Source organism: Myotis yumanensis, unplaced genomic scaffold, assembly GCF_028538775.1.
Source record: "Myotis yumanensis isolate MYYU_CA2020_CCGP unplaced genomic scaffold, mMyoYum1.0.hap1 SCAF_10, whole genome shotgun sequence".
Lineage (NCBI taxonomy): Eukaryota > Metazoa > Chordata > Mammalia > Chiroptera > Vespertilionidae > Myotis > Myotis yumanensis.
In genome coordinates, this window is record NW_027223761.1 from 23,855,067 (window position 1) to 24,143,424 (window position 288,358).

The 288,358-nt window shown below is 37.3% G+C and overlaps 3 protein-coding genes across 7 annotated transcripts; 2 read left to right on the plus strand and 1 right to left on the minus strand.

Annotated features, from left to right (window-relative positions):
• Positions 1–14,326: 14,326 nt before the first annotated feature.
• Positions 14,327–198,244, minus strand: METTL15 (methyltransferase 15, mitochondrial 12S rRNA N4-cytidine). 5 transcript variants are annotated; one of them, XM_070428130.1, is made up of 6 exons: positions 198,065–198,244; positions 194,286–194,566; positions 114,288–114,424; positions 57,005–57,196; positions 52,977–53,155; positions 14,327–16,555 (listed from the first exon to the last, which is right to left on the minus strand). In XM_070428130.1, exons 2-6 carry the CDS (start codon positions 194,547–194,549, stop codon positions 16,110–16,112), a joined length of 1,218 nt encoding a protein of 405 aa, XP_070284231.1. In that variant the 5' UTR covers positions 194,550–194,566; positions 198,065–198,244; the 3' UTR covers positions 14,327–16,109. The 5 variants fall into 5 exon arrangements, with proteins under 5 accessions (XP_070284231.1, XP_070284232.1, XP_070284234.1 ...); XM_070428133.1 differs by having other exon boundaries at positions 16,349–16,555; positions 52,977–53,111; XM_070428132.1 differs by lacking the exon at positions 14,327–16,555 and adding an exon at positions 21,475–21,546.
• LOC139017993 (small ribosomal subunit protein uS13-like) lies at positions 26,179–26,672 on the plus strand. The gene has a single exon (XM_070426620.1). The coding sequence runs from the start codon at positions 26,204–26,206 to the stop codon at positions 26,660–26,662; it is 459 nt and encodes a 152-aa protein (XP_070282721.1). The 5' UTR covers positions 26,179–26,203; the 3' UTR covers positions 26,663–26,672.
• Positions 198,245–200,473: 2,229 nt separating the features above from the next.
• KIF18A (kinesin family member 18A) lies at positions 200,474–280,923 on the plus strand. Its single transcript, XM_070426621.1, has 18 exons — positions 200,474–200,618; positions 201,028–201,134; positions 209,476–209,840; positions 212,082–212,239; positions 215,060–215,164; positions 215,609–215,719; positions 218,028–218,225; positions 220,537–220,713; positions 222,364–222,438; positions 222,648–222,760; positions 228,359–228,521; positions 231,473–231,637; positions 240,155–240,276; positions 244,147–244,382; positions 271,931–272,372; positions 273,134–273,241; positions 278,790–278,896; positions 280,353–280,923. Exons 3-18 carry the CDS (start codon positions 209,516–209,518, stop codon positions 280,433–280,435), a joined length of 2,688 nt encoding a protein of 895 aa, XP_070282722.1. The 5' UTR covers positions 200,474–200,618; positions 201,028–201,134; positions 209,476–209,515; the 3' UTR covers positions 280,436–280,923.
• Positions 280,924–288,358: the final 7,435 nt, after the last annotated feature.

The following is a 288,358-nucleotide window of genomic DNA, read 5'->3' on the forward strand; positions in this document are numbered from 1 at the left end:
TGATCTTAGAGAAGTCCTTTAACCTCACAATTTGTTTCCTCATCTGTGAATTGGTAATAAAACATGTTTATATTACAAGATTGTTGTTACAACTGAGTAAGAAAATATTTATAAAGTGCTTAGAATAATACTTCCTGGACCTTGGTAGGTGCTCGATAAATGGTAGTTCTGTCTCTTTCCTTTCCATTTCTTCTATAGTCCAGTGGTAACAACTCATGATCTGGAGAGCCATAGTCTTTCACCAAATATATTTTATTTGGTTGGTACTTTTTGGAATGAAAAATATATAGCATAAAATTTTCCATCTTAATCATTATATTTAAGGCTCATCTGAGGATATGGGTTTTTTTAATTGGTTTTGAGAGAGAGAGAAGAGAGAGAGAGAGAGACATAGAAAGAAAGAGAAACATTGATCAGTTGCCTCTTGTATGCACCCAAACAGAGATCAAAACCACAACCAGGGTACCTACCCTGATCAGGAATCAAACCTGCAGCCTTTTTGGTGTATCAGACGATGCTTCAACCAACCGAGCCACCCAGTCAGAGCCCATTGTAACACTTTTTAAATGTACATTACTGTAGTGTTAACTCTAGGCACATCGCTGTGAAGTAGACCTCTAGAACTTTTTCCCCCTCACAAAACAAAACTAAAATTCTGTAGTCATTGAACAGCTCATCCTTGCGCCCTGACCCCAGCCTTTGGCAACCGCCATTTCACTCTCTGGGTCAAAGAGTTTGGCTATGTAAGATACTTCATGTAAGCAGAATTATGTAGTGTGTGCCGTTTTACTTGTTTCAGTAAGCACGATTTCCTCTAGGTTAGTCCATGTTGCAGCACGTGATCAGATTTCCTTCTTTTTTCAAGGGTGAATAATAGTACATTGTATGTATATATGCCATTGTCTTGATCAGCTTATCTGTCAGTGGACATTAAGGTTGCATCCACCTTTTGGGTCTTTTAAAAATACTGCTGCAATGAACATGGTTGTGCAAACATCTCTTCGAGATCCTGTTTTCAATGTCTTTAGACATATGGCCAGATAAATTCCCCAGAAGTGGGATTGCTGGATCATATGGTAATTCTATTTTAATTTTTTTGAGTTTTCCAAAACTATTTCCAAAAATTACTGTTTTCTGTACACTGTTTTCACATGCATCATTTTATGTTCCCATCAAAAGTGAGCAAAAGTTCCCATTTCTCGACATCCTCACCAACACTTGCTATTTTCAGTTTCTCTCTCTCTCTCTCTCTCTCTCTCTCTCTCTCTCTGTGTGTGTGTGTGTGTATGTGTGTGTGTTGGGGGGGGGGGTGTTGTTTGGTTTGGTTTGGTGTGGTGTGGTGTGGTATGGTAGTGGCCATCCTAATGACTTGTTTTGATTTGCTTTTCTTGAGATTAGTGATGTTGAGCATGCTTGCTGGCTCTTTGTATATCTTCTTTGAAGAAACATCTATTCAAGTACTATGCCTATTGCTTGAAATGGAGTTATTTGTTTTTTCATTGTTGAGTTGTAGGAGTTTTTTTAAAATATACTCTGGATATTAACCTCTTATCAGACATATGGTTTGCAAATATTTTCTCCCATTCTGTAGATCTCCTTCTCATTCTGTTGTTTCCTTTGTGGTACAGGATTTTCTACATTTGACATAGTCCCATTTGTCTATTTTTCCTTTTGTTTTTTGTGCTTTCTTTTCATATTCAATGAATCAGTGCCAAACCAATATCATGGAGTTTTTCTATAAGAATTTTGCAAGGATACAAACATTGAATCTATATCATTCTACCACCAGCCACCAAAATCCATGGCCTTCTCACATGCAAAATACAATCATTCTAACCCAATAGTCCCAAAAGTCTTACTTTATTCCAGCATCAACTCAAAGGTCTAAAATCCAAAGTCTAATCTAAACATCATCTAAATCAGAAGTGGGTGAGACCCGAGGTACGATTCACCCTGAGGCAAATTCCTCTCCAACTGTGAACCTGTGAAGCCAAACATGTTATGTATTTCCATAACACAATTGTGGGACAAGCATAGAATATATATTCCCATTCCAAAAGGGAGAAATGGGAAAGAAGAAAGGAGTGACAGGTCTCAAATCAGTCCAAAACTAAGTAGGGCAAATTCCAGTAGACCTTAAGGCTGAAGAATAATCTCTGGCTCACTGCTCTGCATTTCAGGCCCATGGGGGTGCCCACAGGGGCTGCATCTGTCTGCTGGGACGCGCCCTATTTGTTCTCTTAGGATGGGGTTGAAAGTCTACCCTTCGAGGCAGTTCCATCCTTTGAGACCTAGGTGGAGGTAGCCACACCTGGTCCCTGGTGCTCAGCAGGTGGCAGAGATGGCACCACACAGATGCTGCCAAAATATGCTGCCTGCACTATACCAGGGCCCAGCAGAGCAGCACCTCGGGTGGCTGAGAAACTCCACACTGTGGAGCAGAGACCTCTGTGAGGCAGCACCTGGTAGCACATGTCAAGGTCTTGCAAGGACAACAATCTCTCCTTTGAGGCTGCTCTGCCTGGCCCTTGCTTGCTCTCTAGGCCTGTGATGGGAGTAGCCCAGCTGATAATCTCTGAATTAGCTTTGGGGTCATTCTTCCACAGTCTTAGAGAACAGTTCCTGGCTTCTGTTGTGACAGCTGGGCTATACTTACTTCAATTAACTGTTTCTAGCCACACTCTTCGTGTTTCATTTTTGGCAGAATGGATAGGCTGAGGATTTTTAAAGTCTTTTCATTTCTACTTCCTCTTTTTTATTTTTAGGTTTATGTAGAAGTGTTTTAATGACATTTTTATTCTTTTAATAATCTTTCAACGGCTTCCCATGGTTCTTAGAAGTTCTATTTCCTCTTTGCTTAACAACTCTGTCTTTAATCCACTTCTTTTTTCTCATATTTTACTATAAGCAGCCAGAAGGTACCAAGCCACACCTTCAAAACTTTACTTAAAAAGACCTTCAGCTAAATATTCTAATTCATTGCTTAAAAGTTCCACCTTCCACAAAACACTAGAACAAGAACACAATCCAGCCAAGTTTTAGCCACTTTATAATAAGGATGACCTTTCCTCTAGTTTCCGATAACATGTTCTTCATTTCCGTCTGAGACCTCATCAGAAAGGCTATTACTGTCCATATTTCTACACACATTCTATTCAGGATGCTTAGGTATTCTCTGAAGAGATTGAATGTTTCTGTATAGCTCTCCTGTTTTCTTTCTGGGCTCTCACGAGAATCACCCTTATTGATCTTTAGGCTTTTTCTAGCAGTACTTTCAAACTTTCAGCCTTTACCCATTATCTAGTTCTAAAGCTACTTTCACAGTTTTAGGTATTTGTTACAGCAGCATCCCACTGCTCAGTGCTAATTTCTTAGTCTATTCAGGCTATTATAACAGGATACCATAGACTAGGTAGTTTATAAACAACAGAAATCTATTTCTCACCTTTGGAGGCTGGGAAGTCTATGATCAAGGTGCCAGCAGGTTCAGTGTCTGGTGAAGGCCAGCTCCCTGGCTGATGGATGGCTATCTTCTCACTGTGGCCATACAGGATGGAAGGGGCAAGGAAGCACTCTAGGGTTTCTTTGATAAGAACATTAATCTTATGCAGAAGACTCACCCTCATGACCTCATCATCTACCATAGGTCCCACCTCCAAATATCATCACATTTGGAATTGGGGTTCAACATGAGTTTTGGGAGGACACAAACAGTCTATATCAAGGTGTTTAATCCATTTTTAGTTAATTTCTATATATGGTATAAGGGTCCAACTTCATTATTTTTTATGTGGATAGTTTCCCCAAGACCGTTTATTGAAGAAACTATCCTCATTGCATAGCCTTGGCACCCTTGATGAAGATCATTTGACCATGTGCATTAGAGTATATTTCTGGGCTCTCTATTTTGTTCCATTGGTCAATATGTCTGCTTTTATGCCAGTAATATACTGTTTGATTACTATAACTTTGTTATATGTTTTGAAATCAGGAGGTGTGTGGCCTGCCTTTGTTCTTCTTTCTCAAGATTGCTTTGGCTATTTTGGGTTCTTTGAGATTCCATTGAGTTGTCAGATACTTTTTCTATTTCTGAAAAAAAAATGCCATTAGAGTTTTGAAAGGGATTGCACTAAATCTGTAGATGATTTGGGTGATATCCAAATATGTAAGTTCCCTGTCAGAACCAGTCCCTCAGGCAGCCCCCTGAAAGCCACAGTGTGGGACAAACATTCCATGTTTCTCTTTCCCTCCACAGGGAAAAGTGATGATTTGGGCACTTTTTCCCAATTGCACTGAACTGAGCTGTGCCAGCTAGGGAAAATGGCGTTCACGGGTGAGATGCAATGGCTTTTCTTACCCATTTCAATGCTTGTGTTCTTGGCTTTGTACTTGCCTGGGGTACTGTGACTTCTTGACTGGAAGGTCGATTTCTCATAAAGCCTCTGAACTGTATATTTTTGTTAGGTCTAAATCAGTATCTCTGTGGAGGAACATGTCTGGGGCTTCCCATTCCACCATTGTGCTCTGGCATAGTGGTTTTGGAAAATTTGTATTTGAAGATAGATTGGCAGAACATGTAGCTCCAATTTAGCTCTACCCTCCGTCCTCCTCCTGTCTTACATAAACTCTGAATGATACAGAATTCTTTTCCAGACTCTTCTAGATGCTGTATATTCATATATTTTCCAATCTTGGAAACCCAGTATCAAAATATCACTTGTAGGAAAGCCTCCCTAAATGGGCTTCACTTTCTTCAGGCACAGAGGGCTCACTGCCTCATGAATAAGCTCATTTAATTGATGGATAGTTCTGGGTTTCAGAAATTAAATTTTTCTCTTTTTTTTTTACATTAACCTAAAATCTACTTCTGTATTATTTCTACACATTGTTCCTATTTCTACCCTAAGGAGAAAATAGATCTGAGGTTACTTTTTTTTTTTTAATTACATAGGACAGTCCTTTATTTACAGATGGATATAATGACTCACTTGAGTCTGGTTCTGAATAAAAATATCCAGGCAATTTTGCCATATGGATCCAAGGCCTTCTCTCCATCCTCATACCCTCCGTAGAGTCCAATTTGCTTTGCCCTTCTTAAAAGTTTTCTTTAAAAGACCCAAGACTTGAGCACAAGATTCCAGATGGTGTCTGAGTAGCACAAAGCACGGGAGATCAATTATTACCTACCCTGGACTCATTGTTCTATTGATAATGGGATCATTCTTTTAGTATGTTTTAAAGCACCTAGCTCAAATTAAATTTCTGCTTTTTTAAAATATATTTTATTGATTTTTTACAGAGAGGAAGGGAGAGGAATAGAGAGAAACATCGATGAGAGAGAAACATCGATCAGCTGCCTCCTGCACACCTCCCACTGGGGATGTGCCTGCAACCAAGGTACATGCCCTTGACCGGAATCGAACCTGGGACCCTTCAGTCCACAGGCCGACACTCTATCCACTGAGCCAAACTGGTTAGGGCAAATTTCTGCTTTTTAAAAAACTCCCCATATATTTTTTACATACAATGATGCTAATTCAAGTCCTCCATATTTTGCACTTGTGAAAGGAATGCCACAATTTCCACTCAGAGTCTTAAATGAGAAATGTGAACACAGAGAATAGGTTTTATTGCTTCATTGAGATCCAACATACTCTGATATTTAATCTTCCCCATCTGACGTTCACTCAACTTTTTCCTTGCATTTTTCTTAATATCACAGTTGTGATTCTTTGCTCAATTACTCTTTGATGGGCCCAATGTTTTGTATAATATATTTGTTTCATGTGATTTCTATTAGTCTCTGGTGAAGCTCCATGAGAAAAGAACTTTATCTTGTTCTCTGCTATACCAGTGGTGCTTGGCCATCATTGATGGTCCATACATATTTATTGAATAGAAGAAAATGCTCCCTCCATTTCTCTTTGAAAGCCATTTTTATCGGTCTTCTGGGAAACTGACATTGAGATAAAATTAGGAGTATAAGCAATTTATTGGAGTATACCTGTGAAAGATAAACAGCAAGAGGAAAAGGTTGGGCAGAGGGAGCCTGCCACAGTCTTGGCCAAGCCAATGAGAAACTCTGCAACAAAGATGGCTCATTAGAGGAGTTAATAATTACCACCTCTTGAAGAACAAAACAAAACAAAAAAAAACCCGAAGTGTACTTTATTCCTTAAATAGAGCACAAGCTCCTTGTAGGCAGTGTTCAGACAGTCAGGAAATAACTGTGAATTGGTTGACAGCATCACTTTGCGTTCCATCTTTGTGTTTTTATACAAAGCGCTAACTGTAGTACAAACGGAGTTCCCCATTTTTGGTCAGTTGTGGACAATAAAAAGATACAAAGGAAAAAATCAGTAGAGCAAAAGGAGGAGTGTATTACCAGTTAGCTCTTACCCATAAATTTTCAATCCAATGTAATTATATTACCATGAGAGGAACACTGTTTCCGCACACTTGGATTGACAGTGTTTAATATGCTTAAGTTGTAGAGCATGGGTGGCCCATTTATTTTGCTAATGCCAGATGTAATCTAGTAATAAAACAATTTTTATTTATTAAAAACCATATGCAAATTCTGAAAAAGGAATTCTCCCCTCTTTGCTCTTCCTTTTTTTCTCATGTCTTTCAAATGCCTCTAAAACTGTCCTCTTACAAATCAGTAGATTTGTGAATATTGACCTTCAATCATAAGATAGAAACAAGAATTTGTGACCAGATCTGTAAACAATTCCATGAATGAAGATAGGTGTTCATATCTATTTTGGATACTGTCATTTTTTTCTTATTTATTTATAGCCCCTGGATACATAACACATAGTAGGTATATTCTAGATGCTTCAAAGATGAATATCTATGGAAGTAGAGAGGGAAGGCTAGAGCATTATCAATAGCTTGACTAGCCCAGCCAGTGTGGCTCAGTGGTTGAGTTTGATTCATGTACCAGGAGGCCGCTAGCTCAATTCCAGGGCAGGACACATGCCCAGGTTACAGGCTCAGTCCCCTGCAGAAGGAAGCCAATTGATGTTGATGTTTCTCTGTCATCAATGTTTCCATCTCTCTCTCCCTCTCCCTCTAAAACAACGGTTCTCAACCTATGGGTCGCCAACCTGTGGGTCGCGACCCCTTTGGGGGTTGAACGACCCTTTCACAGGGGTCACCTAAGATCATTGGAAAACACATATATAATTACATATTGTTTTTGTGATTAATCACTATGCTTTAATTATGTTCAATTTGTAACAATGAAAATACAACCTGCATATCAGATATTTACATTACAATTCATAACAGTAGCAAAATTACAGTTATGAAGCAGCAACGAAAATAATTTTATGGTTGGGGGGTCACCACAACATGAGGAACTGTATTAAAGGGTTGCGACATTAGGAAGGTTGAGAACCACTGCTCTAAAATCAATAAAAACATATTTAAAAAAATAGCTTACGAACATTCCTGGCTATCTCCATTGCAGCAACGGCAACATTTCTAAGGGCAAGAGAGCAACTCTGCAGAATGTCCATGAAACAAACCACCCAACTCCCACCAGTTATGCAACAACTTCAGTGCTATTCTATACTCCTTACATTATCTTTACCATTTTTTATCTTATTTATGATTAAGACTTTTTTCCCCATAAAAATACTAACAAAAGAAGCAAAACCAATCCTGATATAAATCAGAAGACTAGATTTCTAAAGAGGGTAGAGACTGACTGGATCCTCTAGGGATATATAGTATATATAGTTGTTAAAACTCATTAAATTGTATGTTAAGAACTGTGCCAATTAAAATATGTAATTTTTTTCTTCCATTAAAAATATAAAGAAAAATAGATCAGGTAACTTTAAAATGAAATCAGGTAATTTTACAATAAAAGTGAATAGTGTTATTAAATTCTAGATAGATACTATTCCTTATAGAAAACCTACATTCTTTTTAAAACTAAGGTTAATAAGTGTTTGAGAAAAATATCATATAGAATACTAGTAGCTATCTCTCTTTCTCCAGCCTCCTCCCTTGTCTCTTTCCTTCCTTTAAGAAGTATTTATTAGCATCCTTTCTTCCTTTGTCAAATAGCCATGAGTCAGACCTAACAAGGAATGCTACAGGCCCGTGTAGAGGAAGCAACCCCAGCCTAGGGCAGGTCCATTTGCAAAGACGGTGGTGACTCAATAATATTAGAAGTTTGGCTACACCCAAGGAGATTGTGCAAATAAGTAAATACATTAAGAACAACAGAGTCAGGTTTATCACTATTGGAAAGGGAGTTACAAATATGGAAAAACCCAGCTGGCACTGGGTTACAATTGGATGTACCAGGATGAGTTAATAGGTTTTACTATAGAGATATATATAGATGTAAATGTGTGTGTACTTCCTAGCAATCTGAGGAAAGGGCCTGGAGCAGTAGCATCCCAGTAGTAATGAGCATGAAGTGCTTCTATCTTGATTTCAAATACTAAGGTGAACTACGCTCCTTGAAGAAATGACTGAGGTCAGGACTGGGCTGGGAAAGAACATGATGAATCTGGAACATCATTGGTAACAGAAAGTAAGGAAATGCTCAAAGAAGGATGAGGGTATATCAAAAGAACACAGAAATAAGCTTGAGGGTGTTCTAGCTGGCCAAATAAAGGGCAACTGAAGCATTAAAATAAATGATATTATAGCAAATTATAACTCAGTGAATAAACTAGTACTCTATGATATAAATAAACAAATGACTATATAGATGGGGAAAAGAGAAAGTTCTTCCTTATGATAGAAGGCCACCAGTGAACTGTAGAATAATGGTTATAGCAAATCAACATTTGGCGATAAGTATGTTAATAATTCTGGTGAAAAGTCTCAATGGACACTAAAACTATCAGGTGAAAGTGAGGTAAGGAATGAGACTGTTATATAGTTTCAAAGAAACTCCCTATAAAATATTTGTTAATTACAAAGGGAACAAAGTAGAGAAACCTGGTAGACCCTTAGTCAGTTGTGCTCCCTGTAGTAGGGGTGGCATTGTCATGACCACATTTGAGTTTTGGATGATGAAAAGGATTTAAATGGCAGAAGAGGTGAAGGATATCGGGGGAGACGTGTGAAGGAGCTTAAACTCAAACATTTAGTACTTCACTTTTTTTCCTTTGTCTTGTATTTACAAAGGAATCAGGCATTTTTGAACTGAGTTATGAATACACTTATCAATCTGCAATTAATAAACATGGACACTTAATCATGGAGAGTCCAGAAACTTGCTTTGGCTTCTAATGTGGTTAAGTCTTCTGTTTTTTGTCTTTGGTCCATCTGTGGAAACTAACTTAAATTTAACATAACTGTCTCTTCTCTGGGATTTTATTGATCCATCATGGTAATACAAGTTATTTTATATTAACAAGAAGCTGGTTAGTTATTGTATATGCCTTTCACTAATAAAATAGGAAAATAAATTTTCTTTATAATTGGTAAAAAAAAATAGTTTTTTGTTTTGTTTTTTTAAATATGAGGTGCCTATTATGGGGAGAACTGATCATGAAGGAACAAAATAATAGCAAAATGGATGGATCCTCAATTTTGAAAAGATTGGCAACAATTGAAATCAACTAATCCAGTGGAGGTCCTGCTGAGTTGAAAGACTATGTATGAATCCATAACACAATTTCAAGTTGCTTTAGCATATTCTTAATTGCAAATTTCCTAAACTCTATTAAAGAAGGGAAATGGTCTTTTTCATCTGATCAAATTTGAGTCCCCCTCATTCTTTATCAAGTGCCTGGAAAGTTCTCCAAATTGCGTAAGTGCCAACTATAAATATGACTCATTGAGAGATCAATTAACACTGTAACATTGTAGCCACTCTTTAAAAAAATTTTTTATTAACATTTACTAATTGCTAGCCTGGAGATTTTGACTGTAAGATTCAAGGTGCCCATAAATAGTTTTTAACAAATTGAGCATTCCCTCAAAGAATGATGTTCTGGTCCACACAAATGATGGCATTTAAACACACACACACACACACAATATATATATATATATATATATATATATATATATATATATATATATATATATATAAAACAAAAACACAACATCACACTTGACTGTGAAAAAAAAAAAGATGCCTGGAACAATTTGGGGGAATTTTCTCATGAAGGGCAAGAAAATTGTTATTCCAAAAAATGAAATGCACATAAGAAATAACTGAAGAATCACTCAAAAGGTGTCTGTAAAAATAGTCGCTGCATATGAGCTATAGTGTTGGCATTTGGTCCAGATTACTCAGGCAAATGCTCTACAATCCCTGAATAAGACAGCAATAATTTTTGTTTGCTGATGGGATGTGGAGAAAAGAATCCTTCCTCCCTGCCGCCCTTATAAAAAAGTAATCATTTGCTTTAAATATCTTTCATTGTAAGTGTCAGTCCTGGCTTCATGTGCTGGGGTTACTTGTTCCTGGTCAGGCATGCATTGATGCACCCAGAATACACTGTCATCTTTTAATGCTGATCTGAAGGGTCACCCTGGTATTGTTAACCTCAAGCAATTTTTTCAGAGGAAGTCGGTATGAGTTTGCATGGTTTTGGATGTGGGTGCAAAGATCTGCTTTGGTTATTCTATTTTTAAGGCTGTTTTGCAGTTGCACCAAAACCACTGGCGCTTTGGAGAAGAGGAATGAAAAGATGCAGCCTCTTTGTGGTCAGAGTTGCTGCACTGCACGACTTCAGGGGAGCCCGGCTTGGCTCTTCTTCCATGTGCAGTGCAACCAAAGGTAAAGAACTATTCACTTATTCCCAGGGGACAGTTACAGTGGGGGAGAGGATTATAAAAATGGAAAAAGCTAGTCTTTGCTATAACAAAGCCAGATATAGAGAAAGTTTAGTATCCATTCTGGGTTTAAAACTGTGCTGTCCGATATGAGAGCCAGTACATACCTGTAGCTACTGAGTTCCAGAAATGTCACTAGTCCAAATGGAGATGTGCCATAAGTGTAAAATACACACTGGATTTCAAAGGCCTAAGTATGAAAAAGAAATGCAAAACATCTTGTTATTTTGGTATTGATTACATGTTTAAATGCACTGGATATATCGGTTTAAATAGATTGTACTGTTAAAATTAATTTCACCTTTCTTAATGTGGCTTCTCAAAATTTACAACTACAATGTGGCTCAAATCAGTGGCCTGCATTATGTTTCCACTAGACAGCGCTGGTTGAAATATTTGACCTACTCAGGTCCTCAGAAATCATTTCCTCCCTCCTATGCTTTGCACCTAGCACAAAACTTCTATAGGGCACTGACCAGGTTGGCTGATGTCAACACTGGGATGCTCTAAAACTGTGTGTGAAGCTTGTAACATTCAGGAATAAAGGAACTTGGTGGGCCCATAAGGTAGAAATTGTCAGCCCATATCCTTTGACATATCACAGGATCAGATCTGGGATTGGTGGCGTGAATTGAAATGTTCTTTAGTGCATTAACAAAAGAAGTCACTGAACCGCAGCCCATGATAGACATGAGGGGGGTTTATAAGCCCCTTGATATACAAAATTAGTGTGTATGTGCCTTTTCCTTTTGGGAGGCTCTAATTTTAATCAGGTTCTCAAAGGAGACCACGGCTTCAAAAATATCAAGACTCCTAATTCTAGCATAAAAAGGGTCATTTGGATAGGCGGTTTCACTATTACTGTTAGGTGGTCATCCGTGTCTATGAATATTAGTTTTAATGTGAAGATGTGCATATATACATCCTGGAAATCAAAGTATGTAGAGCTCAGAGAACAAGAATAAGTGTAAGACAGGAAGACTACCGATGGCATTACAAGGAAAGGCCACCTGGTGTTGATTATGTCCCAGGATATTAACCTATTGATAATTCAGAATTCCTGTAGCTCTCACATGAAAAGGGTAAGTGATAAATCCTGTTCTGCTTGGAGGATCACTCATTTATTCATTCCTTTATACTTATAGTATTTTAACCTCTATAATAGAACTTAACCTGTTACATTCTAACTTTTCAGAATTTATGTAGCTATCTGTTTTTATTATAACATTAGAGGCCCGATGCACCAAGATTCGTGCAAGAATTGGCCTTCCTTCCCCTGGCTGCTGGCACGGCCTTCGCTCGGGCTGGAGCCGCCTTTTCGCCTTCTCACGCTGCCCAGAGGCCCAGAGCTGCTGGGGTGGTATGGAATGCCTGTGTTGTTGCAAGAGTCCTGCCCTGCCCCCAGCCGCTCGGTGTCTGTGTATGCAAATTAACCTGCTATCTTTGTTGGGTTAATTTGCATACTCACCCCTGGTTGGCTGGAGGGTGTCATGAAGGTATGGTCAATTTGCATCTTTCTCTTTTATTATTTTAGATTATAGGCTTGGTGCATGAAATTGTGCATGGGTGCATTCCCTAGGTCTGGCTGGCGATCGAAGCACAAGCATCTGGCATGGAAGGGCAGACCCTGGGCAGCATCTGGGCCCCCACACACTCCTCTCTACCTGAGTCACGGTGCCCGAGTCCCCATGGGGAGATGCGGTGAGTACAGCCAGATGCTGCAGGCCAGGATGCAATGTGGGCCTCTGGGCTGCCCAGCGGTGCTGCATGGAAGCCAGGCAGGCAGCATGCTTTCTTCTGGCTAGCTCCTGTGGTCCTGGCGGCTGCTGCCTGGCTCACCCAGAAGAGGCCATGTGGGTGCAGGGCAGGCTCCTCTTGGGAACCTGGCACCTGAGTGCAGGGGCTTCCCCGGAACACAGCCCTGGCGTCCCAGGGGAGGGTAGCAGGGGGAGTGAGAGTGAGCTTGGCAGGCACCCCGCATTCTAACCGCACCTCTATCCCCGTCACCCCCATCCCCAGATCGCAGCCCCTGCCTGGGCACCGCAGGTGGTTGGTCGCTGCCACCCACCTCCAGTTCCCCATCCCAGCCTGGGGCCCATCCCCGATCAGGCAATCAGGGTCTGCTGCCCGCTGGTTGCTGTCGGCAGGGCGATTGATCGAGGCCAACCCCCTCCACACCCCCCCCCCCCCCCCCCGCTGGCTTCCTCAGCGCCTGGGAGCTGGGCGGTGGCTCTGCCCCCCCATCCCCCACTGCCACTGGTCACTGTATGCAGGGCGATTGGGCCTCCCTCGCATCCACCTTGGCCTGGTGCTGCCCGCTCACCTGCTCTACCATCCCGCTGCAGTCCTGCTCTTGTTGGGGCCCACCAGGGCCGGCAACGCCTCCACTGCTGCCTGCTGCCAGCACTGAGTTGCCGACGCCTGCCATGTTCCGTGCCACCCCCTGGTGGTCAGTGCACGTCATAGTGAGGGGTCAAACTCCCGGTTGAACAATTTGCATATTAGGCTTTTATTACATAGGGTCGCTCTTCAGGAACAAGAGGCACATCTTTTCTTCTTGCTCTTTTAGCTCCAGCGCCTAGCACATAGACACCCAATGGATGGTGTCAAGCAAAATGATGAATTAATGGTTGCCTGATTTCCACACCTCTCAGAATAAACAATAATCTATGAAACAAATACAGCTTTACAGATTCAAATTTAATGGAGGGATAAATAAAAGGCTAGAGCTGTGTCGTTTAAGCCAAATCGACCAGATTGAGCAAGTGACCCTGTTCAGTGTTCACAAATTGATCTAACCTGAAGAAAGATTGTACACAGATTGTAGCTGCGACTCACTTCTCCCAGGCCCGCACAGTGCTGATTCATTCACCACAGTTACTTTGGAAACAAACTTCTAAGATAGAGGAATATAAGCAGTCTTAGATCTGGGAGTCATTAGGAAATGTTTGATACTTTAAAGACTGACTGAGAGCTAAACAGGTTACCGTGACATTTCAAAGGGATTTTGAAATTCAATACCTTTCTCTAGCAGCTGATGTTTATTCTCTGGTCATAAGGCAAATGTTGAAATTCTTCAAAGGAACAATGATAGATTCTAGAAGAACTAGATGGGTTCAACATTCACCCTCTCCCTGAACCCTCCCCAACCCATGGAAAATATATGCACACAATGGGAAATGGGAAAACCATCTGGCTGGCTCTGAAACATGGCTTGCTTCATCATCAAAGGGGTTTCTGTGTGAAAACAATAATTTTGTAGATTCAGAAATATTATGGTCCATTAAAAAGAGAAAAGCAGAGTCATAAAGAATATATGTAAATCCGGGAAGAGGACATAACTCTTTTTTCTTACCACATCAGCACTGTGCAGGAATATCAAATGGTTACTTGAGTTATGTGAGTTGGATAGTCTCTCTCACATGTACATTTTCAAATCAGACTGGAATTAATGACAAAGACATGCCACAGATAAGACAGAGAAGCACATTTTATTGCTTAGTAACTCAGATGTGAATTGTACAATTGTGCATGTAAAACAATTTTATAAAGGTTTATTGAGGTCATGAAGAAAATAGCAATGATATAAAAGCAGCTTAGGTATTCATAAGTGAATAGATAAAGAGGTGGTACATATATACAATGGAATATTAATCAGCAAAAACAGGAGTAAAATCTTACTATTTGTGACAAAATGGATGGTCCTAGAGGGTTCTGCCAAAGTGAAATAAATAAGAGAAAGACAAATACTGTATGATTTTACCTATACGTGAAGTCTAAAAAAACAAACTAAAAAACAAAACAAAGGAACAAACCAAAACAAACAGATCCACAGGTACAGAGAGCAAGCTGATGGTTGCCAAAGGATAGCAGGGTGGGGAAATAGGTGAAAACTGTTGAGTGCCATGCACTTGAGTTTGATTCTTTATCTCCCCACTCCCAAGCCTCATTCATATATTTTATTGTAGAGACAAAAAGCAAGCAAGAATGATTGTGGTAAACAGTCTAATTACATAAAGTATCTAATATATTTTTACACTACAACATTTTGAAAGCAATTTTGTGTTTACTGAAGAAGCCTTCTAGTCATGCAACTTATTCAAGATTTTTTGCTGTCAGAGTTTTAGTTTCCTAGGGTTGCTGTAACAAATTACCACAAATTGGGTGGCTTACAATAGCAGAAATTTATTCTCTGACTGTTTTGGAGGCTGGAAGTCTGAAATCAAGGTGTCAGCACAGCTGGTTCCTCCTGAAGACTCTGGTGGAGAATCTATTTCATGCTTCTCTCCTAGGTTCTGATGGTTGCCAGCAGCCCTTGGCTTCCCTTGGTTTGCAGATGTATCACTCCAATTTCTGCTTCCATCTTCATGTGGTTTTCCCTCTGCCTCTGACTCTTCTCAGCTTCTTACAAGGACATCAGACACATTTGATAAAGGGCCTGCCCTGCTCCAGTACATATCGTCCCAACCACTTACATCTGCAATGACCATATTTTCAAATAAGGTTACATTCTGAGGTTCTGTGAAGGACATGGATTTTGGAAGGACATTGTCCAACCCAAGGCTGTCAGTTTCATTATCATTAATGAAAAAATTCCCATAGTATACAGGTCTAAAAATAATTGATGAAACAGATGAAACATTGTTGGATATAAGAGTGTGATCTTTTATTTGTTAATCAGGTACTTGGATGGGAATTTACCTTTGGGAATCTCTCTCATTCGTAGATATGACTTCATGCAAAAAAGAAACTTACATTTTTCTAGGTGCATTTGTTTGTTTCTAACTTGAGCACATTGTTCCCTAGAATATTTTCTATTTCTGATTTCAATGAAGAATTGTTCAGATTTGAATAAAGCCTATAGAATAAAAACAATCAACAAGCTTTGAAACTAAAGTTACATATTACAGAGGTAGATAAAGTCAGTCTAAAGCGAACTTAAGTATTTAATTCTTATCGTTTGTACATGTAATTATATTGCTATTTTATTTACTTAGAATCACCAATTTATAATATGTAACCATAACTGGTAAGATGGATTTTCCTGAATAATGCCCAGATAAACCCATTTGTCCAGTTTTGAGATACTGCTGCTCCTTGAGTTGAACTTTCTGTGCCATATTAATATTACTTACATTTTCTGTGAGAAAAAAATGCTAAAAATTCTCAATGTCCACACATATGACCACATACCTATATAAATATATATCCCCATAATTTCTTGTGTTAACCTGTTCAGGTGAGAAACTGTGAGGGAACACTTCAAGGATCAGATGATTATGACTTTCTCATAATTTGATAGCTGCTCTAAGTTTGGCTGAGCGTCCTCTGGGGTTATCCTGTACATCCTGATCTTCTGGGGTAAGTACCTTCTTGTGTATCAATTCCCACATTAAAGGGGCCCTTGCTAGAGAGACTTCTTCCTTGTTTTCATGCCCTGAACCCCATTGTGATGTTTGTGTCACCTTCTGTCTTACACTTAGGTTAAATCTTTCTGTCATGCTTATCCCAAGCAAGAATCGTTTGACAATGCGATCCTCTAGTGAATGGAAGGAGAGGGCAACAAGACGACCACCAGGTCTCAGAAACTTCTGAGCTGTCTTCAGTCCTGCATAAAGTTCATTGAGTTCATTGTTCACAAATATGCGGAAAGCTTGGAAAGTCTTGGTAGCAATATGGGTAGATCGTTGTAGCAAGTCTTTTCGTGCATAAATAGCAGAGGGAGGAAATGCACCTATAAACAGATATTGTGAAAATAGGAAAAGACGACAGGTAACATTAATATTTTCCACTGTAAATGTGCTGGGTTGTATATATACTTAAGGAACTAATTTTCATTTTAAAATTGTAGCATTTCATCAGTATTTCCCCATTTTATTTCTAAGCATTTTAACAAAGCTTAAAACATATTTCATAAATCATAAAAGATACTGGAGTCAAATAGGAGCAGAAAAGGAGCTCTCAACTACAAGATGTTCAATGATGCCCCAAAATAGAATAAACAGAGGAAATTGCACCAAGCACATTATAATCAAACCCTACTAGAAGCAAAAGATAATGAGAACAATCTCGACTACAACAAAGAAAAACAATACATTAAACAAAGGAGAACAAAAATATGATTAACAGCTAATTTCTCGTTAGGATAATAGAGGCTACAAGAGACTGGGATGATATTTAAATAGTTAAGGGAAAAAAATATGTCTTCCAATAAAAGGCTATTCTAAAATTATTCTTCAAAATTAAAGGTTCAAAGACATTTTCAATTAATTAAAAATGAGAGAATTTGTTGCTAACAGGTCTGCATTCAATAAATGCTAAAGAAATACTTCAAGCTGAACTAAAATCATACCGAGTGATAACTTGGATATACAGAAAGTAAAATACATACATATTCTCTTACTTTCTTTAAAAGACAGAACTCATTAAGTAAAATTATAACACAATACTTTTAGGTTTTTAATATAGATATAGATAAGTAATGTATATGATAGCAATAGCACAAAGGACCAGAGTAGGTAAATGGAACAATGCTACTGTAGGGATCTTATATTTTACTTAAAATTAAAGTTGCATTATGGTCCCTAGAGCAGACACTAAAAATAATACAAAGAAAGCTAATAAGCTAATAGAGAATAAAAATATTCCACAAAAATACTGTTTAACATAAAAGTAGGCAAAAGAGAAGAACTGGAAAATAAAAATGAGACAAAGAGAAGATGACTAGCAAAAGGATAGACAATAATTCCAAATACATACGGTAGGAGGACTCACACAGATTTCAAAACTTACTACAAAACAATAGTAATTGACATAGTCTGATACTAGCACAGCAATAGGCATAGAGATCAATGAAATTTAATTGGAAGCCTAGAAATAAAACTATATAATTATGATCAACTGATTTTTGACAAGAGTGCCAAGAGCATTCAAAGGGCAAAGAATAGTCTTTTGACAAATGGTACTGGGACAACCAGATAGCTACATAAAAAGAATGAAGTTGGAGCCTTAAATCATACACAAAAATTAACTCAAAATAGATCAAAGACTTAAATGTGAGAGCAATAAACTATAAAACTCTTAAGTGAAAACACAGAGATAAATCTTCATGACTTAGAATTTGGTAAATGTTCTTATTTAAAATGCACAAACTCATAAGCAACAAAGAAAAAATAGATACAGTAGACTTCAGCAAAATTAAAAACCTTTGTCCTTCAAAGGACACCATCAAGAAAGTAAAAAGACAGTCCAAAGAAATGGGGAACAATTTGCAAGTCATATATCTGATAATGAATTTGTATCTAGAATATGCAAAAGAAGCAAAATAACAGTAACATATATGATACTAACCTATATAATAAAAGCCTAAGTGGCATCGTGCAATGCTCTCGCGTGACGTTGTCACAAGATGGCCACCATGAGATGGCAGCCACAAGATGGTTGGTAGGGGAGGGCAGTTGGGGGCCATCAGGCTGGCAGGGGAGGGAAGTTGCGGGCTATCAGGTCAGCAGGGGAGGGCAGTTGGAGGTGATTGGGCCAGCAGGGGAGCAGTTAGGCATCAATCAGGCTGGCAGGGGAGTGGTTAGGAGCAATCAGGCAGGCAGGCAGGCAGGCAGGCAAGTGGTTAGGAGCCAGCAGTCCCAGATTGTGAGAGGGATGTTCCCTGAGGGGTCCCAGATTGGAGAGTGTGCAGGCTGGGTTGAGGAACAACCCCCCTCCATGCACGAATTTCATGCACGGGGCCTCTTGTTTATATAATATTTTAAGACATGCAGATCAGTGACGCTGCATCTAGTTTTCAAGATAAACATAAAATGTTGATTTTAAAACAAATCAATAAATATAATTTTCCTTAGACTTACCCCCATTGGCATACAGATGATATTAAAGTATAATGTTCAATGAATTTATACAGGAGTTTTTATTTGATTTAGGAGCCCATTCTTAGAGAATAGTATCCCACAGAGAAATCTTTCCAGTCCAGATTTCCTAAGAATGAAGATCTGAAAGCATGACTGCAATCCTGGAACTTGAGCATCTTTAGTGTGCTTCTTCACTGTAAGAATTACACAAGGCTGGAACCTTCGTTCACATTCTAGTCATCTATAGTAAACACATCCCAAGTACACTAATACACATATGATTAATCTTCTCAGGGAACTGGACCAAAGAAGGGAAGAAATAATGTACCCAGGAGCTGAGAACCTGGCGTCTAACTTTAACCACATCAGTGTTCTGAGTTCAATCTTTCCCTACAAAAACGATCTTGCTAAAAGGCTAGAAAATGGTAGACATCAGGGAATTTATCTTCCAACAACCATGTCTCTCAGAAACAAAATGTCAAAGTCTAAGCTGAGGAGGGAGTTCATCTTCTTGCCATTTGCTATTTAATTTCATCATTTTCCAGGGAAAGAGTTTTGGTCACTGAGGAAGGTGATTCAAAACATTCTAAGGATCTGAACAAACAAGCAACTCCGTATTTTAGAGCTTGAATTTAGAGGACACTTGAGGAAGGTTGCATTCCTTAAGACCTTGCATGATTCAATCCTTGCATAATTCAAAACAAATTTTCTCAAAGAGGAAATGTAATATAAAATACATTTTAATGTGCATGGATAAAGTAAAATTGGAGGTAAACATTCATGAAGCACAAGGATCAACAAACACTGTGGGATATTTTTGCTTTAATTCTTTTAAATAATTTTTTCTTAACATTGTCTTTAGCATTTTGTAGAGATTAAAAGTATAGCTCAACATGGTGACTGCCTAGCTTCCTTGACATTTTATCACATTTCAAACATATACAGGGGTGAGCAAAAGCAGGTTTACAGTTGTGAGTACATGAAACATTGTATTATTTTCCATAAACCTCCTTTTGCTTACCCCTGTATATTTGAGGGTGTGGTTTTTAACATAGCAATGAATTAGCTATGCCTGGGAATGTGTTAACAAAATTGATGAAGTGAAAGAAAAGGCAGATAGCTTAATGAATATTTCCTTGATATTATTATTATTTACATAGGGTGTCCCCCCAAAATGTATACACACTGAATGACTATAAAGCCAGTGTTGATTAACATACAGTTCATTTTCAAAATTTAAAGGAATCTACAGAAATGAATAATTATATTTGTTAATGCCTATTTTCAAACTGATGACCATTCTAGTCCAGGCACTGCTAATAACCTGAAGCAATGGAATTGCAAATATCAAGAATCATTTTATTCAGCATTTGTGCGCCCTCAATTTGTCACCTGTTGCTGGTTTCGTACTGTAAATGTTATCTTTTATGTATTGCCATAAAAAAGTCTAGTGGCACTTTAGGATAAATTTTCTTTGCTCAAAGCTTAGTTTGGCTTCACCCATTATTTCAAATCAGTTAAACCTAAAAAGGAGTGAAAATTAAGTGAGCTATCAGATGTTAAAGTATGTATACATTTTTTTAGGACATCCTATATTTTTGAAAACTAATGAAAATAGGAAATGTTAAAATAACCAAATAATGTATGAAATCACAAGAGAAGTTCTAATATAAACAACAACATTGGTTCATTTGACATGACACAGTATGTTAGGCATTTCTGTTTACCAGCTAAAATGGAACTTTCTTATGGCAGAATTATAGTTTATAATTCATTCAGCCAGCTAGATTTAGGGAGGGAATCTGTTTTATTTAGAAGTATTCAGATAAAGTGAGACTTTATTAATATTTTATATTATGTAACTTCAAGTTTATGTAATTTATAGTCACACTTACGCACATCCACACTGTATATGAATCCCTGGAGCTGATAAGAGTAACGCCACTGTAATCAAACAAACTTTTCTTTATAAGGTCTCATTAGGCCCTGCCAATATCATATCATGGAGAAAGAAAATAAAAGCTTTCACTTATACTGAGGAATGGATGGTCTTGAAGATAATAGAATAACTCTAATCCAAGAAACTTTTCTTCTGGGGCTTTCTTACTTTTGTTTAGGGAATTCTAATCTGGACTATGTCCACTGGGTTTCTTGAAAATAATTTCTAGGTGTGATCCTGGCAACTTCCTTAAGTCCCATCTTTAGGGACCAGGAGATGACAAGGGCAACATGCTTTGTGGACCTTTTCGTGCAGCTCTGGGGATCAAAGGCACACGTCCTGCCTTATTTTAGATGGGTTCCATTACAGGCCCTTTTGCATCTGTAATTCATAGGAAAAAAAAGGTTGACAATGCAGACTGTGTAAAATGAAATAAAAGAGAAACAAAAGAATATAAAATAGCATATCATAATGGAAATTAAAGTAATAAAAATAAAACATCAACTGGCAATAGTACAAACACTCAAGAAGACAACAAAAGGCAATCCTACTACCAAAAATTAAGCAAAGTTCTTTGTTTAATTAGAAAGTTTAAAGATGCCTGGCTGAAGTGGTTCAGTGGTTAAGCATCGACCATGAACCAGGAGATCAAGGTTTGATTCCCTGTCAGGACACATGCCTGGGTTGTGGGTTCGATCCCCAGTATGGGCCGTGCATAGGAAGCTGATCAATGATTCCCTCTCCTTTCCTCTCTGAAATCAATAAAAATATATTTAAAAAAAGAAAGAAAGAAAGTTTAAAGATAATTCAGCAAATGACCTGTGGCTCTCAGGTAGCAAAATGGGTTTCCTTGTGAAATTCACTGGTCAGAGAGTAAGGGACAGCATCCTCTCAGGTATACATAGTGTAGGTAGCGACATCTGCCTATAAGCATGAAAAAAATGAAAATTCAAAATGACACCAGATCCAATGCCTACCCATGTGCTAGATTCTGAATCAGGCCCATGGAAAAAAAAAATATTAATGAGGCCTAGTCCCTGCCCTGGAGGAGCTCACTGCTTTGCAATCCTTCGTCACCTCTTTCTCATCTCCCATATCCTGCTATCAAAAATAGAAACAGGTCTCTGCTTTTCAATTTCCTGAGTTTAATTATAGAATCTTGTATGGCTAATTCATTTGATTAAGGCATAGAGCTAGACAGAAAATATGGATGCAATCACAACTTAGGCCATTTGGCTTGGTACGGAGAGAAAACCTTCCTGTGTTTTATGGTCCGTCACTGGACTTGGTTGACACTGGGCCGATGTACATTAGATCTAAGTGGGTGGAGGTGTACTTACCCCTGTCTAGCACTTACTACATTTTACCGTAATTACTAGTTTACTTGTCTAACTCACTCATTTGACTCTGGTCTCCTTGTGAACAGAACCTTTTCCGTGTTCAATCTTACATCTCTTGCGCTTAACTGAGAAGCTTGTGATTCTTAATCCTGACTGCACAACAGGGTCACTCAAGGCGACTGAAAAAAATAAAGATGCCTGGCCCCAGTCCAGAACTACTGAATTAGTTTGAGGGGTTTATTACACAGGAATCACTGCTTTAAAAAAGCTTCATAGAGGATTTTGACTTGCAGCCAAGATTAAAAACTACTATAGTAAATACTCAGTAAATGATTGTTGAAAAGATAATGAATAGATAATGAATGAAACTCACTAAATGGATAAATGAATAATCTAGAAACATTACTACAAAGAGTTTCATTCATATCATTGGATATATATATATACATATATATATATATATATATATATATATATATATATATGACTAGATGAAAAGTATAATATTTTTAGTCACAGAAAACATTATGACTAGAATGTAAAATTAATGTCACAAAATAGGCCCTGTCCTATATCCTACATTTTGGCCAAATGTGATTGTGGGTAAAAAAATTATCATTTTAATGGGGCAATTGACCTCCCAAATTTGCCAGTCATTTCACTGTCTCAATACAACTGTTTGCATGTACTTAATGATATTGCTTTGGAATTTCCTTAATGAATCAATCATCTGACATGCAATGGGAGAACATGCAAATAATTTTAACTTTAGGAAATGCTTGCTTGCAAGTCCTTATGATCTGAAATGAGCAAATGTGCAAGATGAACTTTATTTTTGCATATTTCTTTAAAAGAATAAAATAAGACATGAGAATGTAATGGTAAAATTTGGAAAGTTATGTTTTAAAAAATGTCATTAAGCTCTTCAGTGATTTAAGTGTATTTCCCCCCAAGATTAATGCACAATATTATAGAGATTTTATGTAAGCTTTATTTCATGTAATGCCTATAAAATCCTAAACCACAATTTTTCTCAGTTCATCAAAATAACAAAACTGTTTTCCTCCTACCAAAGAATTTATATGTATAATGCATTATTCATGGACACAGCCAATAGGGTGGTAAAGGAATGGGGGAGAGCGGGATATGGGTGGATGGGAGCAATGGGGGGAAAGAAGGAGGCATCTGTAATACTCTCAACAATACATATTTTTTAAATGTATATTAGCTTTTAGTTTCCTACTGTCATCAGTTTTACTGACATAATCTTGCTATTTTAAAGAGAAAAAAAGATAAAAAATATGAAAAATAATAGTGGCAATAAATACATCTCTTCCAAGCCCCTCCACCCTTTCCTCTGAGATTCAATCTGTTCCACATTTCCATTTCTCTGGATCTATGTTCTTCATCAGTTTATTTGGTTCTTTGTTTGTTTATTTTGATTTTTTAGATTCAATTGTTGATAAATATGTATTTACTGCCATTTTATTGTTCATATTTTCGATCTTTTTTTTCTCTTCTTCTTAAAGAAGACCCTTTAACATTTCATGTAATACTGGTTTGGCTCTATGCAGCTATCATTTAGAATTGAAGGTCAAATATAGCTAATAAACATTTAGTAGCAAGATGTGTACAAGTTAAGTACACTTTTTTTTTTTTTAAAAAAGAACATTATTAAAGCAAATGTCCATTACAAGTGGAAGATTATATCATGTACATGGAATGGTAGAATTAACATCATTAAAATGTCCATACTACACAAAGCAATCTATAGACTCAATGCAATCTCTATTAAAATACCAATGGCATAATTCACAGATCTAGAACAAATACTCCAAAAATGTATATGGAACCAAAAGACCTCAAATAGCTGCAGTAATCTTGAAAAAGAAGAACAATATTGGAGATATCACAATACCAGATATCAAGTTATACTATAAAGACACTATAATAAAAACAGCCTGGTACTAGCACAAGAACAGGCATATAGATCAATCAAACAGAACAGAGACCCCAGAAATCAACTCAAGCCATTATGCTCAATTAATATTTGACAAAGGAGGCAAGAGCATACAATGGAGTCAAGACAGTCTCTTTAGTAAATGGTATTGGGAAAAGTGGACAGATACATACAAAAAAAATGAAACTAGACCACCAACTTACATCATACACAAGAATAAACTAAAGGGGACTCTTTTCCCCTCCCTACGTGGGAGTCCATTCTGTGGGACTCTTCCCTCTCCCCACGTGAGAGTCTGTACTTGTTCTTCAATAAATCTCCACCTTTGCTATAAAAAAAAAGAATAAACTAAAAATGGAAAACAGACTTAAATGTAAGTTGTGAAACCATAAAAATCCTATTAGAAAACATAGGCAACAAAATCTCAGATATATCTCATAGCAGTATGTTTGCGAATACATCTCCTAGGACAAAGGCAACTAAGGGGAAAATAAACAAATGGGACTACATAAAAATAAAAAGCTTCTGCACAGCAAAAGAAACCATCAACAAAACAAAAAAGGAGCCCACTGTATGGGATAACATATTTGGCAATGATATATCCGATAAGGGATTACTATCCAAAATATATATGGAACTCATACAACTTAACAAAAGGAAGACAAACAATCCTATAAAAATAGGCAAGGGAGCTAAATAGATACTTCTCCAAAGTGGACATATATATGGCCAAGAGACATATGAAAAAATGATCAAAGTCACTGATCATCAGAGAGATTCAAATTAAGACGAAAATGAGGTATCAAATCACACCTGTCTAAGTGGCTACTATCAACAAATCAACAAATGACAAATGTTGGCAAGGATGTGGAGAAAATTGAACCCTAGTACATTGCTCGTGGGAATGCAGTCTGGTGAAGCCATTATGAAAAACAGTATGGAGTTTCCTCAAAAAATTAAATATGGAACTGCCATTTGATCCAGTGCTCCCACTTCTAGGAATATATCCTAAGAAACCCAAAACACCAATCAGAAAGATTATATGTGCTCCTATGTTCATAGCAGTGCAATTTACATTAGCTAAGATCTGGAAACAGCCCAAGTGTCCATCAGAAGATGAGTGGATAAAAAGGCTGTGGTACATTTACACCATGAAATACTATGCAGCAGTAAAAAGGAAGGATCTCTTACCCTTTCAGATAGCATGGAGGGACCTGGAGAGTATTATGCTCAGCAAAATAAGACAGTAAGAGAAAGACAAGTATCACATCATCTCACTCATCTGTGGAATCTAATGAACAAAATAAACTGATGAACAAAATAGATCCAGAGGCATGGAAGCATGGAACAGACTGCTGAATCTCAGAGGGAAGGCAGGGTTGTTTGGATGGGGGGGGGGGGGGGGGGGGGAAGAGATTAACCAAAGAACTTGTATGCATATATGTATAACCCATGGACACAGATGGTAATGTGGTGAAGGCCTGGGGTGGGGGCTGGCTTGAAGGGGTCAGTGGGGGCAAAAGGGGAACATATGTAATACTTTCAACAATAAAGATTAAAAAGTATATTTAAAAATAAGTATATGCACACTAAGTCCACTATGGGATAAGTTCTAATTTTAATACAATTTTGAGATATTATTTGGCATTTCACTCACACTGATGTTGGGAAAATCAATGACAGACGACACTGATGCTAGATGTTCAAGACAACTGTAAAACAGTTCTGCCTCATTAGAGGCACTCCATTCTTACATTCCAGATCAGGTTTGCTGTCATTGGTATTTCTTTTAGGTTCTTGACAGTTTCATATCCTTACTCTTTCTTTCTCTCACATCTGCAAATTCTGACAGCTCTATATCAGAACATGTCCAGAATTCCACCACTTCTCACCAACTCCACCACTATCAAGCCATCATCATCTTTTCTACTTAATCACCAGACAAAAATTAGATCATGCCATTCCACTGTTTAAACCACTAGTGCCTTCCTGTCACATGAAATAGAAACGGAAGTTCTTACCTTGGCCAATGTCCCTATGTCATATGCAACCTCCGCTTACTACTTCCATTTCTCTGACCTCATCTCCTGACCTTGAGCTCTGAGAGAGAGGAATGAAGGGAGGGAGGGAGAGGGAGAGAAACATATATGCAAGAGGGAAACATTGATTGGCCGCCTCCCATAGGCATCAGGACTGGGGACTGAACCTGCAATCTAGATATGTCCTGACCAAGAATCCAACCTGCCGCTCTTCTACAGGAGGCCTGCACGCCACTGCCGCCATGTCTCTAGTGATTCCTGAGAAGTTCCAGCACATTTTGCGAGTACTCAACACCAATATCGATGGGCGGCGGAAAATAGCCTTTGCCATCACTGCAATTAAGGGTGTAGGGCGAAGATATGCTCATGTGGTGTTGAGGAAAGCAGACATCGACCTCACCAAGAGGGCAGGAGAGCTCACAGAGGACGAGGTGGAACGTGTGATCACCACTATGCAGAACCCACGCCAGTACAAGATTCCAGACTGGTTCTTGAACAGACAGAAGGATGTGAAGGACGGGAAATACAGCCAGGTCCTGGCCAATGGTCTGGACAACAAGCTTCGTGAAGACCTGGAGCGGCTGAAGAAAATTCGGGCCCACAGAGGGCTGTGCCACTTCTGGGGTCTTCGTGTTCGAGGCCAGCACACCAAGACCACAGGCCACCGGGGTCGCACTGTGGGTGTGTCCAAGAAGAAATAAGTCTGTAGGCCTCGTCAAAAAAAAAAAGAGAGAGAGAAAAAAAAAAAAAAAGAATCCAACCTGCCATCTTTTAGTGTACAGGACGATGCTCCAACCAACTGAGCACCCCATCCCGGGCAGGATGTTTTTTCTATCACAAAAAATATTGCAGTAAACATGTGAACTGCACATTTTAAATTTTTTCATGGCAGAAAAACTTGTCAAAGTAAAAAGACAGTCACAATCTGTGAAAAATATTTGTTTAACTGTATGTGAACCTGTTACAATAGGATTAGAGTCATTAGGTCAAAGGCTATTTATGCCCATTTAAATTTGGATAAATATTTCTAAATTTACTTTCTAAATAGATTATACCAATTTACTTCCATCAATTATATATGAGTCTGTCTCCCCATATTCTCACTAGTACTAAAAACTATTACTCTTTTTAACCCTGAATAGTCTAATAGTAGGCAAATGATAGCTCACAGTTGTTTTAATTGTGTTTCTTTGGCAATTAGCAGAATTGGGCATCTGATCTGCTCAAATTCAATGACCATCTGATTTCACCTATGAATTGCTTGAACAAACTCTTTGTTCATATTCTTAATGTGATGTTGCTTTTTCTTTATTGATTTGAAGGAGCTTTTTATAAAATAAAGACATTAACCTTGTGTCTCATATAAATGAAAATATCTTTCCTGGAATGTGACTGCCTTTGTACTTTGAGGTTTTCTGCCATACAGAAATAAAAAATGTCTGTATAGACTTTTTTCAAGTTTTTTAATATTTTTATCAAGTTTAGGAAGACTTTTTCTACTCCAAGACTATAGATTATCAACTCCGTATTTTTGGTATATTTCTGGTTTTATTTCTTACATTTAAGTATTTAATTAACGGGAAATTTATTTTTAGTGTGGTATGAGATAGGGATCTAACTTCATTTTTTACAAACTATATAGCCAATTATCATATTTATTTAAAAGTACATTCTTCCCCTAATAATTTGAAGTACCACTTTGATCACATACTACATTTTTATATGCAAACCAGATCTGCTTCTGGATTCTCAGTTGTGTTTCATTGATATAGTTCTCAATTCATCTGCCAATACCGGATGATTCTTTCTTTTGATTTTTCTAGTATATTTGACTATGGGGTGGGGTAAGTTCCTCTCACCCCATTATCTTTCCTTTCTTTTCAACTTTTCTTGGGTAATTCATATATTTATTAATACAAATTAAAATTACAAGCAATAACATTTATAATTATAAGTATTTTGACTGGAATTGCAGTAAATTTCTAAATTGATTTGGATAAAACTTACACTATCATAATATCAAAGCAACCAGGGAACACAGAATTCCCATTAATATTTTACATGTTCTTCATTAGAATGTAATAGTTGTCTTCACCTAAGTCATGCTCAGGCTCTTTGTAAGTACTGATTATACATATACATTTTAATCATCCCTATGGAAAAGTTTAAGAAATGACAATACTTATATTAAAACAACATGGTAAAAGAAATGGCACCCAACTTTAGAAAGAAAAAACTAGGCTCATGGATCAGATCTTTTATATTTTTCTGATTGTTTAATGTGAGGCAATAACAATTCTGAGTTTGTTTCCCCACTGGAAGATAACTCTTCTTATAGGATTACTGTGAAGATCAAATAAAGAAAACAGATAGGAACACCAGCATGTATGTGTGTTTGTGTATGTATGTATATATGTGTGTGTGTGTGTGTGTTTGTGTGTGTGTGTGTGTGTGTATATACACACATATATATATATTAGAGGCCCGATGCATGAAATTCGTGCAAGAGTAGGCCCTTGCAGCCTCGGGCAGCTGCCTGGATCCCTCCCTCGCAGCCATGGCGGCTGCAGCCCTGGCTTAGTCAGGAAGCATATTACGCTTTTATTATTATAGATACTTGGCATAAAGTAGTCACTTTAAGAAATGCCATTCACACATTTATTTACTTACTATTCTCAGCAGTAAAATGGTAGGTGAGGAAGGGATTTGATGTGTTGATTTGAAGGCAAGGCCAAACTAATTATACTGTCGTCCTGGACTAACAGAGTAGGTGGGATAGAGGGCTTCTGAATACCCCTGAAGCATCTGAGTAATTAATGTGTATTGATGTGGACATCAGACTAAACTGTCTCAGCATCCAAAATGAAGAACAAAATTTTCCTTACATATAATTTAAAGGTGCCCTTCTAAGTTTATAAAGTTACCTTAAAAGTATGAAGATCTAGCATGGCATAGGAATGAGATTAGGCCTTAAAAGTATGAAGATCTAGCATGGCATAGGAATGAGATTTTTTAGTTTGACCTTGATTATTTTTAATAACTGATGGTAAAAATTGTAAGAACCATCATTCCATTAACCTGAAACGTCCAGATTGCATTCACCTGGCCAGGAAATTATTTTCCATAATTAAACTTCCAGATTTCTGTTGCCACCCAAGTATACAACTTCTATTCTGGCTTTTTAATCACACAATTTTTTTCTCCATTTTTTTTCTTATTCCTTTGCTGTAGTTCTCATGGAGCACTTTCCTGCACCGGTTTTCTTTTGTAGGCATAGTTCCATAAGGATAAGATGTATTTGTGAGTCATTTTAAACCATACCCTTTGTGTTCTCAGGTTTGAAAACCCAGTATATTTAGTCCACTTAAATAAATAGAATCTGAGGCTACTAGAAATTTAGATAAAAATTGACACCAATAATATTTAGTAGAAATCAGTAATTACATCCTGAATAATAATACAAAATTCATTCATTTAGCCAGTATTAATTATACACAATGTACTAAACACTGGGGATTAAAATGTTTCTGAAGAGGTAGTGCTTGTCCTCAAGAAAATTCACATCCATTGAGGAGAATGATATGTAAATATTGGGGAAAGGGCTGTAAAGTAGGCTTCCAACCCCAATGTCTGTTGTCAAGTAAGTGTAATAAATGCAGCATGCTACACCTGCCTTTGGGAGATCCACAATGCCCATTAGTATGGTAGAACTCTGTAGACAACTATTTAACTTTGTTTACCTAGCATTTCTAAACTCTTTGAAAGAGATACTTTTAATTTGTAATAACAACTATCTATCCCATAGAATTTATTTTCTGGTTTATACAACTGGGAAAATACTGAAAGTTGATTTTATGTTAATCATCTTTTACATATCTTAATTTTGTCATTAAATCCCTATAAGAGTTCAGAGAGGTAAGAAGTAAATATCCTTATTTCCATGTAAAGGTGAAAAACTGAGGGGTTCAATGACTCTTCTCAAGTTCACAGAAGTCAAATGGAAACTCAGCTCTTTTTAACATGAAGTCGACCCCCACAGGCCCTTTTTTGTACTACAGAGTGACTCTAACTTTCCCAGAAGAAAGGCATAACATTTCTGGCTAGTTCAGCAGAGAAACACACCCTGGAAGCCTAGAGCAGCATACAAACAAACAAACATACTTTATTCGTTTGTAATTTCTCAGTTTCTTGAGAACGTTCTTGAGTTTTCTTGTCTTTAAGTGTGCCCCAAAACAAGGCAACAACTTTAAGATGGTATGTTCACCAAACCATATCATCTCCTTTTTCCTGATTAGAATTTAAGGAAGTTAAGATGAAATCATATGGTTTAGAGTGATTTCCAGAAGCTCTGATTCCATGTCTGGTGTTTTATATAACAATCTCATTTTCTGGGAGAAAATGAGTGTGGAATCTTTACTCTAAGACTGAATAGCCTTTTACTGAGAGATGCTGTAATGGAACCCAAATCACTTTGCATCAAGTTGCAAGAGTTTAGCTTTCTCTCCTCATTTCCCTGGGGGAGATGGGTATTGTCGGCCTGGAGACTGCACATCTGGTGAAGGCAGCCACTGCCCTGGTCGCTTACCCTGGGAACCGTAATGAATACCTGCGGCTTTTGTCCTTTTCATTCTATTGAAAATAATGTATTGTTAGCTCAGGTTATTAGACTGTGCATTTGTCTCTCTTTTTCATCAGTTTTCTTGATAGTGGATTTAAAAAGAAACAGTTGCTCCTGGTGCCATTATCAAAAGACGTTTGGGCAAGTACTGATTACCGTGTTTTTTATTAAGACTGTGGACTCATCCAATGCAGTATTTACTGGGCTTTTCCTGACTCACCTCATAGGAAGGGGGCCCTTTATATTTGTGTTTATGTTCTAAAAAAGGAGTGCTTAATATTCTCCAGCTAAACAAAATGAGGGGACAAGCTTGTGTACGATTAGGAATAATAAGGGTCTCAGATGGCTAAACCCAGCTTCTTTTATTTTTTCTTTAAAGTGTCTTGAGAAATGCTGAGAGAAAACCAAAAGATTTTCCATACATTTGTTATTACATGTTTCTTGTAAACACACAATTTTAGTAATGACAGAGTAGTGCTCCTTGCTTTCATTCTTAGTCTAGAATGCTCTTCTCTCTACTTACTCATCCTTAATACTCACTAAGGCGACATCTTCTCCAAAAGCTTTCGCAAATAACTTTTTGTATATAGTGCATCAAACAAGTTACCACCTACACTATTGTATATGAACCTCTACTAGGCTATAAAAAGTCCAAAGATCTTTTCTTATTTTCCTTTATCCCCACTCCCATGTCTAGGGCCTTGTGCACAGCAGGTGGCAGGGGAGAAAATCCACTCAATCCACTAAGAGATACTCTTCTAGTTTCAGACAAAGATCAAGATGCACCATACACAGCATTCTGAATGTGGAAATTCATGAACTCCCTGAAAACTTTGTAACATGCTGTGTGTAAGTGCAGTCTTATGTAGAGATACTCCAGGGCTTCTAGCAAATTCTCAAGTATACCAGGGACTTCAGAATAGGTTAACTCCTGGTGAAAACATCAAGTTCAGTGAGGTTTTCAGCTTACAACATATGACCTTTAATGATACCACCACATAAGCCTCTGTTCGTTTGCTTATGTTTTGCTGTCTTTTTCTTTAACTCCAGGAGTACCATCACCACTTAGCACCATCGGAATATAGACTGAGAACCCCCTTCATGCATGACAGCAGAATTTGGAAACTGGATCAGTGAGCATCCAGTTTTCCTCTGATTCACAAGGGATTTCATATTAAAAGTAAGAGAAAACCTTGCTTAGGCACAGCCTGCACTGCATATAATAATAGAACACAATTTGTATGTGGAAGTGGTAAGATAGATTTCATTCATAAAAAAACACCATGCTTCTGGCTAGACAAATGACTGGAAGTCCCAGAGAGAAATTATCATTTTTAGTCCTGGGACACCCTTATGCTACTTACAATTTTTAAAATTTAATACGTTCACATATTCAAATGTATTGAGGTTTTTAAGCTTGTGAATGAAATTAACAACGTGCTGTGGCTGTCAACGTGATGCATTGCAATTCCCCCTGAGTGGTAGGGTTTAAAAATTAATTCAGCTCTCGCACCTGTTTGCCAGCATTCGTTTGCTGAATTTCCATCACATTTAATAAGTCTCTGTGACGCAACTTGTGTCCTTTTGCCTGGGCTCCTTTAATATAGTGTTAAATTCTCACCCATCTGAAATTGAAGAAATATTACAAATTTCAAACTGTTAATTAAAATGTGAACTTGAATCGTTCTGGATAAAATTGGCTTTACTCAGTGAGGTTCTTTTTAAACTTCTTTGGAGTCTCATCTAATCCCCAACTCCTACCAGGTTAAGTCTGATGACAACATGATCTCACTATGGGTGGCTGAGGCTTACAAATGCTCCTACATTAGGGAAAAAATAAAGTTGTAGGCTTGAGCAGAAAAGGTAACAAGGAACATTACCTGCTGAGATGAGATAAGAAACATGCTCAGAATTAAAGGAAAGAATGGATATTTTTCATACATTATTTTTTAATAATTCTATACTACCTATGTGTTAAAATGCTTAGTATAGATGAGACAACCTACATTGAATCATGATTCCTATTACCTATTTAGTGATCAATATTAAATTTAATTATGAAATCTTTAAGAAGGAACGGAGGCCTATTTGCCAGATATTGTAAACTGAAAGCAGAATTGTAAGTAAAAGTTGTAGCATATTTCTGACCCATAATAAGATGCTTTATTTGAACCTTTAGGAATAGTTCTCATACAGGTCTTCTCTCAACATTGGGCCATTTACACTTTCCAGAGTTAGGAGATGGTAACAGAAAAGGTGTTTAACAGTGCTCCCCTTTTTCTTGTGAGGTCAGCATACACTCACAATTAATCCTCATGCTCCAAGGTACAGTTGCCCACATTCCTGTAGCAAAGTTAACCAACAATGTTACACTTTTCAACTGTACTATGTTGATTTTAAAAAATATATTTATCTCTTCCACTGAAATAGAAACTTCCAGAGGCAGGAATGGTATGTTACTTCCAAAAGGCAAGACTGTATGCTACCATTTTTCTCATAACAGGCTTGTTGAAAGACTAATATTTTCTAACTGAATTAAAGAATAAATGTTCAATTTCTCCAAGGTTCAATTAGCATATAGATTTTAATTAAATCAGAGATTATAAATATCTCCCTTTTTTTAACCACAATCAAGTCTAACAATGACTTGGTCACTCCCACCTTTTACTTTTTCTGCATGTTCTATCCTCCTAAATTGTTTAAGAACATTGATTTAGATAATGCCCAATGAAGGTTTTTGATTTCTAAAAATCTGTGTATCCATTTTGAAAAACAACATTTCATTAATTTTACTTAGGGAATTTAGCCTAGAAAGTAAGTACTCCCCCCCTCAAAAAACCCCTTAAATATGCACAATAATATTTATCATATGGTTTTTTAATAATAGGCTCCACTAGAAGGTAAGCTAAAAATCTAATAATGAGATTATTAGAATATGATCAATATACATTATGTATTTCTTACTGATATGTAGTATACTGGCATAAAAATTAAGTAACATGATAAAATATCAAGTGAAAAAATAAAATTATATACATTCAAACAAAAAATGTGAGAATAGAGACAGATAAAGGGAATATGTAAAGTTATAATATTTGTGTTATGGTGGTAGAACGGTATTATAGGTTTTTAAAATTTACAATTCTTAACAATGTATGACTTATAAATGAAAATGCTTCTTTTATAATAGAGAAAATCTAATATTTTCCATATAATCATGAATTTTAATGATTTTTGCATGCTTGTATAGTAGATTCTAGCTAAGATAAATTCTCCATTTTTTTAGTTTTTGTCAAGAGCCTAGCATATGTCTACCACTAGAATAGGTAGCTTAAAAATATAATTTCTAATCATCAGATCAATCTTATAAGTTAGGAACCATTATCCCTATCTTAGAGAGAATTAGAACGGCCATGTAAACTATTCAAGTTCAAACAGGAAATAGTAGGGCTGAAATTTGAATCCTAGTTTTTGTATAATTACAAAATTAATTTCTTTTTCCATTACTCAGTGACACAGTAGAATGCAGAGACATGAATCCGGATCACTAATGCAAAGGTAATGAGGAAGTAAGGCAAACAAAAAAATAATCAAAAAACGATCAGTAAAGAAAAATGGGTAAGCAATATAACAATGTAGCATATTGGGTTAATAAACCGAGTCTGTCATCAAAATCCATTTTGCATCTAATGAGTACAGAGATGAAGTCAACAACTTATAAATCCTACCTGTGAGGTTATCATTCTCAGCTTCAAAATCTGAGATAAGTACCACCAGCCCATAGGGGTCTAGAGTCAGACCAATCCTTTCCAGTGAACTCCACATAAACCTTAACTTTTTTAAAGGCAAAAATCACTGTAATGTATGCTGTCTCTAAAATAGTTCATTGCATAATAATAGACAATATACATTTCCATTCAACAATAATTTATGTTATTAATAATAACCTCATTCTCTCTTCAAAATCTAAGCCTAGAGTTTATTGTGTGAGGGTAACTTGTCATTGGCTAATGAGATGATGATATACCTTGAATGAGTTGGCAGCCAGCCCATCCTTAGAGTTCCTTAATGTGATGAATAAAAACGGGGAGAAGCAGTGGTCGGCAAACTGCGGCTCGGCAAACCGCGGCTCGCGAGCCACATGCGGCTCTTTGGCTCCTTGAGTGTGGCTCTTCCACAAAATACCAACTTCAGCGCATGGGCCACGAAGTTTCAACTGCACTGTACGTGCGCGCCCACACGTGGTATTTTGTGGAAGAGCCACACTCAAGGGGCCAAAGAGCTGCATGTGGCTCGTGAGCTGCGGTTTGCCGACCATGGGTAAAGGAACAGCAGGAAATACTGTTTTCAATAAAAATAGCATGCTTTTCTCACATTGCTTCCCAAGCTTCGGGTCCCAGTTCCTAGACTGCTAGCATCTCTGTGTGCTGGCATCTTAACCAAGACAGCTGCTGCTTGCATTGAAAGTCTTTCCTGGTGAGTCCATTATAAAATGTTTTATAGCATTTATTCTATTCACTCAAATGCATTCATTAATCCCTCACTCAATCACCTACTCATTCACTCACTTTTATGTGTTCACTCAACAAGTTAAAAATAGATATCTACTAGAAATTGGTCTCTATTTAGCTATCCAAGAATCCTGTAAGTCAGTTATTATCATCCATATTTTGCAGATTAAAATAACAAAGATTCACAGAAGGTTAAAAAATGCCCAATTTGCAAAGCGAGTAAAGGACAGAGGCAGTTCAAATCTACCTGACTTAATAGTTCTTGCTTTCTCTAACCCAGTCTGTTGACCCCTTTAACATATTCCCTAAGAGATGGGTGCTGAGACTATTCAGGTACATGAGATATGGTCAGTCTATCCTTGAAGAACTCACCCTTTCTAAAAGGTAGACACCATGTAATGAAGCAAAAGTTCATTAGGTATATGAAGACATATTGAAAAAGTGAGCAACTTCAGGAGACGGCAAAAAGGAAAGTTCAGAAGTATCCAAAGAAATGATATATAAAATTCTTTTTTTAATGTTTTTTTTAACTTATTTATTTCAAAAAGAGGAAGGAAAAAGGAGAGAGAGATAGAAACATCAATGATGAGAGAGAATCATTGATCGGCTGCCTCCTACTGGGGATCAAGCCTGCAACCCAAGCATGTGCACGGACTTGGAATCGAACTGTGAACTCCTGGTTCATGGGTCGATGTTCAACCACTGAGCAAAACCAGCCAGGTATAAGCCAATTCTTGAAAAAAGTGGAGAGATTTTGGGAGGGCTCAGTGGGTAGAGAAGGTGAGGAAGGATATATCCTGCAGAGGAAGATCATATACAAAAGGATGGAAGTGAGAAATCAGAGGGTGCATTCTAGGAACAGGAATGGAAAGCAGTTTAGTGTAGACATGGCCTGTGGGGAGGTAGGAGAGAGGAGAGGGTGATGGAGAAATTAGGTTAAAAAGTCAGGCAGAAGCCAGAAAATGAGGGCCTTGTTTTTCATGTTAAGAAGTTTAATTTTTACTCTACAGATGATAGGGGGCCTATTAAGGATTTTAAGAAGAGGTGTGATACTATGAGATTTGAATTTTATAAATATAACTGTGGTAGAGCATGGGCTGGAGGGAGCTTGGAGAAACAAAAGGTACACAGTATAGTTAGAAGACTAAATACAGATAGCAAAGATGATAAAGCAATGGCAGTAAAAGAAACAAACAAACAAACAAACAAAAAATCAAGAAGGATTTAAGAGACAATTTTGAGGCAGATTTGAAACGTCTTAGTGATGTACTTTTTCACTTCAGCTCAAGTTTGATTTAAAGGTTTGGGCTTTTGGGTAAATGTGGTGAGGTGCATTGAAAACAAAATGGCATTAGGCAAGGTGAGATTTGGAAGATGGGACTTTATATGCTTGTGGGATAAATAGATTGCTATGTTCACGAAGTTGTGGCAAATACTGGTCTAAAGTTCAGAAGACTTGAGCTATACATGGGCAGGCCGATGATGTAAGGTCTGTGGAAACAGATGTATATGTCCATCACACGTATAGTGAGAAAGGAACCATGGATTGAACTCCAGCAAATAAATAAGTAAAATAAATAAAGGCACAAGCAGAGAAAGAAAAAGAAAACAGTACTGAAAAAGTATAATTAGAGAGGCAACAGGGAAAGAGGAGATATGCCATCATAGATAATGGGAAAGGCAAAATATTCTGCTTCATTTTAGAATTATTTTTTTAGATATCCAATATTGCAGTAGAGTTTAGACTTCTTAGGAACATATCACAGGGATATATAGTATATAGCAATATAAATTTATAACACACACACACACACACACACACATATATATCTTTAAAATTTTGCCAAAAGGCAAGAAAAGTAGAAAAAGGGAAGTCATCAAAAGTAAAGAATCAAAAAAAATGTTAGAATCAAAAGAGCAGTGCTTGTCCTGGTTTATTAAAATTTCAATGTTTTAGCAGAAAAGGTTAGTAAATTACTAGAGTGGTATAGCTTAACAGATACACTAGCTTGATGCTAGCAACATCAAAATTATGTTATAAAATGTCACAGTAGAAATAGGGCAATGAGCATTAAACTTATTAATAGGGCACAAATCGTGACATGAAACATGAAATTATTTTTTAAAAAGTGAGAGCGAGTGAAGGGCCTTTGTTTATTTTTTGTCTTGAAAACTCTTCTCTTATTGACTTGTCACTTGGCTTCTTATTCTTACTCTTCGCTTAAAGGACACTTCTTCAGGGAGGTCTCCCCAAAATGCCTGACCAGGCTATGTCCCCCTACTATAGTCTCTCATTTACCCTGTACTTTTTCATCATGACATTTACACAACTTATAATTTATTTGAATAATTATTTATCTCTCCCACTGAGACATGAAGAGATTAATAACTTGCTGACATCACACAACCATTAAATAGCAGAAACAGGATTTGAATGCAGCTCCGCCTGATTCTAAAACCTGTGTTCTTCCTGCCGTGACTTGTTGCCACAGGGAAGAGAAAAGATGGAAAAACTACTATGGTAGTTTAAATCAGAGACAACACCCAAATTGGGAGATCAGGGAAGAAATCAGAAAAAATATAAAGTGGCATTTAAGCTGGGCCTTAAAGGTGACGATGTTTTCAACCAGTGGAGATGAAAGGAGAGTTTTCTTTTTTTCCAGGTAGAAGATATAGCACAGTCAAAGACATGCAAGTTAACTTAAGATAACAGTTTATTTAAAAAGACATGAATTATAGGGGACATTTTGTTTACACAGGTAGATGAAATTTTTAAAGAAAAATTAAAATTACTACTAGTTATAGCCAATTTCAAGAACTACTTCTTTGAAGCATTATTTAAATGATTGCAATCCTAAGAAGGAATCTATCAAATGAGCAGGACTGTCCAAGGCAGTTCCTTAAGCTCTGGTCACCATGCTATCACCACGTAAATACCTATGAGCCAATGCAGCCATTTAAAATGGAGCAAGTGTAAAACTCTGCCAAACAAGGAAAAGCTAAGGATAAATAAGGCTAAATTAGATCCTTTATCTTAGGGAGCTTGAATCACAGAGGGAGAGAGAGAGATAGAGAGAGAGGCGAAAGGAGGGAGCAAGACAGAAGCAATTGACAAAAGAAGCAGAAACCAAAAGAAGAATAAAAGCAATATAAGTAGATGTCATGAGACAGTAAAAAACATAAATAAAAGATCTGAGTAAGCAGTAACCTTGAACCCTAGAAAAAAGTTAATTGTAATTGTTAGAAGCTAGGCATAGAGAGTAGCCAAACCAAAATAATGGTAATTGACTAAAGCAGGGAATCAACAATGTTTTCTGCAACATAATAGTTTAATGGGGAAATTGTGTAGTACTCTAAATAAGCCCTGAGATGTTGTCTAGTCTCTCAGAGACCTGGCTATGTAGCTTAAATAACTTGTCTTTCCTATTAGTATGAATAGCTTTATAACAATTTCTACTTACTATCATGTATAGCTAATGATAATGTTTTATTACTTAAGTTTGCCTAAATGTGTCTTTGACTTCTGCAACCTAAAGTGCCTAACATGACACCTTTGCTTGGGTGGTAGATGATTAGGTAGGAAACGGGAAGGGAAGAAAGGAAAAAGCAAGCATTAAACCACATGTTGGGTTCCAGAAAAAGGATATGTATGTATAACCCACTGAAGATGCGCTCGCTAGATACATTTTCTGTGTATGATTGTATAAAATCAGCAGATGAAATAAACAGGAAGAACTGGAGATAATAGAACAAATGAGCACAAATAGGAAATAACTATACTTGCTACATTAAAAATAAATGAAAAATAATCAATACAGACTATAATAAAATAATAAGAACAAGCGTATTTTAAAAACAATAGAATTTTTAGGAATGACAAGTGAATTTAGAAATTCAACAAGTGGGTTAAACAGATCAAGTATATTTTAAGAGAAATTTGGTGAATTAGAAAAGGATCTTACCTGGATTGTAACACACAGATACAAAGAATGGGAAATATGAGAACATGGTGAATAACTATTGTATAGAACTCAAAAGAATGGGAGAAAGTAAATATGGAAAGAAATAATTTCTTGTATTTCCAGGAATGAAGAAACGTTAAAGAAGCTCACTGTTTAACTAATGACCAATAAAAATAGAGTCACAACTCAGCACATGATAATTAAACATCAAAGATAGAAAAATCTTAAAGGTAGCTAGAAAAAGAAAAAGACCAAGTATGAAATAATGACAATTAGATCTTTCATCAATCATAAAATGCCAAGAGACAATGAAATCATACCTCAAAGCACTGAGTAAAATTAATTATAAACCTCATAACTCTATACACAACTAAATTATCATTCAAAAGTTAGGTCACAATAAAGATACATTTAGACAAAGTATGAGAATGGAGCCTCATTAAAAATGTCTCCAAATATGTACTTGGGTAAGAAGGAGAATGATCCAAGAAAGAAGTAATTTTAATTTTTTAAGAAAGAAAAAAAAAAAAGTAAACATGTTGATATATGCAAAAAGGCACCAACTGTGAAGACTACTAACTAGTAAAATTTTTTTTTGTTAATTTTGAGGTGAAAGCTTTGCCTTAGTCACTTATGTTCCTTCATGAGTGCCTAGCACAAAGTGGACTCAATAAATACTTGATGATTAAATGAATGTGGAATATGTATATGAAATAAGTATCTCACCTCAATGTTGGTTTAAATTCCCTGCTTTGCTAACGAGGAAATTGAAAATACAGAAGACTAACATAGTATTATATGACATACTGAACCTGATTTACCCTCTAGAGGACAGGAAAGATATTACAAGTGTCGGGAAAATTAAGTTTCTCTTATTATTGTAGGTTGGAGTCTACAGACCAATAGAAAGTGCCCATATGCTGAAGAAATTGGTTGTTTATAAGATTTTTCTCTATTAGTTGTCTCTAGCCTCCCCATTTTCTAAACATCACAAAGTTATGAAGTGGACATTCACTTATTCATTCAAGAAATAATTAATTAAACAATTTTATAAGCCTAATTCTGTATCAGGTCTTGAGGATGTAGCAATGAAGAAGACATGCCTAATTTTTGCTTTCATAGAGCTTATAATCCAGCTGATAAGAAAGTCATTAAATGAGTAATTATACGTTAGCAAAATGTAGAAAGTCAGCAAATGTATCCTATTGCTTACTGTGTCCTATATGCTATTATACAAAACACACGTAAGGAAATATGATCTGTGCTCCAGGTTATAATATGATAGAAGTGATTCCAAGTGATTAAAAATATGTGAGACAGCCCTAACCGGTTTGGCTCAATGGATAGAGCGTCGGCCTGCAGACTCAAGGGTCCCAGGTTCGATTCCGGTCAAGGGCATGAACCTTGGTTGTGGGCACATACCCAGTAGGGAGTGTGCAAGAGGCAGCTGATCAATGTTTCTCTTATCGATGTTTCTAACTCTCTATCCCTCTCCCTTCCTCTCTGTAAAAAATCAATAAAAATATATTAAAAAATATGTGAGACAATATAGTGACGTAATGATTACAGGGATAAAAGAAATGAAAGCATTTGGGAAATAGTGAAACAAAAATAGAGAAGGGAAAGGCAAGTCATAAAAAGTTAACATAGATTTCTCTATTTTAAATTCTGAGATATATCTTTTCTACATAGTCTATAATTTTTTAATTCAGCACATAGCAAAAAATGATAGAAAATAACTTGGAAGTATTATTCTTAATTTTTAGTTATGATTAAAGTTTGGACATCAAACTTTTTTCAACCATTATTCCCCCCTTCCCAGCACTAGAAATACAATATTTAATTTTCGACAACGTAGTAACATTTGTGGTTCTCTTTCTTTGACATTTTTTTGGCATGATTTGAACATTTTATACTTTGAAAATAAAAACAGATGCTTTCTTCAAAGAACATTCCCAACATACAAAAATAATAGTCAATGTCTGAAATGACTACTTTTAGGAATACTGCTGCACACTGTTGATCCTCTCAGTACTTTTTTGGGTGAAGCAAACCCATGTCATTATACCTACCATCTAGATAAAATCTGAATCATGTCAATTTAAAAAAACAAATTGGTAGTACAATTAATATATAAAACTACTTGATTTTGGTTCTCAAATGAAGAGCTCTTGCAAATATCTACCACCAAATTCTTAAAACTTCTGAGTAACAGTTACACGAACAAATAATCTTTCTTCTTCTTTTTTAAATCAATAAAGAGAAGAACAAAATGACCAGGCTATTTATAATGATCTTTACAAAATTAATATCAATGTGAAAACTGCTAATGTGCAGAACATACAATGCCAGATCACTTTAATTTTCACTTGCAGAAGCACACAAAGTATAAAGTAATAAGAAATGGAGTAAAGAGGTAAAATGATGCATTTTCTTTTTTATTCTATAGATGAAATTTGAAATGCAGCCAGAATCAGGAAGATCTAGAGGACTTGGTTATGCTGAATTACTAATTATACTAAGAATCAGACCCAACTCAAGGTCACATTTAGGACAGAGGATCCCAAGATAATGAGGGAATTCTAGGCATTTAGAAATGTATTAGGTCCTGGGATTGGACACTGTATTGTCTGTCTTTTATTCTCTTCAACTGGCAGAAATACTACCTGATTATTTATTTTTTGTTCTTTCATCTTTTCATTTCTGCACTTGATGAGTTTCTATTGGGTGTCAGGAACTTTTCTTTAAATAACTATCACTTCTCCCCCTAAAAGGCTCTATTCAAAGGTCTCAATGTCTGTAAGGTCTACCCAATCTCTCTCTTCAATAACTCAAACCCTTTTGCCACATCAAAATCAATTGTTCCTTTTTTTGGTTCTCATACTTTTTTGTTCATGATTCTATTATATATAGCACTTATCTCAGGACAACAGAAGTTGCTTGTACGACTGTGCCCCACATGAGTATGTGAGATCCTGGAAGACAGAACTGTCAGCATTCTCCAGCAACAGTTCATGCTATATCTTTTTAAAATATATATATAATATATATATATATATATACTTTTATTGATTTCATAGAGGAAGGGAGAGGGAAAGATAGAAACATCAATGATAAGAGAGAATCATTGATTGCCTGCCTCCTGCACCCCCCACCCCCACAGGGGATGGAGCCTGTAACCCGGGCATGTGCCCTGACGAGGAATTGAACTGTGACCTTCTGGTTCATAAGTCAAAGCTGGACCACTGAGCAATGCTGGCTGGGCAGTTCATGCTGTATCCTAATCACTGTCAGTAAGGGATCTAGAGATGGGTTACACATAGGAGCACAGAGTCTAGAGTGAGATTACTGGCTTTCAATTCCAGCTCTACTTGACAAGAGACAAATTACCTAGCCTTTCTGTGCTTCATCTGTAAAATAAGGATAAAATCCATCTGCCTGATGGGTCGTTGTTCTTATTAAGTGAGTTAACACATGAAAATAATTCAGGATAGTGTCTAGGATTCACTAATTATTAGCTAACATGATGTATTATTATATTACCATTATAATTATTAAATTAGGCATGGCCACGCCATTTGGGATTGAAACACTCCCAGGTCCTCACTTGACACTTTCAACTGAGAATAGCCAAATTTCTTTTAGGAGGAAGAAAGATTTTCAGGTTTTTGTGTCCCCCCCCCCCCCCGCCCCCACATTTCATTCTCTTCTGAGTTGGATTCATTGTACAGAGTGTCTCTTGGGAAGATTACTTATTAAAATAAGAAATAAGGGAGAACCAAGATGGCGGCGTAGGGAGCGGACCTGTGTGTGCTGCTCTCTCACAGCATCATTGAAACTATCAACTATGAAGTAAACAACCGCCACTCAGAACCATGGGGAAGTTGGCCCAGTGGGAGATCTACAACTGGAGGAAAAGAAAGAAGCGCAGTGAGACTGAGTGGGAGCTACGGAGGCACCAAAACCAGAGGTACGCAGTCACACGCCACGCGGGCTGCAAATGGATTCTCGGTTTTTTACGAACCCTCGAATCCTCTGGGCTTGCTCGGGGCGGGTCTCTGAGGCCCCAGATCCCACAGGGAGAGGCGGCCACGGCCTTGCAGTGGTCGGAGAGCGAGGGAAGCTCTGATACGCGGCTGCTCGCCGGCACCGAGGGACAAGAAGTCCTGGTGTCCCGGAGAGGCGAGGGGCGCGGAGACGCCGCCATCGCTATTTCCTCCACGCTGGTGACTCCCTGTGACCCCGCCCTACCCTCAGGGCTGTGCCAGAGGCACAAGAGGGAATGACTGTGCTTTTACAAACTCTCAAATCCACTGAGCTGGTTCGGGCGGGTCTCTGAGGCCCCAGGCCCCAAGGCGAGAGACGGCACGGCCTTCCAGCGGTCAGGAAGCGAGGGAGGCTCTGGCGCTCGGCTGCTCGCCGGCACTGGGGGACGCAAAGCCCTGGTGTCCTGGATAGGCAAGGGGCCACTGAGTCTCCACCCCGGCGACTCCCTGTGATCCCGCCCTACGCAATTTACATTCCCATCTGGGGTGTGCCAGACCCACAAGTAGAAGCGCCTTCTTCTGCAAACTTTCAAATCCACTGAGCTGGTTCAGGCGGGATCATGAAGCACCAGACCGTACGGGGAGAGGCAGCACGGCCTTGCAGCCATCAGAAAGCGAGGGAGACTCTGTTGCACAGCTGCTCACCGGCACTGGGGGACACAAAGCCCTGGCAGAGAGTCAAGGGGCCGCGGAGACTCAGCCAGTGCTATTTGCTCCGCCATGGCGACTCCCTGAGACTCAGCCCTAATCAATTTACATCCCCATCCAAGCTGTGCCAGGTGCACAAAAAGACCCACCTGCGCTTTTGCAGCCTATCCCAACAAATTGCAGACTTCAACTGCTCGCAGCCATGAGAGACACACTCAAGAAGCAGACCCAGGAGAACCAGGATGGCGGCATAAGGAAGAGACCTGTGCGTGCTACCTCACACAACAACATCGAAACTACCAAATATCAGACAAACACCTATCATACAGAACCATGGGAAACTTGGCCCAGTGGAAGCTCTACAACTGGAAGGAGAGAAAGAACATTGAGACTGAGTAGGATGTGACACCAAGTACAGAGCCCAACCCAACAAACTGCAGATTTCAACTCCTCGCATAGAAAGAAGCGCATAGAGACTGAGTAGGATGTGCTGAAGCACCAAGTACAGAGCCCATCCCAGCAGGCTGCAGATTTCAGCTCCTTGCATCTGGGAGGGACGCAATCGGGGGGCAGAGTCGGGTCCGGGGCCGGCCAGGGCTGGGCTTGACTCGGCCGGCACTGTGGAACTGCTGTACCAGCAAGCGCACAAACATGCCCACTGGTCCCAGTCTCTGGTGGGGCGCTGCGGGACAGCAGACAAGCAGTCTGTGCACTTGGTGGAGGGCAGGAGCGCTGGATGTGCAACCACCAGGAACGCCTGGAGATTTTGTCTAGTGGGGAGCCGCCGGCAGGGGACAGAAGGCCAAACTTCCTGTTTCCCCGGTAAGGCTGGGATGGCCCCGGTGAGGTTGAAACAGCCCCCGTGAGGTAGGGACGACCCCAGTCAGGTCGAAACGGCCCCGGCGTGGTAGGGACAACCCCAGTCAGGTTGAAACGGCCCCCGTGAGGTAGGGACGACCCCGGTGAGGTTGAAACAGCCCCCGTGAGGTAGGGACGACCCCAGTCAGGTCGAAACGGCCCCGGCGTGGTAGGGACAACCCCGGTGAGGTTGAAACGGCCCCGGTGTGGTAGGGACAACCCCGGTGAGGTTGAAACAGCCCCCGTGAGGTAGGGACGACCCCAGTCAGGTCGAAACGGCCCCGGTGTGGTAGGGACGACCCCGGTGAGGTTGAAACAGCCCCCGTGAGGTAGGGACGACCCCAGTCAGGTTGAAACGGCCCCCGTGAGGTAGGGACGACCCCAGTCAGGTCGAAACGGCCCCGGCGTGGTAGGGACAACCCCAGTCAGGTTGAAACGGCCCCCGTGAGGTAGGGACGACCCCGGTGAGGTTGAAACAGCCCCCGTGAGGTAGGGACGACCCCAGTCAGGTCGAAACGGCCCCGGCGTGGTAGGGACAACCCCGGTCAGGTTGAAACGGCCCCGGTGTGGTAGGGACAACCCCGGTGAGGTTGAAACAGCCCCCGTGAGGTAGGGACGACCCCAGTCAGGTCGAAACGGCCCCGGTGTGGTAGGGACGACCACGGTGAGGTTGAAACAGCCCCCGTGAGGTAGGGACGACCCCAGTCAGGTCGAAACGGCCCCGGTGTGGTAGGGACGACCCCGGTGAGGTTGAAACAGCCCCCGTGAGGTAGGGACGACCCCAGTCAGGTCGAAACGGCCCCGGTGTGGTAGGGACGACCCCGGTGAGGTTGAAACAGCCCCCGTGAGGTAGGGACGACCCCAGTCAGGTCGAAACGGCCCCGGTGTGGTAGGGACGACCCCGGTGAGGTTGAAACAGCCCCCGTGAGGTAGGGACGACCCCAGTCAGGTCGAAACGGCCCCGGTGTGGTAGGGACAACCCCAGTCAGGTTGAAACGGCCCCCGTGAGGTAGGGACGACCCCGGTGAGGTTGAAACAGCCCCCGTGAGGTAGGGACGACCCCAGTCAGGTCGAAACGGCCCCGGCGTGGTAGGGACAACCCCGGTCAGGTTGAAACAGCCCCGGTGTGGTAGGGACAACCCCGGTGAGGTTGAAACAGCCCCCGTGAGGTAGGGACGACCCCAGTCAGGTCGAAACGGCCCCGGCGTGGTAGGGACAACCCCAGTCAGGTTGAAACGGCCCCCGTGAGGTAGGGACGACCCCGGTGAGGTTGAAACAGCCCCCGTGAGGTAGGGACGACCCCAGTCAGGTCGAAACGGCCCCGGCGTGGTAGGGACAACCCCGGTCAGGTTGAAACAGCCCCGGTGTGGTAGGGACAACCCCGGTGAGGTTGAAACAGCCCCCGTGAGGTAGGGACGACCCCAGTCAGGTCGAAACGGCCCCGGTGTGGTAGGGACGACCCCGGTGAGGTTGAAACAGCCCCCGTGAGGTAGGGACGACCCCAGTCAGGTCGAAACGGCCCCGGTGTGGTAGGGACGACCCCGGTGAGGTTGAAACGGCCCCCGTGAGGTAGGGACGACCCCAGTCAGGTCGAAACGGCCCCGGTGTGGTAGGGACGACCCCGGTGAGGTTGAAACAGCCCCCGTGAGGTAGGGACGACCCCAGTCAGGTCGAAACGGCCCCGGCGTGGTAGGGACGACCCCGGTGAGGTTGGAACGGCCCCCGTGAGGTAGGGACGACCCCAGTCAGGTCGAAACGGCCCCGGTGTGGTAGGGACGACCCCGGTGAGGTTGAAACGGCCCCCGTGAGGTAGGGACGACCCCAGTCAGGTCGAAACGGCTCCGGCGTGGTAGGGACAACCCCAGTCAGGTTGAAACGGCCCCCGTGAGGTAGGGACGACCCCGGTCAGGTTGAAACGGCCCCGGTGTGGTAGGGACAACTCCAGTCAGGTTGTAACAGCCCCGGTGTGGTAGGGACAACCCCGGTGAGGTTGAAACGGCCCCCGTGAGGTAGGGACGACCCCAGTCAGGTCGAAACGGCCCCGGCGTGGTAGGGACAACCCCGGTCAGGTTGAAACGGCCCCCGTGAGGTAGGGACGACCCCGGTGAGGTTGAAACGGCCCTGGTGAGGCTCAGACGGCCCTGGTGAGGTTGAGACTGCTCCAGTGAGGCTGGGACAAATAAAGGGGACCAGTATGGACTGATGAACAGGTGTAGATACAGAAGCAGAGCAACATTGAACAGAATGTTAAACTACAATGGGGAGCCTGGGGAGGGTTGGGGGGGGGATTAAGAGACCAACTGAAGGACCTATATGCATGCATATAAGATTAACCAATGGACACAAGACACGGGACGGGGGGGGGGCGGGGGGTAGGGGCCGAGGGAATGTCATGGGGGGGAAAAAGGAGACATATGTAACACTCTTTGTAATACTTTAAGAAATAAAAATTATTATAAAAAAAAAAAAATAATAAAAAAAAAAAAAAAAAAAAAAAAAAAAAAAAAAAAAAAAAAAAAAAAAAATAAGAAATAAGTTTACTTATGAAATGTCATTTGATAATTCAGTTGGCATGAAGTTACAATGCTAACACGTACTGTGTATAACAGATTGAACTCAAGAAATTTAAAGTGACAGAAAAATAAGTGCACTAGCACAGGCAGTGGCAGTGGTGGCTGTGACTCACTGGCAAGCCTTCTAAACTCAACAGTAGGTGTGACATCCATACCATTTTCTACCAGGGCGATAACCGAGCTCTCTGACATCGTCATTTATTTCTTAACCATGGAAATGCTAATATAAAAGAGTGCTTTATGGAGAAGATGGAGGAGGTAACATGTAGATTATTGAAATAGTAAAGGGATGGTAATCTAGTCTGATTAATTTCATCAGGAAAAAGTTTATGTTCCACTAAATTAGGATGAATGTTTTATTTTATTTTTTCTTTTGAAGGCTGTTGAAAACTTTGCTGGAAAAAGATAGTGATTTCAGATACAACTTGAGGCATGAACCTCCAATGCTACTGTGAAAAAGATACTCCTTACATGTACCAATGCAGAAAATGATTATTATTCTCTTTGCTAAAAATCCCATAACTCCTATAGGAAGAACAGCTTGGAATAGAAGTATCAGCCTATCACTGATCACACTGTGTGGGTATGGACAGGTATTCCTGGGGAGAAAGCCACACTCAGGGTTCTGTGTGGTGCACCTGACTGAGCTCTAGTTCTGGAAAAGAGAACGCAATGCATACAGTGTATTTGCACTTTAAAATTCACAGAGAACTTTCCAATAAATGGTCATAACAAGAATTAGCTGTCCCTATTTTCCAAATGAGTAAATGAGGATCAGAGGACATAAGTAACTTGCTCAAGTTCACAAAGCAAATAAAAGAAATAGAATGTGAGGACTTTTGAGTCTGTGTCTTGGGAAATCTCACTTATTCCTCAAGCAACTTTAATTTTCCCTGAGGACTTTGATGCTCAGGGTGTCTCTCCTCTTCAAAGTGAAGAGCAGACTATACTTGATTCTCAGTAACACCTAACAACTTAGACTTTCCCCCCTTTTTTCTCATTTTACTTTGGCTGGGAATGTACACATCTTTTTTTTATTGATTTATTTGTTCAACAAGCGTTCATTAAGCTCTAGCCATGTACCTAATTCATGAGTCAGAATAAAAGTTACATAAAAGTTTCAGGCAAAGAATAATAATTATGCACATTTTAATCAACAATAGTCAAATATATCTAAAAAGCTTCCCCATCTCCTTTTTCCCATTCAAAAATTGATATTATAAGCCTCTTGTGATTTATTTTATTATCAGTGAATTAATTATCTATTTTGTGAACTTGAATCTAAACCCCAATGATCTGAAAAGTGATTGGTATATTTCTCTGATTTTGGCATCAGATTGGAAACTGAGAGTGAATATCAATATTATTTTAAGAAAAAAATAACTAGTAGGGTTATGTTTGCTAAACAAAAAAAACAATGATCATCATCATAAGTATTATTCACTTCCACTTCAAGATGAGAAAGATGAAGTTCTGTTCAAGTTTATATAGAAAGTAAGTTGTAGAACCAAAAGTTAAACTAATATATTTTATTAAACTAGATTTAATTTAACAATTAAGATTAAATGGTGATTTCCTTGATGTATCGACAGAATGGAAAGAGCAACAGAATACAGATTAGCTCTTACATAGAATATGGAGAGCTTATTGAGGAAAATAAATCAGACTTCTTATTCAAAGAGATGTCTAGCATCAATCCTGTTTTTAAGGCTACACAAATCAAATATACATTAATTCTGCAAAGTCTAGACCACAGCCATTTTTTTTTCAAAATTAAGTGCATAAGTCTTTTTTTTTTTTTTTTTGCTGAAGAGCTTGAGAGTTTTTATATGTATAGTTTCCCATTTTTTAAGCTTTTTAATTAATAAAAAATATTTTTTCAGAGTTTTACTTTTATTCACAGCATCACTAAAAAATGAGGGAGGAAATAGATATTATTTCACTTTGAAGATGAATAAACTAAAGTACTGGGAGGGCAATGTGATTTTCTAACTTATTTTAGTGTTGATATTAGATCATATTGGTATGGGAGAGTCATGGTTCATGAGACCAAACATCAAATTTTTACTACCATTGATGTTATTTCACTGACTACAAACTTTATAACAGCAGAATCTTCCTGATCTCTGTGCATTTTATTTATTTTATACATTAACCTTGAAAAAATAGTTACTAAATGCCTTCTCAGGGAGGAAACTGTGAGAGCACTGTGGACTCAGTCATGAGTAAGGAAGTCACAGCAGTGGCCTCACAATACTTATCATCTAGAGCAGTGCATCTAATAAAACTATGATCCACATGTTATCTTGTATAGTAACGTTAAAAAATAAACAGGTATAGCTAATTTTAATACTGTACTTAACACAAAAATATTGAAAACATTATAATTTCAAGGTATAATGAACATGCAAATTTTTGAGATACATTCAATTCTTTTCTCATACTAAGTCTATATGTATATACTTAACTATCTACACTAATAAAAGAGAAACATGGTAATTAGCGTACGACCGCTACCCTTCCCATTGGCTAATCAGCATATCCTTATGCAAATTAACTGTCAGCCAAGATGGCGGCCGGCAGCCAGGCAGCTGTAAGCAAACATGAGGCTTGCTTGCTCCAGTGACTGCAGACTCCAACGTTCCCTGCCTGACTTGCCGGCCTCTGAGTTGCAACTCTAAGCAACTATGTACTATGATGCAAATGTAGTAGCTAAACAAAACCCCAGAAACCAGCTTTCAGCCTGCCGGGATCTCAGAGCTGAAGTTATACATTGTTTCGATTATAGAATGGCAAACAAACCAGATACGAAGCCTCAGAGCTAGAGCCAGAGCTAAAGCTGGCCCAGAATAAAGTAAAAAAAAAGAGAAAAAAAAGGAGCGGTTGGGAGCTTCAGTCAACAACCGCCAGCCTGAAAGCAGCCCTCAGCCCCTCACCCAGACTGGCCAGGCACCCCAGTGGGGACCCCCACCCTGAAGGGGGTGTGACCAGCTGCAAACAGCCATCATCCCCTCATCCAGGCTGGCCAGGCACCCCAGTGGGCACCCCCACCCTGATCCAGGACACCCTTCAGGGCAAACCAGCAGGCCCCCACCCGTGCACCAGGCCTCTATCCTATATAGTAAAAGGGTAATATGCCTCCCAGCACCGGGATCAGCAGAGCCGGGAGGCCTCCCGGCACTGGGATCAGCGTGACAGGGGGCAGCGCCCAAACCCCCTGATCACCCTGCGGCTCTGTGTGTGACAGGGTGCGGCGCCCCAACCCAACCCTCCCCCCCCATGGGCCCTGCTCTGTGTGTGACGGGGTAGAGCCATAACCTCCCCATCGACCCTGCCTTGAGTGTGACAGGGGGCGGTGCCCCAACCCCCCAATCAGCCCCACTCTGAGCGTGACTGAGGATGGCATCGCAACCTTCCGATCCACCCTGCTCTGTGCATGACAGGGGGCGGCGCCCCAACTCCCCAATCAGCCCTGCTCTGAGCCCGACCAGGGGCTGCACCTAGGGATTGGGCCTGCCCTCTGACGCCCCCGAGCAGGCCTAAGCCAGCAGGTCGTTATCTCCTGAGGGGTCCCATACTGCGAGAGGGCACAGGCCGGGCTGAGGGACCCCCCGCCCCGGAGTGCACAAATTTTTGTGCACCGGGCCTCTAGTATTATATAATTCTACACTTGCATCAGCTTTTTCTACTTGCCACACATTCATAAATTCAGACTACAATAAATAAGAAGGTTTTTCACTACAAATATAGGCTTCTTAAACCATGTTGTTATCCAGTCACTTACTGGTCTATAAGCTTCATGAACACAGAGGATCTATCTGATTCTCTCCCCAATCTATTCTTAGTACTCAGTATAATGCCCTGGTATATAGCAGCCTCTCCTGAATCATTTTTTTTAAATAAATGAGCTTTAAAATGTAATTTCATTGTTCTATTTTCTCTTTACTAAAGAATTCTATCATCATCAATAAAGTTTTATTAGAGGTTGATATGAGCCATAAAAATAGACTCATTAGGGAGAACTCAAATCTTTTAGTGGAATTTACTAAAATGGGGTTTTATATACACATATATGATTATCATCACTTTTACTATATCATTTGTCATAACCCCAGTATGTTTTTCATATCATATCTTCCTGAAAACACTTACACTGTTTCTATTCTACATCTTCATGTAACTTCTATCTAAACAGTGTTATTTCCCCAAGTTTGCTGAGTAGGAACCTGAGACAGAAAAGTTAATTTCTTAAAGGCAGATTCCCAATTATGCCTCAAATTCACAAGCTTCCAAACTCTAGATTAGTATTGATGTTGCTATTAATTAGGCTGTACCTTTGAAGAAACTTTTGACACTCTCTGTGCCTCAGTTTCTTCAGTTACCAGATAAGATTTTTTTTCACTGAAAGACCTCTAGAACACCCTCATTTCAAGTCCTCATTTTCAGCACCATAAAATTCTGGACTTACTTGTGAATAGAAAAAAAATGTGACATCTCACTGCCCTTGTTTTCAATATGAGAGACAGAACTAGTTAACGTCTGATGGAAAAGATAAGGTGCAGACATGTGAGTGAGTATGGAGTAAGGAAAAAGAAAGGGAGACGAGATGAGGGTGAATTTAATGTTACCCTGCTAGTATAAACTCTTTATGGGGAAAAATCTCATGAAATATTTTATGTTGACATAACCTATGAGAATTTTGCAATAACTTGCCTTAAGGAAGTTGCTCAATGTTACATTTCAAGGGCCCTGAGGTATGCTACTTAAAAAATTGAAGATTTAGTCAACTTTTTATATTTTATTAGCATAACTAAGAAGAATATATTTTTATGAAATCATGTCATAAGACAATTGCTATATGATCTTTAAATCTTGATCTGAATAAATGCATAATTAAGTTTTATTCCTTAAACTATGGATAATATTAAGATAGAAGAACCAATACTAGGAGCTTTCTATAAGCTTTTTCCTATGTCTTTAGCTATTTAATTAACGTAAGAGAAACCACTGAAAAGAAATCTTAATACATTTGGTAAATAAAAAAGATGTACGGCTTCAGAAGGTCCAAAAAGACAAATAATTTGCCACTGGAATTCTGTGAAATAACAACTGCAGAAGTTGTATTTTTGTCTAGGGAAACTTTCATCATGAAATACAGCTGTGAGACAACTTTGGCTTCAAACAGAAAGGCTATAATAAAGCGCCTCCTAGCTAGACTTAGGTTCAAGAGGTTTATGGTGGCAAACAGCAAAAAAAGATGAAATGTTTCAATAAGCCCCTCAGGCTGATTTAGTTTAGCATTCACCAAGTGGAATAACCTATACATCACATACCCTTTGTTAGCCGGGTGTTTAGAATAGATGTATGAGTCACTGGATTTTATTTTAGCAGTTGGGCAATGCAATTCTCCTTTCGCCCAAAATATTAAAATGCAGAAATGTGAAACTGAAGGTAATGTCAGATCTTATACAGGATGCTTATCAAGCACTGTGATGAATCAAGGAATTTTTTTGCTCATTATTCCAAGCATTCACCTTGGTAGGCACAAATGATAAATTATCTCATGTGAAAAAAATCTATTATTAAACTAATCAGCAAACTACAGTATATTTTAAAATTGTGTGTGGGGGAGAGGTGTTGGGGGTGGGGAGGAAGCTTGCAAAACCAAAGATTTTAGGCAAGATTCACTCCTGCATGATTTTAAGTACAAATGAAACCCTTTGGGAGTTTGGGGGATTAATATATATATATTCTTTTTTTTTCTCCCTCTCAGACACTGTTCAGAATTAATGAGGGTACCTGCGACGATGCTGGCAAGCTGCTGGGTTCTGGTGATGGGGTAGATGCTGCGTGCCTGAACGATTGCTGAAGCGATTTTCTTGGCATGCCTCTCCTCCCCGTATGTTCTCAGGATGGATGCAAGTGCCTGTTGATCTAAAGCGTTCACAACATCAGCTGCGGTGGGCATGTCAGGGTACCTAAGCACAAGAAGAACCAATTAGTTCATTGACGTCAGTTTCATTGACAAGAGGTGAAACTTCAGAGTACTGAGACACAAAGTCAGGCATACAAACATAGGCTAAGAGAGCTTCTGAGGTTTTTAAAGTCAAAGACTGAAATCTTACAGGGATAAAATAAGCTTTCCGTCATTAGAGCAAGTGGGGACTCTGTGTGTGAGGTTCATCAAGGTCAAGGGCAGCAGGAAATTAAAATAGTTTACTAACCTTTAATTCACAAAGAAGTGACTGCTCATGCAGATTTTCCCTAAACTAAAATAGCAGAAATATTTGGATTTAGTTTGTTCAAAACTTAAATTGTTGCTTGAACATTTTTTCTGTATAGAAGTAACAAGGGTACTAACTGATACTTAAATGAGCCTCAATCTCAGGAACTTAAATAAACCCGAGACTGTCCAGTAACCAACTACTTATATTATTGGAGTACAAACAGACTTAGAAAATTATTACAGGAGTCCCATCTTATCCCAGGGAATACATCCAAGACCCTATCAGAAACTTGAAACCACAATAGAACCGAGTCCTATACATACTATGTTTTTTTCCTATACATACATACATACATACACACATACACTCTATTGCACCTTTGGTGTGTATGAATTACCAGCATCACTACTCTTGCACTTTGGGGTCATTATTAAGTAAAATAAAGGTTACTTGAACACAAGCACTGTGATACCACTATAATTGATCTGATAACCCAGATGGCTACTAAGCAACTAATGAGTGGTTAGCATATATAGCATAGATATGCTGGACAAAGGAATGATTCACATCCCAGGCAAGAGACTGTGGGATTCCACAAGATTTCATCTTGCTCTGCAGAATGGTGCACAATTTAAAGCTTATGAATTGCTTATTTCTTGTGTTTTCCAATTAATAGTTTCAGGCCACGGTTGACTTCAGGTAACTAAAAGGGGAGAAAGTGAAACCAGGGATAAGGAGGACTACTGTACAAGAAGATACTGCTGGTCAGCCTCCCTCACAAAAACTAGAACAACCTTAATGATAATCATGTGTATTATTTCAAATGTTTAACAATATTGGCTTCTACTTCCAGGACAAAAGACATCATGGGATAACACTTGGTAATCAACAAATAGTACTAAACAAGCCTAGATGGTAATTTCAGGTGAAGAAGACAAAGAAATATCAAACTGTGCCCAAATAAGTCATAGTAACAGGAAACAGAATTCACTTTGTCAGACCATGCCAGCTTACCTTACCTTAGAAAAATGGATCCAGGAATTCTAAGTGATAAGTTAACCGAGACCTTACTTATTAGAAAGATAGCTTTGCTAATAGTATAGTTACTACTCGTGCAGTTAATATGTTGGATTGATTGTTGGTACCACATTGTGAGAAATTTAACTAACAAAGATATGGCATCTTTAAGAACTGAGGATCAAATCAGATTTAATAAACACTTAAATCCTTCCTTAAATACACTTCATTGCACCTCGTTAGAATGCCTAGGTCCTCCAGGAGAAAATTTTGTTGTCCTTGGCTTGTCCCCTATTTTGCCATCATCTCCATCTCTCTCTCTCTCTCTTTCTCTCTCTCTCTTCCTCTCTCAAATCTTTTTTTTTCCTGGATGCATGGCACCCCCAGACCAATGAACATCCTACACGGTAGTCTGGTTTCTATCTCAATAGGCTTTGCTCCTTCAATAATAGCTTTAAGGATAAAGATTTGGTCTTTAGAGTCAAACTGACCTAGATTAGAATCCTGGCTTTACTATTGGATAAGCTTGTTAATATAGTGGAGCCTCAATTTCCTCAATTTCTAACCTGTGAATGAAAGTAACAATGCTTACATCATAGAATTATTGAGAGAGTTAAGGGTGCATATAATCCTAAAACACATAGTATAACAGCCCATAGGGAAGCTCAATGCTTGTCCATGTCCCTTAGATTTTTCCCATTCTTGGATTTGCCAATCATCATTTTTGGCATAATCGACACAATCCCTGCTAGATCTTACCTAGTTGTAAATTCAACTGCCCAAACCACTGAGTATTAGAATGAACCTTGTGAACGATGATAAACTCAGATTCCATAGTATGGATTTCACCTCAAATCAGACAGTTCTAAAATTAGTATGGATGTACTTAGCAATTTTTGACAATACCTTTCTACATTCAAGTATGAAAATAAAAAATGTGTTTTTTCTTCAATATAGTTCAGTGGATAATAGGCATAATTTTATTTTATCTAATGTTAGTACAAGGCCAAACGGGGAACACGCTGAAAGCCAGAGGGCTTCTAGGAGGCTTCAGAATAGGCATTTATATGGTGTAGAAGTCAAGATACAGCCCTAGCTGGTTTGACTCAGTGGATAGAGCGTCGGCCTGTGGACCAAAGGTTAAGGACACGTACCTTGGTTACAGGCTCCTCCCAGGCCCAGGCCCTGGTCAGGGCTCCTGCAGGAGGCAACCAATCGATGTGTTTCTCTCACATCGAAGTTTCTCTCTGTCTTTCCCTCTCTCTTCTACTCTCCCTAAAAAAATGGAAAAATATCCTCAAGTGAGGATTAACAAAAACAATAACAACAAAAAGTCAAGATACAGAATCTGCCCCCCACCCCAACTTAATAGGTTAAGGGATTTCATCGGTCCTCCAGAGGTCACGGACTTACAAAGAAAATATTAACCTAAGTGTGAATTTATTTATTGCCTTATAGTGAAGACTACACCTGACAACAGGGCTATACCCACAGGTCCTTGAATCTGCTAATGTCTTTCTGCTGCATGAAACCTTATTATGATCTAAAAGCTGTTGTTGAAATTGGGATAGCACAAATCAAACTATGCTGTAAGATTCTAATGTTAAGAAAGCCTGTTGCATCCACATTCAACACAGGGACATACCAGCCTCCATGATTTGACTGACCACTTCCCTCTCCCATAACACCACTTGGATTAGCAATGCACTTGTTCACATCTCTAACTCTTCTTTTTCTATAAATTCATGTGAATCAACTCCCACTTTCTGAACAGCACATACTTTCTCCAGATCTGTTAATATTTGTGGCTAAGTTACAGTCTATGCTATCTCAGTGGAAGTCTACCTGCTTTTTAAGATATTTTCTCAACTCTAAATCTCATCCATTACATATTAAGAGTTTCATTCTCAAAGGCAATCTTATTTTCATGTTCTTAGGGGAGAATCTCGGGAACCCTGATTCTCACACTAAAATTTGCTGATAAATCTTTACATTAACAATACGGGGGTTTACAACTATTAACTAGAAGCTTTGTTCATTGTATTTCAGAAGGCATCCTCCTTAGCAAGACATCAAGAACAGCCGAAATTTGCTTGAGATTTTAGTATCTCTGCTAAACCGCAATCTCCAAACATGAAAAAATATTTGACCTTCACTATTAGTCACTGGTTTTTAAAAGATTTTTATTATTTTCTTTTATGATCACATTCTTCATTCTATGAATGCCAACTTGAGCAAAAGAAGGTTTAAGACTCAGAACAAAAAGGTCCTGACAAGTATGGGTCACAATCTCTGTTAAAAGGTCATATCAAAGCACGACTGTCCATAAAAAAAGATAATCAGTACGAAAGTTATCCTCCTCACTAGTTTGTGTAGACAGCAATGGTTTTTCTTTCAGAATCCCAAATCTAGAGAAACACTGAAAGCTTTAATGAGTATCAAACAAAACTGATTTATTATATATGGATAGTGTTGGGTATGGCTTGTAATGGGAATTCTGCAGTCTTAAAGGGAAATTAAATTCAGAGTGCTTTTGAGAAATCGATTTCTTGTTGTGTGGAGAAATGCTTTATTGATACTCACCTGCCACCATCCATTCTCATGTCCAAAGGGCCATCATTCCGAAGGGAAAAACCTCTTTCAGGAGCATCAAATTGCATGGAAGAACATCCAAGATCGAAAAGAACTCCATCCAGCGTTCCTGGCTGCACTCCAGCTTTCATTAATAAGCCTTCGGCCTGGCTGAACTGGCCTAGCATAGCTCGGATCTGTTTACTGTGGACAAACCCAGGAGATGAAGAAAACACTGCTGTTACACAAAAGTCTTTTCTAAGGTCTATGGTCAATGGAAGCAGCACATCCTATTATTAAATGATTTAACCAATACATATTTACTAAGTGCCAACAGCATGCTTAATACTATATAAAGACAGATGGGTACGGAAACTCTACATCTTTGGTTCCAACACCAGAGTTGATTTAATGTAATTTTATTCTTGCTAATGAACACAATTTGTTTTATGCTTTTGTGAAGGTATATAATAAGATGATAATTTTAAAAATTTCCTTTGTCAGGCCAGGTATTTATTTTTTTCTTTAAAAAATTATTAAATCTATGCGTCAGGAAAAGAAGCATATACAAATCTATAAAAAGAATAAATTTAGAGATAACAAATGCTGGTAAGGATGTGGAGAAAAGGGAACTCTTGTGTACTGTTGGTTTGAATTTAAACTAATATAGCCACTAGTATAGAGGTTCCTAAAACAAATTAAAATTAGAACTGCCATGTGAGTCAGCAATTCCACTTCTAAGAATATATCCAAAGGAAATGAAAACACCATTGTGAACAGTTATCTGCACCCCGCCCCCCCCCCCCCCCCCATGTTTATAACAGCATTATTTGCAATAGCCACGACATGGAAACAACTTAAGTGTCCATCAGTGAATGACTAGATAAAGAAGTTACAAAATATTATTCTGCCATAAAAAATAAGAAAATCATGCCATTTGCAACAACAAGGATGAAATGATGCTAAGTAAAATAATTAAGAAAAAGATAAATTATGATTGCACTTATATGTGGAGTCTAAAAAAGAGAGAGAGGAACCCAAATTCACAGAAGAAGAGATCAGATCCATGGTTATTAGAGGCAAGGGATGGGGTAGGGAATTTGGATGAAGGTGGTCAAAAGGTATAAACTTTCAGATAAATAAGTACTACGGATGTTTGTACAACTGATTACTACTGATAGTTTACACTGATGTATGGTATATATGAAAGCTGCTAAGAAAGTAGCTCCTGCCCTGGCCGGTGTGGCTCAGTTGATTGGAGCGTCATCCGATGCACCTAAAAGTCACAGATTCAATTCCTGGTCAGGGCACATACCTGGATTGTGGGTTCGACCCCCAGTCAGGCGCATGTGGAAGGCAGCCAATGGATGTTTCTCTCTCACACATTGGTGTTTTTATTTCTCTCTCTCTGAAAAAGTCAATAAACGTGTCTTCAGGTGAGGATTAAAAAGAAAGTAACCCCTAAGAACTCTCATTCCAAGGAACAGTATATATAAGTCAAATCATCATACTGTACAACTTAAACTTATACAGTGATGTATGTCAAGTATTATCTCATAAATTTAATGAGTAAGCCAATTTAAATACAATAAGAAATAAAACAGAAATCACCAGAAAAAGATGTCAAAGATCTTTAAGCCAACCATGTTAACTTTCTCCATATTTTCCCTATAATTTACAATAGCAGTGCTGTGAAGCTGCACATCTGAAGAATGAAACTGTACCTAAAATAAATGCCTTCTTGCAGAAGCAATGTTTCAACTCTCAGCAGGGAATCTGGAGTGAATGAGCACTCAAAATCAACAGAATGGCAAGAAGTTGGGATCACCTTGCAGCTATACTAATTCTCCTTCCTACACAAAGTGAGATGCTGCCTTCAGGGTTCTTCTGAAGCCTTAGGGCAACTGGCATGCATTTGGAAAGGGAACGAGAAGAGAAAAATTGGGCAATATTCCCAAGACCTCATTCCCTCCATCTACAGGTGGGTAGGGTGAGTGTGGATTTTGACAGTGTTGGGGAATTTATATTTATGTTTTATTTATACACAGGGTGTCCCAAAAAGTGTATACACACTCTAACAGATACTAGCTCAATTCTGAAAATGAAATGTATTTTAATAAACACTGCTTTTATAATTATTCAAAGTGTGTGTATATATTTTTGGGGGACACCCTATATTATGTCATTTAAGAAGGAATTCACGGATCATTGTGTGTGTGTTTTTATTTTATTTTAATGAAGATAGCTATTTTCAGATTCACTCACCAATTATTTGGAGGTATATAATGATTAATAAAATGATTAAAAAGGCATGACATTCTGAGCTTTGAGCTGAAAGAAAGAAATGAATAAATAGTTTGCATAATGATCTGATAGTTGGTAACTGACAGTGGACAGATAAACAAATTGCTACGTCTTTATAGGCATACTCGTTTTATTGCACCTTGCTTTACTGTGCTTTGCAGATACTGTTTTTGGTGTTTTTTGTTTTTGTTTTTGTTTTTTTAACAACTGAAGGTTTCTGGCAACCTGGCATCCGGCAAGTCTAACAGTGCCATTTTTTCCAATAGCATGTGCTGATTTGGTGTCTCTGTGTCACTACATTTTGATAATTCTTGTAATATTTTAAACTTTTTCATTATGATTATATTTGCTACAGTAATCTATGATCAGTGATGTCTGATGTTACTATTGTAATTGTTTTAGGGTGCCACAAATCATGCCAATATAAGATGGTGAACTTTATTAATAAATGTTGTGTGTGTTCTGACTGCTCCATTGACAAGCCATTCTCCCATCTCATACTCTTTCCTTGGACCTTCCTATTCTGTGACACACAACAATATTGAAATTATGCAGCCAACTAATTACCTTACAATGTTCTCTGAGTGTCCAAGGGAAAGGAAGAATTATACATCTCTCACTTTAAGTGAAAAGCTATATATGAATAAGCTTAGTGAGGAAGGAATGACAATACTGAAACAGTCCTAAAGGTAGGCCTCTTGCACCAGTTAGCCAAGTTGTGAATTCAAAGAAAAAGTTCTTGAAAAAATTAAAAATGCTACTCCAGTGGAACACACAAATTATAAGAAATTAAAACAGCCTTATTGATGATGTGGAGAAAGTTTTAGTGGTCTAGATCAGCGGTCACCAACTGGTGGTCCACGGACCACTGGTGGTCTGTTAGGTCCGAAAGGTTGGCGACCACTGGTCTAGATAGATCAAACCAGCCACAACATTCTCTTAAGCCAAAACCTAATCTAGAGCAAGGCCCTTTCTCAATTCAATTCCATGAAGGCTGGGAGAGGTGAGAAAACTGCAAAAGAAAAGTTTGAAACTTCCAGAGGTTGGTTCATGAAGTTTATGGGGAAAAACCATTTCCGTAACACAAAAGTGCAAGGTGAAGCAGTAAATTATCCAGATCTTGCTAAAATAATTAATGAAGGTGGCTAGACTAAACAACAGATTTTCAATGGAGGAGGAAGAACCTTCTTTTGGAAGATGATGGCTCCTTGGACATTAACAGCTAGAGAGGAGAAGTCAATGCCTGGCTTCAAAGCTTCAAAGGACAGGCTGACTCTCTAGTTAGGGGCTAATGCACCTGGTGACTTTGAGATGAAACCAATGTTCATTTACCACTCCAAGGATCCAAGGGCCCTTAAGAATTATGCTAAATCTTATCTGCCTGTGCTCTAAAAATAAAACAACAAAGCCTGGATGATAGCACATCTGCTTACAATATGGTTCCCTGAATATTTTAACTCACTGTTGAGACAAACTGCTTAGAAAAAAAGATTCCTATCAAAATAGTAGTGTTCACTGACAATTAACCTGGTCATCTAAGAGGTCTAATGGGATGTACAAGGAGATTAATACTGTCTTCATGCCTGCTAACACAACACCCATTCTGCAGTCCATGGGTCAAAGAGTAATTCTGAATTTCAAGTTTTATTAAGAAATACATTTTGTGAAGCCATAGCTGCCATAGACAGTGATTCCTGTGGTGGATCTGGGCAAGGTAAATTGAAAACCTTCTGACAAAGATTCAACATTTTAGATGAATTTTCGATGTCATTGAGAACACCTATGATTCATAGGAAGAGATCAAAATATCATCATTAACAGGAGTCTGGAAGAAGTTGATTCCAACCCTCATGAATGACTTTGAAGGGTTTAAGACTTCAGTGGAGGAAGTAACTGCAGATGTCATGGAAATAGCAAGAGAACTAGAATTAGAAGTGGAGCCTGAAGATGTGACTGAATTGCTGCAATCTCATCATAAAACTTTAATAGATGAGGAGCTGCTTCTTTTAGATGAGCAAGCAAAGTGGTTTGTTGAGATGGAATCTACTTCTGGAGAAGATATTATGAAGACCATTGAAACGATAACACAGGATTTAAAATATTACATACCTTAGTTGATAAAGCAGCAACAGGGTTTGGGAGGATTGACTCCAAATTTTAAAGAAGTTCTATTGTGGGTAAAATGCTACCAACAAGATTGCATGCTATAAAGAAATTGTTTGTGAAAGAAAAGAGTCTATCGATGCATCAAACTTCACTGTAGTCTTATTTTAAGAAAATGCCACAGCCACCTCAACCTTCAGCAACCACCATCTGACCAGATCAGTCAGCAGCCATTGATAATGAGGCAAGACCCTTCACCAGTAAAACGATCCCAACTCACTGAAGACTCAGAGAGTGGTTAGCATTTTGCTTTAACAGAAAAGTATTTTTTAAATTATGATATGTACATTTTTTAGACATAATATGTTGCACACATAATAGACTACAGTATAAACTGGGAAACCAAGAAATTTACAGTATATGCAATTGGAAACCAAAAAATTCATGTGACTCACTTGAGATATTCACTTTATTGCAGTGGTCTGGAAGTGAACTTGTAATCTTTCTGAGAGGTATGTCTGTATTTGGAAAATACAGATTGAATGCTAATACTAGCATTAGAAACATAAATAATTGAATTTTGGGGTTGGGGGCAATTCACAAATCATTCATTCCAATTATTTAACTGATGTTGAATCTTTTCTCTCTCCACCATCGCTGCTAGGTAGGGGGAGAAAAGTCATTGTTTTAATCACCTCCCATTCACCTCAATGGTGAGGGAAAGATTCCCACTCTAGGATTATGGAAATGGCCAAATACAGGGCACCTGACACTGCACAGATGAGATGGACAGGAGTCTATTAATCTCATATACTCCCAGCCCAGGGGAGGAAAATACCACATGCCACACATAGCTTAATGGAGGTTATACGCTATGGTCCCCTTGGTTCTCACAGGATGATATGATTCACTTTATTGAATAATTTGATGGCTGGCAGGGTACTGACACTTGCTACTCAGAAATAAGCAGATACTGTACCTGATCCCTTTGATAAGGAGGGTCATTTGGTTAAGAAAGCTTGTAGGTAGGAGTAGAGTGGGGAGAACTTATGGCTACGCTATTCCAGGGTCTCTCAGTTTTCCCCAGATCAAGAACACATATTTGTCTTTAATTTTAGACCTTATAGCACAGTAATCTAGCTCATGTATGAACACCCAGTAATAAGAACTTACTAGTTTTGTATGCTTTTTTTTTAAAGCCAATTCTCTTTTAGTTAAGTTGATAGCTGTCTCCTTGCTAGTTCTATTGTCCTTGGTATCAGTCCATGTAAAACAGTTGAAAGCCTATAACCCAAGGCAGCCTTTCACATATCTACAATTAGCTATGGTAAAAGATATTTGTTACCTTCCTCTTAGTTGCCAAACTTTTTGTTTCAACAGGATCTCAAAACGTCGGTCATATATTTTGGGAGAAACTGATCATATCTGATATTTACCTCAACTTAGATATGCTCAAATATTCAAGCAGACACACATCAGGTATTTTGTAGATATGGTTAATATTAAGTAAAATATATTATCTTCAGTAATGTGGGTGTGACTCATCCAATTAGCTGAAAGAACTTAAGAGCAAAAACTGAGGTTTCCCAGAGGAAGAAGACATTCTTCCTCACGACTGCATTATCAGCCCATGTCAGTTTCCAGCCTGCTGGCCTGCCCTACCAATTTCAGACTTGCCAGTCCCCACAATTGTGTGAGCCAAATTCTTGAAATAAATCACTTTATATATGTATATATATGCACACACACATGTCTGTGTGTGGGTATATGTGTGTGTATCTTATTGATTTGTTTTTCTTGAGAATTATGATGGATATACTATCTCAATTGAAGAGGTAGATTTCTGGTAAGTTAAGCTAATTTGCACACACTAGGTCCAAAGCCTCTGTAATTTGTTCAGAGACTGGCATGTGTAACAACTCTGGCTGATGAGATGCAAGAGATATTTGCTAGGAATTGGAAGGAAAAATTCTTTCTTCCAATGAGTTACTGGCAGAATAAAGTTTTTTGGAATTTCGCCTGATATGAAAGAAGCACACAGCCTTGATTATCACCAGCAGAGATGGCCACCCAAGGAAGGAAAAGGGTGGCAGTAGTTTTAGCCAAAACTGTAGAAGACAAAGTAGAGAGAAAGAATAACCAGGCTGCTAGATTGAGCCTCACCTAAAATCCAACTTGTTTCTGAACTTGTGAGTTATATGAGCCCATAAATTATCTTGATTATCAAAACCCGTTTGAGTTGGTTTTTCTTTTACCTGCAATGAAAAACATCATAACTATTATAGCTGTCATGGTCCTCGAGTCTTCTTTTCTCTAAATAAAACAACTCATTTCTTCTGCTATTCTCCATACAAAAATTCTTTCACTGTGCTAGTTCCAGTTTGATGATGTCCCTAGATCTAAATTCCACAATGATCAGTATAGAATAAAGTAAATTCTTGCCCCTCTTGTTCTAGTTATTATATTAATACAGCTCAAGATCAAAATAGTTTTAGAGTTTATTTCACAATGTTTACTTATACTGTCTAATTACCCTGGATTCTTTTTCATGTATACCACTGCTAAGCCTGTTTCCTCCATAGCTGTACTAGTGCAGTTTTGTTCCGTTTAATTATTTCAGACCTAAGTACAATTTCTGCCCTACATATTTTCTATAATCCTTTTAGGATCAGCTATTACCTTTAACCATAGAAATCTTTACACTGCAGCAAAACCCTCAAATAAATTATAGCTACTATCCTGCTTGACACTAATATACTTGTAAAATAAAAATAATATTTTATGACATGTTTGCATTCTTGAGTGCCCTCAAACATAACTGTTTAATACACAATACTCATATAGTTTTTTGCCTCACTATGAGTAAATAACAAAAATGTAATCTTTGTGGTATAAAACTCAGCATAATGATATACAAGTATGAGATTATCATATGGAAGAAAAGTAACATGAGGCCACGCCATAAAGTAAACCATGTGTTTAAGGCAGAGTTTTCTGATGCTACATCAGTCATATGTTTCTAGAATTACTAGACTGTTCTCAGAGTAAAGAAATCATCTACAAAGTTTACTGACCAATCTGTTGAAAACTTAGCCTTAACTTCAGACCCTGGGGAGTTATTTCATACTAGAGGCCCGATGCATGAAAATTGTGCAAGAGTAGGCTCTCACAGCTGTGGCTGCCTCAGCCCTCACAGCCCGGGCTGCCTTGCGGCCCACCCCCCACCCACTGGTCTTTCTGGAAGGTCTTTCCACTGTCCAGTCTAATTAGCATATTAGCTCTTTATTATATAGGATATGCAATTATGTTGTGGCTAATTTTCCTGGACAGGCAGGTCCCCTGCTCCCCCCCTTTTTTTCTGCCTTTCTTTCTTCTCTCTTTTCTCTCTACCTTTCTTCCTCAGGTCCTCTCTCCACTTCTTCTTTCTTTCAAATTTGAATGTTCAATATTTTTGCATATGCAATTTACAAATATTATAAAACAAGTAACAGAAAAGTGTTAACTAGCCAGGAAGGATCATGGTGGTCATGGAGGTGTGTAGGAGGCAGCTGATCGATGTTTCTCTCTCATCGATGTTTCTAACTCTCTATTTCTCCCTTCTTCTCTGTAAAAAATCAATAAAGTATATTTAAAAAAAAATAAAGCCAAACCAGGGTATGTAGACATAACTACACAGGCACAATTTGTGTCAGATCACTGTCATCATCATTTGTCATTACCGCAGGATCCCCCAGTTGAAAGTAGAATGCTGCTTGTGACTCAGAGCACAAGAGAATGGTTCTGCAACCCAACCCCAAGTAAAGTCAAGGCACTTAGCAATAGATTGCCAGTAATACCTTAGTTGTTGAAGGCCATTTTTGAGGTTCTTTGACTATGGTAAGTATTGTTAATATTGACTGACAAGTCATCTGCACTTGGAGTACATGTTACGGATCTGTTTTATTATGAAGGACTAATGTGCTCTAGTATATATTGGAACTGATGATGTAAGAGTAGCTACTATGCACTGTGTATATTTGATTTAGGATTGACATAGAACTTCATCATTCTTCTAACTGCATACAGTCTAATGGTAGGGGTTAAGGATAGATTACCCTCAAAATTACAAACTGGATCCAACTCACAGGGTTGAACATTTTGTAGTCAAGGAGAGTACTTATCCATCTTAGCCTTAGAAATGCCAAATTCCCATGGCTTACAAAAAGCTTGATATAAAAAGGCACTTTTTGTTGCCCTGGGATAAATAATTTTCAGTTTCATGGAGAGAAGAGTTATTTGTGTAGAATCAGATTTAAAAAAAAACAAAAAAACAAAAACCACACACAATTGGGCTGTTGAATAAAACAAGTTTAAAAATGTAAAGTTTGAACACAACTTTTCACAAAAACTTTGCATTTGGAAATTAACTCTAAGATAAATTAGGGGAGAAAAACATCACTATTATTTTTATTCTCCTAAGATTTAGCATTCCTCTATCTTAACCCAAAATATTAAATAAACACTTTACATCATGATATACCTTTAATCTCAAGTACAGTAATTTACCTTGCCATAATACACAACTGACAAAAACATACAAATGGTCCACAGAAATGACTAATAATGATGGTCTCATTTCTCTCTGAATCATTTAACTATTGCTGTGTGACATACTACCCCAAAAGTTAATGGCTTAAAACAACAATAATTTATTAGCTCATAATCTGTCAGTTGGCAATTTGGGTTGGGCTCAGTTGGTGATTATTTTGATAGTGAGTTGATTATGGCTCAGTTGGTCCCATATGACCTCACTTACATGTTGGGAAGTTGGCTGGGATAAAGAAGATAACTGGACCATGTGTCTCCAGCAATTAGTCGGCTCGCCCAGGTTTCCCCAGAGTGGTCTGGATCCAAAAGTAGCAAAGTGGGACAACCCCAATTCGCAAGCACTTTTTAAGTTTCTGAGTATGTTTCATTTTCTATTATCCCATTAGCCAAAGCAAGTCATATCTCAGTTCATATTCCAAGATTATGAAAACAGACTTCACCACTTGATGAAAAGAGGACACATTACAAGAGAATACATACAGAGAAGAGAGAAATTATAGTGGGTATTTTTGCAAATAATATACCACACTCTTTGTATTTAGGAGTGAAATTAAAAGTAGCAAGGAGAAAATAAAAAAGTTTTCTCCCCTAATCTTCTAGATCAGCAGTTCTCAACCTCTGGGTCGCAACCCCTTTGGTGGTCCAACAACCCTTTTACAGGGGCGCCTAAGACCATCCTGCATATCAGATATTTACATTATGATTCATAACAGTAGCAACATTACAGTTATGAAGTAGCAACGAAAATAATTTTATGGTTGGGTCACAACATGAGGAACTGTATTTAAAGGGCCAGAAGGTTGAGAACCACTGTTCTAGATTCTCCTCTGCTGATTGAGTCCTTTAAAGGGTAGCTTCCTCTTAAAATCTTCACAGGAAACATGCAGTAGTGCCTGGTGGTTGACTAAGGTGCTAGGTTCTGGTGCCAGAATACAAATCAGAGCAGAGGCCAGCAGGAGTCTGTGGCACAGAGGTCTGGAAAGAACTAGTGCATGATAATCAGGGAGAGAGTGGCATGTGGTTGCAGGGGGTTTGTGAGAAAGCCATGTGTGTGGAACTGGTCATATTACTATCAAGTAAATGTGGCAGTAAATCAGAGGCTTCTAACTATTGACCAGAATTTTCCTGAAAAGAACAAATAATCTAGTTGTGAATAAACTGAGGTCCTGGACAGGGATATGGGAAGAGATTCAGGCATGAGGGAGTAAGTTAGAAAGTTATTAGAACTGGACTGGTCACTGGAACTAAGGCATCCTGTCAGGATCAGCATCAAAGGCAACTTGATGTAGATCAACTAAACTATACACTAGACCAGTGGTAGGCAAAATACCACGTGCGGGCGCGCACGTACAGTGCGATTGAAACTTCATGGCCCATGCGCAGAAGTTGGTATTTTGTGGAAGAGCCACACTCAAGGGGCCAAAAAGCCACATGTGGCTCGCAAGCCGCAGTTTGCCGAACATGGCAGTAGGCCATCATAAATCGTTATCAAGAACGCTGCAGCGAAATATGAGGGTGCACTGAACTAGCAGATAGCTATGCAGAGAACTCTGATCACGTGGACCAGAGTGACAAGCAGAGCATGGAAAGCAGAACAATATTAACATGTCTTAAGAAGCTGCCAGGAAGAGTACCCAGATACTTAAAGTTTGTTTCATTGACCTTAACTGAATCCAGGGTTCACTTCATCATACATTGAATCATTCATTTTGTGTGTGCATCTGGGGCATGCCTAGCTAATAATATTCCACAAGGGAATATAAGAAGAGCCAAATCCAAATCATTGTCTGGGCAGAAGGTTTGCTTACTGTGCGGATCCAAGTCTTCCTCACATCAGTATCAGCATTGGTCCATGGAAATCTCAGTGTGCTACCTATTTTCCAGTCATTAAATTTTATTGGTCTGTAGGCACAAATCAGGGGCCATGGCTGCTTCTACCATTTCATTAGGCCTCCCAAGCAAGCAATTCAGAGGGACCCAAAACAGTGGATGTAACGTGAAGTTCATATTTAAACAACGATAAGAACAAACATTGGGAGAGTACTTTCTGTGTGCCCGACTCTGATAAGTGCTTTCTTACTTATTAAATCACTTCATCCTCATGATAACCCTGTGAGGTAGGTGACAATGTAACTCATACTGCAGATGAAGAAATAAGTACAGAGAGGGAAGCCACTTACCCATGTCAATTACTAAGTGTTGGAATTAGACCCAGTCCACTCTGGCTCCATAGTATATGTTCTTAAACACTACACTGTAATACTTCATGAGTTTCTATTTACTTAGTACCATTTCAGAACTCTAAATCTTCATTATTATTTTTTTTAAAATATATTTTATTGATTTTTTATAGAGAGGAAGGGAGAGAGACAGAGAGTCAGAAACATCGATGAGAGAGAAACATCGATCAGCCGCCTCCTGCACATCCCCCACTGGGGATGTGCCTGCAACCCAAGTACATGCCCTTGACGGGAATCGAACCCGGGACCTTTCAGTCCACAGGCCGACGCTCTATCCACTGAGCCAAACCGGTTTCAGCTAAATCTTCATTATTATGACCTTGTCAGGATCCACAAATTTGTCTATTTTGTCTCTTTTTTTAAAATGCTTTAATTGTTTCAAATGTGTGTCACCTCTTCATACCTATAGGTTTGCAGATTCAGTACTCAAATGTTTGCTGAATAAGGATTATCTATCAGGTACTGGACACAGGAATGTAAAAATGAACAAGAGCACACAATATAGAAAGATATACGTACAATGTATATAGATCACCAAGCAAATGTTTTATTTCTTCCTAAAACAACAGTGGTAGAGTGGAAAGGGGAAATAGCATCATCAGGCTTACCGTTAAATCTTGACTGCTACTAATTACTCCTGTGGATTTGGACAAGTTATTTCATTTCCCTCAGTTTCAGCTCCCTATATCTCGTGGTATTTAAGTCTTTCCCCTCTGAGGCAGCTTGGTGTAGCAGAAATATTTCAACAAGTTCTGAAGTCAGATTGAATCAGATCATTAACTTTCTAATTATTTATTCCCTCAAGACTCAGAATCCTCATTTGTACTATGTAGACAACAGAGCAACTTCAACCTCACAGAGCTTTTGTAAAGAGTAATATAATTAATGTGCATGAGAATATCTACAAAAACGCCTAGGCATAGGAAGGTCCTCAATAAATGTTACCTCTCTCCTTCTGCTGCAAGCTGTTTTTCTTCCCTTAAATACATTGGTTATCATTTGATCACTGTCAGTTGGGAGTTGGAAGCAATGGCAAGGATTTGCGCAAACACATCAAATACAGGGCATACAGGCTGTGACCTTTGAACCACAAAGAATTTTTCTCCAACTTCTTTTATGTGACCCCAGTGGGCTACATTTCTTCCCCCATTTTATCGTGCCCCTGTTATAGTTTGAGAACTGTTCACATTTTGATATGTTAATGTTTACCATACTACACAGAGCTCTTTGAAGACATAGTTATATACAGTGTGTGTGTGTGTGTGTGTATATATACATATATATAACCAAGCTATTTTAATTTTCATATTAATTATGATCACTTTTAAACATCATTTAAAGATATCCTTGCTCAAAATCTTTGATAGAATTATCTTTACTGGCCATTTTCTTTCCCTTCAGGAAATACTTTTTAAAAATTGATTTAGTCATTGATTCACAACTCACACATTGAAATATTTCAGAAATGATAAAATGCAACTGTATTTCTATCTCTCAGTAATCCTTTCAAAATTTATTCAGTAGAGTAATCTTCCCCTGTTCTGGAAAGCCTCATAACTTTTCCACTCACAAGGAGGTAATAGATAATCCTATGGCCACTGTGAGTTATAAAAATAGCTCAGAAATTAATGGCTAGTGCTCAACTACAAAAAAGAATAACAAATGAATACCTACTGAGCAACTACTAAATGTCAGGCACTGTTCTAGACATCTGTGATACAAACAAATAAAATAGATAAAATCCCAATGATTACAGAATTTATGGACCAGGAGACAGTCAAAATCGATATATTCAAAGACTTCTAATTCTGTCTATAGCAGACAGAAAACATCTCACTAAAAACATCTATATCCTCAGTGCATAAATCCTATTCCCCCAAATTAATATTCATTCTATTTGTTCTCTTCTTGTCCCTCTCCCTTTCTCTGTCATACAAATACTGTACTGTTCAATGCTTGGTGATAATTTCTTCTTCTAGACTGTGATAGAGCTTACTGATTCATTTGGCACATACTCCATGCTACTTTTTAATATTATTTATCTTTTTATGTATGTATCCTGATGTCTCTGAAACAAAAACCTAAGTTTCTTTAGGGTCATATGGACCATGTCATACTTTTTTTATGTGCAGCACCTAAAAAACTATAAGTGTGCAATGAACTTTTTTTGGATAAAGATGGTGATGATTTTGGGAGACATTAATATATTTTAAAGGCATCAAAAATGAGAACACTTAGTAATAACTCAATGTTTTTTCCAATATACATACATGTAATAAAAATACTAAGGAAGAAATGTAAGATACATAGTAAGATACAGGCCTTGGAGGAAGAAATAGTTATATAGTGTGTATCCCATAAGTTTAATTCTATGCAATTGTTATGAGAACATAAATTTTAGACGTGAATTTTTCACATTTTTAAGAGTTATGACAACCTTCCTGGACCCACCTTATAACCACAGACAATTAACTTAAAAAAGTGTATTTTAAGTTTATAATATCTTGCCACCCACAATATCATGGAAGTACTTAAAAAAAATGCTATCATGTTCTATTAAGACAGGAAATAAAACTCATAATTCATACCAATCAAATCCAGGGAACTCAGTTAAGGTTAATATTTAATTTACTAAAGAAGAGAAGTTTGAAGTACTTTACTTTGACGGGTGGTATTACAATCACAATATGAATTAATATGGTTTTATTTATTTTATAGAGGAAGGGAGATGGTAAGAGAAACATCCACATGGGAGTGAAACAATCAGTTGCTTGCAGCACACACCCTGACTGGGGACCGAACCCGGGCATGTGCCCTGGCTGGTGTGGCTCAGTTGGTTGAGCATCATCCCATGCACCGAAGGGTCACCAGTCCAATTCCAATCACAATACTATTTAAACAAAATTCCATTTTGGAGTATTCTTCAAAATGTCCCAGAAAAAGGGCATTTTATTTTGTACATAGAAATATTTCTTTTACATACAGTCTGTGTTTTTCTAGGTAACAATTTTATCAGATTGCAATTGCAAAATGGCCTATAAGATGCTCCTTCCTTGATTTATAATATGTTTGGCTCCTGTATGGTAGATAACTTCACTCCATTCTACCTTCTTACCTAATTTTCTAGAAAGCTTAGTGTGACAACTGAAATGAGAAATGTCCATCTTTCTGGGCAGCACTTTCTAAAACTTACATCTTCTGGAAGTAATTTAGATGAATTCAGTCTCTAAATAATTGTCATGCATATACACTGCCAAAATATACCATTGATTCTATCAGTTATTCAGGAAATTCTATCACGACTTCAACATTAATTGTTTTGAATGTTTGGCATTGTTGATACAGGGTGCTTGGATGACTGCCTTTATCCAGATCTGAAGGGGCCAAATCATTTAATCTAGAGGTATCTAATTAAGAGTGAATATCACAATTATCTGAAATTATGGGTGTTTAATTACCAATTTTAAACATCAAGACAAGTATGCTGTATGTGGGGGATTTTCCTGAGTGCTCTCATTGATAGCGCTTTCTAAGGAGCAATGCTTAAATGCAGCCCAAAATAAAAGTAGTTTAGGCATTTGTACCCATGAGGAATGGTAAACTCTTGAGGCCAATGATAGTTTTTATAAACTAAACTAGAGGCCTGGTGCACAAAATTCATGCACTTGGTGGTGGGGGTTGGGGGGGGTTCCCCTCAGCCCGGCCCACGCCCTCTCACAGTATGGGAGCCCTCGAGGGATGTCTGACTGATGGATGTCCGAATGATGTCAGCCAGAAGGTGGACATCCCCTGAGGGATCCTTAGCACTGCCATGGAGCCCAGCTTCTGGTTAAGCGGCGCTCCCCCTGTGGGAATGCACTGACTACCAGGGGGCAGCTCCTGGGTTGAGTGTCTGCCCCCTGGTGGTCAATGAGCGTCATAGAGACCAGTCGTTCCACCATTCGGTCGATTTGCATATTAGCCTTTTATTATATAGGATATACACAACAAGCATAACGTAAATGAGAAAGATAAATTAAATGCTTACTATTATAGTAAAGGATAATGGTTGCACATAAGGTGAGGGATGAAAGCTACTAGGAACACTGAGACTTGGGAAGTAGGTGTGTACGCCTCTCCCTCCCAGAGGGAAGAGAGAAATTCCAGCAGCCAGGTCACCAGCACAAAGTGGTGTGGGGGTACTAACCTGTCACACATGAACTGGCTTAACTCCAAGTGTGTACGTCTATAATGACCAAATCACCCTAGTCTCTTTTGATAGATAAAATGGCACCTTAAATTAAGTTTTAAATAAGTAAATAAAATCACTAAGTACAACCAAGTATTTAAAAATAAAGGGAAGCCCAGCTGGTGTGACTCATTGGTTGAATATCAACTTATGAACCAGGAGGTCATGGTTCGATTCCTGGTCAGGGCACATACCCAGGTTGCAGGCTCGATCCCCGCTGTGGGGTGTGCAGGAGGCAGTCGATCAATGATTTTCTCTTCTCATTGATGTTTCTATCTCTATCTCCCTCTCCCTTCCTCTCTAAAATCAATAGAAATATATTAAAAAGTAAATAAATAAATAAATAGAAAATGTCTGATGGAAGTCAGCAGTGTTTTTCAAATAAAGAGAGCAATCATTAGCTCAAAATTCAGATAATTAAGTCTGACATTTGAATTTTTTAATTAATATGCATTTTACCTACTTTGATATATTTGCATTTATTTTCATATAAAATAATATTTAATTGTAAAACAATGTTGACCTTAGCCAAACTGATGCCTTAGGACAGTGATGGCGAACCTTTTGAGCTCAGCGTGTCAGCATTTTGAAAAACCCTAACTTAACTCTGGTGCCGTGTCACATATAGAAATTTTTTGATATTTGCAACCATAGTAAAACAAAGATTTATATTTTTGATATTTATTTTATATATTTAAATGCCATTTAACAAAGAAAAATCAACCAAAAAAATGAGTTCGCGTGTCACCTCTGACACGCGTGTTATAGGTTCGCCATCACTGCCCTAGGAAGACATACCGAATTTTCTAGCAAAATTGAGTGCTCACTAGCATATTCAAGTGGTGCATCCAGAGAAGGAAAAGGCATGTGGATCTTTCTCCTGGTGGCAGTTCTCATTAGCTTCAAACCTCAGCATGGTCATTATGTAATATGACAAGAAGATTATGGCAAAGAGCTAATGGTTTTATTCTAAGGAAAAGAAAACATGGCCTTTCTGACCTCTTGAAAAATGTTCATTAAAACTTAAAATGGATAGTGTGAGATTTTAGTGGAATTTCATTGCTTTTTTTTTTTTTAAAAGTTCAGTGGGAGAAAAATTCATTGCCTCTGTAAATGCAAATTACTTAGCTGAGTGTGTGTCAGAAGGACATTTCTTTTAGCCATACTATTTTCCAGTAACCTGTCTCCAAAAGGGCTTTTCTGGAATTTTCAGTTGCTGAGTTTTATTCCTTTGACTACTGTGTATTTCTCATTTTGCAAGAATGTTGGGAGGTAATCTCCTAAACCAAGCATGAATTTAGTTTATGTATATCTGGAGTGCTGTTACTTTTTAAAGGGGTGATTAGGTGTAAGGCTGTAAGTACAAAGTAAGGATAATCTCTAGGATCTGATTTTTTGGGTCAGGTTAATGTTGTTCAATACTGATATGTTTTGGTCTACAATATTTCCAATATTTCACTCCCTACATTCTCTCTTTTTAAAAAAAAAAATCATTTTATTGATTTCACCGAGGAAGGGAGAGGGAGAAAGGGGTAGAAACATCAATGATGAGAATCACTGATTAGCTGCCTCCTGCCTGGCCCTTACCAGGGATCGAACTTGCAACCCAGGCATGTGCCCTGACTGGAAAATGAACTGTGACCTCCTGGTTCACAGGCCGATGCTCAACCACTGAGCCACACAGGCTGGACTCACTTCCTACATTCTACCCCCAATCCCAGATTAATCTTTTTTTTTTGAAATCTTTATTGTTGAGAGTATTACAGATGTTCCTCTTTTCTTTCCTCATTGCCCCCCTCCACCTGGTTCCTGCCCTGCCCCAGGCCTTCACCACCCAATTGTCTGTTTCCATAGATAATACATATATGCAGATAAGATCTTTATTTAATCTCTTCCTGCCCCCTTCCCTCTGAGAATCATCAGTCTGTTCCATTTCTATGACTCTGATTCTATTTTATTCATGTTTATTCTGTTCATGAGATTTCTTATTCGTTTATTTTGATTTTTAGATTCAATTGTTGATAGGTATGTATTTGTTGCCATTGTATTGTTCATATTTTTTATCTTTTTTTCTTCCTCTTCCACTTCTTAAAGAATACCCTTCAACATTTCTTATAATACTGGTTTGGTGGTGATGAACTCCTTTAGCTTTTTCTTGTCTGTGAAGCTCTTTATCTGACCTTCAATTTTAAATAATAGCTTTGCTGGGTAGAGTAATCTTGGTTGTAGGTTCTTGCTATTCATCACTTTGAATATTTCTTGCCACTCCCTTCTGGCCTGCACAGTTTCTGTTGAGAAATCAACTGACAGTCCTATGGGTATTTCCTTATAGGTAACTAACTGCTTTTCTCTTGTTGCTTTTAAGATTCTCTCTTTGTCTTTAGCCCTTGGCATTTTAATTCTGATGTGTCTTGGTGTGGTCCTCTTTGGTTCCTCTTGTTTGTGACTCTCAGTACTTCCTGGACTTATAAGTCTATTTCACCAGGTAGGGGAAGTTTTCTGTCATTATTTCTTCAAATAGGTTTTTCAATATCTTGCTCTCTCTCTTATTCTGGCACCCCCATAATGCAAATAGTGATATGCTTGAAGTTGTCCCAGAGGCTCCTTAACACTATCTTCATATTTTTTTTATTCTTTTTGCTCTTCTGGTTGGGTATTTTTTGCTTCCTCATGTTTCAAATCATTTGATTTGATTCTCGGAATCCTCTACTCTACTGTTGAATCCCTGTATACCAGTGTTATTCTTTATTTCAGTCAGTATATGCTTAGTTTCAAACTGGTCCTTTTCCATTTTTTTTGGCATCCTCACTAAGATCCTTGAAGGTCTCACTAAGTTCCTTGAGGTTTCTAAAAGTTTCTTGAGTAACCTCGTAACTGTGGTTTTGAACTCTATATCCAGTAGTTTGCTTTCTTACATTTCTTTCATTTGTGACATGTTTCTTTGTCTCCACATTTTGGATGCTCCCTTGTGTTTATTTGTATGTATTGGGTAGAGCTGCTATGTCTCCTTGAGTTAATAGAGTGGTCTTGTGTAGTAGGTGTCCTATAGGACCCAGTGGCTCAGCCTCCCCAGTCACCTGAGCTTGGCACTCTAGGTGCACTCCTTTGTGGCCTGTGAGCACAGTCCTACTTCTTACATTCTTAACTTGAAATACAAAGCATGAAAGATTTTTAGATGTGGTCTAGTGTGCTGAAGTTTGTACTTCTAATCCATTTAATAACATTAATAAGCATATATTGTTCAAATAATTAGAAAGATTTTAAGAACTTAAATACTATGCCAATTAGATTTTATTATCCAAAGATTATTAAAGTTCAGGAACAAAATATATATTCAGCCACTAAATATATTTATATATGACATTAAATTAAATTATTTTAAAACCCAGAGGCTAATTGTGGCTCTGGCTCCATAAAAATAATACTAGTTCTTGGTCATAATAGATTTAATCAATTTTATAATTTCTTTTCATTTAAATCCTACATTACATTGCAGAAAGTAGGGCCTCCTGATAACACTGCAAATATAAATATAACTTTGTCTAAGACCACATTTTTCCAGGAAATCCCATAGGAATGTTCCACATAATTCTGAGTATATGTGGAATCCAGCTAGAAAAATCAAAATAATAAATGATCTATATTTTAAGTTTAAACTTTAAAATGATAATATTCTTCTATGAATACATAGATGCTTTTGAAATCCTATACAGTGGGGCCTTGACTTACGAGTTTAATTCGTTCCGAGACCGAGCTCGTTAAGGAGCTCGTTAAGGAGCTCACTAACTCAAATTACTCTGTCAACTCAATGCAAAAAATCGGCCAAGAGACAGCTGGTATCTCAAAAAACTCATTAGCCGGGACACTCGTAAGTCAAGGCCCCACTGTATAATAAAAGCCTAATAATGCTAAGTGTCCGGTCATCCATTCAACCAATCAAAGCATAATATGCTAATGATATGCTAAGCCTGCTCAACCACTTGCTATGACGTGCACTGACCACCAGGGAGTAGACCTCCAACTGGTAGGTTAGCTTGCTGCTGGGGTCCAGCCGATCGGGACTGAGCAAGATGGGCCAGACACACACTGGAGCCCTCCCACAGTCCCTCCCCAGCTGGCCAACCTCCTGCATCCCTCCCCTGCCCTGATCATGCACTGGTGAAGTCCCTCAACCTGGCCTGCACCCTCTCGCAATCAGGGTCCTCTCAGGGGATGTTGGAGAGCCAGTTTCAGCCCCATCCCGCAGGCCAGGCCAAGGGACCCCACTGGTGCACAAATTCGTGCATCTGGCCTCTAGTTTTTAAGAAAATCAGTCTGACATTTTCTGAACATTTCTGTGTATCAGGTACTATGTTAAATATTAGGGCAACAAAAGTAATACGTGGTCCCTGCTTTCAAAGACCTCACAGTGGATAATAATGCCCAACTTAATGATTCAAAAAATGTTTTCTACCTTAGGTGATCACATTTTAACCTTCATCACAATCCTATGAATGATATAACAATGTAAACACTTTTGTCCTCCATATATAATTATTGAAACTTGGACTTAGAGGATATTTTTCTTATACATCTTTCTATGTGATTACCTAGCACCATAATAGGAATAGAATGGACACTCAATAAATATTTGATAATGAGTCAATTGCTCAAGGTCACACAGCTACTGGTGATAAAGCTAAGAATTAAACTCAGGTCAATCCCAAGACCAAGATGTCAAAGTATTACTATAGATAGCTTGGAGAGGTTGATTCAGGGCATCTGTTTGCACATCTCTGTGATGAAACTGATTCAACAACTTCTTAATATAGTAATCCTTGAGCTATGTATACACTTTAAAAAAAAAAAAAGTAGAATGGCATGCAGGAGAAAAAGTCTATTCATTGCTCTAGTTTTAGCATCCACCCCTGAGAAGGAGGAAGCAGTAAAGAAATGGAATTAGAGATATCTATGTCACCAACGTGAATGGTTAGGTCACTACAGGTATCATGAGACTGAGATTATCTGCTTGATGAAAAACTTACTGTATGCATGAGAACAGGAACAATCCAAATATTAATCTTGAATCAGAAATATCTCAACCCATCATCACAACTAGGTTTCTTGGAGGGATTACATATCTCAACTTTAAAATAATCCAACAACAAAACTGAAATAACATGATTTTGCAGTAAGTAATAAAAGAATTCATTCAGACTTTGGTGTCAATTATTTGAGTTACAATAAATATTTATTGAAAGGCTATTGGAAGGATAACTGGGCTAGATACCAAAATGTCCAGAAATGCTGTATGTCTTCAGGCAAATCATTTCTAGCTGGGCCTGTTTAATCATTATGAAATGTCAGGGATGGACTTAAAATGCCTCTAAAATACCGGGGCATTAAGATTCAGCAATTTTGGTATAATAATAACATTTATTGAACCCATACTATATGTCAGGCACTGTTCTAAGCACTTTCCTTATATTAAAGCATATAAGCAAACACATCTAAGATAGGTACTATTATATTCCCTCATATTACACATAGGGGGACACTGGGGCAGCAGAGTTAAGATTAAAGGTTACATAGCTCGTAAGTAGTAGAGCTGGGATTCTAACCCAGGACTAAAGTGCAGGTTCTAAAGCCTGTGTTATTAGGCACTACTCCATACTGCCCTGGCAGACAAGAGTGACCAAGTCCAATAGCACAAATGATAGTTACTATTTATGGAGTTATACTATGTGCCAGACATTGAGTTAAGGATTTATAGTTGTTATTTCATTTAATCCTTACAAAACAAAATACTCTGAGGAAGTTATCACTATACCTATTTTATAGGTCAGTAAATTGACTCAGAATTTTGAAATAACCTATTCATTGTCAGAGGTAGTGGCAGCCTGAGGTTCTAACTTTGTTTGCTCTGTTTCCACCTCCACTTTTAACCAATGTGCAATATTATAACACTTTGTAAGAAATACAGTACTTGTAGAATTGGAAATCATCCTACACATTTTGCATCTCAAAAGAGTCTGTGTGTATATATAATATACCTATGCTTTATATTCCTAAGATGCATAATATATATTTACATATGATTTTTACATATGTATATACTAACATTTTCCACATAAAGCCTTTTTAAAGTTTTTAATAAAAAGCCAAATATTATGGTTTTATTTTTCTGAATTTCAGGAGAAAAGAGTTACTAATATGGAGCTCTCCTATTAGGTTTATATATAAGACTTTGAATTTTCCACAGGGAAACAATTAATTCAATAACATGTGAGAACTGATAAGTAGACAATACATTAAATAACTGTAATAATTATTGTTGAATTTAAGGTCTCACACTTAAATTTGAGAGAATTAACTTTCTCTCTTCAGATTAAGTGGACAGGCATATCCTTAAATGACACAAATGAGTTATTTCACCAACACAAACCTGGTGTTGTTTTATGCAGGGTTTTAAGAGCAGCTGGATCACTAAATTAAAAAACAACAACCCTGAAATCTTTTGCTCTTCTTAACTCCAAACAGTGACCCCATCAGATCCCATTTGAAATGCACTGGCAGAGCTCAGCATGCAGACTAGCACCTGGCTGGCTCAGGAGTCAAGGGACTGGAACTCCATGCATGGAAGGACAGTGCATAGTTAAGTAGCTTCAGGAAAGAAAAAAGTTAAGAAGGAGGAAAAGCCAACTGTAATTGATTATACTACATTTCTACAAAATGATATTGCCCCATCACTTCCATCTATTGTTGGTAGAAACCAATTGATATGTTAAGGAGTCCTCTTAGGTAGAGTGACAGCAATAATGTTAGCAAACATGGTAGAACTATGCAGCTAATCATATCCATAACTCTGGTAATAAGCAACCATAATAATATGAAGCTAATCCCCTCCCATAAAATAGGAATAAGTTTTGAAATTAAAAAAATTAAACCATAATACTTGGCTTTTGATTACATGCTTTAAAAAGGCTTTAAGAGGATGTTAGTATATACATATATAAAAATCATATTTAAATACATATTACACATCTTAGGAATATAAAGCATATGTTTATTATATATACACACATGGATATATATTTACGTATTATATATAATTTCTTAGTTCTAAGAGGGAAAGAAATCTAATTGGTCAAAATCAGTCATAAAATTTTAACCATGTTTCTGCAAAAAACAGCAGTGCCAAAGGGTAATGCATCACTAATGGTTTCCAGTGGAATAAATAGCTACTCTGACGTCAAAACTTTGTTACACTCCAATAACTGGCTCACTTGGGGTTTCAGGTACAGCAAGTTACATGTCAGTTTTAAATAAAGTTATAAAAATAGAATGCCTGGTGAACCATATTGTCGCTATGCAACCTGATACGTTTTGATTTATATCCAATAAAATGTCAACAAAGGTGTTAGATTATACCAAAATAGTATCTGGTAGTTTAGGATGCCCTGCTCCTTAAATTTCAGATTTAAAAATGCTGTATTTTACTTTGTCTAGTCCTAAAGTATACAAGTTGTCAAATTAAAAATATTTATGTATCTCAAAGACAAAGTGATTCATACACTACCAAGGTATATCTCTCTTGATAGCTATAATAATAATATTTTAACCAATAAGGAATAGTACATTTTCAGAATGCAAAAAAATACATTATTATGTTATGAATATCAGTAATTTTTCAGAAATAATATTTTTTTAAAAATAGGAATTTACAATCAAAATAGAGTAATTGTACTGTCTCATCCTAGAATTAGATGTAAAACTGTAAAGTAGAAAACCCCTGAAAGATGCCTCAATTGTGTATTATAGTCAATAATAATAAGATGCTAATTGATAGAGTCAATTTCATTTTAAAGCGAATGCAAATTAGATCTTATATGGCTTGAATAATCATCAAACAGAAGTACAATCAGAAATTTACTGTTGAGAGAGTTATGTTGAAGAGTGAAACAAAATTTTGACCAAAATAGGAAGTTTCTAATTTAGCAATAGTGGGCTGGGCTAAAGAATGATCTTTTTTTTTTTTTTTTTTTTCCTTCACCCCTTTGCTAGAAAATAGTAAATAGTGTGATGGGAGCATGGTGAGAGAAGCAAGGGGAGTAATTTTGCCATCTCTTTGAATTTTACTCAACTATTCCTCTTGATAGTAGGAAAACTTTAGATCTACCTACTGAGTAACCCATGGAAGGTTAGAAAGTCACAGAGTGTAAAGAACAAGATATATTTCAGGTGTGTCTGAAGAAAGGCTTTGTTAACAGGATGAAAGAAAAATCCAGATTCTCCTGTTTTGAATCAAGAATCGCCCATTCCCAAAATATCTGCAGAAATCCCTGAAACTCCTCTCATATACCCCAACCACAAATAATGCAAGTGGAATAGGAAAGTGATGAGCTAAAATTGACAAGGTGGTTGACCTGATACATCTTATTAGTGATGCAGAAATAACAATGTTTTGAATGCTACTGACAAGTCAAAGGTCACTGATAACAAGAGAGGAGATACTTTTTCTGGCAGGTGAAAAACAGAATTGAAGGTGATATCCTAGAAAAGAAAACTAAGAGAAGGTTGCTTTGGCCTTTGAATTAATAATTAGTTTCACTGAATCAGCCATGCATACTGCCCAGAAAGTTACATAGTTAGGCTCCTGTGCCCCTACTTTTATGCGCAAGAAGCAAATGATGTATGAGAAACATCATTTAAAAAAAATTATAAAATATCTCCTTAGTGTACACTAAATTAGCACAATATCACATAATGGCATCATTTGTTTAATAGGGCAAAGAAGCTAAATTATACAACATAATAATGTGTATAATGGATGAGCATTAACTGTTTAATGATGTAAAGAAATGACCTATCCATTAATGAACACTTACTAAACCCTTTATGAAATGAAAAGCAACAAGGAAATATCAAGATTTGAGAGGCATAATCTCTCCCTTTACAGAATATAAAACCTAATTTAGAAAATGATATATTTACATGTTATAATACAATATTAGGTAGAGTACCAGAGGGGCATTTCAATTTTTAGCTGAGTACCAAATGATAAGAGGTAGAAGTAGCACTTCTAATTTTTATTACTTAATAACAGAACTTCAAAATACATGCAGCAAAAACTGATAGAACTGAAAGAAGAAAAAGAAAAATCCATATTATAGTCAGAGATTTTAACATCCCACAAACAAAAAAACAAACAAACAACCACTGGTAGAAAAGAATATCACAAACCTACAGACTTTAAATGATGGTGACTGTGAGTTTTGTGTACTTTTTTCAAATGTTTTCTATAAGTTTATATTACTTTTTACAATAGAAAAATAAACTGTAATAAGAAAGTTATATTAGTTAGTTTCTCTGAGTAAAAAGTGTCATACTTTGACTTTAAAACCATCTGTAGTTGTTCCATTCCCAAGTGAAATGTCTTATTCCCCAATTTATTCATTGTCACATATCTATCAGTTCCTTTTATAACGCTGTTCTAAACAAAGAGGATGGAAAAAAAATACTTATATCAAGATAATCACATGTGGCAGAAGAGACAAACATGTAAGAGCTCTATAATATAATAAATTCTATGACAGAGATAAGATGTAGATGTTAAGGAACACAAAGAAGATACCTGACCTGGACCTGGGAGGCCAACCAAGGCTTGCTTGCTAGAGTAGTAGGAGTTTTCAGGTGAAGGAGCTGGAAAGGTGGTACAGATACAATGAAAAGAAGGAACTGCAGATTGGAACAAAAAAAGATTAGGTGATAGGGATGTAGGGGTAGACAGAGACCATCTGACAAAAAGACTCTAAATTTCATTCTTAAAAGATGAGAAACCACTAAAGGTTTTTCAACTAGTGAGTAAACTGATGAGATTTGCAAAATAAATCAACAATGTTCTCTTTCAAATACTCTCATTGCTGTCTTCAACTAAATATAAATTACCAAGAATTTGATACAAGCTATTGTCAAACACAAAAATATGATTTGAATAAGTTGAAAAATTTTGAAATTAATATCATAGTTACCCTACTTTAATTTATTTTAACCAGTCATTGTTGGTTAAAATAAACTGTTTAACAGCTGTCCTTGGATTATTTTTCTGGTTGATTTCAACCCCTGGATGACTTGTTAGTAAATGATTTAAAAATAAAAAGTGACGCAAAAACCTTATTAATTGTTAACTCACTTTACCTTTCAGCCACCTTGCTGTACCTCTAAAAGTTGATTATGGGACAAAGACGTCAGCAACCCAATAAGGGAGAATACGTTTTTAGTTCCGGATTTATAGCAAAGTATTTTCTTCCCCCCACCCCCAGGAAGCTCTGTTCCAATTACCAATCAATCTGAGAATGTTCTCAGGTTCTGCCTTATATAAGCCTTGATTTGGGGGACAAATTATAAAAGAGCCTAACATTGATGTTTATAACATAAAAGTATGAGCCAATTAACTTCATAAAACAGTAAAAGGGGTACATAATAAACATACTTTTTTTTGAAAAGTTCCTTTTCTTGAACAAATTTAATGGCCTACAAAAGTAAGAAAACCAGTCACAGAACAAAATCAAAAACTATGTTATTAAAAATTATACAATTGTGGCAATATTTACCACAATTCAAAATAAGTATTTTTAAAAATATTTTATTGATTTTTTTACAGAGAGGAAGGGAGAGGGATAGAGAGTTAGAAACATCGATCAGCTGTCTCCTGCACACCCCCTACTGGGGATGTGCTCGCAACCAAGGTACATGCCCTTGACCGGAATAGAACCTGGGACCCTTGAGTCCGCAGTCCAACATTCTATACACTGAGCCAAACCAGTTAGGGCTCAAAATAAGTATTTTTAATTCACATATTACAATTTCAGTAATTTTTCCTCCTGAGAAATTATAAGCATGTATAAAGTTATATGGATAAATGTATCCATCATGGATATGTTAATAAATATAAAACTTAATACTGAGATCTTTTACATTCTCTTTTTCTATACTTTGAAATCCAGTGTGTATTTTACATTTATAGGACATCTCGATTCAAATGCCAAAGTTTCATCATTTCATCAGAAATACTTGATCTGAATTTAGATTTCTTAAAACTTACAGTTGAAAGAATAGATTCATATGCACAAATTACTCTAAAAATAGGTACAATGATTCTAATAATTAAAGCAAGTGTTGATTTTTTTTTTAAATTTAAACTCATTACAATTAAGAAATTCAATTCTTAAAAGTGCTCAATGAGTTGCTATCATATATATATGTTGGACAACACAATTCTCTTTTTTAAAAACTGAATTTATTGGGGTGACACTGGTTAACCAAATTACACAGATTTCAAGTGCACAATTCTACAGCACATCATCTGTATAGTACATTGTGTGTTCACCACCCCAAGTCAAGTCTCCATCCATCACAATTTATCCTCCCACTAGTGGCCTGGTGAACAAAATTCGTGCACATTAAAAGGGGATTAATTGGAGGAAATATTTTAATATTGCTATTTGTCCTTACTCTATAATAGACGTGTCAGAGATGAAAGAAAATTACTAAAATGTATATGAAAATCTTCCTCCTGTCAGAGTCTGGGGCACACTGTGGCCTAGACCCAGCCGGCCCCATCCTTGACAAGCCCTGCTGGGCGGGGGGCGCAGCCTCAGGTCCCCTGGCCTGGCGCCAGGTGCGCGGGAGGGGGGGGGGGTGTGCAGCCTCAGGTCCCCCATCAAGCCTTGCCAGATGAGGGGGGTGTAGCCTTATGGTCCCCGTCAAGCCCCACAGGTTGGGGGGCGCAGCCTCTGGTCCCCTGTCAAGCCCTGCTGGGCAGGGGGCACAGCTTCAGGTCCCCCAGTGCACCCTCTGGTTCCCCGGCCTGGCGTTGGGGCAGGGGGCATGGCCTGAGGTCCCTCGGCCCGATGCCAGGGTGGGCGGCGCGGCCTGAGGTCCCTCGTCAAGCCCTCCCGGGTGGGGGATGCAATCTGAGATCCCCCGTCAAGCCTCTCTGGGCAGGGGGCACAGCCTTAGGACCCCCAGCCCAGTGCCAGGAGGGGGGCACAGCCTTAGGTCCCCCAGCACACCCTCTGGTTCTCTGGCCTGGCGCCAGGGCAGGGGGCATGGCCTGAGGTCCCTTGGCCAGATGCCAGGGTGGGCGGCGCAGCCTGAGGTCCCCTGGCCCGGTGCCAGGGTGGAAGTCAAGGTCTGAGATCCGCTGGCCCGGTTTCAGGGTGGGGGGCATGGCCTGAGGTCCCTCGTCAAGCCCTCCTGGGTGGGGGGCATGGCCTGAGATTTCCCCGTCAAGCCCTGCTGGGTAGGGGGCACAGCCTCAGGTCCCCCAGCCCGGCGCCAGGAGGGGGGCGCAGCCTCAGGTCCCCCGTCAATCTCTGCCAGGTTGGGGGTCACAGCCTCAGGTCCCTGGCCCGGCGCTGGGAGGGGGGCGCAGCCTCAGGTCCCCTGGTGCTGGGGGCAAGGCCTGAGGTCCCCTGTCAAGCCCCACCAGGTGGGGGACGCAGCCTCAGGTCCCTGCTGATTGTTCGTTAAGGCTCATTACGAGAACTCGGCCTCCACTGCAGGTGCAGCCATCTTGTGTTACGGAAATCCCACTTCCCCTGTGGGCGCTGCCATCTTTGTGATAGCATGACGGTCAATTTGCATATTCTCTCTTTATTAGATAGGATACCCTCCTCCTCCTCCCTCATCCCCTACACCAGTGATTCTCAACCTTACTAATGCCGCGACCCTTTAGTACAGTTCCTCATGTTGTGGTGACCCCAATTTCATTGTTACAAATTGAACATAATTAAAGCATAGTGATTAATCACAAAAACAATATGTAATTATATATGTGTTTGCCAATGGTCTTAGGCGACCCCTGTGAAAGGGTCATTCGAACCCCAAAGGGGTCACGACCCACAGGTTGAGAACTGCTGCCCTACACTGTTGTCCCTGTACATGAGTTCATTCTCTTCTGTTTTTTTTTTTTTTTTTTTTTCTCAATCTCTCCATCCTCCCAGCCCCCATCAACTGTCAGTTTCTCTCTATCTATGAGTCTGTTGGATGGTACAATTTTCAAAGATGACATCATCCTCACTCACAGAGATCACTCATGTGCAGCACTAACATATCTTAGTAGGAGACATGACGTGAAATCCTGAAAGGAGTTCCATAACCATACCACTAAAGTTTCAGGTCAATTTTCTTTGGTTCTCATGGTAATAGTAGTAATAGTAGCTACAGTTGTAATTCTACCGATCATGTCTTCTGGTCTGTAATATGTGACACACATTAGCACTTATTACTTGCTAGGAACTTATTAAATCTTTTAATGTTTAATAGCTCACTTAATCCTGTTAACAACGCTAATAGATGTGTGAGAGGTTACCAAACTTACTTGATTCACCACACCCTTAGTGTCTCAGCAACTTTTTCACAACATCCCTAGGTCAAAATAAATATCTAAAAGTTCCATTATTATGTAGTTAGGGCCAAGCTTAATAAATATCTATGTCTTATTAATTTAGAGCCACTTAAAATATACCTAGTACATTAATTAAAAGAAGAAATGACACTTCTACTTTATTCTTAATTACAATTACTTGCTAACATATGCCTTTTTAAAAAAGGCACAGCTTTTTAAAAAGCTTAGCATCTGAGTGAACAGTATTACCCTGACTTACTGTTTCAAAGTGATTTTTACATGGTATCTGTTTTGTTTTTAATCAAAACAACTGCTGAAAATCGAGCTTTGTAAAGATATGACATCATTGAAAGAAATAATGCGTTGTTAAAACTGAACTAGTATTTTGGCTGTATACTATAGGTGTTAAATATCAATATGTTTCCCTTGAAAACTTGAAAAGCCTTTTGTGGCCAAATGAGTTGGGGCACAGTTTCAGAAGTGGAGAGGCAGTTAATTATCTTCATCATTTTACACACAGTGAAACAGACATGGAGATTAAATACTTTTCCCAAAGTCTCACAATGAGTAAGAGTAGAGCTGGGTTTTGAACACAAGTTGTATGGGTTTATCATCTGATTTTTAACACTCGCTTAAATTTAAGATTTCTAAATACAGCCGAAAATATGAGAAGCCAAATCAATTAAGAACACATATCATCCCCCTTCCAACTAAACCATTTCAGGTTCTAGACCTGCTTCAGATCTACCTTCTGCTCTTCTACTGCTCTGCTCTGTACTTCAGGGAAGCTAACTTCTATAGGCTACACTCCCCAGGATTCTGTCAGGGTCAGCCAGAAGAAGATATTAACACAAGATCAAAAGGCAGGAGGAAGAGAAGCCAGGGTATTTAGGCCACTTCTTTTCAGTCTCTTTCCTATAGCCAGGTGCCCAGGTTCTTGAGCTGTAGTACTACCTCCTCACCTTTGTCCCTCTAGCCCAGTTTAGTAGTGGCTCCTGGCTTTGCTAATCTCTGTGCAACCTGCCTGTTTGGTTTCTTAGCTCTTCAATTACTGTGTCCAAATCATTCTCTGAGAGAATCTCTTTTTGTCCCAGAGTCCTCCTGACACTTGCTAACTCTCTTTCCAAGAAGTATAATGTTTGAATGATAGATACAGTAGTATTCAAACCTGGATATATGTCAAAAAAAATCTAGGGGAACTTTTAAAATGCAGATTCCTGGGCCACAGTGTAAACAAAATATTAGGAGTTAGAACCTAGGAATTATATTGAGAGTGGAAATGGGAGGAGGAAGAAGCAAACATAAAAAAATAAAAAATCACCTCCAACAATCTTATATAACTGAAATTAGAAATATTTAAATCCCACAGTCTATGCAAAATAATTGTTAAATTTACCCTTATGTAAATAATATCATGGTAAAATTTAGGCAGAGTAAAAAAAAAAATCAAGACAAGATATAAACAATGGTTTTAATAAATGATTCTTTTAACATTAGAAAATAACAATAAAATGTATACCCTTTCATAAATTTACCAGGCAAAGAAATAGAAAATTATCTTAACCCTCTGTAATCTGACTTCCTTCCCTAACATTAAGATACAACCAAAAACCAAGATCCTGAATTTTGCACTAATTATTCCCTTGCATTTCTTTATAGATTTTTTACAAATACATCACCAAATATTATTGTTACCTATTTTTTACCTTTTAAAAAACTTGTTTTAAACTGCCTACCTCACTTTTCCCAGCCACCCAGCTGAGGCCTCATTATAGAGAAGAGATGAAATACCTTAAAATATCCTGCCCAAATTTCTGATCCACAACATTGTAAATATAATAAAATGGTTAATGTTGTTTTCTATTGCGTGATGATTTTTTTTATTATTTTTTATCTATAGATAACAAAAACTATTGGTAAAGAGTTATTATTTTTGTTTATGACAGATTTTTTAATATGACATTTTCCAGGGGAATTCAGATGGATAAACAACCTTCCCAGAAACACATGTATTAAATTAAGTTATGTTATACAGTTACGATAAGCTTTCAATGGTCAGTAAAATTGATGATTTGTCCCGTACTTTATATATTGCTGTTGTAACCCACCTAAAGATCCTGGAATGCTATTCTTAACTTGAATTAAACTTTAATACTAATACCTTTGCTTAGGAATTTGCAGGCTACAATATTGGCAAAAGAATGAAAAATAGAATAAAACAATGTTCCTCTTGAAAAAGTAGCTGAAATGTGTGATATATATATTATTTTATTAATCAGGTAGAAAGATAAAAGGGCCTTCAATCACATAAATTCAGAAAAGCAAACATATCTATGTGTTTAGATATTCTTTCCCACTTGAACTACTTTAACTGCATCAAATACCGCCTTACATAAGCTACTATTGCTAAGACAGAAAGGATGTGACCAAAGAAGTAGTGAGATCAATTCTAACCATGTCAATATTTCTACAACTAACTGACTATTCTGTTCAGAGCAGTGCTGCTGGCAGAACTGCACACAATGGCACCAGGACTCCTCACACATTTCAGGAACTCCTCTTGGCCTTCATCTTCAAAATCACCTAGTAATCACTCAAGAATGCCAGTTCTAAAACATATTATTTTTACCTCATGTTATTTACTCTTTAATTATGACACAGAATTATATTTTCCTTAATAAATTCTTTTATGATTAAGGAGATTATGAAAATAGATATGGTCATTCTTGGCTATTAAGCTTAATCCATATTACCCCTTCCAAAAGAATAAGCATTCATTCAACAACAGATATTTATGTTAAAGAAATTAGTAAAACCAAAGTATGTCTGGAAAACAATGTAAGAAATTTGGTGTCGGCCAGTAACCAATTCTTGCAGAAGGTTAGACTAGATTTGCGGAATTTAGTTCTCTGCCAGCTTTGCTCACTCGTCCCCTCTACCGCAGCCTTAAAGAAACTCCTTGAGGGTTCACAGAGAACACGCTGAAAAGCACCAATAGAGTCAGCTCTAGAGGACCTTTTTTCTCATTCTTTAAGACTGTTGTTTTGATTTGCATCTCTCGGATGATTAGTGATTTTGAGCATGTTTTCATATGTCTCTTGGCCTTCCTTATGTCCTCTTTCAAAAAGTATCTATTTAGATCTGTTCCCCATTTTTTTGATTGGGTTGTTTATCTTCCTTTTGTTAAGTTGTATGAGTTCCCTGTAAATGTTAGAGATTAAACCCTTATTGGTGATAACATTGGCAAATATGTTCTCCCATGCAGTGGGCTTTCTTGTTGTTTTGTTGATGGTTTCTTTTGCTGTGCAGAAGCTTTTTATTTTGATGTAGTCCCATTTGTTTATTTTCTCTTTAGTTTCCATTGCCCTAGGAGCTGTATTGGTGAAGATATTGCTTCGGCATATATCTGAGATTTTGCTGCCTGTCGATTCCTCTAATATTTTTATAGTTTCCTGTCTTATGTTTAAGTCCTTTATCCATTTTGAGTTTATTTTTGTGTATGGTGTAAGTTAGTGGTCTAATTTCATTCGGTACCATCTGACACCTGTCAGAATGGCTATCAACAACAAATCAACAAACAACAAGTGCTAGTGAAGATGCGGGAAAAAGGAACCCTCGTGCACTGCTGGTGGGGATGCAGACCGGTGCAGCCACTGTGGAGAACAGTATGGAGTTGCCTCAAAATACTAAAAATGGAACTCCCATTTGACCCAGTGATCCCACTTCTAGGAATATATCCCAAGAAACTAGAAACACCAATCAGAAAGGATATATGCACCCCTATGTTTATAGCAGCACAATTTACCATGGCTAAGATTTGCAAACAGCCTAAGTGTCTATCAGCAGATGAGTGGATTAAAAAACTGTGGTACATCTACACAATGGAATACTACATTGCAGTAAAAAAAGAAGGAATTCTTACCATTTGCAACAGCATGGATGGGACTGGAGAGCATCATGCTAAGCAAAATAAGACAGTCAGAGAAAGATAAATATCACATGATCTCACTCATTTGTGGAATATAATGAACAACATAAACTGATGAACAAAAACATATCCAGAGACAGAGAAGCATCGATCAGACCATCAAACCTCAGAGAGAAGGTAGGGGAAGGTGGGAGTAAGGGGGAGAGATCAACCAAAGGACTTGTATGCATGCATATGAGCCTAACCAATGGACAAAGATACCAAGAGGGGGGTGAGGGCATGAGTGTGGGGGGAGTACTGGGGGGATAAGGACAAATATGTAATACCTTAATCAATAAAGAAAAAAAAAAAGACTGTTGTTAGTATTTACTTTATCATTTAAAAATAAAATAGAGAAAGTCCATGTGAGGTTAAACTGGAATTCTCTCTACAAAAACAAGAAGACACTGATGAAAGTGAGAAGCAATAATATAATGGATAAACTCAGAAAAGGAAACTTTTATTTTGATGATATAATCTGATGAAATCCTCTGTTTAATAGAAATGAGCATTTTTTAAAAATTTCTTTATTGGTTAAGGTATTACAAATGTGTCCTCATCCTTGTATGCATGCATATAAGCCAAACCAATGGACACGGACAACAGGGGGATGAGAGTATGAGTGCGGGTGCGGGGGGGGGGGGGGGGGGAGGTTGGGGGTTAATAGGGGGATGAGCATTTTTATATTCTAGAAATGATGCTGTCTAAATTATTACTAAAGCTTATTATCCTGAATTTGTCCCTTAGTTCTCTTCCTATCTTTCTAGAATTTTTTTGGGGGGGCATTTTAACAGTATAATTGGGCTTTTCTAATTTAATTCAAGAAAAAAGTTTTCAACACTAAGAACAGAGGTAAATAAGACAGTATTTCTGTTTTTGAGTTGCTCATATTCAAGAAGAGATAGTACAAACCAGTAAATCAATAAATCTAAGTATAGTAGCAAGAATTTTAACAGGAATATTTAAGAACAGTTGACAAATAAGTGAATGCTAATAACATGCAAAAATTTGTACAGCTTTTATCAAACACCTGGTTCTAATATTATCAAAATCTTAAACAGAGAGTTTTATTGATATTATTTTAATAGGCTGCCTCCCCCAACCATTTCTAGCTTCTCTGCTTCTGACCTTGGCCCCTTGAGAGTACTCTCAAAATAACAGCCAGAGTGACTTTTCTAAAATCTGTCAGAGGATATCTTTCATTCTTCTACTAAAAAAATCAGCAAAAAGCCAAAGCTTTGTCAATGGCCTACTCTGTCTTCTGAACACCACTACCCTCCCTCCCACCCACTAGCTTTCTGACAAAACCTGTTACTGTCATTTGCACATTATTTACTCCCCACATGGGGCTTCCTTGTTATAGCAGGCATGTCTGGTATAACCTACATGTCTTCACCCTGCTCTGGCTGCTCCTCTGCCTCAGTATTTGTTTGTTTTTAAATTAAATTTATTGGGGTGATGTCAGATAATAATATATAGATTTTACGTGTACAATTCTGTATCATCTGAACATTGTGTTTACTACCAAAGTCAAATCTCCTTCCATCACCATATATTTGACCCCTTTGTTTACTACCTCCTCTCCACCCTCCTTTCCCACCTGTCTCTCCTTACTGTTGTCTATGTCTGTGAGTTTGTTTGTTTGTTCATTGGCTGCTTTCAGTTTTATATTCCCCTGCCTCAATGTTGATCCTCTCAGATCCATCCCATGCTAATTTCTCACCTACTCCCCAGTCTTTGCTCAAATGTTCTATTCTTAATGAGACCCCATTTACCCCACTGAAAATTGCAATCAGCTTTGTTTGAATTCCCCCACATTTTCAATCCCCTGTGCCCTGTTCAGGTGTTTTCCCAGAATATTTATCACTTATTCATATACTAGATAATTTACTTACTATATTTATCATGGGTTCTACCCTGCTAGAATGAACTCCAGGGAGGCAGGGCTCTTTATCTGCTTTTGTTCACAGATTTCACCCAAGCACTGAGAAATGTGCCTAGCACATTGTAGGTGTTCAAAAAATACACATTGAGTGAATGAACAAATTCCATGTTTCTAGAATAACACATTTCAAGAAAATGTTCCTAGAGTATTTTACAATTTTGAAAAAACTGATAAGCTTTTTAAAAATACAACTCCATTTGTCTGCCTCCCACCTCAAGTTTGGAACACACCAACAGATTAACAGGGTCTCTAATATCCAGTTTCTCACTCAGGTATATTTTCATCCATTTCTCTTTAACTGTTCCAAGCATGCTTGGAATCTTAAAAAAAAAAAATAAAAAAAAAATAGCAAGAAAGTTGAGAGCCTAGTTTGGAAGGAATGCAGTAAAAGGGAAGTGGGCAAGAGCAGAGGAGTGACATAATTTAATTTGTTTTGAAAAAGGATAATGTCTTGGCTGAGAACTGACCATGAAAATGTCATAATGGCAGAAGCATTGGAGACCAGTTAGGAGGCAAAAATCCACGTAGGAGATGATGGTGGCTTGGCCCAGGGTGGTATTGCTAAGGTAGCATATAGGGGTCAGATTGTGTACCTATTTTGAAGGTAGAGATAATAGGATACCCAGACAAAATTGTATCATATTAAAAAAGACAGAATCTTCTTTGTTTTTAAATAAAAATATTTTATTTTATTTGCCTGAGCAAATAGAAAAAACAGAATTGGCCTTAACAGATCATGAGATTCAGAGTGAAGCTGGTTTTAAGGAAAAAATCAAGAACTTTCCTTGGATATGTTAGACTGATGATTTCTGTTAGAGAGCCCAGTAGAAATGATAACTAGGCACTTAGATGAATATGTTTACTGATAAAATTATGAGAATCATCAATAGGTAGTTTTTAAAGCTCTAAGACTGGGTAAGATTACTGAAGGAGTGAGTTTAAATAGGAAAAAAAAGGTCTGTAGAATGAGCAGAGAAGCACAAGTATTAGAGGATGATAAGGAGAAACTTGCAAAGGAATTTGAGAAGAAGCTAACAGTTTGATGAGGAGGAAAATCAAAGAACCCCAATAAGATAGCTTAAAGAAGGGGGAAGTAGTCACATCACATGAGGCAGATGGTTAAGTAAGACTTGACCATTGAAGTTGGTAATTTGGATAGCACTGGTGTCTTTGACAGAAGGTTTTTGGTAGAGTTGGGAGGTTGGGCAGTTAAAAACCTTACTTGGGTGAAAGAATGAATGGAACGAGAGGAATTCAAAACAGCGAGACAGTCAGATGATGAAATAACTACAAAAGAGAAGTGAATACACCACTCATGTATTTGTACTGGAATAGTAGCTGGGTGACTGATCCCAAATTAATAACAGAAAAAGCAACTGCTATGGTAACAACAATTAACAGTTATTTCAATAATTAAACATTATTTTCTCACTTAAGATACCCCCTCATTCATCAGGAAGAAGCTGAGGTGACTGATACATAGAGTAACTTTCCCAAAGTCAGATAGTTAATGAGGAGAATACTGAAGGCAGTCTTGTGTTTCAAAGACTTTTTAATCCTTTAGGTTAAAAAAAACAACAAAAAAACAATCTACCATGAGTATTTGAATGCCACAAGGAGAAAAAAAACAACTTTATGGTTCAGATGGATAAAAATATTTAATAGCAAGATTTGATTATTTATATGAGCAAAGTTATTTTAAAAATAAGCTTTTGTATTCTCTATAATTATTTTGCCTGTTTTTAAAGAATTATACTAGTTTTACTTACTATTCAAAGTTTTAGTCTTCATTTAATGAATACTCTCCATATTATTTAACCAGTAAGGTAATTACTTTTAGTCCTAATCTACAATAGTCAAACTCAGAAGCAGAAAATAGACTGGTAGTTGCAGGTGCTAGTGGAAGGGGGAAATTAATCAGAAGGTAAAAAGTTTCAGTTACACAAGGTTAATAAGTTCTAGAGATTTCCTATACCACATGGAGCCTATAGTTAACAATACTGTATTATAAGATTTGTTAAGAGGATAGGTTTTTCAGTATGTCTGATCACACACAAAAAAATAATAAAGAGGTGGGAGTTGCCCTAACCGGCTTGGCTCAGTGGATAGAGTGTCAGCCTGCGGACTCAAGGGTCCCAGGTTTGATTCCGGTCAAGGGCATGTACCTTCGTTGCGGGCACATCCCTAGTAGGGGGTGTGCAAGAGGCAGCTGATCGATGTTTCTCTCTCATCGATGTTTCTAACTGTCTATCCCTCTCCCTTCCTCTCTGTAAAAAATCAATAAAATATATTTTTTAAAAAAAGAGGTGGGAGTAAACTTATGGAAGTACTATATATGGCATAGACTGTGGTGATGGTTCACAGATGTATACTTATCTCCAAATTCATCAAGTTGTATACATTAAATACAAACAGCTCTTTGTATGTCAATCATTCTCAACAAAGTGATTTATAAAAAACAATGCTTAAAAAGCAAACCCATCCAAAACTGGTTTGGCTCAGTGGGTAGAGCGTCGGCCTGCGGACTGAAGGGTCCCAGGTTCGATTCTGGTCAAGGGCATGTACCTTGGTTGCGGACACATCCCCAGTGGAGGATGTGCAGGAGGCAGCTGATCGATGTTTCTCTCTCATCCATGTTTCTGACTCTCTATCTCTCTCCCTTCCTCTCTGTAAAAAATCAATAAAATATATTAAAAAAAAAAAAAAGCAAACCCAAAACAAATAAACAAACAAACATAAAAAAATCCCACAATGCTTTATGAACTAAAAATGAGGTACAAAGGAGTATTCTTGAATTATAATGTACTCCATTTTTGGTAATTACATTCACTACATTTGATAATACAAATATAAATTTTAAGCCACTCAAAATAAAATTAAATTCATGATATCAGATGTGACTTCCTTTATGTGATAAATTTAGATTATTATCAGGGGTATATTAAGAAATAAAGACTAATGTCGGTTTCCACTTCAATTCCTTGCATACAGGTAGTTAACTTTTTGAAATTCCAAGCTTAGTCTAGCTCTTATTCTATTTTTCCCCATGATGCATATGCTGCTACCTTAATAAGGGGAAAAATGGGTCAAGTCCTGTTAGATATTCAGAGTGTGGGTGGAAATCCTTTGACGAGCTTTCTGGGGATGCCTCTAACATGGGAATTGCTGTTGAGATTCCAGGAGAAAAAGATAAAATTCTGTCAGTAGCAATATCTCTTACAAATAAACCCTTTCACACCCACTAAAAAGAAGGTTAGAAAGGTGCCTGAAATCCTGCAATTAACCAATATCACTACAAAGTTGTAATGCAGAAAATCCTACGCTAAGCCTACACACTATACACAATATGTTCCTTTTAATATACTTGCTGATATAAAAATAATTATCCAAGAGAGAAAATAAGTAAGAATGTTAATATAAAAAAGTACTTTCTAAGTTATTCTCTATATTCTTGTATCTTTAATTATTACATGATAACTAAATGTTATAGAGAATTGTCATTTTTTTCTTTAAAATAAATTAATCATTTTACCTATAGGAGAGGACCTGCTGAACATAAATTTTTCAGTTTCAGTGAAAGGAAAATGGACTAGCATTATTGGAGAATGGAATGCAGTTTTTCTTATAACAGATGGTATCTAAATACCTTTTTGTAATGAGAATATTATATTGCTACAAAGGTTCCCTTGACGCACAGGATCTCCAATGGAAACAAACGATAACTGGTGTCTCTATAGTACAAGCTGGTAATGAGGGCTTTGTGCTTATTGGAAGGTATACTATATCTAATCAGAGTTTATCTTCTAATATTTTTAATAAATATTTATTGAGGAGTTAAATCTGCAGTTAGTCTTTTAATTCTCTTTAGAACCCAGATCTAGACAAACAACATTATTTCAAATAGTGGTCTAGAGATTTAGAAGGGTTATACTTACATTGTGAAAGGAAAACAAGATAAACTCATCAAATTACATCTAATCTCTTCTTCTATATATTTGATGCAGAATATGGAAAGTCAATGTCCATTTACCTATCTACCTATATGACATTAATCAGGTAGCTATTACAGAATTTTGAACATATAAAGTTAGGTAAGACACAGTCATACTTTAAGGAGCATATGAATATTGAAGTAAAGCACAGAATGGGGTGTTAGGAGCTTGGATAAAGGCTGCACGGGGTGTGCTGGGAACAGAGGAGGGATAGTAAATCAAACTGGGAGAGTCACTGATGACTGCCCAGAGGAAGTGGTGTTTAGTCTTGAAAGGTGTGTGGGGTAAATAACACTCCAAGTAAATTAAAAGCACAGAGACATAGGGAGCGGTATGACACTACATGATGAGTTTATGTAAAAGTAGTTCAGTATTTCATGGAGGGTAGGAGAAAATTGGTGTGGAGTCATAGGGGATGAATCTGGAAAAAAGACAAAGGCCAAATCCTCAACAGTCTTCTGTGGTAAGCCAGAATTTAACATTATCTGTAAATCTATGCTTCATCAGTGAAAGAGTGAAATAAAGTTTGCTACATATAAGTATTATTTGAATAGCTTATTAAACATGACCAGTAATAACTTATTACAGACATTTTACTTGTCCTATGAAGTGTCCATAATATGTCCTATGTAGCGAGTACTCTTTCTTTCTGTAAATATTTGTAGCAAAGGCATTTTATTTACATAACACACAGACAGCTCTTCCATGCTATAAAAATTTATTTCCATAATATCTAATGCTTTTGGATCCTGACACTCATATTCTCTATTGTAAATACATATTTAATACCTGTCTTCCCTCACAAATTAGGAAAGAATTATAGTGCTCTTTTTATCTAGCTATCTTCCAAAAAATGTGGTTTTATATCTGCAACAAAATAGAATTCCTCGAATTGAATTAAATGAGTAACAAACAATGCTGACAGGGAGTATAAGAATAAATGTCCCCCAAATAACTTATTTGGGGTTTAGAATACATTTGGGATTTTCCCTACCAGATTTAACTACCTGATCTCGTTAGTGGTTTACCTGTCTATGTATTAGATAATGAGCTCTCTGCTACTATACAGAGACCTTACCTTGAGCTTCTGAGCATTCCCCATGCCAAGCCTAATTCCCCATACACAGCAGGCAGTAAAATGAATGTTGAATTGTGCATTAAATTTAGCTTGTATTCTCTCAGGAAACAAGAATAAAATGCTAAAGTAGATAATCCAATTCAGCAGCTGTTTGTCTCAGTTTTACTTTAAATATCAGTCAAAAGTGGGGGTGTAGAGAACAGTAGGATTATACATTGTAATTAGAATAACCTTATTTTGACTTAGTTTATGATGTTAGAGAAAATACAACTATTGTTTTCATTCTTTTAATAACTCAGAAGCCCAAACATAAAGGGTTTTACTAAAATTTTCTCATATGTAATAAAATATGACTCTAAATATGTATTGTTTACCCAAGATAAAATAAAATGAAGCCTTTCTAGGTGTAGTCATAGTTATACTGAAAAGCTGCTATTCTTATCCTGGTACTACTTGGATATATTCAAATGTTGTAGGCAATAAACATGGTTTATCTAAAGTCTGTGAAGAGGTAATACATTTTTTCATAGTTATCATAATATGAAATATCATTTGCATTCCAAATATACATGTTGACTTCCATGAATCAGTTTTTTAAATTTTTAAGTCAAATCTCCTAAGTGAAGAAATAAATCTATAACACCACGTGGGAATAGATTTAGAGGTGTTAGTTATATAGGTCTATAGTTAAATTCGTATTGTCAGAAAACAAAAGCCAAGGAGTTTATTTGAAATAATCACTAATAGACTCTGTCTCCTCGTGCCAGTAATAAGTTCAATAATTAATAAGAAGAACTTAAATGTATAGGTAATGAACACAACTCAGGAGTCAGCCTTCTAGAATTTCCAGGTTTCAGAACAAAAAGGGACTAAAAATTAAACCTTGGAAAGTTTTCAACCTTCAATTCAATGAGGAAAATGTAGCTTCCTGAAAGTAGCATCTGTATAACAAAAGCTATATTATAAAAGCCTAAGAGACCATTATGGCGTAACAACCAGAACGACCAGTCACTATGATGTGCACTGACCACCTGGGGCAGACACTCAATTCAGGAGCTTCCCCCTGGTGGTCAGGGCGCTCCCACAGGGGAAGGGCTGCTCAGCCAGAAGCTGGGCTCACGGGGGGCGAGCGCAGTGGCAGTGGCAGGAGCCTCTCCCGCTTCCACGGCAGCGCTAAGGATCAGCGAGCAGGCGTGCTGTAAGAAGCAAGGACTCCTGGGCTGCGAGAGGGCGCAGGCCAGGCTGAGGGACTCCCTCCCACCAGTGCACAAATTCTGTGCACCAGGCCTCTAGTCTACACTAATAAAAGAGAAAAATGGTAATTGGCGTACGACCGCTACCCTTCCCATTGGCTAATCAGTGTATCCTTATGCAAATTAACTGTCAGCCAAGATGGTGGCCGGCAGCCAGGCAGTTGGAAGCGAACGTGAGGCTTGCTTGCTCCAGTGACTGCAGGCTCCAACATTCCCCACCTGACTTGCCGGCCTCTGAGCTGGCAGTTTGAAACATTCTAACAAATATAGCCGGCCGGGATCTCAGAGCTGAAGTTATACATTGTTTTGATTACAGAACGGCAAACAAACCAGCAGCGGAAGCCTCAGAGCTAGAGCCAGAGCTAAAGCTGGCCCAGAAGAAAAAAAGAAAAGAAAAAAAGGAGTGGTTGGGAGCTTCCCCCGAGCCTGAAAGCAGCCCTCAGCCCCTCACCCAGACTGGCCAGGCACCCCAGTGGGGACCCCCACCCTGAAGGGTGTGTGACCAGCTGCAAACAGCCATCATCCCCTCATCCAGGCTGGCCAGGCACCCCAGTGGGGACCCCCGCCCTGATCCAGGACACCCTTCAGGGCAAACCAGCCGGCCCCCAGGCCTCTATCCTATATAGTAAAAGGGTAATATGCCTCCCAGCACCGGGATCAGCGGAGCCGCAAGGCCTCCTGGCACCAGATCAGCATGACAGGGTGTGGCGTCCCAACCCCCTGATCAGCCCTGCTCTGTGTGTGACAGGGGGTGGCGCCCCAACCCCCCCACCCCACGGGCCCTGCTCTGTGTGTGACGGGGTAGAGCCATAACCTCCCCATCGGCCCTGCCCTGAGTGTGACAGTGGCATCGCCCCAACCCCCTGATCGGCCCTGCTCTGTGGGTGATAGAGGGCGGCGCCCCAACCCCCTGATCCGCCCTGCTGTGTGTGTGACAGGGGGAGGTGCCCTAACTCCCCTATCGGCCCTACTCTGTGAGTGACAGGGGGGAGCTCCCCAACCCCCTTATGGGCCCTGCTCTGTATGTGACGGGGGGGGGGGGGGCACTGCCCCAACCCCCTGATTGGCCCTGCTCTGTGTGTGACAGGGGGCAGCGCCCCAACCCCCTGATTGGCCCTGCTCTGTGCATCACAGGGGGTGGCGCCGCAACCTCCCCATTGACCCTGCCTTGAGTGTGATGGGGGTGGTGCCCCAACCCCCCAATCAGCCCTATCCTGAGCATGACTGAGGGTGGCATCGCAACCTCCCAATCCGCCCTGCTCTGTGCATGACAGGGGGCGGCGCCCCAACTCCCCAATCAGCCCTGCTCTGAGCCCCACCAGGGGCTGCACCTAGGGATTGGGCCTGCCCTCTGCCACCCAGGAGCAGGCCTAAGCCAGCAGGTCATTATCTCCTGAGGGGTCCCAGACTGCAAGAGGGCACAGGCCGGGCTGAGGGACCCCCCTTCCCCCCCGAGTGCACAAATTTTTGTGCACCGGGCCTCTAGTATGAATATAAAAGGAGATCCAAAGAACAGGAGACACATAGGAGAAGTCTTCTGTTTGGTTTTTGACATTTAAAGCTGCAGAGGGAGAAGAAGCCTACAAACAATTGTTTGAAGAGCAATGTGGCCACTGCTAATGTGCACTCTGACCTCACTTTCCTCTGTCATCTGATTTCCAGCCAGGGCTTCCTATGCACTGAACCCAACCAGGAGCCTGTTGATAAATCATAGAAGTCTATTTCTGAGGATTGGTGTGAATGAAGTTGGAGAGAGAATCTAGGGGCAAATGGAGACTATCTGGCACATCTGGTCGGAGTTCAGACAAGTAAGAGTTGCCTTTGAAAACTGATGGAAGTTTATTAGTTCATTTTGTTCATTAGATTCCACATATGTGTTGTAGAATTGTGCATCTGAAACTTGCATCATTTTGTTAAGTGTAACCCCAATCCTATATAATAAAACCCTAATATGCAAATCGACCAAACTGCAGAACAACCCATGGAACGATCTGTCATTATGATGTGCACTGACCACCAGGGGGCAGGCGCTCAATGAAGGAGCTGCCCCCTGGTGGTCAGTGCGCTCCCACAGGGAAAGCGCTGTTTGGCCAGAAGCCAGGCTCATGGCTGGTGAGCACAACAGCAGTGGCAGAAGCCTCTCCCGCCTCGGTGGCAGCGCTAAGGAGCAGTGAGCAGGTGGGCAGTAAGGAGTGAGGGGTCCCAGACTGCGAAAGGGATCCCGGAACTGCGAGAGGTATGTCTGACTGCCGGCTTAGGTCCGATTCCCCAGGCGAACATCCCCTGAGAGGTCCTGGACTGTGAGAGGGCGCAGACCAGGCTGAGGGGATACCCCCTCAGTGCACAAATTTTGTGCACTGGGCCTCTATAAATTCAATATAAAGGAGGGGAAGAAAACTTAGAAAAGCAGTTCATTTGGTAAACGTGGGATAAGGTAGCTTTCTGAGACTGTTCATCACCCCTTTTTTAAGATACAGAGGCTTCTTGACTTATGATGGAGTATGTCCCAATAAATCCATCATAAGTTGAAAATATTGTAAGTAAAAAATGCATTTAATGCAACTAACTTATGGAACATCATAGCTTAGCCTAGAAATTTGCTCAAAATACTTATATTAACCTATAGTTCGGAATTATCTTAAGTTTCATCTGGAGTAATTGCCTTTTCTCTTCTTATCACCAGAAGCAGTAGATAAAATAGGCATTTTTGTAGACACAAAGGGATGTGAAAACACAAACCATAATGTCAAAAAGATGCTGGCAGCACAGTGCACTATAAAGTATGGGTTGTCTACCCTTGCGATCGTGTGGCTGAGTAGAGCTGCAGTCACTGCCACTGCCCAGCATTGCAAGAGAGTATTGGACAGCATGTAACTAGCCTGGGAAAAGATCAAAATTCAAAATTCAAAGTACAGTTTCTACTGAATATGTTATTGTTTTTACACCATCATAAAGTTGAAAAATCACAAGTCAAACCACCATAAATTGGAAGACCATCTGTGTTATTATAATCCTAAATCAGGAGAAAAGTTCATTCCTTTTCTATGATACACTGTAAATATTTTGATTATAGACATTTTGCCTTTATCTCTTACTTTAAAATTCTATTCTACTCCCCAACCAAGTGTCCTTTCTTCATGGTGGGTGTCTATATATTTCTGATTCTATCTCATTCACTACGAGAAAGTTAGGAAAAGTACAAGTTAAAGGATGGCAGTTTTCAGGGGGTTCTAAATATCTTGTCAAACTAGTGTTTCCAGGCAATAGGATCCTAGAAAGTATAACTGTCATCCACACCATTAGTTTCTGTTTTGTTTGGACCATGAATACTTGCTAACTTCCACATATATTCCAAGCACAGATCTAGGTCCTAGGAATATGGACATGCATTAGACAAAGTTTCTATTATTACTTCAATGATATACATTTAGTATATCATATGAACAAATATGTAGAATGTAGCCATATGGTATGGTAGTTTTCAAAACATTATTCAGTAAAATAATCAGAAATGTGGTTTATCTGCAATCCCATACACAAAAACACAATATATGTGTATATAGCTGTATACATATATATTATTTCATAGGAAGCAATATTTAATTTAACTTCATGTGATATACAATGAAATTTCATAATTTTTTCCATTCCATTCTATAAAATGCTGATATAGACCCAATAAAATGATTTCATGACACACTAAAAGCATATACTAAACAGTCTTTTAGGTCCAATCTTCACAACATTCCTAGGAGGTAGGTACTATTATTATCCCTATCTTAAAGATAAGGAAATTGAGGAATAGAGTGGCTAAGTAATTTATTTAAAGTTTTACAGTGAGTAAATGGCAGAGCTAGGATTTAAAAAAAAAAAACAATGCACCAAAAACAAAAACCAAAAGAAAATGTTTGGTTCCAGAATTACATGGTGAAGAAGAAAAGGAGAGGTCAGATATTAAAGTTACCAAGACTTGAAGTGGAACTAAAGGACCCTTACTGCTGATTACACACAAAGGATTAGGGAATAGAAATTGTTAAGTAAGACCAGTGCCCAGGGTCATTCACCAATGAATGAATGAATGTGTTTTTCCTAGGTAACCATTCCCCCAGAGAGGGAAAACAAGAGGTGGAGCAGCTTCTGGAGGGAAGGTAATCACCAAAAATCTTTGGTGAGAATGCAGGACCCTGGAGGACTTGAGAATGTGGCAGGATTGGATTTACTTATTTACTCCTTGTCTCCTTCCCTATATTGGCCAAGTCAGATAAGTGGAAATTCTTAAAGGGTTTCAATATTAAATTCTTTAATGTCACGATATTAATTTCAGTTTTACCTATAAATATGCAACATAATTTTACTTTGAAATGAACTATTTTATTCTTTTAGAGTCTTTTTAAAATGGGAAGCCAGGGACTATTAAATCAAAGTATAAGTTCTACTATGATAATCAGGAAAAAAAATTCTTCAAGGCCCAACCACCATCAGCTTTCACAAAGAGTGGCAATTTCTAGCCTTTTCGTTGATTTAACTGAATCTTTTCCAATTTTCGCCTCCTCTAACCCTTCTTCATAGAATAGGTGGACTAATTTGTTAAAAAATGTAAATATGATCGTGTCAATTTCCTATTTCAAACAGTGTGGTGCCTTCCCACTGCTCTGAAGGTAAAATTCAAAATCCTTAACAAGGTCCTACATGATCTGGCCCTAACTTAAAATCTAGCCACTCCTCTTCTCTCTGCCATCCATTCACACTGCTCATTTTATAGTTCCTTCAATATGGCATTCTCTTTGCTGCTAAAGATCTTTGAATATTCAGTCCTCACTACTATAAATGCTTTCTATCTCGCTCCATCATCGCTTCCTCTTTACCTATCTAACTGTCATTAATACTTCAGGTCCTGATTTGAATTCACATACTCAGGTAGTTGTTCCAGATGTTCTAGACTAGATTAGAACATATTGCTCTTAGTATACACTGTACTCATATTACTTTTAAGACATACTGAACTACTGTCAAACTACAGCAGGAAGGCCGGGGAGGGTTGGGAGGCAGGAGGGGAGGGTAAGAGATCAACCGAAGGACTTGTATGCATGCATATAAGCATAACCAATGGACATAAGACACTGGGGGTTAGGGGAGGTCAGGGATTGTCAAGGGCGGGAAAAAAAGGAGACATATGTAATACTCTTTGTAATACTTTAAGCAATAAAACAATTAAAAAAAAGACATACTGTACTCATTCTTAACCATAACCACAATAATTAATTGTAAGATTATCTGATTCCTATCTATTTTCTGCTTACATCATAAGCCCTATGAAGGCATGGACAATATGTCCTAATCCCCTTTGAACCTCTCGACCTGTGAGACTGCCTGAAAACTACTTAGTATGATACACGTTTTCTCAAGCCTTGGAACTAAATGTTTAGAAAACCAGATAGTACTTTTACCTCCTGAAACACCTTCATCTTGCAAGACTGATATCTCTTGGGCAAAGGTTATATTTAATAGTATTCAGTGGGGCAAAATACAACATCCTGTTTTAGTTATATTTGTGTTACCAAAAATAGTGAAAAGGTGACAGACCATCATCAATAGTTCAAAATGGTCTAGTTAGTTTTTCCAAGTTGTCTTTTCCATGCTTATTTATATTTGTAAAAATTCTTTCACTTTGACGGTGCATAGCGGAACTGACCTCCTATGGTTAGTAAGATTAATAACAGCTGTGTCTCGTACCTTATCCCGGCAGTCTAAATCTTACAAAGATAAGACTGTTTAAGACAGTATATTCCTTTACATGACTTTTACACTGGCCCTGGAGACAAAATGCCTGGGTTTGAGTCCTGGCTCTGCTAGAGAATGTGACTAAATTGCTTCTACTAAATTGCTTGTGTTAGGAAGAACACAAGCAACAAGCCTGAAGCGATGAGGTCTAGACTTGCCTTTGGTCTGGCTGTCTGCATGAATGTAACCAAATTTTTTAAAATGGTGGTTTAAAAGGAAGAGAAGGTAAATGGTAATCTTCAAATGCTAGAGGACAGACTACACAACTTAGAATAGATCATATGGTTAATTTTAAATAGATATACCACATGGGTAAATATACTTCTAACGCTCCAATGTAATGACCATGGAACAAACTTTAATAGAAAAGATGAAGGTTGATTATTGATTTTTATTTTTTTTAAACAAACAAACCTATGGAAATTCAAATAGTTTTAATAACTAAAAATGTTCCTCAAGGACGTGGCAGCATACTGGAAAAATATCTCTTTTACCAAAGGTAAGATTCAAGACTGTGACATCAGTTTAAAGGTTACAAATGTCCCATTCCACTCATTGCCTCAGAGAGATGAGAGAGCCCCTCAAGGAATCATTTAAACTGCATAGACAGGAGTACTCTGAGGCTTCTGGGGCCACTTTACCCTACCACCTCCTCATATCCGGCCACCAATACCTTTATTACTACATTCATTTAGAAATTATAATGTATATAATACAATAATACCAAGGGAAGAAATGGATAGGTGCTATCAAAATGTGCCCTGGATATGGACAATCTCTCTAGAACAGCAATTTTCAACCTTTTTCATTTCATGGGACACATTACTAAAATTCTGTGGCACACCAAAAAAAAATGTATTTTTTGCTGATCTGACAAAAGAAAAAGTATAATTTTGATTCATTCACCCCAGACAGCTATTGTTGTGTTGGTTGTTGTCATTTTTTAAAATTAGACAATCTAAGGGAAAAGAGATCAGTGCCCCTGACTAAGTAGTCAGGTATTGCATGTTTTAAAATTTATTGTAGCACACCAGTTGGAAATCACTGCTCTAGAATCTCTATAGAATTGGAAGGCTGGAAGAGCCACAGAAGTAATACATAAGAGTAGTAGCTTTTATGAACTGCATTCTTCAGTAAAAAGAAAAAGAAAAATAGAACCTTTCTCCTATTGGAAGATTCTAAAAAAGAACTTCCAAGTGCTAAGCCTTTTTGAAATAAGAAATTGTGTATCTCAAGCAACTTTCTAGCTTAAAATCTGAAGTGAAGTTTCAGCCCCACGTGACAGAACAAAGAGCAGGTAAATGGAAAATCTATCCAAATAGTAAAAACTAACACATAAATACACAACCAAGAGGGGCCTATGAAAAGATCCAACAAAAAAAAGGAGAACTCTGACCTCAAGATACAGAATAAAACCATAATTTTGAATAAGATTTATTACTAAAAAAAAGAGAAGAGTTTAGAATACATATACTTTGGATTCCATAAATTTCAAGAAAACTGACTATGAGATAAAACATAAACATTAAATGATGAAACAAACAAAAAAAAGATACTGGCAGAAAAGAACAGGTCAATTAATCAAATGAGATTGATAGAAAAGATAACTCTCAATAGAAGAAATAAAACTTAAACAAGACTGTAAACTTAATAAATAAAATTTAAGCAAAACTGTAAAAACCAAATATGTAATAGATAGAATAACCTTGAAGAGATTTTCTGGAATCCTGAGGCAAAGTAAAAAACAGCAGAAAGCACTAAGAGAGGAAATAAAGGACATGCAGCATAGGTAATACCAACTTCAACCAACAAGTTGAAGGTTAGAAAACAGAAAAAGAGTGGGGATAACTAACAAAAAACTCCTTTGTAGAGAAAAGACCTGATACATTGTTCACAGAGAACATGAAAATTTAATGAAAAGAGACCAACTAGTAATATTTCTTACTGAAATTTGTGAATGTCAAAAAATGTTAAAAAAAAAAGTAGCCTGGTGGGGAAACAGATTATCCAGGAAAGGAAAAATAAACAGGGCTGCCCTCAGGCTTCTCCACAAAACTATATGTAAGAAGAAAAAGAGCAATAGCTATAAAATTCTCAAAATGCTATGCTAAATCAAGTTGTTGCTCAGGTCAGAAAGCATAAGGAACACAGTTTCGGGCAGATAAAGGCAGAGATATTTCCCTTTTGTATATGTATAGAAAAACTACTTAAAGTTGTAATCAATTGACATAAAAACTCAAAATGGGACTTATAAAAAGGCTAGTGGGGTGCACTGAAATGATTTATATGGATTTAAATGTAAGTAATTATTTTAGGTATGACTGCTAACCAATGCAACTGCTAATTAAAAATTATCACAATTGTAGATATTAATTTTAAAATTTAAAACAATATTTTAAAAGCCAAAAAGTAGGGTGAAAAAAAATCAATAAAAATTAGTGTTAATTTCTTACCTTACATGGGGGTGGTTAATGAAAAAAATTATCTTATTCTGCATATTTAACAATAAAAACAATTTAAATACGTTTAATCTTAAAAAATGCTAACATTAACTAGTGATAAATTAAAAAATAAAAGGTATATTATTAAAAGTATTATAGAAAAGGCAAAACCAAATATTTATACATGTGTAATAGATAAAAATTTTTAAAGCCAAAGAAAATTTTATGAAATACTAAAATAGAAAATATGAAACAAGGTGACATAGAAAGAACAAGCATATCCAGATTTAATTGCTCTTTTACAGAAAACATACTCAGATTTGTTTACACAAAGTACATCTGGTATTTGTTGTTTATAGGAAGTACATCTAAAATAATATAGCATAGGAAGACTTAAAAGAGAATAACATGAACATAGATAAGACTGCTAGAATTAGAATTCTAATCCTATCTAATAATAGAGAAATAGGGTAATTAACCATACCTCTGCTACACTTCCCATTGGCTAATCAGGGCGATATGCAAATTAACTGCCAACCAAGATGGCCGGCAGCCACAAGCTGAAACGAACATGAGGCTTGCTTGCTCCAGTGATGGAGGAAGCCAAGGTTCCCCGCCTGCTGCGGCCCGGCTCTGAGCTCTGGAAGCAACAATGTTTCAATTATAGACGCTAAACAAACCCCAGATACCTGCTTTCGGCCTCAGAGCTGGAGCGAGCAGGACAGCAACACTGTTTCAATTATAGAAGCCAAACAAACCCCAGATACCTGCTTTCAGCCAGCCTCGGCCTCAGAGCTGGAGCCGGGCCTCAAAGCTGGAGCTGGCTCTCAGCTCCAGTGACAGCTATAGAAGGTAAATAAATCCCAGAATAAAAAGAAAAAGAAAAAAAGGAGAGGATAGGAGCTTCAGTCGCCAGCTAGCCTGAAAACGGCCCTCAGCCCCTCACCCAGACTGGCCAGGCACCCCAGTGGGGACCCCCACCCTGATCCAGGACACCCTTCAAGGCAAACCAGCCGGCCCCCACCCCTGCACCAGGCCTCTATCCTATATAGTAAGAGGGTAATATGCAACCTAACCCTAACAGCAGAAAGACTGGGAATGACTGGTCAGTATGACATACACTGACCACCAGGGGGCAGATGCTCAATGCAGGAGCTGCCCTCTGGTGGTCAGTGTGCTCTCACAAGCCAGGCTGATGGCTGCCAGTACAGCGGTGGTGGTGGGAGCCTCTCCTGCCTCCTCAGCAGCGCTAAGGATGTCCGACTGCAGCTTAGGTCTGCTTCCCACTGGCAAGTGGACATCCCCGGAGGGCTGCCGGGCTGCCAGAGGGATGTCTGATTGCCATCTTAGACCCAATCCCCCGGGGAGCAGGCCTAAGCCAGCAAGTGGTCATCCCCTGAGAGGTCCCAGACTGTGAGAGGGCACAGGCCCGGCTGAGGGACCCCCCCCCCCCGACCCCCCCGCTCCGAGTGCACAAATTTTTGTGCACTGGGCCTCTAGTAAATTTATAATTACATAAAGGAAATACTCTACAACCAACACAATTATTCTTTTACATAATTTAATGAAATATGAATGTGCTCATGATGTATACACTGAATTAATTTTTGGGAAAAATATATATACATGAGTGCATATACATATATAACTAAAATGATTAGAAGAAAATATATACCAAACTGTTAATATTAGTGGTGTGATAATCAAATATTTTCATCTTTTCTCAGTATTTTTCTGTATTTTATTATTTTAATTAAAAATATTAATAAGTAGTACACAACACTGTAATAAATGAAAAGATATATATGCTTCTGGATTGGGATCCAGAATGAAGATGTCAGTTCTTTCTCAATTAATTATATGTTTAATACCATTGATCAAAATGTTTTCTTAAAGTTGGCCAAGATATTCTAACATTTTAGAAATATAAAAAGAAAAAATAGCCAAGAAAGTTCAAACAAGAGTATCTATCTATATAAAAGCCTAAGCGACCATCACAACCAAAAGGACAACCAAACAGGCTGCGTGAGGCGAACTGGCCGGCAGGAGCTGGGGGTTAGTGAGGGGCGACCAAACAACCGAGCAGCAGGCTGTGTGGGGCAACCAGGCTGGCGGGGGGAAAGGGGAGTGCAGTTGGGAGCGATCAGGCCAGCAGGCAGGTGAGCAGTTAGGAGCTAGCGGTCCAGGATTGTGAGAGGGATGTCCGACTGCCGGTTTAGGATCAGGCCTAAACCGGCAGTCGGACACCCCCTGAGGAGTCCTGGATTGGAGAGGGTGCAGGATGGGCTTAGGGGACCCTCCCCCCCCATGCATGAATTTCGTGTGCTGGGCCTCTAGTCTATATATATAAAAGCCTAAGCAACCATTACAACCAGACAACTGTCTGGTAGCTATGATGTGCACTGACCACCAGGGGGCAGACGCTCAACACAGGAGCTGCGCTCTGGTGGTCAGTGTGCTCCATGGCAAATCTGTGGCCAGCCAACATCCCACGGTCCCTCCCCCCGGCCAGCCGACCGACCTTGATTGGCTCCAATTGCCGGCCAGGCCGAGGGACTCCACCTGTGCACGAATTCATTTACTGGGCCTCTAGCACTAGTATACAGTATAATGAAATATTGACAATTAAATAAATAAAATCATTACTACTGATGAAGTGGTGAAATCAGTTCAATATTTTTCTAGATATTACAAATTTACCCCAATGAACACATCTACTTTATAAACTACTGAAAATAATAGCTTATTACATTTTTATAATCTGCTTAAAATTATAGTCAAATGATGGAATCAATTATGACTTTTTTTCTTCATACGTAGCTATATTCTCTAAATTCACTAAGCATATATTATTTCTCAATTTAGGGGAAACATTGTTTTTAAAACATTGTCATCTAACATCCATTTTCCACAGTGGTAAAAATCAGCCAACACCCCACTGCTCCAATTTAAACGTGTTTCCTCTTGTACAATCTTCAGAGGCAATGGGGAAGAGTTTCCATTTTTAAACAACAGGTGATCTGACATGTCATCTTTTCTGAAAGAGCTAAAATGGGTTAGCCTAAAATTCAGCCTTCCTATGAATTGCTTAGTTTTCTGTGAAAATGTTAGTTTCTATTTTTGACTTAAATTTTGACAGAGTAAAGAACATAAGATTTTTCAGGAGAAGAATAAGTTCCTCTTTGACAACAGCAAAATAAATAAATGAAATAAAGAAATGACTATATTTCCTCAAAAGATGTTCACATTGAAATGACAAAATATTTATTTTATTGTACACTTTACTATATAGGTTATAATTACATATGGATTTTTAAGAAGATCATCTATCCAATCTGCCCATCCTTCCAACCAACCAAACAACCAACCATCTATATCCATCCATTATCCCTAGAAATTAATACTGGCCTAAATTTGTGTTTTTCTTTCTCATGCATATTTTTCATGCATATTTTTATACCATAACTACATATGTAGGTATTCATAAATAATATATAGCATTGCTTGGAATTTTCTACTTTACACACATATCAAATATGTGATTATTCCCTATCTAGGTTTGCTTTTTAACCATTGTTTTCTCTTCCAAACTCCCCCTACCATGAATTCCTTCTTTCTCAACTTCTCCATAATTATATATACAAGCAATGCATATACAAAGTCTGTAATAAGTCTAAGGATTTTTTCCTTAGATATTGATTCTTTTATTTATATGGAATAGATTCTAAGCAGGTTATGTATTTTATTTTTATTTTAAAAGATGTCTATGAAAAATGGATGCCTATCCTTTTCCACATATCCTCACTTTCAAAATTATGTTTTTCCAGTCTGAGAAGTGTATTTATATATACCATTATTTTTTATTTCATTTCCCTCATCATTGCTACTGATGTGGAGAATCCTTTTATACCATATCTTCTGTGAATGGCCCTTCCATATCTTTTGTCCATTTTTCAAATTGAATTTTGTTGTCTTACCAATTTTGAAAGAATTCTTATATAACAATATTGATGGGGTTCAGGACACACTACATCAAAATATGGCACCTTGGCATATTGAATATATTAAACTGAAGAAATCTGAGAAACATCACATACAGGAAGAATTTTTTTACCTTTCCCTGAAATAGGTCAACTACCATGTGAGAGATGCCCTCCCTGTACCCAGAGGAAAGAAGCCTCCTTATCTCTGAAGATGAAGGAATGGAAAGAAATCTGAATTAATGTGGCTTGCTAAATTTCCCTCAGTGTACTATACACTTAGCACATACCTTTTGTCCTGCATATTTTTCCATAACTTTCCACCCTTCATCAAACCTAATAATATAAATGCTGAAGTTTAAACATGTCTTGCAGTCTTCATTTACTTATGAAGGCTCCTATCATGTGAAACTCATTAAACATCTTAAAATGCTATTCTCATCTTAATCTGTCTTTTGTTGCAGAGAACAGGAAAACTATATTTTTCCTCCTCTACATTATCTATCCCCTAAATCAAGCATGTCAAACTCAAAGGCTAACATGGGCCAAATAAATAAAGTTTAAGTTTATGTGGGCCGCAAAAACACAAAAGCTTCAATTTTCATAGAAACATAGGTTTATTTCGATAGAGACATGCTGAATACAAAGGGCTGAAATAAATGAGTAATCGTTAACATAAAATAATAGAACATTTTAATAAAAATTAATATTTTTTCTTGAACATTAACTTACCAGACACTGAATAACTGCACAGATTAATAAGCATAACGCAAATAAACCTATTTTTCTTGTTCTCCGAAAGTGAAATATTTCTTTCCTGTTGCGCACACCAAACGTGTCAGTCCAAGACTAATGATGTGGCAATGGGCTGCTAAAATATTCACTGCTAGTATTAGTGGAGAGAAATGGTGCGCCTGCACGTAAGGCGCGTAAGGGAAATAATGCAACACAATTATAATAATCAGTCATTAGCCAACGTTGTAGCTTGTTCTTAATAATTATGTATAACAGGATACTGTAAAAGTTAAGTTACGAAATTTTTATTAAAAACGTTTCTTACATACCATTGTATTGGCTGGGCCACAAAAATATTCGCATGTGGTCCATGGGCCACGAGTTTGACATGCTTGCCCTAAATGACAAATATTTCTTTTCCAAATGAACTGATATTTTGCAATATTACTTTTGCCATATATTTTTTAAAATGTTATATAGTTAGATATTTTATTTACTTTTACATATTTATAATTTCTAATGTTGATTTAAAGTTTCTTACACTCAGATTGTATATACAATATCATCAATTTTCTTTGGGGCTTTTATTTTCATTTTTTCATATATTTTGACTCTATTTGAAAATTATCATTTGACTTTTTTCATTTACAACTGACTTTTTAAAATATATTTTATTGATTTCAGAGAGGAAGGGAGAGGGAGAGATAGAAACATTAATGATGAGACAATCATTGATTGGCTGCCTCCTGCACACCCCCTACTGGGGATCAAGCCCGCAACGCAACCTGGGCATGTGCCCTTGACCGGAATCGAACCTGGGACCCTTCAGTCCACAGACTGATGCTCTACCCACTGAGCCAAACCAGCATGGGCTACAACTGACTTTTAATATTATATTATTTCAGGTGTACAACAAGTGGTTAGAAAATTATATAATTTACAAAGTGATCCCCCCAGTAATTCAAGTACCCATCTGACACAACACATAGTTATTACAATATTTGACTATATTCCCTATGCTGTACTTTACATCAGTAACTTACTTGGATCAACTGGACTAGGAATCATTGCCTTTAGAAACAATAAAATATAAGAAAATTCTATTTATCTATGAGAGTGAAATACAATGGAGAGCTACACTCATTCTACAAATGTTAATGTCATAATCAAGTGGACTCCTAAGATATTTCACAAACATGAATGCCCTACTATAAGATAGTCTTAAAGAACGTGCATCTAAGTTACACTGAAGAATGACAATGAAAGATTAAAAAAAAAAAAGTACCATGCCATTAAGTCATTTCCTCATCTGTTTCTTAGAAGAAAATAACCTGGGATTAAAATAATCAGATGTGATCTTGCAAACAAAAAATGTATATATTTTACATATTAATTGGGAGAATAAATCACACTAATAGATTTGCAAAGTGTTTGAGACCTGAAAGAGGTTGAAAAAGATTATTCTAAAATAGTAATCCAATTTTTATCCTTAGTCTGTGATTAAGCTTTTCCATGCTCATACTTACCAGTATGCTTTCACCAGAGAACTTTTCATAGTTAAGATCTACAACTACTAAAAACTCTAGTTTACATCAAGTCAAAACTTACCTTTGATATCCTCATCAATTTTTTCTTCCTTCCTCCTTTCCCTTTTCCTTTTCTTTTTCCTTTCCTTTTTCCTTCCCTTCCCTTCCCTTCAATTCCCTTCTTTTCTTTCTTTCTTTCTTTCTTTCTTTCTTTCTTTCTTTCTTTCTTTCTTTCTTTCTTTCTTTCTTTCTTTCTTTCTTTCTTTCTTCTTTCTTTCTTTCTTTCTTTCTTTCTTTCTTTCTTTCTTTCTTTCTTTCTTTCTTTTCTTTCTTTTTCTTTCTTTCTCCCTCCCTCCCTCCCTCCCTCCCTCCTTTCTTTCTTTCTTTCTTTCCTTTCTTTCTCCCTCCCTCCCTCCTTTCTTTCTTTCTTTCTTCCTCCCTCCCTCCCTCCCTCCCTCCCTCCTTTCTTTCTTTCTTTCTTTCTTTCTTTCTTTCTTTCTTTCTTTCTTTCCTTCCTTCCTTCCTTCCTTCCTTCCTTTCTTCCTTCCTTTCTTTTTTTCCTTCCTTCCTTCCTTCCTTCCTTCCTTCCTTCCTTCCTTCCTTCCTTCCTATTAATCTTTATTGTTGAAAATATTACACATTTCCCTTTTTCCCTCCATTGACCTCTTCCAGCCACCATACCCCCCCCACCCCCACCCCAGGCCTTCACCTTCCTATTGTCTGCATACATGTGTTATGCATATATGCATATAAGTTCATTGATTGATCTCTTCCCACCCACACTCCCCTGCCTTCCCTCTGATGTTTCATAGTCTGTTTGATGATTCCATGTCTCTTTACTACAATTTCTAGAGCATGAGACAAAAGAACAAGTCCCCATTCCTGGTAATAGCCCTTTAGATAATATTTGGAGATAGTCATCTTAACACCAAGATAGTTTTGTTTTTCAGGCTGGTGGCCTTTAAACAACATAGCATATGTACATAACAATAATTCTAAATTTTTTTCTAAAGGAAAATGGTTTCACCACTTATCAACAATATTTTATATTTTTTAAAATTTCTATAGTGAAAACTCACTAATTCTAACAGAGTAACAAAAAACTCTAAATTTTCCTGTGAATTTCAAATTGCATTCAGAGAAAACAATTGCATTATATTGATGTATGTTACCTCATGAGTTTTGCAGAATTCTCACATACTTATTTATGCCACTAAATTCTTAGAAATTGTAACTCATAAAATTATTTTTTAAACTATGGGTTGTCAAGATATTATTCATGGTTGGATTTCAGCATATAATCAAATTTTAGCCAAAAGTCATTGTTGTGTTTATTCTTATTAATTCAGAAATAATAAATGCATAATATCATTATTTTAAGTGGTACTAGAAACATAATTTACATTAATTCTTTGGGGCAATAAAGGACAGGAAATACTGAAGGGGTGGAAAACCTTTTTTCTGCCAAGGGCCATTTGGATATTTATAACATCTTTCTCAGGCCACATAACATTATCAACTTAAAAATTAGCCTTCTATATTTGGTCAACTATTTAATTAACTTGCAACTAATGCCTTGGCAGTGCCAGAGTAAATGATAAGGCTTGTGGGCCTGATGTTCCCCATCCTTGACTTAGTGGAATGAAGTGTAACATCATACTAGGGAGAAGAAATTCCAAGGTGGTAAACCAAGCTCTGTAAACCTTAGCTCTCAAATTAAATAATTATACAAGAGTAATACTTACGGATACAATTCTGAAAGTTGTTCAGCTATTGCATAAGCTGTTGGGTCTCTGTCTAAAGCATACAGAGTAATATCTGGCTCTTTCTGCAGAATGGCTCTTGTGTGTCCTCCTGAACCAAATGTCATATCTAGAAAAGTCTAACCAACACAGAAAAAGAAAATTTACCACTTAGCTTGAATAAAACTTATTCTTGTTAGCTATCTTAATTTCTAGCAACATATGATTTTCAGAGCTGATAGCAAATACAAAAACAATTATAATTTTTGCCCCGAGTTCAATTTGCTATGCAAGAGACCTGGATCAAATGTGAGTGATCAGTCCAAAAAACTGGTCAGAGGATCAGTAAAATGATAATCTCTGGCACAGGCCGGCCAATTCATGACAAATTTACATTTCACTCCATAAGGTCAAACTGGCCAGTGCTGTGTGCTGCCAGCTTAATGCTTTCCAACACCTGGCTGGTAATGCTGTTTCCAACACTTTCTCATCATTTGGAGATTCCCTACAATTAGTGTGTTTCACTTTTTCTTAATTTCTCTAAATGCCTTAGATTAAACATAAAGATATTCAAGAATACAGTAAGAATATGGTTGTAGGATATTTAAAAATCTAAATATTTAAAAATCTAACCTGGAAAATTGACAAATTAACAAAAATGACTTGGAAAAAAGCCCAAAGCTTAAGTCAAAATGCTTGGGGTAAATTCTAGCTTTGCCACTAAGCAGCTGTATATCTTTGGGTAAGTTACTTAAAATTCCAGTGCCTTTAGATTTCTCCAGGATTTAGGAAGAAAAAGGTCTAGACAAAAGATATCAGCAATATCTATCTAATTTGTAAGGTGACACATAATTTCTCTTCTAAAACAAGATTCTTTTGAGACTGAAAGACATGTCAGTAATAATTTTCCCAGGACAACAGGACATAATGTATGGAGTGCAGATCTTTAAATGCTAAGATCATTCTTGTTACAAAATAAAGTTAATTGAATCTAAATCTACTCCTTGGCTATTTTACTTGGACAGACCATAAAGAAAATGGGTCAGCCTGGCCAGCGCGGCTCAGTGGTTGAGCATCGACCCATGAACCAGGAGGTCATGGTTTGATTCCCAGTCAGGGCACATGCCCTGGTTGCAGGCTTGATCCCCAGTGCAGGGCATGCAGGAGGCAGCTGAACAATGATTCTCTCTAATCACTGATGTTTCTATCTCTCTCTCCCTTTCTCTCTGAAATCAATAAAAATATATTGTAAACAAAAAAAAAAAGTAAAGAAAATGGGTCAGAGTTAAGCAAAAAACAGACTTGACCATAAGAAACATATGAATGAACAAGTTAGTTGGTTATAGCTGATTTTGAAGTAAAGACACCCTCAGCACATCCCCTCAAAGTTATGCTCTCAGATTAACTTGCCTTTTCAATAAGCTTCACTGATACTGTGAAAATAAAAACAATTACATCAACAATATTGAAAACTATGACAAATACAGAAACTATAAACCAGACCATTAAAAATATTTAAAACTTATAACTTTTTTAAAGTCCAAGAAGAGAAATTCTTGTAATAGATTTAAATATTTCCCTGCCCTGAATGCTATAACTTACTTCAGGGAGAGTGTTCGTCAGAAACAAGGAACAATTATGCTTTGATTTTTCCATACTAGCTCCCATGCTGAGTCCCAGCCTCTGATCAAATCCTCAGAAAAGTTAGACTTCTATTTGAAGAATAATGTGGAGGAAATCTTCTGATCAAAATTGAGAAGAGGAGGGATGTAAAATATAAGTGATGTTCATGTGGTAAAAATGTACAAGCACTGCCTTTTAACATAAATGTGTTAACATAACAACCTTGCACTTCTATTACTGTGAGCACAAAAAGCACAGCGACACACATTTTTCATCATTTTAAAAAGTAACTTTAAACCAATCCTAAGTCTTATTATTTGTATGGTTGTTAGGATTACACATTTAAATCTCAAGATCAAATAGTTTCCCTTCCCACTCTGTATACTTATTTTATGCATTTTTAGTGGATAAAAGTCTCCCATCATACTTTATCCCACTTGTAAATTTGGTAGGGGTTTAGCATAATTTAAATAAATAACTTCCAAGGCAAAACTGTAAACCATTTTCTTGCTATGGCCCAATATCAAGCCTTGCTTTAAGTATGGATTTAAACTAAGAGTATATCAAATAAAATAATTTGCATATGATTACTTTATCTCAAGCCAGGAAAAGTCCCAATCAATATTTAAAAGGAAAAATCCTCATCATTAAGAATACTCTGGAAAATGTGAGATGATTATAATTTACATGATTATTTTTTAATATATCATGATTATGCCCTTGGAGATGTACTAACAATCAAGGATGTTTCCATAGGAAAAAAAATCTATTCTTTCCAGTCAAGTGTAACACAAAACAAAACAAAAAGTGGGAGACAAACGGGGATTTATGAAACTACAAGTGAATCCCATTATATGCCTTGGGTTAACAGGTGACTGGAGCCATCAATTTTCATTTTGAAAATTATAATATACATTGCTCATCAAATATAATAGTAAATCACTCAGCATTATAATTGAAAAGGGAGCCAATTAGTTTTCTCTTCTCTTGGTCATTAACTTGACATAAGACCACTTTTTTAAAATTTGTACAAGTTGATAATAAAATAAGAAGACTGGACACATTTTTTTCATAATAAATGTATAAGAACAAATAAATCTCAATGTTTCAAAATGCTCCTGTGTCTCATCTATACATATGTTCAGATGTATATCTTATGCTCTAAACATACATGAAACTCTTTATTTGAAATTACCTGATATAATTTATTTAAAAAACCAAACCCATATTTGATACCAACAGTTTACTCTGGTAATTTCACTTATCACCTGTATGACCCTGATCAAATCATTTTAACTCTCTGAGCTTCAATTGCTTCATCTAAGAAATGGGGATAAAATGCACCCCCCCTATTTAAGCAGCTGGCTGGATAATGAGCTGAGCGAGAATGGACCCAGTACTACCAGAGATTTCCATGACCCTTTTTGATCCCACAGGATCTGCAAAGGTTAGAACAAAAGGCATCTCAGGGAAAACTAAATGTGGTAATTGGCTAGTGACAAGATACAGGGCTTCTGCATAGTTCTGGATGGCGTGTGTGTGTATGTGGGGAGGGGGGTGTAGATAACTGAGACTGATGGCTTCTCAGCACAGGTAGTTGAGGCTCAGAATCAAAATGAAGATGATTTTAAAAAAATACACTAGCATTTAAAAGAATGGGTTCATTAACTATAGTAGGTTCAGCGTACTATAGAAGGTGCTTAATATATATCTAGTGATGATTATGAAGAAAACAATCAGCCTCCATGGTAATTATGATAAAGATAGCAACACTCATTTGTGCTTATGAATTCAGAAATGTTCATCAAGATATAAGACTTATTACCATAGAACCATGTAAAACAATTACAATATGTCCAACTTTTGAGTCATTTAACATCAATGTAGTCCTAATATTACAAATTCATTAATGAACAGAACTTTCCCAGAACACTAATAGTGATCTGTAATTAATAGTGTTTTATAACTAACTCTATATAGTATCACGTTTTTATTTGCTGATCAGCTCTCCTTTACATTTGAAATAGGAAAATGAACATTTATTATTTTAGGTTAGCTCTTTTAAGCAAATACAACTAAATGACATTTTATCCCCAATGGTCTTCTAAATACCATAATAATGATTGGGCTCTACCAGGATGAGTCACACTTGCATAGTTGAGCTATAGTTGTGGATCTGATATGGACAAGGTACAGACACAGAATTTCAGAGCTCAAAAAGATATAACAGACTATTTATTCCACCCCCTCATCTTACTTATGAGGAGACCAAGGCCCGAGGAGGGTAGCTGATAGCTAGTTGAGGGCAAAGCTAATACTAAAACCTAGCTCCTGTGCTCTTCCTACTTCATCTCATAATACTCCCCCACTGATATTATATAATTGCACTGAAATAAAAAAATTCTTCTTTGAAAAGTATTTTTTCTTAGTATGAAGATAGATGTGGCAACTTTGCATCTTTTTAAAACATATTTTTCAATTATAGTTGACATATATTAATTATATGAGTTCCAGGTATACAACATAGTGATTAGACATTTATAGACTTTATGAAGTGATCAACCCATACAAAAAATCCTAGTTTAATTCTATTATTATACATTGCTGTCTTTCTACAGTATACCTAGTACCACACTTTCATACCTCTCCTATGTGACAGACTTTAAGACTTAGCTAAAGATGATACTGAAAGCAGAGACTGACAGAAATCAAGCAATTTGCCCAAGATCATCCTGCACAGACTAGATAATTAGATATTTTTTCCAATCCAACAGTTCTAATCACTGAAACTTTTACACTGGAATAACATTGCTACAATAGGACACAAAAACATTTTTAGCCATGAATAGTACAAGGGCAGATCTTCAAATTTCATTTTCCTAATGTTGATTAGTCATTTCCAATCTGTGTGAGACTTTTAATAGTAAGTTCTCATCTGAATTTGGAAACAATATGGTCTGGTTTCACTTTAAAATTTCTTCCTATGAATATTTTCTTTTCTGGAAATCACTCATTTTGATTTTTAGAATTAAAGTACTTTTGAAAATTTTAAAACTTCACCTATATGCAACTACTAGTTTCATTTTGAAATATAAAAATGTCTCAGCTCTTTACTTAACTTAGATATTTCCCCTGGGGTGATTAAATTAAAATGTACGGCATTAATTAATAATCTGTATATTTACTGACCATTCAGTACCGCTTAGGCTATGGAGGTAATACAAAGATATTACATTATGGGCCTTCCCAGTTTGGTGAGGAAATTTAGACATGCACATAAATAACTACCAGTAAAAAGAAATCAACAATATAAGAAAGGCATATATGACATTTTATAAGACTAAAAAATAGATATTTATTTTAATGAGTAGTGAGGTGAATAAATTAAAATAGGTTATAATTCAGCTGGGCCTTGCAGGCTGGGCAGAACTAGGGACTCATCCTTTCGTTTTACTCTCCATATCCAGTTACCAAGTATTGTTGATTTTACCATATAAATAGGTCTTAAATCTTTCCAATCCCATTTTTAATTCAGGTCCCCACATTCTGTGCTTTACTGTTGCAATAGTCTCACAGCTCATGTCTATGCCTGTAATCTCACTTCTAATTCTTCTTGCTACCCTAACAGTATGTCCTTTTCAAAATAAAATTGTAGCATGTAACAATCCTATTTAAACTCCCTCACGGGCTTTTCAAAGCTACATAACAGAATCCAAACTTGTAGGCATAATGGATAATATTCTCCATATTCTGGCTACAGCATTTCTTTCCATCATCATCACTCACTACTCTCAGACGTGAGTTTTACCACATTTTCTCTAGCCACACAGAAGTATGTGCAATTATCAAACATGCCAAACTGCCTTGTGCCTCTCTTCTTTTGTATAGCATTCTATCTTCCTCAAACTTTATTCTCAAATAATTATGATACTCCTACTTTGTCCATCGCTCTATTCTAAGAGTTGGAAATAGTAGGCCAAAATAGAAATGGCTCCTACTTTCACTTCAGCCTGGAGGTCTTAGTATCTTTAATGCACAGCTCTTTCTTTCTAAAATACTCCTCTATCCTCTAAAGAGGTTCACAACGTTCTGGCCCTTTAAATACAGTTCCTCATGTTGTGACCCAACCATAAAATTATTTTCGTTGCTACTTCAAAACTGTAATGTTGCTACTGTTATGAATCATAATGTAAATATCTGATATGCAGGATGGTCTTAGGCGACCCCTGTGAAAGGGTCATTCAACCGCCAAAGGGGTCGTGACCCACAGGTTGAGAACCACTGCAAGATACCCTAAACATCTGTGTCCCTGCTGCCAAAAAATACATGACACATAGAATGTAGTCAATAAGTAGCTAGTGAATAAATAAGTAAATAAAAACAGACTTAAACCTTAGCAAAGTCATAGGAATAGGAAAGGATATGTCATGTATAGGGAGAGCCAGTTGGACTGAAGTCCAGGATTTATTTAAATAAGACAGTGGGAAGGAGAAAAGATAAACAGGGAAAACTTATCAATTTTCTATGTGCCAGATATTGTGCTATTTCTTGTGATATGCTCCCTATTTTAATCCTCATCGTAGCCCTGTGAGATAGACAAACTAAGAAATAATGCTGGAATGATAGTGTGAAGTCAAACTGTAGCAGTCCTAAAAGGCCAGGATGAGTAATTGGCAGCCTATTTGCTAGATAATATAGAGACTTCTTTTCTTAAGTACAAAAATAGTTTAACCACCCACAGTGTTAGACAGATGGTAGGGTGTGAGAACACAGTGGTGACCTGGTGTAGAGCACTCAAGTAAGAGGACACAAAGGCCTGAACTGGCAACCTGAATGGTGAGCAATGACAACTATAACAATGTAGGGTACATTTACTGAGTGCTTATTTCACATCAAATGTAATGCTAACATTTTATCTGCATCATTCACTCATTTTATGAACAGCAATAAACACACACACACATGCACACACATACATGTGCACATACAGTTAACTGAATGTGATTCTCAAAACCACACTGTGAGGTGCGTTACTATTTTATTTTACAGAGGAGAAAGGGTAGATTTAGGGAGGATTAGGTAAATTGTCTGAAGCATAGCTAATAAATGGTGGAGGCAGACTTTAAAAACAATTCTGTCTCCTGAATATGTACTACTTTGCTTTTTCTTATAGACATAGAATAGACTAATTAAATGTGGTCAGTGGAGAAGTGAGAGAAATAAAAAATAATCACAAAGCATGCTATCTGGGTGACTAAGATAACATTTATGGTGCAATTATTATGTGCCAGCACACTATCCTATATATTAAAAGGGTAATATGCAAATTGACCAAATGGCAGAACGACCAAAATACCCCGTGGCCCCTCCCTGCCGGCCAGCCCTGCCCCTGAGAGGGCCCACCCAGCCCGATCAACAGAGGGGCCAGACAGCAAACCGCCTGCCGGCCCTTGCCCTGGCTGGCCTACCCCCGACTGCCCCCATCAGGCAGACCGGCTGGACCCCACCAGTGCACAAATTCATGCACTGTGCCTCAAGTAACTCATATAATAGCCTGTATGATAGATAAAATAATCCCATTTTACAGATGAGTATAGTCAAGCCATTTACTTAGGAAAACATGAATTGATGGTAAAATTAGAGATAAAGGTAAAAATTAGATAAGCATTTCTTTTCTCTCTCTTTCACACTGCCCTGACAACACACCCCCCCCCCCCCCCCCCCACTTCCCAGATAGTGTTAGAAAGGACAAGAAACAATGTCTTACTCCAGAAGAGAAAACACTAAAAGTATGAGAAGACACAGGCAGCTTGATAGGGAGAACAAAGAGATTTAAAATTTTCATGTGGGAATAAAATAACTCTTTGTAGTAAACTTGAAACAGTGAAGTGAGGGACATTACTGAGCAAAGATTTTGAAAAGAATAATAGCTAAAAAAATTTAAATCCACAAATGTTATGCCATCAATCTACAGTGGGAGCAAGAAGTTTGGTTTCCAAAAATGTTTAAAGAACATTAAGTTCTAATTTTGTGTTTAAAATCTCATATTAATAAAAACATTATATAATAAACACTAAGATAAATAATATTCATTATATATACATATTATATTATGCCACCTTTGGGATTATTGTGGTACACATTTACCAAAAGCAGCGGGGGGGGGGGGGGGGGGTAGTTAAAGGGGCTTTGATGTAATTGCTGAGGCAAATGTTAGCAGAGGCAGATAGTTACTCAAACATGATATGATATGATATATATGATGATGATATGCTATAATGAATATTTTGACAAAAAACTTACTAGAGATATCTGTTTTATAATCACTGAAATGTTTATAATGCTAAGGCAGGTTATTGTTCTACCACTGTGTACTGAATCACTCGGGACTATATCAATGACTTCTCTCAGGCTTTACTTATCTTTTCTGCCTAATCTATTGACAAGTAAACATTTGTCACACTGATGCATTTGTAGACCTGAAATAAATTAGAACATATAACTGTGAACATAGAAAGTCATCAACCTTATAGTCAGCTAACATCCTGAGCAAACATTTTAATCTACGAAACCCACTTATTACTCCCTTGTCAAGGTCCGTTGAGTATCTGCCTGCTACGTGCTTATTTTGTTTAATTTGTAACTATTACATGGGTTTATGTAAAAGGAAAAAATCTAAAAAGAGCATAAAAGTTATATCACAAACAAAACAATGCATTGCAATAAATTTATCTCTTTTCCCACTTTATCAAGAGTATGATGTTACTATGACTCATTCTCCTAAATTCTCAAACATTTCATCTTATAGCTTAAATTCTATCCTATTTACAAAAGAAATCTTTACTTGTCATAACAGAACTCATTTTTAATCTTCTTTATAAAATATGTTCTTCAATTATATTGAATTAAATGATTGCAGTAGTCATCCTTCTTGGCGATGAGTAACTTTTATCTGTACCACGGGATGAATTTCAATCAGAAGTCCCAGCCATGTACAGTGGACTGACATTTGATCAGCTTGCAGATGCAATGGATGAATTAACACAAATAGCTAAAAATAATATGGCATGGCTGATTTCAACAAGCTTTAATTTCACAGAGATCTCTTGTGAGATAACGCCAATATGTCAACATATTTTTAAATAAGAAAATTAGTTTTTATCTGCACCTTCAAGAAATTAGTACAATATATTCTGCACATACTTTCCCATAAACACATTATATAACTACTGAACATGCTAAGTAGGTATTTTCTTCTAAAAATTATCAAACATATAGTTTATAGTAGTTGAAAAAGAATGTGAAAATAATGCAATACCAAGCTCTTTAATCAATGTGTTCAGCAAATATTCTTTGCAAAAAATAATTGGGGGGGGAGGGGAGATGTATGGCACAAATCGTTTTGCTAATGTCAGTCTCAACATGGTTCTAATGTTAAATTCTTATCAGCATTAAAATAAAACCAATGATGGTAAAATTTTCCATTACTTGGCCTTCAAATAACATCATTTCTACGCAAATCATGACTATTATGTGCATACAAGGGCAGGCGAGTAAGAACTTCCATATTCTTTACCTTGTTTGAACATGTAATTCAAGTTTGGACAAGTTTCAGACCCAGAACAGGAAACACTACATCACCATAAAACCTTTGTGTGAAAATGTTAGAAAGTAAAATTTAAGAAGTGAAAAAGTTTCATAGGCAAGTAAGAGGAAAAATAATTAAGAAAGTATCTTTAAAATTATTCAAAATAACTAGAAGAGGCAGGTCCAATGAAATAACTAAATATTTTTACAACAAACTGCTTTGTGACTTTCAAGTATTTTATAAAGTAAAAGACAAGAGACAAATGATGCAGCAGGTTGTAAAAGAAAGAGACTGAGGTAAAAATCTCTGCTTTCTGGTCCAGAATTTATTATTGAATTGTCATAAAAGTTGAGTAAGTTATTTAAGTATTCTGAATCTCAATTTTTCATGTATAAGTAAAGACAAATTACACTGTTCTAGTCCACATCACCAGGTTATAGGGATATAAAAAATAAGACAATATGCAGGAAGAAAAATAAAGAGTGCTCTAGAAATATTACTAATAAAACTCAGTTAAATTAATAAATAATTATTTATAAAACACCTAAATTTCATAATAATTTAGACATATAAAAAATTTCAGGGCTTATAAACTTGAAGAAAGACTAACAAAACCTTTATAAAAGGAGCCTCTCAATCATGTAACACTTCTACAGGGAGAAATTTCACTGAATTTCAAATGCAATAAAAATCATCAATGACATATCTGAAATACGACAATTCCATAATTAGTCTGACTTTGCTATGTCTTAAAACTAAGAAAACATCTTTGAATTATCTTTTAATTCAGCCCAAATTGAAAAAAAATGCCACTTACAACATGATCTTTTAAATAATCTTTCAAGACACATTTTAAAATGTAAATATTATTACTTTTTTTCAATAGAAATAGCTTTAAAGATTTTTTTTATTTCCCTTTAAATTTTTATCACCCTACTAATCATGTTTTCAAGTATGTAAACAACTCCACATAGGAACAATGAAGTTGACAGTGGGACTAACTTAACTACGCTGTTATTCTGCCATATTATTAGGAGCAAAGCATCTATAATTTTACAATTTTCAACTGACTAGGAAGAATTTATACAACTTTCAAAGTGGTAGTTGACTCAAAGGAAGAAATATTCATACTAAAGTCAATTAGCTAATTATCTTGACAGTAACGTAAAAATTATGCATATGTATACATTCTGGATGGAGAACACAATTTTGGAATATAAATTCTGTATGGAGATACAAATTATAAAATATACTCTTAGTTTCCTAATGGAAACTTGAAAAGTCCATTTGGAGAGAGCAAACATACATCAAAAAATGATAAAATAACAAAGAAAACTCCAAACATGCCAAATGCCATTACATGATGTTAATAACGAGTAAACTGTTTTATGGAAGGAAATAATATTCTATGCAGGTATGGTCTGAAAAGTCTCTTTTATCAAAGAAGATGACCCTGAGTGAAACCTGGATTATAACTAATTACAACAGAAGAAATAAATCTAAAGGCAAAGATACTTATTCTTAAATCATTAATTGATTTAATTGTATGCAATACAAAATTTGTAATAAGAAATAAACCAAAAAAAAAAACAAAAAAAACAAAAAAAAAAAAGAAAAAGAAATAAACCAGGTTAAGTGTAAGGTTGTTTAACCTTCCTGAGTCTGGTCTTAGTTATAAAATAGAATCAAAAACACTGGCTTTATAGGGTCATAATAAGGATTAAATGAATTGTGGTACGAAGTTCTTAGAATACTTTCTGGCATGTAATGAGTATAATAAAACAAAAAAAAAAAAATGAAAATACCTACTACTTCCATTGACAAGAAGGAGGAGAATGGATGAGAGCCCACAAACTCAAAGGACTTGTACTGGAGTAATGACATATAGGAAAGGAAAGGTCCTTCCTTATGAGAGAGATGACAGAAGGAAGGCTACCATAAAGTACTCTAAGAACTAACACTTAGTTTAGATACAAGCAATAAACTTGGAAGGAATGTTAAAGTTGTCACAAACTTTTCAAACCAATTCTCATGAAAGAATGATAGCACTAACAAAACAAAAAAAAAGAGGAGATATCTGTTTTTCAGGGAGTCACCATGATCCTCTCAAAATATGACCATCTGAAGCATCAATTTATAAGCAGAGGCATATTTCTTTAGCACCCATAACCATTTCTGATTTATCAATATAACTTTAAGTCTAAATCAGTGACAACAAGGTTTATGTATCAATTCAAGATCACCAGCAGAGAACAGGTCATATTATAGATGGACCCTTTTATTATTACTAAAACAATGGCAAAAATTCATTAGATTCTTTCTATTTGCTAAGCAGAGGGGAGGGTTACTTTACATAACAACTCTACCAGGTAGATGCTGTTATTATGTAGAGAGGTAACTCATCTTAAGGTTTCAGATTACTAAATTACAAAACCACTGGAACTCATGCAGTCTATCCTTTGAGTCTATGCTCTTAATGAAACCTCATGGTTTCCTATAATTTGGTTTTGAATAGCATACATTTCAGATCATGACAGCCCTCTTCTGCTGAGAACATAGTGATGGCTTCTCATTTCACAAATCCCTGCTTCAAAATCTGCCCAGCCCACCTCACCCAACTTGTCGGATTTCATCTTCTACTCCACTACTCCTGGGATCACTCTTTTCCAATTAACAGAGCCTTCTTGCTGTCCCTCACATACTCCTGTCACAAAGCCTTTGCAGTTAGTGTTCCATCTGCCTGCCCCAAGGTAGCCCAGACAGTAAAGGATAGAGCAGTTGCCCTGTTTTCTCTTTAAGTCTTTGCTTAAAAATAATCTTCCTAGTAAGGCTGCCCCAAATAAAACTATAATCCCTTTTCTCATCACCAACAGTCATTTCACACCCCTTCCTGGCTTTACTTTTTCTTCATGGTACTTGATCTAATGTAACATACTCTACTTCAGATCTTTCTTTTTTTATTATATTTACTACAGGCTCAATGCACGAAATTTGTGCAAGAGTAGGCCTTCCTTCCCCCGGCTGCCAGCACCGGCCTCCCGCTGGCACCCTGGACCCTGGCTTCCCTCCAGCCGCTGGCAGACACCCGGGACCTGGACTTCCCTATGGAGGCAGGCACCTGGGAACCAGGCTTCCCCTGCAGCCCCAGCTTCCTCCGAAGGTCATCCAGAAGGACGTCCGGTCTAATATTAAGCTTTTATTATCATAGATTGTCTATGTCCCATCAATTGAAGGCAAGCTCTAAGCCAGCAGATCCACTTTTGTATCTCTAATAGCTGAAACAGTATTGGTCACATAAAAATTAATAAATATTTGTTGAATATTTATGAATAAACAAATGAATACAAATGCATTGATGATAAAACAAATTTTGGTTTCAAAAGAATAAAGGAGAAAAGGGAATAGAAATTAGTATTTACTGAGCATCTGTGTTTGCCAGGAAGTCTACAAGGTGTTTAGCATACATTAACTCACTAAATACTAATCTAATTCTTCTGTGAGGAAGATATTATTTGCCTTATTTTATAGAACAGGAAAGAGACTCTGAAATTAAGCTGCTTTCCCCAAAACAAACTAAAGTAAGTAACGAAGCTAAGGTGTGAACACTGATCTTTTTGATTGAGGGCTACTAAGCTTCCTGCCTCATAGCCAGGATATACACATTTAAAAACATTTCCATGAGTAGGCCTCATCATATTCATATGAAGGGATTCAATTACAGGTAACTTTTCAAATAAATACTACTATGATGATTAGTTTTATGTGTCAACTTGGCTAGGCTATAGTAACCCAGTTATTTCACCAAACGCTAATAAAACATTATCTGTGAAGATACTTGATAAATGCAGTTAACATCTGAAACAAGTTCGACTTCAAGTAAATGAGATTCATCTCTATAATGTATAGAATCAATTAAAAGGCCATAAAAGAAAACCTCAGGTTTCCATTAGTAAGAGGAAATGATACCTCAAGATTACAGCACTAATCCTTGCATAAGATGGCAGACTCCCCTACAGATTTCAGACTTGGTGGCCCACACACATTTGTAGCCAAATTCTTAAATAAAACTCTTATGTGTAGCCCTAGCCCAGTGGTCGGCAAACCACGGCTCCTGAGCCACATGTGGCTCTTTGGTCCCTTGAGTGTGGCTCTTCCACAAAATACCACATGAGGGCACGCACGTACAGTGCGATTGAAACTTCATGGCCCAAGCGCAGAAGTCGGTTTTCGGCCTGGGCGAGTCTATTTTGAAGAAGTGGCATTAGAAGAAGTGGGGGGTGTCGGTGGGTCGGGCGACGGGAGACTCGGAGCAGGAGGGCCATGGGGTACGCAGCGTGGGGGAGGCATGCGCGATTCATGCACAAGTTGAGTGAGCCAGTCAGTCAGCAGTCTCATTGCGCAGTGGTTAGTGCTAGTAGCGTCTGCAAATCGTGTGCGGGTGACAAAAGTACCTACTCGAAGCATAAAGTTACCTGTATTTTTCCAACCAGCTGCAAATCCTACAGGTATTTTTGTGATCAATTTAAGAATTGTAATTCTTTTGTGTTGGTAGCTTTATTATTATAAAATGAAACATTTTTTTGGCTGCCCTGTTTGAGATGGCTACAAAGAAGAAGCAAAGAAAAACGGAAGATGAAAACCGTGATTTTAAAGTTGAATTTAAAGTTGAATGTACCAACCTATATAGTTTAAGTTTAAAAAATTTGGCTCTCAAAAGAAATTTCTATCGTTGTACTGTTGATATTTGGCTCTGTTGACTAATGAGTTTGCCGACCACTGCCCTAGCCGGTTTGGCTCAGTGGATAAAGCAATGGCCTACAGACTGAAGGGTCCCAGATTTGATTCCCTCCAGGGTACATGCTCTGGCTGCGGGCTTGATCCCCAGTAGTGGGTGTGCAGGAAGCAATCGATTCCCTGATGTTGATGTTTCAATCATCATTGATGTTTCTATCTCGCTCTCCCTATCCCTTCTCTGAAAGCAATAAAAATAAAATTTAGAAAAGAAACTCTTAAAATATATAACATACTAAAAGCCCAGGGCACGAAATTCGTGGAGGGTGGGGGGGTGTCCCTTAACCCGGCCTGTACCCTCTCCAATCTGGGACCCATTGGGGGATGTCTGATTGCCGGCATTCGAATATCCCTCTCACAATCTGGTACGGCTGGCTCCTAACCGCTCGCCTGCCTGACTGCCTGCCTGATCACCCCCTAACCGCTCCCCTCCCAGCCCGATCACCCCGAACTGCCCTCCCCTGCCAGCCTGATCGCCCTCAACTGCCCTCCCCTGCTGACCCAATCGCCCCCAACTGCCCTCCTCTGCTGGCCTGATCGTACCCAACTGTCCTCCCCTGCAGGCCTGGTCGCCCCCAACTGCCTTCCTTTGCAGGCATGGTTGCCCCCAGCTGCCCTCCTTTGCAGGCCTGGTCGCCCCCAACTACCCTCCCCTGCAGGCATGGTCACCCCCAACTGCCCTCCCCTGCAGGCCTGGTCGCCCCTAATTGCCCTCCCCCGCAGGCCTGATCCTCCCCAACTCCCTTCTCTTGCTGGCCTGTACACACCCAACTGCCCTCCACTGCAGGCCTGATTGCCCCCAACTGTTCTCCCCTGCTGGCCTTTTTGCACCAACTGCCCTCCCCTGCCAGCCTGATCACCCACAATTGCCCTCTCCTGCCGGCCATCATGTGGCGGCCATCTTGTGATGACTCGGGGGAGGCCATCTTGTGACGACGTTGTGCGACGCCACCCAAGCTTTTATTATATAGGAGTGATCCTGTTTTTCAGGAGAAAATTGACTGTTACAAATATTGCCTAAATGTATGAAATCATAGGTAGAGCAAAGCAGAAACTCCAGATGTAGATTATGCATATAACAGGTGATAAACATTTGTTAAGTATAGGTGAACAAATATGTGGCTTACTTACAGAAAAGGGAAGAGAGGACGACTATAAAATCCTTAAAGAAAACATTGTAAGGAAAAGCTGTTTAAATAAACTTTAGATTGGTATTAAATGAGGATCGTGTTTAATTTTTATAGTGTTGTTAAAACCACATGGGTGCACTCAAGAACACTGAAAATGGAGTTATCAAAAGGGGTTGATTTAGAAGAGGATCTCTACATGACCTTGGAAAAATCATTTAAAAGGTGTCTTAATAGTGTTGTGTGAAATAAAGAGATAATTCATGTGAAAATAACTTGTATTCTATAGATCACTACACAAATATTATTTTGCCATTAAATATTTTATAGTGACAATAATAGCATGACATCTACTTGTAACTCTATTGCAAATGTGTTGAGAAATACTATTTTTCAAAACACCAGAGATCAAAAACCAGAAAAGAAGTCAGGCAATCACTGGGAATCCCAAAGTCTAGATCACGGTCCTGGTTCTTGAACAGTTCATGAAACCTATGTTGTGTGTCTCCTGTTCTTCCTCCAATTATGATCACCCTACACCGATTCAAAAGTATGGCTGGAGTACTTGAAGCAATAATTGAAAAAATTAGTATTTCAGAGTTACAATGGTATTTAAACACCTAATAGGAGCATTATAGTGGGAACCATTTCAGTTTCTAAACATGCAAACTACTATAAATATATTTTTAAGCACAAGGAGTATATTAGATTAGGATATAAAGGAAATGACTTCTTATCTATATAAGTAGGATTAGTAGGACCGATATAAGCTAATCTTCCCTATATACTTGCTTTCTTCTTTTAAAGTAGTTCTTCTGAGTTATTTCTATATATTATAAAGCAACCAAAAAGTTCAATATTTTCAATTCATTCTAAATTAGATCTTCTTAAATCATTCCTTCTGGATTTAAGGAGGAAAGAATATTAAGTTAGGGGAAATGTCAATTTTTCTAATCATTCTTTCAACCTCACCTAAAATTAAACTCCTACCCTCAATTCTCTATCTCCAATTCTAGAAGTATGTTGCAATAAACATGACTCCAATTAAATTGATAATCACTTAAAGCCTGGAAATCTTTTAATTATGCCAAGTTGTGTATTCCAGAAGGTGTTATCTCTTATTTTCAGTCAATCTCATTTCTATGTTTACAGTGCAAAGTATCAAGCCTATTTATTTGATACATTGTTAAGAGAAGATAACACAAGATAGATAAGATATAAACTTTGAATACCTGATCCTGAAAAGATATACAAATTAGCAAAGAAGTTTAGTTGCCTTGTCTGTTTTAAGTAAAACATAATACCCCAAATAACTTCAGATGATCTGGTTAATCGTTATGAAAAAAGGCTTTAAATATATAAACAATGACATACCAAACAAGTCAGAAGCAGGCTAATGAAAAATAATATTAAAAATTTAGCCCAGATAAAGAAAATTCTTACTCTTGCTAGGAGCAGAAAATTAGGCAGAAAAAAAAATCAGCATTTTCTGTTAATTAGCTAAGATATTTTACTGTTAAAATACAGTGGTAAGCTATATTTTCTGACTTAGTTTTCACAATAGTCTTAAAAATAAATCAACCTTGACTTTCAGGAGTTTAATTTCAGACATGCAATTGTTGTTACTTCTTAAAATATTCTGTGTCAAAAGAACTCTTCTATATGTCACCACTTGCTTTTATATACTTGAAGTTCATAATTAAACAGTAGAGTACTAACCACAAAACCTGAAATATAGCACAGGTTTAAAAAGTTTTTTTTTAAGTTCTAAAAAAGAATACTGACTAACTTCTCTAGTAAAAATATTTCTTGATAAAAAGATACAGCACTTAAAGGTAAATTTATGTTAACATAAAGCATAAATAACATATAATCTTTCCCAGGTTTTTTTCTAAGTCTCCCAATTTTAGTTAAATATTGAATTCTCAAGAATATCCCATATAGTACTATATATAACAAAAAGAGGGGGGAAGCAATTTGAATTTCCCTGACACCCAAACCAAAGACATTATAAGAAAACTTACACAAATTTTATCAACTTATGTAGACTAAATGTTTGCTTTAAAATTTCAGATGAAACTTTACAAGCACTATCACCAATGTTAAATCCTTAAGCCAAGTGTACCAACATTCATGCTGGTTCAGTTCTATAAGCAATTTATAACTTCAGGGGTAACTATAAAAGATAAACCTTATTATGATAATAATATAAAAGAAGCACCACTTGCCTACACATGTAGTACATGTCTGCTGTCAAAGTTATTATTAGTAGTATCGATGTTATAACTTAATTATGTAGTACAATGTAAATAAAATATAAAATAATGCTCATTAGAGCCAGTCTACATCTATTACTTTGGTTGAACAAATTGTAACTAAAGCAAATGAGCTGTACGTATAACAACTCTTGCCTTAATCCATCATTACAAATGTTAAAAGTTCACTTAATTTTGTTAATAATGTTTCTTTTTGTATTAATTCACATTATAAGGCTACCTAATATAAATGCTGATTCTCTTCTATCATATTTATTCAGGTATCAAAATATATGTAATTCAATAGATAATTACTAAACTTTTCCTGTATATGCATCATGCTAAGCTATTTATATAAAAACTAGAGGCCCAGTGCACGAAATTCATGTACTTGGGGGGAGGGGTTACTCGGCCCAGCCTGTACACTCTTCAATCCGGGAGCCCTCGGGGGATGTCCGACTGCACGTTTAGGCCCAATCACCTGCAGTCAGACATTCCTGTCACAATCCGGGACTTCTGGCTCCTAACTGCTCACCTGCCTGCCAGCCTGATCACCCCTAACCGCCCCTGCCTGCCAGCCTGAACGCCCCCAACTGTCCCCCTTGCCATTCTGGTCACCCTCAACTGCTCCCCCCCGCCGGTCTGGTCACCCCTTACTGCCCCCCTGCCGGACTGGTAGCCCCCAACTGCCCCCCCTGCCGGCCTGGTTGCCCCTAACTGCCCCCCCTGCTGGCCTGGTTGCCCCACACAGCCTGCTGTCCAGTCGTTTAGTCGACCCTCATTAGCCCCCCTGCTGGCCTGGTCACCCATGCACTCTGCTGTCCAGTCGTTGGGTCGTCCCTCACTAACCCCCCTGCCGACTTTGTCGCCCCATGCAGCCTGCTGTCCAGTCGTTTGGTTGTCCCTCACTGACCCCTCTGCCGGCCTTGTCACCCCCTGCAGCCTGCAGCTCAGTCATCCATCTGGTTGTTTTGGTCGTGTTGGGCCCTGGCTTTTTATATATTAGGATGTGGCTATATGATGACTTCAGGCAAGTCACTTTACCTTTTAGGCCTTAATTTTCTCAATGATAAAGCAAGGAAATTTTTTTTTTAAATCTCTTCAAGATCAAATATTCTGTAACTCTAAAAATAGGATCTAAACATAATTGGCTATAAATTTTAAAAAATCTTTGAATTTTAATAAAGTTGAATAGACTTGAAATAACTCTATTATAACAACATAACATGAAGTGAGCTGAAAATTTAAATCCTAAGAGTAAGTAATCAAAAGACTGATAGTTGTTTGAAATAATTATTTTTCCTACAATCTGAAAAAACTTCATTTTTAATCATCACTTATGAAAGTATAAATTATCTTGGTTATTGTGAGCCATGGGGAGCGGAGGGGGTTCATGTGAGAAAAGCATTTTATCCATGATCTAGGATAAATGCAAAAAGAGGTCATCTACTTCCCTTCTCTAAATAAATGGTTACTTTCACAGTAAGAGAACTATTAAGAGAAATTAGAAGTCAGAGATTTCTCTTTATGAGACATAATCTTAAAATCATCAGTAATAAACGGCATTCAGTCAACTTTTGAATAACTATTGATCAAAAAAGTTAAAGCAGTCAATAAAGTATAATCAACATTTAAGAGCAGATCAATTGCATGAACTCAAAATACAGAGCACTGTAGTGGGCTCTAGCAGGAGCCTTGAAAAGAAAAATTATAAATCAATAGCATTGCAAATATATATAAAATCTGTCTCAAAGAACTCTGTAGTAATGGCTTTATAACTAAGTGCTGTTGCAATGAAAACAGTTGCTTGTGATCAATTGGGGAGTCTTTCATTTTATTGAAATTTCCATTAAAATGTTATTTAAACAAAGCATAAAATACTCTTATATGGCATCCTTTTGATATTCTATAAAATATGAGTTTTAATGTACTAGCTATCTAATTGCCACAGGGAACTATCAAATGAAAATTATTCACCCATGGAAGTTTTCTTCTATACACGTTCACCAATTGTATACTTCAACGGATGGAATCAAATTGTTCTCTTTCATTTACTACCATTTGTTCTATGGTTGAGACATTAATAAATTGATCCAGATTTGTTTTAAAAAATAAGAGACCAAGATATAGATATAAGGAGTTTGTAAACAATATAAAAGAATTCAAATTAGAGCTTTAGGAAAAATCCTTGAAGTTATTTCATGGTCTCTTTCTCCACAAATAATATTTGATATTGACTTTAGACATAATCCTATTTTTCTCTATTATGACATTCTGTAGGTTTTGTTGCTTTCTTTGGAAATTAAAAAATGAAGAGACAGAGGATATAATGCCATTAAATTAAACACACAAAAACCTTATTTGGTAGTTCAAGTTATTAGTGACTTTGCAACAAAGTTTATATCTCCCTATTTCAAAATAGTATGAAATTTGGAACTAATGAATCGACAAAAAGTATTTAACATTTTTTGTGGGCTGCTGAGAGAAATGAAAATTCAACAACATATTTACTGGTACAGTATTTCAGACAGTTTATAATATCACCTGTATGCTATATTTTATTACAAGTTAAAATGTGCTCTAGGAAACAAAACAACACTAAAATAAGCTATGTACCTAAATTACACATTGAGAAAAATATGGTAAATATTTCATAAATTTAAACATTAAAAATAAACTAAGATGAATGAGTTACTAAGAAACAAGTTTACATATTTTATACTATCATTTATGTGAACACAGTTTCCAATCAGCAAACACTATTATTTTAAACCAAAAGAAGTTAGTGATGACATTTCCCAATATAAAAAGAGAAAGTAACAGAGAATGGGTATCTATAATTATATCATTTATATTCAGGGAAATTACAATAATAACCATACTTCCAAAGGTATTTTAAAAGATATGGCTCAGCCAAAAGAGTATACAAAAAGCAGCAAGACTCCGAAACTAGGCAGCTGAATATAAATTCAGGTGCATCTTAACATCAGCTGTCACTGCTTATTATGTATCACTTTTTAAAAATCACTTCACACCTTTCTGTTTCTTGTTTCTTTTATACTTCTATTCAATAACTGTTTATTGTTATAAATATCATAAACTAAGAAGTTAACATTTAGGCATGAGTCAGGTTTTTTTTAAAGAGTTGTTTGATATTATTACACTAGAGGCCTAGTGCATGAAATTTGTGCACTTGCGGGGGGAGAGTCCCTCAGCCTGGCCTGCACCCTCTTGCCATCTGGGAGCCCTTGGGGGAGGTGTGACTGCCATGGAGATGGGAGAGGCTCCGCCACCCCCACTGCACTCGCCAGCCATAAGCCTGGCTTCTGGCTGAGCGGTGCTCCTCTTGTGGAAGCACACTGACCACCAGGGGGCAGCTCCTGCATTGAGCATCTGCCCCCTGGTGGTCAGTGCGCATCACAGAGACCGGTTGTTCCACCGTTTGGTCAATTTGCATATTAGCCTATTATTATATAGGATCATTAACTTAATTCATAGTAAATGAATTCCAATAAATGAATATCTGACTTGATATTTTCATCCTTAAATAAAAAAAGATCAAATTTAATTAATACATTTTATCATTTAAAAAAATCACAATAAATTAAATACCATATATCCCTTGGTTTAAGACTTTGTCAGAATATTAAAATATCTTTCCAATGATAGCTTTGAATTTATGTTAAAAAAACTTATACGATTCATATATTGCTTGATGAACCATATGCCAGAAATGGGTGGAATCAACTATGATATGTCCCAAAATGTCTTTCCATTTAAAAAGTTAACTGGATAAAATTTTGTGATATAGTATTCATTATTATTTTCAAATGCCATAAGTACTAAGGTAACAGAAAAAGCTACTTAATTGGTAAAATGGTTTATTTCCAAAATATGCAATTAAAGATTAACCAATATGAGTATGTTTTCAGATTCCAACACCTAAATCTATCCAAGGAATCTCCTTGCTTTTGATATATATCCTCTTGCTAAAAATAAATTTTAAATGTTATATGACTGTGGTGATGGGTAAAATTAAGACACTAAAGGCAATTACTAAAGACAAATACATATACTGTATTTTTTTAAAAATTATACATAGAATTATTATCTAACTAAATATTACCAACCTTGAAGGATTTAAAATTTTTCCACACTGTAAACCCTGATATTTTCACCTACGGTATAGGTACTATGTATTATTGTATTTAATGAAAAACTAGGCAATTATGGTTATTTATAATTAAATATAGTAGGCTTTGTCAAACGTGTTTTCATATCAAGGGGTAAACCAGTAAACAATTTTTATTACACATATAAAATCCAAATTCATAAAATTACCCTTCCCATAAATCAATCAGTAATAACACTGAAAAGATTATTAAGATTTATACAAAGAAAAAGAAACTTTAAGCATATAAACATTTAAAAAATCGATTTTTTTTGTTGACTGTAAAGTATTTCACAATTATTGACAAAAATACAGAATTTTCTGATACAGTTTACCTATATTTGCTGTCCCTATAACAATCTCTGTTCAACCCACTCCAATCAGGTTTTTAATCCCAACAACTTCCCCACAGCATCTCCTCACAAAATCACCAATAATCCTCTATCTCTGCAAAACTCAATTCTTACTTGACCACAGCATGTCACATGGTAGATGATTCCTTCCCCAAGCTACTGTCTTCCCTGCTCATGGCTTTAAATACTTCCTATGGACTAACTTTTTATTCATTCTCTAATGCCATATTTGTCATTTCTACTTGGATTTCTACTATACATCTAAAATTTAACATGGCTAAAACAAAACTCCTGACTCTACTATATATTTAAAAATATATATATGTGCATACATAAATATATCACATGTTGTATATAAATATGTATATATTACACATAAATGTGCATATATTTAAATGTTTCTTTGATTATGTATTAATTATGTCTTCCCCAGTTGGGCATAAACTCATGAAAACTTGGATGGGTTCTGTTAACTGTTATATCCTAAGGGCTGTAAATGCTACCTGAAACATAATTAGAACTCTATAAATATTTATTAAGTGAATAAATAACATACAAAACTAGAATAAATGATTCTTCACTTTGCTTTTGCCTTAAGCTTTAAAATAATATATAAAATAGTTTTAAACCAAAAACCATTAGAGGGAAATAATTTTATTTCTAAGGGCATTAGTGAACAATAGATTTCTTTTAATAGTAGAGTCAAGTTGATCCTGAGCTATCAAAAATAGGAAGACAATGATGATAACTACTAACTGGTCAATGGCTATTATGTGCTACTCACATTTCAAAATGCTTTGCACACATATAATCCTAATAACTATTATAAAAAATAGGTATTATCATCCTTGCAAATGCAAATAATAAGGATAGGTAGAAACTAAGGATCAAGATTAAGTAACTTGCCCAGACTTTTGAAAGATGGGGTTGCAATTTGAGACCAAATCAGTCTGACTCAAAACTCACTGCTCTTAAAAGAATCTGTACTCCAGCTGCTTTAAAACTAAAATTCTAGTGTTTACCTATTTTAAATTGAACTCAATTTAATCAAAAGAACTATCCGTCAATGGCTACAATGTCTAACACACTGCAGGACAAATATAGCAAAAATATAAACTCTGGTCCTATGAAGCTTATTATAGACTAGAGGCCCGGTGAATAAAAATTCATGCACTGGAGAAGGGGGTCCCTCAGCCCAGCCTGCTCCCTCTCACAGTCCAGGAGCCCTCAGGGGCGGGAGGTGACTCGGCGATCAAGGGAAGGCGACGCCCCATCACACCTCTGCTGCTGCCACTGCCGGCAGTGCAAGCCTCAGCCGGCCCTGGTTACCTAAGCCTCGGGCGGCCCTGAGTGGCTGGGGGGCTGAGGGGACTGGGTGACTCTGGAGCCGGGGGGGTCCGGCCTTGTTGCGTGCCTGCCGCCCCGGCAGGGCTGAGGGAACTGGGCACCATCATCTTGTGGCTGTGGGTGCCGCCATCTTTAAAGGCGTGGCAGTCAATTAACATATTCCCTCCTTATTGGCTGTGGGCACTGCCATCTTTGAGGGAGGGGCATTCAATTAGCATATTCCCTCTTTATTGGCTGTGGGCACTGCCATCCTTGAGGGTGGGGCGGGGCAGTCAATTAACATATTCCCTCCTTATTGACTGTGGGTGCCGCCATCTTTGCAACAGCATGAGAGTCAATTAGCATATTTCCTCTTTATTAGATAGGATAATTTAAGGAACCACTGTAGATAAATTTCAAATTGGAAATTATTTTAAGAATATAAAAAGCAAGTATTTTATGCTTTTAAAGATGTGATATTCCCTCTTATTTTAACACCTAATTTAAAATTAAACACATTAACTAAAACATGGATAGTAGGACTATCATTAAAAACAAACTTGCAATGTCCTTTATCCAGGGACTCTCTCTAAAGTTTTTCTCTGAGTCACATTAAGTAAATAATGGTTTTCACAGTTTACACATACCCGGATTGCCTACTCTGTAGGAAAGATAGAACAGACTGTTAGTTTGATTCCAAACTAGTACCTATTATTAACCCTTTCACCCCTTATAAGAAAATATTTGCAAATTATTAAGTGACATATTACCATAACATTAACTTGAATCAGCTAAAATTCTAAAAACTTAAAAGAAAAATATTGCAAAAGTTTGCTAGTAATGATGAGAAAATGCTAATTGAGAATTAATTATAAGCCAACCACTGGCCTAAGTATTTAAATGTATTATCTTTAAATATTATTAGTAACAAATTACTTAAAATTGATTATGACTCAATAGTGTCTCTCTATATATATGTTTGAGACCATATTTTTATATAACTGATTAGTGACTCATACCTCTGGGCATGAATATTTCTATATTATTTATCTTCTCTTTTGGCCATTTTCTAGTTCCATAAGACAAACAGGAAAGAACGGAAAATGAACTTTTATCAATCAATGTTATTACCTCCAGTAGCTATTGTCAGAGTTGAGAGGAAGGGAACTAAACCTAGTGAAAAATATGAAAGATTTAGTGTGTGTGTGTGTGTGTGTGTGTGTGTGTAAATTTCATTTATTTTGCTCTTATTTTCTTTAGCAATAATAATTAAAGGAAAACTGGTAACAAACACTCAATAGCAATTAATCAGAATTCATTTTTCTTCCTCCTCAAGTCTTACAGAAAAACAATAAAAGCACTAAGAAATTTAAATAAAGAACTAAGGAACTGGGGAAAGTACTATTCAAAATATTATTTTCATGTGTATTGTTTATAAAAATCATCTTGTTCCTACCTTGCTTTTTTATTTAAAAAAGTATTGAATTTATTGGGGTAACATTGGTTTATAAAATTATATAAAACTAGAGGCCTGGTGCACAAAAATTTGTGCACTTGGGGGGTCCCTCAGCCTGGCCTGTGCCCTCTTGTAGTCTGGGACCCCTCGGGAGATGTCCACTTGTCAGCAGGGAGCAGGCCTAAGCTGCAGTCTGACATCCTTAGTGCTGCTGAGGAGGCGGGAGAGGCTCCCAGATTCACTGCTGTGCTGGCAGCTGGCAGCCTGGCTTGTGGCTGAGCAGAGCTCCCCCTGTGGGAGTGCACTGACCACCAGGGGGCAGCTCCTGCATTGAGCGTCTTCCCCCTGGTGGTCAGTGTGTGTCATAGTGACCAGTCATTTGCAGTCATTCTGCTGTTAAGGTCCATTTGCATATTACCCTTCTATATAATAGGATAGAGGCCTGGTGCACAGGTCGGGGCCGGCTGGTTTGCCCTGAAGGGTATCCTGGATCAGGGTGGGGGTCCCACTGGGGTGCCTGGCCAGCCTGGGTGAGGGGCTGAGGGCCGTTTTCAGGATGGCCACACCCCCTTTAGAGTGGGGGTCCCCACTAGAGTGCCTGGCCAGCCTGGGTGAGGGGCTCATGGCCATTTTCAGGCTGACCACGGCTGCGGGTTGGAAGCAGGTATCTGGGATTTATTTATGTTCTATAATTGAAACTTTGTAGCCTTGACCGGAGCCTAGGTCCTGGAAGCTTGGGTTGAAACCCAGGCTCCCAGCCCCTCCTTGAACGGAGGCTATGGCAGCTGGAAGCAGGTATCTGGGATTTATTTATCTTCTATAATTGAAACTTTGTAGCCTTGAGCAGAGCTCAGGGCCAGCAGGGCAGGCGGGAAGCTTGGCTTCCTCCATCGTCGGGGGCAACCCAAGCCTCCTGCTTGCTTCAGCTCCGTGGCCACAGCCAATTTAGTTGGGTTAATTTGCATATTCACTCCTGATTGGCTTGTGGGCATGGCCTGTGGGTGTAGCAGAGGTATGGTCAATTTGCATGTTTCTCTTTTATTAGATTAGATTATATAGGTTTCAAGTGTACAATCCTATAATACCTCATCTGTATACTGTTTTTGTGTTCATCACTCAAAGTCAAGTCTCCTTCCATCTCCATTTATCGCCCCTTTACCCTCTTCTACTTCCAACCAACTCCCTTCCCCTCTGGTAATCACCATACTGGTATCAGAGTCTATGAGTTTGTTGGTTTTTTTTCTGCTCAATCTCTTCACCTTTTTCACTCAGCCCCACAATGCCCCTCCCCTCTGACAGCTGTCAGTCCGATCTCTATCTATGAGTTTGCTTCTATTTTATCTGTTTACTTTGTTCATTAGATTCCACATATAAGTGAAATCATATGGTATTTGTCTTTCTCTGACTGGCTTATTTCACTTAGCATAATACTCTCCAGGTTCATCCATGCTGTCACAAAAGGTTAGATTTCCTTCTTTTCTTTGTTTTTTGTCAGCCTTAGAAAACTTAAATGTGCATTAATTCTCTAGTAGGAAGGAGACACACAAAGAGAGGACTGCCATAACTCATGTTAATATGCCTTTCATAAACACTAGCATGCTTGAATGGCAGGGGTCCCAGGCCCTTCTTGGTCATTAAAAAGCTACCCTCACTGACTGGCCCAAACCAGTAAAAACTAAACAGAAAGCAAAAAACTAATCACAGTTTCAGATTAATATTTATTAAATAGAATATTTTTAGAGCACTTTTAGGTTTACAACAAAATTGGCGAGATTACTTTTTAGTCAGTTTTGCTGAATTCAGGATCATGGAAATATTAATGTAACAGTGATATCAGAAAAGAAACAAGATTTTTAAAACAAAGTTTGAGATATAATTGTCAATATGCATCAATTTGAAATAAAAAATGTGGAGGAGTCCAAGATTCATTTGCTCATTTATTTATCCAGCAATGAAAACATAATTTGTACTCTTATAGATCATTATAATCTATCATAGGGTTGCCATATAGTCATAGTATATTATACTGCAATTTAAAAAATGAACTACTAATCCTATCAAGGATGTATAGCACTATCACTAACATGTTGAATGCAAAAATACAACCATAAATTATTATATTCTATATAATTTAAATGAAATTCAAAGTGCAGAAAAAGGAGGTGATAAAGTGAACATGTTGGTTACCTTTGAAGTACACGTGTAGGGTGCAAAAATGTTCTATATATTCATCTAGGTAGTGATTATAAGTATATATTCATTTACTAAAATTCATGGAACTTACACATAAAATGTCTGTATTTTCATGCATGTATGCCAAACTTCACTTAATAAAAATATTATAGGAAAAAATATATCATCACAAATTAACAAGGGAAAAACAGTAATATATATGTAAGCCATCCCATTAGGAAAAAAAAAAGACAAAAAACTAAGATTACAGATTTCTACCACATCTATCAGTGATTCTATATAAAGGAACTAAATACTCCAGTTAAAATATTTCTAGATTGGATTTTAAATGAATGTATACAAAAGGTCTTCTTTTATCCTACACTGGATAAAAATAAATTATAGTTAGCTTATCAAATTAGTATTAAAAAATTAAACTTTTCAAGAATAAGAAGAAAATTTAAGTGAACAACAGTATAGACCTAGAATGGGGAAGATCTATCCTAGCATTAAAAAAAATGGCACAAAACATTGTAAAATAAATAAAAAACAGATTGTTTTATAAAAATTAAAATTTCTGAGACACATACAGAACAAACCTATAAAATAATATACATATAAATTTCTTAAATGGGATAAATATTTGCAATGAATGATTTGAAAGTATTAATGTCAATAATACTGTGTTTTGTCTGAAACAATAAAAAATAACACCTAAATTGTTTTTAAATGGGCACATTTTAAATAGATAAAGATTAAATATTAAACTTTACATATAATATAAGAATATAATTATATAGAAATAAATTTCTTTTAACAAAAAACAAAACACTAATATTTGGTTTTGTAGGAAAGGGGCACCAATAATTGTGCTGGTAGAATTTCAATTGGTAGATATTTTTCTGGAGGGCATTTGGTAATATGCAACAAACAGTACCTAACCTTTGGTCTATGTCAAGCAATTAACACCAATAATAGCAAAACTGGAAACAGAGGGAATTTCTAACAGCAATGAATTACTTAAATATTTGTGGTATATTTTTACAGCAGAATAGTACGCAGTCAACACACTGTATATTTATTTATATTTGCTAGTATGAAAAATGTTAATGATAAATTGCCATGTAAAAATGCTGGTTTAAGAGTGGTGAACATGTACATGTATATAAGTTTTCACAATGGCATAATCCTGAATAAGTAACCACACTGCTAGTATAGGTTTCTCTTAGTAGAATGTCTGGGCAGGCAAATGATATAGAAACAAATCAGGCAGTCAAGCATCAAATCACTTCCATCTTTATGGAAAGTGAAAAGAAAGTAACTTAGTTAAATATTTCTTATCCAAAAATCAAAAGGCTGAAGTCCCAAATCAGTGTAATAACACAATAAAACTTATAGTTTCAAATTGTAGCAATGTCTTAAATTTTGTCCACATGCATAAAATAAACTCATGGATTGTTCAACTTTTTAAAAAAATTAATCTATCACTCTATGCATTCACCCATTGAAGCAATTAAAGCTAACTTTGGGCACCTGGCCTGTGTGGCTCGGTGGTTGAGCTATGAACCAGGTCATGTTTCAAATCCTAGTCAGGGCCCATATTCAGGTTGCAGACTTGATCCCCAGTAGGGGGTGTGCAGAAGGTAGCCTATTAATGATTCTCTCTCTCATCACTGATGTTTCTCTCTCTCTCTCTCCCTCCCTCTCCCTTTCTCTCTGAAATTAATAAAAATATATCTTAAAAAAAAACACCTCTTTTTGGTCTTTCACATTAAATGTTCCTTCTCAGGACATAAAGGAATTCCAAGAGATCTAAATTCCAATAGACTCCATCACTTTTTCTCACATCAGACAAGGAAACCAATACCAAGAAAAACCATGAAAATTAATAAAGTAAATGAAGAAAGAACTCAAAACTTCAAGTGTTCTCCTAACTTATTTCATCAAGTGAGTAATTTTACAGTTCTCAGGGTTCTGTGTTCTGATTTTCACTTTTTCTTGCCTAATCCATACTACCCAAATGTGCCTACATTGTCATAATTCATATTAAATACAGTTTTCTAAATGCATAGAAAACATTTTAGTTGAAGTCGTCACACAACCTAAAATACTTGTCTCAAATAAATCATCTGCTTTGCCAGCAAATGTTTGAAATTTGAAGACATTTGTTTCAATCATCTTTGTAGAAATCAGCATTTTTCTTGATTTGAGGCCAAGAACTTAAAAAGAAAAAAATTAACTGAACTATATATTTTCAATGGAGAGCCCTTATTCACCGGTAGAAATTTGCACAATAAAATGTTAGGTGTTGAAAATTAAGGCAGACTGGATCACAAATACGGCCTGCTTTAAAATCAGGACTGTGATTTACAACACGGAGGAACAGTGTAATGCAGGCAACACTCTCCTAAATACCTGGCAGGACCAAGGCGAACCAGGCTGAAGAGTAGAAGAACCGAAAGACCATCACTACTGCAAATTTTTTCTTTTTCTTTTTCTTTTTAATTTTTTCACCTTTTTACTAAGAAACCAATTTTTTTTTCTCTTTTTCTTCTTTTTCCATCACCTGATTTTACCCTTTCAATTACCACATTTTTATTTTTAACCAGTATTATTACTCCTACCATTTTACCATTTTTTAAAGTGCCATTTTATTTTCTCTTTATTTTCTTTTGGGATTAGTGTTCTCCATTCTATTTTCATCGTTCCTTTAGCATTAATTTTCCCTATCTCAATTCCACCTCTTTGCTAAAACCCTCTTCCTTACTTTTCCCCTTTTGGTGTCCTGTTTCTCTTACCCTATTCCTGCTCCAGACTTTCCCAATTCCCTCTTTTTACCCCCTGTCTAATTCCACCCTACTTATATATCCTATTTCCAATCTACTGCTCTAAATCCTTATACACCTATTCTTTATCCTTCTTCACTTTCCAACCATTTTTTTTTCTCTCTTATCTTTCTATTGTTTTCTTGATTGTTGAATATATTGGGCTTTTTTTTTTTTTTTTTTTTAATTTGTTTGTTTGTTTTGTTTTGTGTTTTTTCTTCTTTTTTAGGACTGGTTGTGAGGTTGTTTTTCTTTTTCTTTTTCTTTTTCTTTTTTTTTTTCTGCTGGTTTTTCCCTTCCCTCCCCCACCCCACCCCAGCTATTTTTGTGCTTCTGTTTTCCCTTACCCCTCTGGATATTATTGGTGGTTTGTAGTTTGCATTCATCTCCAGGGATCTGTTGCTGGAATTTGTTGAGATTAGTGGCAGTTCTATTGGAGTTTGCTCCTCATACGGGGAGTCTCTTCCCCACTTCTACTTCATTCTCTTTTTTCGCTCTCTTTTTTTCCCCCCTCTTTTTTCCCAATTCTATTTTTGCACTCCTTTTTTGTTTGTTTTTTTCTTATTTTTCTTTTCTGTTCTCTCTTTTATCTTCTTCTCTTCTTTCTCCCTTATCCCCTAATTCTCTTAATTCGGGTGGTCACCTTTATTTGGAGTTATTAATATTGTGAATATACTTGTGTTCAGTGCCTGGTACGTTGTGCCTTGCTCTGTTGTATTTTGTGCCTTTAAATCAACGCAGCAGATCCAAGCAACAGCAGCCCCCTGATCACCGCAGCCTCCTGATCACCACAGCCTCCTGATCACCACACCCTCTGTCTGTGGAACAGCAACTGTACGTGAAGCCTCCCCCCATCAGCCAGAAGAGCCAACACAGCTGTGAACAACACCCACCAGAGGAGCTGCTGCCAACTGGAAAGCAGCTGCTACCGCAACCGTCTGAGCAGCAACCACAACCCAAGGAGCCCCTGCCACCCAGGGAGCAGCCACTGAACACCTCAACATCTACATATGTCAGCGAGATCAAACATGGGTAGGCAAAGAAACCCCCAAAGGAAAGAAAAGGAGGACTCGCCAGAAAAGCAGCTAAGTGAGACAGAGATATGCAACATGACGGAAAAAGAATTCAGAATAAGGTTCCTAGAGTACATGCACCACATGTTCAAGAAGCAAGAAGAAACAGATGAAAAACTCAACTACTTATGCAAGAAGCTAGAAGAAACAGATGAAAAAATCAACAACTTAAGTAAGTCCCAAGAAGAAATGAAGAGTGACATAGCTTCAATAAAAAACTCCATTGAAAGTATCAACAGTAGACTGGGAGAAGCGGAGGACCGAATTAGTGAATTAGAAGACAAGGAAGCAAAACACACTCAAACTGTACGGCAAATGGAGAAAAAAATTAAAAGACAGGAGGAGAGCCTAAGGGAGCTTTGGGACAACATGAAACGAAACAACATACGAATAATAGGGGTGCCAGAACAACAGAAAGATGAACATGGATTAGAAAACCTATTCGAAGAAATAATATCAGAAAACTTCCCTGAGGTGGGGAAGAAAAAAGTCACACAAGCCCAGAGAGTCCCAAACAAGGTGAACCCGAAAAGACCCACACCAAGACACATCATAATTACCATGGCAAATGTTCAGGATAAAGAGAGAATCTTATAGGCTGCAAGAGAGAGACGGAAAGTAACATACAAGGGATCTCCCATTAGATTATCAAATGATTTCTCAACAGAAACACATCAGGCCAGAAAAGAATGGACGGAAATCTACAAAGTGATGCAAAGCAAAGGACTGAATCCAAGAATACTCTATCCAGCAAGGCTATCATTCAAAATTGAAGGGGAAATAAGAAGCTTCACAGACAAAAAAGGGCTAAGGGAGTTTATCACCACCAAGCCAGCCATGCAAGAAATGCTAAAGGGACTGGTGTAAAAAGAAGAAATATCAAGCTCAGAAAGAAAACAGCCACACACACACACACAAAAAGAAATGGCTACAAACAAATACCTTTCAATAATAACTTTAAATGTAAATGGACTAAATGCTCCAACCAAAAGACATCGAGTGGCTGAATGGATAAAAAAACATGACCCATACATCTGCTGTCTACAAGAGACCCACCTCATTAGAAGGGACTCACACAGACTGAAAGTGAAGGGATGGAAAAATATCTTTCACGCAAATGGAAAGGAAAAGAAAGCTGGGGTAGCAATACTTATATCTGACAAAGTACATCTCAAAGTGAAGGCCATAACCAGAGATAAGGAAGGCCACTTCATAATACTAAAGGGATCAATACAACAAGAAGATATAACCCTGGTAAACATATATGCACCCAATGCAGGAGCACCCACATACATAAGAAGACTTCTGGAAGATATCAGGGGAGAGATCGACAACAATACAATCATAGTAGGGGACTTTAATACACCACTGACATCACTGGATAAATCCGCTAGACAAAAACTCAGCAAAGAAACAGCAATCCTAAATGACTCACTAGATCAGATGGACTTAATTGACATCTTCAGAACACTTCACCCCACAGCTGCGGAATATACATTCCTCTCAGGTGCTCATGGGACATATTCAAAAATAGACCACATATTGGGTCACAAGCAAAGTCTCCACAAATTCAAGAAGATTGAAATCATAAAAAGCTTCTTCACAGACCACGATGGCATAATGTTAGAAATAAACTACAATAAAAACAACCCAAAATACTCAAACACTTGGAAGCTGAATAGCATGTTATTAAATATTGATTGGGTTACCGATGACATCAAAGAAGAAATTAAAAACATCCTGGACACTAATGACAATGAAAACACAACAATCCAAAACCTCTGGGACACAATGAAAGCAGTCCTGAGAGGGAAGTTTATAGCTCTACAGGCCTATCTCAAAAAACAAGAAAAAATGGTAGTCAATCATCTAACTCTACAACTCAAAGAATTAGAAAGAGAGCAACAAGAAAACCCCAGAGTGAGCAGAAGGAAGGAGATAATAAAGATTAGAGCAGAAATCAATGAAATAGAGACCAAAAAAACAATACAGAAAATCAATGAAACCAAGAGCTGGTTCTTTGAAAGGATAAACAAGATTGACAAACCCCTAGCCAGGCTCACCAAGAAGCAAAGAGAGAGGTCCCAAATAAACCAAATCAGAAACGATAGAGGCGAAATAACAACAGACCCCACAGAAATACAAATGATTGTTAAACAATACTACGAGCAACTCTACTCCAACAAACTGGACAACCTGGAGGAAATGGACAAATTCCTAGAAAAATACAACATTCCAAAACTCAATCAGGAAGAATCTAAAAACCTCAATAGGCCAATAACTATGGAAGAAATTGAAGCAGTCATCAGAAAGCTTCCAGCAAACAAAAGCCCAGGGCCAGACGGCTTCACAGGGGAGTTCTACCAAACATTCAAGGAAGAACTAAAACCTACCCTCCTCAGACTACTACAAAAAATTCAAGAGGAAGGAACGCTTCCAAGCTCATTCTATGAAGCCAGCATCACCCTAATACCAAAACCAGGTAAAGACATCACAATGAAAGAGAATTACAGGCCAATATCCCTCATGAACATAGATGCCAAAATCCTCAACAAAATCTTAGCAAATCGGATCCAGCAGTACATCAGAAGGATCATACACCATGACCAAGTAGGATTCATCCCAGAGATGCAAGGATGGTACAACATCCGTAAATCAATAAATGTGATACATCACATAAACAAATTGAAAGAAAAAAACCACATGGTCATATCAATTGATGCAGAAAAAGCATTCGACAAAATCCAACACCCATTTTTGATAAAAACTCTCAGAAAGGTGGGAATAGAAGGATCATACCTCAACATAATAAAAGCCATATATGACAGGCCCACTGCCAACATCATACTCAATGGACAAAAACTAACACCATTTCCCCTAAGAACAGGAACAAGACAGGGATGCCCACTCTCACCACTCCTGTTCAACATAGTACTGGAAGTATTAGCCATTGCAATTAGGCAAGAAGAAGGAATAAAAGGCATCCAAATTGGAAAAGAGGAAGTAAAACTGTCCTTATTTGCAGATGACATGATATTATACATACAAAACCCTAGAGACTCCATCAAAAAGCTACTAGACTTAATACATGAATTTGGCAATGTAGCAGGATACAAAATTAACCCCAAGAAATCTGAGGCATTTCTATACACCAACAGTGAACTTTCAGAAAGGGAGATCAGAAAAACAATCCCATTTACCATCGCACCAAAAAAATTAAGATACCTAGGAATAAACTTAACTAAAGAGGTTAAAGACCTCTACTCAGAAAACTACAGGACGTTGAAAAAAGAGATAGAGGAAGACATAAACAGATGGAAGAACATACCATGTTCTTGGATTGGTAGAATCAACATCATTAAAATGTCCATACTACCCAAAGCAATCTATACATTCAACGCACTTCCCATTAAAATACCAATGGCCTTCTTCAAAGATCTAGAACGAACTCTCCAAAAATTCATCTGGAATAAAAAAAGACCCCGAATAGCTGCAACGATCCTGAGAAAGAACAAAGTAGGTGGGATCTCAATGCCAGATATCAAGCTGTATTACAAAGCCACTGTTCTCAAAACTGCCTGGTACTGGCACAAGAACAGACATATAGATCAGTGGAATAGAATAGAGAGTCCAGAAATTAGCCCGAACCAATATGCTCAATTAATTTTTGACAAAGGAGGCATGAACATACAATGGAGCCAAGATAGTCTCTTCAATAAATGGTGTTGGGAAAATTGGACAGACATATGCAAGAAAATGAAACTAGACCACCAACTTACACCATACACAAGAATAAACTCAAAATGGATAAAGGACTTAAATGTACGACAGGAAACCATAAAAATTCTAGAAGAATACAAAGGCAACAAAATCTCAGACATATGCCAAAACAATTTCTTCACTGATACAGCTCCTAGGGCAGTTGAAACTAAAGAGAAACTGAACAAATGGGACTACATCAAAATAAAAAGCTTCTGCACAGCAAAAGAAACCATCAACAAAACAACAAGAAAACCCACCTCGTGGGAAAACATATTTGCCAACGTCATATCGGATAAGGGCTTAATCTCCAAAATTTATAGGGAACTCATACAACTTAACAAAAAGAAGATAAACAATCCAATCAAAAAATGGGCAAAGGATCTAAATAGACACCTTTCAAAAGAGGACATTCAGAAAGCCAAGAGACATATGAAAACATGCTCAAAGTCACTAATCATCCGAGAGATGCAAATCAAAACAACAATGAGGTACCATCTCACACCTGTCAGAATGGCCATCATCAACAAATCAACAAACGACAAGTGCTGGAGAGGATGTGGAGAAAAAGGAACACTTGTGCACTGCTGGTGGGAATGCAGACTGGTGCAGCCACTATGGAAGGCAGTATGGAGGTTCCTCAAAAAATTGGAAATGGAACTCCCATTTGACCCTGTGATCCCACTACTAGGAATATATCCCAAGAAACCAGAAACACCTATCAGAAAGGATATATGCACCCAGATGTTCATAGCAGCACAATTCACCATAGCTAAGATCTGGAAACAGCCTAAGTGCCCATCAGTAGATGAATGGATTAGAAAACTGTGGTACATCTACACGATGGAATACTATGCTGCTGTTAAAAAGAAGGAACTCCTACCATTTGCAACATCATGGATGGAACTGGAGAGCATTATGCTAAGTGAAACAAGCCAGTCAATGAAGGAAAAATACCACATGATCTCACTCATTCATGGATAATAAAGACCATTACAAACTTTTGAACAATAATAGATACAGAGGCAGAGCTGCCTCAAACTGATTGTCAAACTGCAGTGGGAAGGCCAGAGAGAGTTGGGGGGCAGGAGGGAGGGGAGTAAGAGATCAACCGAAGGACTTGTATGCATGCATATAAGCATAACTAATGGACATAAGACACTGGGGGGTAAGGGAGGGTAGTGGTTTGTCAAGGGCGGGGGGGGGGGGGAAAAAGGATACTTATGTAATACCCTTTGTAATACTTTAAGAGGAAAATAAAAAAAAAAAAAAAAAAAAAAAAAAAAATGTTAGGTGTTAATTCTTTGCACATAATACATTTCATTTTACTACTTCAGCAATAGTTTATATAAATTATTTTAAAACTTTTATACGTATTTTTACAGACATTATAAAAATGTTTCATTCCTCATAAGACCGAATATCTTAAATTAACAATGCAGAAGTTTAATAAATAACAACAATGTGGATCAGCGTTATTTAGAGAGAATTTTTCTCCTACTATATCCAGCTAAAAATTATATTTGTGAAAAAAAGAAATTTATCAAACTCATGCCTTCTCAATTTTAAAAACAATATTTTAAAAATTAGACTTTTGATGCCTTTAATGCAGCTATTCTACTTTAACATTTATTGAGTGGATATTCTGTGCCAGGCAATTTTCTGAGTTGGTGTTTTATATGAATGTTTTGGTTTGTTTTTAACAAAAACCCTACACAGCAGTATTATAACCTCATTTTACAAACAAGGTAATAGTTTCCCAGAAGTAAGGTCAATGGTTCAAGTTCACATAGGTAATAATAATTGGCAGTACTAGCCAGGTTTACTTGGCTACAAAGACTACACACTAATACTGTCTCCTAAGAATGGATAGCATGATGCAATAGTATACAGTCAATATAAATTGATAGGGTAGAATTATAGTGGATGGTAATAATAGGAATCACTTCTTTTGAACTTATTAGGTACAAGGCAGTCGTCTAAAGATTTTTCCAATATTAGCTGATTTAAGCCTTATTATAGCCCTACTAGAGGCCTGGTGCATGGATTCCTGCACTGGTGAGGGGCGAGGCCTGCGGGAATCGGCACACTGTGGGAGCGTCACTCATCCTGGTCAGGGGAGCGGTGCTCCCACTATGGGAGTGCAATGACCACCAGGGGGCAGCTCCTGGGTTGAGCATCTGCCCCCTGGTAGTCAGTGCGCATCACAGCAACTGGTTGACCAGTCATTCTGGTCGTCCTGCCATTCGGTCACTGGGCGTATATATAGATACTAATTTTATAGATGAGGAAACAAATGCACAGAGGAATAAAGTAACCTGCCAAGGACACAGCCAGTACATTGTAAGGCCAGGATTCTGACCCAGATACTCAAGCTTTTATAATGACTACATTATAGAAAAATATATTTAAAATTTTAGCTAAGTATGAAAAGTATAAATAGTATGATTCCAATTGTATAAGAAAAGAAAAATCATATAAACATGGATATATGCAAATGGGATTAATAGTTATTATCCTCAATTACAGGGGCTATATTTGGTTGCATTCGAACTTATCTGTATTTTTAAATTTTTCATAATTAATATATATTTCTTTTGAAATATCCAAGTACAACAATTTTTTAGTTCTTAAAATTCTCTGACTCCCTTTCATTGCTATCATTATTCTGACCTTCATTGCCTTTTATCTATTAACTAATCTCCTCATATCCAGTCTTCTTTCCCCTCTCTAAACACAATACGAAAACTAAACTAATCTTGCTGTAGCAAAATGCGGAACTTTGATCATATTATCATAACCTAAAAATATATATTCCTATATAGTTTTGTTTACCTATTTGTTTTCTATGTCCTCCACCAATATGTTTGCTTTTAGGTAAAGAAATTATCTTGTTTGTCAAACAGATGTGGTGCTATTGCAGCAATCTACAAAAAAGACTCCCAACTTCAGATGGAAAACAGTATAAGTCTTTACTGAAAAAAAAACTGCATATAAGTGGACCCACGCAGTTATACATTTTCAGTTTCAAGCAACTATTGTTTGAATTTATGAAGTCCCAGTCTAGGATTTTACAATCAATTAAAATTAGTTAAATAAAAAAATCAAATTTGAATCCTGAGCTAGAGATTTAAGTCGCTAGAATTGAAGATAAGTGATACAACATAGCTCATAATATTAGAAATGGGGATGCTAATCAAGAAGAAAGTTACAAAGACAAGAAAAAGGGCTAGGAAAGTTATATTCTGTACTTTCTCCTACCTTTACTAAGATATTTCCTGTGCACTTACATTGTTTTCCAGACTAATCAATTTAAACTACAAATTCACATTATCATTGAGAATATAGAAAGTAATCTTACATTATTATCCAAGATCACTAATGGTAGAGAATTAGACCATCAGCATAAAGAGTAGTATTTTCACAATGGGTGATGAAGGGGAAACACAAGTTAGTTAGTTATCTTGTATATACCACTAGACTTAGAAAACACTGAAATGATTATTAACTAGTTTTTCAAAGTGAAAGAAAATTATGTAGCAATTTTGGGGAGGGGACAACTATAAACTATGCACAATGTCTGTTTTATTCTCTTTTAAACAGAAACATACTTTTTATTTTAAGATAAAGACATTCTTCCATACCAATATTAGAATTAAAGTGGTGGTTACCAAGTAATCACAGACAATGGGATTGAAGACAATGGCGCAGTATTTCTTGTTTTATGACAGCAGGAGAATGATCAATCAGGATAACAACACCATCTAATGTACCTTTTATTTTAAAATCATACTGTTCCACAGATAAAGTTTGTAAAATGTTTGTTTTAGTTTTAGACCAGCAAAGAAAGATATAATAGTAATAAACTAAATATCAAAATAAAGTTACCAAGGAAATAGTGATTTCAGTTTTTCAATGATTAATACCCAAGCGTAATTAATGTTTTTTAATTTTTAATTAAATTTATTAGGATGCATTTTATATAATAAAGAGGTAATATGCAAATTGACCAACATACCCTTGCACAAGATGGCTGCCCTCATGTGGGCACAAGATGGCCAGCAGGGGAGGGCAGTTGTGGGTGATCGTGTCGGCAGGGGAGCAGTTAGGTGTCAATCAGGCTGGCAGGAGAGTGGTTAGGGGGTGATCAGGATGGTAGGCAGAAGCGGTTAGGAGCAATCAGGCAGGTAGGCAGGTGAGCGGTTGGGAGCCAGCAGTCCTTGATTGTGAGAGGGATGTCCGACTGCCAGTTTAGGCCCAATCCCTGTGGACATCTGGCAGTTGGACATGCCCTGAGGGGGTCCCAGATTGGAGAGGGTGCAAGCTGGGATGAGGGACACACACTCCATGCACCATGCCTCTAGTTAATTAATAAAATTATATAGGTTTCAAGTGTACAATCCTATAATACATTATCTGTTGATTGCACTGGTGTGTTTACCACCCAAAATCTAACCTCCTTCCATCACCATATATTTGACCCCCTTTGCCCTTTGCTACCTCCCCCCCACCCCTTTCCTTCTAGTAACCATCATACTGTTGTCTGTGTCCATGAGGTGGTTTTGTTGTTTGTTTGTTTTTTGTAAGACAAAGTTTATTTAGAAAGTCACAGAGATAGAAAAGGTGAGCTAGCTGGGCTGTGAGAGCTCAGGAAATAAGTTACAGAGGCAAAAGAAGGGCTCTTGGAGCTTTGGAGAGAGAAGGGCAAAGGTAACTCACCTGGGGGGGAAGTCGGGGGGAAAAGAAGCCTTAGAGGCAGCAAGTGCACTGAAGAAAGAAGGGGTATGGGCATACTCCAGAGAGGGAACGCATGCTGTGTCTATGAGTTTGTATTTGTTTATCTTATTTGTTCATTTGTTGCTTTCAGTTTTATATCCCACATATAAGTGAAATCATGTAGTTCTTGATTCCTAGCTGTCAACTGCACCGAGCTCCTTGGTTCTATTTGACTTATTTTGCTCAGCATGATATTCTCAAGATCTATCCATATTGACACAAATGTAGCACATCCTTATACAATCATGTATCAAAGGACACTTCACTTGTTTCCAGGTCTTGGCCAGTGTGAATAATGCTGCAATGAACATAAAGGTAAATATACTTTTATAAAGAAATGTTTTTAAAATTTTCTGGTAGATACCCAGATAAGGAGATGCTGGGTCACATGTAATTCTATTAATGTGCATAATGAAGACCCTCCTAATTAATCATCACAATGCCCACATGAATATTTCCCCCCTCATTATCACACCCAAGAATGATGAGTTGTTTCTTCTTGACTACAGAGTACAAACCAAATTTAAAATTTTTCACTTTTCACACTAACCTTTACTACAATATTTGCCTTTTCATCTAGAACTAACTTAGTCATTGCTTTTGGTATTTTTAATAGATTCTATTGCCCCCAACAAATCCAAAATTAGATTGCTTATTTCTGATACATTTCCTTTGAGAATGACCCTCCACTGTTTTCCATAGTGGCTGTACCAGCTTATACTCTCACCACCAGTGTATAAACATTCCTTTTTCTCCAAAACCTCTCCAACACTTATTTCTTGTCTTGTTGATAACAGCCCTTCTAACAGCTGTGAGATGGTATTTCATTGTAGTTTTGATTTGTATTTCCCTAGTAGCCAGTGAAGCTGAGCATCTTTTCATGTATCTGTTGGCCATTTATCTTGGGACAAGTATCTGTTCAGGTCCCCTGACCAGTTTTTATTGGTTTATTGTCTTTTGTTGTTGAGTTGTATGAGTTCTTTATATATTTTGGATATTAATCCCTTACAGAAGATGTCTGTAAATATCTTCTCTTGCTGTACAAAAGCTTTTGTTTGATATAGTCCCATTCATTTATTTTTGTTTATATTTCTCTTGCTTTTAAGGTCAAATTTATAAAATCCACTATCCATAATTTTAGTACCTGTTTTCTACTATGAAATTTATTGTTTCAGGTGTCATAATTGAGGTCTTTGATCTATTTTTAACTAATTTTTATGTATGGTAACAAATACCAGTTGTTCCATTCTTTTGCATGTGGCTTTCCAATTTTCCCAGCACCATTTATTGAAGAGGATTTCCCATTGTATGTTTTTGGCTCCTTTGTCAAAAATTATTTGCCCATATACATGTGGGTTTACTTCTGCGCTTTCAATTCTGTTCCATTGGTTTGTGTATCTGTTTTTCTGTTTGTATTTTATTCAGACTTTACAATTCTCTAAATTTCGTATTTAATTTTTAAAATAAATTTAAGCCCACAAAAAAAAAATTTGGCATGGCGCTTTAGAAAACAAAAAGAGCCTCTTCTAAAGAGATAGATTATAATATGAAAAATATAATAAGTATATAATTCTTTCTAATAAAAGAAAGGATATACATTAGTTGTGGCAAGTTTACAAATTGAGATTACTACTGTAATAGAAAAGGAAAAGGCTTCTAGACAACAGAAATAAATAAGCTATGAAGAATTAACAACAACAGCTTACTAAAATTTAAATACAACTAAATTCCCAGGGAATAAATAAACCATCTTGGGTCAGAGTATTCTGAGAAAAAAAAATTATATAAACAAAATAATTTTACTTAAGTCACAAAAGGTGGCTGTGTATGATGTATGTATAATTTATGTATAGTTTATATAGTTTTATACATAGTGATATAAGAAAGAGCATCCTATTAAAATTAGATAACCACTTGTGGAGAGAGTTATGAGAAGAAAACACTGGAACAGATTTCAAATGAAAGCAAAAGCAGTGCTGCTGTGGAATTAAGTTCTGGCATTAAGTGCAGAAAGGCACACGGGAAGGCAGCCATGAAGCCTGACAGAATACTGGGAATAAAAATAATAATATTTAGAATCTAAGCCATACTTTTTTTTTCTTCAAGCATTTTACACACATCAACTAATTAATCATCACAACACCCACATGAATATTCCCCCCTCCTCATTATCACACCCAAGAATGATGAGTTGTTTCTTCTTGACTACAGAGTACAAACCAAACTTAAAATTTTTCACTTTTCACACTAACCTTTTCTACAATACTTGCCTTTTCATCTAGAACTAATTTAGTCATTGCTTTTGGTATTTTTAACAGATTCTATTGCCCCCAACAAATCCAAAATTAGATTGCTTATTTCTGATACATTTCCTTTGAGAATGACATCAGGATTTATCAAAAGGATGGCTACAGCACAGATGCTAAGGCTCAAATTCAATCTGGACAGAGTTCAGAATAAGTATTGGATAAATTGAATATTAAACATATCTAGAAAGTTTGAAGAAAACATGCTTGGGTAATTTTCTGGAGCTTTATAACATTACTGAATGACTATTTCCCAAGTTCTTACTAATTACCAAATCCAATGGCCTTTCCTTTAATGCTCTGAATCCTTTGACATTTGCTACCATACTTTTGTCCTTGGCTTTCCATGACAATGTACACTTTAATTAACTCACTTCAGAAACTGATATTTCTTTCTTGTTATGGTTGCCTCCAAAATGAATGAGCTCCTCAAGGATCTTTCATTGGAAGTGGGTGCTAGATTGCCTGAGTTTGTATTCAACCTCTACCACTTACTAGCCATGTGAACTAAGGCAACATCTCTGTGTGTTAGGCAGTCATTTAATTTGTAAAAAGGAGATATTGGTAATAATTGCCTTTTATAGGGGTTTTGTGGAAATATGTGAGAAAACATGTCAAATAGATGCACAGTGCATGGCACATAAAAATAGTGATGATGATGAAGTTAATTTCTTACTATTATCATCTTTATTTGTAATATCACCTAATCTTATGGCTACAATAATTTCTGCTTTGTGAGTAAAATTCAAAACTAAATCTTGCAGATGCAACCTTTTTCTGGATGCAACCTTCTGGAACTCTAATCCTCATTTTCAACTACCTGTTGAATATCCCCATTATAGTACACTGACAATAGCACAAATTCAGTAGACCCCAAACTGAACTTATTACCACCCCAAAATTATTGTTCTCTTATGCTTTTTCTAGATGAAGTAGAATTTCAAAATACAAGTCATATTTTACATTTCATTGCTATACCAACCTATGTCACAACCTAGACCAGTATTTTCATATTACCTTTAAAATAAGGCTCAACTCATATTCTCTTATTTAATTAATATTATATAATTGTCTAACAATTTGGCGAAAGTTATTACCCTTTTGCTTAAATCAACTAGTAAATGTGGTGCATATAACTTACCCCAACATCACTTTTGATTCTACATAAGCTCTATCAATTTCCTATCTACCTTTTACGGAATGATGTATGATCTTCTACATCTCTTACCTCCAAACATTCACTGTATTGTTGCCTTCTAGCATTTATATATTTTAATACTTAATATTTATTATGATTTACTTTCCTTTTATTTCTTTAAGCTACAGCTAGTAGATTACATTGATTTTTAAAATATGTTTTTATGATTTTATAAAGAGGAAAGAAGAAGGATAGGGCAATGATCATTCTTATCATTATCATTCTATTTTACAGATGCCTAGAGTATGTAATTATTACAAAATCTCACTCACCATGTTGATTTCGTATGTATACATTCTATGCCAGAATTAAGTATATCAACTCCAATGTTTTAAAACATTTTTTAAAAAGTAACATGGAACAAGGTTTTAAGAAACCAGGTCACACTAAGAATAAATTCAGCAGACCAATGTATAACCATATACTTGTATTTATAAAAGACATCAAGGGAACCATACTTGATCAGATTAAATCATACACAAATCCAAAATCTAAAACTTAAACCAGGATATTAATTATAGACTCCTATTGTCAACATATGTAATTTTAAAAGTAGTATAACAGCCTGATATTAAAAAAAAGATGTCATTATTTCCTCCTAGTATTGTTTCACTTCCAAACAATATACACCTGTAGGTAAGTGCCATGAAACCTTCCATAAAATAATGAGTGTTTATAATTCCAGGAACAAAGGCTAACTATCATTTCTTATATCTATCACAGGTTAAATAACTATGTTTTCAGAAATAATTTAAAGTGTCTTTGAAAAACTTTGACGTCAAAGATATTTTGTATTTGAAGGTAATTATCTTCTGGATGGAGCCATCTAATTTGCTGATAAAAGTTTTAAGAGAATAAAACAATTGTCTATACTATCATTTGTAAGTTTTCTCTGCAAATAAACAGGAGGCGAACAAATTTGTCTACAAACAAGTTTGACCAGTCATAAAAATTATTTTTTGGAGTATTATTTTAAAAAGTGACCTTGTACAAATGTTTGTTGATTGTATTATACCCTTCCCCCTTCCTGGGAATAAATCACTGGCAAATTTCAGCTTTTCAGAAGAAAAATAAGATTGAGTTAAAACATCTACAAAGTGATGACATAAATGTTTATCAGCAAAAATAATTATCTATTTGAAAAGGTCATTTTGAAAGGCTTCAAAGATTCTATAGTAATAAATATGAATGGTTAGGAAGAATTACAGCATTTTGAACTGAAGATTCACATTTCTAATATATTGAAATCTATTAATGTTAAATTTCAAAAACATGAAATACATTTATGACATGAATAGAAAGATGCATTTTTAACCATTCTAGCTATTTTAAAGACAATGTTTCTAAGAAATACTAATAGAAGTTTCAGATCTTCATCTCTTCCTTCTTCTTTAACTGGGTACCTTTCTAGGATCATGTCTCCTATTAAGCACAAGTGATGAATGAGATTTTCTCTGTGTACCTTCCAAATCTAATTTCCTATCCTAGGGAACACTTTAAACCCTGAAGAGTATGAGTAATAACACATTCAACACATGGGAACATACAAATTTTTCCAAGCAAAATTAACATTCTTAAAGAGGAAATGCTTACAAAGACCCACACACAGTCTTCAACTTCAGGCATACGTTTCTAGTAATTCACATTTATCACAAAATAAATTCCATGCTATTAATTGCTACACTATTCTCAAATGGCATATAAATGAATTTACATAGATTAGTCTATCTGCTTCGTGATATAATCCTGACAAGTTTCTTTATAGCCACCTTTAAAATAATAATTGCTAATACTAGCAAGCATTTATTTAATGCTTATCAAGCACTGTCTTAAGATAAATACCAAACGTATAATCTCATTAATACAGTTCTATGGGGGTTATTATCCTCATTCAACTAGAGAAAATTGAGGCACAGAAAGAAGACCAGATTCAAATTCAGGCTGTCTTTGTCAAAGTCCCACCCTTTTAACCTCTTCTCTGTTTTGCCCTTCCTTCCTTGGCCTTTCCTAAAATCTCCAGCTCCTAGATTCAATAAGGTCTCCTTACCCCTCCATCTCACTCATTCCTGCTAAGAGGATCTATAGGCTGTTAGTTCAAGAAGTAACTCCAGAATTCTGGCAGAGGAGGGAAGGAAAAGACAGAGTAAATTATAAGAAAGTTAAAAGATAAGAGAGGGAGGATACATTACTTACACTGTAAAGTAGTAAGACCTACATGTTTTGATAGATCAAGAATTGGCTCAAAGGTAATTTTGATGGAATAAAGGTAAGACTCCCTAAAACTAATTACTTTGCACTGTGCTGGACAATACATTTAGGTTAAAATTAGGAACCATAACATTTTAGTGTTAGAAGACATTTAAATCATCTAATCCAATCACTTCAATGTCCCCCTTCTCCATTCCCAAAGCAGAAAAGGCTAAAACTTATGAAAGTTAGGTGTGTTTTTTTCAAGGCCTAAAAGAGCTAGAGGCAAAACCAACTAAAGAACCAACGTCATATTCTTTTTTTTTTTTAAATATATTTTCATTGATTTTTTACAGAGAGGAAGGGAGAGAAATAGAGAGTTAGAAACATCGATGAGAGAGAAACATCGATCAGCTGCCTCCTGCACATCTCCCACTGGGGATGTGCCCGCAACCCAAGTACATGCCCTTGACCGGAATCGAACCTGGGACCCTTCAGTCCGCAGGCCGACACTCTATCCACTGAGCCAAACCGGTTTTGGCACCAACGTCGTATTCTTATTGGAAAACAATACATTCTACAAATCCTTATTATGGGGAGTTACTGAATCAGTATAAAACTGAGGCACAGAGAAACCTCAACAAAATGAAGAAATTAGAAGGGAAGGACTGGGACTGCGACTAGGACTGGTCCTGCCAAAGTAATTAGCATTGGGAAGTGCGTCTTTCTTTTGCAGCTTCTTAATTTTCAATAACTTAATATGGCTCTGCCTTCCACAAAGGACTAGATGAAACTTGTCCAGCCTTGATTCAGTAATTCACTGGCAACCCACAATTTACTAAAGTCCTATGCTAAAATCAACCCACACTCAGACTGACACAAATTCAAATACACAAAATAGTATGAGGTTCCTTTCAGAGGGAGTTAAGGGCAGTGACATTTTTTGATACAGTAGGTCCTCAGGTTACGTTGGAGATCCGTTCCTATGGCATGTAACGCGATTTTCGCCGTAAGTCGGAACCCACCTACATAAGCACCTATGTCACTCACATGGAGCACATACACAGCAGTAATGAAGTGAAACAGTAAAAAAAATTTAAAAGAAAGATAACAATTCCTGACCTTTACTTGTGGTAAATAAATAATAAAAAACAAAAGGCACATATATACATACATTGAAATAATAGAACTTTTTTTTTTATAAATAAATGGGAGATGGAGACGTAACCACGAAATGACATACATCAAGTCCGACATAACCTGAGGACTGTCTGTATTTATTATATATCAGGGATTATAATTGGCATTTTACACATTATTTCATAAAATGAGCACAATACTTCAATAAGATAGCTCTTTTTATTAACCCGTCATACATAATACTGAAGCTTAAAGAAACTAACTTGACCAAAACTAAGTCACAGACCTCTTAGATCAGATACTGTATTATTCAAATACTTATCTAATATCAATATCTATATATTTTCATATACTTATCCAATAAACTGCTAATTTCTATTTCATCCTATCAAAATTAATTCTAGAACCAAAATGGAACCTGGATTTCATTTAGTCCCTCACCAATACCAATAATAGAGGAATATGCAAATTGTTTGGGACGCCCTCACAGCAACAGTAACGACCAACAGGCTGCATGGTGCAACAAGGCCGGCAGGTGGTTAGTGAGGGACAACCAAATGATTGAACAGCAGGCTGGTGTGGGGTGACCAGGCCAGAGATGGGGGCAAGAAGGGGCAACCAGGCCAGTGGGGTGGGGCAGTTGGGGGCGACCAGGCTGGTGAGAGGGAGGGGGCAATTGGGAGCAACCAAGCTGGCAGAGGGGGCAGTTAGGGGAGATCAGGTAGGCAGGCAGAGGCGGTTAGGAGTGATCAGGCTGGCAGGCAGGTAAGCATTTAGGAGACAGTGGTCACGGATTGTGAGAGGGATGTCCAACTGCCGATTTAGGCCCAATTCCCAGGATTGGGCCTAAACCGGCAGTCGGATCCCCTGAGGGGTCTCGGATTGGAGAGGGTGCAGGCTGGGCTGAGGGAAACCCCTGCCCCCCGCGCATGACTTTCGTGCACTGGGCCTGTAGTCCTATATACTAAAAGGCTAATACGCAAATCGACCAAATGGTGGAACGACTGGTCGCTATGATGCACACTGACCAACTGGGGGCAGACGCTCAACACAGGAGCTGCCACAGGGTGGTCAGTGCACTCCCATAGGGGGAGTGCCACTCAGCCAGAAGCCAGGCTCACGGCTGGCAAGCGCAGTGGCAGTGGCAGGAGCCTTTCCCACCTCCGTGGCAGTGCTAAGGATGTCTGACTGCTGGCTTAGGCCCGCTCCCTGTGGGTTGGACATCCCCTAAGCCGTCAGTCAGACATCCCCTGGGGGCTCTCATACTGCGGAAGGGCGCAGGCTGGGCTGAGTGGATTTCCCTGAGTGCACTAATTTCGTGCACCGGGCCTCTAGTAAAAAATAAACAATGCCCAAAGATATAAAATTATCTAAGATTATATAACAAATTAACAATGGGGCAAAACCTACAATTTTTTAATATTTATAGTGAACCTACTAACCTCTTATGTAGGTACTACTACTATTCAATTTTTAGAAATGATAAAACTGAAGTAAAGGGAAGGTAAGTGGCTTAAGATAATAAAGACAAAGAGAGAATCTTAAAAGCAGCAAAAGAAAAACAGTTAGTTACCTACAAGGGAGTACCCATAAGATTGTCAGCTGATTTCTCAATAGAAACTATGCAGGCAAGAAGGGAGTGGCAAGAAGTATTCAAAGTGATGAATAGCAAGAACCTACAACTAAGATTACTTTACCCAGCAAAGCTATCATTCAGAATTGAAGGTCAGATAAAGAGCTTCACAGATATGAAAAAGCTAAAGGTATTCATCACCACCAAACCAGTATTATATGAAATGCTGAAAGGTATCTTTTAAGAAAATGAAGAAGAAAAAGGTAAAGATAAAAATTATGAACAACAAATACATATCAACAAGTGAATCTAAAAATTAAGTCAAAAAAAATCTGATGAACAGAATAAACTGGTGAATATAATAGAATCAGGGGCATAGAAAGGGAGTGGACTGACAATTCTCGGGGTAAAGGGGTATGGGGGTGCAGGAAGAGACGGGACAAAATCGTACACCTATGGATGAGGACAGTCGGGGAGGGGGGTCAGGGCAGAGGGTGGGGTGGGAACCAGTTGGAGGGGAGCTATGGGGGAAAAAAGAGGAACAACTGTAATAATCTGAACAATAAAGATTTAATTTTTAAAAAAAGATAATAAAGCAAGTAATAAGTAAGAGGAGGAATAGAGATTTGTCTTTAAACAGGCTGGCTCCTCAGACTGCGTTCTTAACTATATTTGAACCTGCCTCTGAATTACAAGTTGGATCTCCTAATTCCCTTTCCAGCTCCCTTCACTGGAGACTCAATAAATAAAAATGGCCTCCTGAAATTAAGATAAACTTTGCACTTATGAGTTGCACATAAAAGAATCAATAACAGAAACATCAGATAAAAACCCTAGTTTGAAAATTCTAACAGTGCCATTATTTCAATTGATTAGATATTTATATATTTACACAATGAGCTAATTTGTGGAGATTAACAGAGGCTCAAATTTTAAACCAGAACTTTCCCCAGCACTACTAATTGCTGCCTTAGCTCATTCTTACAACTGTACCACATGGAAGTTTGTTAAGCGAGCTGAACGATTAGAGCCTCTGTCCAGAATTGTTCTAAATTGGAACCTTAATTGTTTCTGTTTCATGAGTCAGTGGGAGTAATATTTTATCTGTTGGTTTTTCTAAATGCCAGTTCCATCATGTTCTGAGCACACTCTTTTGCCCACTCAGTAGACTGGGTCACCAAGACAAAACTTTGGGATAACAGAAAAATGAAGTTTTTAAATTCTTTAATTCTTCTGAAACCAACCAACAGACTGATATTTTCATGGGCTCCTCTTTCCTCCACTGATCTTTCTCTTTTTCTCCCCCAAACCCTATTTAACCAAGCCCAACTGTATAAATCACACATTAGAATATTTCTTCTTAAACATTATTTTCAAAAATATAATGTCCCCAAAAGGCTGTGAATAAAAAATAAAAGTAGAAATAATTTCTTTCCCTTTTGCTCTCTATGAACTGTCAAATTATAAAAAGAATGTGGTGACCACCATATGGCTCTTACTAAATATATAAACAAATCTCTTTCTCCAAAATTGACTGAAAAGAAGATTTTTGTATCCTAGATCCCACTTGCCTCCTTCAATCCAATTGGAACTGAGAAGTGAATTCAAGAGGGGAAGGTTATGAGCCGATTTTAGAGAGGAGCTTAGGCATACAGCTTATGAACCAGAAGAGAACCAGAGGAGTGGTGCAGCAAAACAAACAAACAAAAAACCACACAAACATAAGTTTGGGGGCCACATAATACTAATTCTATATCACTTCCTTGCTCTGTGATGTTGGGCAACTCATTTCACTTCTCTAAATCTAAATTCACTTGTCTAGAATGTGCACATAGTAGTTGGTGTGGCCAGGGTGATAGAAGAAAAGTCTGAAAGTCTTGGGAAATAAAAGCAGAAATACAGACACACTAAACAATGTTATCTAGTGTGAATAAGGCAGCTCTTCATGCCAGAGGCTGACCATCTCTACTGAGGTTTAGTGACATATTAAAGAAAAGGAGGGAGTGGGAGGGTAGGGGGGGTACAAATAATAGCACGGGCAAAAATCTGAAATTAAAGATTTCTTTTCAGAGGAAATCTCAAGAAATGTGAGTCTTAAAAGCTATAAATAAGCTTACTTGGGATTCTAAACCTTGTTTAGCAGAGAAATTTATAAGATACAGAAAAAAGGTAATACATCAACAAACAGTTATTGAGTGAGGCACTGGGCTAAATGTTGGGAAGATACAGAGTAGGCATGATCCCTCTAGTTTTAAAAAGAAAACAGGTAAATTAATAGACAATTACAAAGAGCATAATAAACGCCATCCTGGAAGAAAGAACAAATGGTGTTTGTTCTTAAATAGTGCAATAAATGTCATGACGGAAAAAAGAACAGAGGCATATGCACAGTTAACAGAGACCTGAAAGAAAATCATAGGTCTGATGTGGGTGGCAAGTAGGGCATGTGGCAGAAGAGGAGATTGAAGAGATAGAATGAAGCTGGTGGTAAAGGAACTTTTACATTTGCCAGGAATTTATAGGCCATTAAACTGAAAAGTGATATGATCAGATGTAAAGTTATATCCATTTAATAGCAACGAGGAAGATCTATTGAAAATAAGTGACCAATTAAGAGGCTCTTGCAATCATGCTGGTAAGAGGTGAGTAGGTGGTGATGTGAAGTTTTAAAGTGCAGGAGGGGTGAGATATTAAGCAATCAAGAATACCTACTGGGTTCTGAATTCAAGTACTCATTAAACAAGTAAATTTATATAGTATAATATTTAGGTCTTTATGTTTGCTTTTAATTCAGGTCCAAATATTTGTTTTGAACATAAGGTCCAAATACTTGTCATATGAAAACAAACAACACCTTCCAATGAAAAGCTTATATCCACAAAAAGCGCATCTCAAATAGAGAAATCTTTTTTTATTACCTATTTTTTGATCACTGTTCTTTTGTGTGAACAGATGGGGAATTCTTTCTCTTTATCCGAGAGGGCAGAAATTTCAAGTGGTAAGAACTTTCTGGCATGGGTTTACAAATAGTGCTTAAATCTATCCCAACAACATAATGTGGGAGTATTTCAGCACAGGTTGGAACAGTTTCAGGTTCATCATTACCTCCTGAAAATACCTTTGATAAATAAAAGCTTCTAAGGAAGTAAAGCTAAATTCTCAATTCTCTTGAATAAACAGCAATTATTCTGTTGTGTTTTTAACATTCTAATCCTTATGGGCACGATTCCCACACTGATGATTATAAGTGATAGCAACATATCCCCATTCTTTAGAATAAAATTACATAAGTGTTCGGACTTTTTGTTTCATTTTTAACCCCCGCCCCCTTGGGGATGTGTATGTATATATAGGGGAGATGGTTTTTAAAAATTATCTTCATTTCAAATGTAGTACAGCTATTCCTAAATCCCCTTCCCAATTCAATATCCTCACTTTCTCTCCTTTTATTTTTCTCCTTATTGTCTCCCCATCCCTCTCTATAGCCAAAGTAATAGATAGTATTTCGTGTGTTTACTTGGAAGCAGTTAGTGAGAAAAAAGTGGTCCAATTCCTTTGCTCCTATTATATCTCACACAAATCCACTGCAATGTCATGACCCAAATAAAGAAAGGTAAAAAAAAAATTAAAATTAATAAATAAAAGGAACAGGGAAACAGGCAAGAACAGGAAAGGGAAGGCAAAAAAATCAACAATAAAATGTGGATCAAGATGAATGAAGTTCAGTTCTATACTAATGCAATATAGTTATCGAATTGGAAGCTATTTTAAAATCTTCTAGTCCAACTATTTTGTTAACAATTTGACACAAAGAGCATTATAGGAGACTGGAGGGTGTGGGGAGAAGAGGGACTGATTAAGCCTTTCCAACCTAATCTGACTAGGTGTCTAGAACTGCTTGCCCAAGAGATTTAGATTTGTTGGACTAATATCAGGCCTGTATATCTGAAATTTGAAGAGACAACGTTGGCCCTCGGTGTAGGAGTGATAAAGTATCGGTATTACCAAACTTCTTTTTCTAAATTCCACAGTTGTCTCACAGAGTGGTTTCCAATGGCAGGTATGTCTCCTTGCCTCAGAATTTTATTTACTGACTCTCAATTTGAAAATTGCACATGTATTTTAAATGCATTTTAAGCACTAGTTTGCTATAGTGCTTTTTTGCATAGGTCCTTTTTGTTGTAAAAGTAATTTTCCTATTGGAAGCAGATGAATCCTGAATAATCAGTCATTTACCAGTTTGCTTTGGCTAATCAGAAATAGAGCAATGAAATAAGAGATGGCTCTACTCTCCTGTTCTCCTTAGGCCAGTGATGGCGAACCTATGACATGCATGTCAGAGGTGACATGCGAACTCATTTTTGTGGTTGATTTTTCTTTGTTAAATAGCACTTAAATATATAAAATAAACATCAAAAATATAAGTCTTTGTTTTACTATGGTTGCAAATATCAAAAAATTTCTAAATGTGACATGGCAACAGAGTTAAGTTAGGGTTTTTCAAAATGCTGACACGCCGAGCTCAAAAGGTTCACCATCACTGCCTTAGGCCATCCTCAACCACTATTTGCCTAACCACCCCCCTCCCCCCTCAAAAATAATCCTGTATTTTAAATCTGGAATCATATCTTTTAATAATTACCTAATCCAAATAAATTATCTATAAAGGCACAGTGGCCTAGAAGGGAAGGTGAGCTGCAGAGTCATGGAGTTGGTTGGGATAAGAAGCCAGGCCTCCACATTGCCAGTCTAGAAAATGCCAGCTGCAACAATGGCCCTGGAGTGGCATATCTGCCGCCTGGCTAAGATTGCTGGACTAGAACAGATTGGGTAGTTTCACGGCCCTCTCCCACACCCCTCCTCCCACATATACCTCGGCTACATCCATATTCTAGTACTTTTTGTCATCAAATTATTGTCCTCTCTATATGTAGCAAGCACTATTTGTTAAAAGGTTTAAGAACAGTGTCTAATTTAGTCATCGGAAAATCCTATGACATAGGTTCTTCAAAGTAGAAAAGGCTAAAAAAAATCAGAAAAGAGACCAGAGCCAAGAAGATGTGATGGTAATAAAGCATCAAGCTACTTGAAACAAATTCAAGATTTTAGGATAAATACATAGCAAAATATGAAGCATATTATTACCTGGCTCAAGAGCTGCCTTAGCCTAGCAATGTCTCAGCCTGGCAATCAAATCTCAAAACAGTCACGCACTAGTACACATTTCTAACCTCATTTTCCACATCTTTTCATTCTTCTTTGGACCTCCTTTAATATGCTACTAGAGGCCCGGTGCATGAAATTTGTGCAGGGGGGGAGTGTCCCTCAGCCCAGCCTACACCCTCTCCAATCTGGGACCCCTTGGGGGATGTCCGACTGCCAGCAGTCAGACATCCCTCTCACAATCTGGGACTGCTGACTCCTAACTGCTCGCCTGCCTGCCTGCCTGCTGGCCTGATTGCCCCTAACCGCTTCTGCCTGCCAGTCTGATCGCCCCCTAACTGCTCCCCTGCTGGCCTGATTGATGCCTAATTGCTCCTCTGCCGCCCTGATCACCCCCAACTGCCCCCCCCCCCCCGCCAGCCTGGTTGCCCCCAACTGTCCTCCCCTGCTGGCCTGGTCGCCCCTCCCCTGCTGGCCTGATCTCGCCCTCAACTGCCCTACCCTGCTGGCCTGATGGCCCCCAACTGCCCTCCCCTGCCAGCCTGGTCACCCCCAACTGCCCTCCCCTGCTGGCCATCTTGTGGCGGCCATCTTGTGATGAAATTGTATGAAGGCATCGCACAAGGGTGTTGCGCAAGGGAGTGACACCACCTGGGCTTTTATTATATAGGATGATTGTAGTAAATTATGAATTAATGGTTTTCCTCACTAAGAGTATAGGGTGCCTAAATGCATAAAATGTATAAACTTCATGATGGCCATTACAATTTTAGAAATATAACACAGCTCAAGAATAATTACTGATAGGAATGACAACCACAAGCGTAACTACAAATATCGTAGATAAGAAAGGAAAAAATTAGAAAAGCTTACAATAAAGTCAGTATACTGAAATGTCTTGGTGACTGAAGAAACTTGATGATCTACTGGCCAACAGGAAGATTTATAAGAAGAAACTAGTTTATAGCTCAGGTATAAAAAGCCAAAGCTCTTTTGTACAGAGGTAGTAAGAATAGGGATCCAAAGCAACATTATTAAAGGATATAATTGGGAATAAGAGTGATGAAATATTACATAATTTCAGATAATAGAAAGAGGAAAGAGGACAGATGTTAGAGGAAAGAAGGGGAAGGCTTGGAAGTAAGGAAGAAAAACAGCAGGAAAGAGATTTTCTCCTCCTTAGTAAGTCCCTGAAATGGAAAACTGTCTTAGCTATGAAGAGATCAGGATGGGGTATTATAATGAAGCTCAAATAACTTTCTGACCTTTAAGCTAAATGAATTTTTCCCATTAAATGTATACATTTCCAAGAATTTTCTGGCTGTTTAGAATCCTTAATAAAACTCCCAACACCCAACTAATAAGGAAATGGTGATGTGGTGTGGGCAATCCATGAACAAAAAAATAAATAAATAAAATGAGGTTGGGTAAGGAAGCTAAAAAGAAAAATCTGTTGACCCTCAGAAAGGTAAGACTCTAATGAGAAGATATAATAAAAGAATAGTATGCTAATTAGACCGGACGTGGAGGGAAGCCCGGGTCCCAGATGCCAGAGGGAAGCTGGTGCTAGCAGCCAGGGGAAGGAAGGCCTACTCTTGCATAAATGTCATGCATCAGCCATCTAGTGAGGAGGTAAAAGAAGAGGACTAGGCAGTTAGTCAGGAACAGGACCATGGGGATTGGGGGAAGCTGAATGCTGCAGACCTGAGCAGAATGCAGTCTGTTGACTGCATCACAGAGATAAACAAAAGGACCTAGAACTAGACCCAGCTGGATGGGGATTGGAGAAAACTAAACCATTCTAGGTAGAAATAGTGATGTCACCTGGGACCTGATGTGGCAGTCCTCAATCAGGTCCTTCTGCTGCGGGAACTTCAGCTTTGAAATAATTGGATGTTGTGCAGAATTCTTTAAAAAGACCATTCAGAAGCCAGCAGAACACATACTTACCCCTAGACAAAGAAGCTCGAGGGGTAGCCAGATTTGGGCCTCCTTTCTGCTGCCTCCTACAGCAGAAGTCCATCTATCCCTCAATAAACTTTGCTTCCACTAACGTTTTTTGTCTGAGAACCCATTCTTTGGTTTTGCAAGACAGAAACAATGAACTCGGACCCGGCCACTACATTTTGGTTTCACTAACTGGTGATATTCTTAGACAAGAGAGTATATAATTCAGAACTTCCCAAAGTTACATATGCAAAACATAAAATTTTTCAAGCATATTTACAATGCTCTTTATAAAACAGATAAGGGGGTGGGAGGCAGGCTGGGGGTGGAGTAATCCTTTGGTCAAATAAGCTTGTGCAACAGTGAGTTAAACAAAGTTAAAAACGTTTTGCTTTTTTGCCAAAATTCTTATATCCCAGTTTTCAATGAGACTGCCTAAGAGAAGGATAGGCTATGCTATGTTTCTAAAATTTAGTTGGCATATAATTTTTTTCAACACCACAAAATAGAGTTAGGGGAAAAGGAGTGAAAACCAAAAGATCAGATGGTTGCCTTTGTATTTAAAGATTTGTAAGGAGTGTGAACAAAGACTACCTACTGTATTCCAACAAATCTAAAATTATACTAATTATAAGCATAAATCTTATGTACCCTGAAAAAAAGATCCTGCCAATTAAGTTTTGACGTTATCAACTGAAAATGTGTCCCAATTTTAATCAAATAACTTCAAAAGGAATATTTAAGAGGAATGATTATAAGATGTTGTATCCATTTATTGTCATATAGCTTGTCTCTCATATAACAAGATCAAATACTTTCCTACATTTTCCATTGGCATAATGCCCAAATCTGGCACACTAAAGCGCTGCTGCCATAGATTGCCTAATGTGTTTAGTATACAAATATTGTTGAGGACTTTGAATGTTATTAACTAGCTGGGTTTTGAGTTCCACTTTTGATTATGGGTAAATAATTCCCAGCTCACAGAGATGCTAAGAGGATTTAGAGAAATAATATATGTAAAGTACCTGGAAATTAGGAGACACTTAATATGTAAATTCTCTCCTCTTTTTTTTTTTTTCTCAGTAATTCACCCAAGCATTTTATCATCTTGCCAGATATTTGATCTCTTCAGCCAAAATATCTTTCTGGTCTTGATTTCTTGTTTAATCTTCTGTAAATATGAAGAACACCTAATCAATCCCTTCTTGCAAAATCCTTCATACAAATGAAAGCACTTTCAAACAAATATGAGCAAAATGAAGAAACAGAGTCTTTCAAAAGCATGTCATTTCTAATAACTAAATTAAGGTCAAATTAATGCAATGTAAAGGAATCTAAGCAAGACAATTAGTTCTTAAGTAAAATACATAGTGCTGGTTGGAGAGCGGGCTCTTATTTGAAAAATCAATATACTACTATTGTATCAACTAGTTTCTATGGAGCATAAAAGACTTCTCTCATGCACTGCTAAATTGGCAATCTAAAAAGAAAATTTTATTAAATAATTTTTAAGGGGAAAAAGGCATCAGGAAAGAGATGTGGTTAAACACAAATGACACAGAGTTCATGAAAGGGCTTATAAAAAATCAACAAGGTAACTATAGGTCTATTCAACAGATTAAAAAAATCTTAAAGCAAAACAAAAACCTAAATACCAAAGAACAATTAAGCAAGTTGCCAAAAGACAAAATACTTTGGTGGGATGTCAATCAGTAACACTAAGCTGACAACTGTGCCTTAATTAATTTTAAAACTGTTTCCAATTAATTAGTATAGAACACTAGAGGCTTCATGCTGCCTGTGACTCAGTGCACTGACTCATCCACCAAAACTTTTCTTACAGAAGAAATATCCAAGCACCCGCCAGGATGCAAGATCAAAAGGAAAGAAGGTTCACCAACCTTACTTAAAGGCCTGTGATAAATTTAGATGACCGAAAGGATATGAAACAACTTTCCAGAAAGGCTTAACAGTCAGAAATAGCTTGAAAAGTTTGATTTGTTAACAAAGCAATGAAAATGTATTACTTTAAAATGTTTTATAAATATATCTATAAAGAATGCTAATTTTTTTAAATGATATATGAAATATAACCAATATTAGTGCTTAAGTAAAATTCACCTATTCATCATATGTAAATATCTCACATTTCCTAACTCCTTAACCAAAATTTAGGCATGAACTAAAACCTAAAATTATCATATACATTTAGCCCATAGAAATTTTCTTATATTTTTTTCAGATTTATTTTATCCTTTGTGTGATCCAAGTTGACCACTCTAGAATTAATATAAATGCCTGAAATGGTTCTTTAAAAAACAAACTACAAAATAAGATATATCAAGAAAGTAATTAGATTTCTTTGCTTTTATTATAAAAATTGACCTCTACCTCACTAAACATTTTATTAAACCACAGAGTTATAATATAGGCAACTATTTTTAAAATAGTTTAGAAATGCTTTTGGGTTGGTAGAGTGGATAAAGGACCAGAGAAAAGAAAAATGAAAGACTACTCCCTGAAAGGAAAACAAAGAACCATTATTCAGGAAATAGAATCTGGAGAAGGTGGTGCTTCACAGGCCACAGCCAAGCTCAATGTCCTGAAGAGCCTAGAGGATCCAATGAAAAAAATTAAAGTTAATACCAAGTCAGTTTCCAAACAAATTGCCAGTAAGAGCTCCATTATGCTGCAGCTGTCTACATGTACATTTTTAATACCTTATTGCTAAAAAACAAAAACAAAAACTGAGAAGACTTACAAAGATAAATTAGTAAAGTAAGTAGAAAAGCAAAGTAAAAATGGAGACAAAATATTTTAGAGTATAATTAAAATCAGTAGTAAGACTATTACTCAAAACATAGGACAGAAAATGTTTATGTCCTTTAATAAAGGCAGGTCACAAAATGTATCTGAGTTTCCTAGAAGCCACTGCAAAGGGAGAAACATAAGTTATATCATTTTACATGTCCACAAAAATATTAAACATACACACACACCCTAGTCCTTCAAAAGCACCTTAAAAAAATAATTTCTTATTAGTCCCCATCAAGAAATCACAGTAAACAACCTCTTCCTCCATCCCAAGAGTGAACACAAGTTTCAGAGTTGTTACTTTTAATATTCCTCAATATAAACTGAGATAAAAGTGAAGCATGATTCAGTAAAACCAATTCTAATAGAATATGAAAGTGATCTGGTCCAAGTATACTGCAATCTCTCATAAATTTTATTTTCCCCCAAACTTTTTATAGGTATTTGGTGACAGAGAGTTCAAAGTCATAATCTAAGACAAGAACCTAAAGTGTGGCTATTTTATGTTTTTTTCTAAAGAGTATGTCTATATATTTTTACAGTAAGCCCAATAGGAAATGTGGTTGATATACACATATGAAATCTAATGATTCTAATAAGAAAGCTGCCTCAATTAATTAAACAACTGCCTAATGAGTCCCATTACATAAAAGATAGATAGATGGTACTTAGTGGGGAAACAATGGTGAACTTGTCCCATCCTCCCAGCGGTTAGAGTACTGAGGGCCTCATGTAATTAAATAAATAATTACAGGAATGCTAAGAACAATAATAAGGTTGACTGCCCACTGAAGAAACACCTTGCCTGAAAATGAAATGTCAATAAAGACTTCCCAAAGAAACCATTTTCTAAGCCAAGACCTGAAGCAGGAGTTAGCTCAGAGGTTCCAGTCAACAGTGATCATAGATCCCAATCAGTACTCCTCTAGGATCATCTTCCTTACTCCAACCATTAAATGATACAGCTACTTAAGGATCAGGATACTCTTTCAATTACTCAATGACAAGGCAAAATAGTCGAAGCCTATGACTTCAGTTTTTACTTACATACTTACTTACTTGATGACATGACAAAAATCACTAATTTGTCACTATTCAGAAGTGTTTCCTAACTTTCCTCTTCCTAAGCCTTCAAAAAAACATCTGGCTTTGTGCTCCCAGTTCCATTCATAGTTTTGAGAAATGCATAATGAATTTGCATTACTTTAAAATAATTGTTTTAATGGACTGTATTCCTTTGACCACAATAGTTGTCACATCAGAAATAAATCTGACAAGTTTTTGTCTCATGCTCAGACCTCTCCTCTAAGCTCCTGAATAATATATCCAAGTCTTGAAACTCCATTTTGGACATCTTAAAAGCATATAAAAACATGCCCAAACAAAATATAAGATCTTCTTCAAAAAAATAAATTTTTATCCAATGACCAGGTCAAACCATCTATCTTTAACTGCTCCCTCTCTCTTCACCTCTTATTTAACTCCTCGCCACATTTTGTTTATTTTAAATACAAAACCTCTCAAATCTACCCACCCCTTTCCATCTAAACTGCCACTTCTAGTCCAAACTATCAACACCTCTTTAGATAAATTCAATTGTTTTCTAACTGGTCTCCTTCTATCCACTATGCACAACCCATTCTCAGCCTACCACCTCTAACCTATTTTCCACAAGAAAATCTAAATGTTCTTTATAAAATATACTAGAGGCCCGGTGCACAAAAATTTGTGCACTCGGGGGGGAGAGGGGGTCCCTCAGCCCAGCCTGTGCCCTCTCGCAGTCTGAGACCCCTCGGGAGATAACGACCTGCTGGCTTAGGCCTGCTCCCGGGTGGCAGAGGGCACGCCCAATCCCTAGGTGCAGCCCCTGGTCAGGCTCAGAGCAGGGCCGATTGGGGAGTTGGGGCGCCGCCCCCTGTCATGCACAGCACAGGGCGGATTGGGAGGTTGCGATGCCACCCCTAGTCACGCTCAGGGTACGGCCGATTGGGGGGTTGGGGCACCGCCCCTTGTCACACTCAAGGCAGGGTCGATAGGGAAGTTGCAGCGCCACCCCCTGCCACGCACAGAGCAGGGCCGATCAGGGGGTTGGGGCGCTGCCCCCTGTCACTCACAGAGGAGGGCCCATCACGGGGGTTGGGGCTCCATACCCTGTCACACACAGAGCAGGGTCGATCAGGGGTTTGGGGAGCTCCCCCCTGTCACACACAGAGCAGGGCCGATCAGGTGGTTGAGGAGCTCCCCCCTGTCACTCACAGAGTAGGGCCAATAGGGGAGTTGGGGCGCTGCACCCTGTCACACACAGAGCAGGGCCGATCAGGGGGTTGGGGCGCCACCACTGTCACACTCAGGGCAGGGCCGATGGGGAGGTTATGGCTCTACCCTGTCACACACAGAGCAGGGCTCATGGGGGGGGTTGGGGAGCCGCCCTCTATCACCCACAGAGCAGGGCCGATCAGGGGGTTGGGGCGCCGCCACTGTCACACTGATCCCGATGCCAGGAGGCCTGGTGGCTCCACTGATCACGCCCGGCAGGGTCACAGATCCGGGTCCCAGACCACAGACAGCCTTGCCTGCTGCCGCCTGCCTTCAGTATGCAAATTAGCCACCATCTTGTTGCTTCAGGGTGGGGGTCCCCACTGGGGTGCCTGGCCAGTCTGTGTGAGGGGCTGAGGGCCGTTTTCAGGCTGGCGGGCAACTGAAGCTCCAAACCTCTCCTTTTTTTCTTTTCTTTTTATTCTGGCATTTATTTACCTTCTGTCGCTGTCACTGGAGCTGAGAGCTGGCTTTCTCTCTGAGGCTCGGCTGAAAGCAGGTTTCTGGCGTTTGTTTTCTGTATTCGAAACAATGTTTCGAATCCAGCTCTAAGATCCCCGCTGACTGACAGGAGTTTTCTGGGGTTTTGTTTATCTTCTATAAATGTTACAGTGTTTCCAACTGAAGCTCAGAGGCCGGCAAGGCAGGCGGGGAACGTTGGAGTCCTCTGTCACTGAAGGAAGCAAGCCTCCCTGTTCGCATCAGCTGCCTGGCTGCCGGCCGCCATCTTGGCTGACAGTTAATTTGCATATCTCCCTGATTAGCCAATGGGAAGGGTAGCGGTCATACGCCAATTACCATGTTTCTCTTTTATTAGTGTAGATATTTAATCTAGTTCCCACCTCCACCCCCGCCACCCTGATGAAAACTTTTCAATGGATTCCCACTGCTATTAAATTAAAACCAAAATCTATAGTATGACCCTCAGGCCCAGCGTATTCTGATCTCTCTACCTTCATCTCTTTCCATCTCTTCTTTGCCCTCTACACTTAGCCACACTAGTCTTCTTCAGGTTTCTCAAAAGTGCCCTGTATTCTCCCACAACAGCATTTCATCTCAGAAATGTTCTTTCCTATTCTTTAGGTCTAAACTAATAAGCCTTTCCCAAGTCCCTATAGTAAATCAGAAGCCTGTTACCCACTCACATAGCAGTGCAAACCTCTCCTTTATAGCAACTACCACAATTGAAACTCTGATCTTATCTGTGTATTTTACTTCCCAGTGCTGCTTAACAAATAATCATAAATTTAGGGGCTTAAAACAATAAACACTTATTATGTCACAGTTTCTATGAGTCAGAAATACAAAAACAGTTTAAGCAAGTAGTTCTGGCTTGGGGTCTCTCATAAGGTTGTATCACAGCATCAGCCAGGGCTGCACTCATCTGAAGGCTTGTTTAGGTGGGAGGATCTGCTTCCAAGATGGCTCACCCACCTGGAGTTGGGTTTTGGCAGCAGGACTCAATTCTACCCTATGTAGACCTCGCCATGCTCTGATTAAGCCTTCTAATGACATGGTAATGGCCTTCCAGAGCAAGCAATCCAAGAAATAGCAAGAAAGATGCCACAATTTCTTTTCTGACCTAGCCTCAGAACTCATCTACCATCATTTCTGTAATATCTTATTGGCTACACTGGTCAACCAAATTTGCTGTGGAAGGAACTACAAAAGATCAAGAATTCAGGAAGTGAAAATCAATGGAAGCCACCCTGTAGTCTGGCTATCATAGGTGTTAACTGATCTTTTAAAAAATCTTCCCTAATATATTAACTCCAGGACCTAGACTGAAATGACTAGAGTAAGCCTGAAACTACCTTGAAGTCTTATGATTAATCTGAGTCACAACTCCCAACCCCAAAATACCCTATTTCCTGCCATATTCCAAAAAAAAAAAAAATCCACCTTAACACACTATACACCTTCCTCCCACCTTTCAGCCACTATTTCTAACCCAATTACTCCAAAAGACATTTTAAAGGTGATTTTGCTAAAGAAAAACTTACAAAACTCTACAAAATTTACATACCCTAATATCTACCTTTGTCTTTTTCTTACATCAAATTACTCTCAAGTAATACTTCCTGAACAAAAAGGATTTTGTTCTTTATGACATATTTTAAGTGTCACATAAAACTTTCTATTTTGTAAGATTTAGAAGCTGCAATTAATTTCCTTGTGGATCATTATTCCAGTAGGTCTGTGGACTTCCAAATTTGAGGACATGAAAATGGAAAGTTACAAAATGCACCTTCCCTTCAATCATATCAAACTTGTATTGATTTTTGGAATGCAAATTAATTCAATACTTTGTTCAAATAAAACATTCTAAGGTTATAATATAATGCAGTGGGAAAATAGGAGAAGTTTTTGAAATTTTATTTTCAAAAAACTTTTCAGGACGCTGTCTATGGTGACAAAAACAAGCAAACAAGTAAAAAACAAAAAAACATTGCATTGTGTATCAAAGATGAAGAAATAATTCACCACATGCCACACCAAAGTAAATTTTCAAAGGCTAGATAACTGAAAAACTCACCACTTAGGGAAAATATAAACTCAATAATAGTTTATGAAAATCTCATGGGGGAACCCCCCCCCCCCCAGCATGAACTGAAAAGCAGCTGAAATTAATTTGTTAATTGATATAATGAATTCATGTTTAAGATTATTAAGGACTCATGATAAAATAAGAAAAAGACATCGAGAACAAATTATTTTCCACCAGTTTAAATATAATCTAAATAATGTATTAAGGTTAAGGAACAAGACAAATTGGATTTTATGAAGTACCTAATTTTTCCTCATATGAAAATGATATATATTTTAATATAGAAAAAATGTAACTTAATAAGAGATGCCACCCATGCATAAAATCCTATATAATAAAGAGGTAATATGCAAATGGTCATCACGCCGTGACACGGAATGACCAATTAGCAGGAGGGTGGGGCAGCGAGCTACAAGTGGCTGCCAGCTACAGGAGCGCGGGGCAGCGAGCTACGAGGGTACGAGGGGCAGAGAGCTTCAGGAGGCGAGCTACCTGCGGAGGAGAACTACAAGCGGCAGTGGGCGGGGCGGCCAGCTGAGGCAGGCTGCAGTGAGCTACTCACGCGAAGGGCCAGCAGTTGTGCTATAATTACAGAGTGCCATTTAAATCAGCTGTGACCATTACAGTGCTCCAACTCAAGACCACATCTGTTGCTATGACCTTTATAAGGCAAACAAAAAGATTTCATTTTTACAACTCTGACTTCTCTGCAGGATACCCAAGAAGCAGAATAATTAATAACTAATCATAATGATTTTCATGGCATCTGCAATTCCCCCAGGAAAGACTGAAAGTAAAAATATATTTCACAAAGCATGTATACTTCAGGAACTATTTCTAATTTTTACTATCAAAGATAGGGTTTTACTTTACAAATAAAGTTGAAAACCTTATCAAATCTCATTTAATTATTTGGGTAGCATTTTTCATCATCCTAGATTTTTATTTAAAATGAAAAATATTATTCCATATTACAAATGTCACCTAATTTTAAACAAGCACAATATCAAAATAGCAGTTCACTAGACTTTAAATGTTAATGATTTAAAAGCATTACTTCTGATTGATTAGGATCACCAGAAGTCAACTGCTGCAAATAAGATGATTCTTCCAAAATAACAAAAACTGATAATATCAAACGATGGTGACTGTATGAAAACTTTATCAGTTTGAACAAAAGATGAAACTGCAGTGATTCCACTGCATTTAGTGCCTTTGGATATGTCTCAAGAAAATACAGAAATTCAATTATTACATTTTTATTCAAAACACTCACTGATGGCCAGAAAAAATAGGTAGAAATAAACATTTAAATGAGAAGGAACAGGCATTTGTACCTGTCTTCATGTGGGAAAGGAATACTAGGAAATATAGTAGAAAGAAAGGAAAATGCTTATGTATTTAAAAGAAAAATTATGCTGAGATTATACTCTTCACCAAATCCAGTCAAGAATTATTACTGTACCAAACTACCAACTGTTAACATAACCTGGCTACCAGCTATATCAGCATTGGGGTGGACTGGGGCGGGGGGGGGGGGGGGGGGGGGGGCGGGGAAGAAGAGAGTTAATAAGGATAGGAGGCAGAGATGATAAAAAAAAAAACCCACAACTTTACTATCTTGAAACACTAGAACTTTACATCAGGATTCTACCTGAAATTTTGTTGCCAGTTAATTCCCTGCCTAACATCTCCAGGTTTGAAGTCACTGTAAAACAGGACCCTTTGTCCTTGGGTCTAATTACTCCACATCCTACTCTGGGACTCCTTTCCCCTAACCCAGTGGTGCTCAATAGGAGCATTTGAAACTGTGTTTAGACTGAACAAAAAATTGGAGGATACTGCCAGCATTTAATGGATGAAGTACAGGAATGCTGGATGACCTTCCTGAAATGCACAGCAGGATGTTGCAAAATAACCCAAATTCTACATGGCATACAGTTCATCAAAGGGGAAAGGAGAGAAGGAGGAAAATTATTGACGTCGGAAAGCAAACTTTATTTTACATATTACTCAGTACTTACTAGAGTACACAAGAACTGAATTTTCTAGGAATACAACTATTATGTAATTGAGAGAAACTTTACCAAGAATAATTGTGCATTCAGAAAATCAAATCCCAGTTTGGCAATGCCACTCTTCATATTTACTAGTAAGTGGTCAGTACACCACCCTCTTGTCAGTCTACTACATGTGCAGATGTTGCATTCAGTCATTCTGTTTATAAGTACAAACCTCCGACATGTTACAATATGTTCTATCTCAAATCCAGTGACCTTCAACTCTCAGTTAGTTGCTGGACCTTTCATCAGCTCAACATATTCTAATTGAAATTTTAAATTCAGATGCTCTATCCACAACTACTCTAGTTCTTACAAGTGTACATCTAATGTTCTTTTTCTCTCTCTCCCTCCCCTAACAAATCTAGTTGTTCACTATTTTAGCCCTCATGTTTCAAATATAAAAGTAACTAGAACTATCCTTACTAATAAACTTCTAAGTAGTCGTCACGCCGTGATGCCCTCGCACCGTCACAGGATGGCTGTGCGCACAGCAGGTGCACACAGGAAGGCAGGGCTGGGCTTGACGCTGTGTGCACAGCACGAAGCCTGCCTTGGAGTTCCGCCTCCTCCCGGGTCCGCGGGCAGAGCCAGGAGGAGGTGGGTGCCCTGGCTCCGCGAGGTGAGGCCTGCCTGGGTTCCAGCGAGGCCTGCCTGGGGGTCCCCTGGCTCCGTGCAGCGAGGCCTGCTTGGGAGTCCTGCCTCCTCCCAGCTCCGTGTGATGAAGGAGTCCCTGATTGCAGAGGATGCAGGCTGGGCTGAGGGAATCCCCTACTGTGTACAAATTTCGTGCACTGGGCCACTAGTCTGTATTATAAAAACCCAGTGGCCCCAACACCGAAATGACCAAAGACTGCCGCGGGTGGGCAGGGCTGCAAGCACGACCCGCGCGATATCATGCGCTGGGCTTGTAGTAATTGATAAAATGTTTACTTGGTGCCAGACACACTTTACATGTAAACATTTATTAACAAGTTTTGTGGAATTAGGATAAAATATTGTTAATTATAGCAAAAGAAGACTTAATCCTAAATACAAGTAAAAAAAAATTTCCAGTTATTGAAAGTATTAGTATAAATAATTTTCACCTTTTACTTGATCTATTCAAAAGAACCTTTTCCTTTAAGTCCTGGGCCAATAGGTCCAGAGTAATCCAGCGGTCACCAACCAGTGGTCCAGGGACCACTGGTTGTCCGTGAGGTCCAAAAGGTTGGCGACTACTGGATTAGACTATGCAGCCATTCATGTTCTTACTTACTTAACATATGTACCAACTTTTCATATCCCTTCTTTTACCTCCCAAATTTTTTATTTGATATTCAATGTACATGTTATCCAAGGTGTTCTTTCTGCCTTGACAATCACATCTAGTCTCAAGAGTTTAAATATCACCTTTGCAGTACATTTAATCTCCATATCTAGTTCCTTCCTCTAGCCTCTCATTTCTGTCAGTAGACATTTCAAATAAAAGCCCCATATCTTCCAACCCAATTGCCCATCTTTCCATCCTAGCCCCAAATGAGCTTCAACTCCAGAGTCAATGCCAAATCTGAGGGCACGAGAGAGAGAAAGGTATCAAAGCTCCCCATCTCCAACAAGACAAATTCCATATCCTTAAACATCGCTCATGTGAGCTTCAGCAAGTGTTGCTTTCCCATGCATTTTTGCCTCTGCACAAATTGCCTCTGGAGATCAGGCCCCAGCTCGTGCCCCAAGTCTCACAGCCTCGCAGCTCCGCCTGGCACTGCCCCCGCACCTGCTCCACTATCCCTCCTGCGGGGCAATTGATCAGGGCTGGGTCACCCACCCGGCTCCCTCAGCACCTGGGCCCTGCCCCTCACCACTGCCACTGGTTGCTGTCTTCGGGTGACTGGCCCCCCTACTCACACCCGCCTTGTCCTGGTGCTGCCCGCTCACCTGCTCCACCATCCCACTGCGTCCCCGCCCTCTTTGGGGCTAGCAACACCTCCACTGCCGCCCATTGCCAGCACCGCATCACCGACACCCACTATGTTCTGCACCGCCCCCTGGTGGTCAGTGCACGTCATAGCGAGCAGTAGATCAACCATCCAAGGGGACAATTTGCATATTAGGCTTTTATTACATAGGATAAAGTCTGTCTCCCCCACTAATCTATAAGCTCCTTTGGAGCAAAGATCATGTCTATTGTTTATAACTACCCAGTCTGTGGTATTTTGTTATAGCAGCCCAAATGAACTGAAACATACCCAGTGGGTAGTCAATAAATATTAATTAAATAGCCATGAACAAAAAACACTTTTTTATTTTTATGGTTACAACTTCAAAAAGAATATTTCTGATAAAATTAGTGCATTAATAATTTATAAAAACAATTTTTAGATTTTTCCATAGGTAACTATAAAACCAAGTGTGTCAAATGAGATTTTTTGAGTATAAATAAAAAATTGAGAATTAGAACACACTGAAAACAAAAATAAAATAAACAAACAAAAATCTCAGAATTTTAGATGGATTCTATTTATCTTTATCTAATTGCAAAAGGCTTAGAAATTCCACTTGGATGATTATTTGATAAATGTCTCCCCAATGAATTGTAAGCTAATTATATATTCAGCATAATCAAACCAGAATGGTGTCAATCTACATACAGAAGACTTTACAGGAAATGGAGAATTTGACGCTAACACCACTTCTCATTCCTGGCTTTCAGAAGGCCTAGTAACATTAAACAGAAATGACTGAATGTTCTTGATATGAGTTTCTCAAAGAATTCATAATACTTACTTTGTATAAATCCTAAAATAATTTTTTTTTTTAATTTGTATGTTACCAATCATGCCTTTAAGCTAATGGCTCTTGGGAAAAACTTAACTGTAGAAAAATCTGGGCAGTTTCTATTATTAACATGATGTTACAAAAATAAATATTAAAACAAGAAAACATTATAAAACATTTCTCTCTCATAGTTATCTCCATTCTCCCCTTTCTGAAAAATCTCTTGCTTTGTATTTAAATTCTAAAGTAGTTCCTAGGAAGAGAAGTTGGTTTCATGTTCATTCATTAAAGTAGTTCAATATTTTGATCATTTTAAAATGGATCAAAATCAAGGCTTTCTATTTAAAAATGTTGGTTTCACATATATTGTTGAAAGAAGAAATCATCTGGGTATGATATCCTGTACTGGTGAAAGTTAGTCTTCATAGAACCATAATGAAGATCATTTGAAAAGGGGGAGGATGACTAAGTTTATTTTAATTCTCTCATGATTTCTGCTACACAGGAAAAGTCAAAGCAAAACTATAGAGAACAGACATGCAGCAGCGAGTTGCTGGAGAAAGATGGGAAACATACAGAGAAGATGGAAGATTGTTTGTTTCCCTTTATAGTATTAACATTATTCCTTCAAAGCATCCTTTTACAATTTCCTTCCCTTGACACCACTCTTTCCTCTATCTTCATTTCTAAGCCTCAGTCACTTAATGGCTGTACCCAATTTATCCTATACTTTTCTATGAGCGATTTATCTCCCTCTCCTGTCATTATAACTATAAGGTCTTCTTGACAGAGTGAACGATCAATCTGGGAATAAGCTCTGAAAAACCCAGTGAGTTGACCAATGAGTTGTGATGTGATGGCAAAGGCAGCATAATGTGCTCTGGATAACTGAGCATTGAAACAGTCTCTAGTGTACTGTGGAGGCTAGTGATCTCTTCTCTAAGGACAGAACCCAACTGGCGCTAACCTATGGAATTAAGGGGCCTGGTACAGGTTCTGAAGATCTTGTAGGCCAACACCAGACACATAAGAACTAACACTAACAATCTAGGGGAAAAAGCACATCGTTTAATCAGATTACCAGCTAGAAGCATTTAATTCTAACCCATAGCATTTATTATTACATGGTTCCATTAGAACAGAAACACTGGAAATATTTCCTGTCCTTTCTACAGGTAACATGATACTTTGTACAAAACGCTACTGAGATGAGTACTAATGAAAAGCACAGACAATAATATATGAAAGTGCTCTGCAAACAGTAAAATCTTATACAACTCTATATTGTTATTATTAATAATATTCTTCCCAGCATACATTGGCCTCATGTGGAAAATCCTCCATCTTTATGAATACATTCAATATTCGGAGTTAATTTCTTTTGCTTTCCAGAAAGAAAGAAAAAATACAACAAAAGAAAAAATTAGGCTCTTTATGGAAATTTAATTATAAACATAGAAGAAATACTGTATTCCACAAAGAGAAAATAAATATGACAAGGATAAAATATATGCTTAAATTAGTATATGTAGTGATATGACATCTCATATATCAAAGACCTAAAAAGCCAAGTATATAATGTTTATAAAGAACAAGAAAGAGAAAATAAGTTGCTAAAAAAAAGTACATAAACACTTTCTAAGACAACACTCATCAAAGTAAATAAAATCTTTAAATGCATATTACCTCCTGGTAAATGGTATTTGTTTTACCCAAAGGAGATAAAACCGAGCACACACAAAGAACAAGTAAGAGAGAGAAAATTCACAGAACATTACAAGATGATTCACCATAAAGCTTTGAAACTTGTTTTATTATAAAATAACATTTTAAGTATGTTTACTGCTCAGTAATAGTTTGTTATATGAGGAGAAGGTAGTGGAAGAACAGTAAAATAAAATGTTATGAGAACTCACAAGGTCAAGGTACACTCCCTACTTCTCTTAACAAAAAATAATATGGAACTTAGAAAAACAGAAAAGACACAACCACTGGGCCTAGCCTCTTGCAGTAACTATGATTAGACTATTGATCAGGGACTAGTGCTGACCTAAATAAAGAGTAACCAGTACCTAAGATGACTCATGCGAATGTGCATTGTGAACAATAAGCCTCACTTGTACGAGCTTCCCTCACAGAATGGACCTGTTTTCTTCCTGGATCTCTATTTAATGACCTAGAAAAACAGCTCTTAAATAAATTTAAAAATTTAGTATATATGTCTGACCTTTAGACATGGAAGATCATTTTTCATAACTATGGAACCACATTTAATTGAGTTGTATTTGGGCCAGTGATTTTTAAAACTATAATATCTTTTTTAAATTAAAATGTTTAAAAATTAGTAAAATCTTATACTACTCTATATTGTTATTAATAATATTTTATTAATTTTTCATAGCAAAAATGAAGTAGAAATTCAGCTTCTGGATGACAAAAACGACCAAATTATAATTTAAAAGACACTGGAAAGTCAAAAGAATCGAATAAGTTATTGGTCTTATTTATCCATGTCCTCTATTTATAATTTGCTTCTGAACTCTGATGAGGAGAATTACATACAGTTTCTAAAATACATTAATTCCCTGGCAGAAAAGCAAGAATATTCTCATGGATACTAAACTCACTGGAAAGGGTGAGTATACATTCAAGAAAAACACTGCGATAATTTAAAAATGCAATATAATAATTACTATAATTATACAGTTGTTTATCTACATACATGTAAATATTTTAATAGTACCATATCATTGTGGAAAAATAAGCATGAACATGTTATTGCCCTTTTTAGTTATAAACAATGCATTCACTTCTAAAACTTTAAGCAGCTGTTAAACTATATAACATTAAAGGCACGATTGAGTAGATAAGCAAAAGTTTGTTTCTGGGTTCTCTATTCTATTTCATTGGTTTATATGTCTGATGTTATGCCAGTACCACAGCTTTGGTAATTATAGCTTTATAGTAACTTTTGAAATCAGGAATTAGGAGTCCTTCAGGTTTGTTTGTTTTTTCTTTATTGATTAAGGTATTACATATGTGTCCTTACACCCCATTACCCGTCCCCTGCTCATGCCCTCACCTCCCTGGTGTCTGGGTCCATTGGTTATGCTTATCATACAAGTCCTTTGGTTGATCTCTTCCCCTTACCCCCACCCTACCTACCTTCCCTCTGAGGTTTGAAGGTCTGATCAATGCTTCTCTGTCTCTGGATCTTTTATTCTTTCTCAAAATTGTTTTGATTATAAGGTGTCCCTTGAGATTCCATATAATTTTCAGAATGGGTTTTCTATTTCTGCAGAAAACATCATTGGGATTTTGATATGGATTCAGTGAAACTGTAGGTCATTTTGGGTAGTATTGACATTTTAACCTTGTTAAGTATTCTAGTCCATGATTATGAGATGTGTTTCTTTTTTTGTGCCTTCTTTAATTTCTTTCAGCAATATTTTACAGTTATCATTGTAGAAGTCTCTCACCTCCTTGATTAATTTCTAAGCATTTTATTATTTTTTTATGCTATTACAAATAAAATTGTTTCTGTACTTTCCTTTTTCAGATTATTATCTATGTACAGTAAATTCTGTGCATATACTTTGTATCTGCTACATTACTGGACTAATTTATTGGTTCTAGAATTTTTTGTGTGTAAAATCTATAAGGATCACATCATGTGCAAACAGAACATTTTACTTCTTCCCTTCCAATTTAAATGCCTTTTCCTTCTTTTTCTTGCCTAATTTCTCCAAATACAGCTTCCAGTGCTATGTTGAATAGAAGTGATGAAAGCAGGCATTTCTGCTCTTTTAAAATCTTAGAAGAAATGCTTTCAGTTTCACCATTGAGTTCAATATTTTCACTATGGATTTTTATATGACATTTTATTAAGTTGAGGTAGTGCCCTTCTATTCACAATTTGTTGAGTGTTTTTATCATGAAAGGATGTTGAATATTGTCAAATGTTTTTTCTGCTCAACTGAGATGAGTATGTTACTTTACCTTTCATTTTTTTGATGTGGCTTATTTACTTTATCAAATATTTTATGTTGAACTATACTTGCATTCCACAAATAAATCCCACTTGGTCATGGTGTATAAGCCATCAGGTTTAGAACTTTATCATAAGATTTTTAATTACTATTCAATCTTCTTATAATTTATAAGTCTATTCAAATTCTTTTATTTATCCATGATTTAGTTGTAGTAGGGTTTGTGTTTCTAGGAATGTGTTTATTTCATCTAGGTTATCCAACATGTTGGCATACAAATATTCATAGAATTCTCATATAATCCTTTCTATTTCTGTAGAATTGATAGTAATATCCCCATCTTCAATTTGGTAGTTTGAACCTTCTTTTCTTAGTCCATCAAAATAAGATTGTCAACTTTGTTGATCCCTTCCATTTGGTTTAGTTGATTTTCTGTTTTTCTACTCTCTATTTCATTTACTTCTATTCTAATCTTTATTTCTTTCCCTCTGCTTCAAGATTAGTTTGTTCTTCTTTACCTAGTTCTTTACATTTTAAAGTTAGGTTGTTGATTTGAGCTCTTCCTTGTTTTATATATATATTTATGGTAGCTTGAAATATATATATATATTTAATTGATTTTAGAGAGGAAGGGAGAGTGAGAGAGAAACATCAATGATGACAGAGAATCACTGATTGGCTGTCTTTCTTTTTTTTTTAATTTAACTATTTATAGCAATAAATTTTACCATTTATTGCTTTCGCTGATGTCATAAGTTTTGCTATGTTGTGTTTTTGTTTTCATTTATCTTTAAGTATGTTCTAATTTCCCTTGTGATTTCTTCTTTGATCCACTAGTTGCATAAGAGTGTATTGTTTAATTTGACAAATTCATGAATTTTCCAGTTTCATCCTGTTACTGATTTCTAACTTATACCATTATGCTCAGGAAAAATACTTTGTATATCTATCTTTAAAATCTATTGAAAGTTAATTTATGGCCTAACATATGGTCTATACTGAAAAATATCTAATGTGCATCTGAGACAAGTATGTACGCTGTTGTTGTGTAGAATATTCTATGTAAGTCTGTTAGATCTAGTTAGTTTATTAAGTTCTCTATTTCCTTATTTATATTCTGTCTGGTTGTTCTATAGACTATTGTGAGTGGGGTATTGAAGCATCTAACTATTGTTGTAATACTATTTCTCCCTTCAATTATGTAAGTTTTTGTTTCATATATTTTCCTGATCTGACCTTAGATTTATGCATCTAATGGTTACATTGATAATGGTTATATCTTCTTGCTATATTGAATCTTTAATTAATATATTTATTAATATATAACATGCTCTTCTGATTTTATTAAAATCCTCTTTCCATTGCTATTTAATTAAAAATTAAGCTGAGACTCTAGGAAGACTATTAAAAAGAAAAACAACTTTACATTTCATAATTATCTGTGTATCTAAATTGTGCAAAAGAAAAAAATACTGACGCTGATTTCAAAGCACCTCAATGTTCTATGATTGACTTTGTAACAAGTAAATTACATAAACAAAGTTATGATACACTACACCCTTTTTTATCTGTTTTATATTTGAGATGGATTGTTTATTAGAGAGAGGAGGATGGAGAAACATAAAACATAAGTGTTAACTAGGGGATTCTAATGAGAAAAGGAATAAAATTCTAGACTATACCAATTTTCAGAATTGTCAAGTGAAATGTTTTACTATTATATTATTCATTAATATTTAATAGCATCAATCATCAGAGTCAAACCCAGCGTTGTTCACACCAGCTGGAGAGAGCCAGCTACACCAAATGTCTTCCTAATGCTAGACTCAGTGACATCAGGGTGGTAGCTTGAAATGGGCCATACTAGGAATATAGAAATCATGGATATCTGCAAACAAAATAAATCAGGGGTTTTATCTTTTTAAATCCACACCCTCTCCCGGCCCTCAGCAAGGTGTTAAATATATACCAGTGCAACACTGGAAATATCACACTCCAGAAGGTATTTTGATACAAAGGTCACTTAAATAGCTACATGATTTTTTAAGACAGAAACATTTTTCAAATAAAATAACATGTAAAATGAAAATTTGCTTCAAAGAGGCCTATAAAAAATAACAGAAAGGAGCTCCTCCTGTAAGCTCCCGGAGACAACCTCTAAAAATAGTTCGCTATTTGCTTGATTCAGAAAACTGCACAAAATCATTTAAATCAAGAGGTTCAAATTTTCATTTTAAGAAAGTCCATGAAACTGCCCAGGTCATCAAGGTTATTCCCAACCGGAAAGCCACCAGGTACCTTAAGGATGTCACTTTCCAGAAGCAATGTGTGAGATTCCGTTGTTACAATGATGAAGTTGGTAGGTGTAGGGCAGGACACAGAGTCGGTGGCCCAAAGAGAGTGCTGAATTTTTGCTGCACATGCTTAAAAATGTAGAGAGCAATGCTGAACTTAAGGCCGTAGATGTAGATTCTCGATCATGAACACACTCAGGTAAACAGAGCTTGCTGGGGTCCAACCCCAGCAGGTCCAGGGGTCTCCACACACTCCGTGTCATTCCTTCTTCACCGACTCCGTCCACACCTATGGGGACCCCTGGACCTGCTGGGGTTGGACCCCAGCAAGAGCTCCCAAGATTTGGCGCAGAACTTGGAGACCTCATGGTCAGATTAACCCATACAGAAACTCTCCCTGCATGTTGACATAATCCTTACTGAAAAAGAGCAGATTGTTCCTAAACCAGAACAGTTTACACAGAAAAAAAAAAAAAATTATGAAAAGAAAACACTAAATCTAGAAAATCTATTCCATCTGAAATTTTAATAGTTCTTTAAAATTGAATGCATCACCCTACAGTTGCTATAGCACTGGTTCTATCTCTTAGAAAAGTCCCTAACTTTTTCAATAACTTGAGTTAAAACAAAATAAATTAAACTCCTCTTCTCTGTTATCAATCAACCTTAAATATTTAAGGAGAGCAAGCATATAGTCTCATTACTTTCTCTTTTATGTTTACTCTCCATTAAAGATTATAAAGATTTTCAAGTAAAACAAGTGAAATACTGCTAATGATAGTTTTAAAAAATCCATTATACAGAGTAGAATAAATTTTTTATAAAGAAAATGATCATATATGATATCATGAGAACTTTGGAGAATCTAGTAATTATGAAGTATTAAAATTTTAGAATAGTAAAATAGATAAGATACTATACATACTTTGAATATTTATAAACACAGCCTTACAACCTTGGCCTGATGTTTATCATAACCTATTTTGCATCAGTTTAGATCAGTTCACTTTCTCTGCCCTAGTGTCTGTTCCTTCACCAGGTTTTTTAATTACTTCATCAGACTGGGCCTGCCATTCTGAGGCTGGAATCCTAAGAAAGTCGTGGGCCAGAGTAGGTACCTCAGTACCCAAGGACATTCCTTTTGTTGGTATCTTCATCCAGTTTACTTGGACTTTTATATATTCACTTAAAAATCATTACAAACTAACCATGTTGTAGACCTTGTACTAGGCAGTGAAGATATAATGGCAAATAAGATAAATATGTTCATGACTTCATGGAGAGCAGTCTGCTGCAAGAGATGTCATTGAACAAATAATCTCGTAAAAATTACAATTATATATTATCGTAAGTGCTATGAAAGAAAAGTATATGACTCCATGAATGTGTAACAGAGAGACCACTTTCTCTGGAAACTCAGAAAAAGTTTCCCTGAGAAAATTAAATTTGACTCAAGACCTAACGGATGGTGATAAGGAGAGTTCCAAGCAGAGAAAGGAGTACTTTTCCACTTGCAGACATGTTGGCTCCTTCTTTGAAATTTTTATTTCTGTATTTGCTGTCTCTTGGCATCTTTCTCTTGAATTTTAATGTATTAGCCATCACTCCTGACCTTCTATTCCCATAATAATAACAGCAAATGTTTATGAAACACATACTACTTGGAAGATAACACTCTAAGCAATAATTATACACAAACTCATCTAATCCTCATAGTGACTATACTGAGGTAGGTTATATTTCCCCGTTTTATAGATGAGGAATCTGAGGCACAACCATGAGAAGTTACTTGTCTAAAATTACGAAGCTGCTGGTACTAATCTTGCATGTTCCCTATCTCCATCATAACTTATCACTCCAAGTCACCAAGCTAAATTAGCACTATTAATGCTAAAGAATACCAAATCTCCTACAGCCTCCAAACTGCCACCATCTTCAATTAGGCTGGATCATGCTTATTTTCTCTAGTTTTCAGAAATTAGGAATAAAAAATTGACCATGGTAGCCTACATTCAAACATCTCCAGGAACAAGAAAAATGTCTAACAAAAAGTAATACATTCTTACAAAGTGATTGATTCAGAAAATGAAATAATAAAAACTGGTCAAGGAGAAAGAATTTTATTTATTTAATTCCTTCTATACCTCTCAAGGGAGATGAAGAGGAATTTTTTTTCTTTTAAATCAATCTCATGTTTTGAATGTATTTGCAAAGCTAAAATAATATATAGTAAATTGGCTAGGATGCAGAAGAAACTCCCAAAATCAATTATTTTCTTTAGGTAAGCGTCTTTTAAAAATTTTTTTTTAAAGGAAAAAAATTACTATTAGGTGACCAAGGCCTCACTCAAAACTATATCTTCATTTTTTTTAAGTTCCTGTTATGACCAAAAGTTTAATTTACAATTCACCATTGAAGGTGATGTGAAAAACAGTAATTAAGTGGGCGATTGATACAAGTGAGTGTGTGACTCATCGCTTGCAAAGGAAAATGATTTTGGGGAAAAGGCTCAGGAAGAGAAAAAGCAAATAATGGATCTGCAAGAAATGCAGACCTTTCCTGTCCAAGGACTGTCACCAGTTCTTTATTACTTGAAGATTAAGGGAATAGAGAATAAAGCTGTCTGCCAGACAGCAGAAAAGGTAAGAAATAACATTGTCTCTAAGTGTACCTCACATAAAAGTATTCAGAAATACATTCATAAAATTAAACTTTATATAAAAAGTTACTAGAAAACCCAACTCAAATCTGAACAATGGAAATGTCAAAATAAAACAATATTACATTTGTCAGGAACTTGAACAGAATGAAACAGCAGGGTAGGTCAAGCTGTAGGCTGTCTATAATTTTATTCCACTTTGTTTTAGAAAAACCACAGATCCAATAATGATTTAGTAGGAGACTTAGTGGCGTTTGTTTGTATTTGGTTGTTTTTCTACTTCATGGGTCAGTGTAAAATAAATTTGTTTTTTACTTTTAGGTTTCACCAAATTTATGCAATTTCTTTCTCATTCCATAGGTCAAATACAAGCCATTTAATTGAGTTTTACTTCTTTACTAACTGCCTCACTCTTTTCATATATATCTCAAGTATCTATAAACCTGTAATGTGCTAATTAGACCAGACAACCGAACGACCTTCCAGATGTCATTCCAGACGTCCTTCCGGATGAAGCTGCAGCAGCAGGGGTCAAGGCAGAGGTGGTTAGGGGCAATCAGGCTGGCAGGTGAGCAGTTAGGGGAGATCAGGCAGGCAGGCAGAGAGGTTAGGGGTGATCAGGCAGGCAGGCGAGCAGTTAGGAGCCAGCGGTCCCGGATTGCGAGAGGGTGCAAGCTGGGCTGAGGGACCCCCCCGCCCCATGCACAAATTTCGTGCACCAGGCCTCTAGTATCATATAATAGAGGCCCAGCACACAAAATCATGTGTCCTGCCCACCTGCACCTTGCCCACCCGCCCACCACCCTGCTGTGCTCACAGCCCCACCCAACCACGCATGCCTCACTGCACCCACCTCACCATGCCCACCGCGCTCACTGCCCCGCCCACCCACGCACACCTTGCCATGCCCGCTGCGCCTGCCACCCCACTGGTCACCAGCCTTGCTGCAATCAGAGCCTATGGGCTGCGGGGGGAGGGATCGAGGTGCTCCATGCGTTCCAGCCACTGGCCTTTTATAATATAGATATTTATATATACTTTATAAAAAAAAAAAACACCATTTAGGTAAGGATATTGTTATCCTTGCATTATGAATCTTAAAGACAATGAAGAGAATTTCATTTTGATGAAGTCATTTTTAACAGGTTTTATCCAACTTAATTTTTTTAACTTAATTCTTTAACTTAAGTTTTCAAATGTATTGTAGAGTCCCTACTATGTATGCAACAGCACTGAGCTAGATGTTTAATACAAATTATCTATTTAAGAATACTAGGTTTATTTTGTTATATACTGCCTGAAGGTAATGAAACAGAGTATTGTTGTAAAGCAACCTAAGTTATATGACTGATGGGCTTATACATGAGCAACATCCAGGCATTCTAGCAGACCTTGTGCATATAGCTCAGAACTTAGTTCATGAAAACTGTGCGATCTAATTTGAAGAAGTCTCAAAAAAAATTAAGAACTCTGTGTGTGCATGATCACACATGCATGTTAGATAAGAAATTCAAACTTGGGCAGTTTAATTAAAGAAGCAAGGTATGACTTTTAAAATGAAAATGATTGATTTAGATAATAACAGTAGTTTCTAGAATAAGAGATCGTATTTCTAAAGTCAGCAAGATAAAAATTATCAGCTTTAATTATAAATAACATTTGAAAAAAAATTACTATAATAAAGATTTTTTTTCCCATTTGTAAATATGCATAATTTTCAGGAGGTTTCTAACTTTTTGTTTTTGGCTATCATATTACCTAACATTTTTGTGACCTCTTTATAGATATTAAAACATTTTCATATTTCAGACCTCATATAATCCTGCCAGCAATACTATAAGTAACTCAGGTGTGATTATTAATATTATGTATTAATATTAACACTATGGGTGGTATTAATACCAGATAGTCAAACATTTTTCTAGATTTTTTTCTGTGAAGGTGTTTTGCTTTTTTTTAAAATGAAGTTAACATTTAAATTGTTGGATCGGGTAAAGCAGATTACCTTCCATAATGTGGGTGGGCTTAATGGAATCTAATGGGAAACTTTAATTGAGCAAAGACTGACTCCTGGAACAAAAGTAGTTCCACCAGCAAACTGCCTTTGGACTCAAACAGCAACCCTTACCTGGGTCTCCAGCCTGCCAACCTAATATGCAGATTTTAGACTTATTAAACCTCTATAATCATGTGAATCAATTCCTTAAAACTAAATAAATAAATCATTCTCTCTCTCTCTCTCTCTCTCTCTCTCTCAAGAAAAGAAAAATTCAGATCTTTACCTTTGTCTCCAGTCATTCCTGAAAAGATGCAAAAATTCTCAAGGAGATGAAAAGTAGAATTCAGTTTCCATAGCCTACCACTTAGCCAGTCTAATGTTCTTTTTCTTTTAAAATACTTATCTGACAAAACTAATCAGCTCTGGAAAACAGTTTGGCAGATCCTCAAAAAGTTAAGCATAGAGTTGTCATCTATTTCACGCTTAGGTATATACTCAAGAGAATTGAAAACATATTGTCCACACAAAAAGCTGTACATGAATGTTCATAGCAGCATTATTCACAGTAGCCAAAATGTAAAAACATAAATGTCATAAGTTGAAGAATAGATTTTTTTAAAAAGTGATACATCCATACAACAAAATGATTCAGGGATAAAATGAAATAGAGATTTGTGCTACAATGTAGATAAATCTTGAAAACATGCTAAGTAAAAAAAAGCAGATGCAAAAGCTACATATTGTATAAATCCATTTATATCAAACTAGAAGCCTAGTGCATGTATTCGTGCACCGGTGGGGTCCCTCAGCCTGGCCTGAGCCCTCTCGCAATCCAGGACCCCTTGGGGGATGTCGGACTGCCGGTTTCAGCATAATCCCCACAGTTGGGCTGAAACCGGCAGTCCGACATCCCCAACAGATGTAGCAGTGCTTGCAGCAGCAGGCGGCTGGGGAAAGGCCCGAGCTGGGGCGGGCGCCACACCGCTTCCGCTCATCCTGGCTCCCACTCATCCTGGCGCCGCTCGGTAGCACTGCCACGAAGGCGGGAGAGGCTCACACCACAGCAGCTGTGCTTGCCAGCCATGAGCCCGGCTTCTGGTTGAGTGGCGCTCCCACTGGGAGAGCGCACTGACCACCAGGGGCAGCTCCTGTGTTAAGTGTCAGCCCCCTGTGGTCAGTGCGCATCACAGCTACTGGTCAAGCGATCGATCAGCCATTTAGGCTTTTATATATATAGATGTCCATATTAGGCAAATCCAAACAAACAAAAAAATAGATTAATGGTTGTCAGAAGTAAAAAAAAAAAAAAAAAGGGGGGGAGGTGGAGGAGACAATAGCCCAGTCTGCACGGCTCAGTGGTTGAGTGATAACCTATGAACCAGGAGGTCAAGATTCGATTCCCAGTTGAGGCACATGCCCAGGTTGCAGGGCTCAATCCCCAGTATGGGGCATACAAAAGGCTGCCTATCAATGATTTTCTCTCATTATTGATGTTTCTATCTCTCTCCCCCTCTCTGAAATGAATAAAAATATGTTAAGAAAATTTTTTCAAAAGGGAAGACAATAGAGAGTGAATACTTTCAAGTATGGAGTTTCATAATAGAGTGATGAACACATTCCTGAATTAGGCAGTGGTGATCATCGCAAAATCTTGTGAATATGCTAAAATCCATTGAGTCACACCACTTAAAATTGTGAATATTAAGATAAGCAAATTATATCACAATTTAAAAATAAAAACAAATGAACTTACCTGCCCTTTTTGTGGTGCCAAACAACGAACAACTTCATCCACCATTACTGGAATATGTAGTTTACTCATAGCTTCAGAATCTCTGTCTTGAGATCTGTGAAACTCATGAGCTCCAGCTTGATCTGTTTGCTCCTGGGATTCATATTCATCATATCTTTCTGATGTAGCATGTATCCTTTTAACACCTAAATTAAATATGCCAGCTTCCAACCAACATGAAAGACATTCTTTATAGGTTCTATGAAAGTACGGATAGCGAAGCATTCTGTAGGTCAACAAATCTAGAAAAAAAATTTTAAATATCATGATTGTTGGATTTTTTAAAAGGATGCCATAATACTTGGGGAAAAGCAAATTAGTATATAATATTTACCACACAAAAATGTGTCTGTAAGACTCATCATCTCAAACAAGTGTGAGTGAGTAATCTCCTTATACAAAGCAAGGAACCTAAAACAATTTAAGAAACAATCTGAAAATGTAATTTTTAATGTAGCCTAATTAACCCCAAGACCATTAATATTTAACCATCAGAAATGTGAAAATTAATTATTTAGTTGTCATTTTTCTCAAATATACTTTTTTGAATTTTAGTAGAGTCTAACAAGTTCAATGCATTAGAACTGTTTATTTGAAAAAGATATCTGGATGACCGAACGGATTATAAATATTACCCTATGTTAGGTTTAGGTGGTCTTTTATTTCAAGCCCTTCTATTTGTTTTTCTCATAATACCAAGACTTCATCTTTAATTTAACTTTGAGAAAAGACTATGCGTGTACATCTAAAATAAAGGGAGGTGTTCAGTGTCCCAGAAAAGTAAAAATCTCACAATTTTGCCATGAATACTCTCTGATATCATGTCACCATGACCTATTTCATGAAGTACTTTTCAATCTAAACCAGCCGTGGGCAAACTACGGCCCGCGGGCCAGATCCGGCCCGTTTGAAATGAATAAAACTAAAAAAAAAAAAGACCGTACCCTTTTATGTAATGATGTTTACTTTGAATTTATATTAGTTCACACAAACACTCCATCCATGCTTTTGTTCCGGCCCTCCGGTCCAGTTTAAGAACCCATTGTGGCCCTTGAGTCAAAAAGTTTGCCCACCCCTGATCTAAACCAACCTATCTAATAAAGAGGGAATATGCTAATTGACCCTCATGCCATCACAAAGATGGCGGCGCCCACAGCGAATAAAGAGGGGATATGCTAATTGACTGTCATGCCCTCAAAGATGGCGGTGCCCACAGTCACAAGATGGCAGCACCCAGTCCCCTCAGGTCTGCTGGGGCTGCAGGCATGCGGCAAGGCCAGGCCCGCCCATGCACCTGCCTCTGGAGTCCCCCAGTCCCCTCAGCCCCCCAGCACCAGCCTGAGGCACAGGCAAGCCTGGGCTGAGGGGACCCCCCACACACCCCACCATGCACGAATTTCATGCACTGGGCCTCTAGTAACTTTGTAAACACTAAGCTGAGCATACTTTGCCATGTGATAACCACCACTGCTTTAATTATCAGTCCCTTGACCTTAAATAAATAAATAAATATAAAAAGTTGATACACCCTTCACTTTTTCATACTTGCTCTATTTTATTCTGCAATATGTAACTCTTTAAAACAGAAGGAATGTAAGTGTATTAATAGAAGATCTTTTGAAAACATTTTTTTTACTCAATTGGTTGTAAACAACACTTCCGATGTGAAATACTTCAGTAAGTAACAAATTAACACAACTCTCCCTTCCTCATGGAATATGAATCATTTAAGAGTAAGACCCACACCTTTATAGCCACAAAATTAGATGCGCACTAGGTGCTTAATGTTTTCTGAAAAGAAAAGAAATGGATGGATAAATTCCAGATTCTACAGAATTAACATTTTTATCAAAGTTTGCTTTAGAAAATTTCATTTGTGGGACCAACCTTACAAAAAAACACTTTCTCAAAATACTTAAAAAAACACATAAATTCCACTTAAATATGCCTTCCTTCAGTTTTGCAATAGAAAATGAAGAATAATGTTAAAAAGCTAATCACATGTAATAAGTAGAGAAGAAATATAAATATACCTATCTGTACATATTTAATATTATGTAAATATAATATCAACAAGATGTTACCTTGAGGATAACATGTTAACTTTACCAAATTCATAATACACAGAATTATGTGGCAAATGTGGCAAAAAAAAATTATATATATATATATATATAGAGAGAGAGAGAGAGAGAGAGAGAGAGTTTTAAGTAAAACTAGATTGTTCAGCAGTAACAAATTAGCCAAATGAATAATTATGCTTTATGTTTGCCAGAAAGTGTATACAAGTAAACTCAACAACCCTTTAACTTAGTATTTCTTACATTTTTTGCAAAATAAAAGCTCACATTTATTGAGCATTTACTAAGTACCATTAATAATTCTAAACACACCACATGTACTAACTCATTCAATCCTTACTACTCTTAGAGGTAGGAACTATTATTCCCATCGTAAAGATGAGGAAAACAAGCAAACACTGTGTGAAAAGGTCAGATAGCTCTAGAGCCATAAAGCTAAAAGTGTTAACTCCAGCATTCTATCCCCAGAGCCTGTCATTTTAACCTCTATGCTATAAACATAGAGACCACTGGCTCTATTTAATACACTTATGTAACTGAAGAGCACTTTAATTATATTGACTAAGTATTGTGGTATCTCATAAATTATATTCTTTTGTTTTTTTAAGGAGCCAATATCCTATTGCTTGGTCCTACTCCACCTGGAAATACAGTGTACTGTGGGGTACCCAACAGAGGACATACAATATATTATAGGTCTAAATAGTGCAATCTGGAGTATTTCAACCATCTAAATTGTATGTCCAGACTTCGATAATGTTTAAAAAACAAAACATCAATTCTAATATAGGAATCAGAACCACCTGGGACAAAGCAAGTAGGATTTAAAAAAAAAAAAAAAATGCTGCCTTTGTCAGCAATTAATTCTTTTCTTCTATATTCAATTTCTATTTACTCAACTATGTTCAAATACAAAGTCTTAGGATTTTATTATGCACCAATTGGCTACTAAAATGGGTTAACATGGAGTAAGGGCCACAATACTTTTCTCCTTTGGGTGTTTCCTTGAATATCTTGCAAGGAGGTAAACTCCAAAGTTCCTTCTCTGTCCTCTGCAGCCCAGTCTCCTACCAGAACCCCAAAAGCACTGGGGCGGTCCTCCACGAACCAGCCACCCTCAACATGATTTAAGGCAACATATGTACCCTCTGGTCCCAGCAAGGAAGCAGGGGGTCCGGAAACCTGGCCCAATCCGTGGCTTCCTAAGCCATTTAACTTTCCTTTGCCAGCAAAGTTCAGCTTAGCTGTTTGAGACCACGGAATCGGGCAGGTTACTCTTTTAATGGTCGAAGCACAAAGGTGAGCGGTACTGCTTCCCCAGTGGGACTAACCATTGCCATCATCGCAGTCAGTTTTACCCGCAGAGAAAACTTTTGAAAACTTAATTCCTGAACCCGGAGACGCACCGGAACGCAGAGAAAGTGAAAGTTCTAAAGAGAAGGGGGAAAAAAGGCATCCTGGGGCCTAAGAATTACACTCGGACGAGGTAACTCTGTGTAGAAAGTTCTGAACTCTGAATGAATGAGCGGGCAGCAGAGGAAGCGGTGCAAGTGGGGGCAGGGGCGTGTGTTTCCTTTGTCCGGGGCGAGTGGGGCGACCTCTGGAAGTTCCCCAGAGGCGTGGGGGGGAGCTCCCGGGACTCGACCACCTTCTCCTCACCTGAAGAACGAAGATTCCTCAGGTGGCCTCTAGCCCGGGCCACCGGTGACCACTACGGGGAACCTGAACTGGTCGCACGCCTCAGTCCCAGCCCCGGGGGGAAACTTGAGAAGACGGACAGCTCGGGTCTGGGTCCCGCCTACAACCGAGGGACGTGCGCCTTTGGTTCCGCTGCTTCCAGCCCCAGCTGCCCAAGGGTCTTGCAGGCGCTGGAGTTTCCAAATGGTGTTCCTTTGTGGGGAGAGGGAGGAGGACGGGAGTTGGTAAATAAGACCCTAGCAATGCCAGGATTTAATTCACTTTTTACTTTTTTTTTTTTTTATGACAGATGCAACTTTAACTTTACATTTTATACTGGTCTCCACTCTTCATTTTACTACAAGCCTGTGTTAGATGTCTGTGTCTAAATAACATGGAAGTTAGCTATACACCAGTTTCTTTAAAAGGCGGGAATTTCTGTCTCCTGAGCACTATATGTTTCTGAAGTTTTGATTCTTTTTCCTTCATTTCCATACAAAATAAGTTCGTTTCTTATGCCGTTATAATCCTTAATGTCTTGCCAAACTAAAGAGAGCTGGCACAGTAATGGCATTGATTACAATGTTAAAATTGATCTGTTTTAACTAAATATACATTCCTTAAAAATACGGAGCTAATCTGAATACTGCTTAATGGCAGTGTAAGGAAAACTTTAAATCAAAATAAGTACCTAGATTAGGCGTGGAAACACCTGTTAGATGGATAAGCCTTATACAATGTGTGTCAAAAACGACGAAATTTAAGATATCTACTTTCTCAGTCACCAATGACCAATGCAATTTTACAAGAAATTGGTAAAACACCTTTTTCACTTTCTATTAAGATGGCATCTTAATTTCCCTCAATCTGGAAAGTATTTCAGAGACAAATTACTCAATTCTGAATTAGCCGGTTTGTACCGTTCCAGGAAAATATTTTCCTTTAGGGATTTCCTGAAAATTTCAGTTTTCACTTCATTAAATAAATAATACCCACATCTCATGAGCTGTTTTGAGAATTAAATGACATAACATATGTAAAGTTAATAAAATGCCTGGGACATCAAAGATAAAGAACTATAGAGTGCATATGTGAATTTTTTAAAAAGACTTGTTAGTTTTATTATTAAACTCAGCATCACACATACATACACACACACACACACAAACACTATTGTATTTGCTAAGATATATGTAATACAGCCAGTAATTAATAGCTTTATTAATGCTTTATCCTCTGTTCAAAACCAATCATATAACATGCATCAAATACAACGTACAGCGCTTCTGATTTTCTTCCATAAGAAGTAAATGTCCATTTTATAGGGGTTTTCCAGACATTGTTTTACTTATAATACTCTGCATTGGTGTTGTGCCATCCTATTTATATGGTGATATTGAATCACCAAGATATAAGCTCCAAGAGGGTAGGGATATAAACACAATTGTGCACTATTATGTCCCTAAAATCTACAATCAACAATTGCTGAATAAACGGATACAATAATGGTAATAATATAAAGGACAACAATGAAATTCACATCATACTATTAAAAATTTCCTGACGACAAATTATCTTAGCAAACATATTTCCCATTTTAATCAGGCATTTTTTTTTTCCTTTTAAAGTGTACATTCTGAAACAATACATAAAACCTAGTACTTAAGAAACAAAACAAAAAACTACTGCATCTAATAATAATGAATAGGCCAATAAGTTTAAATGAATTTATTTTGAAATGCCATCGTTAGAAAGAAATGTAAAACACCAAATGGTTTCACAGTCGGCGCCAAAGAGAGTAGGCCTGGGAGTCCAGAGAGATGAAGCCTGGGGCCTCAAACCTAAAGCCCTGGACTTTTAATTAATTGAGGCTTATTGATCACGCTTCGGTCCCAGTGACAGTGGCTTGGGACCTGTGCCTTTGCAGGCCTCACTGGTCAGTGGAGAAAATAAACACCCAGAACCTATTAATCCACACCCAACAGACTCTGCCTCTCCCTCTAGCAGAGGACACCCACCAACCCAGGCCTATACCCTTCTCACTCACACCCTGAACCCTGGGACCCAGCCTCGCGCCGGGGGCGTCAGAAGGCGGCCTGAGACTCCCAGGTGGCTGACTCCCACCTGCAGTTCCGGCCTGGCCCCGCCCACCTCGGCCACCGCCTCCGGAAACAGCCGCGTGCGTTGCCGAGGAGACGCGAGTCAAGGCAGCTTCCGCTGAGTCGCGCGGCTGAGGCTTTTGGAGCCCAGCGGCAGCGCGCCGCTGCAGCGCGCCGCGGCAACGTCCGACGTGATGGCGTCACGAAGACGGCAGCCAATGAAACGGGGCGCTGAGGAAGCTGGCTTGGGTTTGAATCTCTAGGTTGAGTTTGAGTCGCCGGGAGGCTGATGTGGAAGTGAAGAGTTGCGGGATCCTTTTTTGGGGCTGGATGCGAGGGAGAGGAACTCTAGAGAAAGCTGTTCTCGGGACGCGCTCTTCGATGACCTGTCTTGCTGGACGCGGAAGGGTCCCGCCGCCTCACACGTGGAAGACCAGGTGGGCTGGCTTATTGATCATTTGGTGTTTTACAAACAGGGAAGCGTTGAATGGAGGGTGAGGGTGAGGGCGGGGGTGGTTAGGATCCCTGGGGAGAAAGCTAAAGGAAGAGGAAACTGGAGAACCCCCAAGCGCCTGGCTCTGTGTGATCGGAAGCCCACGACTGCTCCGCAGGAAGGGCTGGGATCTCCTGCCTTAAATTCCGAGGAAGTCCAAGTTTTAAAGGGCATCCTGGCCCCTTTCCCAGACTTCGGCAGAGCACTTTCTGCCCAGCACTTTGACAGTGTAAAGTGATCTCCGCACCCCAAATTCAGAGTGTTTTGTGTCAGACACAGATGTGAAAGTGACTGGGCATCCCTGTCAAATGAGGAACCTTGGTTTCCTAATGTATAAACTTTTTTCCCGTGAGGTTCTGCAGTTAGACGGGCAAAAGTCAATGGAGACCCTGCCTGGAGGCCTGAGCATCAAGATTAGACCTGCCAGCACTGCCTAACGGATTGCTGAGGATCAGATGAGGTATGGAAGAGATCAGACTGCTTGGCAAGTTGCAAATGAAAGGGACATGGAGCTCTGAGAATCGGCCCTTCTAACGTCTGTGCTTAGTTTCTGCAAGACTCCTTTAGGCACTCAATTACATAGAGGTCAAAGCTGACCACGGTTTAGGAGATTGGACCTGACGTGAATAATTTTGCTGCATAATCTGTAACTTAGGTTAACTATTAACAATCAGGTAGAATGTGTTGGGCATTCTACAGGTTTTAGTTGGTAGTGTTATTCCGCCACCTTGAATTTTGGGAGGTATACTAGTAAATGAACTTTGGTGCTAGAGAATATAAGATTCAAAGACTACATAGGGCTTGTTATGTAAGTTTCTGTTATTTTGTAATAATTGTATTTCAGTACAAAGATTATCTGCCTTTAACTGTAGTGATTAATGTCTCTTCTGTTTTTGAACAAGTACTTAGAAGTACATGAAATTTTCGTTTTAAAAAAGTGCCTCTTGTCCCACTAAAAATATACCCTGAATCGATGAAGGTACACATGAAATTATTTTTATGCTGTCAACTCTATAAAAACTAGGAGGGAAAAAATAGCCCAGATGTCAGTGCCACCCTTCCCTGCATGTGAAATTGGTTCCCTGATGCATGTAAGTTAGTAGAAGCAGTGGTTCTAACACTAAAGTTATTTCCAAAAAGAGGTTTAAGTTGCCTAGAGACAATAAATAATAGTGTGGAAGATAATTCCTGGTCTTAAAAACTGTTTGTTGAATCTGAATCTAATTCAGGTTTGAGTTAACTCTATCATTCCACATTCAAGATGATTCATGCAACGTTTCTGTTTCATTGTTTGAAAGCATTCTGTTCCGATTCCAGTAGAGCATTGTTGTTCAGAACATTGACTTTGGATTTGGATCTGGATCCACATTCTGACTCCTCACTTACTAGCTATGTCATCTTGGCAGAATTACTTATTCTAAAACTAGGTCTCTGTTTTTTGTAAAATGGAGACAATAATAGAATCTACCTTATATATGATTATTTTAAGGATTGAATGAGATAGTGAATGTCAAATGTTTACCATAATGCCTGATATATATACAGTGTTTTCAAATAATAGTCATTGTTGTTTATGATTACTAAATATCACTGTGTAGACCTAATCCAAGAGTTCTCAATTCATGGTATATTTGGAGAGAATAGAAACTGTGATAATCCAACAAGCACAGAGAAAGCATAAACTTTGTTTTATTTCAACATGTATGCAAGAGCTCCTGTACTACCCTGAGGTTTCTATCAAAAGTAGGCAAATATATATTTTTTAAACTTCTGTAAGAAAGTTTGTGTATTATGTATTGATATCAGGAAGAATGGCAATTAAATTCTTGAGTTTTAGATTTAGTTAGTCTGTGTTCAAATCCCATGTCTTGTGCTTCCAATAGTGTGACTTTTGCCAGTTAACGTAATTTCTCCCTAACTAGTTTTTTTCCTGTGTAAGATTGGAATGTTAATAATATACCTATATCATAGGATTGTTGTGGGGATTAAATGAGAAGCATGTAAATTGCTTAGAATGTCTGTCTGTAGAATATGAGCTCAATAGAAAGTATTTCATAAATAGAACTTGTTATTAAAGGATAGTTGTCTTTAAGGTAAACTTAATAATTTTTGTTTTGTTTTGTTTTTGAAATTTTGCATTTAAAATTCAAACAGCAAAAAAGAATATAAAGTAGAAAGCAAGCCTGCCTTTCATCCAGACCTTTATATTTCCTCACCATGGGGCAGCTGGCATTATCAATTTCTGTGTTCTCTCCCTCAGAGTCCATGCATACACAAACAGTATGCAACTTTTAAACATACAAATGATTGTGTGCCGAGTCCACTATTCTGCACTTGTTTTTTGGCACATGTATCAGTAAAAAACTGCATTCGTTTATTTTTCGTTTATTCAATAAGTATGTATTGAGAATCCTAAATATTTGACAAGCCCTGTTCTAGGGTCTGGAGTACAAATGAAGACCATACTCTCACAGTGTTGACATTCTAGAGAGGAAACAATAAGTATGTAATCAAATAAAACATCTATTTTCCAGTTAGTCTAGAATAGATGCTAAGAAAATAAATAAAGTAGGTAAGAGATTGATGAGGCAAGGGCAGAAATACTATTTTGAATGGGATCTTGAGGGAAAGCTTCTGTAAAGTGCCATTTGAATAGAGAGAGATCTAAATGATGAACTGAGGGGTTAAGATTTGCAGATATTTAAAGGTAGAGCCTTCCAGGCAAAGAGAAGAGAAAGTGTGAAGGCAATGAAGACTGGACAAGACTGGAATTTTTTTTAGGGACACTAAGGACAGTGTGACTGAAGCAGAGTAACCAAGGAAGAGAACATTTGAAGAAACGGTCTAAGTAGACAGGTGTAGAACCTACAGGACATGCTAAAGAGTACATTTTATTCTTATGTTGGGAAGTCATCGAAGAATTTAGAGCAGGGATAATGACATAAGATTCATAAAGTAATCTTACTGCTTTTGAAGAAAGCATCAGTACATACAGTCAATGAACTAAAAATATTATTGTATTTATGTATAATTGGGGGTGAATCTTTTAACTTAATTGGCTTATACTTTACCTAGAGTGAATGGTAGTTAGATAAAGTTAAGGATTGCCCGTTCAACCCAATTTATATTATCTTGCAATTATTGAAGAGAATTAGTTTTTAACACCACTTCATTAAATATAGCAGAGAAATGAGCTGTTCCATGTAAGTGAAACTCCCAGAAAATTGAATGTTACCCTTGTCAAGTGACATTTTAAGCTCTCTCACTGATTAGCATGAAACATTATCTCATTTTCCTGATTTTGTATGAAAAGAAATTTGGCACATTTTTTTAAATTTGTGCCTCAGGGTCCTCATTGTAATTGCCTGTTATTGCCAATCATTGTACCCTACTGTAATATGTTCATTCTGTTAGAGAAATATATTGTATGTTTGTCTCTAAATGGGTAAATTGCTTTCTTAGATTCTGTGTCTATTTATTTATGTGTCTAGGTTCAGTACAAGAAGTTAGGGATATAAAAATTAAAAAAAATACACCTTCATTAGCTGTTATATCTTGTCATATGCAATAATTATAAAACTTTAGAGCTAGAAAAAGGACCTTAGATATATAGTGCAACCTTATTTTATAGATTGGGAACAAAAAGCCCCTTCATTAGCTCCTTTTTACTCTTTTATATTCTTTTCTCTCTAGACTAGACAAATACCTTTCTTCTGTATGAACAAGGGTATTGGAAGTGTTTCCCTTAATGTTTTAGTTCCAACAACGAAATCCCATCAGCTTGCTCTTTTGATTCTATTCAATCAATATCACTTAGTAAATATGACAAAATTGAACTGTCATTTGAAAAGTATTTTGGAATCAACAGATTATTGTCAGATAACAATATTTATTCTTTTGCCAATTAATAAACATGGTTAAGGAATTTGCTTTCTTATGTGCCTTATTCAGAATCAACTAGATCTCCATCTCTTGTACTTAGCCATGTTAGAAAAGAAAGCAGGCATCATGTATTAGTATAAGAGCAACCTCATCAATCCCTGAAGGCATCAGTATATTTAAACATAGACACATTTTTACATTTTGGTGATTTTGTTGACTTTAGGTTATTTGTTTGTTTGTTTCTTCTAACTTTAGGTATTTTTATTATGAAAATTATATTCACTCATTTGTTTTGACAAATTAGGGTGAATATGATACTTTAAAAATTAAGATGATGCCTTTCTTAAAGTCTATAACAAGTTTAAAACAAATTTGCATTTGCCATACTTCTTAAACTATCTTTTAGGTAATAGTCAAAATTTCTCCTTGAAATGTTACTTGAATAAGATCTGTTGCCTTCTAAAATATCTTCAATAATTCCTAATTAAATTTTCAATCAAATCTAAGCTATAACCTTGTATTCAAGATCTTCTAAATCTGACCCCACCCTAATCCAGTTTTATATCTGAATGCAATCTTCTCCCTTCTCTTTTGCTGCATCAGTACTGAGCAAACAAAGGTAAATTGAGCATCTCTTTAGATGCTATAGAAAAAGTTACAATTATCTAAAACTAAACTAGAAGAAACAAAATTTAAGAAAATTGACCATGCAGCCAGTTATGTCCACTGCACAAGAGCTTATGTTTTCTACCATAAGCTCTTGAACCTGCTGCCTGAAATATTTTTGCCATAGGCACTTACTTTCTCACTCATTATTGAGTTTCAGTAAAGTCACCCCACTAGATAAGCTTCTTTCAACTGCCCTATCCTAAAATAGGAGCCCACACATACACTGCTGACCCTCTTTATCCTAGGGCCCAGAGAAATGCCTAGCACATAGAAGGCACTCAGTAAACATTTACTGAATGCATAATTAGTTTTCCTTCTTGAAATGCTTTTTTTTTTTTTTTACCTAGTTAATAATTATCCATCCCTCAGCTCTCAACTCATCACTTCCTCTAGGAAGCTTTCTAACTATATCAGTACCCCATTATACTTTTACATAGCACTTTTCACCTTCACTTTAAAACACTTGGCACAGTTAAACCTTTATCTTTTGTGTCACTGTATTGTTAATATCTGTTTCCCTCACTGCACTGTAAATTATAATAATGTTGTTAGTAGCAAACATTTGCAGTGGTATACTCTGTGTCAGACATTATTCCAAGTGCTTAATCCTCACAACAATTCTTTGAAGTAGGTATTATTAGTCCCATTTTACAAATGAGGAAACTGAGCCATAAGGCATTTAAGTAACTTGCCCACAGTTATGGCCAGTAAGTAGTAGAGCTGGAATTTTAAACTAGGCTGTCTGGCTCCAACATCTAAAAATTAACTTATTGAATTAATTAGTTAGTTAATTAGCAAGATTTACCTTCCATCCTTGAGGTTCTAAGTTCTGTTTTGAAATAATCACCTAATGTCTTATATGCTTGGTTAACCATTTCATACATGTACATATTATCTGTCATTTTTAAAAAGTTTATCAGTTAAAGTCAAAGCATTGTTGAATACTTTTAAAAGATTTAGAAATGTGTATGGAGGTTAGTTTTGGGTATCATAAGAAATGTGGGATTCTACTAGCCTTTAATAGGCAGAGGTCAGAAATGCTAAACATACTCTAATGCATGGGGCAGTTCTAAACAAGGAAGAATTATCCTACCCAAAGTGCCAGTCATAAGCTTATTGGGAATCATTAAAAAGATGGACCAGTATCTTTGGGATCAAGAGGCAGAGTGGGGACAGATAGTGAAGAGAATTGACGTTTATTGAATGCCTTAATACCTGTTATGTCCTTTAACCTTTACAACAGTATTATGAGGTAGTCTTTCTTTTACACAAATGAGAAACCTGAGACTCAGTGAGGTTAAGTAACTTGACCAAGGTCATAGAAATGAGCTATAGGTGCTTTGTGGGACTTGGCGAGACAGAAAGAGCAGAGTAGTAATTCACTTGGGACCTGACTGTTAGAATCCAAATGACCATCTTTCGTCTTTAGCATTCTATTTTTGGAGAAGGACAGAGTCCTAAAATGGGAGTGCTGTGTCCACTGTCTTCTGCTTTTAGATTGCTTTTGGCCTTATTTGAATTCTTTCCAAAAGTATATGGTTTTATGACATATTTTAGCTATCTCATTGCTGTTATTTTTCCATTAAAAAAAACACACACACACAAATGAAATTTCTTCTTTTAACCCTTCTTCCCCCTCTACCCACACCATTTCTTTGCTCACTTTTGCAGTAGTAGTTTCTAGTAGTAGTTTCTTTATTCACACTTTGAATCTTCTCCCATTCAGCCTTGTGTCCCACCATTCCCCCAAAATTGCTTTTCTCATTGGCCTCTGTTTCACTAAATCCCATGGTTACTTCTTATTAAATATTGAACACATTAGCAGTATTTAACACAATTGATCATTCCTTCCTCCTTGATTTAAAGGTCTTCCTTAAGGTCTTCAAATCTTAATGCCCTTTGAAGCTTTAAAAACTTCTAAAAGCTTCAAATGGCATTAAGACTCTGAGGATAGCTTTACTTTTTTAAAATTATTATTGATTAAGGTATTATATATGTGTCTTTATCCCCCTATTGCCCCTCCATCCCACCCCACTCATGCCCTCACCCCCCTGGTGTCTGTGTCCATTGGTAGGCTATATGCATGCATACAAGTCCTTTGGTTGATCTCTCCCTCTTTTCCCCACCCTCCCCTACCTTCCCTCTGAGGTTTGAAGGTCTGATTGATGCAGCTTTACTTTCTTAACTTGGCTTCCCACTGCCTCAACATTTCCACCTGGGCGCCTATTAGCATTTTCAGATTTAAGATATCTAGAACTGAACTGATCTTCTGCTCCAAAACCTGCTCTACTCTCTCTTATTATCATCCCAGTTAGTGGCTATTCCATTTTTTCCCAACCCCAGGCCAAGAACTTTGGAGTTATTCTTGAATCTATTTTCTCTCATACCCCACATCTCTCTATCAGGAAATTCTATTGTCTTGACCTTTAGCATACATCCAGAACCTGACCACCACCCTGTTCTGAGTTACAACATCATCTCTTGTCTATATTACTACAGTTACTTAGCTAATCTGTATTCCCTATAGTATTTTATCTCCACAGCAGTGAGAGTGATTAGATTATGTCACAATGCAAAAAATGGCATGTATGTGTGAAACCATGATAAATCTCTTTACCTGAAATATTAGACCCTACCCTTACACTTAAACACTTCAGCTAAACCATATACAATTACTGGGAGGCTACCCAGAAATCTAGCTTTGATTTTTTTTTTTTTTTTTTTTTTTACAATGACTCCAGCACTATTTTAGTTTGGGTCATGGGAATGAATAGGAAAGGATCTCTCAGAATTATATCAAGGTAATGAAGGCAGAGCCTTGGCTTGTGAACTATTTTTAGTAAATGTGATCTTGGCTGCAAGCTTCTGGGCAGTGGAAATTGAAACAACTAGGCTGGTCTCTACCTGTGTCTCAGAGACCCATTGGGTTAAAAATAATTCCAAGGATATATCAATTAGCAAGCCCAGATATGAAGGTGATGGAGATGGTGTATACCCATGCTTTATTCAGGGATCCTAGCTCTGAATATAGATCCTAGTCACTGTTCTATAATGATGTGAATTTAGAGTACATTAATGATTGCAGGTGTAAAAAAATAAGTTTAAAACACACACACACACACAATCTATTAGGAGATAGTAAGCACTTTGGAAAAAAATAAAGCAGGATAAGAGTGATTAGGAATTAGGTTGGCAATTTTAATGAGGTTAGGAGAGCAGCAATAGAGCAAGTACTTGAAAGAAGTGAAGGAATTAGTTATGTTCTTGGCAAAAGAGAGAATGGCTAATAGAAAGACCTATGGGGTGCTTGGTATGTTAGCTGGAATAGAGTGAGCAACAAAACAAGGTGAAAAATGTAGGCCATTAATGAACTTAACTTGTACTCTGAATAAGATGAAGAACTGTTGGAAGATTTTGAACCAAGGAGTTAAATAAACAAATGTGTGCATACATGCACAAACACACATTTGACCTTTGAACAAAGCAGAGGTTTGGGGCACTGTCCCCCACCCGCCGCCCCCCCATGCCTTTCAAAATTTGCACATAACTTTTTTCCTTTTTAAAGTTAATTTATTGGGGTAACTTGGTTAATAAGTTTATATAGGTTTCAAGTGTACAGTTCTGAGACACATAATCCTTATATTGCATTATGTGCCCACCTCCCAAAGTCAAATCTTCTGTCACTATATATTTGACCCCCTTTACCTTTTACTTTACCCCAGCCCATCCCTTCCCTCTGGTAACCACCATATTGTTGTCTGTGTCTGTGAGTTTTTCTTTGTTTTTCTTGTTTGTTCATTGGTTGCTTTCAGTTTTATGTTCCACATATGAGTAAAAGCATATGGTTCCTAACTTCTGTCTGACTTATTTTGCATGTAACTTTTGACTCTCCCAAAACTTTACTAATAGCCCACTGTTGACTAGAAATCTTACCAATAATATAAACGGTCAATTAACACATATTTTGTATGCATTATGTACTATATTCTTATAATAAAGTAAGATAAAAAATGTTATTAAGAAAATCACAAGGAAGAGAAAATGCATTTACAGTATTTATTTTTAAAAACCTGAAAAGAAGTGAACCCACACAGTATAAACCCATGTTGTTCAACAGGCAACTCTCTATATATTTCCAGTATCATTTACCAGGTGAGTGGAGCAGCCTTAAAATCTTTTTTCAATGAATACTACATGCCAGTCATTTTGCAAGCGTGTAGAACTAATATTATGTTTCTTTTTAATTTTAGGTATTTAGGTGTTCATATAAACGAATCAAGATAACCAACCATGTCTGTCACTGAGGAAGACCTGTGTCACCACATGAAAGTAGTTGTTCGTGTGCGTCCTGAGAACACAAAGGAAAAGGCAGCTGGATTCCATAAAGTGGCCCATGTTGTGGATAAGCATATTCTAGTTTTTGATCCCAAACAACAAGAAATCAGTTTTTTCCGCGGAAAGAAATCTGGAAATCGAGATATTACAAAGAAACAAAATAAGGATCTTAAGTTTGTATTTGATGCTGTTTTTGATGAAACTTCAACTCAATTAGAAGTTTTTGAACACACTACTAAGCCAATTCTTCGGAGTTTTTTGAATGGATATAATTGCACAGGTAATTACTTCAGTTGGGGTTTAATTTTCCTGTCTGATTTTAGTTTTTACATTAGAAGAAACATCTACTTGGCCTTTTCCTCTAAATACCAATTTTAAGGTGCATGTTTGCTAAAATTATTGAATTCAGGAGACTTTCATTGTAAATGCAAACTTTATTGAAATTTAGTCATCATATATAACGTATATCATTTGTGAAACTTTCTCTTTCACGGTCTTGCTATGGTCCCTATAGACAATCATCCTTTCAATTTGTTATTAAACCACAGGCTTCTTATAATTGATGCCAGATTTCTCACAGTTTGTGTTTATAGTAGTTTCACTGCTTACCCCTTATAACTATCTATCCCTGTGGAATAGTCAGACATTTTTTTGAACACTTGGCATTTTCTTTATAGCACCTTTTTTTTTTTTACAATATCTTGAAGTAAAAATGTTAAAAGCCCATGTTAATTGGATTTCAAGTGCTTTGTTAGCATATCTTCAGCCAAAAAATAATGTCTAGTGCCCTTGATAGACCTATAATAATTTTCCTTTCAAAATGGCCATCTTGATTTCCTAGAAAGAGATATGTCCAATAGGCCAGCTATTTCTCTATGCTTACAGGGCACTTAATACCACTATTCATATCATACTTTTGGAATTACCACAGTTTATGGCATTTTCTTTAAGATGCCCCAAAACTATAACATAATTTACTGTCTCTCACTGACTCATTCAGTTTTATTACAGAAGACTTATCCTCTTGGTCCAGCAAGAAAGGAATGTGGTTTATTGATTATATTGCTATGATTCTGAATTTTAGCATATATTCTTTTCTTCATTCATGGAATTCCATATTGTCTCTAGAGATTTTTGATTTTTTTGACATCAAATAAACAAAAATCTACCAACTGAATCTTTGGTTTCTTCTTGGCTTTAACTTTATATTCTTATCTAGCTATCTTAAGACTTCTTGATATACTATGGTCTTACATAAAATAGAACAAAATGAAACATACATCACTTTAATTCATTCTTCTGAAAAGTACTTTTGTAGTTTAACATTTAGCTTAGCAGAGAAATTTAACTTATAAAAATATTCTCACCAGTAATAATATGAGGAATTATTGCCTTAACTCAATCTTATGGTGGGTATTTGCCATATGTGGACTTTTTTTGCATTAATATTGTGATGGTATTTGACATATGTGAACTTTTGGTTTTGCATTAATATTGTGATGGGTATTTGCCATATGTGGACTTTTTCTTGCATTTGAAAAAAACATCACTTTTATGTGTTACTGGATAGAATCTTGAAAACCAAGTAATTTGCGTAAGACAACATCATTTTTTTGTTGTTTTAAATTTTAAAATGAATTTTATAAATGATTTCAATCTAGAACTCATTCACTCAGCCAACTTGTATCGAATACCTGCTTTGTGCCAGGTGGCTTGTTAAGTATGAAGGATATCGGGCCTCTGCCTTGGCAGAACTCAGAGTTGGAAATACACTGTGATATGTGCTGGAATAGAAAGTTGTGTGGCATATACTGAGGGCTCAAATAAGGGAGTAGACGTTTCTGCCTAGGACTGTCGGGGAAGGCACAGGAAAGTGACATTTGTGCTGAATATTTAGAACAGATGAAAGTTTTCTAGTTGGATTAAATAGAGGAACTTTCCAGGACAAAGGCAGTGGAGTAGAAAGAGAGCAGCACTTGAGGAGAACTTCAAATAATCTAGTGTACCTAGACCACAGCAAGGGAGAAATAGGCTAGAGCGGTAACCAGACACCCTCTCTTAGAATGCCTAATAGTATTCCAAGGTGAAGAATTTGAATTTCCTCCTGTAGGACTGTGGAACTATTACACAGCTTTAACATATTCAAATTTCATTTTTCATAAAAGTAACTGCACAAATTCTATGGGATGGAAGAAGATTGAGACTAATAGGGAGACATAATTGATTACTTAAAATGTATAAGTTTGCTGTAGAAGATTGAGAACAAGTGTTGGGGTCGGGGAGAGGGGAGCCAGGTGGTTGGTTGGTGGTACCATTAATCAGAATAGGGAATATAGGAGTAAGAGTCCATTTTTGCGAACATTGCAGGTTTTAAGGATAAGACTATAAATTAATTTTGTGTCTATCTGTTGGTTTAAAGTTACTGTTGAGCATATCCAGATGGAACTATCCACTAGACAGGGGCTATAGTAATGGTATATGTCATAACAGAGCGCTTTGATCCCTTTTCATAAAAACCCAGTACTTGCATATGGTGCCACTGGAGCTGGGAAGACCCACACGATGCTAGGATCAGCTACTGAACCTGGAGTGATGTATCTGACCTTGTTAGACCTTTATAAATCCATGGATGAGATTAAAGAAGAGAAAATATGTAGTACCGCAGTTTCTTATCTGGAGGTAAGTTGGCAATAGCATTCTTTAGATTAATCAATAGTATTGAGAACTCTTTCTTTAAGAAGTTCCATGGTCCATTTAAATTATTCTGTCATATAGGAATTTTCTCATGAATATATAACACCATTTTTAAGTGCCTGTGATGCATCTTTCTCTTTTTCCCGTATTTTATTTGGCATATCTGACTTGCATGAAAGTAGCAAGATTAGTACAAAAAACTTCCAGATACCCTTCACCCAGATTCCCCATATTGTTAACATTTGACCACCTTTGTTTTCTCTCTCTTTATGTGTGTGTAGCTGTTTCTTTTTTCTAAACTGCTGAAGTTACAGACTTCTAGAAGTTTCCTTAAATAACCACTGAAGAGTTATCAGGAAATTAATAATGATATACTGTTACCTAATCCATAGACCTTAATAAGAGTTTGCTATTGATTCTAATAATGCCCTTTATTAGAAAAGAAAATCTAAGATCCTTAGTTGCATTCAGTTGTCCTAACTCTTTAGTCTCCTTAATCTGGATTTTTTTTTATGCTTTTGCTGTCATAAAACTCTTAGTTTGGTTTGTCACAATTAGATTTGGGTTATGCACTGGCAGAAATACCACACAAGTGACTTTGTGTTCTTATGACATCATCTCAAGAGGCTTATGTGTTTAGTTAGTCCCATTACTAGCTATGTTAACTTTGATCAATTTCATCATGCTGGTGTCTGCAAAGTTTCTGCATTGTCAAGACTACTTTAACTTTTGTAATTAAAAAGTACCTTGTAGGGAGAATATGTAAATACCTTCTTACTCAAACTTTCATCCACTGATGATTCATGCTTGAGTCAATTATTATGATGTTAGATGATTATGATTTTAAATTCCTTCATTTCTTCTACATTTATTCATTGGCTGTCTACTGTAAAGAGAGCTTCTCTTTCCTTTATTGTATCGGTGTGAACTCATCAAATTGTTAACATAATTCAATAGTTTATAACCTCTTTCTGTAATTATTTATATGCTGAAATTGTGCCAATCAAGGCTCTTTTGTGCTGTCTCCTAGGTCCTTCTGACATGCCCCATCATTTCTGTAGGCCACCTATCCTTCTACTAATAGCTGACATTCATAACTAACACATCATAACTAAGTGCCAGGCATTCTAACTTTGAATTTAGATAGTGTTTCAGAAACCAGTACAGAAACATAAATTCCTGATTTTACTGCCTATTCATTTGTGGTGTCAGAAAAAATTCTACTCGTTACAGCTCTTTTATTGATACCTTATAATTAAGCTCCTACATTTCAAAAATTCATTAAGATTATGTATGTTGCTAAAAATTTTCATCTTAGTCTATAGGACTTGAAGATAAAAGAGAAATAAAACTCACTTCTGATAGTTAAGTATGGAAAACAATTGTTCTGAACATAATTAGAAAAGAGCATGGCAGTATTGGTTATTTCTTTTTTAGATCCCTTCATAACTGGGAGAATTTTAAAGTTTTTTTTAATGTTTTTAATCATTTTTTCTTTCTTTTAATCTACTTTCATTTTATTGGGAAGGCAATGTCTAATCTAATGGTTTTCCTCTTGGGCTGTATACCAGAATTGGCTATGGAGCTTTTTAAAAATAGCCATGCCTGGACCTCACCCCCTGGACATTTTAATTTAATAGGTCTGGATTGTGGCCGAGGCATCTATGTTTTTAAAAAGCTCCCAGGTGGTTCTGAAGCATAGACTAGCTTGAGAATGATTGTTCTAATTGCGTTTTTTCTATGATTTAAGTGGGTAAGGGAAAGCACTAGAAAAGTGACTGCTACTTCAGAAAAATAAGAGCCAAAAATGTAGCTCTTGAATATTTTACTACTTTAAAGAGTTTATTACATTTAAAAATGGTTATCATTCATTGTTAAAAATTTTACTAGCAATGAATTGTCACTATGGTCTATTTCTAAGAACATGGAAATATCAGTGGTAGTTGACATTAGGTAGGAACTAGAAAACTTAGTACCATTAGTAAATTCATAAAATTGGGTCAATAAAATTATTTATATGCATTACTTAAAAAGATAAAAATTACTAAAAAAAAAATATATATACCAGAGACATAAAGTACAGATGTGTATTCAATACCATGTAGTAGAGTGAGGATATTTGGCCTTCAGTCTCCTCTGCTGTTACCTTCGTGGACATGGACAAATCGCTTAACCTTTTAGGGTCTTAGTTCCTTCATTATTCAAATGGGGGTAGGGGTTTCCATTATGGAATTATCATAAAAATTGCATGTTAAATTAATATAATTGAAGGATAAATGGAATAAAACACTATCCATCCTTTAGTATGAGTTTTCTTTAACTTTTGAGCTGTAAAATTTTTAAAAGTTTGGTCTACTTGGGCATCATGAAATAATAAATGTCTTCAGTGAGAACCATGCCACCTCCATATAACTTACATTTCATATCCACTAGAATTTCCCAAGACCATGTGTCCTGTATATTTCCAGGAAATTGGTAAAGGCAATTCCAGCAATCTTATTTCTCTTTCACTGAAATCATCAAGTTAGCAATTACGGGATGAGCATATAATGACTCCACCTTTAAATTTAAATTTCAAGCCTATTTAGTTAAACTCTATGTGGTTAAAGTCTTCTGTTTCCTCAGATGGTAGAATACTAATAGCAACATGAGATAGAAGGAATGAGATGAACTAAATGAGCTGCTATTTGTCTTTAAGATAAAATTGTAACATACACTTAAATCAGCAATGTATGCCTGTTTGTGATGTTATCACTATTGTTTTAAGATCAATGTTAAAGCAGTTATTTTTATTTTTATTTTAAGGTATATAATGAACAGATTCGTGACCTCTTAGTAAATTCAGGGCCACTTGCTGTCAGGGAAGATGCCCAAAAAGGGGTCGTTGTTCAGGGATTGACTTTACATCAGGTATGTTTATAAACTTTTCCTCTGTTCAAATAGCAAGTTTGGTTATTTAGCCATTTACTTATTCTTCATTGTGCTTGAAAAATAAGAAAAATAATGAAGTACAAACTTAAAATAAACATGGTGTATCTTCAGTTTTATTTTGTTTTCCTCGAAATAATTAAAAGAGCTTTTCTTTTAAAAATACTCTTGAACATTTATATCATGTATTACTTTCTTTAATACATTTATATTTTATCTGCTCAGAAGACAAGGCTTTATCTTTTATTCCTCATGTAACACCAATGTACAAAGCAAATGATATACAGTCAATATTTAATAGGATTTAAATTATAGAAAGCTTTTTCTCACTTTTTTTAATCTTTAAAATTCTTCTTGCTTGTTGAACATGTATTAAAAAATTTAAACTCAGATGGCTAATTTGTATATATTTTTAAACTTCTCTAGCCCAAGTCCTCAGAAGAAATTTTACACTTGTTGGATAACGGGAACAAAAACAGGACACAACATCCTACTGATATGAATGCCACATCTTCTCGTTCTCATGCTGTTTTCCAGGTAAAAAGCCACTAGACTAGTGGTCGGCAAACTGCGGCTGGCGAGCCACATGCGGCTCTTTTGCCCCTTGAGTGTGGCTCTTCCGCAAAATATCAACTTCTGCACATGGGCCACAAAGTTTCAATCGCACTGTACATGCGTCCCACACGTGGTATTTTGTGGAAGAGCCACACTCAAGGGGCCAAAGAGCCTCATGTGGCTCGCGAGCCACAGTTTGCCGACCACTGCACTAGACTATTGCTCTTAAAAGTTGAATTTAAAATAAATGAAGCCAAATTTGTGGATTGTAATTTTCACACATACAAAAAATTTTTTCATCTATGTACTTTCCTACTTCTTAGCTCTTTCTTTACTTTGCAGCTTTGAGAAGATTCTATCCAGAATATTTAGAAATGAGATGATGTAAAACAGAAATATAAATTTTACCTGGTTAAAGATATAGTGGATAAGAAGTATTAGAGTTTTTTCTTTCTTTTTTTTTAAATTGGTGAAAATATTTAATATTTCCAAAGCATAAACTTATATTCAGAGCAAACTTTATAGATCTAGATTTACATAACCAAGGAATTGGGGAGATACTGATTCACTTTGTAAAAGATTTCATCATAGTGACCATCTAAAGTAGTTGCATTTTTTAAGAAAGTGCAATTCAGTTGATTCAGTACTTTTAAGAATTCTAAATGCATAGGTTAGATAGTATTTCTTACAGCTTCTAGTCCTGTTAAAGCCAAATGATTATGTAGCTTTATTATGGACTAGAGGCCTGGTGCGCCAAATTCGTGCACTGGGCGGGGCGGGGGGTCCCCTCAGCCTGGCCTGTGCCCTCTCGAAGTCTGGGACTCCTCAGGAGAGGCTCCTGCCACTGCTGCTGCGCTCGCCAGCCATGAGCCTGGCTTCTGGCTGAACGGCGCCCACCCTGTAGGAGTGCACTGAGCACCAGGGGGCAGTTCTTGCATTGAGTGTCAGACCCCTGGTGGTCAGTGTGCATCATAGCGACTGGTCGTTGTAACGCAATAGTCGCTTAGGTTTTTGTTATATAGACTAGAGGCCTGGTACACAAAATTCGTGCACTGGGGGGTGGGGGGGGGGGGGTGTTGGTGTCCCTCAGCCCAGCCTGCACCCTCTCCAATCTGGGACCCTTCAGGAAATGTCCAACTGCCAATGCCTGCAGGATCGGGCGTATACCAGCAGTCTGACATCCCTCTAACAATCCAGGACCCTGCCTCCCAACTGCTCGCCTACCTGCCTGCCTGATTGCCCCTAACCTCTTCTGCCTGCCAGCCTGATCGCCCCCTAACCACTCCCCTGCTGGCCTGATAGACACCTAACTGCTCCACTGCCGGCCCAGCTGCCCCCAACTACCCTCCCCTGCAGGCCTGGTCGCCCCCACTGCCCTCCCCTGCTGGCCTGTTCACCCCCACTGCCCTCCCCTGCCGGCCATCTTGTGATGACATGGGCACGGCCATCTTGTGCGAGGGTGTGATAGTCAATTTGTATATTACCTCTATTATATTGGATTATGCTATGTAGAACTCATTTTATAAAAATTGTTATAGTTGAAAGAATTCATATCTGAGGCAATCAAGTCATTCAGAAAGTCTCCAATCCCACAAAATTGTATTAATCTTTTATATTCTTGCCACTGACTTTATTTATCAGTAGTCTTGAGAGAAATATTTGTCTGTAACATGGAGTTTTCCAAATGTCTTAGACCCTGTTTTGTAAGAAAATTTAGCAAAAGAGTTTTATAATAGAGAAATATCTTTCCCATATCTTTTATATTTGCCACCAAATTTATATCAGTTAAATGACAAAGTAGCTTAAAATAGTTGAATAAGTTGTACTTTACTCTAATAGACTGTTGAACATGACTAGTATTCTTCAGTATACTATTTTTTAAACTATAATTACACACAACAATTTGGAGAACTGGGGCAAATTTACTCTTTGAATTGGGTCAACATTCAAATTCAGCTTTCCTTTGGGAACAATCCCTGCAGACATGCAAAGCATTCTGACCCCTGCCTTTGATGTTCTCTTAGGAACATTATGTCTAAAGGACTTGTGCCCCACTACCATCTCTGATAATCCCATGATCTGATTCAAGGGTTACCAGATACAATTAGTGTTTGTTTTGACCTTAGTCCAGCCAACACTTATTTGTCCTCTGGACACATTTTATTTTCCAATTTTTCTCAACTTTGGTAGTTACTTCTAGTATTCTTAAATATCAGCCAAAGTAAACTGTACATTTACCTTTTAATTTTGTTAAATCTTCTCATTTTCCCTATTCTGTAATTTCAAAAAGATTTATTTGCGACAACAAGACAAAACTGCAAGTATTGATCAAAATGTCCGAATTGCCAAGATGTCCCTCATTGACCTGGCCGGGTCTGAGAGAGCCAGTGCTACCAGTGCTAAAGGGACCCGGTTCAGAGAAGGTACAAATATTAATCGATCACTTCTAGCTCTTGGGAATGTCATCAATGCTTTAGCAGATACAAAGGTAGGTACTATATGTTTATTTGTTTAAATATTTTGAAATATTGAAGTATGTCTAATTCCTAGAGAGATAACTATTTAATATGATTTTGTTTTAAGCATCTATTATTAATGAAATTTCAAGAGTACATCAATAACTTTTATATACAGAGCAAAGACTTCAGAAGGCCTAGTATATCAAATAAAGCTATGGTTCTGTATTTTTTTAATTTCTAGTTTTATAACCAGAATTTGTTTAATGAAAAGTATTGAATATAAGTTTGATAGTTAATATTTTATGGTGCTTTCTATGGTGCTTCCTCATTACTTATTTTGAACTTGATTTTTAAAATCAGTATGTAATGATCCCTACACAGCAAGCATGATAATTGAATTGGCATGAAGACACAAAACAAATCTTAAAGCAGTGATTCTCAACCTTCCGGCCCTTTAAATACAGTTCCTCATGTTGTGACCCAACCATAAAGTTATTTTTGTTGCTACTTCATAACTGTAATGTTGCTACTGTTATGAATCGTAATGTAAATAACTGATATGCAGGATGGTCTTAGGCGACTCCTGTGAAAGGGTCATTCGACCGCCAAAGGGGTCGCAACCAACGGGTTGAGAACCGCTGTCTTAAAGAAACTAAAACCTGTTCTGGTTAGTATTTTTATATACTGTAAAATTGGGTTAAATATTAAAGAGTGTTGATTTTTCTTAGAGAGGAAGAGGAACTTAAGCTTTAAAATGTAATTAAATTACCTGGGTTAAATAGGTTAGTGTTTAAATGCCTTTAGGGCATTTAAAATATTTTACATCTACTCTATGCCAGAAGTGCTTACTAGAATACAGCATATTTGACAGTTTTTGTATTTGTAAAAAATGACTTTTTTAAAAGTTAAAATACAGTCATTTAATTTAAGTTCAATCAGCCTCAAAAGCTTTAGGAAAATTATGGTGAAGTCTTTAAAATGTTGCCTTTTGATTTAGTATCAAGTATTTTAAAATGATTTGAGGACCCTTTTTAAAATATGTAGTTACTGAAGTCACATGAAGATTGCAAAAAACAAGGTGACTTTTATTTTTGAACTTAAAACTTTAAACATGTAAGCAGACAGCATGGTATAGAGACTGATTTTCTACGTTTAAACTATGGCATTTTTTTTCATACTTCCTTAATTTTTAATATTTGACTCCCATAGTCATTTATAAGTCAGTGTTTAATGAATGTGCTGTACATGAAAAATCATTTCAATTACCAGCAATACACATTCTACAGTTTCAAAAACTGTAGATGGAAAGCACAGTAATACTGGGAGTTGGGAGACCTAGGGCCCATTTCTAGGTCTGAATTACCAGCCATGTGAACTGAAACATGTCATTTTGCTTTTTACTTAGTTCAAATTTTCCTCTTCTGTAATATCAAAGATATCCATTGGATAACATAAGTTTGCTTTTAGCTTAACCTTATAATGCTCTGTTTTTACATAGTAGTTGTACATCTTGTGAAGATTTTATGATAGTCAGAACTGTATCTTTTAAGTAAAAGAAAACTTAGAAAAATGACGTTCTTTTTTTTTATTGATTAAGGTATTACAAATGTGTCCTTAAAAAATGACATTCTTATAACTCTTATGCTTTCAGATAAAGTATCTGTAAAATAGTAATTATAATAGTAATTACCATTTTAGATGGCTAGAGAAAACAGGTCTATGCCACGCAGAATTCTTACTATTCCTCTAGGGCATATATTAATTTTGTATTTTAATTTATTTTAAAAAAATGAATGGAAATTTTTTAAATAGGCATTTTGTTTTTGAATAGGTTTAGATACAGAAAAGTAGCTAAGATAATACAGAAAAATTTTCTTAAATATACTCCACACTCATTTCCCCTTGTTAACATCTCACATTAATAAGGTACACTATTACAACTAATGAACCAACATTGATATTTTATTATCTAAAGTTTATATTCAGATAGATATAAAATCTTTAAATAGGATATTTGTTTTATATATTCATTGCATCCTCCTATATAATAAAATCATAGTGTGCAAAATGTCCCCTCAACCAGGGGGGCAGGGCCCGCAGGGGGAAGGGAGGGAGTACCCAGCAGGCAGCCACTAGGGAACCTACCTCTACTAGTTCCATAAGATTCATTATCAATATTTAGATCCCCATTTATATCATAATTCTGAAAAGTTGGGCGGTTGCTTATATTCTTAAAGTGAAGTGGTAGCAGGTTTGCATTTAAATGTGGGAAATGACATAAGAATTCTTTTTTTGTGTTTTTTTGTTTTGTTTTGTTTTTTGGTGTGTGTGTGTTTTCAGAGAAAGAATCAGCATATTCCTTACAGAAACAGTAAGCTCACTCGCTTGTTAAAGGATTCTCTTGGAGGCAACTGTCAAACTATAATGATAGCTGCTATTAGTCCTTCCTCTATGAGCTACGATGACACATATAACACTCTTAAGTATGCTAACCGTGCAAAGGACATTAAATCTTCTGTAAGTATGTTTAGTCTGCTTTTGTCATGAGTGTATTGGGTGACATTATTTTTATAATTCTAACAAAATATTAATTTAGAGTTGCATTTTTACTAATGAGTTAAGAAATAGTGTTAGAAATATCTTTACAGTTAGGGTGAATTGGACATTAAATTAAATAATTAAACCATTAAGCATCTTGATTACATGTATAACAGATAACTATTATTCAGTCTTTTGGCAGCTTAGGCGCTTTAGTGCTTTTTCCCTTTTTTTTAAAATCCTCACCCAAGGATATATTTCTATTGATAATTAGAGAGAGTGGAAGGGACAGAGAGAGACAGAGGGAAAAAAAAAACACACTTTGTGAGAGAGACACATGGATTGGTTGCCTTCAGCATATGCTTCTACCAGAGCTGGGGATCGAGCCTGCAACCGAGATACCTGCCCTTGACTGGAATCAAACCCAGGACCCTTCAGTCTGAGGGCTGACACTCTATCCACTGAGCCAAATCAGCTAGGGCTTTAGTGCCTTTAACCTTTTCCACATCATGGCACATCATTTTTTATGGCACCCAGGAGTAATTGGTCAAGGCTTTAGCATATTGTGACAGCTAAAGATGAACTCTTTTAGCGTAGCACCAACACTTTCTACCTAATATCCTTGGACAAGTTAGCTCATTTCTCTAAGCCTCAGTTATTTCATCTGTAAAATAGTTATATCTGCCTCAGTTTATAAAGTAAATAGCTTTTTAAAAATCATTTATTTTTATGTTTATGATATTGACATAACCAATCTCTAGCTCCAGCAATATAATGATTGATTAGGTCAGTATTTTTGCAAAAAATTTGGGGTAATTAAAAAATATGTAAGTCGAACATAATGTATGTTTAAAATCACAGAATCTCAGGGTTTGAAGAGACCTAGAGTTAAACTAGTGTGATATCTTCTCTGCCTGCTTAACCTTCTGCTACTCTTATTTAATGAACATGAACATGTTATTGTCTTCCTTTGAGAAATGTTCAGATACTACTTATATAATTAGTTGCTAAAAGCTGTAGAATATGGGTTTACAAAGGTTTTGTATACATTTTTCATATAATCCTTACACTAACCCATTATGGAAGGCATTTTTAGTTCTACAGTGGAGGAATCCCATGCTCAGAGTTGTAAGTACTAAATTCCACATCATTTAGCTGAGAGGTGAGCAGGGCCTCAAAATTAAGTATTTGGACTTCTATGTTTAATGTCTCTCCACTATTCCATAGCTGCCAAGGGCCCATACTTTTATATAAAGGATAAAATGTAATAACTCATTACACCTAGTTGAACTTACAACTGTCTCAGTCTTAAAATTATCTCTGAATTTCTTAGAAGTCAGAGGAAAAAGAAAATGGGTAATTTTTATCATATTGAGAATGAATGCTTCATAAGTTCTTAAAAATATCTTTTTTCACATAGTAAGGCAATCTCTTTATCATTTCATTTACATTATTAATGTGGTCAGCATATCCTCTTGTCATGATTTTAAACGTGAGCATAATTGATCACGTGCATGCCACAAGTTCTGAATTGATAGAATTGAATTAATGAGCATATAATGCCATTTTGTTTGTATATAAAGATGATGATTATCTTTATATTTACTCATAATTTCTATATTTTAACAGTTGAAGAGCAATGTTCTGCACCTTGACAATCATATAACTCAGTATGTGAAGATCTGTAATGAGCAGAAGAAAGAGGTATGTCTACTTTTTACATATACTAATCTTCCTCACTTCCTCACTCATGGGATTTTACAATATTAATTGTCTGAAAATTTGAGATGTTTTCTATTACATATGAAATCTGGCTTTTTCAATTATTTTTCATGGCTAAAATTTTTCTGTGGCCATGTATAATAGAAACAGATAATTTATTTTGTATTTTAACTAGTGTTTCTCTCTACTAGATTTTAATGTTAAAAGAAAAACTAAAAGCCTATGAAGAACAGAAGGCCATGACTGAGGAAAATAACCAAGCACAGTTAATGATTTCAAACCCTCAAAAAAAAGAAATTGAAAGGTAAAATTGATAATCAAGATTTCATTTTGATGTTTTTATTATTTTGAAATTTTGTCAAATATGTTGTTATTGTTTGTTGTATAAGTATGTTTATATACTCAACTGAATTCAGATTGGTGTTTATATTTTACACTTTGGAGATCCATTATTTTAGTTGTGATTATATAGATCAGCGGTTCTCAACCTGTGGGTCGGACCCCTTTGGCGGTCGAATGACCCTTTCACAGGGGTCACCTAAGACCATCCTGCATATCAGATATTTACATTACAATTCATAACAGTAGCAACATTACAGTTATGGAGTAGCAATGAAAATAATTTTATGGTTGGGTCACAACGTGAGGAACTGTATTTAAAGGGCCAGAAGGTTGAGAACCACTGATATAGATAGTAAGGAGAACCAGGACTTAGGTATAATATCTTCAGAGAAGGTAAAGCCAATGATATCACTTATGAAATTAGTTTTTAGTGCATTTCTTATTTTTCTTCTCAGTTGTTTTAGTCTATTCAAGCTGCTGTAACAGAATACCACAGACTGGGTGGCTTATAACAACAACTATATATATATACTAGAGGCCCAGTGCACAAAAATTTGTGCACTTGGTGTGTGTGGGGGGGAGTGGGTCCCTCAGCCCAGCCTGTGCCCTCTCACAGTCTGGGACCCCTCCGGGGATGACTACCTGCTGGCTTAGGCCCGTCTCCCGGGGGGGGGGGATTGAGCCTAAGCTGGCAATCAGACATCCCTCTGGCAGCCCGGGAGCCCTCAGGGGGTTGTCCACTTGCCAGTAGGGAGCAGGCCTAAGCTGCACTCTGACATCCTTAGCGCTGCTAAGGAGGCAGGAGAGGCTCCCACCACCACCACTGTACTGGCAGCCGTCAGCCTGGCTCGTGGCTGAGCAGAGCTCACCCTGTGGGAGCGCACTGACCACCAGGGGGCAGCTCCTGCATTGAGCATCTGCCCCCTGGTGGTCAGTGTGTATCATAGTGACCAGTCATTCCCAGTTGTTCTGCTTTTAGGGTCAATTTGCATATTACCCTTTTATTACATAGGATAGAGGCCTGGTGCAAAGGTGGGGGCTGGCTAGTTTGCCCTGAAGGGTGTCCCGGATTAGGGTGGGGGGTCCCGCTGGGGTGCCTGGCCAGCCTGGGTGAGGGGCTGATGGCTGTTTGCAGGCTGGTCACACCCCCTTCAGGGTGGGTGTCCCCGGCCAGCCTGGGTGAGGGGCTGATGGCTGTTTTCAGGCTGGCCACACCCCCTTTAGGCTAGAGCGTCCCCACTGGGGTGCCTGGCCAGTCTGGGTGAGGGGCTGAGGGCCTTTTTCAGGCTGACTAAGCCCCCCAGCGACGGAAGCTCCCAGCCTCTTCTTTTTTTCTGTTTTTTTTTTGTTTGTTTTTATTTTTTTTTTATTCTGGGATTTATTTACCTTCTATAATTGAAACTTTGTTGTCTTCAGTGAAGCTCAGAGCCGGCTGGAAAGCTTGGCTTTTTCCATCACTGGAGCAACCAAACCTCCTGCTTGCTCCAGCTCCGTGGCTGCCAGCCGCCATCTTGGTTGGGTTAATTTGCATATAGTCACTCTGTTTGGCTGGTGGGCATGGTGTAAGGTGTAGTGAAGGTATGGTCAATTTGCATGTTTGTCTTTTATTACATTAGCTATTTGAAGGCTGGAAGTCCAAGATCATGGTATCAGCGTAGTTTGGTGCTGGCCTTGTTACAGGTTGTAGACTTCTTGAATCCTCATATGGCCAAAGGAGAGAGAGGCCTCCCTGTAGTCTCTTTTATAAGGGCACTAATCCCATCTGTAGGCTCTCAGTCCTCATGACCTAATTACATCCCAAGGACCTCCACCTCCTTGAGTGCTGGATTTCAACATGAATTTCAGGGAACACATTCAGGTGATTGCATCTGGCATTATCATTATTTGTATAGCTTCTGTAAATTATATCTACCTTTTCTTGGCTATATATAACTCATAATCACTTAATGAGTTTACGTTGCTAATTATTTGAAAGAACTTCTTTCAATGATATAAGTCAATAGAGAACTTTGATAGGTTCTCACTAAGCTTCCTAGCAGGTATATTTAAAAGAAATGAGAGCTGTTAATAATGCAGTACTCAAAAGTACTTTCCCCTAAGCAATCAACACAAATTGTCTAGATGGTTCAAAGGCTATGCATCTTGAATAACTCTAAGAAGATTAAACAAGTTTGGAAATTAGTACTTAAGAAATCTAGAAGATTTTCAAAGTATATCTGCGTATTGAAGGTTCTGAGAGGCCCTGTAGTAATAGAATCTGTTAACTTTGGTTAAAATTCAGTAAAGTTAAACTTATTTGACATTGCCCAGAGCCAATTTTACCTTATCATTAGTATGAGAAGCCAATCACAACTTAAACCATTGGTTATTCACACTATTTTGGAACACTAGAGTATATAGAACAAGGGTGGGCAAACTTTTTGACTCGAGGGCCACAATGGGTTCTTAAACTGGACCAGAGGGCCGGAACAAAAGCATGGATGGAGTGTTTGTGTGAACTAATATAAATTCAAAGTAAACATCATTACATAAAAGGGTATGGTCTTTTTTTTTTTTTTTTTTTTTTTTTTTTTAGTTTTATTCATTTCAAACGGGCTGGATCCAGCCCACGGGCTGTAGTTTGCCCACGGCTGATATAGAAGGTGTCTTGATGTACATAAGAAAAACTAGTCAACAATGACCTCAACTTAATTTCAGTTACAACACCTTTTTAAAATTTGATTTGCATCTTAATTTACATAAAATATCCTTGATTTGAAAAAAATGTATATTATTTTCTGCCTCAATTAACCCCAGATGTTAAGATAACTACTTCTACTAATAATAAATAACATTATTTTTGTAGATGGCTATAATTTTTAATGAATTTTAGGGCTGTATTAATTTTAGCTGATCATTACAACAACCCTTTCAAATTTGAAGCGGCATATTGTCTCATTGATAGATAAGAGTAAGAACTATAAAAAATCATCTCTTTCAGATCTTTAGTTTTTTTGCTCCCACATTGTGCTGTTTCACAAATATAAGAATTAAAGTTACTTCTATCAATGAAATGAATCAGTTTTTCATATAGCAAAAAGTTAGACTATATATTATTATAGTATCAGAGCTCTGTTTATACAAGATATTTTCTAAAGTGTTTAAATTATGTTCTGTTAATGCAGATAACCTATTGTAAAAATAATTGTTATATTTTATTAGTCTTATGAAACTTTTGTTATATCACATCAATTTTATAATATCTTTTAAAAAATAACAAATAAAAGTGATTTCTCATTTATTCATTCTTATCAAAAAAAGCTTTTAACTGATATATTAATAGTATTTTCCTTATTATTTTATTTATGAAATGTATGATTGGTCCTCATGCAACTAGTTATCTCTTTATTGATATCTTGAAAATTAAGTCACCAACTGCTCAGATTTGTGGTCATTGCTTGCATGTAATTGCTCAACCCTACTTAACCATATCTGGTTATCAATTAACACCTTACAAATAGTAGACTTCTAGATCTGATGGCTTTCAATTGTTGAACCTCTCCTTCTGATAAAATTATTTGGGAGGGAGATGGTCTGAACTATGAAATAAGCAATTATTTGGATATTTTTCACATTTTAACTTACTTTACCAACAATAAAAACTTAGGGTTTTAAGTCATGGAACATGTTAAATAATTTACTTATTTTATAAAGATGGTAATCATAGAATGATATATCTCATAGCCTTTGTCATTTTCCCTTAAAAGTAACTATCTCCTGAAATAAATGTGTGAGGTAACTTTCATCATATCAATCACACTGTTACATAAAACATTTTTAATGTCATGAATTTGCAAAGTGTCTGTTTAAAAAAAGTTAACGTGTTTATGAAGTTTAAATAGATAAAGGGAAGAATATGCAGTATTTGATATCTGTCAAAGCTATTTGAAAGATAATATTCAAGAAGGAAATGCAGTTGTTCTTTATACAGAATAATTATAAAACTTGTGACTATATCAAGAAAATTGTGTAAGAATTTAATATTCCTCATATATCATGCAACTAGTTATCTCTTTATTGATGTCTTGAAAATTAAGTTATTAACAAAGTTAATTAAGTTAAAGATTTTTGTTTTCTAGTTACTTGAATGTATTAAATGACTACAAAATAGATATTTGTCAATCCTTTAATATTCTTTCTGTTTTAAAATGGTAGTTGTTTGTTGGGGTTTTTTTTTTAAGGAGCTCTCTAGCATCCTTTGATTCTAATTACCTTCCTCTCATCCTAATCACTAAACACCACTAATTGAAATAAGTCTGCACCCCAAATTGACAAATATTTAACTCTGTCCTTGAGTAAAATGTTAAAGAAAAACTAAAAAAATTATCTTTGGCTTTAACCTAAAGATAACATCAATTCATTTACTGGCATTAGTGTTGTTGTAATATAATACAGTGAAATTGCAATGTCCGTATATACTTTCTATGAAATATTTATCAGTTGGACAAAACTACAGTAAAGTCGATATATTGTGTTTTATATTCATTCCCAATAGAGTTTCATTAGGAACTACTGACGTAAATTGGCGGTGTTTTTACCACAGATCTTTACAAATATATCTAAAATTTGGTCAAAGAACATTTATTTTTAAGTGCATATATTTTGTTACAGTTTTAAAGGCTTCACAGTTCATTTTTCTTTGAGAGCTTTGCCTATATGTGAATATTTATACTGCTTATACTGCTGCTGTAGCTAAGAACTGATCTATGACTTAAAAGTGGGAATGTTTTTATAAAATTACGATATTGCTGTTACACATGTTCTGTTGACCCAGAGGACACTGGATTGCAGGGTCATTGTTGGACTTTCAGAGGAGTGTTTCAGCTTGAGGTCTTTATGCATTTGGTGGAGATATAAGTCAAATTTCCCAACTTTGATTCTCTAAATCTGTATTTCCCTTTTGAGGAAACACACTACAGTGGCTTTTCTGGTTTACCACATTATAAACTTGTATGTTTTGGGTCATGGCCAGTATCACTGACTCATAGCCAGGCTGTAGGGGGTCCCTGACCTTATGGTTTGTTTTCACTCTAACAAGTTCTGAAGCAAAAAACTGGCCATCTCACTTTCCCTAGGAAGCAATGAGGCACCATACGATTACACCACCCACTGCTTATTTCTACACAGTGAGCCAAAACTACAACAACACGCTAACTACTGTGTTGCTTTGAGGGCCTTGTGAATTGGGATAGTACAGGTCCAGATTATCACCTATTTTCTATAAATAAATATTTTATTTTTGCTAAGCAAAATGCAGTTTAATAACAGAGGCATTATAATACTTACATCTTTAATAACATGATTTTTCTTGAAGGAGAGAAGTCCAGTATAGTAAAAATAGTTAATAACCTTTTCCAAATATTTTTGTAACTTAAGAAACAGTCACTTGAACCAATTTGCCGTTTATCATTGAGTCTTATTCTGAGTGATAAGGAAAAACAAATCATTAAGTAAACGCTATCATATATCACAAAATTAGTGACCTTTTCATGTGTGGTTTTTTTTTGTTTTTTTTTTGTAGATATCAAGAAATACTGAAATGCTTGTTCCAGAATCGAGAAGAAATTAGGAAAGAATATCTGAAGTTAGAAATGTTACTTAAAGAAAATGAACTTAAGTCTTTCTATCAACAACAGTGCCATAAACAGATAGAAATGATGTGTTCTGAAGACAAAGTAGAAAAGGTATTTAACAACTTTTAAATTAAATATTAGAAAATGTAAACCATGGGAACTTGCAGTTCTAGAAATTTGAAAGTCAGTGTTACGTAATCACCCATTCTTGACAGCCACCTGGCAGTTCTGGAGGAAATGTAGTAAGCGTTGTTATAAAGGCATAGCTTATTGTACAAGAACGAACATCAGTGGCAGCTTACATCTGTGAGGGTTGTTGAAATGCCTAAGATGAATGAAGTTAACACACTCAAGGAGAGTTGAGTACTAAAGGTGGGGCAGGGGGAATAGTCTACGCCAGATGCAGGCAACTTAGACCAATGACAAATTTTTCCCCAGGGAAAAATATTTTATCACTGACATTATTAGAATTTCCATAGCATGGTATTATGAAAAGCAGACCAACTTTGAGTTGGTTTTTTTTTTAAAAAAAAAAATATGTTTTATTGATTTTTACAGAGAGGAAGGGAGAGGGATAGAGAGTTAGAAACATCGATGAGAGAGAAACATCAATCAGCTGCCTCCAGCACACCCCCCACTGGGGATGTGCCCGCAACCAAGGTACATGCCCTTGATCGGAATCGAACCTGGGACCCTTCAGTCCGTAGGCCGACGCTCTATCCACTGAGCCAAACAGGTCAGGGCGAGTTGGTTTTATTTAGTGCAGTAGTACACTGCCCTCCCTTTCAAAGCACACAAAACACTCTTACTTCCTTGCCTTAGATGTACACCACTGTTTAGGTAATGGACCCAAGAGAGGCAGGGGGTTAGAAATGACAGCCACCACATAAAGCTGGGAACCTCAGAGGCCTGCATCCTTCATATTGGGAGTGCATCAGGAAAAAAATCTTACCAACTAGCACAGGAAGACAAGGCGACAAGCCCAAGTGATAAGGAAAAACAAACCATTGGAAGACTTTCGTTATAGACATACTTTTCACAGGATTTGAGATTTGAATTCTTACAATATTGTGTGTTATTTAGCAAATTTCTAAGATGAGAAGTTAACATAGAAAATGGTATCAGACCAGTGATAATCTATGGGCACCTGGGCAGAAGTAATGCAAAATGAACCTAGTAAAATACCTTCAACTTAAACCACCAATGAGAATTTACTATCCAAAATTCAAAAAATGTGGTGGAACAGTTCAGCATAAACAAATCAACAGCTTTGAAATATGATATAATACTCAAAACTTTAGCTAATAGAACAATCTAATAAAAAGTATAAAAATGAATAAAGTCATAAAAATGAATGAATAAATGAATCAAAGATAAAAGAATATCTATATCTGAGAAAAAAAACAAATGAAGTATCCAGAAATTAAAGTTTAGTTAATAAATTTAAAATTTCGCTTTATAGATACAATACTAGGCAATGTTTTAAGTACTTTATGTATATTAAATCATTCAGTTCTATGAAATATATACTATTAGTCTCATAATTAAGGTGAGGAAACGAGGCACATATAATTCATTTTGCCCAAGGTCACGGAGCTCATAGGTGTCAAAAAGCTGTGATCTGAACTCAAGAAAGCTGATTCCGGAGCCTATGCTCTTATCTCTATGCTTTTTGCATCTTAGATATAGCTAAAGAGAGAATTAAGGAACTGGGAAGTCTGAGAAAGTCAGAGAATAAAAGGATGGGAAATGTGAATAAATGGATAGACTCAAAATTCATGCATTTATCTAACAGGAGATGTATTAGTACAAAAGGTGAAACTATAATATGCACAGTTTAAGGCTCAGCATGTTTTAGGACTAGTAAGATGTAAACTCAAGAAGCATGAGTTCTAAGCATCCTATATAATGAAAGGCTAATATGCAAATTGTCCCCTTGACTGGGAGTTCAACCAGAATTTCGACCAGAGGGCGGGGGAGCAGGCATGAATTCGTGCACTTGGCCTCTAGTGATAAAAATAAAATGGTATTCATGGACATGTGCAGAGCCAGGTCACCAAAGAGTGGAAAAATAAACATTTTGAAAATACTGGATAACTTTTTTTTGCCTCAGTTTTGGTATTCATTGAGGATCAGGTTAATTTTATTTTTTATGTATTTATGTAATTTAATTAAGTGGGTATTGCACAAGATACATTCATATATTATTTATTAAAAAGCTTTCTCTTATTACTTCCAAGTTCTCTTAGACCACCACCTCAGATGTGTTTTCATGTAGTTTTCTACTTCCAAAATCAGCTTCAGGTGCATATATTAATTCATGGGGATCTGTTTTCTTGGGTCCAGCCATCATAATCGATGTTTATCAAGTTCAGTGTCTTTTTGGAAAATAGCCCAGACAGGTCAAGCTGCTCTAGCCCACAGTTCTATGAAAGTGTGTAAGACCCTTGGGGTAAGAAACCAAAAGGCCAGTTTTGATCTCAGTTCAGGCCTAGGTTAAAACACAGAAAATATTTGGAATATCCATTATGCATCAAGCAAGATCAGATATTTATGACCATTCTGATATAAGCTCTATTTTCAGTTATTTGCACCAGCCAACCTAAAGGCCTTATAGGTAAAATCATAGCAGTAAAACTCTATCTCTTCACATCTTTCAAATTGGAGTGAGGACAAGAATAGGACATGTATCTATTTTAATTTTTAGTAAGAAAATCATGGGACTTATCAGTGTATGGAATTTTCAAATGAAACATTTAAAGAAATGTATTTTAACACACTCATACACGAAAGTTATTTATAGTCTTCAATTTGGCCATTCTGTTTCTGAAAGCCATAAACTCTCAACATGTAATTTTATAAAATGACTCACAGCTCAGTTTTTATTTTCCTGCAAGCAGTAGTATTGTGAGATTTCAGAGAAGAAATAGCTTTAAGTACGAAAGTATAGCCTCACTTAATAGACTGCAGTAGCACACTTATGAGAAAATATACTATTTTACTAATATCACATGCATCAGTTATCCTAAGAATTAAATTGACTTAAATGCATTGTTTTTCAGGCCACTTGCAAACGAGATCATAGACTTGCAATGTTAAAAACTCGTCGCTGCTACTTACAGAAGAAAAGGGAAGAAGAATTGAAGCAATTTGATGAGAATACTAATTGGCTCCATCGTGTCGAAACCGAAATGAGACTCTTAGGTCAAAATGGTGATATTCCAAAGGTACAGACGTGTATACAGGCATACCTCATTTTGTGAGTTCATTTTCAAACCACTGCAATTAAGCAAATATCGCAATAAAGCAAGTAACAAATTTTTCCCAGTGCATATAAATATTATGTTGATAGTATATTGTAGTCCTTGTATGCAATAGCATAATATATAATAAAATGTTTATGCCTTAATTTAAAGGTATTACTAAAAAAAAATGCTAACCCTCATCTGAGCCCTCATTGAGTCAAAATTTTTTTGCTGGTGGAGAGTATTGCCTCAATGTTGATGAAAGCACAGTATCTCCAGAGCACAATAAAACAAAGTGTGCCTGTATATTCAGATTTATTTTGTAAGAACTGAGCTCTTTGACTTATTGTCTTTGTTCTTGAGTGGATATTTTTTGTAAGAAAACTATTGCTCCATTTCTCTGAGATTTAATTGACTAATTTTACGTTTTTAACTGAGCATATCAACTGCATCACTAATTGCCTACTAGATTCGCCTTTACTTTCAGAAGAGTAAAGTTACTTTTAAATGTTATTCTGTTTTGTTGTTAATCCTCACCTGGGGATATTATTCCATTGATTTTTAGAGAGTGGATGGGAGGGAGGGAGCGAGGGGAAGAGAGAGAGAGAGAGAGAAACATCGATGTGAGAGAGACATATCAACTCTTGCCTCCCTCACGTGCCTTAACCAGAGCCCAGGATTGAACCTGCAACCAAAGTACGTGCCCTTGACTAGGGATTGAACCCGTGACCCTTTGGTCAGTGGGCCAGTGCTCTAACCACTGAACAACTGGCCAGGGCCAATGGACCTGATTTTGAATCAAATAACTAATACTTTAAAAGAACTTCTTTACACTTTTTTTTTTTTCTTTATCCTCACCTAAGGATATGTTTATTGATTTTAGAGAGAGGGAGAATGGGGTTGGGGTGGAGAGAGAGAGAGAAACATTGATTGGTTGCCTCACATACATGCCCCAACCAGGATCAAACCTGCAACCTTTTGGTGTATGGGTCAACTCTCCAGCTGATTCACTTGGCCAGGACCTTTACACTTTTTTTAAAGGAGTAGCAACTTTACTTTGATGTTGCTCTTCTGAAATTTTGTACTATGTATCAGCTAATTTTGGTATTGAATTCTAGAATCTTTTAATTTCAAGAAAAGCAGTAGTCTGAAAATGTAACTTTTGAAATTCCAAGCTAGTCTTGAGGCATCTAAAACTGTAGAGGCTCATCATAAAATGTAACAGTCTCCATCAGCTACCCAAGCCATGTTCTGGATAAAAAGTTTCAGAGAAAACAGCTGATATGTCTAGCCAAAGGAGTGTTTCTCATTCAGTGTACAAGCACTGATTCTCTGGGAAAGTTAACAGATGTTGAATGTTTATCATAGCTTTTGGTTTGTTTTACTTATTTATAATGAGTTTTATTTATTTGCTAAAGACCATGTGTATCTAAAGCAGTCTTAATCACAAGACAATCATTGTCTAAATGACATGAAATTATCAGTATTTTTGTTAGAATTAAAATTTTTTTACCTTATTTTACAATAACTACTAGATTCTTAGTTTTCTTTATTACTATTACTTATGATCATGATGTTCTAATAGAATATTTAGCTCTTCGAGTGAGCAAAAGCTTTTTCATGAAGAGCTAAAAAATTTTGTGCGTATAGTAAAATGTAACAAAATTTATCATTTTAATCATTTTTTGGTGTATGGTTCAAGTAGCATTAGTACATTCATTAAAACATTAATATATATATAGTTTTTAAGTGTTATTACTGGAGTATTTTCATCACAATAGCCTTACCTAATTTATATTATACTCGTAACTAGAGGCCGGGTGCATGAAATTCGTGCATGGGTGTATGTGTGTGTGTGTGTGTGTGTGTGTGTGTGTGTCTCAGCCAAGCCTGCACCCTCTCCAATCTGAGACCCCTCAGGGGATGTCCGACTACCTGTTTAGTCCCGATCCCGGACAGTCAGACATACCTCTCACAATCCAAGACTGCTGGCTCCCAAACACTCGCCTGCCTGCCTGATTGCACCTAACCACTTCTGCCTGCCAGCCTGATCACCCCCTAACCACTCCCCTGCAAACCAGATTGATGCCTAACTGCTCCCCTGCCGGCCCAGTTGCCCCTAACTGCTCTCCCCTGCAGTCCTGGTCACCCCTAACTGCCCTCCCCTGCAGGCCTGGTCATCCCTAACTGCTCTCCCCTGCAGGCCTGTGTCCCCCGCAACTGCCCTCCCCTTCAGATCTGAGTCCCCCACAACTGCCCTCCCTTGCTGGCCTGGTCCCACTCAACTGCCCTCCCCTACAGGCCATCTTGTGGCCACATGGGGGCGGCCATGTTGTGTGTTGGAATGATGGTCAATTTGCATACTGGTTGTGACTAATTAGCATATCTGGTCATGACTGATTAGCATACCTGGGCTGATTAGCATATCCCTCTCTTATTATATAGGATATGTTTGCCTTTATAATCAAAATTGTAATTTATGACTCAGGAAACTACTTAAGAACTTATTTAGTATTAAAAAAGGGAAAATATTGTAGAAATTACCTAGTTTGCCTTTGCTTTCCCATATTTACTAGTATCATAAACTCCCAATTTAAAAAATGATAGGGTATTCTTTCTGGCATTATTATTACTAATTTGTTTTTGCCTTTTGTTCTACTTAGTAGCACTTTTATTTTTTTTTATTTTTTATTTTTTTAATTAAATCTTTATTGTTCAGATTATTACATTAGTTACTCTTTTTTCCCACCATAACTCCCCTCCACCCAGTTCCAACCCCACCCTCTGCCCTCACTCCCCACCCACTGTCCTCATCCATAGGTGCACGATTGTTGTCTAATCTCTTCACTCACCCCCACACCCCTTTCTCCCCCCCCCCCCCCCCCCCAAGAATAGTCAGTCCATTCCCTTTCTATGTCCCTGATTCTATTACAATCACCAGTTCATCAGATTATTTATTCACTTGATTTTTAGATTCACTTGTTGATAGATGTGTATTTGTTGTTCATAATTTGTATCTTTACCTTTTTCTTCTTCTTCCTCTTCTTACAGGATACCTTTCAGCATTTCATATAATACTGGTTTGGTGGTGATGAACTCCTTTAGCTTTTTCTTATCTGTGAAGCTCTTTATCTGGCCTTCACTTCTGAATGATAGCTTTGCTGGATAAAGTAGTCTTGGTTGTAGGTTCTTGGTATTCATCACTTTGAATATTTCTTGCCATTCCCTTCTGGCCTGCAAAGTTTCTGTTGAGAAATCAGCTGACAGTCGTATGGGTACTCCCTTGTAGGTAACTGATTTTCTTTCTCTTGCTGCTTTTAGGATTCTCTCTTTGTCTTTTGCTCTTGGCATTTTAATTATGATGTGTCTTGGTGTGGTCCTCTTTGGATTCCTTTTGTTTGGGGTTCTCTGCGCTTCCTGGACTTGGAAGTCTATTCCTTTCACCAGGTAGGGGAAGTTTTCTGTCATTATTTCTTCAAATAGGTTTTCAATATCTTGCTCTCTCTCATCTTCTGGCACCCCTATAATTCGGATGTTGCTACACTTGAAGCTGTCCCAGAGGGTCCTTATACTATCTTCATATTTTCGGATTCTTTTTTCATTTTGCTTTTCCGGTTGGGTGTTTTTTGCTTCTTCGTATTTCAAATCTTTGACTTGATCCTTGCGACCCTCTGGTCTGCTGTTGGGAGTCTGTATAATATTCTTTATTTCAGTCAGTGTATGCTTAATTTCTAGTTGTCCTTTATCACAACATCGAGGGTCTCATTAGATTTCTTGAGGATCTCACTACATTTATCGGCGGTCTTACCAGTCTTTTCGAGGGCTTCTAAACAGTTCTTTAAAGACCTTAAAAGTGTGGTTTTGAACTCTATATCCAACAGTTTGCTTTCCTCCAATTCTGTCGTTTGTGTCCTGTTTCTTTGTCTCGGCATTTTTTTATGCTTCGCTGTGTCAATAGAGTGCCTTTCTGTGCTAAGTGTCCCAATTACCTAAGGTAGACACTCTTGGTGCACCCCCTTGTGGGCTTTGTGCACAGTCTTGTTGTGGTTAAGCCTTGATTGTTGTAATTATCACTGTGAGGAATTGACCTCCAGGTCAATTGGCTGTGAGAATCAGCTGTGTCTGCGGTGGGAGAACTTCTGTGCTGGAGACACCCCTCTGGGGCTAGACTTGCTTCGATGGGGCTTTGGTGCTCACTGAGTCTGCCTCCTGAGTGTGTCTTTTATGGTTCCACGGAGCTTAAAGCTGGATGGTCCCACTCTGACCTCTGGGCTTCCTGGCTCCTGGATCTCTAGGGAGGTGCTAATCTAGCCTTTGCCTGAGGCTATCCAGCAAAAGCCTCCCTGCAGGGCTTGGGCGGGGCAGGTCCCACGGGATCAACAGGGCGGGGTTAGAAATTATGGCTGTTCTCAGTCTTGCCCTCAGAGGCTCTGCTTCTCAGTGTCCCAGTAGTCGCTGCAAGCCCCACGGAGAGAAAGCTGCCCTAGGGTTCTGAACGATGCCAGACAGTCCTGCTTCTCCCGTATGAGTCTGGGTCCTTAGAGACTCGCCCAGAACTGGAGCTCAGAGCCTGAGACTCCCTCCCGATTGAAAACAACCGCGCCCTCAGCCTCCAGCCCGCTCCACATGCACTCCGAACCTTAGTATTTTACTTCAGCACTGCGCCTCCTCTGAGCCTCGGTATGCTTTTCTCTTTCCTCCTAGTTGTAGAACATCCACTCAGCCAGCTTTCCTGTGGTTCTGGATGATGTCCGTTCCGTCTTTTAGTTGTATTTTTGAAGTGGTTGTTCGAGGCAGCAAACTCCCGTGTTTACCTATGCCGCCATCTTGGTTTTCTACTTAGTAGCACTTTTAAAGTTAAAAGTTAGTTAGATTTATTTTCAGTAAATTTAAATTTTTTAATATAGTCAAATAGAATTTCAGTAGCAATCTTTTATACTCTCTTAAGAAGAACTTTCGCCCACCTGAATATGAACCTGGATCTGATTTTTTTTTTAGTACTTGTGTTTTGATGCATGATTATAATTTTGAAAAATTAAACTGTTTTGATTCTTGCCACCCTAATTCCACTCTCAGTTCTTTATCCTATGGCTATTTTCACAGCTAAAGTATCTATTTATAAGCTATTATTTCCTACTAGAGGCCCGGTGCACAAAAATTTGTGCACTCAGGGGGGTCCCTCAGCCCGGCCTGTGCCCTCTCGCAGTCTGGGACCCCTCTGGGATGACCACCTGCTGGCTTAGGCCTGCTCCCTGGGGGGGATTGGGCCTAAGCTGGCAATCAGACATCCCTCTGGCAGCCCGGGAGCCCTCGGGGGATGTCCACTTGCCAGCAGGGAGCAGGCCTAAGCTGTAGTCAGACATCCTTAGCGCTGCTGAGGAGGCGGGGGAGGCTCCCACCACCACCGCTGTACTGGCAGCCGTCAGCGTGGCTCGTGACTGAGCAGAACTCACCCTGTGGGAGCACACTGACCACCAGGGGACAGCTCCTGCATTGAGCATCTGCCCCCTGTTGGTCAGTGTGTGTCCTAGTGACCAGTCATTCCCAGTCGTTCTGCTGTTAGGGTCAATTTGCATATTACCTTTTTATTATATAGGAGTGCTTGGCCAGGCTGGGTGAGGGGCTAATGGCTGTTTGCAGGCTGGCCACAGCCCCTTCAGGGTGGGGGTCCCCCCTGGGGTGCCTGGCCAGCCTGGGTGAGGGCCTGATGGCTGTTTGCAGGCTGGCCACAGCCCCTTCAGGGTGGGGGTCCTGCTGGGGTGCCTGGCCAGTCTGGGTGAGGGGCAGAGGGCCGTTTTCAGGCTGGCTATGCCCCCCAGTGGGTACCCTTACCCCATGAGGGTGTGGCCAGCCTGGGTGAGGGGTTAATGGCTGTTTGCAGGCTGGCCACGGCCCCCAGTCAACCCAGCTCCCAGTGGAGGCTGGCTGGAAGCAGGTATCTGGCATTTATTTATCTTCTTTAATTGAAACTTTGTTTCCATGAGCAGAGGCCACAGCCAGCTCAGGCCAGGCAGGAAGCTTGGCTTCCTCCATTGCCCGGGCAACCAAGCCTCCTGCTTGCTCCAGCTCCCTGGCTGCCGACCGCCATCTTGGTTGGGTTAATTTGCTTATAGTTGCTCTGATTGGCTGGTTGGTGTGGCTTAGGGTGTAGCAAAGGTACAGCCAATTAGCATCTTTGTCTTTTATTAGTGTAGATGTAAGAAAACTGAGATATAACTTTGTAAAAGGACTTATCCACAGTCATACAACTCTGGACACAGACCTATTACTATGACTTTCAAATTGGTGCTCTTTTTTCTGTACCCTCTTGCATTATTTACCTCTTTGCTTCTCAAAACTATTTACTTCTCTCTGTTTCCCACTGCTTCTACACTAAATCAGACTCCTGCTTCCACATTTGGTCTTTTCTGCCTTCATTCATATTGCACTGCAATTCATTCTCTCTACTGCAACTGAAATGAGCTTTGTAAAATGTAACTCTGATCATATCACACTGTTCAGTGCTTTTCTCTCTAATATAATCTCTCTATTATGATTTCCTAGGCCTAGCATGACACCTGAATACCTCAACTTTTATACATCACCTCTCATTATATTTTTCACTTCAGCCATTACTAACCTACTTGTAGTTCTTCGAATAGGCAATGCTCTTTTAATCATTAGTGTATATGAAGACAAAAAAAGATTCAAGTTGTAAACTTGGTTTTTCAAAGATGACAGGCTAGCCAAGGCCCATTATTGACTAATATAATTATATAATCAAGGCTTGCCTTTTTAAAAGAAGAGTATTTAAAACAATAAAGGATTAAGATTAACGGGAAGCATTTAAGAGGGGATTTTTTTGTTGTTAACGAGAAAACATGGAGTATTTAGCAAATATGTTTGCACTATCAGGATCATTGAATTTTCTAACTGGAAAACACTAAAAATATCATGTAGCCAAGCTCTTAATCTTAGTCAGATAAATTCATCTCTATAAAGACCTTAATTTTAGCTTAAGGTTGCATTTGTGCTATGGCTGAGCCCATCTCTAAAATCACCAGTACTCTAACCATATCATAACTGACTCCTAAAGAGAGTTTTCTCTAAAATATTGGTTGTCTTTCTTCAAATATAATTGTGAGTCATATAAATAAGCCCCAACTTTAATATATCTAGGACACACTAAATGACATTGTTTTTCTGCCATGGTACCTACTACAGGCATATAAAGTATTTGTTTTAAAGGAAAAGAAAAACAACTTTAAGCTTTTAGAGAATTAATGGTCACTTGCAGATTGGGAGGAATATTGAAAAGCTGAAATGGATTATGGGAGTTGTCCCCAGGAGGATGTCTCCAAGCACAGCTCCTTTACTTTATGGGATTGTTGTCTCAGCCCCTTAATTCTTTTCACTCTGTTGACTAAAATTTTCCCAATTAAAGATTTTAAAAATGCTATTGTATTTTTACCAGTATTTCAATGTAACCACTTAGCTGACATTTTTCATAATGGAGATTCAGTAAGCCTGAGGAAAGATGAGTAGTTTTAGGGGGTAGGTTAGGTAACACCTGGGCCTACACACATGAAGCTTAGGAAAATGGGAAACTACAGAAGAATTTTTCACATTTTTGCTGTAGGATGATGCTTATACCGAGATCCGGCTAAAGCAAGAAATTGTTATGACATGCAACTGTAAACTGGGGCAGTAACACTGAACTAGGTTGACACAGCCCCTCTTCTGGCGCTCAACCTTAAAGTCTAGTATAGACAGAAACAATATGAGCAGTCACTGATCAATGCTATAACAAAGACTATTGGGGATGGAGGGTATCCATCTTTAAATCTCATGCTCAAGAAAAGCCTCCATAAAAAAGAGACATTTAAGCAAAAACTGGTCATAGTCATGTATTTTCAGTCTAATGAACAAGTTGGATAAACTAAGAAACTGTGACCATAATAAAATTGGTTGTGAGTTTCTGACCTGTTTCTGAGGAAACTTGCAATTTATCTTATAAGTTACAGATACCTATACCAGAATGCTTATTTTTCAAAATGTTTCCAAGGATAAAAAAATTAAATCTGTTAGCCCTGGCTGGTGTGGATTAGTTGGGTGGAGAATCATCCCTTACACCAAGGGGTGGTGGGTTCCATTACCGGTCAGGGCATATATGCAGGTTTTGGATTTCATCCTCAGCCCGGGAGGCAGTCAATAGATGTCTCTCTGTCTCACATCGATGTGTCTCTCCTTCCTCTCTTCCTTCCTTCCTTCCTTCCTTCCTTCCTTCCTTCCTTCCTTTTCTCTCTCTCTCTCTCTCTCTCTCTCTCTCTCTCTCTCTCCTTCCTCTTCTTCCTCCTTCCTCCCTCCCACCATTCCTTCCTACCTCTTTCTCTGAAATTAATTTTTAAAAAGCATTTAAAAAATTAACACATCCACATCAATATAAAAATTTTATTAAAATTGATTCAACTTTTACATTGTTAAAGAAATCTGATGTATACTTTACATTGTTTTCCCTAGGAACTCAATAAAGATCTTTATTGTCATCATTTGCACCTCCAGAACAACGATTTGAAAGCACAAATTAAACATGTGATGGATCTAGCTTGTCTTCAGGAACAGCAACATAGGCAGACTGAGGCGTGAGTATATGTATTGACCTATTCTATAGACCTAAGGAACCTGAAACATAGAAGTTCACTTTTCCAAGCTAGAAAACTGAGTTTTATCTGGTACAGGATACATTATTTTTAAGTGTCTGTCAGCATCAGAAAGCATACACAGTTAGGAAGCACTGAGAAAGTATAAAAGATGTGATTCTTCTCCAACTAATTTTTGATAGTTTTGAAAGCATTTTTAATTAATTATTTTATGTAACATATGCCATGTGCTATTGAAAAGGATACCTGTATTGTGAAAAGGAATCTGTCTCTACCTGTCTACTAGCTATCCATTTCCCATTTAGTGGCACTCACTATTAATGCTAACTAAATATTTAAGTAGGCAGTTTTTAAGCATTTTTAACTCTAGAATAATATTGTGCTATCATTAAAATGAAGTTACTAAAAGTGTATATATTTTACATCAAGTATCCAGTTATGTGATAGTACAGTATATCTGACATGCTCTCTCTACTAGCTCACTAGTAACATCATTTGAGTCTATAATAGCATTATAGTAAAAAAGTATAACAATCTTTATTTTTTTTACTTTGGATATGTTGGTTAGGTGTCACTTTCATGCTCTAGAAAAATGAGAAATTAACTTCTCTTAGGGCTTCCTGCTGGAGTTCTAGTTGTTTTCTCAAATAACTGGAAATTAACTTTTTATACTTATGATTTAAGAGAAATCATAGTAAGATAGTTATTTTTAAAAAGAAGAAAAGAGAAAGGAAAAACTTTATGGAGATGTTCTTCTGTGAATACAAGCTCAACCTAATCTCCCCATGCTGTGTATATCTGACTTTAAGCAAACATTAAACACTTATTAACCAACACTTAATCTACCTCCAAGAGCTAGTTATAAAAGAAGCATTAATTAATTTATTTATTACTATGTTTTAATCCTTACTAGACGATATGTTTTTGTTTTTGTTGCAGTGGTTCTCAACCTTCCGGCCCTTTAAATACAGTTCCTCATGTTGTGACCCAACCATAAAATTATTTTCGTTGCTGCTTCATAACTGTAATGTTGCTACTGTTATGGTTCGTAATGTAAATATCTGATATGCAGGATGGTCTTAGGCAACCCCTGTGAAACGGTTGTTCGACCGCCAAAGGGGTCGCAACCCACAGGTTGAGAACCGCTGTTTTAGAGGAAGGAGAGAGAGAGGAAAAACAGAAGCATCAATGGGTTGCTTCCCGCACGTGCCTCAACCAGGTTTCACCCCATAACCTAGGTATGTGCCCTGACCCAGAATCAAACCTGCAACTTTTTGATATATTAAGCCACCCAGCCAGGGCAACACATTAATTTATATTAACCATACTGTATTTGCTATATAAGACAAAGAGATCAGTACACTTAACATAAACTTTTGCCTCAAAATGTACAAAAAGATTTTTAATTCTTACATATTTAAAAGTTAAGTGACCAAAGCATTACAAACCGGCAGAATGTTATAGTAGAAAAAGTTAGAGTTTTGGAATTGGTCTTGAATTCTAGCTTACATTAGCAATATAACCTTGCCTAGATTATTTTTTTAATTTATCTTTATTGTTGAAAGTATTACAGATATTTCCTTTTTTCCCTGTTGACCCTTCCCCATAAGCTTTAGTTTTCTAAGTGTAATAACTCAGACAGGAAGAGACAAACACCATATGGTCTCATATGTAGAATCTTAGAAAAACAAAACAAAATTCAAGCTCATTGATAAAGAGTACAGATTGATGGTTGCCAGAGGCTGAAGGTAGGAGCATGGGCTGAGGATGTGAAGTGAGTCAAAAAGTACAAACTTCTAGGTATGAAATAATGTAATATACAGCGTGACGACTTTAGTTAATATTACTGTATTGCATATTTGAAAGTTACTGAAAGAGATCTTAAAAGTTCTCATCCCAAGGAAAAAATAAATTCGGTAACTACTTGAGGTGATGAATGTTAACTAGACTTATTGTGGTGATCATTTCACAGTATATACATATACAGATAGTCCTCGGGTTACGTCGGACTCAACGTACATCATTTCATGGTTACGCCGCCATCTCCCATTTATTTATAAAAAAAAGGTTCCATCATTTCGACGTATGTACATATGTGCTTTATGTTTTTTATTATTACCACAAGTAAAGGTCAGGAATTGTTATCTTTCTTTAAAATTTTTTTTACTGTTTCACTTCATTACTGCTGTGTATGTGAGTGACGTAGGTGTTTATGTAGGTGTGTTCCGACTTATAGCAAAAATCACATTACGTCATGCTGTAGAAATAGATCTCCGACGTAACCCGAGGACCCACTGCATCAAATAAAAATAATAATAAATGAATGTGTACATAGATATCTATATTATAAAAGGCCTGTGGCCCTAAGGCCATAATGACCAAAGACTGGCGCAGGTGGGCGGGGCTGCGAGCAAGGAGAAGCTTGTGCGGGTGGGCGGGGCCACGCGATTTTGCACGCTGGGCTTATGTATCATATATGTATCATAGGTTGTGGTTCCCTATGACCATCTCTGGGCACCCTGTACTTAGTATTTTCCAAAAACAGACTTCCCAGAAGGAAAGCAATTGTTCAGCATGAGCCCCATTGTTTGTACAAACTGTTTAAGCACAGTGAGACAGTCTTATCAATTCTGAAAATGATGAGAACCCTGTCAAAATCCAATGTTCAAGGTGCCAGCTACAGGCCACCCTTGCTAGCAAGCCTTTCTAAGAATAACAGGTAACTTATCTGCACTGTGCCTAATTGGTATAGGTATTCAATAAATGTTTTTATTGACTTTCCCATAGTTACCAATTGACTTAAATGAAGTACTCCCCCATCCTCACCAAAATGAAAAGTATCACAGACTATTTATTTGTACTACTATCTAAATATTTAAGGCTCCTAAGTAATAAAGTAATTACTTCCTTGTGTTAAAATTAATGCCTATTCTTTTCCCACTGACCTATTCATACTTCCAACGGTTTTATTCTCCTGGATGTTATACATCAATACCAGGACTGAATCATTTCAAGATTACTCATGTTTTTTGATGACATCTTCCTTGATTTAAAAGTTAGGAACCATTGATTGAGTGTATAAATTTATAACTATTTAGCTGTGGCATTTATTCTGTCAGCACTTACGTGGACGTCTAATACATAAAAAGATGCATTCAGTGCTGCTCTGATTAACAACAATAGGGAAGACTTTGAATCAGAGCCAGGAATCTGTTGTGTCCCATCAATTTCCCCGTACCCACCATTCTTGTCCACAACTTATTTCCTTGAATCCCCTTGGAATAGCTTTGGAAGCCATTGCCTTAACTCATGAAGAGCTAACTGAAAGGAAAATTGAGCTCTGTTTTTTTGTTTTCCTTTTTAAATGTTATATACCTAAAATGAGTCTCATCATTTGACAGAATATATTAATTTTTCATTTTAATCCCAGGATGTTTAATAACTTACAATATCTTTGGTTTGTGAATCACATAGTGCTTTGCAAAAAGCATTTATATGTATTTAATTCATTTGGTTCTCAAAACTATTTCCTCAAACTATTATAAGTAATGGCTGTCCAATTGATCCCCAAGTAATAAAGGGAAAACCTCAGTTGTGCCTTATCCAAGATCATATGGAAGCAAATGAAGACTAAGAGTACAGCCCGGTGCTTGTAATTCAGATCCAAGATTCCTTCTACTCTGTACTTAAAGTGTTAAGAATATGTTGAGGTAGTTGACTGAAATATTCTAAAAAGAACATATATACAGGGAGTCATTTAAATGACCTGCTAATACTTTGGATGTTAAATAGTACTATAAAGTGTATTTAAAATTTAGTATTTATCTCTCCTTTGTCACCTTTCGTATATAGAGTATTGAATGCTTTACTTCCAACCCTGAGAAAACAGTACTGTTCATTAAAAGAAGCTGGCCTGTCAAATGCTGCCTTTGAGTCTGACTTCAAAGAGATTGAACATTTGGTGGAGAGGAAAAAAGTGGTTGTTTGGGCTGACCAAACTACTGAACCTGACAAGCAGAGCGATCTACGAGGGGTTTCTATGTTTATGACCTTTCCACAACTTGCACCAGTTCAGACTACTTCTTGTTGTAAGTATGGCTTTTATTTTATTGAATAAATAATAACATTTGTAAAATGTACCAGCCTCCTTAATATATCAATCTACAGAACAGTTAATTTTTTAATAGTTTTGGCTATTTTGTGAGAATTAATGGGAAGATGAGCTTCAGAATGGTTTCAATGAACCAGTATCTCTCATAGATCCAAGAGCAGATATGCTTGATATCGTAACTATCTCCAACAATAAAACCTTTAAGTTATTTCACCCATTTTTGATGTACTAATTTTACTTCTTTCTTTAAAATTTAATATCTCTTAAGGACTAAAGATTATGATTAAGAATATCACATTCTTTTTTAAAAAATATATTTTACTGATTTTTTTACAGAGAGGAAGGGAGAGGGATAGAGAGTTAGAAACATCGATGAGAGAGAAACATCAATCAGCTGCCTCCTGCACACTCCCTACTGGGAATGTGCCCACAACCAAGGTACATGCCCTTGGCCGCAATCGAACCTGGGACCCCACAGTCCACAGGCCGACGCTCTATCCACTGAGCCAAACCAGTTAGGGCAAGAATATCATATTCTTTAATGCATAATAAGCTGTTCTTAAGATCTAATAGTGTAGAATTTACTCTTTTTCTGTTGGAAGATCACTTACAATCTACTTCATGAGTATGCATGGAACATTTTTAAACAGTTTTCACTTCAAAAGTTTTGATACATAGTATTTTTCATTATTATTTAGTTAAAAATATTTTTGGGTTTCTGTTATAATTTCTTCTTTGATCCATGTGGCAAATTCTAGCCTATTTTGGGGTTATTGATTTTTAACCTCATAGAATTATATTTACAGAAAATATTTTGTATGATTTTAATCTGTTGAAGTTGATGGATACTTGTTCTATGCCCAGTTAGCTTATGTAAGTATTCCAAGTATGCTTTTAAGAAATATATATTCTGTAGGCGTTAGTTGTAATAGTTTATAAAATCCGGTCAAATTTTTTGTGTTCTTCAAATCTTATTCTTAATGACTTAAGTTTTAATTTATGTTCTATCAGATACTGAGGAAACCTATTAAAATTTCCTCTATTTTTGTGGATTTTTCTATTTTGTATAAGTTTTCTATTGCTGCCCTAACAAATTGGCATGAACATCCACACTAATAAAAGGGTAATATTCTAATTAGACTGACATCTGCCGGACAAAGCCACGATGGCGGGGGCCGAGACAAAGGCGGTTAGGGTCGATGAGGCAGGCAGGGGAGAGCAGGTAGGGGCAATGAGGCAAACAGGTAGAGTGGTTAGGGGCAATGAGGCAGGCAGGCAGAGTGGTTAGGGGTAATCAGGCAGGCAGGCAGAGTGGTTAGGGTGATCAGGTAGGCAGGCAGGCGAGCGGTTAGGAGCCAGCAGTCCCAGATTTCAAGAGGGATGTCAACTGCTGGTTTAGGCCCGATCACTGCAATCCCAGATTGCGAGAGGGTACAGGCCGGGCTGATGCCTCCCCCACCCCCTGTGCATGAATTTCATGCACCGGGCCTCTGGTATCAACTATATTACCTCAGAGTTCTGTAGGCCAGAAGTCCAGCAGGTTCAATAGGTTAAAATGCCTAGAGTTTCACAAAGCCAAAATCAAGTTGTGAGTCCACTGAGTCCCCTATTTGGAGGATCTAGGGGGGAATGTACTGCTAGGCTTATTCAGGTAGTTGGAATTCAGTTTTATGTGGCTGTAGGGCTGACATCCATGTTTTATATTTGGCTGTTGACCAGGGGTCATTCTAAGTTCCAAGGGGTCACTCATTTTCCCTGGCACGTGGCCCTCTGTATCACTTCATCCCCTAGCCTAGAACAACAGGTCAAATCATTTTTTCCTGCTTTGAATCTTTCTGACCTTCCCTTTTGACTCATGTAAGCAGTAGCTTACAGTCAGAGAAGGTCCTCTGCTTTAAACACTCATATTATTAGATTGAGCCCACTGGATAATCTAGGACAGTGATTTTCAACCTTTCTCATCTCATGGCACATATAAACTAATTATTAAAATTATGCAGCGAACAAAAAAAAATTTATTTTTTGCCAATCTGACAAAAAACCATAAATATATAATTTTTATTCATTCACACCCATTAACTATTGTTGTGTTGGCTGCTGTCATTTTTTTATTTGACAATCAATGATGAGGCGTCAATGTCCATGACTAAATAGTCAGGTATTGCATATTTAAAAAATTCTGTGGCACACTGGTTGAAAATCGCTGATCTCGGGTAATCCCCTTGTTTTGTTTTTTTTTAAATAAATGCAATTCTTTTTTTTAAATATATTTTTATTGATTTCAGAAAGGAAGGGAAGAGAGAGAGAAACATTGATAAGAGAGAATCATTGATCAGCACGCCCTCTACAGGAGATCGAGCCCACAACCCGGGCACAAGCCCTTGCCCAGAATCGAACCCGGGACCCTTCAGTCCATAGACCTACACACTCTTTTTTTATTTTTATTTTTTTAATATATTTTATTGATTTTTTACAGAGAGGAAGGGAGAGGGATAGAGTGTTAGAAACATCGATGAGAGAGAAACATCGATCAGCTGCCTCCTGCACACCCCCCAATGGGGATGTGCCCGCAACCAAGGTACATGCCCTTGACAGGAATCAAACCTGGGACCCTTGAGTCCGCAGGCTGACACTCTATCCACTGAGCCAAACCGGTTAGGGCATAGACCTACAAACTCTTATATACTGAACCAAACCGGCTAGGGCAGGTATTCTCCCTATTTAAAAAATCTGGAAAAGGTGATGATCCAACTTCAGAAAGTGAAGTCGTGTTTCTAAGGTTAAGAATCCCTTTTATTGCCCCTAAAATGCTGCTGTGCACAGAGTGGATGCTTGCGTTGTGGGTTAAAAAATGTAAACTGGTTAAATTTTGTGTTTATTTTTAATACTTAAATATAAAATTATTTTCTAAAACACTTGAAAAATTAAGGGATTTGTTTTATACTAAAAGAAGAATTTAAAATTCCATAATGTTATTTACATCTGCAAAATCCCTTTTGCCATGAAATGTAACCTATGCACAAGTTTCAGGGGCTAGGCCTTGGACATCTTTAGAGAGAGTGGGTGTTCTGCCTATCAGTTGTTATCCTGTTTTATTCTGTCAATTTTTGCTTTCTTTTATTGAAATTGTATTCTTACATCTATATAGTTCAGAGTTCTACATCTTTTTATTATAAGATACCCTTATTCTAGTAATATTTAACTTAAGTTTATTTTAATATTAACATAGCTAGCTGTTCTATTTGTCTTTTGTCTAGTGTTTTCATGTTTATCTTTTTTCCAATTCTTTCACAATAAACCTTTATATTTATTTCAAACATGTCTCCTAGAAACAGCACTTAATTGGGTTTTGCTTTTTTGTTTTGTTTATCAGTTTTTATATTTTAGTTAATGTGCTTGATGAATTTGTTGATAGTTGGCTTTAAATAATGTCCTGCTTATTCTAAATTTCTATTTGTTAGAACTTTCCTTTGAAATGATAGAGTAATATTTAATGTACCATTTTTTTTCAGCTCTGGAAAGCTCTACACTCTTCTTATATTCTTTTAGTAATTATCCTTTTGTACATGTAGTCTTGCTTTATGAAAGTCTGTTTATCAAAGTAACTATTTGTTATTTCCACCCTCTTTTCAGCCAGTACTAGAAGCTTGAAATTCTTTAACACCTTTAACCCCTCTTTTGACAGGTATACCATTGTTAAAATGTACTTTTTTTTTTTAATATATTAAACCCATAGCATATTTTATTGTCTGTACCATGTTCATATTTACTACTAGAGGCCCAATGCGCAAAATTGTGCAAGGGGCATAGCCCTTGCATCTGAGGTGGCTTGCCCCAGCCCTCACAGCTGCAGCGGCTTGCCTCAGCCCTTGCAGCCCTGGCTTCATCTGGAAGGATGTCCTGAAGGTCGTTCGGCTGTCCAGTCTAATTAGCACATTACACTTTTATTATTATAGATTTTTGTTCTATATCTTTTCAGCATCATCTTTGTCTTTATCCAAGACAATTTTTCTTTCATCTAAAGAACCTTTTGCATTTCCTTTACACTGGGTACGCTAATGATGAATTTTCTTAAGTTTTATGCATCTGAAGATGTATTTATATTACTTTTCTTTCTTGAAGACTTTTGCTGGGTATAGAATTTCAATTTAGAGTTCTTTTAGCACTTAAAAAAATTATGCTTTGCCTTTTGTTGTTATTGAAGTCAATTTTCATTCTGTTTCTCCCTTGAATGCAGTCTGACTTCCAGCTTTCTAAAATATTTTTCTTTGTCTTTGGATTTTAGTACTTTTGCTATATTGTGTGTATGTAATGTTATTTCTACTTCTCTTGGGTTCATAGAACTGTCTGAATTTGTGTTTGAATTATTCTTCATTAATTTTATAAAGTTCTAACCCATTATATCTTCATATATTTCTGCTACTTTTGCTCTCTCCTCTATTTCTGGGACTCCAGTTTTATTGCATAGTAACTTCTCATAGTCTATGACTTCTCTGGCTTTTCAGTATTTTCTCTCACCAGAATTTTTTTACATATTTTATAGTTGGTTCTTAACGCCATTAGGTTCTTAATTTCAGTTAAACTCTCTCTAAGAAGTTAGAAGTCTGAACCTCTGGACCTTTTTTTGTTATCTCTTGCTGGTTTTAGTGGCTTTATTTTCATAAATGCATGCTAATTTTTGTTTATCAGACATGTATTTTCAGAATTGTCTATAGAAGTACTTTGAGTTTTCTGATAACAATGTCTTCCTTCAGGGAGGATTACATTTCCTTTTTGCGGGCTCCTGATGGCATTAGCAATCCAAAATCACTTCAATTTTATAGATTGAGATCATTTGAAACTGAACTGCTGCTTCTGTGAGGGCCTGCTTACCCCTGGTTTATTCTCTACTAGAGGCCCGGTGCATAAAATTCATGAACTCGGCGGGGGCGGGGGGAGGAGAAATCCCCTCAGGCCGGCCTGCACGCTCTCACAGTCCAGGAGCCATCAGGGGATGTCTGACTGTCAGCTTAGGCCCATTCCCCGTGGGGAGCAGGCCTAAACCAGTAGTCGGACATCCTTAGTGCTGCCATGGAGGTGGGAGGGCTCCCTCCATCGCCACTGCACTCGCCAGCCATGAGCCTGGCTCAGAGCTTCTGGCAGAGTGGTGCTCCCCCTGTGAGAGCACACTGACCACCAAGAGGCAGCTCCTATGTTGAGCATCTGCACCCTGGTGGTCACTCTGCATCAGAATGAATGGTCATTCTGTTGTTTGGTCGATTTGCATATTAGCCTTTTATTATATAGGATAGTTTAGCTGTTCAGGGTATCTACAAGGAGGGTTTACAAACAACTCTTTGCGGGCCCTAAATTCTAGTTCCAGTCCCCAGACCTACAAAGCTCTTAGCAATGTTACTAAGCATTTCTGCCACCTCTTCTAGCATCAGCATACAACCTCAGGGGGAAAATAGCCTCCAACTACCTCCTGATGCTTGCCTATAATTCATCACAATTCTGTTAGCTCTCCTGTCCCTTAAGCATATGATATATATATTTTATATTTTGTCCAGATATTTTAGCTGCCTTCCATAGAGAGGTTGATCTGTTTGCCTATGTCTCCATTATTAAGTTCCTTATATTATATTTTTATAATAAGATGATAGAGAGGTTGGATATATGTAATTTTTCTTTTGTAAAGCATTGGAACTTACCTAATTGAGATCGTTGGAAAGAAAATAAGGTTTCTTCATGTTCTTTCATACCTTTTGGGCCTTGATTTTTTTTCTATGTAATATATTCAAGATGTTGAAGAGGAAATATGGTTTTAACACCAAGATTGAGAAATACTGACCACCTGCTATATGATAGTCATTATTCCTCATTTAAAAATCCATATTTCATTTACAATATAATTGTGTAGACTATACTTGTCAACAGTACAACAAAACATTTATTTGGCTCTTAATTTATTTTAATAGTATTTTGAAAAGGAAAGACAAGTAGAATGTACTTTATATAAAGATGTGTTTTCTTTTGAAAAAATGTACCTGAAGGTGGGTTTTATTTTTCTTAGTTTCATATTTCATTCACATGATTTTATAGATTAACTATTTGCTTAGTATATCTTGCCTGTTCCATGAATTATTTGTGTTGTCTACATTGTAAGTAGAGTTAAAGGTGAATAACAGGGAAGGGGTGTAAAGTGAGGCCTCTTATAGATATTTATTTTTCCGAGTCTTAGAATATTGTGAAGTACCTCATCTTAAAAAGGTAAAATAGTTCAGTGTACATTTGCATTTCTGTAGACATGAGGCAATACCCAGATAGCATATATTGCTAAAATTATCCTATAAATGATCATCTTAACAAATTTTAGAAGTTAAATTGAAGTGATTTAACTTAAGCAAAACATGAGTCAGATGTGTCTCATTCATCTTAAGCTTACACATGTATCAGTGACTTTTTTACATACTCTTATAAAACAGGTAATGTCAAGTGGTTTTGTTGTTAAATTTCAAAAATACTAAATGCTGTGGGGTTCCCACCCCCCCCCCCCCCCCCGCTTTAGGGACTTTTAGAGGGTATACTAGTTCAACTGAATGCTTTATTTTTAAAACACACACTGCATTTTTAAAAGTCTGATGAGATTAACCATAATTAGTTTACTCTGTGCTCTGTTAGCATTTAGGTATTTAATAAATTTTTATTTTTATAAATAACTAGAGGCCCGGTGCATGAAATTCGTGCACGGGAGGGGGGGTTCACCTCAGCCCAGCCTGCACCCTCTCCAATCCGGGACCCTTCAGGGGATGTCTGACTGCCGGTTTAGGCCTGATCCCGGCAGTCAGACATCCCTCTCACAATCCTGGACCGCTGGCTCCTAATCGCTCACCTGCCTGCCTGCCTGGTTGCCCCTAACCGCCCCCCACTGCCGGCCAGGTTGCCCCCAACTGCTCCCTCCCTGCCAGCCTGGTCACTCCTAACTGCCCCTCCCCCCCGGCCTGGTCACCCCTTAACCCCTGACTGCCCCCCCCTGCAGGCCTGGTTGCCCCCAACTGCCTTCCTCTGCCAGCCGGGTCTCCCCTAATTGCCCCCTCAGTGCTGCCCCCCTGCCACCCTAATTGCCCCCAACTACCCCGCCTCCTGGCCTGGACTCCCCCAACTGCCTTCCTCTGCCGGCCTGGTCGCCCCTCACGGCCCCCCCTGCTGGCCTGGTTGACCCTAACTGCCCCCTATGCCAGCCTGGTTGCCCCTCACGCCCCCCCCCCTCCCCCTTACTGGCCTGATCACCCCACGCAGCCTCCTGTTCAGTCGTTTGGTCATCCCTCACTCCCCTCCTGCCGGCCTGGTTGTAAGCAACCATCTTGTGAGAGCATGAGGGTTAATTTGCATATTACTACCTCTTTATTATATAGAATAATACATTAAATTAATATGTATTTTTATCCTGGTGCTCATGTCTGATTATTTCCATGACAAATTCCTATACGTGGAATTTCTGGCTCGAGAAATATGCACATTTTTTAAAAAGTTTATACTACATATTGCCAAGTTATACCCCTTGCCTCCATGTGATTATACCAACTTAAACTCCCATTAGCAGTTCTATAGTAAAATATGCTTTTTTTTTTTAAGAAAATAATTTTCAAACACATAGAAGTCAAAAAAATACTATAATGAGCCTATGTACTCATCATCTAACTTTAGGAATTCTCTAATATCTAGTCTTGAAAATACCATCTGTTTTCCTCCACCCCATATACAACAAGCACAGTGGAATATTTTGAAAGAAATCTCAGATACTGTATAATTTCTTCCATGTATATCTTAGTGTCCCTAAAAGAAAACACAATGCCTTCTTCATACCTAATGTCATCTAATATCTAATCAGTGTTCACATTTCCCTCACTGTCTCATAAATGATTTCTTCTTACAGTTTTTTTCCTATCAATCTTCAAACAAAGCCCAAACTTTGGTTGATGTATCTATTAAATCTTATTAAATATGGGGCTTTCTCTCCCTCTTTTGTCTTTGCTAATTACTCGTTGATTATTTATCAATTTAATTGTCATACATATTATCTTTCATATATTTTTCCTTTGTTCACTAATATACTTCAATATATTTAATTTGTTTCAGCTATTTAAGGATCTATTTTCTTTTCTGCGAGGGACCTAGCCATTATTTGAAAATTTTTCTGGCATAATCATCTTTTGTAAAAGTGGTTACTTACACTTTAACTGGTATAAAGGAGAAGGGAAGTAGACAGTGATGAGATCATAGGGATAATGAGGAGGAAGGAAGAAGATCACTTACAGCCTTGAGGGTCATTGTAAGGACTTGGGCTTCTGAACAAAACAACTGTTTTGTTTGTGACATGATCTGAAATATTTCCCTTTGGCTGCTGTGTTGAGAATAGATTTGTAAATCTATTCTTATGGCAAGAGCTGAAACAGTTAGGAGACTACTCCAATAACCCAAGTGAAAGATGGTGCTGGTTCAGACCCGGTTGGTAGCAGTAGGAGTGGTGAGAAGTAGTTAGCTTCTAATATATTTTGAAGGTAGAGCCAACAGAATTTCCTGACAAATTGGATTTGGAATGTGAGAGAAAGAAAGGTCAAGGATGACTAAGATTTTTTAACATAGCAACTGAAAGAATCAAGTCATCTTAAAAGAGATGGGGAAGACTTCGGGTGGAACAAATTTATAGGGTGGGGGTGGTAGAAGATTAGGTGTTCATTTTGAGGCATTTTAATTTTGTCTAAGATACATCCAGGTGGAGACATCATGTAAGCAGTTGAATAGAAGAATCTGGAGTTCAGGGGAGAAGTCTAAATTGAAATATAAATTTGAGGGTTGTTAACATTTAGATGATATTTAAAGCCCTAGGGCAGGATGAGATCATCAGGGATATTAACTCTTTCCTATAAGATGCATGTTGCAAATGTATTCTTCAAATTTATCATTTACTCTTCAAGTTTATCATATACTCTTTGTTTCAGATATCCATTTTAAAAACTTTTATGTAATAAAATTGCTCTTTTTTTTCTCTGCCATCAAAATCATTTTCTTCTAATTTATTTTAAAATAACAGGCAAGAATCTAACTTAATTTTTTTCTAAGCCTATCATTCTTGTGTAGTATGTTGACAATCCATCTTTATGGCACCTTTGTTTTACATATAGTAAATAGTATATATAATTCTGTTTATTGGATTTCTACAATTGATAATTTTTTATATAGCAGTGCTAATTTCCATCTGTTATTCTTTGTTTTTAAAATGTTCTTGGCTATCTCTGACCAAGAAATGAATCTTACAATGATTTTTTTCTAATTCTAAGGAAATAATATATTTTCAAAAATGTATACAGTAGGTCCTCAGGTTACATCGGACATCTGTTCCTACAGCGCAACGTAACGCGATTTTCACTAAGTCAGAACACACCTACATAAGCACCTACATCACTCACATGGAGCACATACACAGCAATAATGAAGTGAAACAGTAAAAACAATTTAAAAGAAAAATAACAATTCCTGACATTTACTTGTGGTAAATACAGTAAATAATAAAAAACATAAAGCACATATGTACATACGTCGAAATGACAGAACTTTTTTTTTTTCTGAATAAATGGGACATGGCGATGTAACCACGAAACGACGTACATCGTGTCCAACGTAACTCGAGGACTGTGTACATTGATTTTGTTTTCACGTTTTTCCATATCAAATCATCTCACTCTAGAATAGTTTGTCTCCATATTCATATCTTCTTGTATGTGCCTCAGCAAAGTTTTAAGTTTTCTTCACATGTTTATTATACATTTGTTATTAAATATATCCCTCTATATAATGTTTTATAGTTTTGCTATGTGGACTATTTTTACTTTTGTATTTAATAAGCCTATATCCTTAAGTTGAAACTATTTTTTTAAATTTTGTTAATTTTAATACTTTACCTATGGCAGTACTTGATTTTGGGATAGAAATTTGACTTGAGATTTTTGCCTACAAACTACATGTCTGTTGATGTGGAGTAAAACATGAACCTATTTTGGGTCTGGAAAACAGAAAGTGCACTCGCTCACTGAGTGCTGTGCAGGATGGGGTGCTGGCAGCAAGATTTATTTATGGAACTGATAAGATTTCTGACATTAAATGAAAAGTCAAGATTTCCTCATTATCCATCTGGAAACTTACATTTAGTAATATTTCTGTCTCTAACCTTTCCTTTTCCAAAATTTTGCACCCCATGCCAGTGGTTTTATCTTGAAGTACAATAAAGAAAAGATACAGTAGAACTATAGTACAGATATTCTGATTGAATATAGAGCACTGGTAGAAGTTTAGATTTCCCCTAAAATTACTTGAGTAGAAGAAAATTTCATTGAAAAAAATAGGATACCTCTATTCTAATTCTTTACATAATAAATATGAAGCAGCAGAAGATGTTTATATAAAGGAAATACTCCATATATTTTCTAATTTGTTGACAAAGTGCAATCATTATCAATAACAACAGTAGTCATGCTTGTAGTCCTAAATATATTTCATTTGGACCCTCATTTTGTGCACAAGACTATGTTCAGTTATTCGTTTATAACTGCAGATGTTACTGTAAATTAAAAGGTTCTTTGCATTGCCTTTTATTTTTTTCATCTTAAATAAGCATGAATACTAGGAAAATGAGACTGAGAAGAAAACATAGTATCTGCTATTTTCCACAGAAATGGGTATCAAAAAAGTTATGGTTGATTTATTACTCAGAGTGCTGGATTAATTTAAAGAACTGTTACACAATTCTTAATACATGGGGAAATATATTCTTTCTATAATATTTGTAAATAACTGATATTATCTGTTTAGACACTAATGCTACAATAACCACAATAGTGTCTTTTGAATGTATTATAAGATGTATTAGTTTAGTTAATCCAGTAGTAAATTGAGGTTATGTATCTTTTAAATAGTTAAAATTTATTCACTTGTGTCACTTGCAACTATGAATTCCATGAGTCACAAGGCTGTTAAAAAGAATCCAGATTTAGGAAGTATTAGCCATTGCAATTCGGCAAGAAGAAGGAATAAAAGGCATCCAAATTGGAAAAGAGGAAGTAAAACTGTCCTTATTTGCAGATGACATGATATTATACATACAAAACCCTAGAGACTCCATCCAAAAGCTACTAGACTTAATACATGAATTTGGCAATGTAGCAGGATACAAAATTAACCCCAAGAAATCTGAGGCATTTCTATACACCAATAGTGAACTTTCAGAAAGGGAGATCAGAAAAACAATCCCATTTACCATCGCACCAAAAAAATTAAGATACCTAGGAATAAACTTAACTAAAGAGGTTAAAAACCTCTACTCAGAAAACTACAGGACGTTGAAAAAAGAGATAGAGGAAGACATAAACAGATGGAAGAACATACCATGTTCTTGGATTGGTAGAATCAACATCATTAAAATGTCCATACTACCCAAAGCAATCTATACATTCAACGCACTTCCCATTAAAATACCAATGGCCTTCTTCACAGATCTAGAACGAACTCTCCAAAAATTCATCTGGAATAAAAAAAGACCCAGAATAGCTGCAACGATCCTGAGAAAGAACAAAGTAGGTGGGATCTCAATGCCAGATATCAAGCTGTATTACAAAGCCACTGTTCTCAAAACTGCCTGGTACTGGCACAAGAACAGGCATATAGATCAGTGGAATAGAATAGAGAGTCCAGAAATTAGCCCGAACCAATATGCTCAATTAATTTTTGACAAAGGAGGCATGAACATACAATGGAGCCAAGATAGTCTCTTCAATAAATGGTGTTGGGAAAATTGGACAGACATATGCAAGAAAATGAAACTAGACCACCAACTTACACCATACACAAGAATAAACTCAAAATGGATAAAGGACTTAAATGTACGACAGGAAACCATAAAAATTCTAGAAGAATACAAAGGCAGCAAAATCTCAGACATATGCCAAAACAATTTCTTCACTGATACAGCTCCTAGGGCAGTTGAAACTAAAGAGAAACTGAACAAATGGGACTACATCAAAATAAAAAGCTTCTGCACAGCAAAAGAAACCATCAACAAAACAACAAGAAAACCCACCTCGTGGGAAAACATATTTGCCAACGTCATATCTGATAAGGGCTTAATCTCCAAAATTTATAGGGAACTCATACAACTTAACAAAAAGAAGATAAACAATCCAATCAAAAAATGGGCAAAGGATCTAAATAGACACCTTTCAAAAGAGGACATTCAGAAAGCCAAGAGACATATGAAAACATGCTCAAAGTCACTAATCATCCGAGAGATGCAAATCAAAACAACAATGAGGTACCATCTCACACCTGTCAGAATGGCCATCATCAACAAATCAACAAACGACAAGTGCTGGAGAGGATGTGGAGAAAAAGGAACACTTGTGCACTGCTGGTGGGAATGCAGACTGGTGCAGCCACTATGGAAGGCAGTATGGAGGTTCCTCAAAAAATTGGAAATGGAACTCCCATTTGACCCTGTGATCCCACTCCTAGGAATATATCCCAAGAAACCAGAAACACCAATCAGAAAGGATATATGCACCCAGATGTTCATAGCAGCACAATTCACCATAGCTAAGATCTGGAAACAGCCTAAGTGCCCATCAGTAGATGAATGGATTAGAAAGCTGTGGTACATCTACACGATGGAATACTATGCTGCTGTTAAAAAGAAGGAACTCCTACCATTTGCAACATCATGGATGGAACTGGAGAGCATTATGCTAAGTGAAACAAGCCAGTCAATGAAGGAAAAATACCACATGATCTCACTCATTCATGGATAATAAAGACCATTACAAACTTTTGAACAATAATAGATACAGAGGCAGAGCTGCCTCAAACTGATTGTCAAACTGCAGTGGGAAGGCCAGAGAGAGTTGGGGGACAGGAGGGAGGGGAGTAAGAGATCAACCGAAGGACTTGTATGCATGCATATAAGCATAACTAATGGACATAAGACACGGGGGGGTAAGGGAGGGTAGGGGTTTGTCAAGGGGGGGGGGGGGGAAGGATACTTATGTAATACCCTTTGTAATACTTTAAGAGAAAAATTAAAAAAAAAAAAAAAAAAAAAAAGAATCCAGATTTATGATTAGTATAGTAATTGTATCAATCATTTGTAGCCCAGAAGTGTTTATTGAAATGCATATATTAATATTTGATTTCACTTTGCCAACTAATTTTAATTTAGCGTAGTTTCCCAAATACCTTCTTACGTACATATTAACATGAGTGCTAGCAAAAGTAAAATCCTTGCCATTATTTTGTACCAAACCTCAATTAGATCTTACCCCATTCATTAATGTCTTCCTGTCAGGAACCCTACTTTGCAACCTCTGACTCATGTTTGCTAAGTACTGCATTCTGCTTCTTATACTAACATACAGTTCTGTAAATCTTTTTAAGTTTTACAGTCTTAAGCTTTTGATAAATTAGTTCCTCTGGGTAAAATCATTCAGAACACATGATATGGGACATCAAAAAGATGACCCCACAAGGCCTGCCCATTTTTTTAAGAGGGATTTTTAACTCATTAATGATAAATTATCTAGTCTCTTTATTTAAAGGAACCATCTGTAGAGTATTTCAGAAAGCTAAAAAATATAGACCCAATCTACCTAAGAAACCACATGAACTTGCCAGTTAATACTTGTGTTTATAGAATGATGTTTCTTAAATTCAATTTATTTTAATGCACATTGAGACAATTTGATGTAAGAAGTGAATAACTATGGTGATGTCTACACTAGTTTCTATTTCTCTTTTCTGTCCTTTAAAAATCTACCCTTCACACTAAAATGATCTCCCTAATAGAGTGCAGACCCGTTACTTAGGAGGGCCTTCAAAGGCTTTCCCAGTCCATTGTCAGGATGCAGACTCACTTCCATATGGCACTTGGTATCCCCACCTTCTCTTAGACATGCTTCCTATATCTTGTCTCTTTAGTTTCCAGGCTTTTCCCTCAATCTTGAGTGCTGTTTCCTCTAGCTCCATCCACATAGTAGTCTATTTAAAAACCCTAAATCTCGTTCATAGTCCAAGTCAGATACTATCTCCTTTATGAAACCTTCTTTTTAATGAGTCCTCTCCCCTTTGCCCACACATACTCTTTTGCATTTCCACAGTAATTTTTTATTCCACTGTCATAGCATACCTCCCCTCCCCAACAAAACTGTAACTTCATTGACTGTTGGAAACATTTTTTTCAATAATTTGTTAAGTTTATTGCTCCTATCACTAATGTTCTAACTTTTATCTTAACAATAAATTTCATTTATTGTAATTTGAAAAAAGTCACGCCAAAACAAATGCCTTTCATTTTTATTGTTTTATTTTAATAGCTTATTGAACATTTTTGTGCCTAAGCATGCATATGTAGTTTGATTTTTTAAAAATTGAGATGCCACATACACAGCTTTTTTTACTGAACCACTTGATTTTTGTATCAAATATGAATTGAAGTCATTTTAAATGTATATTATATTTAACCCCCTAGTGAACATTTAGGGGTTTTTTTTCATGTTATTATCGTTATAAGCAACACTCCAGTAAAGTGTGTATGTGTGTATTTTACAACTTGTCTAAGTATTTCCTTAGGCTAAACTTCTAAAAAGTAGAATAGCTAGATCAAAGGGTATGTACATTTTTAAAGCATTTGGTATGCATTGTCAAACTAGTCTTTAGAAATGCTGTAATTGTACAGTCTACCACCATAAATGGATAATTATGGTGAACATTTTTTTCTGTGCTTTTGTTCGTTTTAATTCGCTCTGAATTAATTACCTGTTCTTTGCCTTTGCTTTAGTTTTCTGGTTTGTTTGGTTGTTTGGGGGTGTGGTTTTTGTGTTTTTTTTCTTATTTATTTTGTAAGAGTTCTTTCCAGATTGATAGATATCTGACCACACACACACAACACATAGACATAGACATACATATATACACATACAAGAGCTCTAAACCATTTGCCATATATGGTACCTTTTTTTCTTTTTTTTTCATGGTGATTAATTTTCTGTAACCCCATTTAAATGATAAGATTATCCATATTTTGTGCACATTTATGTTCTCTTTCCAGTAATAGGAGCAATAGCATCTCATTTTGGGGGAGATGAAAGGGTACATTGCCTTCTATTCATATTTTGGGTCTGTAAAGAAAATTTCATATTTTTAAGTCTTCAATATAATTATGTATATTATTACTTCATATTACTTGGTTTTTTTTCTGACTTTCCCTGGTATACTAACAAGAGACTTCAGTTCTGCCAACAAATATGATTGATATTATGACTTAAAGCATGTCACTTTCTTGCTGTGAGCAACAAATTATAAAAGAAGAAAGTTAAATTTAAATGGCCATTAAGATCATCTAGTACGAATTCTGGTTCTGTGACTTTCCTGGTGGTCTGTAATTAGTCAGGAAATCTCACCATTTTAAAGTGGGAATTCAGTAAAAAAAAAAAATATGGATTGCTAAAGTAGGTAAGGGTTTATATTACTTGGGCCTTTCATTTTTTTGCTACTAAGAAACACTGATGTGGAAGTTTTATTTTTCCTCTCTAACAGGCACTTTGTTTAAAATTATTTGGATGTGACTTGTTAATAGTTTGATTTTAAGTCATTTCTTATAATAATTAAAAGAAATTATTTCAAAGTAAAAATATATTGATGTTTCTTAAGACTACCTTTATGAAAATGGACATAAAACCATTTTGTTTTTTCTACTTTCTATTGAGATATGTACTGCATGACTTATAACAACCTTCTAATGTTTACCTAATATTTCTAAGACTACTATTTATCTTAGCAGGATTGTGTAAGAAGTGGTATACATGTCATATAATATTAGATTTATACTTATATTGATGTATGTAACATTTAATCTCAGGACCTATTTTAGGATAATTTTTATAATAAAAATGAAAGTTATTTTTTAATATATTTTTATTGATTTCAGAGAGGAAAGGAGAGGGAGAGAGGGAGAGATAGAAACATCAATGATGAGAGAGATTCATTGATTGGCTGCCTCCTGCACGATTAGGGATCAAGCTCGCAACCCAGGCATATACCCTGACCTGGAATCAAACCGTGACCTCCTGGTTTATAGATTGATGCTCAACCACTGAGCCACCACAGTCAGGCAAAATGAAAGTTATTTTTAAAAATCTTTTAAAAATAAGCCTATACTTACATTTCTTAAAACTACTTTTAAGACATGAAACAACTTTCTGTTTGTTTTGTTCTTTTCCTACTAGAAACATTTCTGAGTCCCTAGGTAAATAAATGTGTGGATTAGACTTCTTGGAGAAATGAATATTAGAAATGAAAGTTAGAAAGAAGTAGATTAGATTGTGCTCATAGGTGGACTCAAATAACTTAAAGAACAATACAACCAATGAATGCATTTTAGATGTTTCTCTTGAGGTACAGGCAGTCAGTTATTCTAATGTGTTCTAACATACTTCTTCATGACACACTATATTTCATTAATAAAGTCAGAATAGTCAATGCATTACTTCTTTACATTGCTATTAGTTGATCATATTCCTTAAAAATACCAGAAATTCGGGGGAAGAGATGTCAAGTGTCAAACTTTGTTTACTTTATAAACCACTTAGCAAATTTAAGTTAGTGGTCCAGGCAAATTAATTCTAATTTCATTATGCTTTTTACTGTTTTTGTTTTTATTTTTAGCTTCTATTAATGTTTATATTATTAATATAGCACATTTTATTCTGCACAATACTACACAAACTTCACAAATGTTAATGTATTTACATTGTAATCCAGATAAAATTGTGTTAAATTTGGACTTTACTTTTTCCTCCATCTAATCCACAACTTTAGTGCTTGCATTTAGAGTTCATTTTAAAAGTGGTTTTAATACTTAAAAGTCTTTTGAAAGGCTTCTAAAACTTGGCAGTCTCAACACAATGTTTTTGTCTGACTTCCTTTTTAAGTCTCTCTATGGACTTACAGTAAACAAAACTTTGAAGCGGGAATCTGCAGCCATAATGCAGGAACAGATGAATAGAACACTAACCACTTTATTCTGAAATGCACATTTTCAGTTGTATATAAGATGCCTTAAAGCACCATATAAATATTTTAAGATGTTTCCTAAACTATTAATGGATAAGTATTACAAAGACTAAGATTGGATTCATTAAACAAAACGTACTGTAGTGTTTAGAAGAGAGGCTCTTCTGTATCTTTCAGCAGCCCTAATTCCGACCACTTTAAAAATCCTGGTTTGAATTGTAGCACATAATCATTTTGAAAGTTATGTTATTTGGTCATATAACCATAGCTGCCTACCTTCTTCCCTAGACTAGGAGTTTATTCATACATTTCTAGCACTATATATGCATTTTTGTTAAATTGTCATTTTTAAGAGAACAGCTTCATGTCTCTTAAAATGGCAATTGGTGCATAGAATTGTTACTTCATTAACATGTGCTTTCAACTGTGTGAGGTATTAGTAAGCCTAAAAAAATCATCTTGAATTTCAGAATAATTGTATTAGACCTTTATAAGTAAAGTAATGCCAAAGTTATTTTTCATTGAACAGTTTCTCTCCAAGTAGATCCCCAATTGTTCTCTAGATTTGTGTTATTCTGGTTTATTTGAAAATATTAATAAAAAATTATGCTGATTTCTTAAAGTGGCATCCTTTCTTGATTAACCCTCTGAATATTTCTCAACAAACCTATGAAGAAATTACAGTATGTGTTATCTTCATATGAAATCTAAATGTGAAGTTAAAGATGGGTATAAGAAATATAATGACTAAAACTAGAGATCTTTAGGACATTTAACATATCTGAAAGCAAACTAATTAAATCCAAATGTCTATATCTTATCATTTTTGCTATCCTAAAGTTTATTTTTATTTCTACTATTATTCTCTATAAATTTTTCAGCTTATCAAAACTACATATGCTAACATTTACATTTTACAAGTGGCTTTCCTGTTCCTGGGAGGAATTTTTTTTTTATTGTGGGGACTCATAACTTTAAACTCATTCTGCCCATTTTCCACCATATTGGATAATTTATTTCCAATGCTTGATTGATTCACATTTTTATTAGCCCTTTCAGATTTTACTATTCGTAGGTAATTGTCCCACCTTTCTTTTGGTTATATGCTAGAGAAAACATGAGTAGGGAAGTGAGGTGGTAAGCCAGTGGAAAGTGGGGCTAAATAAAGAAAAGATTTTCTCTACCTTCCCGAGGCCTCCAGTGGTTCTCAACCTTCCTAATGCCGCGACCCTTTAATACAGTTCCTCATGTTGTGGTGACCCCGACCATAATATTATTTTCGTTGCTACTTCATAACTATAATTTTGCTACTGTTATGAATCGTAATGTAAATATCTGATATGCTATATGTGTTTTCCGATGGTCGCGACCCACTGGTTGGGAACCGCTACAGGCTTAGACTATCTTAGCTCTTCTGTTGGCTTGCCTATTCCATTTCATGTTACTTGCTTGTATGTTTCAATTAGACTTTTGAATGTAAAACTATAATTTCAGCTAGTTTATCTAGCTATCCCAGAATAAACAAGAAATCTATTTTGGTCTGTTTTGTTTTGTTTTGTGTGTTTTTTCCTGTACAATCCCAACATTTGATTAATTTTTTATCATGTATGTAAATATCTGTCTTTCTTCCTCATCCTCTGTCTTATCCCCTCTTTTCTTTCTCCACCTCTACCTCCTTTAAAAACTCAGTTTATATTTTTTTTAAGAAAGTAATGCCTATACATAATTTAGAAAGCTAGCAATACTGTAATTATGGAAGTATTCCTTGACCTATTATTACTCACTAGAGGCCCAGTGCACAAAATGTACACTGGTAAGGTCCCTTGCGGCTGCCGACCGGGGCTTCCCTCCCTCCCCTGGCCAGCCCCGCCCCCTGGTCCAACTCCTGGTGGAGGGGACAATTTGCATACTATGCTTTTATTATATAGAATTCCCAATTCTGAGTCTCCTTTTAGCTGTTTCTTCTAATTTTTTCTCTTAATTTCTGGATTTCAAATTTATACTGCTAATTCTTGTTTGTCTTTTTCCAATTTTATACATCTACTTATTTTTTACTTTGGAAAAGATTTATTATATTACATATACATTTCCTCTCTTACCCCATCTTGCCAAAATGTTTCTCACCTTGTTTTAAGTAAATCTCTAGAGTGTATTCAAGTGAATATTGTTCCCTATTGAGCTATGAAGTGTTAAAGTCTCTTTCCTGTACAGCTTTAAGGTTTCTGTATGTAGTGTTTGCTTTCTAAGTACTGAGAACACATTGCTTCATTAACTTCTAGATTCGAGTGTTGCTCTTAACTGTTATGCTGTTTTTATTCATCATATAAGAGTGAATATGCATGTGACTTTTTCTCCCAGAAAGACTTGGGGATCTTTCCTTTATCCTTAGTATTCTGAAATGTCACAACGATATGCCTTGGTGTTGGTCTTTTTTAATTCATTAGAATAGCCTAAAATCTGTGGGCCTTTCTCTCTGGAAACCTTTATCTTTTCATTCTGAGAAATTTTCATATATGTATTTATGCACATATACATACTTACATACAAATGCATACATACATACTTTTTTCCCTTCTTTCTATTCTTTGGAACACTTATTAATATGATGTTGGATCTCCTGGATTCATCCTCTATTTCTATTTTTTGTCTTCTGGTATCTCTTGTTCTTTCTGGGAGATGAGTCCTCAACTTTATCTTAAAACCTTTATTTTTTATTTTTTCCCTTCATACTTAAAATTTTTAAGAACCTTTGTTTCCTTTTATTTTTTTCCCTATGTGTAATTATAAGTTCTGATTATCACATAGAAAGAAATCCCATCAAATATCTAGCGACTCTGATTGTGTTTAGTATATATAGCTCCAAAAAAATAGTCAGTTTAGGGGAAACCTAACAATGCCAGTCTTTTTTATTGTTATGGTTTATCTAAAAAGAACCCTTTGATTTCCCATTTAGGGGATATGTAAGCACAGTTACCAGTATTTTAGAGAAGTAGGAGAAAAATCTATATACATTCATTACTGAGAAATTACTTAATCCCCCTAGTGTCAGCGATGTGTGTTGGCCACAAGGCAACCTTTCCAGAAGGTAAAACCTTATGTCTTTTAAAAGGGTGACGAAAGAGTAGTCACTTGGAAGTATAGGTGATGCTAATGTGGTCAGGGGAACCCAACTACTTTCTTGTATAGACTTTCAACCAATTCTTCAAATTTAGCTCCACCCTGTGCTTTCATAAACAACCTTATGCCTTCAATTCCTAGGAATTTTCTGTGGCTTTAAAAAGCCAGGGGCTTCCTTCCTCCCACTCCAGATATTAAAATGTTTTTTAAAAAAAGAATATAAAATTACTCAGACTTTTTTCAGCCATAACCTATGCTTATATTTTATATTTTAATGGATTGCCATATTTCCCCCCACACACACCCCCCTCCCCCCCTCCCCCGCACACACTCTCCGGGTTTTTGTTTGTTTGTTTGTTTGTTTGTTTGTTTGGCTTGCAGGGTCTGTATGTGTATGCTTTGATTTGTTTTTGGTGCCTTTTTTATTTTTTCAAAATTGGCATCATGCTGTATATTGAATTTGTATACTACTTCATTTAATGAACATTTCCCTATATCATCAAATAATCTATAAAATATGGCTTGAAATAACAGTGTAATTGTGAATGCTCCATGTTTTATTTAACCATTGTCTTAAAATTGATTTAATTTCTCTATGGTAGGGACTTGACATTGTGGAGTGGGGAAGAATGTGGCATCTGGATTATTAGAAATTCTAGCCTGAGTCTCTATACCAGTTCTGTCATTCTCTTATGTTATCCTTTAATTGATCCAGTGAGTTTACTCTGTGCTGCTTATAAGTATACTTTTGCCTATTACTGGTTGATAATCAAGTCGAGATTAAGGTTCAGAAATAGGGGGAAATGTTTTTCTTTTCATGGATCTAACAGTCCAGGGAAAGTAGAAAAGGAACTGTAGCCACAAGTAGTCCCAGCTAGAAATTAGTTCTTTGTCCAAAAGGTTTTTATCTGTGTGTGGTGTGGCCACCAATGCTGGGAGCAAGGCACACAGTGTTGGGCACTTTCTGTTCAGTGTTCCTTTCAACACTGAGACAGCTGGGCTAGGACTGAATCTCTGGCCTCTTTGTGCTGCTGCTAATATTCAGACATTGACGTTTTGCTGTATCCCATAGCTTTGTCTCCCCCTTTCTCCCTTACTGCACCTACCTCCCATCCCTGTTCCTAATTAAAGGGACTTTAGTAACATTCTGCAGGTGTCTTTTACTTAACTCCCAGGGGTCCCACTTAAAAGATGAAATGGGGAAATACTGTAAGTTATTCTCCACGCATTTCTTTTTCCAGTTCTAGGTATACAATATCTACATATATAAAAGCCTAAGCAACCAAATTCGGTCACTGTAATACACACTGACCACCAGGGGCCAGACGCTCAACATGGGAGCTGCCCCCTGGTAGTCAGTGCACTCCCACAGCAGGGGCACTGCTCAGCTGACCAACCTGTTTGTCCCAGTGGCCAACCAGCCCGGCAGCAGCCACTCCCTCCCTCAGTAGTCCTTCAGTTCCAATCTCCGGAGAATGGGCCAGGCACCGATGGACGAGTGCCACTGGCATGATCCCGACAGCACCGCCGACCTCCTGGAAGTCGGCCTTGGGCACTGCTGCCACTTCCCCTCCCTAGACACTCCGCAAAGAAGAAACGATATAAAAGTGGCTGCCAGAAGGCCGATTGCGTCCCGGCCCGCCCCTCCACCTTGGGACGGGTGCCAGATGCAGGGCTCTCCCTATGGGGACTGACTGGGTGCGATCCCGCAGCAGGCACAGCAGGGCTGGGATGAGTGGGAGCAGCAGGCAGGAGTGGCAGGCGGCGTTGGACTGCAGGTTTCGGCCGGATCCCCACAGGCACTGCAAGGAACCCCACCCGTGCACGAATTCATGCATCGGGCCTCTAGTCCTTTATAAAGTTGTTGGATATGCAAATGATACTCTTCCCTTATTACCAACATAAGGGCAGGCTTTCTTCTATATCTACTATATGGTCATTTTAAAGGGAATCTGGAAGGGGAGCTGGATGCCTCTACTCAGGTTACTATCTTGGCTAAAATTGGTTGTCTTTTTCATAGTTTACCTTAATATCCCTTTTGTTTCTAAAGCAAAACAAATAAGATGAAGCCAACCAAATGCAGTTCTTCTAGTGAGAAATTCTTCAGGTATTCAGTGCCTATCATCCTCCCATATAAAAAAGAAAAGGTTCTAATACTATGTAAATCAAATAGTATTTTATCATTACAGAACCACATTTTTCATTTTCAGGCTTCACTGTATATACATTAAAATGTGTTGATTCCTTTTTAAGGAATTGAATGAAATAATTACAAGGTTTTAGGAGTGGAGCAATCAGTTCCTGTACATGAAGTTATAGTACGTCTATGTCTGGAATGGGAGATAATCTGTTTCAGTTGTTTGAAGATGTCTAGAGATGAATTTGCAGAGAATGTATTAACTTAAATCTTCCCCTCACACTTCCCCTCACAACTTCCTAGGAGCTAAAGTCCATTTTCATTACCTTTTCTTTTATCTGCCACCCTTATTCTGGGACCATTTTCTACTACCCATACTCTTCTTACCTTTTCCCTGTCCTATCATGGTAAACACACCCAAATAAGAAATCATATCCTCAAACCCCAAAGGGTATCTGCTGCCTCAAGTCCATGAGCATCTAAACTAGAGGGAGGAAAGCAGATTCCAAGACACCTGTATTTACTTAAACCAGAGCTTCTCAATAGAGGACAGGACCTCAAGCCTATTGAGTTGGGGTGGGGAACGGGTTTCAGTAATGAGAATGCCAATTTTAAGGAAATGACATTTAGGACCTTTAGAACTTTTTTGTAATTATGCATGTGGAAATGGCTCATGGTTTCACGGAAAGTGGTCAATTTCTGTTGTTTATGTTGTGTAAAATTAATACACACTACTCCTTTGTGTGAATTTTCTTCTTATCTTTGTTCCTGATCGTTAGGCCACTACTCACATATGTGTATGTCATTGGATATGTTCTGGATTTACTTTATATAGTTTTTTATTAAAGCACCCTTTCCACCTCTCTCCATTACTACTGCTGCCTCACTAGCCCAAGCTCTCGTTAGTTCTTGCTCGAGCTATAGCAATAGCCTTGTTACTGATTTCCCTGTTTTCTCTCTTGCCCATTCATAGTCTGTTCCCCACACAATAAGCAGAGCAATCTTTTTAAAAACATAAATCGGATCAATCACATTCATCCTTAAAACCTTCCACAAATAACCCTTTGCATTTGGGATAAACCCAACCCCTCATCTTGCCCATAAACCCTAACACTGCATGGCTGCCTCTCCTTTCTCCTCTCCCTTGAACTCACCGCACCTCAGTCACACCAGCCTTCTCTCTTTCCCTGCAGCTCAACAAAGTCATTTTGCACTTTGAGAACAAAAGAGTCATCTCTTGGACTCCCTTGTTCTGAAAGTTGTAACTTCATGATTTCTTTTCTCATTTAAAGGCATTATAATCAGCTTCCAGGTCCCTCCTTTATCGTTTCCACGTTACAGACACAAGAATTACAGAATCTTGTTAGATAGTATTTTCCCAAGCTGCATCAAGGGAAACTACAACTGCCCCAGGCCTGCTCTTCTGGAAAGTTACTGTATACCCTCTATGGAAAAATACAGCAAATCTCTTTTATAGACTTTGAGCTAGCATATTAGATGGTTCTCGCAGTTTATTAAAATGTACAGTAAAATGTATAGTGCCCAGCGCTCTCCAGCTTGCTATACCCACTTAAAGTGCTCCATTACCTAACTAACTAGCTAGAGAATAATGGTTTATTACACTTTATAAATTATATTCAAAGTGAAATATCAGTTGTTGATTGTGTTCTTTTCATTTTCATGGATAAGTGGAGTCACAGTGGATTTACTGTTCAGTTTGAATTTACATCTTTAAATCTTGTTTGGACTCTGGTTATCTCCTGAACCTTTCTTAGCAACAGTCAGCCTAAAATCCTGATTGACCATCTATTTTCTGTTCTCTTTTTGTTATTTTATTTCTATTAAATATCTGAGAAGATAAAAATAAAGGAACTGTCTGGATTTGTATTTTATACATGCTGTATGTCTGTAGCATTTTTTTCTTCCAGGTCCAGTAAAACAGTGGTATTTGAATCCACATTAACTACCCATCTCCATGTTTCTCCTTCAAGTTATCTCTTGCCAGGAAAGCAGAATTATAGCTAAAGATATATCATTATAGCATTACTATTGCTCTCACTGACAATTACTACTCAGTCTGATGATAACAAAATTTGATATTGGGTGTACATTTACATTATCCTAGAGAACAAGTAGGTAATTCTTCAGTGTCCCATGGCAGACCCCCCATGTTCACGCTCTTTACAAGCTATAGGGAAGAATGGTCCACCGTCATGGAAACGTGCCCAGCGCCACTCCATAGATTCTCCCTCTCTAGATATATGGAAGCAAATAGTGACTCTGGGTGATCCTCATCCCTTGGGATTTCATGTTTCATTGTGTTCTATGTTAAATAACACATGTGCCTGCTTTAACAGTGCCTTTGGTTTATAGTACAATTTATCATCAGCCTTGATAAACTGGATATCCGGTGAACTCAAAGTGAGACATTGTTTTAAATAATTTTTAACTGAGTTTTAGCTATTGAAGGAATACTGGAAAGTCAGTGACGACTTTCCCTGTGAAGTAGTGATTCTAACAGTTGAAGCATGTTTATATTTCTAGAGCCTTTCTTTGAACCCTAAGTATTTTATAGATATTTACTAATCCTAGAAAATTCTCTGTATGTAAAAAGGCAGTGTCTCCTTTTTTTAGGGGGGTATTAATGCCCACACTGCTTAAGTGAGTTGCCCAAGGTCACTCAGTGAGTTGTTGGTAAAGCCAGAAATAGAATCCAAGTCTCCTGACTCCCAATTCAGTTCTCTATCCTCACTATAGTTCTCTATCCTCTATATACCCCTGCTGCCTCTCATGGGAAAAGAAGTTAATCTTCCAGCTATTAATAGCCACCAAATTGGTGGTAGCAGCACAGTGGAGAAAAGTAACTGTCTTTATACTGCAGCATTAGTATAAAAATATCTGGTAATGGAAAATTTGACAAATGTCATGTTAAAGGTAGTGGAAAATTATTTTAAGATCTGGATCTCATTTATCTAGTTCTCAGAAAAGTAAAATTTCTTAGTAGAACAGGGATCATATTTTTCTTCCTGTTTTTAAATTGTATTTCCTAGAGGGTAATTGTCAACCTAGCCATAGCAGAACCTATTGTCAACTAACTTAAAAAGAATAATGCATGTACTGTTGGTGATTGCTATAAGTATATTTTCTAACTTGGTTGGAAGTTTGAATTGCTTTATTGAAATACTATATCACACTAATTTCATTCAGTTTTCAGTGTTAATATTATACAATAAAGCAAATATAACATCAACTGAGAATTTTACTGCATGATTTGAAAACATGGGCAGAAGTGCATGTTATAGTTTCTTCCCTGGACAATACACTGCAAAGTTACTTCATGTGGCTCCATGAAGTTCACCAGAATGAAATAGGCAGAGCAGAAAAAATAGTTAAGAAATACAATATATAATCACACTGCAGCTGATCAATTTATTGTTATGTATGTAACCAGGTTTTTACTCTATACATTTAAAAAAAGGTGCTTGAGAGGTGTTTATGTACTTAAATATTAAAGTCTGTCTAGTATGGTGGGACTTTACACCTAAGTTTAAACAAAACAATTTGTCTCTTAATTTTGGACCAATAAACAAGAATTCTCCTACTAAAAATCTCTGTATATGATATTTCTGTTTAAATATTACTATAAGTCAGGGGTCCTCAAACTACGGCCCATGGGCCACATGCTGCCTGCTGAAAACATTTTTTTTTTTTACTTCAAAATAAGATATGTGCAGTGTGCATAGGAATTTGTTCATAGTTTTTTTTTAAACTATAGTCCGGCCCTCCAACGGTCTGAGGGACAGTAAACTGGCCCCCTGTTTAAAAAGTTTGAGGACCTCTGCTACAGTGCTTAATTAGAAGAATCACGGGGTCAGAATTATATGTAAGTGTAAGAGAGGTGGGATTGGTGGAGGCTGGAAAATGCAAGGAAAGAGGTTAAAAAAAAATCTTGTTATTTGAGACCCAGGTGACTGAGAAGGTAGTGGCAGGAGGTAATTAGAAATAAGGGAGTATAGAATAAGAAAACTAGAGGATCGAGTATAGAATAAGAAAACTAGAGGATCGAGTACATATCCCTGGGGAAATGTATACATTTACTGGATGGAGGAAACAGAAGGTAACACATACTGGAGAGGTAGTAGGGAAATCATTTTGAAAAGCTACAGAAGTTGTAGGATTAGGGCCTAGGAAAGTTTATTAAACTTGGTACTTCCTGGCATTTGGGAGGCTTACTTTTACAGAGGGATAGAGGTCAAATAAGAGTACTCTGAATTCTTCAAATTAGGCTTATTTAACTTCGGTATTAATCTAATTTTTGCAAGCCTGTAAATTATTATGATACAGGAAATAAGCCACCAGAATGCTTAATTAATTACTATGTGGTGTAGTTACAGATACAATTCTTTTATTCACCTTGGATATCATTGGTTATTGCCATTCTCTTCTTTACTTTAGACTAGACATTCACTCAATTAGTAATAAACTGGTGATATTTTACATAGAACAAGTTATAATATGCAATGCCTAAAAATGTTGCATACTTTATTGTTGTCTTAAACCTTAATCAAACATGAAAGCTGGATATTGCTTGTGAATTTTATTGAAATTAGTTGCAAATCTGTTTTCATGATTATTCAGTATTTCAAGATAGCTATATCTATGAAATAATATTTATATTAGCCATGTTATTTATTTTCTGTAATAGAATCTCTTTATAAAGTTATTAGCAATAACTTGTGTTTTTTTTCCTTTCCAACTTATTTATTTTCTTTCAAATTTTTATAATTTGGCAGAAAATGTGCTTTATTATCGGTGTTTTGTTTCGTTTTTAATCCTCACAATGATATGTCTTTATTGGTTAGAGAGGGAGAGAGAGGGAGAGAGAGAGAAGCATCTATTAGTTGCCACTGTACATGACCTGACTGGGAATCGAACCTGTAACCTTTTGGTATATGGGACAACACTCCAACCATCTGAGCCACCCAGCTAGGTCTTGGTTTTATTTTTTTAACTAATATGATTATTGGAAAACTTTACACAATGCAATATACAGATGATATGTCATAGAAACGTACACTTGAAACCTATATAATCTTATTAATCAGTGTCACCCTAATAAATTTAATTTAAAAAACTATTTAGGCAACATTATTGTGATTCTTTTTAATTTTATTGAACAGGCACATCTTCAAGTGAATCTAATCTGCTTAACATTCCTTCACAAAAAAGAATTCGAAGAAAACTAATGTCTTCTCCCTTGAAAACAGAACCTACCCAGAAGTCTGCACTGTCTGAAAATATACAGCTCAATGATTCTTTCAGCAAAGAACTTCAGCCTATTGTGTATACCCCAGAAGACTGCAGAAAACCTTTGAAAAATCCATCTACAGTGACCTTATTAAAACCATCGTCTTGTACTACGAGTGTTCAGGCCGCCGGCTCAAATATATACAGTGAGAATTCTCTGAAAATGTCATCTGAAGTAGATCTACCTGTTATCAGGAGAAAAGAATATAGACAGGAGGATTTGGACTCCATGTTTGCTATATGTGAAGACACCGAGAGATTGAACAGCAAATTACCTGAGCAACAGTCGGTATCAAACAATAACATTGTACAAAGGTATAGAAAAAGAGTACTTGTCAACTTTTGTCCTTTTTTTGGTAGCCTTTAAACTATTAGCTTTTTTCCCCCTTTAGCTATATTTGAAGTGTATTTCATATATCAGTTTTAAATTTGCTATCTTAAATTGATTGACCCTCTTTAGGCTTGAAGAGACCTTAACATATATATGTAGTTTGTTCTTCATGCTGAAATCATGAAGATTACCATGCTGATTATTATTCACTAATATCTTCAATACAGGAAATTTCACAATTTCTATTGATCTTTAGCAAACCTCAGCGTATTTTGAAATAGTCTTACGTCTAAGGTATGGTTGACTACATGTCATCCCAGCAGACATATCCTTCTCATTTCATCTGTTATTATCACAACTAATCTAGTAAATATGGGGAGACTGACACCTTCACCTTTCTCTGCTGTTCAGAATGCAGAAATCTCTATCTATGGTGTAAAAGTGAAAAAAGAAAATCCCAGAGTAAGCAAGGGAAATTTTATAGTATAATGCTTTCCTCTATATCAGATATTTACATTACAATTCATAACAGTAGCAAAATTACAGTTATGAAGTAGCAACGAAAATAATTTTATGGTTGGGGGTCACCACAACATGAGGAACTGTATTAAATGGTTGTGGCATTAGGAAGGTTGAGAACCACTGCTCTATATATTAATATGAAATGGTATTCCAGGTACATAAGTGGATGGCCCTACTCCGTAGTACAAATCAAAATTGCTTTTTATTTTTTGTTGATATACAGGCTTGCCCCTTCCTCATTCTCAGCGAAGCATCCTCTGCCTGTACAAAGCATAGTACCATCCTACATGGCCATGACTGCTGCTGCCAAAAGGAAACGGAAATTAACAAGGTACGATTAAACAGGAGCTGGCTCAGACTTCATATTTACATAAGATCAACTTTATCCTTTGTTTCCTGCAGTTCTTTTTTATTTCTTATAATTAAACTGTTAATTCATATTTAAGCATACATATAATAAATTGCTCTGAATGCGACACTGGAATTTATATTATCAAAGGGAGATCTTGATAAAACCAAGTATTTCACTTGACATTTGCATAAAGTATTCCATGTTTCACATTATTAAAAATAAATTTAAAGTATCTGGCCTTCAAAAATGTCATTTAATTTTAACTTTTGGTGCAATTTTTATTCATTTGGTATTACTCCTTTTAGACATTACTGAATTTATTATGTTCTAAAATTACATTATTTTAATGGGTTTTAATATGTAACTGAAATGTAATGAGTAGAGACTTCTGTTTCTGGCTATGGCACTGTAGCTTGTATCTGTCCAAGCTACCCATAAAAAAAACATTATGAAAGTTGATAAAATACAACTAGTAGCTGCTTGACTGGCGGTGAAGAATAACCAAGGCAGCCAGGATTTGAGTGTTTCAGATCCCAGAGAAGAGGAAAATAAGCTGTAGAGAGCCTGACCCTCTCTGCCTCTTTTCCTTTCAGCACTTAACAATGTGTGGCATTATGTGGAGGCCAAGCATAGGATGGGAGCCTGCAGATTATCAGCCATCTCACTGCCCTGGGGACGCAGAATCGTTGTGTATAGATTCTGCCCTCCAGATATTTATTTGCCAAGTTCTAAACTCTGTGGACTAAGAGTTCAGGAAACCAAGCTGAAGGTAGCTGCCAAGAAACTATCATATTTAGCAGAGTTTGGACATTATTATGGGACTAGGACACGAGAATTCTTGTTTCAGAGTCATCATGGAGAAAGAGCTGTTAGACGCCAGGATTTTATTTGCGATCCCTGAAGGCCTGTGGTCCAAGAGTAGGGAAAACTGGAAATAGACCCATTTTTGAAAGCCTAAAACAGACCTTACACCAGCTCAATCCCTTTTCAGATCAAGGTGATCTATTCTGCCTGCTTGCCAGAAGAAAATTATGGTTTTTCATACACCATGTTTAATACTTAAGCAAAAATTACGAAGTATGCCAGGAGACACCAGGAACAAATGACTGAAAATCAAGAGAAGTAAAATTAGAGAGGCAGTGATCTGCAGTGATGCAGATATTGAGATGATCAGATAGGGAACTTTAAAATTTAACTGTGATTAACAAAATGTTGAACAAAATAGATGATAACCTTCAAAGAACTATATTCTATTAAAATGAATCAAATGTATACTCTAGAACTGAATAAATAGAATTACTGAAGTTAAGAACTCAATTAACTATTTTAACAGATTAGGCACAGCAGAAGAGAGTTGATTGAACCAGAAGATAGAATGATAGAAAAAAAAAGCCCAATCTATATACAAAAGGATAAAAAGATAGAAAATATAGAGAAAACTGAAAGAAAAATGGAGCACAAGGAAAAATTTAGGACACAAGGAAAATGAAATACGGGACACCTGTATTTTAAGTGCCAGAAAGAAATGAGAAAAAGAATGGTGGAAACTAGTATTTGAGAGTATGTTGACTAATAATTTTCCATAACTGACAAAAGATAATTCACAGATTCAAGAACCATTGCAAACCACAAACAGCACACATATAAAGAAAAATATTCCTATGTACATAGAAGTAAAATAGTTAAAAATCAAAGGCAAGGAAAAAATTGTAAATATACTGAGTTATATGATATGAAGTCCATTTTATATAATCTTTATATCCTGCAACATTAAATGCAGTGATGAGAGTTGTATTTTAAAATGGGTCTGACTTACTCTCCCTTTTATTTTGACATGTGGTTGTGGGGAAAAGAGTGTAAGATCTTAAACTTAAACCTCCTTTAAGTTTTTCATTTTCCACTATGGACCTAGTCTCATCTGGGCTAATGTAAACAAATTTACAAAAAGCCTGTTGGTTTGTCCCCCATAGAGTATCATCTCATAGGTTCATTTAGGATGTGCCCTTTTCCCTCCAACCAAAGTACAGCAGGCCTTGGAATATGTGCAATAAAAATTCATGGATTTGTTTTTCCTGAATGTCTGCCTATCCGTGACATTTTAAATTTTGTATTTTGCTATGGCACAAATTTGAATTGTGCAATTTGTCTGGCTCATGTATGGGAATCAGTCACCTTCATATGTGACTAATTTGTGTTTTCTTCCACCTAATCACTAAATTTCATTGTGTTAATTATGTTATTTCAATTAATTAATGTTGGTGACTTCTTGTTCTCTGCTGGTAGCATTCTCTGTTGTGTTAACTAAGATGTGGCAAAAGTTTATAGCTAAGAATAGTTTTAAGCTGTAAACATAGTCATTATCAAAATCAAAAGTCCAGGTATGTAATGTGTATTTGGAGTGGTTGTAGATATTATCAGGCTTCCACATGAGCAACTAATATTGTGAAATAGTATTAAAGGACACATAAAGAAAGTAAGATTTCTCATAGCCTATTAATTGCTTTATTACATTCCCTCTGGTATCAGTAATTAGATCCTGCCATTAACTATGGTTAAAAGAGATTAATGGTAGAAATGTACATAATTACCTTTCTTTTTCTTCTTTTTCCCCAATTAAATCTACATGAGCTTGAAAGTAATAAACTCTGGTATTTTCCACTTAGCAGCTTTATGTACATGTTTAGGTGTGTTTATATTCTAATATGATTATTGAAGGTGAAAAGGGGAAGGATCTATGTATATATTTATTTTATTTTTTTGGTATCAGTTTTTCTCTCTGAAAAAAGAATATTATAGTCCAAAAGCACTGAATATTCAAAAAACCTACCAACCTGGATGTTTTAGGTACTAGTTAAATGAGAATATTAAATTTTTAATCATTTCAATTTATTTAATATCACAGTAGCAGACTATTTTAACTAAATCAGTCTACCAAAGGTATAAATACAATATATACATATGTAAAAATTTACTTATAAATTAAATTAGAGTTTTTGGGTTTTGTTTGCTTTGTGTTTCTTTGGTTGTTTTGTTTGTTTCTTGGGGTTTTTGTTGTTGTTGTTTTTTTTGCAATCTTTCTCAGCATCCAGAAATGGTCTCATACCTTGCATTACATTTTTGGTTTATTTTGAAAGATGTCTAATGATTTCAACTAGAAATTATCTCAGGTGAAAGAATATGAGATGCTTTATGTCTATTAAGCAGTAGCATTCTTCCTATGTAAGAGAACAAACGGTTAAATCCTAACTTTTTTATCCTCACCAAGGACATTTGATTTTTTTAAAGAGAGAGAAAGGGAAATAGAGAGAGAAACATCTTTGTGAGAGAGAAACATTGATCGGTTGCCTCCTACTTGTGCCCCGTAGCAAGGTGGGGTTCAAACCCACAACCTGGGTATATATGTGCCCTGTCTGGGAATCAAACATGCCACCTTTCAGGAGCACGAGATGATGTTCCAACCAAATGAGCCACGCTGGCCAGGGCCCTAACTTTTATTAATAGTGTGGAAATGTATCAGGCACACAACTAGAAGAATCTTTAGCTTTCTTCTCAATGTAATCTCTACCATAATTTGAATTTGGAATCATATACCAATTTTAGGTGGGTTTTTTTTTAATTTAGTGATGTGATATAATTTTATAACATAAATGTTAAACATTTCATCAGTGGACTATTTTATCTAAATTTATTAACTGTTTTAGTGTATTTTACTTATACATAAATAAATATACAACATATTAGGCTTTGATTTCATTCCAAATATGAGTTTTATTCAGATAGTTTTATTCAAAAGCTTAATTTTTCAAGTAAAAATCTGTAAGTAAAATACACATGTCCTAAAACTAGCCAACGTGAAGAATCCATAAAATAATAAAGACAATTTCAAGATAAATTGTAAGGAAAAACAACACTTGTCAAAATTAACCAATGACATTGATCTTTATACTTAAAGAAATAAAATCATCAAATGACCAAAAGAGAATTTTTGCCTTAGACAACTGATACGCACATTATCAGAAAAAGGTGTTTAATATGTTTTTACAGAATTATATTGACTTAGTTTATTTAACACCATTTAGGAACACAGTATTTCTACAACTGATTGGCTTACTTTCATAACACTAGTACCTGTTTGTAACCATTCTGGGGAGGTGTCATTTGCATTCTTGAACAGAGTAGGCACAGTCACTATTAGGAACACTGTAATCATCTCTCTTCCAGGCTGAATGAGGTACATAGGTTGAGTTATTTTCCCAAGCGTTCAGTGTGCTCATGCCTATTTTTCTTTGCTGTCATATTAAATTGCCATTTCTGACTACTTTAAATGAGCATATAATGAGCCCATCTTCTGCCTCTTCCATAAACATACAGCCACATCAGTTTACCACATGATTAGGATTGCCAGAAGAGCACATTGTTGCCCTAAAAGGGAAGCCTCCAATTGTTAATCTGACTATCAAGTTAGTAATCAGCTTGTAAAATGCTATATAACTTTGCTAGGCAGAAATTCCCTAAAATTAGCTTATTTGAATCAGTGTGGAGTGGATCAAGCTTTAACAAGGAACAAGCTTTAATCAGTGTGGAGAGGATCAAGCTTTAACAAGGTAAGATTGGGGGTCCAGCAGGGATAGGTTTATTCTGAACCCCCAATCTTACCTTGTTAAAGCTTGATTCTCTTAGGGGCTTCAAAGATTTGGATTGCTCTTTTTCTGGTCTGGAGATCAAACTCATCTCATCCACAGACTATTTTATGTTTCTTTCTTCTGAACTCAAGAACCTGTAACTCCTTGTAGTTTGAAAACCTCTGGCACTGTTTTTTACTCTACCTTGTTTTATTTTATGTATTTGTCTTATTTTCTCCCCTCCCCACCATAAATCCATTACATAAGTTTTCAAGACAGGAGTTGTCTGTGCCTTACTTATTTGTATATCATGTAACATGAGGCCATGATAGGTGTTTAATACGTCCATTCAAATTGAGTTAGAAATTTAACCCATTAATAATGTGAGATTGATATAAATATTTGAAGATTAAACAAATGAAAGTAGGTCCATTCATTTCATTTTCTATAATTGCTATAATCACAGAGACTCAGTCTATTACAAGGTTTTCATTTAAAAACAAGGTTTCCAAACAATCTTGTTTATATTCCCCAGATTAGGGTTCTTGCTCCAGATTTGTAATAGAAGCCTAGTTTTTCACTCACAGCGTGCTCCTTGTCACTACACTTTGGATAACAGAGCTTGCTGGTATTCCAGCAGGACCCCTGGAAGTGTTCTGCTAATAGAATTGTTGCATACACCTACACTCAAAATCTCTGATTCGAATAAACATTATTAAAATCACACAGCTAAATTTCCCTATGGGCCAAAAATCTATTTAGCACCTCCAATTACTTCTATGGGATTTTATAACTTAATACTCTAGTATTTTACTTTTTCTTTAGTCTTTATTGCATGTAGAATATGTATCAAAACTTAGAGACATAAAACATGCTTCACTAAAATAAAAAAATCTTCTCTCAAGTTCTGCAGCAAATACTTTAACCGCTGAGGAAAATTCTGGATTTGCCAAACGTATTCGACAAGATAATTCAAGCAATAAGCACTTACAAGAAAACGGACCAGCAGTGGGTATGTCTGAGTTCTTACTTGGTATTTAATAACATACTTACCTAACACATGTATAGTACTATAGTGTTTTCATAAGAATCTCCTTTTATCTACTCATTACCTTTATTACATGGTAAGTATGACTATCCATGTTGTAAATGAGAAAACTTAAGACACAAAATAGAAAACACTGAGCTAGTACTGCACAAATACTTCATGGTAGAACCAGAACTCAGAACCATATCTCTAAAACTATATTCTGCATCCCTTCTGTTTTCTATACTGCTTCACATGGTAGAAGAATTAGTAAATAAATTAATTGAACTTATTAGCAAAAGGTATTGTTTAATAGGTTGTGATTAAATATATTTTATAAATAAACTTTATCTACTTGAAATAATTCCATTACCCTCTTATTCTTGATAATCCGGCCTCAGACTCACTTGTGCAATTATAGCCAGGCTCCAGTACCTAGTTACAATTATGTTGTAACTCCCATTAGCAGGCTGAAAAAGATGCTGATGGGATGAATACATCCTCTCGATTACATTTGGGGGTGACAGGAGTCCATGTCAAGAAAACCACATCCTCAGTAAAACTAGAAGAGATAGTGCCACTCAGTTTCTCCGCCTTGGTGTCTAGGCTTCTGTTTCCCTAGCACTCGAGTTCCTAGACTTCGTTCCCGAACTATGTGTTTACACACACTATGTGCTAGGTTCTGTGATGGATACAGACATTAAGAACCAGTTTGGTTCTTCTCTAAAGGAACTTAAAATCCTAGCACTTGGAATTTAAAGGGGTTTCATGAGATAACAAGTGTTTCTAAGAAAACATGAAAACTATTACTCTTTCATCACAGTAATATTCCATTTCTCAATAGCTTTGCCAAACTGCATTGGTACATCCTTCTTATGGTAGCCAGTGGCGGTTGTTTACCTTAAGTTCAATGGAAATATCTTTTATGCAAATTTAAAACTCAATAAAGTAAAATTTACTATGTTTACTTGGTTTATCATGCCATATTTAATATTGCTTAGCAATGTGTATATGCAGTTGGTGTAGATATGTGCTGCCCCATGGATCTCCTGAAAAAATTCTCCAGGAAGTCATAATTCTGCAACAAAATGATGTTTGTGATAACTGTCAAAGAATAGATATTTGGGTTTTCTAATATGCTTCTTTTCTAATAATATAAAATAATCTATTAGATATCAAGTATCTCATGTGTAAAAAGAGATGAATTAAAAAATATATGCTATGGAGAAAAAAAGTAGGAGATGATACTAAACTACAGTGCTTGCCAAAGAAAAAAGAAGAGCAAAAGCTAGGTTAAAGAATGATTTGTCATTAAAGATAATTCACTACAACTTCAGTTTGCAATATGGAGAAATTGATTTCTAAAAGTAGAATGAATGGTGACTATTCTTTTTGAATGATGCTTTTACCATATTTATAAATTTTCCTATTTCTTCTCTAGAATATAAAAGAAACATCCATAAAGTAAAGCCAAACATGGTCAGAAAGTTTGGAAGAAGCATTTCAAAAGGAAATCTAAGATAAATCACTTCAAAATCAACAGACTTTAAATGGACAGCTCTGCTTTTAAGAGGGTTTCTTACCAGCACCCTTGCAGAAACATACTTAAAGTTTTTGAAGAAGACCATCTTAAAACTAGTTTTACCCAAATAGCTTCAGCAAGCAGAACATGAAATTCCTTCACTCTTGTTCTTTGGTATTCTAAGCAACTAAACAATTTTAACAGAAAAGGTTATGTTTTAAGTTTCTAAAATATTGGCTACCTTTTAAAATCCCTACGTCATCATGGTGGTAGCTCATTTTTGCTATTTTGCAGCAGGTTGATTAGGATATTTTAGAAAACGATAGTGAGTTAAATGTCATTACTGCTTTTTGAAAATCAGGAGAAGTTAGAGGTGATAAAATTATGGCCCGGGATGTATTTGGTCTTACATTATTTTAATCATATATGTGACTTTTCTTTGTGAAAATATTTTGATGTTCAAATGTACATATATGTTCCCATAAAGCTGTTGTAGATATTATTTAAATAGTCTTCATGAATAAAATATTAATTTTGTTCCTTACTACTTAGTATATTAAAGTCATAGGTTTTATAATGTTCGCTTTTGTGTCTTATTACTATCCCTTACACACTTTGAACTATATCATATAAAATGTGAATTTTGTAGATTTGTATTTCAGGTTAAATCAAGATACATGGCACTAGAACCAAGGAATGAAAAGAATCCATAGTTTCACTAATGATAATGAGGAGATGTTTTAATTATTCCTTTTACTATAGGAAGTACATGGAGCTACAGCTTAATTATATCTCCCTGTTCCCCTGCATTGCTTGGTCTGTTTATCTCCTGAATACAATAAATATTTGGTTAAATGTGCTTTTAACTTTATATGGCTTAGGACTGTCCCATCAAAGCAACATCCAAAGGTTTTACTACAGAAATGTTAATGTCTAATTACCAGGTGTTGTCCTAGACCCCACTGGTGATGATAAATAAGAACTGTATGAACTATGTTGCCTTTCTAAAAAAATTCTTTTTAATTCTGATCTAGCCATGAGAATTTCATATGATATTTTATTTTTTTACTTAGCAATGAAGAAAAAAACTCTTGGCAAAGTTAAGTAATATGCCAAAGATCTCACAACTAGACAGTGGCAAAGTTGGGATTTTGCACTAAGGTTGCTGTAAAGAGTTGCTGCTATTCCTATATTGTACACTGCCTCCATCTACAGTGGGCTAATACTCTGCATGTGCATAACTATACAAAAAGTATCTACTATAGAAAAATTCCATTCCCATGGTCACCTGTGATTTGCTAATTTATTTGGGGAAAAATTTAGTCAATGCATTTTATAATTATAAGTAAATTATATTTAGTTCATATTGTTTATATCGAAAAGCAGTTTACATTCTTATTGGTAAAGTATTAATAAAAGTCTTTAGTATCACTGAAAGTATTTACAGTCCTATGGATTGCTTTTTCAAGGACTGTTTTGTGTCTTTTACAATCACAATAGCACATTATTTGTTGGATATTTACAACTTGCTTGTAAGTTGTTGTCAACCACTCAAGATATGTTACAAAATCACTGGTTATATTTGAATCTTTGTGTTAAGACTCCATATTCAAAGTCTGAAGACACAGCTTAGACACTAAGTCAAATATAATCTTGTGTTTCAGCAATCAGCACAAGGCATTTGTTTTTGAAATACATTTGTAGAGTATTAAGTTCTTTCTCTCCTGTAACTTCCCCCAAAAGGCAGTAGTTGACAGATAGTCCATACTTCTCAGAGTGAACGTCATTTAACAAACCACTCAAGCCTTGCAAATGGCAAGTTCTGCATAACAGCCACTATAGGGACTAGTTCATCAAGTTAAGAGCTGTCAGGAAAGGTTAGTTCTGATATATTTCTGTCACGTGTGTATGTGCCTAAAGCATGCTATATGAGACAAAATAAGCCAGGAGTCATATTTTTTTTTTAAAAAGTTCATTCTCATGCTTTCAAACAGATGGAAGATAAAAAGATTAAGAAGATTAGTAACATGACAGGAAAACAATTCTATGATCAGGATTTCTCAACCCTATAGAATATTCTTATCCTCTGAAGCTACTTCTCAAATATGAAATGTTAAGAATACTTTTTATTAAAAATATATTTTTATTGATTTTAGAGAGGAATGAAGAAGGAGAGAGAGAAAAACATCAATGATGAGAGAAAATCATTGGCTGCCTCCTGCACACCCCCCACTGGGGGGTCGAGCCCGCAACCCAGGCATGTGCCCTTGACCGGAATTGAACCCGGAACCCTTCAGTCCACAGGCCAACGCTCTATCCACTGAGTCAAACAAGCCGGGTGTAGGAATACTTTCTAATGCACCAACCTCTGCACACATTCCTTTCCCTTTCCCATTTTCTTTACATGTGGCTATTTCAGAATAACAGTATGTCTTTTATTATTATTATTTCCTCCTCTTCTTCCCCATAACAATTATGTACTTTCTTAACTCCCACCCTAATTATTATTCAGTTGAAAATGTCCTTTCATTCAAGTACGTTGCTCCCCTGAATTCTTCATCTATATATATATATATATATATATATATATATATATATATATATATATATAACCCTAATATGCAAATAGACCAAATGGCAGAACAACTGAACAACCAGTCGCTATGACGTACACTGACCACCAAGGGGCGCATGGGGAACATGGCGGGCATCAGCAGCAGGTAGTAGAGCATGGAACAAGGCATCAGCCACGGTGGGATGGTGGAGCAGGTGAGCGGGGGCACCAGACCAAGGCTGGGCGTTGGTTGCTGTCATTGGAGCGATCCTCTGGTTACTGAAAATTTTTTGCTCCCACTTGCCGCAGTCCTGGGTGCTTGCACCTACTGCCAGCACCAGTCCTGCTCGCTCACACCCACCGCAGGCGCCAGAGCTGCCACTCATACCCGTAGCCATTGCCCAGCACCGGCCCCAATTGTTCAGCACTGTCAGCAGTTGTGAGCAGTGGCTGCCAGCCCAGATCACCCCTGAGACTTCTCCACCTGCTCCTGAGGGGCAATCAGGACAGCAGCAGCTATTCGCACATGCTGAAGGCACCGACCCTTCTCGCACCTGCTGCTGGCGCCAACCCCAATCTCCTGTGCCATCAGCGGGTGCGAGCGGGGCTGGTGCCGTCAGGGCATGGGAGTGGGGCTGCCGGAAGATGGGACCAGGGACCGCAGCAGGAGGGGCTGGGTGGGGGCTCAGAGGATGGGCCAAGACCTGCCCCTGTGCCCACTGCAGCCTCACGGGCCACAGTTCCTTTCAAGGTGCATGAATTCATGCACTGGGCCCCTAGTATCAAATAAAAGCAGAAGAAACCATCAACAAAGTGAAAAGAGGACCCACTGTATGGGAGAATGTATTTGCCAATGATACAACTGATAAGGGATAAATATATAAAGGACTTATACAACTCAACATCAAAAAGACAAACAATCTAATTTAAAAATGGGAAAGGTCCTGAGTAGACACTTCTCCAAAGTGTACATATAGATGGCCAATAGACATATGAAAAAATGTTCAACATCAGAGGGATGCAAATCACAATGAGATAGCGCCTCATACCTGCCAGAATGGCTATCAAATCAACAAGTGCTGATGAGGATGTGAGAAAAAAGGAACCCTTGTACACTATTGGTGGAAATGCAGACTTGTGCAGCCACTATGGAAAACAGTATGGAGTCTTCTCAAAAAAATTTAAAATGGAACCATCTTATGATCCAGCAATCGCACTCCTGGGAATATATCCTAAGAATCACAAAGCACCAATCAGAAAGTACATGCACCCCTATGTTCATACCAATGCTATTTACAATAGCCAAGATCTGGAAATAGCCCAAGTGTCTATCAGTATATGAGTGGATATAAAAGCTGTGGTACATTTACACAATGGAATAATGCACAGCTGTAAAACAAACAAACAGGGAAATCTTACCTTCTGAGACAGCAAAAATGGACTTGGAGATTATTATGCCAAGTGAAATAAGCCAGTCGGAGAAAGACAAATACCATATGATATCACTTATATGTGGAATAATGAACAAAATGAAATGACAAACAAAATAGAAACAGGCATGGATATAAGGAGCAGACTGAGGAGTCAAAGGGGAGGTGAGAGGGAGAGACTAGGTGAAAGAAGGTGAAGGGATTACCCAAAAAACATACGCATGACCCATAGACACAAACAACAGAGTGGTGACAGCATAGAGGCGTAATTGCCTGATTAGCCCTCGGGCCTCATATTGTTATGGAATCCCTGTAAGTACATACATAATTAAATTTGGTTATTTTCTTTTGTTAATCTGTTTTATGTCATTTAAATTATTTGACCAGCCAGAAGAACTAAGGGGAAAGTGGAAAATTTCTCCTCTCCCACAATATATACCAAAACTTCAAACATGGTCCTCTGAGTTTCTGAATGAAATCACTCCCCATACACAGGTGACCCATAACTATGTTATCCAATTAATTCCACTGGATTGCATCTTCTGAAAACCAATCCTCAAGTGTCCATCTTCAGTTCAAACACACCCACTTCTATTATAATGATAAGTGTGGCACATTTTTTATGATTTTTTTTTAAACATTTTATATTTTTGAAATGAACAATTTTTATATTACTCTTCTTCACCTATAATAAAAGGCTAATATGCAAATCGACTGAACAGCGGGACGACTGGTTGCTATGATGCACACTGACCACGAGGGGGCAGATGCTCTACACAGGAGCTGCCCCCCTGGGGGTCAGTGCACTCCCACAGTTCAACCAGAAGCCCTGAGCTGGGCTCACGGCTGGCTAGCGAACACAGCAGCAGTGTCAAAAGCCTCTCCCACCTCCACGGCAGCCCTAAGGATGTCAAACATCCCCTGAGGGCTCCTGGACTGTGAGAGGGCACAGGCTGGGCTGAGGGGACCCCCGAGTGCACAAATTTTGTGCACCAGGCCTCTAGTCTATATGTAAGAGCCTGAGCAACCAAACGACCGAACAAATGACCAGTCGTTATGAAGTGCACTGACCACCAGTGGACAGATGCTCAATGCAGGAGATGCCCCCTGGTGGTCAGTGCACTCCCACAGCCAACCTCCCAAGGCCCCTTGCTACCCATTGCCAGGCAACCTCTGATGGTTCCTCCCCCCAGCCAACCTCCCACAGCTCCGATCAGCCCCTATTGCTGGCCAAGCTGAGGGACCCCACCCATGCATGAATTTGTGCACAGGGCCTCTAGTTTATCTTATAAAATTCCACCAGTTTTTCCTCATAAACATTCTTCCATCTTTTCCTAATATGCTTTTTTTTTTAAAAGGCCAAGAATTAGAATCAACAGAGCTTGCCTAGCTGTCACTGGTACACTAGCAGCAAAGCCAGGAGACAAAAGGTATCAAAAAGAGATATGCATGAAGGAAAAAAAGTAGAACATCCATCAGTAATTATAGTAACACTAGAGGCCTGATGCACGAAATTTGTCCGGCTTCACTGGAAGGTTGTCCAGATGGTCGTTCTGCTGTTTGGTCTAATTAGCATATTAGCTCTTTATTATATAGGACTAGAGGCCCGGTGCACAAAAATTTGTGCACTCGGTGGGGGTGGAGGGGGGTCCCTCAGCCGGGCCTATGCCCTCTCGCAGTCTGGGACCCCTCGGGAGATAACAACCTGCTGGCTTAGGCCTGCTTCTGGGTGGCAGAGGGCAGGCCCAATCCCTAGGTGCAGCCCCTGGTCAGGCTCAGAGCAGGGCTGATTGGGGACTTGGGGCGCCGCCCCCTGTCATGCACAGAGCAGGGCGGATTGGGAGGTTGCGATGCTACCCTCAGTCACGCTCAGGGTGGGGCCGATTGGGGGGTTGGGGCACCGCCCCCTGTCACACTCAAGGCAGGGTCGATGGGGAGGTTGTGGCGCCACCCCCTGTCACGCACAGAGCAGGGCCCATCAGGGGTGTTGGGGCTTCGTACCATGTCACGCACAGAGCAGGGCCAACCAGGGGATTGGGCGCTGCCCCCTGTCATGCACAGAGCAGGGCCGATCAGGGGGTTGAGGAGCTCCCCCCTGTCATGCACAGAGTAGGGCAGATCAGGGGGTTGGGGCGCCGCCCTCTATCACCCACAGAGCAGGGCCGATCAGGGGGTTGGGGAGCCGCCACTGTCACACACAGAGCCGCAGGGTGATCAGGGGGTTTGGGCGCTGCCCCCTGTCACGCTGATCCGGTGCCAGGAGGCCTCTCGGCTCTGCTGATCCCGGTGCTGGGAGGCATATTACCCTTTTACTATATAGGATAGAGGCCTGGGGGCCGGCTGGTTTGCCCTGAAGGGTGTCCTGGATCAGGATGGGGGTCCCCACTGGGGTGCCTGGCCAGTCTGGGTGAGGGGCTGAGGGCTGTTTTCAGGCTGGTGGTTGTTGACTGAAGCTCCCAACCGCTCCTTTTTTTCCTCTTTTTTTTATTTTATTCTGGGCCAGCTTTAGCTCTGGCTCTAGCTCTGAGGCTTCCGCTGGTTTGTTTGCGTTCTATAATCGAAACAATGTATAACTCCAGCTCTGAGATCCCGGCCGGCTATATTTGTTACAAAGTTTCAAACTGCCAGCTCAGAGGCCGGCAAGTGAGGCGGGGAACATTGGAGTCTGCAGCAAGCAAGCCTCATGTTCGCTTCCAGCTGCCTGGCTGCTGGCCGCCATCTTGCCTGACAGTTAATTTGCATATACTCACTGATTAGCCAATGAAAAGGGTAGCGGTCGTACGCTAATTACCATTTTTCTCTTTTATTAGTGTAGATAGGCCCATGTAGTTTAGCCATCTTTCATGTGGATTTTTCTAAAAATCAGTGTTTAAGTGCAAGCTAATGCTTCTGCCAAACTCATTCATTTGGTAGTTGATTTGATAAAGCCACCTGAGACTTTCCCACTAGAGTACAAATCATTCAAGTAATTGAGCACTATACTACTGAAGGTCCAAGGTCTATTATCTTGCCTTCAAAGCCTCTAATGCAGTGGTTCTCAACCTTGACTGCACATTAGAATCACCTGGGAATCTTTTTAAAATCCTGATTCCTGGGCCTCATCCTACAAAATTCTTTCTTTGTTATGGGGTGGGGCCACAACATTAGTAGCAAAGAAACAGAATTTCCGAAGGATGAGGCCCAGAAATCAGGATTTTAAAAAGATTCCCAGGTGATTCTAATGTGCAGCCAAGGTTGAGAACCACTGTTTTAGACCGACACAATACTTTCAATTCCTATAACAGTAATTTTCCCTGGGAGTCTGCTTCCTCATGACTATGAGTTTAATTTTGTAGGAGGTATAGTCTAATGAACTTTTCATTTTATTTAGTAGTCATTATAACTCCCTAGTTCGACTCATTCTCCCTCCCAAAAAAGAAATGATGGACAAAAATTCGTGATATTAAACATCTTTAGTAGGTATTGGGTCGGTTTCATCATCTTTTTTTCCCACTATTGGAAGTTAATTTTTAACTAAGGGTGGTGGGAAGTGATGGCTGTCAGAATTAGTTGGAACTCATTTCAAAATTCTCCATCTGTCAGTAGTTTAGCATCATTGCTCATAGGCCCAAGATGATACAGTTGATTGCATAGAAATGACATTTCCAGGTGAAATCCATTTACAAAAGTAAACTAATTCCCAGCAATGACCATTAGAGTAAGTCCCTTATCAGCCAAAAGTGAGCTGCAAAGGGAAGAGGAATGCCATCATTTGTTTGGCATATACTAGATATATTTTTTTTTACTTTTTTCCCCAATTCATTTAATGCTCATTTAGAAATACACACCCAAAAGGACTTGATATTTAATTCCTTTATAAACTGTAAACACATCACAGTGGTATTTGGAGATCTTACAGACTTTGTCTGTAAACAGAAGTTGCTTCAAGGCATATTCCAGAT

What these genes read in the sequence shown, in the direction of transcription:
- LOC139017993 (XM_070426620.1), top strand. Translation starts at nt 26,204, where the DNA reads ATGTCTCTAGTGATTCCTGAGAAGTTCCAGCACATTTTGCGAGTACTC.
- METTL15 (XM_070428130.1), bottom strand. Translation starts at nt 194,549, where the DNA reads ATGCTTCGCTATCCGTACTTTCATAGAACCTATAAAGAATGTCTTTCA. An exon ending in CAACTTTCAGAATTGTATCC is followed by an intron (nt 57,197 to 114,287) that starts GTAAGTATTACT and finishes GTTTGTCCACAG; the next exon opens with TAAACAGATCCGAGCTATGC. An exon ending in GCTTGCCAGCATCGTCGCAG is followed by an intron (nt 16,556 to 52,976) that starts GTACCCTCATTA and finishes ATCTGTTTATAG; the next exon opens with GTGCATTTCCTCCCTCTGCT.
- KIF18A (XM_070426621.1), top strand. Translation starts at nt 209,516, where the DNA reads ATGTCTGTCACTGAGGAAGACCTGTGTCACCACATGAAAGTAGTTGTT. An exon ending in GAATGGATATAATTGCACAG is followed by an intron (nt 209,841 to 212,081) that starts GTAATTACTTCA and finishes ATAAAAACCCAG; the next exon opens with TACTTGCATATGGTGCCACT. An exon ending in CTGAAGACAAAGTAGAAAAG is followed by an intron (nt 228,522 to 231,472) that starts GTATTTAACAAC and finishes ATTGTTTTTCAG; the next exon opens with GCCACTTGCAAACGAGATCA.